The following is a 285008-nucleotide window of genomic DNA, read 5'->3' on the forward strand; positions in this document are numbered from 1 at the left end:
GTCTACGGACACCCAGTGTTTTAAAGTAAACTTTGTATTGAAGTATAGCATGTATTCAAATAAATAGGGTCCATCTCAAAGTGAATGTACCTGTGTTACCAGCACCCAGATCAAGCAACAGAACACGACCTGAAGCCCCTCCCCAGAAGCCCCACCCTACGTCCTCTTTCAGTCACTTAACCACCCGCCAGGGTAATCATCACCTGATTCTAGATCATCAACTGATTCTAGAACCACAGTTTCGTTTTATGTTTCTAAAATCTATGTAAATAAAATCACACACTGCATTCTTAGGTGTCTGGTTTCTTCACTCGATCTTAGGTTTGTGAGTTTCATTCACATTGGTGCACGTGGCTGCCGTTCATTCAGTGTCATTTCTGTCACCCACTGTATGATGTGTGACAGTTTATCCACTCAACAACTGATAAACACTTGGGTTTCTTCCTAGTTTGGAATTACTACAAACAGTGTAATAATGCTTTTGAATGTGCCTTTGGTGAAGGTATGCATAAACGCTGTTGTTTAAATACCTAAGAATGAAGTTCCCAGGTCATAAATTCAGCTTATGTCTAGACAAATGGGGCTTATGTCTAGACAAGGAACAAGGGAAAAAAAGGAAAACAGGGATTCAAAGGAAATGGAATTCATATGAATTTTCAGTCTGAATTCTGGTATAAGAGTCACACAGGATGTTTTGCATCGATCATTCATCAACATTGAAACCAAATTAAAATAACAGTCATCAAAGACTTGACGAATAAATCCAAAGGGTGATTCTTTGAAAAGATCAATAAAACCTTTGGCAAATCAAGAAAAAATAGAAAATGCACATTTTAAGAAATACTAATTGTCAAAATGGACTCAAGGAGACTCAGAAGAATTGAGGAGTCCCACGCCTATGGAAGAAATTAGAAAATTATGTTAAGGAGTCATCTCTCTGAAAAAGGCACTGGGACCTGACACTTTTCACATCACTTTGCTTTAGAACTTCAAAGAATAGTTCACTTCCATGCTATTTAATTTGCTTAAGGACGTAGAAAAAGGTGAAAGTTTCTCTACTAACTTTATGAAGTGAATAAAATCCTAATACCAAAACTTAACAATGCATAAGTAGGAATACCACAACTCAATTTTTCATATGATTAGAGATGAAAAAGAAATAAAATCCCAAGTAATACAAAGAGAATTTAATTCTGTATTAAAAGAAGATGGTCTGGATAAGTTATTACTAATCTAGAAATGGTTAGATATCAAGAAATCTATTAATGTAATGCCTCTGATAAATAAGTCGGTATTTGTCAAAGGTCTTTAAAATATGCATGCATGGGGTGCCTTTGGCTGGCTCAATTGGTGGAAGACATGAGTCGGATCTTGGGGTTCTAAGTTCTAGCCCCACATTGGATGTGGAGATCACTTTAAAAAATAAAATCTTGGGGTGCCTGGGTGGCTCAGTGGGTTAAAGCCTCTGCCTTCGACTCAGGTCATGATCCCAGGGTTCTGGGATCGAGCCCCACATCGGGCTCTCTGTTCTGCAGGGAGCCTGCTTCCTCCTCCTCTCTCTCTCTGCCTGTCTCGCTGCCTACTTGTGATCTCTGTCTGTCAAATGGATAAATAAAATCTTTTTAAAAATAAATAAATAAATAAATAAATATAAATAAAATTTTGGGGCGCCTGGGTGGCTCAGTTGGTTAAGCATCTGCCTTCGGGTCAGATCATGATCCCAGGGTCTTGAGATCGATCCCCCAGGTTGGGGGGGGGTCCCTGCTCAGCGGGGAGCCTGTTTCTCCCCCTGCTCCCCACCCCATTTATTCTCTCTTTTGTGCTCATATGGTCTCTAATAAATAAAGTCTTTTTAAAAGAATAAACAAAAATTTAAAAAAATAAAATCTTTAAAATAAACACATGCTTGGCCCTTGGGTAACAATAGCACTCTTTAGAACCCTATCCTAAGAAAATATTGATGATTATGCACAAAGCTTTCACTACAAGGCTATCACTTAATGTTGTTTAGAAGAACAAAGACAAACAGAAACAACCTAAATGTCCAACACCACAATACAGGGTCAGTTAAATAAGCTATGCTAACCGCAGGATATACACACAATGGAACAGCAGGCAGCTACCAAAAGTAATGCTGTAGAAAAGTCCTTAAAAAGCGAAAAATAGGGGAGCCTGGGTGGCTCAGTGGGTTAAGCCTCTGCCTTTGGCTCAGGTCATGATCTCATGGGTCCTGGGATCGAGGCCCATGTTGGGCTCTCTGCTCAGTGGGGAGCCTGCTTCCCCCTCTTTCTCTGCCTGCCTCTTTGCCTACTTGTGATCTCTTTCTGTCAAATAAATAAATAAAATTAAAAATAATAATTTAAAAAGAGAAAAATATCCATGCCCCCCAAATGCAGTATGACCTCATTTTAGTTAAAAAAAACACACACACACACATTTCAGATTTTTAATTTGAGCTATCCACATTATCCAGATTTTCTGCAATTATCACATGTAACTCTTATGATAACTCTCTCTTAAATAAATAAAATACTTTTTAAAAACTCTGAATCACATTTGAACACTTTTTTTTTAAAGATTTTTTTTATTTATTTGAGAGAGAGAAAGAGAATAAAAGCAGGGTGAATGGCAGGTAAAGGGAGAGGAAGAAGTAGGCTCCCTGCTGAGCAGGGAACCTGATGGAGGGATCGATCCCAGGACCCCAGGATCATGACCTGAGCCAAAGGCAGTCGCTTCTCCGACTGAGCCACCCAGGTGGCCCACATTTGAACATGTGGAGTAATGGGCAACCAGCCAGTCTAGCTTACAAGGCTTTGCCAGTTCACCTTCATGACGAGGTCCCCTATCTGCTGCCTTCCTGATTCATTCCAGCAGCCCACACCCTAATTTGTACTCCTCAAAGTACAGACACTGGCAGACCACCCCCAGAAATGGGCAAAAATTCCATCTCCTATCTTTGTGAATCTCATTTAGTGGGTCCTGGATGCCTGTCTGCGGGCTCACCTCTTCTGTGGTGCCTGACACCAGGAATGTCCGTGACTTCACCCAGCGATTTCAAATCACTGATCAGTACTGATGGAGCCCCTGAAGGTTTCCAGCAGAAGAGGAGAACTTTGTCAGGAAGATCTACTAATTTGAGCTCAGAGAAACCAGGAAGCCCATTTGGTACAACGATGATAGGCATAGATATTAGGTGAGCACTTACTTCCTGCCAGGCAATGCTTCCACCTGCGTGATCTCCCTTGAGTCGCAATGACCCCGGGAAGTAGATTCCATTCTTAGTCCCACTTTACAGAGGAGGAAACCGAAACTTAACACATGAACATAAACTTAAGTTAATACCAGATGATCACATGACCTAGCAATTGCACTTCCCGGTATACCCCCCAAATAATTGAAAACAGAGACTCAAACAGACCTTTGTATACACGTGTTCGTAGCAGCATTTTTAGCATTTTTTTTAGCAGAGTAAAAAGGGGAGAACAGCCTAAGTGTCCACAACTGATGAATGGATCAGCAAGAGGCAATATATCCACGTGACGGAGTATCAATCATAAAAAGCAACGGAGTTCTGACATGTGGATGAAGCTCGAAAACATGATGCTAGGTGAAATAAACCAGACACACAAAAAACAATACAGCAAGACTCCGTTTACGTGAAATGGGCATATTCATAGAGACAAAGTAGATTAGAGGTGGCAAGGAATGGGAGGGAAGGGGAGATGGGGATTATTTCTTAATGGGCAGTTTCTGTTTGGGGTATGAAAAAGTTTTGGAAGTAGATAGTGGTGATGGGCGTATAACCCTGTGTGTATATTTAATGCTATTGAATTGTACACTTAAGATGGTTAAAATGCGGGGGGCGCCTGGCTGGCTTAGTCAGTGGAGTGTGCAACTCTCAATCTTGGGGTTCTGAGTTCAAGCCCCATGTTTAAAGTAAGCATAGAGCTCCATGCTTACTTTAAACGTTTTTATAAAAGTAAATGAATAAATAAATCTTTTTTAAAAAGCAGGGGTGGGGTGCATTTTTATAAAAATAAATAAAGGAGCAGAGTTGACATCAGAAGCATGCTGGGCCCATAAAAGTAAGTAAGTAAGTAAGTAAGTAAGTAAATAAATAAATAAATAAATAAATCTATCTTTTTTAGAAGGGGGTGCAGCAGGGTGCCTGGGTGGCTCAGTTGTGAATCATCTGCCTTCAGCTCAGGTCATAGTCCCAGGGTCCTGGGATCAAGTCTCACGTCAGACTCCCTGCTCAGTGGGAAGCCTGCTTCTCCTTCTCCCACTCCCCCTTCCTGTGTTCCCTCTCTCACTGTGTTTCTCTCTGTCAAATAAATAAAAAAATATTTAAACATTTTTATAAATTAAAATGGCAAATTTGATGTGTCATATATATGTATATATATTGTTTATAATATAGTATAAAATATGTTACATATATTATTATATAATAGTTATATTATTTAATATTTATACATCACATTTTATTATTTATCATATTATATGATTTATATTTGTGTACACTTGTAATATTCCTATTTATAATATTAATGTTATTAATATTATATGTACATATACATATAATTTTTAAAAGTAGGCTCCATGCCTAGCATGGAGCCCAATGTGGGGCTCAAACTAATGACCCTGAGATCAAGACCTGAGCTGAGATCAAGACTCAGAACGCTTAAATGACTGTGCCATGCAGGTTCCCCCTTTCTGTCACTGTCTTGTGTGACCTTATACAAGACTGACCTTTGAAGGCATCACACTCTTTGGCTGTTAAATAAGACTGGATAAAATGTCTTTGACAGTCCCTGCTGGCTGTAACCTTCCTGACAACATCATCTATTCATGGATTTTGATTTTACAACGTGGAAAGTCCCAAGCCTTGATTCCTGACCCAGATACCACTTGCTGCTGGTGCACTCTGTGGACATTGATGGATGGGAACTGCAGGGAGGGAGGACCAGCTGTCTTCCCCTTACCCAGCCCCCCTTCTTAGGGGTTTGTCCTGGAGTTGGGCCAGCCCTTGAGGAGGCCTCCACTCCTCCTTCCTCTCCTGATTCTGGGAGAGGGCTCAGGCCTGGCCGGGCTCCAGGATAAATTTCCACAAGGCAAGAGATAACACAGAGCCAAGGTGAAGATCAGGACAGCCCTTAAAAAGGCCTCCTTGCACCCTAGCATTGGCTGCTGTTCTTCCGCTCTGTAGCTGTCTGTCCTGCTTGCCGGCACCCCGCCACCATGTGGGAGCTCCTGGCTTTTTTGCTGTTCGCCCTTGCCTATTTCTTATGGCCCAAGGCAAAGCGCTCCAGTGCCAAATATCCTAGGAGCCTCCCATCCCTGCCCTTGGTGGGCAGCCTGCCGTTCCTCCCCAGAGGTGGCCATCCGCACGTGAACTTCTTCAAGCTGCAGGAAAAATACGGCCCCATCTACTCCTTTCGTATGGGTACCAAGACTACAGTGATGGTGGGCCACCACCAGCTGGCCAAGGAGGTGCTTGTCAAGAAAGGCAAGGAATTCTCTGGGCGGCCCCAAGTGGTAAGCAGTGCTCACTATCTCTCCTCTCTCACCAGCCCCAGGGGGTTTTGCAGTTGATCACCAAGACCATACCTGGAATGACCCTTCTGGCTCCTGTAATTCTTCCTAAAACAGACTAACAGGACTGTGGGTGGGGTTCCACCCCTCAGACTCTACCCAGCCTCTAAACCAGGCAGGAAGAATCAAAGGAAGACTTCATTTTCTGGGCTGTCATCTGGAAATGGATGATGTTCTCTCTGAGTCCTGACTTCCCTAATTAACTGAGGTAGTATATGCCAAGCCCTGAGCCCAGTGCCCAGTGCAGTAAGTGCCCCATTTATAGCCCTTAGGAGTGCTACTCTTCATATGGGAAATGGGATTAAAATGACGACTGTCTTCTCTGGGAAGGTGTGAGGGGAAAAGTACCCTGGCTTTTGGAGGGTGGGGATTGCTGTTTCTCTGGAGCTCTCCCCAGCTGTCTGGGGCCACAGCAGGGCTGACACAGGCTGGCATTTCAAGGATGCTGATGATCTATCCTGCCGAGCCTCCTATAATGCTCCTAGGGGAGGAGAGAAGCTATACATCTGGGAATACTGCCAAGCCCCATCCCAGCACCTTGCTGCTGAGTACGCCCTTGAGCCCCTCAGACAGGGCCTCGTAGCCACTTACCTCTGATCAGGGCCGAGGGTTGATTCATTTTTCCTTGGACAAGTCAGCCAGGTCTGCTGGCCAATGGCCTCACTCCCAACCCCCCCGAGCAGAGAGGAAGGAGAACGCTAGTCAGCTGGGGCTTGCAGGTCACAGAATATAAAGAGGGGAGCTTATGCTTTGAAGTCCCTCTGGGAAGAGGTGGCTTGGCCAAGTCCAGATTGCATGCTCCAGGTGGGGCCTTCTGGTAGGCACACAGCCTTGCAATGGAAGGGCAGAAAGAGGAGAGGCTGCTACACCTGCAGCAGCCCCCAGAGGGCCCAGGGAGAGGCAGACATCTAGGCAGTCCTATCTCTACCAGCCCACCTGCTCCTGCCCCCAGGACAGGCGCCATTCAGAGAGCTTATCCCATCCGAAGACTGCCTTCCCCTGGTCAGAAAGTGGTAAGAGAGAACACAGGCCACTCTGTCATTGAACCCCAAAACCCCTGCATTCTAATTCAGGGTCCCTTTTTTCTCCTCAGTCTGTGTCTCTGATGGAATTGGGCATAGAGGGGTCCCGGGCCCTGCCCTACCAAGGCCTAACAGTCACGGCAGAGTAGAGCAGGGTCCCCCATGGGGCTCAGCATGGCAGGTACCTCCCTTTTCCCTCAAGAAGGGTGTGGGGGGGCCCAGGGCAAGGGAAGGTCATTGATGTCTGATTCTCCAGCCTTTCCTACTCTCCAAAGGTGACTCTGGACATCCTGTCTAACAACCGAAAGGGCATCGCCTTCGCAGACCATGGTGCCAGCTGGCAAATGCACAGGAAGCTGGTACTGGCCACCTTTGCACTGTTCAAGGATGGCGACCAGAGGCTAGAGAAGATCAGTGAGTGCTGGCTGGCCCCTGGGGCGGCTGGAGGGAGAAGGAACCAGACTTGGGCAGGGGCAGGGGGGTGCCGGCAATGGATGGCTCAATCTAGTGCTTTCTTGGCTGCTGCTGCCACCTAGTGGCCATCTGCTCTATATCCCCGGCTAAGATGGAACTAGGAAGGAGGGACGGTGCTGCTTAACTCCCCACCATCATGCCCCTCTCTCTTCCCAGTTTGTCAGGAAAACAGTTTACTGTGTGATTTCCTGGCCACCCAGAATGGGCAGTCCATAGACTTGTCCTTGCCTCTCTTCCTGGCGGTGACCAACATAATCTGCTTGATCTGCTTCAACTCCTCCTACAAGAATGGAGATCCCGCTCTGAGGATCATAAAGAATTACAACGACGGCATCTTGGATTCTTTGGGAGTGGATAATATGGTAGACATATTCCCCGGGTTGAAGGTGAGGATGAGGCCAGGTCCCACCTTCAGATTCCAGCAATCCTGTCCCCAGTTCTTCTTCCTGCCTGGCTCCAGAACCACTTTTTTCCCCAACCACCTCAGTCACAGTGACCTCTGTTCACCTCCTCTTTTTAAAATCTTGCCACTTCTCTACAAAAATAGGTCTAGCTTTTACCCATGCATTTGTAATACTCATGATAATGGCTCTCCTTTATTTACCAATTGCCATATGACAACTATTAAGCACTCCACATGCATTAATCATGTTGTTCCCCTTAAAGGTGGGTTTTATTATCCCCAAATGAGAGTACAGGCTGAGAGAAGTTAAGGAACTTGCTCCAGGCTCCAGACTCAAGTCTATCTTCAAGCTAATGGCTGGGCACACAGCAGACCCTCTATCAGTAGACCCCCAATCAGTGCCTGATGTTTGATTCAGTGGGGAAGGGGAGGTGAAGATTCTCCCTTTCCTCTTATGTGGAATTGTCCTCGTTGTCATTAATAATCCCATTCTGTGTCCCCTTCTTGCCTTCCATTTTGGCTGAAGGTCTGGGTTAGAGTGGAAACTCACCAGAGACCGAAAGCTGGGATCTGCCTCCAGGAGGGATTCTGGTAGCTGGAGAAACAAAACAAAAGACACACGGATTTGACACTTTTCTCTACTTTCCAGATTTTCCCCAACAAAATTGTGGAAAAAATGAAGAACTGTGTTAAAATGCGAGATGAGTTGCTGAAAGATATCCTTGGAAAATGTAAGGTAGGTGATGGAGCAGTGGCGACCATGAGTTAGGTTGAAGTGTCATGAAAACAGGGCTAGGGCCCATTTTGGACACTTGGAGTATCCTTAGCACCCAGCAGAGAGCCTGGCCCACAGTAGGTGTTCAATAAAAAGCGACTTAACTCATGAATAGGGGTGAGGAAGTAAGGAACTGCAGAGGATCTGAGAAGGGACCCACTCACTCCCAAAATTTAAAGAGAGCCCTCCCAGCTCCACAAACTCGTAGGTCCTGCCTCATCGCACCCCAGTCCCTCACTTCCAGAGGGAAGAGGCCTCTGTGTCTCCAGGCTCCAGATGGAAGTATGGCAAATATTCCAATGGGGTCCCTTCCTTGTCACTGTCCCTTAACCTCACCCAACCAGGAGAACTTCAGCAGTGACTCCATCACCAACCTGCTGGACATACTGATCCAAGCCAAGATGAACTTGGACAATAACAATGCTACCTCAGACCGGGACCCAAAACTGCTTTCAGATGAACACATTCTCACCACCGTAGGGGACATCTTTGGGGCCGGCGTAGAGACCACCACGTCTGTGGTGAAATGGACTGTGGCCTTCTTGCTACACAATCCTCAGGTGGGCTTCTTTAACCTACTCTTCACCCCAACCACTCTTCACCCCAGCCAGATCCACCTTTGGCCCCAGAAAGAGGGAGAAGGAATGCCCTCCGCCCATCTATGCAAGGTGCCTGGGCTGCCTCCCTCCTCACCCAAGCGGTAGGTGGCTTTGGCCCGAGGGTGGAGCCGCCCGTCTTTTGAAAACAAAGCCTGCACTGCAAAGCCACCGCCAGGAAGAGTCTGAGCAGTCTGGATGAGTCTGGATGTAACAATAGGATTCTTCTAAGCCCTTGCTCCTTCTGGGCTTAAGCACGTTGGTCATGTCCATCCATCCCACTCTGGCCCTCAGTTGCAGAAGAAGATCCAGGAGGAAATTGACCAGAATGTAGGTTTCGGCCGCACACCAACTATGAGCGACCGGAACCAGCTCCTCTTGCTGGAGGCCACCATCCGAGAGGTGCTCCGCATCCGGCCTGTGGCCCCCACGCTCATCCCCCACAAGGCTATTGTTGATTCCAGGTATGCCTTTCCTCCTAACAGCCCAATACTGCTTTCCAGCCCGCCAGGTCCCTCCTCTACTGCCCCACCCCCTCTCTGCTTGCCAGGCGATCTAGACTCAACCATTGACTCTCAGTCATCCTACCCATGACCCTACTGATCAGTGTATCCGCCACCCACTGGCTGATCCACAGATTTAACTGACCTCCTGCAGAAACTGCCTGCTGCTCTGGAGGCATGTGGTCTGGAATGTAAAACCAGGTGCTCTGTGCTCCTACCCAATCCAACAGCCACAACACAGGTGCGCGCACATTCGTGCACACACACAAGCACCAGCTCAAAATACACACCCACATGCCCTGACTTGAATGTCCATGTACACAAGTATTGATACGTAAGAGCCAGTCGGGAATAGGGTTGGAGAAGGGCTGGGCTCATATATGATCTGGCAGAAGCTGGGGGAAAGATGAGGGAGGGGACATGAGGATGTACAGGGATTTTTCCCCCAAGGAGGGACTGTGGAGGCACGGCACTGGGCAGTTTGGGGAGGGCAGTGTTTTAGACTCCCCTTTCCTCTCCCTCTCTGGAGCAGCATTGGCGAGTTTGCCATTGACAAGGGCACAAGCGTCATCATCAATCTGTGGGCACTGCATCACAGTGAGAAGGAGTGGCACCGGCCAGACCAGTTCCTGCCGGGTGAGTCCCTCTTCTGTCCTGTTCCCAAGCGACACAGTCAGCCTCCCCTCCGTGCACCAGTGCCCCATCCCCATGTTCCCCCTGCAAAGCTTCCTACCAGAAAACTCCTGGCTCTGGCTACATGAACCTGTTGACAGCCCCATTCTACTCTAGATTTACCCAAACTCTTCACAGCCGGGTTTCCCGCGTTCCTCTTCTGTCAACTGCAAATGCCCTCTAAGAAGCCCTCTGGGTGTCTGGCTCCCATGAAGTCAGCCCCTCTCCCCTGGGACGGTGGCATTTTCAGTCGCCAGTACTGCCTCCTTTCCATCCTTCCTGGATATTGCATTTCTTCCGTGTGAGTAAGGGCTACCCGAGAACTGGGCTCTATCTCTCCTCAGGCTAGGGTTCCCCCATGTGAGGTTGTCCACCTCCTCACGCGGGGGCTCCCCGGGCAGGGCCACGTCTCCCCCTTGGTCAGGACAGAGCCATTCCTCTACTTACCACTGCCCTGGCCCTGGCTGACACCTCCCCATGTCCACAGAGCGCTTCTTGGACCCCACGAAGAGTCAGCTCATCTCTCCATCGCTAAGTTACTTGCCCTTCGGAGCAGGACCCCGCTCTTGCCTAGGCGAGACCCTGGCCCGCCAGGAGCTCTTCCTCGTCATGTCCTGGTTGCTGCAAAGGTTTGACCTGGAGGTCCCGGATGGTGGGCAGCTGCCTTCCCTGGAGGGCAACCCCAAGATGGTCTTTCTGATCGACCCTTTCAAAGTGAAGATCAAGGTGCGCCAGGCCTGGAGGGACGCCCAGGCTGAGAGTAGCCCCTAGAGGCTGACTCCCCGCTGTGTGGTGCCCACAGGCCCAGAATTAGAGCTGTAACCCTGCCCTCCCCAACCTGTCCTCCCTCCTCCCGGCCCACAATGCCTTCTTATCCAGCCTGCCGTCCCTGGTAGTGATATGCATAAACAAAGACACTTTTCTTCCTGGTCCCTGAGCAGTTCATTTGTTTGTTCATTTGTTCACTCATTCTTCACAACAAATATTTATTGAGCACCTGTTCTGTGCCCCTCACTGTCCCTGGACCCTCGAGCTCCCTGGTTTCATGAGGCTCACACTCTAGCAAGGACTGACCAGAGACTAAGGGCTTTGAAGTCAGTTTAACTGGGTGTTAGGGATGTGAGGAGAGAAGCATAGAAGTGGAGGGCAGCCACTGCGAGTGCTTGGGAAGGGAGAAAGCAACCCACGCTGAGGGAGAAACAGGTGGAAAGTTCTCAAGGTGGGAGAGGTCAGTGTGGTAAAAGCAGAGCAGATGGAAGGGGAGAGTGGTTCCTGATGACATCAGATTGGAGATGGGGCCAGGCCCCATGGAGCCTTTGTTAGTAGCAGGAAGGGGTTGGGCTGTTTATTCCTAGTATGATAGAAGTCACTGGGCAATGGGGCAGGGGGTGGGAGGGTAAACATGAAAGTGGGAAGGTCTGGTTTGTTTTTGGTTTTGTTTTTTTTTTGGGTGGGGGAGAGAAAGAGAGAGAGAGAAAGGAGACACATGGAGGAGCAGAGGGAGAACAAGAGAAAAATTCTTGAGAAGTCTCCATGCCCAACACAGAGTCCTACTTGGGGCTCGATCTACAACCCTGAGATCAGGACCTGAGTCCAAACCAAGAGTCAAATGTTCAACCGAGCTACCCAGGTGCCCCTGGTTTGTATTTTTAAGACTACCCTAGTTGCTGAGTGGAGACTGGTGTGAGAGGGATGAGAGCTGGGGCAGAGAAGAGGTGGTTGTGCTGGTCCAGGAGAGCGAGGTAATGGTGGCTCAGCCCTCTTGGCCATTGCAGTGGAGATGGTGAGAAATGGTGGGATTGTCTATATTTCGAAAGTGGAGCAGAAGATCTTGTTGAATCCAAACAGGCATCCCAGCACATACCTGGAAGGTTTGGATTTGTTGGGGGGGGGGGTGTAATCCCCAGACTCAGCCCACCACTACATTTCCCTCTGTCTTGGTCTCCAAAGACCAGCAGGTCTCCTTTCCCTCGAGCTGTCCTGGAGTAAACACTGCCAGGAGAGGAATCTGCAGCACCCGGCTCTGCCCTGCTCCCCATGCTACAACCCCAGGATGTCTGTAAATGCCTCACTAGAAAATGGCTCCCAGACTTCTCCAAACCTTGAAACCAGCATCCAGCCCTTGGCTACTGGCCAGTTTGCAAGTGAAAGATGTCCCGAGACACCCCCGGGGAAAAACTGACCCTTGCCCGTTGGCCTAGAGAGAGGCTCCAACACCAGTTCCCTGGCGCCAGTTGGGCCAGGGTCAGATCCTCAACCCAGTCCTTCTCTTCTGACTGGAAGAGGGCTCTGGAAGGGCCATCAGGGCAAGGTTGAGACCCTGTCTGGCCATGTTTTCAAAAGAAATCAATGGAGCCCCCGCAAGGAAGAAGGGACAAAGTTTTCAATTACAGAACACCTTCTTCCTTCAAAGAGCTTTGTTAATCCAGTGGTAAGAGACTTCCTTACTGTTCCCCCAGCTCAGCCCTGGCCTTTACTGGACAGTAAACCCATGGTCTTGGTAAAGAGTCCAAGGAAGAGTTTGTGGGCAGTCGTGGCTGACCATCTCCCATCACACGCAGCCTGGTGAAATGCTGACAACACAGTGGTCTGGTGGGAAAGGGTTTAACTGCAGGCAGCCCCTCCCTCTCCCAGGCTCCTCTGCCCCCATCAGCTAGTCACTGGTCTAGAGCCAGACCACTCTCAGTTTAAAGCAGAGTGGGGCAGATCGGCTGGAGGAGAGGTGAGTATTCTTTCCAACTATTGAATCAGATCATGGAGGGGCAGGGAAATGAGAGACTAGTCTTTGTTTTGAAGATGACAAAACTGAGGGCCAGCTGAGACAAGGGCAGCGGAGGTGACTTGCCCTAAGTCACACAGCTCCTGAACATCAGGGCTGGGACGAGAACCCAACATTTCAAGGATGAAGAGGAACTAGACATGCTTTGTTAACCATCCCAAGCCCGTGCAGAAAGGGCTCTGCGGTGTCTGGCCCGGGAGAGTACAAAGCTGAAGGTCCTTTCAGAAAATGACCTTCTGAACCCTGACTCCTGCCCAGACTGCCCTCCCCGGGCCTGGAAGGCCTTTTCCCACTGACCTAACTCCTCCTATCTTGAGTCTGAGAGTGTAAGCCATATTGTAGGGCATATCTCACGATCCCCAGACCACCGTGCTTGTCCTCTTGTAGCACTTGGCTTCTGTTCCTTGGTACTGAACCCCAAGGGCACCTGAGCACCTGCTTGGGCTCAAAATGGGTGCAGTGTCCCCCAAAGGCACTGCCCACCCCTATGTCTCCGGAAGTCAAGACTAAATCTTCTCATGTTCCTTATCCTGCCGATCGGTGGCACCTGGCAAGTAGATTAGACACAAAAAAGATTGAATCCAATGCTCTAAATTCCTTGGCTAATTGGTCCAGTGATAAACAGACTATCTCCTTAGGCAGAAGGAAGGCCAGACCTTTGACACAGCTGGAAGGTGTTTGTCAAGACCCCCCCCCCAGTCACATTTAGAGCCTCAGAATGCCCTTAGTCAATGATATATGGTAAATAAACACGAAACAACCAGTTCTCTGGGGCTGCTGATGGGGAACAGCCATGATTTGTAGTGTTTGTCAATTGCCATGATGTAAACAGTCCCCACTTTGAGCAATTTCAGGCCACCAATGCGATGTCCCGGAATATGGCATTGGGAAGAGATGCTCGGTAGCATTATACGCTATTTGCCATTATGTTATATAATAAATACCATGACTATGCGATACCATTACTAATAATACTATTATTTGCACCATACATAGATGTAAATAACCTCAAGGGCACAGATAATAGTAACGTAGTGAAATAATTAGGGAATGATTAGGTTTTGAGTATTTATGACCTTTGTTTTTATTATAACATATTCAATTGTGGGTTTATATAGTTTAATTTTTTAATGGTTATTTAATAAACAGCTCATAGAATTCCTGAACATTTAGCAAAGTATTTACTTATCTATTTTAAGTAGGCTCCACGCCCAAAGTGGGGCTTCAACTCACGGCCCGGAGATGAAGAGTCACATGCTCTACCAACTGGGCCAGCTAGGCGCCCCCAAATTCCTGAAAATTTAATAATCAGCTCTTGTAAATCAAAACAGCTGGGCCTCCCAGGAGAAATGGGCTGTCCTTGTCCCTCAGAAGGGCGGCTCCCCAGAGTCCCCATTCTGAAGGGAGGGACTCCTTCCCTGGCTCCCCCTGTGTGGAGTAGGGGTGGAGGAGAGTGAGTGACTGGTCTGGCGCCTTCTGGTAGCCATCAACCCTGGAGAAAATGAGGAACTTTCTCCAGTCACACTCCTGGGTTTCAACACCCACCTCTGGAGGAGAGAGAGTCAGGGAGAACTAGATGGGAGGACCCAGGTTCTGGTCCCCAGCCGCCCCCCAACTCCACCCACCTCGGCCCAGGATCTGGATCTTAGGCCTATGGCTAGCTTCTTGAATCCATTTCCTCATTGGGACGGGGAGAGTAAGCTCTAACTTACCACCTGTACTGCCCATTATCTGAGGCTCGGGGGACGGTGAAAAGCAGAAAGGGCCAGGTAAGCAGGGGAGCTACAGAAGATAAGAGCTCACTGGGGCACCTGGGTGGCTCAGTGGATTAAGCCTCTGCCTTTGGCTCAGGTCATGGTCTCAGGGTCCTGGGATAGAGCCCCACATCAGCCTCCCCACTCAGAGGGGAACCTGCTTCTCTCTCACACTCTCCCTCTGTGCTCTCTAATAAATAAATAAAATCTTAAAAAAAAAAAAAAAAGATAAGAGGTCAGGCTGTGCAGGCAAGTTGTCCCCATGTTGTCATTTACAGACCCAGTGAGCACCGGCAACTTACTAGGCCTTCTTAAACCTCAGTTTGCTCAGCTGTACTATGGGTAGCTGAGGTGTGCGTAGAAAGAGTACCACCAACCTCAGAATGTTGCTGGGGTCAGATGTGGACCTATGCAATGCATTGAGTGCCTTGATAAATACTGGCTTTACTGCCATTACCTACAGCCAGATCCACAAAATAAGTCCTTTTCTAAGGATAAAGAAGCAGGTGTTGTTCAGACAGGTCCATCTGAAGGACAGGACCCCTGGGAACCCCCCTCCCCCGCCTTGTAGCCCCTGATGATCCTGCCTGCTGCCCCTCCCTCCTTCCTCAGCTGGGGCATGCTGGCAGCTAGGGCGTGGGTGGAGAGCCCAGAGACAAACTTCTCACAGTTCCAACACTGAGGGAGTTTTGTAACATCTTCCAGTGGGACTGGGTTTTTGTAGACTTCTTGGTAAGAAGACATGCAAATGAAGGTTACACTGGTGGGGAGCGGGCTTAGGGTGAGGAGAAACTTCAGATCAAACCAAATCCTCTTCTCCCCTCCAAGCCACTGGGAGTTTCTAATTCCTGAAAACTGTACAATGTTTCCTGGGGGACTCACCCTCCCTGAGGAAGTTAGCATTGATGTGCATCCCCTATCCCAGGGGTGATGCTATTTCAGCACTGAAGGGCTCTGGCAAGGGTGCCCAGCTCAGTGTGGGGGCCTCTGGAAGCTTCTGACAAAGCAAGGGGGAGCAAACAAGGGGGATAAAGAAGGCCCTGAGGAAACTGGTTCACCTTTCAGTATGCTGCTTGCCTGCTCATTACCTTGCTCTGGTTCTCTCTCCCCTTTGAAAAGAAATCAAAAGTTCTTCATGTGGCTTGGGAGCACCGGGTCTTCAGTGTTCAGGGTTCAAATCCTGGCTCTACCACTTATGTGCTGTGTGATCTTGGACAAGTTAGTCAACTTCTCCGAATGCTTCAACCCCTTTAATAAAGCACTCCATACCTCAGATGGCTGTTTTGAGGCTAAAATGAAAAAAACAAAACAAAATGTAGGTAAGATGGTTGTACACAACCCAATAATGTGCAGTCAATAAATAGAACAATCAAGACAAATTAAAATATTTTTATTACCAGCTTACCACTCTGCATCTCAGCTCACTTCCCAGAATGCAATTATCTACAGAGATAAAATTGCTTGCCACCTTAGACATTGTGGCCTCCCATGCTTTTGTGGGCTTTTCAGCACCTGGCACATAGTAGATACTCAATATTATCTGCAAAACAGATTTATCCAGACCTTCCTTAGAATTCCCTTTACACCTTTCTGCACCTGGCAAGCTCAGCTTAGAGAGGCCCCTGCTTCGGACAGGACACCTTATACCCCCAGGTGGCTCTCGTCCACAGCACGCTGAGCACACAGGCTTCATGGTACTGAATGCTACTAAAGCTGTTTTCATGCCTTTCCTCCCCTTGGGACCATTAGCTCTTCTAAAAAGGAGCCTCGTCGAAAGCATATTTGCATTCCCAATGCCTGTACATGGTAGGTGCTTGATAAATGATCAGCCTGAGCGAGGCCAGTCACATGCCTCCAGGCTAGGAACCCACAACCCAAACACCTCCCAGGACCCACTGACTTTCCAGGTAGATTCAGACAGATGCAAGTTTCCAGCTGGTTTGGCCAACAGTCAGCCAAACCCACTTTCCCCTCCTTCTTAGTCAAACCCTGTCCCCCCCGCCCCTACACGGGCTAAAAACGGAGGAAACTGGAGAATAGGGAGCCTCTTGAAATTCTTGTTCATCAAAGCTATCCTGTTTTGTGCTTCAGAGCACTGGTGTCATCTCCACCTGAACTTGGTCACCTGGGGATAGAAAATGAGGAACTTGGTGACCCAGGAACCTGGGGTGCGGTGAGGGGCACAGTGAGGTCTGCTCCACAGACCTAGGCATCAAGGGAACTGGCACAGCCTCCATCATGCAGCTGGCAAGAATCACACGATTGTTTTTGTGCCATTCAGACATTAGATTAAGGAAGGCAGGAATGATGTACTACCCAGTCCTTTCCCGTGGTTTTACTTTATTTATTTATTTATTTGACAGAGAGAATGAGCAGGAAGAGCAGTAGGCAGAGGGAGAAGCAGGCTTCCCACAGAGCACAGAGCCCAATGCAGGGCTTGATCCCAGGACCCTAGGATCATGAGCTGGGCCGAAGGCAGACACTTAACCGCCAAGCCATCCAGGCACCTCTCCCCATGATTTTAGAACAGATCTGTCTCTAGATGCTAATATGGTTCCCCTGGGCTTACTCGGAGGAGCTCAACAGGTTAGAGGGAACTAGGCAGCAACCATCCCACTAGAGTCCCTGAGGGGCCAGAATTTTTCTGGCCCAGGGTCAAAGAGGGGGACGGGGGTCTGTCTGGCTTACACCAGGCTCTTAGGCAACAATGCAGACTGCTGGCTAAAGCCTGGGACTAGGGAAGGCAATGCTGTCAGCATCCCCTGTTGGCCCATTAGGGAGAGGTCCACTGGGGGAGGCACTGGGAGGGTCCCAAGAGGCACACCAGATTGCTTTGCCCAAGGAGAAGCTGTGCTGGGTGGCGGTGTTCCCCTTCCTGGGCAGAGGTCGAAGCCTGTTCCTTCCCTTAGAGCAGGGATTTATAGCTGACTCGAAGTTCTAGGAGGATAGTCTTAAGCAGGGGGTAAAAGGACAGTTTTAGGAAGGAAAGACTGGCTCACAGTGGTAGAGGCTGGCACACCTGTTGCTCTCCCAAGGCCTAAAACACCAGTTCTCAGGTCCCTGCCTGGTACACAAGCCCGCAAACGAAGCCCTGTGATTCCTCAGGATTCCCCGCATCTGTACCGTTCACTTCATCTCAATCTACCTCCTCTTGCTGACCATTTCACACTGGTGTTTTGTCTTCCTGCCTGTAACCCAAGTTCCAGAGGGCACGGACCTTGTCTTCTCTACTTCTTTTACATTCTCCTCAGCACCCAGCTCAGTGTTGGACACACAGTGGGAGACTCAATAACACATGTTTTGTGTATCGAATTCCAGGGCCCATCCAAATTTCTATTATTTTTTTCCCTAAAGATTTTTATTATTTTGGGGGTGCCTGGATGGCTCAGTGGGTTAAGCATCTGCCTTCGGCTCAGGTCATGATCTTGGCATCCTGGGATCGAGTCCCGTGTCGGGCTCCCTGCTCAGCGGGAAGCCTGCTTCTCCCTCTGCTCCCTGCTTGTCCTCTCTCTCTCAAAAAAAAAAAATTAAATTAAATTAAAATTAAGTAAAAATAAAAGATCTCACGGAGTGCTTGCATTCTTTCAAATGCTATTTTAGCTTCCAGGTGTCTGAAAGAACTTGTTTCTGCTTTTCTTTGCATCTGATTTTTTTAACCTATTTGTGGGATTTTTTTTTTTTTTTTAAAGATTTTATTTATTTATTTGACAGACAGAGATCACAAGTAGGCAGAGAGGCAGGCAGAGAGAGAGGAAGGGAAGCAGGCTCCCCGCCGAGCAGAGAGCCCGATGCGGGACTCGATCCCAGGACCCTGAGATCATGACCTGAGCCGAAGGCAGCGGCTTAACCCACTGAGCCACCCAGGCGCCCTATTTGTGGGATTTTACAAAGTATTCCAAACCTCAGAAATATATCCTTGGCAGAGAGAGGTTTGGGGAGGGGGCTCCCCAAACCCTCAGGACAAAGTGTGGCCTCAACAGGACTGCCCCCCACCTCGCCCTGGGCCCCGCAGGCTCCCCTCAGGTCAAGGGGCTTGTTCTCCCCTGCAAGGTGCCTTCTCGCAGCCTGTGTAGAGAAGGGAGTAGGGCCTGCAGTCAGGAATCTTGGGGTACAGCCTCCTGAAGTCTGAGGGAAGCGGGGAGAAAAGAACAAGGTGTGCAAGAAAAAAGAACAGTCGCATTTTGGGGATCGATTTTATTTGGGCTTCTCACAGTGGTTACAGCCACTCTGTCTTCAGAACAATCACAGCACAGGAAATGCGTCACCGAGACTGCCCAGAAAGTCTGACCAGCGGAATCTTATTGCTTAAAATACACATATTCACAACAAATGACAAATGGTGATGTGCCTCACACAGGAATGTGTTAGCATTTGCAAATCTTCCGACTGTAGCACCAAACCCTCAGCCAGACCAACCCCTTCTTTCTCGTTCACGGGGAAAACCAGATTCAGTCCGATCTCCCTGGCCCCCTATCCAGTCCTCCTGCTCTCTCTTTCCATCTCTCTCCTGGCAGGGGAGTCCCACTGGCAGGGGTCAGACTGTGTGACCACTGGAAACGAGCCTGGCTCCGGCAGCTGCGTTCACTTGTTCTCATGCCTGGAGGGCAGGACACCGCAGTGACCCCAACAGCACGCAGACCCGCGCCCCACTCCAGCCGGGGAAGGAAACATGAGAGGACCAGGATTCATCCATGTGATCAGTTAACTGAAGCAGGATTCATTTTGGTAAAACTTCATCTCCTCTGAGACTTCAGTGAGTTGTTTGGGATTTTTATCTTATTATTATTATTATTTTATTTATTTATTTTTTTAAAGGTGGAAGGCAAGGCATCCGAGGGCTGCTGACGCACTCCCACCCACTCTTGCCACACGCCGGCTTGCTTGCGTGCACAGGGCCCCGGCAAAGAGAGGTAAGCCCTGTGGCACTGCGGCGTCTGCCAAACTGTCCTGGCGATTCTGGGCGGGGCCAAGAGCTGGGCCACAGCTAGTCCCAGCTTGTCACTGAAGATCCATCCAATCCAGCTTCGGAAGTCCCACCTTCGCCTTCTGTGCCGAGTGGTTTTGAACACCCCGCTGGGGGCTGATACTGAGGGCCAGGAGGAGCCGAGGGAGGCAGACAGGTTCAGGGCACATTTCCACTTACAGGGGAACAAAACACAGGCCTCCGAGTGTCCACGGAGCAATGTGCAAATTGCAGGGCTGGGTAGAGGAGAGCCTCTACTCCGAGCACAGTTATCTCTGGCAGACGTCGGGGTGGGGGTGGGGGGTCGGGGGGGCTGCCATTGACGATGCTGCTGGATACACCCGAGTACACAGTCAGACATTTGTTCAGTAAACAGTAAATGTGTAAAATAAATTACCTTGAGAGGGCCATATCTGCTCCAAGCGTGTGGTTGACGTGAGCACAATGGCTGCCGTTCAAAGTATATTCACAGGAGAACAGGGCTGGGGGCTCACACACGAGACACAGACACACACAGGTTATCCAAAAAGTCATTGTACACAGACTTCACTTTGTTCAACATGGATTTTGGTTTTGTGGACTCCAAACGCAGACACTCGTTCACCTCACAGCCTTGGATTTGTCTATTTTTGTACATATATATATATTTTTTCCCTTTCTTACTGTAACATCAACGCCTAATGTGAATATCATCGTTCAAGAGTGGGGGGAAAACCAAACTCTTCGTATAAACAGCACTGGACAGGGAATGTGAGTTTTAGCTCTTTGCTTTCTCCATCAGGTTATTCCTATCAAAGCTTGACTGGTCATCTGAAGCCAAACCACAGTAATAAGGATCCCACGGTCCTTCCGGACCCCTGCCTTCGCCCTCCTACCTGGGCCACTCAGGCTCTTTATGGAGGCTACAAAAATCAGTCAGCCCACTCAAAAAGGGGGCTGCGGAGGGGTAGGGGAAGGGCATGAAAGCCACAGATAACCAAGCCATTTTTTTCCCAAGTGGTCAGTTTAAAAATAAAAACAAAAACAACACAACAGAAGAACTTATTCAGAATAAAGAGAAAATACTGTGTAAAAGCCAGGCCATGGGGCTGCCCTTTCTTAGGACCCACAGCCCTGCAGACTGTGTGTTGGGTGGGGAGAAGACCCTGGTCACCTACAGGCACAGCCCGAAGGGTAGAGATGCGGCAACTACACCAGATGCTCCCCCACGGCTTGGGCTCTGCTGTGCTCCCACAGAAGTTCCGAGAGAGCCCCCACCCAAGCCTGCACACAAAACATCTCCTCCCGGCTCAACAGCAGCCAGGCTCTTTGAAGGTCAACTTGGGATAGAGCCACAAACTTCCCTTTTCCAGAACAGAATTCTTGCCGGCCCGCTGGTCAAGTTCTTGTTTTCAGCTTGCTGTTGCTGTTACTGTTGTTGTTGTTTAAGGAAAAACCAAAAAGAAGGTGATAGAATGTTCCACCCTGAGCCAGGCTGTGGCCAGCCAGAACCTGCTGGGAAGGGCCCCTCATGGATGCACAGTGGTACATCGAACCTCATGACCAGGAATTTGAGGGAGCAGTAGGCCTCCTACCAACCTTGTTAACTGCCTGTCTGCTCTCATCCTCCCCCAGGACTAGCCTAGTTCTGTCTCGGCAGACCTTGACAGCAAAGGGTGACAATCCCTGGGCCTCTGCGGGCTTCCTTCTTCACCCAGGGCTGAGCCCTGCCACCTCTCCTGGACTGAGACACAGAGAAGTTCTCTTAAACCAAACACCAGAGCACAAATCCACTCCACCACCAAGAGTCACCTCAGGGCACAGTCTCGGCCTCCTCCGTGGGGGCCTCTGAAACACACATCTCTCTGACCCGGGCAGGTAGCGAGATACGACTCGAAAAGAGAAAAAGGGGACAGGGTCGGGTATGAGGAATGAGTCAGAGAACGAGCCACCCTGTCGGCCCTCCACGACACTGTGCTCCTGTGGGCGGAGAGGCCTCCGCTCCCCAAGCGGTACCTGGAGGTGCGGGAAAACGCAGGACCGGCGGGGCGGGGGCGAAGAATGCAGTGGCGGCACCACTTTCTCTGAAAGTCATTTAATGCTTCTCTCCTGCTGCTCCCCTACCCTGGTTGCTTTGCCAAGTTCTCCGGCACGGGCCGGGCCTGCTCTAGCTGGGGGAGCTGCTGCTCTGCGAGTTCGGGGAGTCCTGCTCATTGATGGTATTCAGCAGCAGGCACGCGGGGGGCCGTGGCAGGTGGGGGTGCCCGGGCTCTCGGGCCTGCTCCTCGGAGGGCTGGCAGAGGCCTTCCTCCTCGTCACCGGGGGGCCGCACGTGGCAGCTGTCGCAGAAGTCCAGGGGCCCATCCAGAGCGTCGTCAATGAGTGTGTTGAATTCCTTGAGATCGTCATCATGGTGGCCTCGGCTGCACACACACACCTCAATGCCCGAGTCACCCGTGAAGCGGCGATGTCTGCCGGGCGTCTTGTCTTTGCTATCGGGGAGGGCGCCGCCCTGCTCAGAGCTGTAATCTCTCAGCAGCTCCTCCTTACAGTCGGAATCTTTGTCCAGGAAGGCCCCAGGGTCCAGCTCCCCCAGGCCGGCCACAGAGCCACTGGGCTCCATTCCAGGGGCTTTGGTGGCTGCTGTGCTGGCGGGCACGTCAGAGGGCTCAGGGTCAGCGATGCTCGGAGGTCTGGTGCTGCTTCTGCTGGGCCCAGACAAGGGGCTGCTCTGCGCCCCCTGGGGACCCCTGGTGGGATCGGCGCCTGGGGGGCTGCTGCCAGGGGGGCCACACTGTGCGGGCAGCTGCTGCTGCTGTAGCTGGAAGGCACTGTACGGTGGGGGAGGAGTCGGAGGTCGGTTCACCACTTCCTCATAAGGAGGTAGTAAATAGTTTGGCAAAAACCCTAAAACGGGGAGGCAGGGAGGAGAAATTACTGCACTGGCAATTGTTCGAGAACAGCCTGCAAAGCTCACACTCACCGTAGGTCTCTTCCCACCCCCAGTACACCCACAGGGGAGCAGGGGCTGGCTCCAGCTCTTGCTCATGGGCAGGGCACAGGGGTGTGGCGATTTTGTGCAGAAAGAGGGACAGACTGGGAGTGACCTAATCTAGCTCCATGAAATCCGAGATCCCCTGAAGCTGCTTCACAGGCAAGACTTCTGCCCGTCTGGAGGTAAGGCAGAGGGTTAGGCAAATGGGGGGGTGGCCAGGAGATCATTTCTGCCCAGAGCGTATCGGTTTCCACATGCCCCGGAGTCTCATGTTTCTTGCTCAAACTGTGTCCTCTGCCTGCGTCCCATAGGCCTTAGGGTTAGGGATCCTAATTTAAGACTCCCTGACTGCCTTTTTCTTGCCCGCCCCCCCTTCCACATGTATGGGCCATGAAAAGGCCCTTTTCTGGGAGGTTGGAAATCTGTGCTGTCCCTCACTTGACTGTGGCTGGAGCTGGTCTAGAAAGACAAACCTAACTTCATCCTGACTCAGATTATAAGCCGGTGGGTTACCAGTGAAGGGTGAGGGGCCTGCCAAGGCTTATTATCAGCCTGCCAGGTAAGTTATCTTTTGAATGTGCTGAATGTCTCAGGGAACACATGGTCTGGTTATAATAAGAACTGCTAGCATTTATTGAGCACTTACTATATGCCAGGCACTGAGCTAAACACTTAAAACCCTTCTAGATGTTCCAGACCTGTGAGCACTTTATTCTGTAGAACACATGGCAGAATGGTTTTAGGACAAGATGGACCTCCCTGGACCCTTTGAGGGTCATGTGTAAGGAACCCTCAGGGAAGTCAGGTGAGTGTCCTTCAGGGAGTCACTGAAGTTTCTCGGTTCCCGGGACATGCCAGCATGACCCCCCCACCTCCTGCCCCTTTCATGGGAGCTTTTGCTCAGGGATGTCACAGGGCACTAAGTAAAATGGGAGAATTTCAGGCCACAGGCATCTAAATCTTGGTTCACTCACATCGTACACCATCTGACCACCTGCCTTAAGGAAAGCATCAGCTAAAGCATCAGACACCCGGTCAGAACCCAGCCAGGGTGGGGCTGAACAACCCAGTGGCTTCAGGCTGCCCCGCCCACAGCACCAGCTCCTCTGTGCTACAGGTGAGCGCCCCTTGACTCCCCGACCTGTGCCACTCCGCACTACGCTGGGCGAGGGGGCCCGGGGGGCCCACGGTCTGGCAGCTTTGGGTATACGTACTGAAATAAAAGGGCAGCGCTGAGTAATTGTGGGCTTCCCGGTAGGCAATCAGGTTGATTTCATGCTGCCGCTGCTGGGCCTGAAGGCGATGCTTGGCTCGGCGGTGGTGGCACACACAGCAGCAGCTCAGGATGATGATGATGGTCCACACCAGCCAGAACCCTGGGGGCAGGGAGGCGGGGCAGAGAGGCACACAGGCGCCGTGAGCACCAGCCAGAGCAGTGGCTTTCCCAACACAGCAGTCCCCAGACGGCGCCCACCTGGTCGAAGCTGGCACTGTCAGGCCTCCCTGGGTGAAGCCACATTTGGAACCCGTGTTCAGTTTCTAGAAATGTTCGTGCCCGAGTGAAAGATGGGATGGGAGAGGGCACTCTCGCCACTGAACCTAGGTTTCAGGTTTGGCGAGCATTAAATATGCTCACCTTTTAGGACAACATCTTCGTCCTCTCTTAAGGGATCTCTGAGATAATGATTCTGGCTTTCTGGTTACCCATCTCCCACCCCTCCCCCAAGCCCTGCTCAAGACCTTAAGGCCACCTCCCAGCCTCGCTTCCTGCTACTACCCCAGGCTGCTCACCAAAAGCAAAGGGCCCCTCAAAATCCCAGCAGATTAGCAACTGCAAGGGGCCTTATGGGGTCTCCTGATAAAGGAATTCTTAGGGTTCTCTTGATATCACCAAAAAGATCATGGGTTCTTCTCTACCACGTACACTGGTATAACCCAAGAGTCACTCAAGTTACAGGTGGAAAAATTCTAATTGCCTCAGGTCCATCTCTTCCCTAGAGAGTGTAAATGACTTCCTCTGCTCATGATATAATCTGGTATAATTCCATCTCCTACAGTTGCAAATAACACTCCCACCTCCCTTTGGGCTGTGATTTCATTAGACTCAGGGCCATTAGCAGGCTGCCCCTCTTCCTTCTTGCTCCAGAGAGGGGTAGGTAAGGGAACAGGGGAGAAGGCCCACAGCCCTCTCTTCTGCAGGCAGATTATTTTTTTCTCATTTTCCACTGTATTCTTGGATCATACTCAGAGAATCTTGACAGACCCCAATACAAGACTCCCGCTCCAATCTTCAATTGTAAGCAAAAAATCCTTTAAAATTTTCTTAAATCAATGAGCAATTCTGCTGTTAAAAAAATACATATATATACATATGGAAGAGACTGGAAGGAAAAACACAAAAAATAGTGACTTATCTTTAAATAGTGGGATTATGAAAAATTTCAGGTTCTGCCTTCAAATTATAAAACTGGAAACAAACTAAATCAAACTTAAAAATACCTATGACTAGGGGCACCTGGGTGGCTCAGGTCATGATCTCAGGGTCCTGGGATGGAGCCCCACATTAGGCTCTCTGCTGAGCAGGAAGCCTGCTTCCTGCTCTCCCACTGCCCCTGCTTGTGTTCCCTCTCTTGCTGTCTCTGTCAATTAAATAAATAAAATCTTTAGGGGCGCCTGGGTGGCTCAGTGGGTTAAAGCCTCTGCCTTCGGCTCAGGTCATGATCCCAGGGGACTCTCTGCTCCGCAGGGAGTCTGCTTCCTCCTCTCTCTCTCTGCCTGCCTCTCTGCCTACTTATAATCTCTGTCTGTCAAATAAATAAATAAAATCTTTAAAAAAAAATCTTAAAAAAAAATAATAAATTTTTAGATAGGTTTTGAAATTCCTCTGGGAATGTACTCACATAATGAAATGACATGAATCATTAAAAAATATTCACAGAATACTACTTCTGACATATAAAGATGTCTCTAGTATTAGAATGAAAAAAGCAAATTACAAAACAGTATAAAATATAATCCTACTTTTTTTTCTTAAAAAAAAAAAGCACACATTAACATCTAGAGGGATGGTTAGGAAAGTAATCAATGGGCTATTTCTTTAAGACAGAACAGTAGAGTTTCTGGTACCAGATCCCTTTTTTTTTTTCTCTCTAATCTGTATTTCTTTTTATTTTATTTTATTTTATTTTATTTTATTTTTATTTTATTTTATTTAACAGAGAGAGAGAGAGAGAGAGAGAAGCAGGCTCCCCGCTGAGCAGGGAGTTCAAGGAGGGACTTAATCCCAGGACTTTGGGATCATGACCTTAGCCGAAGGCAGATGCTTAACCAACTGAGCCACTCAGGCACCCCCATTTCTAATTATTCCAAGATGAACATATACTTCTTTGAAATAAAAAGAATCCTTTTTTCTCAATAAAAAATTTATCTGAGGAATAATTTTAAGGTGAGTTGTTACTAAGTGAGAACAGATGGTTGCTCATTTGTTCTCTATTCCTGAATAACTTCAATTTTTTTCCCATTACCAATGCTACATGTATTTTTTTACTACCTGCTTTGTAATTATAAATTTGTGGTTAGAATTCAAGTATTTCCACGTGTCTCTTGTCAGAATCATTTTGTCAATCAAATGTCAAGATCATTTTTTAAAAAAGAAGAAAAAGCCCCGGGACACCTGGCTGGCTCAGTCGGTGGGGCATGTGACTCTTGATCTTGGGGTTGTGAGTTCAAGCCCCACACTGGGTGTAAAGCTTACTTAAAAAACAAAACCAAACCAAACCCACATTTCCCTCACACAGCCTTATATAGGAATAGTCCTCTGATTTTTTTTTTCTGTTTGTACAAGAATACAATTTTCTAAAAGATCGCACTGACATTTAGGGTGTGGGCTCGGGCAATGGCTTTTTCTGTCCCCCAGGGGTGTCCCTGGACACTCTCCCCACAAAGCCACCTCTACAGAATGAGACGGGATGGCAGTGCAGCCGTCTGGCCCTGGCAGGCTGGCAACACCACTGTAGGGCTCCTGACTGCTCTAAGCCCGTGTCAGTGTGCACTGGAACCTTCTGCAGAGGCCTGGCAACAAGAGGACAGGCAGCAGATTTCGTCCCTTTATCCCTTGGCAGACAGAAAAACCCCAGTTCCTGGCTGGTTCAGTCAGTAGAGCCTAGGTGACCCTAGGTCTCAGGGTTATGGGTTTGAGACCCACATAGGGTGTAGAGGTGACTTAAAGATAAAATCTTGGGAAAAAAAAATAATAAGATCTGACCAGAGAACATGTATGTTAAGTTGAAGTCAGAAGTCTCCCTTGTGGTTCTTACCAGATTTGCTGTGGACCTTTGCTTAATTTCACCGACATTTCTCTCCTGTGGCTGCTGGCTGACTGAGGACTAGATAAATACTGTCACAGGGGCCCTCCAAAGTGGGGCTGAGGCCAGAAAGGAGCTCTGGGAGCCAAGTGGCTCCCTGTTGCTGTCCTGCAGCAGGCAGCACAGATAAGCACGCTGCGCCCGGCTCCAGATCTATCTGAGAGTCCTGTCTAAGCGGTTCTGAGCTCACCACTCTTCCATGGTCCTGCATTTCTCTCACTTGCCCAGCATAATCTCACAGTCCTTCGTACCTCTGTCGTGTTCAAATTCGAAAAAGTACATTCTCCCGAGAGATGACTGCATCTGACTCGACTAGTTTTTACCTCCCAAGTCATTTTTTCAGTAGTTTCTTACCTAAAGGTAAACCAACTTTTAACTTTTATGCTGCAAGATAAGCGATCGAGGGGCAATATTTCTCATTTTATAACATGATTTTCTTCTCTTTTTTAACGTTTTGTTGTTGTTTTTGTTTGTTTGGGGTTTTTTTGTTTTTAAGTAAACTCTACCCCCAACATGGGTCTCAAACTCACAACCCCGTGACTGAGAGTGGGACTGCTCTCCCAAAAGAGCCAGCCAGGCAGGATTTTCTTTTTAAACACGCACTTTTGGGGCACCTGGGTGGCTCAGTGGGTTAAGCCTCTGCCTTCGACTCCGGTCATGATCCCAGGGTCCTGGGATAGAGCCCCATATCGGGCTCTCTGCTCAGCCCGGAGCCTGTTCCCCTCCCCGCACTGCCTGCCTCTCTGCCTACTTGTGATCTCTGTCTGTCAAATAAATGAATAAAATCTTTTAAAAAATAAATAAATAAACACACACTTTTAAGGAGAAAAAGCTCAGGTACTAATTCTCATGTTGGCCACATATTTCTGGTTTTCCCCTTCTGGGCATTTGGGTAGGCTTGACCTTCATGGCTCCCTTATGATTGGGCACAGCTTCGGGATTGGTTCTAACTAACGAACAAGGGTTGGAAGTGACTTCTGTCACTTAGAGACCAGGATATCTCTTGTTTATGTAAGACCTTCCTTCTTTAGTCCTCCTTCTACCGTGACAGTCAGCATTATTCCAGACACAGACTTCGGGATCAGTCTGGCATCAGGATGATGAGGTGGGAACCAAGCTCCCATCCAACCTGCGATGGACATAGAGTGTGAGAGGTAAACACGTTGTTTCTGGCCACTCAGCTGGACTTCTCTGTCACTAAGCTTGACCTATAACCTATCCTGACCAACACGGTGTCTTTATAGGCTTTTCTGAGGGAAAGGATTGAAGCTTTCATTAGAGTTTTAAGGGAATTCTTGTTCCAGAAAAAAGGCTGAGATCCACCGAACTGGAAGTATAATAGAAAAAGAGAGGTTTGGTTGTTTTTTTGGTTTTTTTTTTTGTTTTTAAAGGAAAAATTAGGCAGGGCAGAAAGAGACTGGGGGAAGAAATGAGACAACTGGAATACACACCCTTGGCAAGACTGCCTTAGTCATAGCTAAGAGAACCACTCATGTGTTCATTGAAACTCCACCACCTTACTTTTTAACACTGTATTATGGGTAGAAAAACTCTCCCCACTATGTGCCAGTCATATGATGTTATATTTATCTAAGTCTCAAACTAAGTTCTAATTTCATTTCTTTTTTTTTTCTTAAGTTTTCATTGATTTATTTATTTATGTAATCTAACCTCTAAACCTAATGTGGGGCTCAAACTCACGACCTTGTGATCAAGGGTCACATGCTCTTCCAACTGAGTCAGCCAGGTGCCCCTAATTTCTTCCTTTTTTTTTTTTTTAAAGATTTTATTTATTTGTCAGAGAGAGAGGGCACATGAGCAGGGAGAGTGACAGGCAGAGGGAGAAGCAGGCTCCCTGCTGAGCAAGGAGCCTGACCTGGAACTTGATCCTAGGACCCTAAATCATGACATGAGCCAAAGACAAATGCTTAACCCACTGCACCACCCAGGAGTCCGGTAATTCCTTCATTTCTAATATACTACAACAAAAGCTTATTTGTGTGGATCAAAACTGAGGGAAAACTAACTTGGAAAAAGAATGGGTCCAGTGGCAAGATGGAGTGTTAGCACAGGCCAGAAAAGACCCTTAATGAGTTGATCCCACTTGATGGAGTTAATGTGGAAAGGCAGAAAGCATTCTCGTCTGGGTCCCCACAAAATGGACCCTCTTGAAAGCCATTTTAGTCAAAGTAGTGTGTCCCACCAAGTTTAAAAGGGATTAATATCCAGACTAATCCCCTATGGAGTCCTACAAACTTTTGATCTTTTCCCTAGATCTTACAAACAAGGAACTAAGTTTAAAAAAGAAAAACCTAATGAAAGAGACACACAAAAGCACACCCTCTTCTTCCCCAAACACACACCTACCCAGAGATTACATTTCCCAATGACAACTTTGAACGCTGTGACCTCATGGCGGGGAGCATTTGTCATGCTAAGCAAAATAGAAAACATGTTTTGAAAAACAATCACAGCCCACTGTAGGAACTGAGTCATGTGCCCTGAGTTCACTATAAACTTGGGAAAATACCACTCCCCAAATGGGCAGGAAATTCCTCATTAGGAAGCCAAAGCACACTGTGAATTAGCTCTCCTACCCCACAGGATGGCGGGTGACCTCCCTGGCATCTTGCAGCACTTAGAGGAGCTTCTACCATTGCCACTATGGAAAAGGCCTGAATTCGGGAAAAGAAGCCCACGAAAGGCTTACAAGTTCATCTCAAAGACTGGACAAGCTTCTTAGAAGCACGACTGTAGATTACCAAAGAGAAGAGGCAGTGACCTGGTTCAGATCGCAGCTCACAAAACCACTGCCTAGCTTTGTGACCTTGGTCATTTTGTTTTCACTTCCCTCATCTGTAAAACAGGGAGAATAATGATTTCTACCTTATTGTCATTGTGAGGTCCAAATGAGTTAATACTCAGAACCACGCCTGACATATGGTAAGTTTCCTAGATTGTTATTACTACTGTTGTTACAGGTGTGACCACAGATGGGAAGGGTTTTCTTTCCATTTCTCTTTAAATTCTCCCCAAAATACTCCATTAAAAAAGCAAGGATGAGAAACAAGTCCAAGTCTGCTTCTAGGTTCTGTTCTTCGCTAAATTCATTGGAAAACCAGCCCGAGTGCTACTGATCAACCTATCCTTATCCAGAGAAGCCTGGAATTACAGGAACAGAGGTCCAATCACAGCTTAGAAGAAGGCCCCAGCCTTCCACTTTCCACTCTGCTAAGGGTGGCAAATGCTCTGAGCTTTTGTTATGAGCAACTCAACAATGGACATCTTAGGATAAGCTAAAAAGAAAAAGTTAGCAGGTGAAAAACAAGCAGGGCAGTCTCAAATGAATTTGTTCACAGTCTGTTTCATGCCACCTCAGGGGAATTCCACTGCCCAGAAATACTCCCTTCTCCCCAACTAAGGCCCAAACAAGGGAAAACTGATGCCTGAGCGAAGGTCCCTCAAATTATCTCAGGAGCAGAAATTCCCAGCTCCGAGCTCTCCCTGCACAATGTAGTGTGGTGAGTGGAAAGACTCTTGGATGAGAATCAGGAGATCCAGGTTCAGGTTCTTTGGCCTGAACATGTTGGTGGCCTCTCTCAATTGTGGTTTTCATCTTTGCTCAGCCTGTTCCATGAGGGGCATCCTCAGATGGGAATCAAACACACACAATGGAGACCCTCCATGACCAGGGCCCGTCACCCCCTCAGTCTGACACACAGAGTGCTGGAGGGGATTGCTTTGGAGTGAGGCGCACTGACCCAATCCGTCAGCTGCACCCAGGTGAACAGTTCCTTCACGCCCCCGGTCCTGACACACAGGGGTGACAGGCATACCTCACAGGTTTGTTCTTGATGTGCATGAAGACCTTTCTTGGTGTCTCGCATGTAACAGAGTTCCAAGCGCATTAGTACCCTCATCTCCCATTCTTTCCCAGACAAGCCCCGTGACCCCAGGGGAAAGGTCAATATCATGCACACTCTGTTCTTTCCCGTGGGGCCCTGGCCTACCGGGTTCCCTTGCCTGTGAAATCAGTCTACCCTTATTCCCATGTTTAAATCCTATCCACCCTTTAGCGCCCACTTCAAATGCCACCTCTTCCATGCAGCCTGCCTGAACCCTGCCTAGCCAAAGCAAACTGTCCTTCTGAACATTCATAGAAGTTCTGGTGCATATATTTCACTCTCTGCTTTGTCTCACCAGTGGGGCATCTTGTCTTATCTCCTCTCTCTGCTAGGAGACTCCCTGTTGATGGCAAGGATTATGCCTCTCTACAGTTACGAACACAGAAGGGGTCACAGCCTCAAGCAGGAGTTTTTCAGAACCGCAAATTCATAGGTCCACCTCAGACCTACGGAATAAAAAACTGGGAATAGGACCCAGAGATCCGTGTTTTAATAAGCCCTCCAGGAAATTCAGAGGCTTGCCAAATTTTGAGAACTCCTGGAATAAGGGTTTACAGAATGAATAAATGATTGAATAATGAATTAAAGGACAAGTGCCATAAAAATGTATGGGATAGTGGTGCCTGGGTGGTTCAGTGGGTTAAGCCTCTGCCTTTGGCTCGGGTCATGATCTCAGGGTCTTAGGATCAAGCCCCACATCGGGCTCTCTGCTCAGCGGGCGCCTGCTTTCCCCTCTCTCTCTGCCTGCCTCTCTGCCTACTTGTGATTTCTCTCTGTCAAATAAATAAATAAAATCTTTTTTAAAAAATTTTAAAAATTAAAAAAATGTATGGGATAACAGTAATGATGATGACCAGCTCTGATAGCCTCAGTGATAAAGCAGGACCTTTGCTTCCCATCTGACGCAGGCCTGGGAATGACTACTGCATTGGTTATGACTAAAAAGACATGGAGAAAGGGAGTCTGGGTAAGTGGTGTGTGTGCATGTGCATGCACGTGTGAGAAAGTCTTCGGTCTACAGAAGACTCAGCGCCATAGAGGTGAGCAGGTTGGTAGAAATGCCTTTTTTGCCTTTATCCCCTGAGGCCATCTCTGTAGGCAACTGTGGTTAAAGAGGTACTCTGACAGAAACTCTGCCAAGGATTTCCTGGCAGAGACTTTTTCTTCCAAAGGAAAGAAACAAAAAGAATAACACAAAGCCCATTATTTTCACATGTCAGGCAAAGTTTAGAGACAATTTGAGGGAAATGGGTTCAAAGTGACCAAAATTCAGTTCTGATAAGAACTGAAGGGGCTGGGGCACCTGGGTGGCTCAGTGGGTTAAAGCCTCTGCCTTCTGCTCAGGTCATGATCCCAGGGTTCTGGGATCGAGCCCCACATCGGGCTCTCTGCTCAGTGGGGAGCCTGCTTTCCCCTCTCTCTCTGCCTGCCTCTCTGCCTACTTGTGATCTCTGTCTGTCAAATAAATAAATAAAATCTTCAAAAAGAGAACTGAAGGGGCTTATCCCAACACTCATCTTCCCGCCTATCCACACATCAGGCAGAGGTCAAGACCCTGAGGAAGAGGAAAACCAAAGAATTACAGGGGGTGGTGTGGAACACTTGCTGGGCATCTCCTGACCAAGAACCCATTTCTGGGCACCAGTGAGGACAGTTTTGCTTTGACAATGTCCGTCCCTCCAGAACTTGGAAAGCATGGGCCACCTCACAGAATGGCGAGTCTTTCCTCCTCATCCAGACTCTGTTCTCTGGCCTCCTCCTTTCCCTGAGTGACCACAACCAGAGAGAGAATTAGCCACCCAACAGCTCCTCCTCTGGCTTTCTTTAAGCCCTTGGGTGAAGTGCCTGGTTCCCAGGCCGCCTCCCTGCCATTTGGGTCTCCCAGGCCCCACTGCCCGGCCCTGCTGCCCCACCCCGCCCCTGTCCCGGCGACGGTGACCCAATTCTGGTGGCTACTGAGCCTCTGCCAAAAGCCCAGGAGGCTCTGTCAATCTGAGATGAGGCCATCCACAACACCATGTTTCTGCAACTGATGCCGCCTGGGCTGGGCCCCAGAAAAACCAACCGCAGCTCTGTGGCCAGCTCCGACTTTTGTTTTAACAAGGGGTGGGAGGGAGAATTGGAGCCCTGCAGTTATCTGCATTTTAAAAACATTTAAACACAGTCTGTTCACCTGCTTGGCACTTTGTGTCCTCTAGGAAGTCCCTCCGCCCGACCGCTTCTAAAACAGCAACAATCCTGTGTTGCTTACATTCACGGAGGACTGGTATAGACACCCCAAGCCCTGTCTTCTCCTTGCAAAAGGACTGTACACTTGACTCCCCCTGGATTCCTTGGAAAGGCAGACGAGCCAGTCCTCAGTCCGCGAAAGGGAAGGATAAGGGGGAAGAGGGGTCCTTTCTGGAGGAACCACTCCCACTGGCTACAAGATACATTTACAGTCAGAGGGACAGACTGCCCAGCCGAGAGTCTAATTTCCTTTCCATACAAAACAATAGCCCTTCCAGCTGCCTACTGACCACATCACCAGTGTGCAGGGAGTGGGGAGATCATAGAGAAAAAGGGGAGAAAGGAAAAGGATGACGGGGCCAGGAAAGACACACTTTGACAAACCAGCCCAGTTTTTTTCCAAATGGAGGGAGTGATGAGGGCTTAGAACTATCTAGGGAAAGAGGCTACCATTTCTCCTCTCTACAGACAGGTGTGAGAACCAGCGTGCTGCTGGTCACCTAGGTACTCTCTGACCTAAGGATTCTCCTGTCCTCCCATTCTTTGTCCAGCATTCTGTAGTGTCTCATCCAAGCTTCGAGAAGATTCGAGTACAAAACAAGTTAGTGAATTCCTTGAACCTGGCTGGCTCCCTGAAGATTGTGCTGATGTCACCACCCTTGTGCAAGTCTGAAGGTGCACGTTCATGGCCTCAACCAAACCAGTGGTGAGATGAGGACTGTTTCCACACAGCAGTTAGCTGAGAGTAACAGGAGGAGATACACCGGAGAAGCAAACCTCCAGACATGTCAGCTTGAGCTCTGGGGAAGAGACAGAGGGGACTAAACTCTACAGTCTCCCTTGCTCCAGGAGGGCTCTGTGACAGGGACCCAGGGGAAGGTGATCCCTCTGACAGGGACCAGAAACAGAGGCAGCGCCTTGATGCTCTGTAGGGAATTCTGGAAGCCCTTAATGTTCTTACAAGAAAATGGCATTACAGCTATCTACAAAGACTAGCCTCGCATTCACAGTGGCTTGGCTGCTGTGACCTCTCTTTGCAAAGATGGCAAAGCCTGGGTGTCTGGGCTGGCCCAGGGAAGGACGTGAGTTGTCACTGCTCAGCACACACTGGAGGGGGCATCAGAGGGAAGCCCAGGCAAGAGCTTCTTCAGCAGATAGGGTAACCACAGCCTCTTCTGAAGGCTCAGACCATATTCTCTAGCCCCACCCCTTTTTTTTTTTTTAAGATTTATTTATTTGACAGACAGAGATCATAAGTAGGCAGAGAGGCAGGCAGAAAGAGACAGAAGAGGAGGAAGCAGGCTCCCTGCTAAGGAGAGAGCCTGATGTGGGGTTCGATCCCAGGACCCTGGGATCATGACCGGAGCCGAAGGCAGAGGCTTTAACCCACTGAGCCACCCAGGCGCCCCCATATTCTTCAGTCTTTAGCCCATGAGCACTCTTTCTCTACAGAGCAGCTGCTTCCAGACCCAGCCACAGATTTGACTCACAACACTGTCCCGGGGAGGAGAAAAGGTGCCCAGCCCACTGCTTCCCAATGAGCAGAGCCAGTAACCGGTAGGTCCCTGGGGTGCCGAGACCCCCGGGGGGGGCAAGGACTTACACCAGAGTTCATAGTAGTAGTTGCAGCACTGAGACTGTCCACAGCAGTGTCCTGTGTCACAAATGTAGCTCTGATTGTTGGTACCCACACAGGTTTCCTTATCCTTAAAAAAAAAAATAAAATAAAAAATTAGCATATGAAACTATGGCTTTTATTATGTTTTTTAAAGATTTTCTTTATTTATTTGAGAGAGAGAGAGAGTGAGAGAGAGCATGAGAGGGGAGAAGGTCAGAGGGAGAAGCAGACTCCCCGTGGAGCTGGGAGCCTGACGCGGGACTTGATCCCGGAACTCAAGGATCGTGACCTAGGCCAAAGGCAGTCGCTTAACCAACTGAGCCACCCAGGCATCCGAAACTATAGCTTTTAAATGCCACTTTTCCTCTCATCCCTTTCTTGCTGGTTATCTGCCCACCCTCCACCAAGACGGTCCAAACCAATGTTCATTCTGTGAAGGAAAAAAAAAAAATTGAACCCAAAACAACAGCAGATTGAAGAAAACAACAAAGATTCATTAAAGGGGGAAGAGGATCCCGCACACAAAGACTGGTAAGAGCAAAGTTTTCCTCAGACAGGAAACAGATGCCTCACTTTCTTTACGTCCAAGCAGAAACACTCCATGTCCCGGTGTTCCACTCAGCCGGTAAAAAGATGCTGGTTCCCGTGTAATTAGCAGTACGTTTTAAATAAAACCAGCTTTTCTGTGAAAGTTCCTGGAACAATTAACGCAGTACATATTCTAGGATTAGCATCGAGTCAGTCTTCCTGTCCTTCAAAACACACACTGTTCAAGGTGAATTACAGTGTGATTCCAAAGAGGGCCGAGATAACTTGCCAGCAAAATTCTTCACTCTTAAGAAAAGGGGCGACCTGCCCAGCTGACCTCATCTGATCTCAATTTGCTAGATAATTTTTTGTTTATCAAATGATCTTGACTGGACCTAGGATTCACACTGTGCTTTGTCAGGGACAGTTCCAGAACGGGCACTGCTGAGTAACCGCCCCCACAGTACGCCAAATTCTATTCACACCCCTGGGGGGATGGGAGTGGGGGTGAAGACGTCTTTTGACATTTCACATTTAAGAAATGAGATATCCCACCGGCCAACCTGAACTTCAGCCCCACGTGTACTGTGGACCCCACCACGTACGCTGAGACCTCTAAGTCAAGAGCTCCATCTGGCTTTCAAAGTTTATTCTAAGCCAAAAACACTAATCCGTTTACTGGACATGCTGTCTTTGAGCCAAGCACTGTGTTGGGGTATGTGGGATACAAAGATGAATAAGTCATTGTCCACACCCTCAAGAAGCCTGGGGTTAAGAAAGGGGGGGAGAGCAAAAACAAAAAAACCCTGCTCAGCAGAGAAACTAAAACCACAGCATTGTATTTGCTGCTACTCAGGCTGACCCTGCCCACAGCGTACATCCGGGCGGACGCCTGCCAGTGGAAACTTAAGTCACACGATCAGTTCCTCTTCTCCGGGCCTTGCTTTATACTCCACTGTCTACTTGGCCAAGGGTATAAACAAGGCACTCCAGCAACCAGCTACAGGGCTAAGGGTGGGCAGAGACCGTTCAGGTGCCTGACGTCACAGAGAGAGGACGAGGTAGAGGGCACAGCTAAAGACCAGATCCTGGGCTCAGTGCCCATCTCCGCCACACAGGCTCAGGTGTTTCCTGGTCTTTAAGGGCCTTATGGCCTTGTGGAAAGGGATTTGGGAAGAAGGAAACACGGGAAAGGCATCTGAAAGCTCTGACAGTGAGGGTTTCACAACACTACCAACAGAGTTCTTCCCATCTCTGCCTTCCCACAACCACCATAAGCACGAAGGAGGTGCCGGGCAGTGGGGGGACGGGGTGCGGGAGAGGGGAGGCCTGCCCCGTCGGAGGTCTCCTCTGAGGCCTGGTGCACATGAAGAAAGCAGATCTGGGCTCAATTCTTTTGCTAGAACACACCCTCCCTGACTTCAGAGCAAAACACTGCTTTCATAAGGACATCAAAAAGTTTCTCCCAAGTTTACCAGGCCCTGAAATGCCATTCTTCTGGCACTGACTCTCAAGAGCACAGTTCAAAGTGTCCACACAGTTTCTAAAAGGGGCTGTGCTGCCTACACTCCAACACATGAAAGAATCCAGTGACACTTCTGCCTCGGGGAAATTCGCCAGATGAGGTCCAGGCTCTGAACACAGGGCAGCCAACTGGTCCTAAGTGAAGCGTGGAATGGAACGCGTTTGAAATCTAAACAAGTGGTATCCTCATGACCCTACTGGTGTCAGCTTTTCTCTCAGCTTTTCCATCCCCCAGCACAGAAGTCTGGTCTACACAGGATCCTGCTCATTTTCCCTTCTCTGCCTCCACTTCCCTAGGGAGAGCAGAACTCCAGAAGCATTATTTAATCCAGTGTTCCTCAAACACTTGTACCCAGTAAATCTCGACCCCTGTTCTTCTTCCCCTGCCCCTCGACAGAGTACGCAGACTGCCTGGGATGGTCTTGGTGATGGAAACTGTTGTTCTCTGTCACAGGAGGAAGGGAAAGCAGGTGGGCGGTTAAGGAAGACAAAATGTGGACTCATGCACCTTTAGCAAGGAAGGAATGTTGGAGCAGGAGGGTAAGTGAGACTTGAGTCCCAAGGTAAGTTCCTCCAGAAATCTGCTTGTAGGAAAGGAAAATCCCGGAACCTACGGTTTGGCCCTGGATCTCTTGGGTTTGGTCTTCACTACAGAGAACTAGGACCGGGACACAAGGGCTCTAGGAGGAGTTAAAGATGCTTTCTCATGTCTCCTTCAACCCTAAGTCTTTATTAGCCTACCCACCTCCCATCCCCTCCCACAGCAGCCTTGGGTCAACATAAGGGCTCCTGAAATCTGTCTTCTCTCACTCAAAGAGACAGCAAAGAACAGCGGTGTGCAAATGTTGCCTGGTGCTCTTCCAGCCTTCTCTGTAGGGAAGGAGCTAATCCTGGATCACCCAGAGGACTCTCAAAGACCTCCAAGACCAATGTGAGGAAGACACAGGTTAAGAGTCAGGTTAAGAGTCTGGGTCTAAAGCACAGGTCTCACACTGGGCTTATTGAATTAACTGTGTGACCTTGGGTAAGTTACTTAACTTCTCTGAGCTCTTAATATCAATGTTATACTGTGAACCATTATTGCTGGGCATGAAAGACCATCTAAACGGCCCTTTGCATTCACTTAGAACTCTTTCGGAAGAGTCAAGTTCACTGACAATGTGGGTTGCTCCAGACACATGAAGAACAGAAAAAGCAACCAGAGAGAATGGAATGGATAAAGTTCAAATATGAAATATTCTCAGCACCTTTTAGGAAGGTGATTATTCTCTGCCTTGCCTCCAAGCACCTTCGAGCACTTTACACACATTACGTTGTTCAGCCCGTCTTGAAGAGGGGACAGTAATTATCCCTCCCACACCCTCTCCAGAAAGTGAACCAAAGAATGAATTGCACTCTCCCTATGGGCAGGAGCTCTGTCTCCTCATCTATCTTCCCCACTCCCAATACAAGCACAGGGCTTGGTGCGTAATGGTTTGCTTAACAAAACATTGGCTATTCAAGCTGGGGGTGAATAATGCAGCTAATGTGGACTGAGCACGTTATGCCAGGCACTGTTCTAAATGCCTTACATCTATTCCTTAATCTTAACTTGAAGGCAACTTATGAAGTGGACAGTCTCAGGGAATAGAGGCCAAGAGAGGCTGAGTAACTTGCCTAAGATCACACAGCTAGGGAGTGTTTCGAGCTCTTTCATTTGGCCCCAGAGCCTGGGCTTTTACTAGTAAGCTTTAGCTGCCTTGGTTGAGGTTACACTCCTTCAGCTGCTTTTTATACTTCAGTTGCAGTAAATTCCCTGAAAACCCCAAACCAAACAAAACCAACATTTTGTCTTTGAAGGAAAAGATAAGGACCCCGCCCTTGTGGAGCTCTTTGACTTTTTGGGAAGAGTAGCCTTCATCTCCTACTTGGCAGAGAGGACGGGCGATGTGCTCAGGGCTCCTTCCTTTTTTGCTCGAAAGGTGGTTTTTTCGTATACTAATTTTTTGAAAAGCAGAATGCTGTTTCATCCCAGTGTGGAATGTGAGACCTGCAATCCTTCCTTCAACATTTACTGAGTACCTGCCCTGTACCAGCAGTGAACCAGATGGGGAACACAATGGGCAAACGGCCACAACGGTCATGATCTCTGTCCTCATGGAGCTTGCAGTCTACTGAAAGACTGATAAAGTAATCACACAGATAAAACTACAACTAGAAAGAGAAAAACACACGATTTGGTAAGAGTTTACAAGAGAGAAGACCCAGAAGTTAGTCATGAAGTTGGTCCAGACAGCTTCTGTGACAAAGGTAAGCTTGAACAGAGATCACCAACATGGTTGGAAAATTAGTAACCAGGGAAGAGGGATGGGGAGAACATTCTAGGTAAAGGACATGGCACAAGCAGAGCCCTTTAACTAAAAGGACATTGCTGAAGAAGTAGGTAGGGAAGTTAGGTAAGTGGGGACCCATCTGTGCAGGGAGGTGATGAGATCAGATCTGCATTTTAAGGAGAGTTCCTTCCCAGCAATGTTTTCATTTGCATAAAACCGCACAGCCAAAAAATTGTTAGAAATGTAGAACTTGTCATAAAGAAACCGTGTGAAACACATACTCTCATGCTGAGGTCTCTCATCTCAAGAATGACGGTGGCAATGACCATCAGCTGCCTCGTTTGTTATAGCTATGCGTCTTCAGCCCAGATTTCCCAGCGACTGGTTCCGAGATACAGGGCACACATGGTCCTCAAACAAAAGGCACAGGCACAAAGGAGAACCAAGCAAGATCAACACTGAACTAGAAAGAACATTTTTACAACAGAAAAGGATGAAGAGTATACCTTTTGCACATATGTAAAAAATCATCTCATCTCTTTTGTGGCAGCATCCACTGTGGGACCAACAGCATTTTCCTCAACAGTTTCCATCTCTTAGAGTTGCTATTCTCAGCTAAGTCACTGTAAAGGTCAATTAATCAGTATAAGAACTTTCCAAGCACCAGCATAAAGAGAGACACTGGGCAGTAATGGTTCCCCAAGGATGGTTTTAATTTGCCAATTTATGGGGTTGGGAAACCCTGCTAGTAACTGGCAATAGCATCTTCATGTCCTTAGGAAAACACCGAAGTTTTAAAGTTTGAAAGTGAAAAATAGGAAAACTGAAATTGTTCACAGGTGTTAAAGCACAGGACACTGTCTTGGCTGCAGGGTATGAATGAATTGGGAGCACTACTTTTCGCTTTCCCTATAGGGAGAAGGAACAGTTTCTTTCTTTAAGATTTTATTTTTTCATTTGAGAGAAAGAGAGTGAGAGAGAAAAGATAGAGCACGAGTTGGGGGAGTGGCAGAGGGAGAAGCAGACTCCCCAATAAGCAGAGAGCCTGATGTGGGGCCCAGATCCCAGGACCATGGGATCATGACCTGAGCCAAAGGCAGATGCTTAACCAACTGAGCCACTGGTGTCCCGAGAAGCAACAATTTCTAATTAAAATGTCCAATTCCACAAATTAAAGAACAAATATGTATTGATATACCTCCCCACGTGCCAGGCACTGTGCTAGATGCTATAGCTGCAGTAATGAGCAAGGAATTCTGGGAGAAGAGATCCTGCTTCCATGGCAGGAGAGCTAGGTTGGTAACTTTAAAAATTCTTCTTTGTCAAAACTCCTAGAAATAGTGGCTTTATAACAATATCCTTTTAATTACACAGCTGAGCTAGCAAGAAAGTAAGGAAAAGCCCAAGGGCTCATAAATGTTGGGGGGAACTATAAAGTAAAGTGGTAAATGAGGTCAGGCTTTTTCAGTTGCCCTGGAAAAGGAGGCTGTTTATTGCTCTTGGGCCCACCTGAAAACAAGGAAATTGGAAATTGGAAATGACATATACAATTGGAAATGACATATACAATGACAACCCTCAAAAAGACAGAGAAGGCTAGGAAAAAATTAGCCTGTTGGCACATGGTGACAATGAGAAACCTCTGAACTGAGAGAAAAAAAAAAAAAACATCTGTTTTAATAGTCCACAACCATAGGTCTTTCCATAAGCTAATTTGAGATCTGAATTGCACTACTACATGGTCTAAAAATCCTCAAGGCAAAAATTGAACACAAAAAGTGATTTCAGGCTTGCAATGACCCTGTGATATCTGGCAAAAGAAATACAAAACTCTGAGGAGACCTACCCTCAATCAGGGTACTGATTCCCATAAATAAAGTTCTGTTGAAGATGAGCTCACAACAGAAAATACAAAAACTTACGCAGAAATAAGTCATGGTGAACAAGACTTGGGAAATTCAATGAACAGCAGGTTAAGACTCTTGGAAAAAACTTAATAAAACGATCAGATAAGCTATAACATATAAGTGTGTATCAAATTATTGAAACCAAAAAGAAAGAATAAAAAATATGAGACATGAACATACTGAAGAAAACAGTGACTGAGCAGATTGGGGGAAAAATGTATAGAAAAATCATTATTGAAATTTAGAAACTCAACAGATTGGTTACACAGAGATCAGACCAAGTTAAAGAGAGAATTGGTGAACTGGGACACAGATCTGAGAAAATTACTCAGCAAAGAGCTTATACCAATTAAAAGACATAGAAATGGAAAATGAGAATAAGAAGAAGAATATAGAGGAGATGTGATATTTAAAGAGACAGCTGAAAATTTCCCAGAGCTGATTAAAGATATGGAATTTTCAGACAATAATAAACTCATACAGGGCACACTGTTTGAAACTACAGAACAATGCCAAATGATCCTAAACATGTTCAAGTGGGGAAGACTGAAAATTAACATTAAAATAGTAATAATCTCCATGAAAATATAAAACAGGATAATAGGGGACGCCTGGGTGGCTCAGTTGGTTGGACGACTGCATTCGGCTCAGGGCATGATCCCGGGGTCCCGGGATCGAGTCCCACATCGGGCTCCCAGCTCCATGGGGAGTCTGCTTCTCCCTCTGACCTTCTCCTCGCTCATGTTCTCTCTCACTGTCTCTCTCTCAAATAAATAAATAAATAATCTTAAAAAAAACAAAACAAAACAAAACAGGATAATAGGACGAAAGGTTTTAGATGGAGCAGTCAGGAAAGGCCTCCCTGGGAAGGGGAAGGTGACATGAGTGGAGCTCTGAATGATGAGAAGGAGCCAGATTAAGGAGACTGTGGGAACAGTGTTGCAGGCAGAGGGAATGTCAAGGGCAGGCAAAGATACCGATACAAGAATGAGCGTGGTGTGCTCAAGGAAAAGAAAGAAGGCTAGTGCGGCTGAGTACACCAAATCTCAGGGAGAGTAGTATGAAAACAATCACTGAGAATCTGGGAAGAGGCCACGCCTTGTACACCTTGCGTAACAGTTAAAACACAGTAACTTACAAATTCATTGTTGGCTCTAATGTTGCTGGATATATGAATAATACCAAAATATTTTTGCAACTCTAAGATTACTTTTCAACTTGGGACTCCTCCCCTCTCTTTTTTTTATCTCCTTGCTTTGTGACTGCTACTACAAGTAAGTAACAAAAGCAACTCTCCTTCCAGTCTTGAACCAGGAATGGCTTTCCAGAAAGTAGACCAAATTCTAGCACTATACATCTACTGAACCAGAGTGCTATCTGATTTTGTAATCCTCTATAACCAAAGGGCTTCGTAAACAAGACAAATCTGAAATGGCTAAATGAGAAAAGATAGCAAGCAACCTTAACTTAGAATCAGCTATTTTTTATAGTATCTTAGAATCTTCCAATTCTGAAAATGTAGCACTTTCAGTCCCAGGTCCTTAAAAAAAAAAAAAAAAAAATTGTAGGGGCACCTGGGTGGCTCAGTGGGTTAAAGCCTCTGCCTTCGGCTCAGCTCATGGTCTCAGGGTCCTGATGCGAGAGCCCCGAATCCTAACACTAACTAACACATTGGGCTCTCTGCTCAGCAGGGAGCCTGCTTCCCTCTCTCTCTCTGCCTGCCTCTCTGCCTACTTGTGATCTCTATCAAATAAATAAACAAAATCTTTAAAAAAAATTTGTAGGTGATCATAAAAAACACTCTTTAAGTTTTTGTGGATTTACACCTGTATTTTTACAATAAGATAGTTAATATCAGTTTTTCCCTAATACTAATGATTTTTAAGCTGTTTGAAGGGCTGAGGGAAATTAGATTCGTTCAAGGGCACACATTTTGAATTGGATGTAAAACGATTACAGAGAGTTGTGGGGTGAAGGAAAGTAAATTCAGGTGGAGAGAAATGATCCAGTAGGAGTCCTAAACTATTGTTTCCTACAGGTTCGTCTAATCTCCCTTTTTATTTATGATAGGGAGTGTCGCATACTACTTTTGAATCCTTCACAATATAAACTATACATGACAATTACTCTTTTAATCTTTCTTACCTAAAAGAGCTCTGTTTCATCCTTTCTGATAAAGGGCAAGCCATTGCTAGATTAACCAAGACTCTGCTTTCTATGCACTGGGATATTAGGAATGAATTTTTATGCTGTTTGGTTGAGTTCAGTAATTTTCCTAGAGGACAATTAGGCGGGCAGTTTCCCCTAAACAAGCCAATAAATCTAAACTGATAAGATTCAGCCTCATCCCTCACGTTTGATAGAATGTTTTACCCCTAGGAGCTCTACCCTCCAGTTCCCTGGGCTAGAGAATACCCAGTCTCCCTCCCTCTAGGGGTGAAGTACCTCGAAGGGTAAAGCCAAAGACTGAAGCCAGTAACACTGGAGAAAAGTCTAGAACCAATGTAGGCAGCTGCGGCTTCAGGATGTGGCTACACTGTGTACTGTGGAAGGGGAGTCCCGGGGACCCCTGCTTTAGCAGCGGCAAGGGTCCATTGACTTCCGCCTATGAGGGTCTCGTGGAACAATTCTGTCTGGGGACTCCCAAAGACTGGTATACTCCAGGAGGTGAGGAAGGGCAACAGTGAATCAGAATCAATCATGGCATCCCACAAACAGTGAATTTGCCCCAAGGTAGCAATGAACACACTTTGATAATAAACACAACAAAATAGAGACACATTTCTATTTTCGGACCACAGTGTGGTCTGTGGGCCCAAAAATCACCCGGTGTATTTAAGAATGTAGGTTAAGAACTTCCATGGGTTCGGCTTACATACATTGAAGTTTGAGAACCACCGCCCTAGATTTATAAAAATGTACAATATACATTGTTCCTGCCTCTAAAAGTGGAATGCTCTAATATTCTTTTTCTAGAATCCCAAACACATCCCAAAAGTTACCCCTAAGAGTAGCCACTTAGAATCAAGGCCTATACAATGAGTCAGATGCTTTCTGCTTCACTTCATTAAAAAGTACATGTGATAGATCATAAACATACACTTTAAAAAGAAAACAAGTCAGGTACACTTGTACCCACACCAGTACTGCTGCACTGCAAACTGGATCCTCATTAAACAGCTCCCAAACAGAGCAGCCAAAAAAGAAATTAAAATCCATTTCCTGTGTTGGCCTTAGGAACCTGAATAACAAACTCAGAAAAAGCCACTTGACCCTGGTAGGAAAATCCCAGAGCACAGATCGGAAGTTGCAACATATTCCACGGTTTTATTAAAGGCGACTCGTTGATGTCCTAGCACATGCAGGCCTGTGAGGTCTTGCTGGCTGCAGCAGCTCTGGACAATGCGTTAATGCGCCATTCTTTAACCCCTGGACACTTAGAAGGAAAAGCGGTCCTGCCTCGAGGTATCCCCAGCAATCCCTCATCACTGGCCTCTTCTCCCCCAGAATAAATGCACTGAGAAGTACGGCATCTTTAGCAAGGGCCAGTGCAGAGAGCTAAGGGGCAAGATATCACCACTCAACAGAGCAGGTGGCACTCAGGCAGAGAAGGAGGGCGATTCAACCGACTATCATGTGGTCATAGTTGGTCCCATGAGGGCAGGTTCTTTCCTTCCTAATTGTATCACTTTGTCTCCTACCTGAAAGCAGGGATTGCCAACTGGTGGCCCTCCGACCACAATGGGCCCACTAATGAGTTCTATGCCCACATGGTAACTCTGTTTTTCAATTTTTTTTTAAGATTTTTATTTATTTATTTGAGAAAGAGCCAGTGAGAGAGAGCATGAGAGAGGAGAAGGTCAGAGGGAGAAGCAGACTCCCCACAGAGCAGGGAGCCTGATGCAGGACTCGATCCCAGGACTCTGGGATCATGACCTAAGCTGAAGGCAGTTGCCCAACCAACTGAGCCACCCAGGTGCCCTGTTTTTCAATTTTTAAAAATGGTTTATTTATTTATTCATTAAAGAAAGAGCAAGAGACAGGGAGGGAGGGGCCAGAGGGAAAGGGAGAGAGAGAATCCCAAGCAGACTCCCCACCGACTGCGGAGCCCAACCTGGGGCTCAATACCAGACTCTGAGATCATGACCAGAGCCAAAATCAAGAGTCAGACACTTAACTGACTGAGCCACCCAGGCACCTCTGTTTTTCAATTTTTAAAAAAATGGAATCAACGGGAGGCGCCTGGGTGGCTCAGTGGGTTAAAGCCTCTGCCTTCGGCTCAGGTCATGATCCCAGGGTCCTGGGATCAAGCCCCGCATCGGGCTCTCTGCTCAGCAGGGAGCCTGCTTCCTCCTCTCTCTCTGCCTGCCTCTCTGCCTACTTGTGATCTCTGTCTGTCAAATAAATAAATAAAAATCTTTTAAAAAAAAATGGACTCAATGGGGGCACCTGGGTGGTGTGGTCAGTTAAGTGACCAACTCTTGGTTTTAGCTCAGGTCCTGATCTCAGGACTGTGAGATGGAACCTTGCCCAGGCTCTGCGCTCAGTGCAGAGTCTGCTTGACTCTCTCTCTCTCCCTCTGCCCCTCCCATCCACTTATACCCTCTCTCTCTCTGTCTCTCTCTAAAACAAATAAACCTTTAAAAATAAAAAAGGAAGTAATGGTCATTTTTTTTTAAACCAGCAAAACCAGGTTTATTCAAACAGAGTGGAAAATTATAACCCAAGACAAGCAAGCTACAGCAGAACCCCTGGCAAGCCCCTAGCTGTCAACATTTTCAAACAAAAAGGAATCATACAGAAATCAGATTTCCAGCTTCTCTTGCAAATTCCGGGCCCACATTCCCTTAGCAGCATATCAGGCTGGCTCACAGATGTACACAGGCTCTGGCCTCACCTCACACACCCCCCCCCAACGATCCCTGCTGTCCACGAAGCCCATCTGCTTCACTCAAGCTGTCATGGCCTGGCTCCTGTGGGCATCTGATTAGCTCCTCCCGCTCTCAAGTTCAGTAATAGACGTCCATGCCCTCACCCTGAGGTTAGGGCGAGCTGCAGAGACCCAAACATCAACAGCAGACATGCACCTTCCATACTGAGGCTCAAGCAACACACGGCACACGACGTGTAAACAGAGACCGGACAAAGAGGAGGGCCCCTCTTCGCTGCACGAGAGGAACAGCTCTGGACAATCTGGAAAACAAACCTCTTGCCACAACACTCAACAGGCTGCAGAAAACCCAATTCTTCCCAGGATCTGTGTTTACCAAGCACTCGGCTGGGCATTTTCACTTATGTCAAGTTTTCCCCACAGGAACCAAGGAAAGCGAGGCCCAGAGTGGCCAGACACCTGGAATAAGTTGTCTAGATGTAAAGCCCAAATCGCACTGGAAAGTACTGAATGCTTAGGGGTTATCCTAAACTTTCATGCTAGATGCTGACGGGCACAAAAATGACAGAGAAGATATGGACTTGGCCTTTGAGGAACTCTCTAACAACCAAACGGCTAGGCTAAAAAAAAAAAAAAAAAAAAGTTGATGTTTCAGCTCTTGTTGCTGAAAATCTTCCTGAAATATTCAGGTTTATTGTGTGCCTTAATTAAGTACCATCTGATTAACAGGATTCATTCTTTTTTTAATGACTTATAATGTGGCAAAGCCTCAGGGTCATAGTTTGGAGCACTGATGAAATACACACGACATTCACTATTAAAGTAATATACATAAAACACACATTTATATAGGACTCTCAAGATTTTCAAGCTTCTTTAATGGGCAGCCTCTCATTTGAGCCTGCCAGCCAGCACCTGCAAGAGGTCAGAAGGACTAGGACCCTCGTCTTACAGATAAGGAACTGCCATGTAGCCCAAGGCTAAGAATGACAGACTCCGGACGGTGGACACCCTGGCCTTCTGACTTCGGGGTCCGTAGTCTTTCTAGGACTGGGTTCTAGCTCATCAAAGTCTTTGCTAAATCTTGAAAACGGCTCTTGCTCAAATAAAATACTTACTTCTCTGCCTGGAAAGAAGTATGGCCTTCATAGATATCTGAACTATGGAAGGTACCAGTAGACTTATCACTGATATGCTTTAGAAGAGATTCACCATAGTTTCATTTGACAGAGAAGAGAACATGTGGAATCACAGAGATCATCCTTGCTTTAAGCAAAATTCTAAATTTAACCCCATTTTTTTCTCAGAAGTTCCATCCCACTGCAGCAGGCTTTTGTTGGAAGCAAAAGAAATAGTAACGGGACTTGTCCTGCCTGCCGTCTGTCTGGAGAACAGTTCCAGAGATTTACTGCCAGTAAAAAGTTCGACACTGTTCAAGGAAACTATTTACTTCTACCTGGGACAAAGTGTCACAATAAAAATGGTCTCCCTGGGCATGTGATGTAATGGGCACCAGGTGTTATACAAGACTGATGAATCACGAACTCCACCTCTGAAGCTAATAATACACTATATGCTAATTTATTGAATTTAAATAAATTTTAAAAATAAAATGTATTTTGTAAACGACAACAACAAACTCCAATATCTATACTACAGAAACTTATTAGCATGGCACTAAGCAAAAATATAGTAGAAATGGAGTTACATATCAAAGATAATGCTCTTAATATTATGAGTAGTGTTTTCCATCTGTCTTGCACCGGGATACACACACTTTATTGTCAACAGCCTGCCTATAAAGTTAGAAAAAATTACTAAGCTTATCACAAATTGACTGAATACTGCTAAATACTAGGGGTGCCTGGGTGGCTGAGTCAGTAAGCACCTGCCTTTGGCTCAGGTTGTGATCCCAGGGTCCTGGAATCGAGCCCCAAGCCAGGGTCCCTGGTCAGGGGGGAGTCTGCTTCTCCCTCTCCCTCTGCCCCAACCTCCCCGCTCGTGCTCTTTTGCTCTAATAAATAAATAGATACAGATAAATATAAAATAAAGGTCTCTCCGGTAACAGATAAAAGATTAAAAAAAAAAAATCTTCAGAATCCAGAGGCTATGTCTCCAAAGGACTCTGAGTAACTTTAAAGAACTTTCTGAACTCTAAGACATCACATTTAGAGATGAAAGGAGGGGCGCCTGGGTGGCTCAGTCGGTTAAGCATCTGATTTTGGCTCAGGTCATGATCTCAGGGTCCTGGGATCCCAGATCAGGTTCCGCATTCAGCAGGGAGTTCGCTTCTCCCGCTCTCTCTGCCCCTTTACCACCACCCCCGCCCCCATTCATGCTCACTCTCTCTCTCTCTCTCATGCTGTCTCTCAAATAAATGAATAAAATCTTAAAAAAATACAAAGATTATGGCGCGCCTGGGTGGCTCAGTGGGTTAATGCCTCTGTGTTCAGCTCAGGTCATGATCTCAGAGTCCTGGGATGGAGCCCTGCATCCAGCTCTCTGCTCAGCGGGGAGCCTTGCTTCCTCCCTCTCTCTCTGCCTGCCTCTCTGCCTACTTGTGATCTCTGTCTGTCAAATAAACAAATAAAATCTTAAAAAAAAAATATATATATATATATACATATATATATATATATATATATGTATATATATATATATAAAGATTAAAGGAGACACCTGATGACTTAGAAAAAGGGGAATTTACTACTTTATCAGAGATAGAGTACAACAGACCCAAGTCCCAGCAATAGGCACTTGGCTTAAAATATGGCCTGTTACTGAAATAACTGTAGCCTATTCTTTAAACTATATAAAGTTATTTAGGCACTACTGAGATCCCATCCTTCTGAAAGTGGGTATCCAGATTACTACTATCCAGAGTAAGAGATAAATTACCAGTTCCGGAAGGGCTTGATCTTAGCTACTGGCCATAAAAAATTAACTCCAGGGGCACCTGGGTGGCTCAGTGGGTTAAGCCACTGCCTTCGGCTCAGGTCATGATCTCAGGGTCCTGGGATCGAGTCCCGCATCGGGCTCTCTGCTCAGCGGGGAGCCTGCTTCCCTCTCTCTCTGCCTGCCTCTCCGTCTACTTGTGATCTCTGTCAAATAAATAAATAAAATCTAAAAAAAAAAAAAAAAATTAACTCCATCCCTGCCCTTGACAAGACATAGTACCTGCTAATTAGGGGAAACCATGATGTTAAGATTCTAAATATTTGGGTAGGTACTTAATACGTATTGCTTGGAAAGCAGCAGGAAGAAGTACACCTATTTTCCCTATATTCAAACATCTCAGTCCACTCTCCCTGAGGCCTCTGACTTCTGTGATTGCTCCCTAAGCGGACTGGACACACCACGCATCAGTAAGACCAGCCCTGAGTTTCTCTGCCTCGGCCCTACTGGCACTGGAGCCAGATAATTCTTTGCGTAGGATGTTCAGCACCATCCCAGGTCTCTACCCATTAGATGCTGATAGCAACACCTCACCTCCCAGGTTATGACAATCAACAACCTCCAAACACCGCCAAATGTCCCCCAGGTTGAGGGGCAAAATTGCCTGTAGTTTAGAACCACTGTTCCAGCCAAACCACACTCCATGATTTAGTGCAGAGTCGTGTTCTATCTGGTCTTGCTGCCTGATTGCCTCATGGGCCCCCCAACCATTCTGTGAATTCCCCAGGAGCAGAATGATGTCCATCTCCCAAGTGCGCCTGCCCTAGCAAAGGATCAGACATGCAAAAATCTTCAGGAAAGTGCTGACCCTGCTGACTGACCGTCGAAGAACCCGAGGGGCTAGTCCTGCTCCATGCTCCCCTGTGCTTCTCAGCTACAATGGAATAAGCAGTGGCCTGAGGGGAGCCTCTAAGGGTAAGACCAAGGCTGTGGTGATGTGATTTTGCATGACCGCTGAGAGACCTGCCCATTGACCCAGTAATCAGAGCCAGGCCCATAAATCCAGGAGACGGAGAAGTGATAGCACGTTCTATTTTTGTTGGCATCTTGCCCTGGCCTATCCTGGGCCTTCCCATCACCCGCCAGAGCCACACCCAGAGGAGTGGGACGTCACAGGTATTCACACCACTGTGTACATAACCCAGGATTTCCAAATCTCTGATGGAAACCACAGGATCAGATGGGCAGTATGCAAAACCAAGAATGAGACTACATGTCACAGGTCAGTGAAAGACCTTGAGAACGTGTGTGTTGAGCAAGAGAACCAAACAATAAAAATTTCCTGGCCTCCTTGATGCAATGCCCAAGGGAACCGATGTCTGATGTGCAACACGGACCCAGCAAGCTCCACGGCACTTTCAGGAAAAGTCACTGTGCTCTACTTCAGCCATCCTCTGGGTATGGTTCCGTATTCCCTGAAATGCATATAGCTTTCAGCTTTCCCCTGCTGCCCTTCCTCTCTGAGTAAAAGAACAAGACAGCTCAAGCAAGTCACCTCCCAGGACTGAATCACCATTTCCAGCAACCAGCAGGCGATGCCGCAAAGGTCCAGGATTCAAGTTGAGTTGAACCCAACCCAGAGAAGCAACGGCTAGAGGCTACAGAGGCGTGCAGAAATGCCTGAAGCAGGTCGATGTGAGGAGCCCCTTTCAACCCACTAATTCTACAAATGAGCAAGAGTCAAGAAGTGCGAGGGGATGAGAACTAAGAAACTAGTATCTCGGGGCGCCTGGGTGGCTCAGTCGTTGGGCGTCTGTCTTCGGTTCGGGTCACGATCCCAGCGTCCTGGGATCGAGCTCCACATCCATGCTCAGCGGGGAGCCTGCTTCTCCTTCCTCAGCTCCCCACTGCTGGTATTCCCTCTCTCACCATCTCCCTCTGTTATAAATAAATTAAATCTTTTTAAAAAGAGAAGAAGAAGAAAGAAGGAAGGAAGGAAGAAATGAACGAGCGAACAAACTAGTATCTGGTTGTTGGGAACTGGGACAGAAAAAGAAATTTTCCAGCAGTTTTTAAAGTAGCCCCAAATTCTTTCAAGGAAAAGGGGTGGGAAGGGGTGGATCCAACTCGTGGGTTATCACTGGAGGAAGTAAATGTTTTCTTTGGCTCCATCCTGGATAAAAGTTTCAAAATCAGCAGATACAGTCTTCTTTTCCACTAAGTTACTGTCCAGTCCACTGGTTTCTCTTTGCTTTGATAACAGGAATGTGATGAAAAACAACCCACATTCCTCTACAAAAGTAGCTTCTTGCCACAGAGATGGTTGGGGGCTTACAAATCCATCTGAGGGGCGCCTGGGTGGCTCAGCCGGTCAAGCATCCGACTCCTGATTTGGGCTTGGGTCATGATCTCAGGGTTGCGGGATCGAGCCCTGAGTCAGGCTCTGCCCTGAGTCCAAATCCTGCTTGAGATTCTCTCTCCTTCTGCCTCATGCTCTGTCTCTCTCGCGCTACAGTAAACAAATAATAAAATCTTTAAAAAAAAAAATCCATCTGGAAGGGCCAAGGTAAGAATCACTCTTTTCTACCTTTAGGTGACAGCAGGGAACTGAGGGGTTCCATGGAGCTGTCACTTACAAGACTTTTACACATCAGTGCCAATGAAGATTTTGGCTTTGACCTTGGATAGTACAAACAACAAATGTTACCTTGGTGTTTGCTGCGTTATATACAGACAGTTCCCTTCCAAGCAGGGTCTTGCTTAATTTGTCCCTAACCTTGTAGAGAAAGGCTAAGCACACACAAGGGATAGGTTATGTCGATCAGGACTCAATAGGTGGTCATTAGCAGAGTGCAGGGCACACGGGGGGATGGTCTGACAGATGTGGGTGCAGGTGCCACACCAGAGGATACAAGAGGAGGACAACGTAAGTGTCTCAGCCCTGGCCTCCGGTGCCCCCATGGCCACACGTTAGCTGTGTGATCCTAAAGAGAAAAGCCTCCTGAGTTTTGGTTTCCTCATTACAGAAAGGAGCTAAGACCTCCTCCCTCGTGGTGGCTGTCATGACGAAATACCAAGTAACAAACAAACAAAATTATCATGTAATGTTGGCTAACATTCAGCAGGTTAGGGGTTAAATCAGAAGTTGGCAAATTCCCTCCTCCCTCTCCCTAGTGATGGCTCCCATCCTGCCCCTTTTGGACGGCACTTTCAGTGTTGTCTTTGTGAGAACCTAAGACCCCTATCAGGCCCAGGGAGTTGCTGGGGTTCAACATTCCGGCTGTCCTGTTAACATTCAGCATCAGGCCAAGCAAGGGCCTGTAGTACCAGCACCCGCCGTCTAGACTACAAACAGCCCCTGGGGCCAGAAGCCTCTGTCCATGACATATTCCAACACGGGCAGGAGCACCCCAGTTTTGCTGGAGACTACTCATTTCCAGTATCAAGGATCATCTCACTTGGGTGAGGACAATTTGGGGGACAGTGGGTCCCTCCCACAGAGAAAGGCAACATTCTGAGGTGCAAGATACAAATTATTGTCTTGATGGCTCTACAGCCTAGACTCCATGGGCCAGCAGCTGCCATCAACTGGTCCTTCCACATACCTGCAGTGCCACCACTGGGACTGCTGGACTGTGGACAGGGACACCTGAAGAAAGCCCCCTTCCCACACCTGTGAACTCACAGCACCCTTGTCCCTCTCTAATAGCACTCACCACCACCTGCCGAACATTCCAGTTCTCCTGAGCACTTATTTCCCCTATCTGACTGTAAACCCCTTGAGGCCGGGAATAAAGTTTATGTCTCTTTGTATCTACAGCATGCTTTGAATGAAATACATGCACCATACTTTTTTGATATAGCATGTTAATCCTAAGAATCCTCCTGCATTATGAAATCAATGCCTTCTGAATCAAACATGAAATAGAATTCATTCAAATCAGCAGACTAAGAGTGTTCTGCTGCAAATCTTATTCTCTGAAGGTCAGTAATCCATCTGTTAGGTTTACAGGATGGATTCTCTCTTAACCAGAAAACTCATTTTCTCATCTCACCAGTTAATAATAGGATAAGATGTTCAACTGTGGGGTATACCAAAACCCTGGGCCACAGTACCATGCCCAGAAAGTTCCGCAGGTGACTCTCTTCTCAAGTTTAGCTCCTCTAAGCACAAAAAGACTGCTCTTCAGTCAACACTAGCTGTCTTAACTGTCCCTTAGATTGAAGAAAACATACAGCCTAAAGTTTAACTGCCCTTTACAGACACTGAATTCACATCACTCTCCTAATGCTTTCCTCCTTCTCTGTGTCATAAAGGATGCCAGCAGTTGGTAAGCCAAAGTCCCTGTCTTGCCTCAGGCATACCTAGCACTAAGACTCATAGATGACAGTTTCCTTTCTCATCTACAGGAGAAAACAAAAACAACACTCCCAACCTGGTCTTTCTGGAATGCTCTTTCCCCAGATCATATGTCTGGTAAACTCCTACCCATCCTTCAAGACCCAGATCAGATATCACCTTCTCAAGAAAGCCTTTCATGCACACCACTCTCTACCCCCACTCCCCTCACCACCCTCGCACCCCCCCCACTCTCCCCCCACAACCACCCTGCACTTGACTGAGATCCTTTCCCACCCTCTGCCGTACCAGGTCCTGGGCATTCCTGATACAAGCAGTTTTCATGCGACTATTTCCATGCTACTACACCTAGTGGTGCAGGAGGCGCTCTCACACTGTCAGAAACTAGCTCGTCAGAACCACCCAGAGAACTTCATTGGAATGCAAGTTCCTGGGCTCTGGCCCCAGACCTACAAAATCTACTTTGTCATTAGCCCCACTAATTTTTTTTTTTGCATTTTGGTGATTTTTATGCATTTTGAGAACCACTGCATTGGAGCAGGGGCTCCTAGGAGGTTAAAGGTTGTGCTTTATTTATCTCTGCATCCTTTGTGAAAGGTCCATATTCATTACGTGTTCCAAGCTCCTTGCAGCGGCTTTATTCAGTAGATGCTGCATGCGTGAGAGTCTCCCACAGAGTAAATGCAAATGGGCACAAAGAGACAAGACTGTCTTAGCTGGAACCTGGGCTGCCTATAAACAACCTTCGGAAGATATGCCCCAACTAAAACAATGCTCTTCTCACACAGGCACTGGCCAGATCAGTCTAGGTAGTGAGAGAAACTCCAGGCTTTAGAATCAAAAGATAACAAGGGGCAATTAAAAATAAACAAGGTGTACCGGGGTGGCTCAGCCAGTTGAGCATCCAACTCCTGGTTTCAGCTCAGGTCATGATCTCAGGGTCACGGGATCGAGCCCCGCATTGGGCTCCACACTCAGCTCAGAGTGTGCTGGAGATGATCGTCCTCTGCCTCTGCCCCTATCCCTCCCCTGCTCCTGTGTGCACTCTCTTTCTCTCTAAAAGAAATAAACAAAATCTTTAAAAAAGATAGAAGAAAAAACAAAACTTCTATTACCATTTTCCTACCTAGCTGAGCAACTCTAGGCAAATGGCTTCTCTCCCGTAAGCCTCAGCGTGCACTTCTGCAGAAACAGAATCACACTACCACTTAAGACACGGTTGTTATGTGGATTAAGAGAGAAAAAAATGTATGAAAGTACATACGTATTATGCATGATAAAGACCAATAGCATAGATATTTTTGTCATTTTTTTAAAAAACAATTATCACTAAGTCATCTTTAGAAAGCTAGCTTTCCCATAGCTCCAGTAAAGAATGTAGTTACACTGTCAGACACAGAAATGCTAGAAATACACAAAATTACGTAACCAAAAACAGTCAAAATTTTTACAGGCGAAGGTTTCAATCACCGAAGGGCAGAAAGGGGCTTTAAGAGGTGTTCCAGTCCAACCTTCTACCAGGGATCTGTTCAGAAACAAGAGCTTAAGGGGTCTGTCCGATTCCTAGTTTCAGCTCAGGTCATGATCTCCAGGTCCTGAGACGGAGACCCCCCGCCCCCCACGCCCAGGTCTGCACTCAGCCTGGAGTCTGCTTAAGATTCTTCCTCTGCCCCTCCATGCACCGCCCCCACTTGTCCCTGTGTTTGCGCACATGCACTCTCTCTCTCTCAAATAAATAAAGCTTAAAAAAAAAAAAGATTCACCTGCTGTTGATCCTCTGAGATGCTCCCCAAGCCCCCCAACCCAAAACCACTCAGCTGAGAGGGGTGACTGGACGTGGGCCCTCCTCTTCTCGCCTCCTCAATAGACAAGATGACCAGCATACTGGTACAATACGCGACAGCCTGCCAACCCCCAGTCAGCTCACTCTGGTAGGCCTGTCCACTCCGCCCTCCACCTTGGGTCCTCAGGCTTCTAGTTTCCCTGTACCTCTGCGGTCCCATGCAGTCTCTCGCATCCCTCAGGGATGAGTATAGAGAAATAATGGTTACATTTTCACTAAATGCCTACTCTCCACCAGCCAGGGTGCTCATGTTTTAAGCACATTCTTTTGTGAAAACCCTTCAGTAATTCTTCCAGTAGGTTTTATTATTTTCCTTTCAAAGATGAGATTCTGGGGCGCCTGGGTAGCTCAGTGGGTTAAAGCCACTGAGTGGGTTAAAGTGGCTCAGGTCATGATCCCAGAGTCCTGGGATCGAGCCCCGTGTCGGGATCCCAGAGTCCTGGGATCGAGCCCCGTGTCGGGATCCCTGCTCAGCGGGGAGCCTGCTTCCTCCTCTCTCTCTGCCTGCCTCTCTGCCTCCTTGTGACCGCTCTCTGTCAAATAAATAAATAAAATCTTAAAAAAAAAAAAAGATGAGGTTCAGAGCAGTTAAGAGGCCTGTCCAAGACCCTGGGGGAGCCAGGATTTGGACACAGGCCTTTCTGGCTCCCCCGCCCTGCTCCTTCCACCCTACCACATGGTCCCCACGTCTCCCCCGACATCTGACATACAAGCACGGGATGCCTCCCCCAGCACATCTCCAGCACTGCCCCCAGTCCTCACTCCGCCCATAGGTTAAAAGGACAGCCCTTCTTGGGGAACAGAGGAGGTGCTCAAATGCCCCCTACCCCCTGGCCTATTAGAAGCACCAAAGGAACACCGCAGATGAACAAGAGAACCAGAGGTGTGTAGGGAGGGAGCTTTTCAGAGACACTGACTTTTGAAGAATTGGGGGCAACCCAAGGGAGATTTTGCTCCTGCAGCCCTTCTCTAACAGCGAGATGAGCCCAGCCATCTCTAGCAGTGCCTCGCTAAGGTTTCCGGTTTGATCTCTTCTGTGGCTTTCCTCACCCGGAACGGGCAGCCAAGGGTGTGTGTGTGTCTGTCTGTCTGTCTGTCCCCACCCCCTCTTACAGCCGCTGGTTACAGTTACACATTCTGATACAGACTGGCCTCCCAGACCAAAGGGGGTGGGGTGACCAACTCTCAGAAGCCCTGGAACAAACAGTTGGCAACAGCTGTGTTCTCAGCAGACAGCAGTTGGTCTCTTGCTACTGTTTTCTCATTCCACACTAGGTTACAGGCTATAATTTAGTGCCCCTACTTCAAACAGCAGTTCGTAAAGCAACCGAGACTCTGCCACAGGGGTCTGTTGGCTCTGTAAAGTCTGTCAGGAATGCCAAAAGGGGGCCAATCTGACCCCCTAGCCCTCTGAGATATCCGGGACGTCCCTGAACCCCACAGCCCTGACCACATGCCTACAAGGAGAAAAAGCCTCTGGGAGCCCTACCCTCTAGAGGACCCCCCTCTCCGGCCACTCAGAATCTCTTTGGAACCAGAGAACTGTTAAGAAATCTCTGCTAACGAACCAAATCCAAATGGAACAAGAGGAAAAGCAGTTTGGATCAAGAATCTCCCTCTGCTTCTCCTCCTCCCCAGTCTCTCCCCTCGGCTGTTTCCTCTGTGAGGCTATGGAAACAGCTTTATGGTATCTAATGGAAAAATCAGAATGGACGGCCCCGAAACCTTAGGGATGTCGTGGGTTAAGAAGAACACGGTGGCCCTGGAAGTAAGGAGCAACTAGCACACAAGAAGAGAAGACTGGAAATTTCTGCCTGGGAGCTGGCCTGCTCTAGCTAACTGCGTGTGAGACATTTTTGCTCAAAGGTTCCCTCCACCCCAAGCAGTAAGTTGTACAACAAACAAGCTCCCACCCTTCTTCCCTGCCCAGACCCGACCCACGGATAACCCGTTCAGTTACCTGTCTAAGACCCAAAAGGAAAGGCATCCTGTAAGAGCATCGTCCACACTAACGTTTGGAACAAAGGGCTTTGAAAAGTTAAGGTCTTGGAATGAGCATTTCCCCCAGGTGGGCCTGCGTGTTCCTCGGTCCCGGTTAACCCGCCTTCCTGAGCAAAGAAGAGAAAGTAAACAAGAGTCCTGGGACCAGGCAGGCGCTCTCCCTCCTGCTGTCCTCGCTACTCCCCCTGCCTGGCTCCGACCCACCCCCACCTTCTCGTGACATATCTCAGACGCAGCAAAGCCCAAGCTGTCTGCCAAGGGGGAAATGACATCAGTTCAGGCACAGCAGAAAAAACTCCAGACAGCTGCTGTGGAATACTGAGGAGGATGTGCAGCCCTGGACCCTGAGACGTCAGATCCCCTCAGCTCCCCTCAGCTCTGAGCTGGCTGGTGGGGGGTGGGGGGCGGCACAGGAGTCAAATCCCTCAAGCTGCTGAAAAGAGCTACAGTCCTCTGAATAAGGGCTAGCCACGGGAGCTCCCAAGGTATTATCTCTCCTCTTTGGGAAAGGAAATGGAGCCCAATGATTTGTCAGTTTCACAGAAACTTCTCCGCACCCACTCCCACCAGAGTCAGCACTCCCATAAATAACAGTTAAGCCTGGCGGTCCCAAATTTCTCTAGCGATTGAGGCAATCAGCAGGGAGGGCTTGGAGGCACCTTTCCCCCAGCTAAGGTAGGACATGCTACCTCGGACGCTGACCTCTGGAGCCCTCGCGTCTACAGAGTTTATATTTCATAAACAAACTGTGCGTGTACAGGTGCCAATATCTTTCCTCGCTTGTCTTACAAAAGGTACAACAAGTCCCACGGCAGCCTCCAAGTTGCCAGTAAAGCAGATCATCTATATTTAAACCAACTCTCGCTTCTGAAAAGTTCACCACCCTAGGTTCGTCATGCTTTCTTCTCCAAGCACAGTTTATGGAGAAGATGGCTAACAGCAAGCTTTGCCCAAGAAGCAACGGCCCCGGGGCTGGCCTACCCCAGATGCTCTCCTCTGGCCACCCTCCCCTAAACAGCAGGTCCCAGCCTCTCTCCCTGGCCCTGAATCCTCCCTCAAAGACAACACGAACAAAGAACAAAAGGTTCAGGGTTGGATTTGCACTTGCACAAATGACTCCTTTTGGAGGCCTTTATAAATCCAAGGTTACCTGCTAATAAATTCTTAGGCTGCAAGTTAATTATATTTCCCATCACTCAAAGCAAGTGTGTCTCATCTTTCTCTTTGTTTTCCACAACAATTTTCTTCCAGTGATACTCATCGAAGGCCTCCACCACCCAGGGAAATCAGAAATGACTCTTGCAAATTAGTACCTCTCACCCCCGCCTCAGACCATAAATTAGCAGCACACAACACTTACAGCATGGGGACTTGCCAACGGTACTTCTCAATCCAGCCAGTTAGTGAATCCAGCCAGACACACAATGTGCTTGCTGCAGGTCTCCCACTGATGGTCAAGGTCACACTGACTTTCCTGACAAGGAAATGAATGAGCCAAGCCAGCTGAGCCATTTCCTCGAGGCTCGTGAAAAGAATGAACCTGAACCACAGCCTCACTGCTAGGGGAGAGAGCAGTGATGTGTAGACAGCAGTGGCTTCTGCTGTGGCAGGTGTTCTGGGGCTGAGAGGCCATTCTTCAGCAAATACGTGTTCTTAAGACGTGGCCACAGAGTCGATCCCATGCCCTGCTACCACTCTCACACACAGGCCAAATCAGCAGATAGGAGGGCAGGAGACAGGCAGGCCTGGGTATCAGGGTACAGCTTTCAACACCCTCCTTTCATTTCCTCAGTCCCCTGGCAATCGCTGACCACCACAAAATGCAGCACTATGACTTTTGTCAGCCAAACTGGAGGAAAGGGCATCCACAGCCCATCCTGGGACACTCTGGTCTGAACTTACCTAGTAAGACACAGTGGCACCTGCAATTCTCTGCAGAAACTCCCATGGCCTAAGTGTACTTATTCATTCACTGCACCCTACTGAAGGCCCACAGTGTGCCAGACACTGTCCTAGGCACTGGGGACACTTCCATGAGCAAAACGCTCAAGGACCTTTGCTCTGATGGGCTACAGAAGCATGCCCCATTTATGAATAACACTCATCAGCAGTGATCTCTGAATAAGTGGAATTGCAGCGAAATTACTAGAAACCCAAAAATAATTTTGTAAAAGTTCAATCTAAATTATCAAAATTGCATCATAGGCTTCCCGATTTTCCCCTAATGAATCATCATCCTTTTATGGATGTAACTCAAAGCACTGTTTCTAATCAGCAGCTGTCTACTTTTATCTTATAAGATTATAAAATCCTGTGTACAAGGCAGCGTTAAAACTCAATGCATTACTCCTAGCACAGTACCACTGTACTCCAACAAAGTGATTGCTGACAATGGCTGCTTTCTCACTAATCTCCTTGACCCTCCCACCCACCCCTTGAGGAGTGGAGGAAGTGAGGAGAAAAAAGAGACTCAACTAGAAAATGCAGGCATCCTTGGGAGGGCAAGTTCACTTTTTGCCATGTGACCACAACCCAGTGACAAAGTAGTCAGCTTTGGGATTTCAAAGGCAAGATGATCATTAGCAAATTCTACTCGTCTGGGGGAAAAAAAAAGACGTCCTTTTATGTAGGTGACCCAGGCTCATACATGATAGACAAAGGTAAGTCAAATCCTTCTACAAACAATTTTAGTCATCTGCCTGACAATGCAGAATTTAATTCAATGCTGAATTCACCAACTTATTAAGAAAAAAAAAAAAAAAAAGGAAGTCACAGTATACCAGAATTAAGCAGGATTATGTTGTCAAAATGCTGCAGATTAACAACTATCTATGGGCCCAGGCAATGTCTAAGCTACCCTTCCACTGACCCAGCCCCTTCTTCCTCAGTTTAGAAAACCCCAAAGACAGTAATGCTGAAACCATTTGGATTTTGAATAATTTATTATTTAAGAAGACACACAGTAACAGTGTATATGTTCCTGGCTAACGGAATGTATCCTTACACTGAAGCTGATATAAGAATCTTTTGGCAGTATCTTTCTAGGCACCCTATACATTTATAATTTTTAAATTCGGTGATGGAGGCGGGGAGAGTTATTTTTTCAGCACTGACAATGAGCCAGACTCTGTGCTAAGAACTCCGTTTAACCCACATTGCACGTAACACCACAACAAACTCATGATGTAGGCATTACCCCTCTTCAGCTGCAGAAACTGAAGCGTATGGACAGTTTGCCCCAGGTCACACAGCTAGCTGTGGGAGAACAAGGATAGGAATAAAGCCTCTAGCTCCAAAGACTCTTTCCTTGACAGTAATACAGGGGTCATAACATTAGACCAAAAGTTACCAACGAGGCAAACACCAGAACTGAGGGTTCAGCTGAACACTGAGCAGAGATGCACATCCCTGGTCAGTGTCCCAGAACTCTGTTTTAAAAAAGACTGCCACTTATACGGGCTCTGATCGTTGTATTCCGGAGCACAGAGGACAGGCCCTTAGGCCCCAGGACACCCATTCTGACCCACTTTAGAGCCCGAGTTCTATGAGGTAAATGATTGCGAAAGCCCTCAAGTTCTCGTCCGTTCTCAGCGCACAACTAGTCTCCACGCAAGGAGCTGGCTGGAACAGAAGACCTTCATTGGAGACCTGCACTGGATCTCAGGTCACTGGGGAATTGTTCCCACACTGTGTCACGGCAAGGTGAGGCTGGAAGGAGACTAGGGCTGAGGGCCAGGGGTTTCTAATTTCACAAGCAAGGAATGCGAAGAAAGGGTTTTGTCAGAAAAGGACAACTGCCAGGCTTCTAGGATAAGAGAGGATCTCCAGACCCAAGGCCGTTTTTACTAACAGGAGCTTTGGAGCAGAGGCTGCTGGGCGGACACAGAACGTCTAAGACGAGAGATCTTTTATCTTTCTCAAGTTGGCCACAGGCACATTTAAATGCCTTCCAGTTTGGACTCAAAAACACCACCAAAAAACCCCAAACCAAACCAACCAACAAACAAAAAACAACAACAGCAACAAAAACCCAGAAGTACAGATGAACTTCAAACCCCAAACCAAAGTGAGTTGCCACAGAAGTCAAACCGAGGCATCTTCATGGCAGGAATGTGAGGCCGGGCATCATTGAAACGACCCTGGAGTAATTATTTTGGGGAATGCCATGGGAAGGATTCCAACCCAAAACAAAGATCCACAGAACTTTGCCAAGTAGAAATGCTAAAGACTGCTTAGCTGCCAGAAACCAAGAATATTAGCTTATCTGTGTCCTGGGGCTGGACAAAGGCAGACGTGTAGCAAGCCTGCCGTGACAAGAAAACACACCTTTCTTGGTTTCTGAATAGGACAAGGAGTTCTACAAGTCACACGGGGCTTGCAGGGGTGCCTGGCAGGATGTCTATGGATATAGGGGTGCCTGGCTGGCTCAGTCGGTAAAGCACACGACTCTGGATCTCGGGGGGTTGTGAGTCTGAGGCCCACACCGTGTGTAGAGAGAACTTAAAAACAAAACCCAGAAAAACTAAGACTGCTTTCCTACTATTGAGTCTTCCAGGAAAGACGGCTGGGCAAACAGCCCTTAACTGTAGTATGTAATCACTTGCTAAACATCAAACAATAGATTTCCAAGAGGGAGTACACTAACATATGCTGACATCTCAGTCCTTACAGGTGAGAAGTGGGAGCTTTGGTGAAGTCAGGTAACTCATTCAAGGGTACACACCTAGTAGGCAGTGGGCCCAGCACTTCAAGCAGGTCTGTGGGACTCTAAAATGGTTCAGACATGCATAGAGATGGTACTTCGATATTTTAATTGTCACTTCCCCTTCATCTGTGACCCAGAAAGTCACGGTCCCATCCAGCCACCCAGGCTGTAGCATGAGGAGGAGTTGTTCAATCACTACTGGATGAACAAGGCTTGCCCTGGAGGATTTATTGATTCAATTGCCCAGTTAGGAAGAAAAGACAGCAGGTACAGAAACAAACACAGGCACTCTGTCATAAATGTCGGGGGAGGTATGGAGACAGTAACTGCAATTAAGAGCTCAAAGAAGGGAGCCGGGTCAGGGACAGAATGGCCAAAGAAAGCTGCATCAGAAGACAGGTACTAAAATAACATGGATGCTAGGGATAGGAAGATAAGCATGGTAGGCAGAGCCAAGCAGAGCCCAAAGCATGGAGACAAGGACACGTGGGGCATCTGAGAAAGACACGAGATGGGGCACAGATGAGTTGGAGGAAGGAGGCAGGAGTCCCACATACGGAGTACCTCTGACCAGCACGTTTGTTCTTTCTGATGACTAGGGCAGCACCACAAATAGCAAGAACAGGGATTTCTAGTTAGTATCTAAGGATTATTACTTAGTATCTTACTAAATATATATATATATACATACATATATAGAAAACTAAGTATTATTACTTAGTATCCTAGGCTCTCTTTTTGCTTCTTTACATCTTGGAATTGCCCTTGTTACACTCTGGGTGGGCGGGGGGGTGGAATACCTCTTTCAAAGGTCTTTTAAACAGAGAGAAATAAAAGTAGCAGAGGGTAATGATGAAAACTCAAGAAAATTCCTTTATGCAGAGTCTCACCCAGCTGTCTTGTCGGAGAAAAAGAAAACACACACACACACACACACACACACACACACACGTAGTAGAAGGTGAAATCAGCTTAAGGACAGCTCCCTGAGGTTCCTAGCTTTCCTGCCCCCTTAACAAGAAAATCTTTCTGTATTGACAATCAATCACTCCACAAATATTTATTAGCTTCTGGGATGGACATTTATTGCCTGCTCCAGAGAGTGCAGGGGTCTCTGAAACTCAGCGTAGACAGTGGGCTGTCCCTGAGTTAATGGGCTGCCACCAATCTGCAACTCTATCTTTATCAAGTACAACAGCAGCCTTATTTGTTTTTGTACTGAAATGCCAGGTTTGTTTTTTTTCCTGCCCTGAAAACAATTCAAACCACCCCACCACCACCACCAAATCAGCAAGGAGCCAAGAATGACATGACAATCAGTAAGCTCGACTCAGGGCTGTCCTTTGACACTTTTCACATCTTCCTCCAAGCTGCTCTCTAAACTGAAGCTTGGAATAAAAACAGAAGGGGGGACACGGGTCACGCCCAGTACATGAAACACACTGCGATATAACCCGGAAAGAGCACTAACTCCGTTAGGAAAATTAGTCTTCGAGGTCTCCACTGAATCTGATTTCATCTCTCCCTCTTATTTCAACTCGAGCAAGACACGGAGAGACGCTTCAGGTGGCAGCTCGGGGACAGGGGTGGCAGGCCAGTAGTAAGGGTTAACAAGGTCATTTTATCAAAAGCACCTCAACTCTGAGTCCCTGGAAGTAGCTCCAGGCCCTCTGGCCACAAGGTTTTTGTTTGTTTGTTTGTTTTGTTTTGTTTTAAAGATTTTATTTATTTATTTGACAGAGATCACAAGTAGGCAGAGAGGCAGACAGAGAGAGAGGGGGGAGGAAGCAGGCTTCCCACGGAGCAGAGAGCCCAATGCGGGGCTTGATCTGAGCTGAAGGCAGAGGCTTTAACCCATTGAGCCACCCACGTGCCCCGGGCCACAAGGTTTTAAGAGCAATTACGCACCCCGTCCACAGAGAGACCATCTCGGTTGTGCTTCTATAGGAAAAACCACCCACTCATTTACGTGCTCATAAGCTCAGCAAAATGATTTCTTCTCAGGCCTAACTCTTCGAAAGTAGAATCAGCTTAAGGGCAAGATGTTTAACTTTCACTTGTGTCCCTCACCTTACCAAGCAATGCTTTGCACAAAGGAGGCCCTCAAAAAAGGATAAAGAGATAGATAAAAAAGGATAAAGGATAAAGAGACTGGGTGGCTCAGTTAGTTATGCGTCTGCCTTCAGCTCAGGTCATGATCCCAAGGTCCTGGGATCGAGCCCCACATCGGGCTCCCCCGTCGACAGGAAGCCTGCTTCTCCCTCTCCTGCTCTCTTTCTCTCTCTGGCAAAAATAAATTAAAAAAAAAAAAAAAAACAAAAAAAAAAACCTTCAAAAAAAAAAAAAAAAAAAGGTAAAGAGACATATGACTGTAAAAGGGAAGCTAATACAGCTGAATCCCCAGACAGTAGCAAGGGAGACATTTTCATGGCCACAGAAATCCGATAAACAACTAAGAGATAGGGAGAGTACATGGATATTACTGGGAAACCCTATGTGTGACCCCATTATCTGTACACCTGTAATTTCTCTGCCAAGGAATTTAAAGCATTTAAGCCATCTCAGAAGCAAAGTTCCCATACTCAAGGTAGAACTGAGATGTGATCTAACCCCATTAGTTTTTTGATTATGGGGACTAGGATGAAGCTGCTCCTGGTTCTGTCGCCAGACACCAACTAACTCACTCCATTAAGCACCACCTAGAAGTTGCCTTTTTTTCTTTTTTCACATAAAGGATTGTGAAACTTAATAAGGTCTAGCTGGAAATGCAGCTCCTGGCACCGTATCTTCCCTCATTTCCTGGATCTTATGTAAAATCAAATATTACCTCCTCCCTCCTTTGGCTATTTGATAACCAATGTACTCCAGGTCTAAGAGCTCATGGTCAAAAGCACCAGAAGGAAACATTAAGATAATTTATCCCTCCCATAAGTTGTAAGGGGTGGAAAAGCTTCTGGAACACACACATCCATACCCCCAAGTAAAACGATGACAAAGGGTGGTGGAACTGGAGAAGGTTTCATAGCAGATGAATCCTCTGTTCCCTTTGTCATATAATGTCCAACCACAGGCCACACCTGAACCCCATACTCCCAGGCCACAGAGAGTGGGGCAACACAGAAGACAGCAGTAGGTAAACTTTACTTCAAAACCACCCCAACCCAGAGCCCAAATCATGAAGCACTAGAGCAAAGCAGAAGAAGTAGGCAGAGATATGCTACAATACAGGCCTGAAGCTTAGGGAGAAAAAACCTAAAGTGCCTTTAAGAAAGCACCCCCCACCACGTCATGACAAGAAGGGAAGTCAATGCAAGCCATTGGCCCTCCCTGAAAAAAATTATCAGGTACTCGTATCTTTGTACTTATATCCACTGTTCCAAAGCCTTCCATTTTATCCAAGATCCACATTCTGGGCAAGGTGTGCTCAGTATTGCAGAAAGGTAGAGCTAAGCAGCGAGACAATAAATCATCATCCTTGCAGAACTCAAGGTTTATAAACTCCTTTCACATCCGTGTTAGTTGCTCCTTGTATCAGCTGGTGACAGGGCTAGAAGTTTTTACTATCTCCACTTGCCAGACAATACAGCGAACATCCAAAAATGTACAGCGGCCTAGGACCAAATTTAGGATTTCTGACTGAAGGGACAGAGGTCTTCCCATGGAACCCCAGTGAGTGACACACATTAGACGCGCCTGGGGTGTTGGCATTCTCCCGTGCTACCACCTATCCTCAGGACCCCACACCAGCTGCTGAACTTCTCTGAGTTGGCTGGTTCCTTCTATCAGCATTGCCCAGGGACAACTCTGAGGCAGCCATTTCTGTGGTATGAGGCCCATGTGGTCAAAAAAGACTGTCATCTCTATTGGAGCTTCACGACACGTGTGCTTTCCGGGGAAGCCTCTGAGTCATCTCACAGTTAAGAAGCCTGTTCAACCCCAAATCTCCTACATTTCAAACAGCACAGCCTTTCTTTCTAACTGAACATGTGCTCATGGCATCATTATCTCTACGGTGTCTGTCAGCCTCCAAATTCTAGGTTCCATTTCTCCCTCAGCAGCTTTGTTCATCGCTGTGACCCCCTGCCCTGTACTGTACCTTGAGGGCAAGCATAGCCAGCCAGGCACAGGATGGCGACACGCAGCCGACACCCCTGGAGAGGTCAAAGAGGACAAAATACGCTTCTCATTTTCGCACTTTTCTCTGAACATTTGTGCAATCTCAGATAAGAGTAGGATTTCCCCCCAAATTCTCCCTGTGCTAGAAATTGAGGGCAAAAGTCCCAAGTTAATCTTTCACCTTATACACTGGGGAGGGGTTGGAAAGGGATATCCAAAGGGATAGCCAAGATGACAAAGAAAGTTGGGGGGTGCCGGGATTGAAACTCCACCACCAGACGTGGTCAAGTGAAAGAGAAAGCTGTAGTTGGAAGGGTGCCTCTGGCTTTCACGGGACTGAGGGGTGTTCTTGGGGAGCAACTTTTTTTTAAAGTAGTGACACACTTAGGGTTAATTACTTATGAAAGCTGAAGAAATGTCATAGCGTAGCTGCATTCTGCTAATGGTATTTCTCCCTTTGGATCTAACTTAACTTTCACATGCAAGATCCTATAACATGAAGCAATTACTGTCCCTTTTTTTAGGGTGTGGTACAGTATGGTGGTGATGCTGAGGAACAAAATCCTTTTATCTTTTAGAGATTCAAACAGAACTATTCATGGTTGAAATGATAGGAAGTCTGCGGCCTTCTTCAAAGTAATGTCGCTGGGCACGAATGGAAGCCAAAGTGGGTACAGCCAGACGAAGACAGAGCATGACAATAAATTGCTGAAGCTGGGTGCTGGGGACCTGGGGGCTCGTTACGCCATTCTCCTTATTTTTATACATGCTGAAACTTTCCAGAATAAAGATATTTAAAGGATTCTATTCCTAATAATGTCTGCTCTTGACCCAAAGTAATATTAAGCTGTACAGAGCCCTTGAAGGAACTAAGGAACACCAAAGCTCAAGTGACAGAAGGAAAAAAGAGAAAAATGGGACATTCCCCCAAATGAAAAACAATTGTGCTTCAAAGGGCACCATTGAGAAAGTGAGAGACAAAACAAAACAAAAACCACCGATAGGGAAAAATATTTGATAATCATTTATCTGATAAAGGACTCATAAAGGCTTCTTAACGTGAGACTCCTCAGAGGCTTTCATAGAAAGCACATGTATCGTGCGTCCCGGAGAGAGATGGCAGCTTGCTTTGACCACATGGGCCTCTTATCGCAGAAATGGCTGCGTCAAAGCCATCTCTGGGCGATGCTGATAGAAGGAACCGGCCAATACAGGGCAGTTAAGCAACTGGGGCTCCAGGGTCATGAGGAGAGATGGTAACAAGGGAGAAGGCCAGAGCCCCAGTAGAGTCTAGTTGAAAGGGGAAAATCCTCTGAGCAGTCCCTCACTGGGACTCCATGAGAACACTTCTGTCCCTTTAGTCAGACAAAGGACTTTAAAATGGGCAAAGAATTGGAACAGACATTTCTCTAAAGAAGATACACGAATGGCCACTAAGAGCATGAGATGTTCAACATCAGTAGTCATTAGGGAAATGCAAATCAAAACTACAGTGAGATCCTACTTCACACCCATTAGGATGGTCACGATAAAAAAGACAACAACGGGTGTTGGAGAGGATGTAGAGAAACTGGACCCCTCGTAATTGCCAGTGGGGGACATGACATGGTACAACCACTTGGGAAAACAGTCTGGCAATTCCTGAAAAAAAGCAGACAGAGAGTTAGCACAGGAACAGCAATTCTACTTTGAGGCACAGCCTAAGAAAAATAAACACACACACAAACACTTGTCTACCGACGTTCAGAGCATGATTCCTAATCGTCCCAAAGTGTTAACAGCCGAAATGTCTATGAGCTGACCCATCGAATAAAATGCGTTCTACCCTTACAGAAGAATATGAACGGAAAGGAAAAAAGTGCTGACACCTGCTGGAAACATCCCGCTAAGTGAAAGAAGCCAACCACAAAACACCACACAGTGTTATGATTCTATTTACATGAAGTGTTCAGAACGGGAAAATTCAGAGTAGCAGAAAGTAGATGAGTGGTTGACAGGCAATGGGGTTCGGGGGGCTCAGGAAGGGTAATACTAATTGATATAGGGTTGCTTTCTGGGGTGACAAAAATGTTCTGGAATAGATAGGGGTGACAGTGGCCCAATCTTGTGAACATGCTAAAAACCAGAGAGTCGTACGCTCTAACAAGGGTGAATTTTATGGTGTGTGAACTGTATCTCAATAAAGCTATCATTTTTTTTAAAAAAAGCCTCAGAAACCAACCTCCCCTCAGAACAGAAGTACAGTACACCTCGGCACAGAACGCTATGTGCCAAGAGTGGACAGACCTGCCTATGGTCTAGCACTGCGGTCAGGATGGACGTCCAGCCGCAACTCCCAAACCCAAGACAAGACACAACTACTTTGCTGATGATAACCCCTCTCTTCCTCACTCAAGAGGGCACGGTGATGTACAGATCAGGATAACTGTATACATTCTAAATTACCTGCTCTGAAAATAAACAATTTCATACTTTATTATTAGAAAACAATAGCTGGAAAAACACCCCCATCAGACTGTCAAGGCTGGTAATACGGAAAGTAAGTCACATGACTTCTGGACTAGAAGCTCACTAAAATACACCTTAAATTCTTCCACTGGAAACAGATCTCGGATCAGTCAAGCAATAAGGAAGCCTCAAGGCTTCCCCAAAGCTTTAAAAAAAAACCAGATAATTACACAGGCTAACATTAACCAAGTAATTACTATGTGGCGGGCACTGCTCTAAGTGCTTTGTGAGTACTAACTCAATTAATCCTTACAATAACTCAATTAAACCACACAATAACCCTATAAGCTGGGAGCTACTGTCCCATTTTACAGATGAGGAAACTGAGTCAATTAACTAGCCTAAGGCTATCTGGAGACAGTCTGGCTCCAGAGCCTGCACTCTACGTGATGATACACTTCCAAGGACTCCTTCTTCTGGGATGACCACCACGGAAGGGTGGCTGGTTAGACCTGTGTGCCACCCAGCAGCTGGCTAACAGCTCCATGCCATCTGCCTGACATCTCCCAGGAGCCTACAAACCATCTCCCTCAGCACCTGAGCAGGCACAGCCAGGCTTCCCCACTCCAAGCACACTGTGCGTGAATCCTGTTCCCCACCAAGGGGAACACCGGGGTCGCAAAGACAGGGAGGAGACCGAAAGCTAAGCAAGTCAGAGACCTACCTGGCTTTCAAGAAAGAAAACAGAAATGTCCCCCTATGTGCCTGGGTAGGGTCAGAAGGCACATCTTCAAGGATAAGCCAACGGCATAGATGAAGAAATGTTGCTTTCACAATGGGGGGAGGGGGGCTGAGCCCCTCAAAAACCCTACTGATGGGGATGTCCGCTGACACAACCGCTTTGGGAGAGCAATTTAGCACCATCCACCCCAAATGTCAAATGTACACACCCACAACCCCACAATCCCTGGTTCCACTTCTAGGAATCTAGCACAACTGCAGAAAGAAATACATAGAACAACGTTCACTATAAAACAGCGTGAACTTGTAAAAACTTTGCTATAACAGACATTCACCTACAGAGCAGTGGTTAAATAAATCATGGTCTCAAGCAATAACACACAGGTGGGGCTTTTGGTTGTTGTTGTTTTTGTTTTTTTGCTTTGGTTTGGTTTTTGTTTGTTCTTGTAACTCTATACTCACTTCTTTTTTCTCTCTCTCTCTCTCTTTTTTTTAAGATTTTATTTATCTATTTGACAGAGAGAGACACAATGAGAGAGGGAACAGAAGCAGAGAGAGTGGGAGAGGGAGAAGCAGGCTTCCCGCTGAGTAGGGAGCCCGATGTGGGGCTTGATCCCAGGACCCTGGGATCATGACCTAAGCAGAAGGCAGACGCTTAACTACTGAGCCACCCAGGCGCCCCTATACTCACTTCTGAATGTCATTCCTTTCCTTTTGTTTCCTCTTCTTGAAGCTTTCCTAAACTTTGTCAACTCTCCTTATGATTCTCTTACTGATTAATAATCTCATTTCCAAGCTTTTTTTGGGTTTTGATTAATGCTACCCTTCCTTTTCTTCTCTTTCTTTCCTTCCTCCCTTCCTCCTCTTTCCTCCTCTCTCTCTCTTTCTTTCTTTAAATAAGTAGGCTCCAAGCCCAGGGTGGAGCCCAAATGCAGGGCTCGAATTCACAACCATGAGATCAAGACCTCAGCCGAGATCGAGAGTCTGATGCTCAACTGACTGAGCCATCTAGGCACCCCAACATGCAGGCATTCTTTTAAAAATCAAGGTATATACCTGATACGGAAAGAAGTCTATGAAGTATGAAACAATGCATGTTGTAAAGTCCTACATATATATTATCCTATTTTTGTTTTAAAAACAAATGAAAAGGAAAGAAAGAACTGTATCCATACCTACAATTTTATGTTTATATATAGGATTTACATATATATATGTATATACATATATATGTACTATTATTATACCTATAAATATTCAGCATAAGCAGAAAACCCACCAAAAACAAACACCAAACCACAAGCTTTCACTTTTTACTCTAAGCATTTTTCTGTATTATATATCACTGTTATAAGCATGTGTTATTTTGTGTAACTAAAAACTAACGGGAAAAGGTAAAAGGCACCTTAAAGATCCAAGAAAAGCAGCCATCAGGTGTATGGAAGGAAAAAGGAAAGAAAACTGAAGTGGATCTCACGCCAAATCAGATCAGTACAGTTTTTCTGCTTTCCCCCAACTCCCTGCAGGCACAGCAAAGGGATTTGCATATTTAAAAACAAAGGACCCAAGTAAAAAGAAAGAAGTACACGGGATGAACTCACACAATTCAACCCTACACTCAACTCCCAAACAGCTACAAGGCTCCACTATCTTGGTGTCAAAAGCCAAATATTAACCCTCTCTCCCAAATAAACCACAAAGAGAGAAAAATAACTTAGATCTGATCAATCAACTAAGTTGTGGTTTTTCTGTTGTTTCTGTGTTTGGTCGGATTTTAATATAGCTGGAGTGAACCACCAGGCGGAATTTCAGATGAGGAAGAGCGTTTCGGAAATGAACAAAAAAACACCACGTAGGATTTGGAAAAACGTGAATATTTTCTCCACGAACACATGTCTCTGATCTGCAAGGATGTGCAGAAACACAGTGTTACAACGTAAGATCCGTCTTGCTTATTATTTAAAAATCAGGACATGTTTTTCTAGCTCTACTCTAGGATCCACCCTTCCAAGCCACAAATATCCTTGCAACATCTCACATTCACTTTTACCTCTTCCAAAACAAGTTTAAATTAAATTCTTTCAATCACCTAAGATTATGAATCAAAACCAAGCCAAGGCACTTTGAGGGCAATGACAGCACCAGGAACGGATGACCCATAGCTCATCTATTTTCCCACGGAAGAAAGTATGGAAAGAAGAAAGCCAAAAGAAAATAAATCCAAGCTATGGGACTGTAGCTGAGTAAGCGAGAGTCTCCCAAAAATCCAGTCCATGCAAGACTGGTGATCTTCAAGTCTGAGACCATGACCTACTTTAATTCCCACACTGGGAAAGCCCAGAATTCTATCAACAAGCCACAGAATTCAAACGGATGAGATCTGGTTCCCCTTTCCTTACCTCCCAGGTTGCAATGCTCTGGATTTATTGATATTTCTTTGTTTGTGGTTTCCACATTACATGCAGTTTTTTAACCAGACTTTGCTCCACCTAGTGGAAATACAAAGGATGGTCCAAAAGGGAGGTGCCCGTAAGCCAGACCTCTCCCTGTCCATTGTATGCCACCAAGGAGACAGATCTTGCAAAGACCCACTGTCACTGCTCCCTGTTACTCAGTGGCTGCTCTTACTGTCTGTGTGGTTATGGTGGGATCAGTGGCCCCAGGGGTGCCCACAATTGGGGTTATAGGGCAAAGAATGAACCCACATCATTGCACCACCTGGATCCTGATGGTCCCTCAAGGTCCAACAGGAAAGCAAGAGATGCTCTCAGGTGAACGGATGGCCAGGCATCCAAAAGCATTGGAACTGTTAATCCCAAGTCATCTGAGATACCCACAGTATGCTTAAAGAGTTGCCCACTAATGCCCCAAACCCACAGATGTGCTGCTTCCTGGGGTCTTGAAAGAGGAGACTTCTCCTGAAATCACACAGCCACCAAGGTCTGGGACAGTCACCCATGGCAACCCTGAGAACACCTCACAGTCTCTGTAGGCTGAGTGTGTGACAACAAACCAACGTTCATGAGGTCAAAAATGAGAGTAGAACCAAGACTTGAAATGGGGAAAGGGAAATGTTCTAAGAATGTGACTCTGTTCAGATCGGTTATGGGGCCACGGGAGACACGGAGAAAAGAAAGTAACTGGCCATCAGGCTTTCAGTGGGGTGAAAACAAACACGTTCTTAAAACGAAACCACAAGGGTGAACCAAAGCAAGAGGAAAGAAAGTTCAAGAGAGGGTGAATAAGGGAGGCTCACCTGCTTATTGAACCACAAACTAGAAGAAAGAAAAAAGTCTTTTTATTTCCAAAATGTTTGATGTTGGCTGACAAAGCCAGGCTGACTGACTGGAAACATGTTGACAAATCAGAGAGTCCTCAAGATTCAGGATATTAAAGCTTTCAACTGTCCCACCTACAATCTGTTGTCAGAGAGGTTATTTCATACCCTTCACAATGCTCTTCATATAGGAAGGCTGACCTCAAACCCCGTGATAATCAGCGTGAGCGGATATTGGAAGAGCAGAACCAGCGTCTGTCCACCTCGGCACCACTGACCCTTGGGACCAGACAACTTTTGGTTGTGGGAGGCCGTCCTTTGCTATCGGAGGTTTAGCAGCATTCCTGGTCCCAGGCAGTGACCAGCAAAAATGTTTCCAGACACTGATAAATGTCCTCTGGCAGGGGCAGAATTATCCCCAGTCGAGAACAACTCTAAGCATATAGGTTCACCATTTCCTCCAAGGACAAAATTAAACTCAAATATAGGACAGAAGCAAGGGAGTCACTTTCTAACTCCCCAAATCTCAGCTTCTGAACTTAATCTGAGAGCTGATACTAACTTACCAACAACCAAATGCACACTGAGGACCACAAATAATAACAGTAGAGATAATCATTATTATACTTATCACCATTAAATATATTCCAAGAGCTTTACATATAGAATGTGTTTTCACCTCAGAGCAAACCTATAAGGTAGGTGAGTAGTGATCCCATTTTGGAGATGAGGACACGGAGGCACAAAGAGGTTAACAACTTGCTCCGGGATAGTAAGTAGAAGCCAGCTTTGGATCTCAGGTGGTCTGCCCCCAGAGCCCAAGACTTCACCACTGTGTTGGACTATATCCCACTATTCCCACACCGGAGAGCTCTTAGATCTGCACTATTAAGTCACCTGTAGCCACATGTAGCTATTTAATTTAAATTAATTAAAATTAAATATCATACCAGTCTTAGAAAACGGTCTGGCCATTCCAAAGTTACTGTATGACCCAGCATTTCCACTGTTAGGTATACACCCAGGAGAAATGAAAACTTAAGTCCACACAAAAACCTTGTATATGCATATTCATAGCAGCATTATTCAAAGTAGCCCCAAAGGGGAAAGTGCCCAAATGTCCATCATTTGATGAATGGATAAATTAAATGTGGTACATTCACAGGACATGTTAACTGGCTACAAAAAGAAATGAAATGCTGACTCGTGCCACGATGTACAGATACATCAATAAGGACGATTCCCAGAAACACCATGCTGAGTGAGAGAAGCCAGTCACAGACAACCACTTCATGTATGATTCCATTTATAAGGAATGTCCAGAATGGGCAAATCCATAGGGAAAGAAAATAGAGTACTGGCTGCCAGAGGCTGTGGGGAGTGGGGATGGAATAGGAGGGACTGCTAATGGCTATGGGGCTTCTTTCTGGGGTAATGAAAACGTACTAAAATTAGATAGTAGGGGTGCCTGGGTGGCTCAGTGGGTTAGCCGCCTGACCCTTGATTGCCACTCGGGTCATGATCTCGGGGTCGTGGGATCAATCCCCACATCAGGCTCTGCACTCAGCGGGGAGTCTGCTTGTCCCTCTCCCTCTGTTCCTCCCCTCACCTCCACTTGCTCTCTCTCTTAAATAAATTCATTAAACCTTAAAAGCAAAAACAAAAAGAAAAAAATCAGATAGGAGATAGTACACAATTCTGTGACATACTAAAAACCCATTTCACATATACTTTAAAAGGGTGAATCCATTGGCATGTTAATTATGTCTCAATACAGCTATTATAAAAAACTAAATGTCAGTAAAAATTCAGTTGCTCATCTACCCTAGCCACCTGCCAAGTGTCAAAAGTCACATGTGGCGAAGTAGCTACCAAAACAGACAGTGCAGATATAGATCATTTCTACTACCACAGAAAGTTCTAGTGGACACACTGCTTGGATGAACAGATAAAAGGCCTCCTTACCACCTAACCACAGTCTACCTTTCAAACGTCTTCTACTTCCACCTTCCTCTACACACCCCCATTGGAAGCGTCCACCACAGACTATGTACCACCTCCAAACACCCTCCATTTTTACTTTTGCAGGCTGGAAGAGACTTGTTTCCCTTCCCAACCTTCAAAGCCTGGTTTGGATGCCTCTTCTGTGAAGCTTTTCCTAAATCTCACTTTCCCGTGGCCAGAGCAGAAACAATTGCTCCCACTCTCCTTCTTTTGTACATCTGTGCCTCCGGGTTAGAAATCACTGTGTGTGCGATCTGTCTTTGCCACCGGATTACCTGCTCCTTGAGGACAGGGATTCGGTTACTCGTTTAAGGGTTCCCAGGGGGCACCTGCGTGACTGCCTGTAGCAGAGCAGACATTTCAGTAGATGTGTGCTGAATTTTGCTGAAAGGATTTACAGAAATTCAAGGTGTGCGTTAAGATGATTACTCGCTTTGGTATATAAAACAGATTAAGAAAACGAGGGAAAGGGAATTAAGAGTCTGGATGTTCCATCTCCCACTATTCTGTGAGAAGAAATGATGGTGATCACACTGAAATGCTGTTTTTAAGAAAGAAGAGTGGAAGGGCACCTGGGAGGCTCAGTGGGATAAACCTCTGCCTTTGGCTCAGGTTACGGTCTCAGGGTCCTGGGATCGAGCCCCGCATTGGGCTCTCTGCTCAGCTGGGAGCCTGCTTCCCCCTCTCTCTCTGCCTGCCTCTCTGCCTACTTGTGATCTCTGTCTGTAAAATAAAAAAATAAAATCTTTAAAAAAAAAAAAAAAGGAATCAAGACCCCTATCCCACTCAAAGTTTTAAGCATGGCAGAGGAAAGGTACAGACGGTGTCTCTAGAGATTAGGCTGGGTGGCTTAACGGAAAAAGACATTTCTTCTAAAATTTTATTTTAAATAACATGGTCAGATTGTTCTAGTTGAATCTAAGAAACAACGGAAAGAAAGAAACTCTATGTATCTCATTCATTATTTAAATAGAAGAGACAAAAGTTACGGCCTCACTGGTGAATCCCCTACTTTTTCATTCTTTATGGATTTAAGGAATGACATCTGAGTCGCAGTGACCACCTATAGGAGAGTTAAGTCCAAGTTCCCAATCTCGGAAGTGAGCTAGGCTGAAAACTTTCCTGGGCCAGGATGACAAGAAATGACAGTTCCAAAGGAGAGCTGGTGACAGGGAAAGCAAGCCACTCTGTATTATATAAATACTTGATACCATATAGTTCTTTTTTTTTTTCTAAGATTTTTATTTATTTATTTGACAGACAAAGATCACAAGTAGGCAGAGAGGCAGGCAGAGAGGCAGGCAGAGAGAGAGGAGGAAGCAGGCTCCCCGCGAGCAGGGAACCCAATGCGGAGCTCGATCCTAGGACCCCGGGATCATGACCTGAGTTGAAGGCAGAGGCTTTACTCCACTGAGCCACCCAGGTGCCACGATACCATATATTGCTGATATTAGATGCATATGTATAAAAAGATTGTATTTGACAGAGACATTTCAAAGGGGAAAAAAAAAAACCCACAGTAAATCACCCACACCACGTTCAATACAGAATGAGTACAGCGAGTCCCCCTCATTCAGAGTTAGCTGGAAGCCCCTTGTTGAAATAAGGACAGTGAGTACCTGAACGGCAGCCTATGTCAAAATTGCCTCTGAATTTTTTGTTCTTCCCTGATTTCTACAAGCCAAAAATCAACAAAAATCCAAACAAAACAAAAAACCAAACTGACTAAACAGTGGTAGATTCAAAGTTAATAATTATATAGTAACTTCCATGCCAAAGGTTAAAATTCAAAACACGAATCTCACTGTAGAATCTAGTACTCCTGGGCAGTAACAGACAAAGGTATGAGGTGGAGAAGGGAGTACTGGGTGTGGGGATGGTCAGGAAGAGAGAGCCCACTCATTACCAAACTTTCTCTTCTCTGCAGGAACCGTAACCAAATAGCGACTGGTCAGTGCTAGCATCCATCCAAATGGAACAAAGTACAAAAGCCACCCTGTCCCCAAAATAAGTATTGGAAGTGCCAGAGAAATGATAAGAAAGCAGCCTGTGATCGATAAACTGCAATTAGGACATGACATTGAAGATCCCCTCCCACATTTCTCGCCAACTCCCAGGCTTCCGTGACCTGGAGGCAACCTCCACTTTCCATCCTTCCTCTGCCAAAGAAGTGGATCCGGTTCCCACCATCAATTCGGAGGCCCACCACTGCTCTTCCACTGGGGCAAAGTATCCACAGGCCCAGGGCACCGACCTCCTAAGGCTCCAATGTTCTCAAATCAACCCTCAGGCCGTGTAATTTACTGGATCTTGAGAACGCCTTTCTTAAATGTAGAAACAGATGCAAAAGGCGAAGTAACGCTTTGTTCTCTGTTTTATTCTGTCAACATCTATACTTTTTTTATGGTTAAGATTGATTTTTTTTAATTTTAGAGAGACAGTAAGAGTGAGCGTGGGGGGAGGGGGGAGAGGGAGAAAGAGACTCTCCAGCAGACTCACCGCTGAGTGAGGAGCCGGACGCAGGGTTCGATCCCACAACCAGAGCTGAAATCAAGAGCCAGATGCCCAACTGATGGAGTCACCCATGCGCCCCAATATCTATCCTTCTTAAGTTCCCCAGTCCTAAGGGTTCTGATTTTTCCAATAAATAAAATTTAGTTCTCCTGGCACTTTATGATTTTAACTAGGAAAAGAAGAACCCCAACAAACTCTGGGAGGGTCCCAGCCCTAGAAAAGGGAATATACTGGGCCAGAAAAATGAGCTCTATCCCTCACATGTTATTTCAAATATACATAAATAGATCGGGAAGGGGGCACAGGGGATACCTCAACAGATAAGTAACAAATTGTGGTAGAGCCATATAGTGAATTTTATTCAGCCACCAAAAAGGAACGAAGTAGTGGTACATGCTACAATGTGGGTGAATCTCAAAAACATTATGTTAAGGGAAGGAAGACAAACATAAAATACCACAAATTGTAGGATCCCATTTATATGCACTATCCTGAATAGGTAAATCCAGGGAGACAGAAAACAGACTGGTGGCTGCCAGGAGCTGGGAGAAAGGGAAATCGGGGAGGAACTGCTTAACGGGTACGGGGGTTTCTTTGGAAGTGATGAAAATGTTTTGGAACTAGATGTAGTGGTTGCACAACACTGTGAATGTACCAAACACTACTGAATTGTTCACTTTAAATGGTAAAAGGGTTTTAAATGGATTGTTACATGAATTTCATTCCATTTTAAAAACAAACTAATTTCTAAAAGAAAGAATACTAGGGGACAAGACAAGACGCATATGTGAAAAGGCAGCCCATAAACTCCTAAGGAAAAGGTAAGTATTTTTCCTGGCAGTCTGCTTCTACTCTTGATCACAACGCAAAGTTCAAGTGCTAAGCTGTATAGACTCTGCCATCACACCGTGTGTGAAGTGAGTGTGTGTCTATTCCCTTCTGAAAAGACAGGGAAGAGAACAGAAAGTGAAGAAAATAGAATGGTAAAGCCTTGCCAAATGCAAGGGAAGGAGGGGTGATTCCCCCTACTGCACCCCACCCAACTTGGCACCAGGAGTAACGCTCCTATTAGGGTTTCGAAATGCCAGCCAGAGCTGGAATCAGCACAAGCAAGCTTCTCTGCCTGGATAAAAAGCAAGGCACCCAGCAAGAAAAGCTGGGGTGCTCCATTTGCTGCCCATACTGGCATCAGCACCACCCTTTGCTCAAAAGCCCTAAACTGGCCTAGATCAGCATCAGTGGCTCTCCCAGGCCAGCCAGCCTAACAGCAAGAGCTTGTTATAGCTCAAGTGTGCCCTCCTCCTGAGGGGTCCCGATCTACTTCATCTCACAGGCCTTCCAAGAGTCCGGCCTCCAACCTCTTGCCTCCAACACATTAGAAAATGGAGCCAAGATGCCCTCCGAGCTTCTCCCTGTCCAGCTTGAAATAAATATCCACTCAGTCCCTCCTTCTCTCAGGCCACCTCAATAACCCACGTACCCCTACCCGCACACACGTACACCCTGCATCACTGCCTCGGAGACCTGCTTAACCGGGGGACTCGAAAGCGCCCCCCATGCCTCAGCCTCGCACCACTATCCAGTCACAGTCATCTCAGCCGACCTGACCTAACTGCCCTCTCAAAGGGCCCCACACTCGCTGGGCACCGTGCCTCTGCCACTTCCCTGACACCAAAACAGGTGTCCCTCGGCTGAACACCGACGCCCCCTTAGATTCTGTCCACTCCAGGCATGGGAGCCCCTCTTGGGACCCCTCAACTCTTGGCAACAACACTCCTTCAGCCCCTCCAGCGAGGCAGCGACGCCGTCTTCAGCCCCCTCCAGCCAGGCCTCGACGACCCCCAGGCCCCCAGGCTGGCCCGGACGCCCTCTCTCCCTTACCTGCGGGGGTTCAGCCCTAGCTGACAGGGGGCTGGGCAGCGCCTGGAGGAGCAGGAGCGCCATGCCACCCAGGAGCCTTCTCCTCTCCATCCCCCTCCTGCTCCTGCTCCTCCGCCACGGCGCCGCCACCTCCCTCCTCCTCCTCCCTCTCCTCCTCTTCCCTCTTCTTCCTTCTTCCCTTCTTTTCCTGTTTCACTCTCCCCTCCCGCTTCCGGCTCTGCTCCACCCCGCCGCAGCCCAAACACCCTCCCACACACGGGGCAGGCTCTCCAGTTCCAGCGCTTCGTGAGCCCCTGCCCTTCGTCCATTGACCAAAAGAGCTGTCGATCAAATAGAAGTTCCGCCCCCTCATGTAGACGGAAGACCAGAGGGATCCAGCCAATGAAAAGTAGGAGGAAGCCGGGCCATCTTGAGTGCTGCATGGCGGGGCGAAGGCGTCCCACGCCACAGAGAGTGGCGGAAGTAGTCCGATGGGGGGGGGGGACCATCTGGCACCAACATTGAAAAAAATCTAATTCGAGTGCAGCCATCTTGAGCGTGGCGGAAGTACTAGATTTCTGCACTTTAGCAAAGAAAGGGAAGAGGTATGGTGATTCTAAAAAGAGTATTGGGAAAGAAGTTGTTTTAGAAGGTAACCGGGCGCTCCTTAAATAAAGAACAACTGCAATCTAAAACTCTTTTGACGTTTTTTATTTGAAGCTCAGCCCTGGGTACCAGGGTCCCTCTTCTTGTCCCAAAGTGCCCAGGTGGTAGCTTAGGTCAATTTGAATACTCTGAAATGGTACCTTTACCTGAGGCACGGTGCTGGGTCGCCCCAAGTTGCAGGGACACAATTATATTGACTCTGCCTCGGAAACCGCTCTGAAATCCTCTCCCATTGTTTCCATCCATATTCTCATCTTCTTGCTAAATACAAATGGTCTCCCTGCAGGCCCTCAGTTGCCAATTCTTCCCTCTCAGTTACTGCTGCACTCCACAGCAAGGATCCGCTATGACCCAAAACCAAACGGCATTGTCTTAAAGCTTTCCCTCCTAAAATTCTTGAACTACCTACGGAATATTTAATCCGAAATACTCAATATGGTTCTCTCTTGTGCCCTGATCCCTGCCTACTTCTTTTTTTTTTTTTTTAAGATTTTATTTATTTATTTGACAGAGAGAGATTAAAAGTAGACAGAGAGGCAGGCAGAGAGAGGGAAGCAGGCTCCCTGCTGAGCAGAGAGCCCGATGCGGGACTCGATGCCAGGACCCTGAGATCATGACCTGAGCCGAAGGCAGCGGCTTAACCCACTGAGCCACCCAGGTGCCCTGCCTACTTCTTTTTAATCTCATCTTCCGCCACTACATTTTCCCACACATTCCACTTACACCAAACACTTAAAGAGGTCTCCAGTGTGCTATGCTATAGTACACACTGCACATACAGTTTTCTGTTTATAAACTCCTAGTTCCCATCCCTTTCTTGTTTCTTATTCCGGATTCTCATAACACTAACACATACTGTAGCTGATCTGTAATATCTGCCTAGCTGACCTCTCCCACTAAATCTGCAGTTTTTTGTATAGCACACCGTCTTTCTCTCAATTTTTTTTTTTTGACCCTACAACATCCTGTACAAGGCCCAACCATGAGGCCAACAATGTTGGTAAAATAAATGAACAAATGAAGACCCATGCCAGAGAAGCCAGATGCCTGTAGCTGCCAATTTCCTCTCAAAATCCTGCCAACACATTTTGCAGGTTGGCCTAGTCTAGCCCGTAGCTGAGCCCAGAGGGAGTTTGTTCTTGGCTTAAATGGTGGCAAAGTGGGAAACAGGTAAGAGTGAAGACATTGGTTCTGCCTCTTCTTGATCCTGCTTTCCTAAGTGTTAAAAAAGGTGACAAGTATTTTTGCTGATCTCAAATGCCTTGGAAATTCATCCATACCAAAATCAAGCTCCCTGGGGAAGAAACAAAGATTCAGTATTAGACAAGGGCCAAATTATTTTCACAGCACAGGGTCTCAGTCCTGGCCTCAAGGTTTTGTAAGTCCTCCTTTGTAAAAGCCAGGCATCATCATCATGAGGAAACCCAATAATGTCAATTCAGCAAACACAGGAGATTTTACCCTAATTTCCCTTTCACTCTTTACCTGAGAGCTCAAACTGAGCCACTGGATGGAACAAATACTAAACCCTGCCCAGTCTGGATTAGCACTTCCCACATGAAGGCGTTTGAGTCACCCTAACCACTTCACTTTCCATATCCCACAGGTGCCAACTCAAAGAAAGCAGAGAGGTCTTACGGAATGAAGCTGAGATGCAGTTTGAATGAGTGCTTTTTGAAGTGTCTCTAAAATGTAGCCACCACATACTTCAGATTTTTCCAAAAGAGCCACTGCCTATATAGGGAGGAGGAATGCCAGGAAGTTTAAGGAGCTGGGAAGGAAAGGAGAAGTTTGTCAGTTCTTGAAAGAACATCAGTGTTGAATTGCTTCCAAGCTCTGGCTAGCTCTGGTAATTTTTTTCCTATTTGTCTTTGGAAATGGGCAAAGCTGAAGCCAGATCTCCTATCCTAAGAAAGCTAGCTCAAAGACACAGAGTTTTCTGCTCAGAAATCAATTCAAATCAAATTGCACATGTTACAGCATGGATAAACTTCAAAAATACTATGCAAAATGAAAGAAGCCAGACACAGAAGGCTACACGCTGCATGATTTCACCTACATGAAAAGTCCAGAATAGGCCAATCTAAAGAGGCAGAAAGTAGATTAGGGGTTTTGAGTCGGTGGGGAATGAAGAGAGACTGCCAAAGGGTACAGAGTTTCTTCTGGAGTAATAAAAACATTCTGGATGGAACACTGGACGGTTCAGTTGGTTAAACGTCTGCCTTCAGCTCAGGTCATGATCCCAGGGTCCTGGGACTGAGTTTGGTATCGGGCTCCCTGCTCAGCAGGGACCCTGCTTCTCCCTCTGCCTGCCACTCCCCCTACTTATGCTCGCTCTCTCTCTCTCTTTCTCACAAACAGATAAATAAAATCTTAAAAATAAAAAAATAAAAATATCCTGGAACTAGTGATGATGATTGCAACTTTATGAGTATACTACAAAACATTGAATTGTACACTTTATTTTTTTTTAAGATTTTATTTATTCATTTGACAGCGAGAGAGAGCACAAGCTCGGGGAGCGGTAGGCAGAGGGAAAGAGAAGCAGGCCCCCCGCTGAGCAGGGAGCCTGATCCCAGGATGATGACCTGAGCCTAAGGTAAACACTTAACCGACTTGAGTCACCCAGGTGCTCCTGAATTGTAGACTTTAAAAAGATGAATTTATGTTATATGAACTGTATTTTCATTTTGAAAAAAATAGGGAGAAAAATTAAATTGCAGCCAGTACCTTGGCCTCAGGGAAGAGGACACTCCTTTAGAGCAGTGGTCCTTGAAGTGTGTGCCCCAGACCAACAGAAACCACATTGCTGGACAATTACTAGAAATGCACATTCTCAGGCCCCACCCCAGACCTAAGCGTCTGCCCTGGGCTCAGGATATGATCCCAGGGTCCTGGGATCAAGCCCTATATCAAGCTCCTTGCTCAGTGAGCCTGCTTCTCCCTCTTCCTCTGCCTGCTGCTCCCTCTGCTGTACTCTGTCAAATAAAATCTTTTAAAAAAAAAATCTATACATTACTCAGCGCTCATCATGGTAAGTGTACTCTTAATCCCCTTCATCTGTTTCACCTATCCTCTCACCTGCCTCCCCTCTGGTAACCATGTTTCTTTTCCATAGTTAAGAATCTGTTTGGGTTTTTTTTGAAGATTTTGTCAGAGTGAGGACCAGAGAGAGCACACAAGCATGGGGAGCGGAAGGCAGAGGGAGCAGGCTCCCCGCTGAGCAAAGAGCCTGATGTGGGACTCGATCATAGGATCCCAGGACCATGACCTGAGCTGAAGGCAGACGCCTAACCGACTGAGCCACCCAGGCATCCCCCCCACCTTTTTTTTTTTTTTTGGTTTGTTTTTGTTCTTTGATTTTAGTTCAATTCCACATATGTGTGAAATCATACGATATATCTTTCTCTGACTGCATTCCCATAAACAGTGCAAGAGGATTCCTTTTTTGACACACGCTCACCAACACGTTTTTCTCGCTTTTTTTATTTTAGCCATTCTAACAGGTTTGAGGTATGATCTCATTGTGGTTTTGATTTGCATTTCCCTGATGATAAATGATGTTGGGCATCTTTTCATGTGTCTGTTGGCCATCTGCATGTCTTCTTTGGAGAAATGTCTGTTCATGTTTTCTGCCCATTTCTTAAATTTTATTTTTTGTGAATCTCCACACCCAATGTGGGGCTTGAACTCACAACCCCAAGATAAAGATCTACATGCTCTACCGACAGAACCAGCCAGTGCCCTTTTTCTGTCCACCTTTCAATTGGATTATTTGTTTTTTTGTGTGTTGAGTTGTAATAAGTTCTTTATGTATTTTGGATACCAGCCCTTTATCAGATGTCATTTGCAAATATCTTCTCTCATTCAGTAGCTTGTCTTTTAGTTTTGTTGTTTCTTTGGCTGTGCAGAAGCTTTTTATTTTGAAGTAGTACCAATAGTTTATTTTTGCTTTTGTTTCCCTTGCCTCAGGAGACATAACTAGACCCACAATCTGTGTTTTAACAACTCATCCACGTGACTCTGACACGTTCTAAAAACCACTGTTCCAAAGTAAGGGGAACTTTTTGTATAAAGGGCCAGGGAGCAAATATTTTGTTTTGCATGCCACATACATGGAAGTCTCTGTCACATATTCTTGTTTGTTTGTTTTTTTACCCTTTAACAATATAAAGCATTCTTAGTTCCCAGGCACACAAAAGTGGGTAGCAGGTGGATTTGGACCCTTGAGCCATGGTTTGTCAACTTCTGCTCTGAAACAACACAGTTCCCATTCTGGAGTGTCCAGTAAAGACAGGTGGATTTTTCCTCTGTAGTAAGGGAAATCGACAATGGCCTCCAGGCCTCAGACAGGTTCCCCTTACCGTTGCGGTAACCTCTTCCATCCCAAGGCCAAAGCAAGACCAGATCCTGCTTTTCATCCAGGCTTTATTAACTCAGTCTGCAGACAGTTCACTGTGCTCTTTCAAGAAATTTATTTGATTCACAGTGATATCATTTGAATAGTCATAAATTCTACCAGACAGAACTCGATACAGACATTGATCGCAGGTAAGCCACAGTGGTCTCCCATGACCACCACACCCGAGCCTGAAAAATCACCTAGAGCAGCCCAGATGGGAAGGGCAAGTGGCTACACTTTGCTATGTGTCCTTTAAGGCTCTTTGATCCTGGCTGATTAGTTCTCAGAGGTGTCCAGATAAAACGCCCCTTTCCTATTCAGTACACACCAGTCTTTGGTGTTTAACCCAATGGGCTGAGGAAGGGAGGCAGCTGGGGAAATATACCCATTAAAATGTGTTATTAATACCTACATACATAGTTTTTACACACAGTTAGGATTTATCTTTTAAACAGATATAAAACCAGACATGATTTTAGCACAGGAGAACAAAATCAGTGTCACTTTGTTGCCTCGTGCAGTGGCTTTTTAGCACTAAGAACTCCTGGGTGCTTGGTCAACCCAAGTTTAGCAGCATTCCCAAAGACACTTTCTGACAAGAGGGCACTGGGGAGGAGAATGGGGAAGAATGAAGAAGAGTCCCAAGGTGACAACAGACTTCTTCCCTCCCCCTTTCTCAGTTGGCTAGAACTGCAGGGGCAAAAGTTTCCATAGCGTGAGACAAGATGAGGAGGAAGGGAAGAAGAAACAGGGGTGGGAGCTTCCCTTTGTCCCAGGGGCTCTTCCCCAGTCCTGGCTGGAACTAGAATCCCAAAGGTTTCCTAATGGTTTCTCCCCAACCCCCAAATTTTTCCAAATGGTTTGCTTGAGTATCTCCACCAGGTTCCAGCAACTTCTCCCTCAGGGAATCTCAGCTCCTGGTCTTCAGAGGATGGTAGTTGGGGGTAGGGAGTAGCAGAGAGAAGACTTGGTCTTTGCTCCCCTTGTTCACTTTTATCCCCTGGAGTCCAATAACCCAGGTGCCTGGGTGAAAACAGGAGGCTCCCCACCCCACCCCCAAATCCACCCTGACCTTTAGGCCTTGTTGGCAGAGCAATGAGGGCACAGGTGTACAAGGCAGTTAAGGAAGGACTGGTGAATATCAGTACAGACTGATCCTTGCTGGGATGGGGCATTTAGAGCCCCTTATTGAAGTAGACATAGGGCACAAGTTCTCCATACTTGGCCTTGATGGTGTCTTGGAGTTCTGGTTCCAGATAAGAAACTGACAATTCACTGAGAAGAGAAAAGAAGGGGATTATGACAAGCAGCAAATTACTGTCAGATAAAATCCAACTCAAATGCCACCTCCAAGAAGCACTTTCTGATTTTTCCACCAGAAAGGGCTTCTGTACAACATAATGTGTTGTTTTTACTTCTACTCAGGCCTGACTTCATTCTCCCTGGTGCTAAGTTTCCATCTTCTCTGTAGGATTGTAAGCCACAGTGCTTGGAACACAGGAGATGTCTGCAGATGACACTGAAACATGAAGATGAAAGCAGGGGAACCTGGCCTCTTCTCAGTGTACATCCAAGCTACACCTAGTCTCCTGGAGCTCGTCCTCTCCCCTCCCCCAGTCTGATGCTTTGTCTCCCTTTTCCACCATTGCTTCGCACACCCCTTCCCTGCCCGGGCGAGGGAAGTAGAGCGGTCCAAGTCATCCATCCCCAGGCAAACACAAGCCAGAATGAGTACCTAATCAACTGGGACAGAAAGTCTCTTCTTGCTCCCCCACTTCTCTCCAGGGCGGCCCTCATTCCACTGTGAGGGAGCAACTCATCCCTCTGCCCCTTAGAGTTCTGTTCTGGTTTACCATCCCCCAGGGTTAAGAGGCTCAGAGTTTAAGCTGATAGTCACTTCGCCTTGGACAACTGCTGCCCTTCCTGCCCCTCTTTGTCTCCTGTAGCAGGCAGGTCAGGAAGAGCAGGGACAGGGCATTCGGTAAAGTGAGGAACTGAGGACTCTTACCATTTCTGTGGGAAGAGCCCACAAGCCACTGGCACCATGAAGATGAGGCTGGAAGGAAGGAGAAAAAATGTGAGGGGCATCTCCCCACAGGCCTGTTCATACCCCGTCTCTGAGTCCCACGAAGAAGCGGGGAGCTAGATGCCTTCCCCACTGCCCCCTGGCTCCCCTCCCTGCAACTCTCCTCCTGGTCTCCAGGGCAGGATACTCATTCCAGCATGGCATGAAATTGGCCCCCCTCCACCTCCCCTCCCTCACCCCCATCCACCTGTCCTTCAAGCAGGTGAAGGTTACAAAGGCACTGGCAGTGCAAGCAGCGGCCCTGAAGGCCACAAGCACTGAGGAGGAAGGGTATGAAAGCCAAGGGCTGGTGCCCGCGGCCAGAAGCCCTAGGTTGGTAGACAACAGAACACAGCAGTTTCTCCAACCTCACTGCAAACACGAGCAACTCGGGGGGGCTTATTAAAAAGCAACACTGATGCAGGAGGCCTGAGGAAGGGCTGGAGAGGATTTCTAAGGTCCTTCAGGGTGCTTCAGGGCTGGGGGTGCTTCAGGGTGCTTCAGGGCTGGGGCACTGTCTTACAGCACGTGGGACTCTGACCGACCAGGGTTCGGATCCCAGCTTGGCTACTCGCTTGCTCTGCAATCCCGGGCGAGTGAGCCCTGAGCCAGCAGAGGAAGGTCTACTCTGCAGGGCTGTCGCCAAGCTCAGAGGAAATGACCTGGGGATGGTGCTCAGCACGGGGGAACCACTCATGCAGTGGTTCCACTCACTTCAGCTGGCAGAAGGTAGTGTGGTGCGGGAGATTGCCGGGGACTTGACCCGAACTCCAGCAATTATGAGCTACAGAGCCCGGAGTTCTTCATTTGTAAAAGGAGATGATGACAGGACCTAGACCTCCAGGGCTGAGGGTCTTAAGTGAAATGATAGGCATGGAGCATGAGCACAGTGGGGACACACAGGACACACTCCACACGTGTTGGTGGGTACTGTTGTCATTAATTAGCCCCATGGCCTCATAAAGTGTGCCTGATGCTAGGATGTGGCCAGTCGCTGGCTGGAGCATGCTGCCATGACTTATGGTGTTTTCCTTTTGTGCGAGGTTGGGACACTTGACAGCCCCAGCGGCCCCCTCTTTTTGTATGTCTGAGCGTATTTATTTATTTACTTAATTTATATTGAGACATCATGGCCGGACGGCATTATGGGCAGGCAAGGTGCCTGGCCCGCTGATCTGATACATTGATATGCTGTAATGTGACTATCAGGCCATTGGCTAACATGTCTGTCACTGTCACAGTTATCATGTCTTTCTTTATTGCTATTTTTTTTAATTCTTTATTTTTAAGTAATCTCTACACCCAATGCAGGGCTCAAACTCACAACCCTGAGATCAAGAGTCACAGGCCCTCCTGACTGAGGCAGCCGGGTGCCCCTAGAATTTTTATGGTGGGGCTGTATTGTGGTTTTCACCTCTTCTCCGGTCTGAAGATCAGAGGCCACACCGGGACAAGAGGGTACCCAAGCACTCTGCTCTCCACGTGGCTCTGGGCAGAGCGCCTAGCCAGCCTGATGCCCTCAACAAAGATGGGGCAAGAACTCCCCGGATGGCCCTTGGGTGTTCCGAGCTCAGGCACTATGGAAGTGACAGAAAAAAGTACATGTTCCCCAACATAGGCAACACAAGAAGACAGGTCTCAGGTGCCCCAGCTGTCACAGAACCCAACCCAGAAAACACGCTACTGTGCCCCAGCTGTCACAGAACCAAACCCAGAAAACACGCTACTCACAAGCAGCCAGACAGCAAAACTTGCAATGGGGCGTGCAGGAACTTGACTTTCTGCACAAAATCGAAGGAAAGACAACATGAGACTTAGAGATCTTAACGCGAACCCCATGCCTGCCCTACCTCTGATCGGCCAGCTAGAAACCCACGGGCACAAAACTCCTAGCCGTGAAGGAGAGGAGAAGAGGGCTCTTCTTCCTCTCTGCAGACAAGGCCCCACACAAGCGGCCATGACCTCTAAAGCAGGCAGCTGGTGGGGACCAGCACTGGCCCTATTTGAGCAAGATGAAGGCCTGTAGCTAGAGGAAAGGACAAGGATCAGAAGCTCTGAAGTGTAGGTATGGCTGGGGGGCTCCAGGCAAGGCAGATGCAAAAGAGGACCCCACTCACCTTCATGAAATGCAGCTTTTCCAGCCTTTCCATGATGACTGGCAGCAAGACTGCAAGAGACCAGGGAGAAGCCAGGAGAAGGGCTGTCAGACTCTTCCCAAGACCCCTCTCCAAAATCAGACCAGTGACCCACCTCCCCTGAAGTTCCAGAACATACTTTTGGAATGGAAGACTGTGTAGACATGGCCACCCCCAGACTGACCCCCAAGTGCCAGCAGAAGGGTGCTTTCCAGACTTTTCCACCTGCACACCTATAATAGGACACGAGCCGCAGGCCCAAAGCATCCTTCTCAAATTCAAATCTTTTAAGGCTTATGCAAACAAATCTCGTATCCCGCTCTGTAACATACCCCTGCTAGGAGCAAAACTACGGCAGAGGATTTCTTTACCACTGTCTCCCTGGCACCCCGCACTGTGTCCAGCACATTGAAGGGACTTAATGAAAAGAACTTTCTTCGCCAGATCTCTGATTAACTGATGTTCCTAGAACTAGAACTGATGTTCTCTCATGGGTTTCGGCATTCAGCACTACGTAGATGTAAGATGTGTAACGTGTGGATTTGGTACATTTATATATTGTAATAGCACTACCCCTGTAGCATTAGCTATAATCTCTATCACATCATGGAATTATCATTTTTGTATTACAGTGGGAAAAGCCAGTTTGAGAAGCACGACTGTAGAGGCTGGGGCCCCACCGCCCACAAAAGCTAAGTGTGGCTGAGGCCTCCATCACGTGTTCCAGGGTCCCCCCAGGAGGGTAGGGCTTCTCTATCTTACTCATGCCAGGGGCTGCCATGGTGATCCGAGAAACAACCACTTGGGTGATGCCTATGGCCGCAGCTCTCTGAGGGCAGAAAAGAGTAAGTTGTCAGGAATGACCTTATCCAGTAGCCATGGGCTGTACCAGAGGGTGAGGTCAAGGCTCAGGGTCAGGGTCAAGTCTGAGATGATAAAGGGGAAGGGATGGACCCACCAGGGACTGGGTCCTCACCCAACCCTCTCTCACCTAGCTAGACCTTTACGGCTTCAGGACCAGAAATGATGGAGAAAAGACATGACAAGCCTGTTCTGAACAAGAAATATAAGGAAATCGAGGAGAATGAGAATGGAATCAGGGAGATCCTGTAACAGAACCCGGGCCTGCTCTGACTACTAAGAACAGGACAGGGTAGAAGACAGAATTCCCTCCTCCCACCCCAAAGGGATGCCTCTGCTCACCCGGGAATGACCGATCTCATTCTGATTCCTGTCCTTCACGCAGATCCCCTGGATGAGTTCCCTAAACACAGACAGGAGTTGCTGGACGTGGGAAAAGGGTGCTGGAGGCCTGCCAGCAGTGGGACACAGCAGGGGACCAAGGCCAGTGCACTCAAGCTCTGGGAAGCCAGCCCCGGCAGCCTGGTCCTTTGATCTTCCTTATGCATTCCAGAGTGGTATCTCAGAAGCTAAGAGAGGTAGGCCTGGGCTCAGACAGCCTAGGTCAAATCCTGAAACAGCAGAGTAAGTTTCCGAACTTGAGCAAAAGTTTCCTGATCCTTCTGAGGACTCAGTTAACCTCATCCGAAAAATGGGGCTAATCGTGGCACCCACTGCAGAGGGCTGGTGAGGATTAAAGGGGATGACGCCTGCAGAGAGCTTAGTCCAGCACCTGACAGAGTGACTGCTCTACAAACACTAGCTGTACTGACTTATTCTCAGGCCAGCTCCTGACAGCACTCATCCCCAGACCAGGCAGGTGGCTGGGGCTCCTTTGTTTGTTGGGAAGGAGCCCCTGGGTGGGAGAGAAAGAGGAGAGGAACGTGTACACCTGACTATTCTGGGATTGTGCTCTTTCTGCAACAGCTGTTGTGACAGTGCCCATTTGCTGGCAGTTCCAAGAAAAAGTGGCTTGTATATATCGGTGATGGTGATGACGGTGATGACGGTGATGACGATGACCAGAGCATTAACAGCGTACACTTAGGCGGCACATGATACCTCCCAGGTGCTATCAGGGAGAGCCTGAGTATACTACATCATTAGGTCAGACAATAGAGGAATAGCCATGCTTTCTCTCGCCAAAAAAACAAGCATTGCAAGACACACAGGTTTCTCCTTTTACCTTTCCTGCTGCGAAGCTTAGAGCCCGGTGGCTGGAAAACATCTATCTACTCTTCTGGCTTCTTTCAAAGCTTCTTGGCTCTGTTCTATCTTTGGACACCTCACTCTGCTACATTGCATTCTGTAAGCCAGCCCCAGGGCTTTGGAAGTAGGGAGAGTTCACAACTGAAAGCCAGTTGCAGTTGAAAGGACATGATCTCGATGAGCCCCCACAGGTCTACCCTACTCCCCGCCATCCCACACCATCCAAACAATGACTCCCACAGCACTCATCACAGATTAAACTTAAGTCAGCTGCCACTCCCACAGCCATCACCCTCGGAGCAGCCTGTCCTTTGGGACCCTTCAGAGGTATAGGCCAGCAAGCCCTCCCCACACCCACCTCGGTCCCCCAAAGCCACCCACTGCCTTGGTTTCCTGCCCTTGCCCCGCTACCCTGTGGTTTGTAGGGAAGAAATGGGATCCCCATACTCACTGCTGTCGCATCATTGGGATGTTGACACAGTTAGCAGCAGCCACAGCGGCAAAGGGCACCCAGCGGCCCACCAGGGGTGGAGCTCTCTGTTGGGGGAAGGGAACAACAGGGCTCACACCGGAAGATGGGAGGGGAGGGGGCTTAAGGACTACAAAATACTGCCACATTGATCCAGACGCTTGGTCTAGGAACCCACGTTCCCTCAAAGACCCGAGAAAAACTAACCTGGGGATACCTCTGCTACATTGCCCCCTACTTGGCTGGGCTCTGGCCATACCGGACTCACCCAGACAAGGACAACAGCGCCAGGCCTAGGGGATGTTTTCCTAGGGCTTTGCTGCCCCCTAGTGGCCACCATGCCCCCAGCAGCCCCAGACAGTACCTTGGTCAACATGTTCATGCCCACAGCAGTGGCCACCGCGGTGGTTGTGGCTGTGATGTAGGAAAGGGCCATCTGCCTAGTGGAGGAGAGACAGGCTTGAGAGTGGGGAGCCCTGCCGGCTGAGGGCAAGTTATTGAGTTGACTGAGAAATTCTGGAAATGAGGCTTCTTGCCTGAAACTTGACCTGTCTCATCCTGTGAACTTCCCCATCCTCAACGCACACGCAGTGTTCCAGTCCCCTCGGCCTCCTTTCAGTACTTTTAACACCCAAACTCTTTTCTGCTTCAGAACCTTCACCTGCTGCTGCTCCCTATCTGGGGAATTCTTCCGTAGGCTAAATCCTTATCCTTCAGAAGTCAGCCGAAATATGGGCTCCACAGAAAAGACTTCCGCAACGAGCCCATCCACACAGATGCCCCTCTGCTGTTTGCTATCTTGTCACCTGTTTGTTTCCTTAAGGGCAGCCGTCACAACCTAAAATTGCTGTGCTTGTTTGCTTAAAAGACCCTAAATTCCACAAGAACAAGGACCCTGGAACCATGCCTGGCACTTAAAAGCTACTCAAGAAATAGATGAGGGGGGTATCCAGGTGGCTCAGTGGGTGAAGCATCTGCCTTTGGCTCAGGTCATGATCTCAGGGCCCTGGGACTGAGTCCTGAATCGGGCTCTCTGCTCAGCAGGGGGCCTGCTTCTCCCTCTCCCTCTGCTCGCCACTCTGCTCATGTTCTTTCTCTCTCAAATAAATAAATAAATAAATAAAATATTAAAAAAAAAAAAACTATTTGAGAATGAATGAAGGAATAAACTTTGAATTGGTCTAGGAAGATACTCTCCTAGTCAGCCTCAGAAAATACTTGCAAACCCTAAAAAGGGGAACTTGGTCACCAGCCCTGTACAAGTCTCATCCAGAGAAGACAGCCCAAGAACCCTTTAGAAGGGCTGTTTTCCTGAAGACAAGAGGACAGCCATCTGCTCCAGACCAACATGGACAGCCTGGGGTTCAAGTCTCCTACCTGAGGGATGTGGGGGAAGCTGCATTCCTGTTGGTATAGTTGACTAAGGCATTGAAGGACTGGTTCACCCATTGCCAGAAGATCACCGCCGGCATCGTCCTACCGTAAGGGAGGCCCAGAGAGGTAAAGAAGAATCCAATGGAAGGGAGGGCTTGGGGCACACCAGTCAAACCAGACGACCTGCTGTGTCCCAAATTGTTCCCATGCTGTTTCATGCATCAGGGACTTTGCACAGGTTGGTCCCTCTGCCTGGAATGTCTACACACACACACCCCTTCCATCCATGGCTAAATCCTGCTCTGTTGAGAGGTCACTGCTTCTTCGGGAACCTTCCTGACCCTTCCCCTGCCCTTCCTGGAACATGAGTCATTCTATGCTCCCTTCTCTCACAACCCCATACTCTCCCTCCGACCTACCACTTAGCAAGCTGGACTATAATTGTTTACTTGTTGGTCTGCTGAACAAAACTGAAAGTTCCTTGAGGGGAGGGGCTGAGTCTTAATATTCCCCACACCTGGCCCAAGGCCTGGCTCACTAACAGACAAATGGATGCATGGGGGAGGGGAGCAGAGGGAGGAGAGGAAGAGGGAGGAGTAAAATTTCCAACAGCTGAAGAGAAAGTTTATTCTCTCCCCGCTGGGCTGAAAGGGTCTTCCTATTTTACGGGTAGCGGCGGTGCGGGGGGGGGGCGGTGTCATCTTCCTGTATTTTTTACTAAGACATTACATTATAAAAATACATTAGAGGGGCGCCTGGGTGGCTCAGTCATTAAGCGTCTGCCTTTGGCTCAGGTCATGATCCTGGAGTCCTTGAGATCGAGCCCCACATCAGGCTCCCTGCTCAGCAGGAAGCCTGCTTCTCCCTCTCCCTCTCCTACTCCCCCTGCCAGTGTTCCCTCTCTCACTGTGTCTCTCTCTGTCAAATAGATAAATCTTGAAAAAACAACAACAACAACAAAACATTAGAGGCACCTGACCAGCTCAGACAGTTAAGTGTCTGACTCTTGATTTTGGCTCGGGTCATTATCTCAGGGTCATGAGATAGAGCCCCCAAATCGGGCTCTGCACTGGGTGTGCAGCCTGCTTGGGCTTTCCCTCTGTCCCTCCCCACTACCATGGCCCCCTGACCCACTCATGTACTTTCTCTCTCTCTGCAAAAAATAAATAAAATAAATAGATTTAAAAATAAAAATACAGGGGCACCTGGGTGGCTCAAGTGGGTTAAAGCCTCTGCCTTTGGCTCATGTCATGATCTCAGGGTCCTGGGATCGAGCCCCACATCAGGCTCTCTGCTCATCGGGGAGCCTGCTTCTTCCTCTCTGCCTGCCTCTCTGCCTACTTGTAATCTCTGTCTGTCAAACGAATGAACAAAATCTTTTTAAAAATAAAAATAAATAAAAATACATTAAAATTTCATTATTAAATAAGTACTTTCTAAAGAGGGAATTAGGATGGCTTATTTATTGAGAGTTCTGGAGACAACTGCCTCGGCTAACATCCAGGCACCCATCTTTCCCGGCTGTGTCCCAAGTGTGAACTTGGACAGGTTACATAACCTCTCTAGACCCTCAGTTCTTCACTTATAAAGTTGAGAGGACAGTAGTACTTCTCTGTGGGGCTGATGAGAAGATTAAATGAGGTAATCCATGGAAAGAATTTAGCACAGTGCCTGGTATTAGGTAAGGGGTCAATAGAGATGGCTATCACTATCATCACCACAGGGCTCCCTGCCTGGCAGACCCAAGTGGCCACACTGCCCACTGCGTTACTCCCAGGCTCTCTGTACCTGTAGAACTGAAGCATGAAGCCCGTGATAATCATGCCTCCGGGGACCTGGAAGGACATCCGGCCAATGACGTTCATCTTCTCCCCGGTGTCAGGGTGGAAGGCTGAGTCGTACAGCTTCTTGGCGTACAGCAGCTGCTCCACTTGAGTGCCTGGGGGCACGACCCCCATTCTGCCCCCCAAGGACAACAGAGTTACAGCCCAGACCCCTTGCCCCAAGTCACTCTGCCGCCTCCTGCCTGAGAGCTCTGTCCATTCCCCCATATTCGGCTTCCACCTCCTCCCCAGGGGATCCACCGTGCGGCTCCAGGGCCTCAAGTCCCTTCCGCTCACTGCTCACCTGCTCTTCTCCACCATCACCTTGGCCCAGTCCAACTCCCGCTCTGGTACCAGGACAGTGCGTGGGTCTGTGATATTGAAGAAGTGTTTTACCCGTCCCAGGAAAGTGCATTGGTCCCAACGGGGTTCATCAATGTTAAAGCCAGACAGATCAGCCTCCATCTCACTCACACACAAAACTGTGGACTTAAGAACAGAGGGAAAATGAGGATTGCCCCCCAAACCAAAGTCTGCCCCCGAGTCCCTGAGCTCCTCTCTCAGTTACAGAAGGCCTGCTTTCACCAGCGACTAGCAGCATTTGACCAGGCTCGAGAAGGTCCCGGTGAATGGGCACCAAACTGAACAACCAGAGACCAACACGGGTTTCCTGAGGAGCTGGGGGCAGCCAGCCCTGTGCTTGATCATGCTGGGGAAGACCCTGGAAACAGGGACAACACGGTGCCTGTCCTTGGGGAGCTGAGTGTAACTGCAGAAGAGCCCGCCCCGGGAACAGAAGATAATATACGCAGCAACAGTAAGTACAGGAGATGAGAGAAAGCAGAGATGGTGGGGCGCCGTAAGGAAAGGGGGCTTCCCAGAAGAGACAGAATATGAGCTGTAGAAAACAGATTTATCTGAAGGACGCAGAAGGCATGGATCACATTCAAGGTAGAAACAATTACAGAGAAAGGTAGAAATGAACATGGCACGATCACTCTCATCATTTCAGCGCACGTGTGCGTGTGCACGGTGCGCACAACCCTGTGAGAGATCCCATGCCATGGCTGCGAGTGAGGCACCATGCCTGCCCTCAAGGACTTACAGGATGGAGGGTAAAAGACAAGGAGAGCACAAGGACAGCAGTGTGAACAATGATGTGAGCAGACACTGGGGGCAAAGGAAAACCAGAGAAGAGGCATCTAAAAGGGAGATGACCAGATCTCCCAGTTTTCCAGGGACTGCTGTCCTGGAGTAATTATTAATAGGGCCCCCTTCCACTATCAAAAGTCTCCCAGACTAGGGGCACCTGGGTGGCTCAGTTAGTTAAGCAACTGCCTTTGGCTCAGGTCATGATCCTGGAGTCCCAGGATCAAGTCCCACGTCGGGCTCCCAACTCCATGGGGAGTATGCTTCTCCCTGTGACCTTCACCCCTCTCATGCTCTCGCTCACTGTCTCTCTCTCAAATGGATAAATAAAATCTTTTAAAAAAAATGTTTTTAAGTGTCCCAGACTTGGATGATAAATTATATAGTCCCCTTATCTGAAAGGGATAAGGGGTCCTGAACATGCTTTGTGAACAGAAGAAATAAACAATGTTTTGAAGGACGGGTAGAATCAGATAGATAGAGGAGAGGTGTCCCAGGCAAAAAAAAAAGAAGCCAGCAGTGACCGCACACAGGACGCGTGGGGACCAGATAATGTGATCACAGCTAACGCTTACTGAGCTGCGACTCTATGCTAGACATTTTGCTTGGGGTTCAACGTGCATTTTTCTGACTTCATCTTCACAGCAATGCTATAAAATAAATACCCTTTAATCTAACCCCATTTTATGGATGAGAAAACCAAGGCACAGGTAAGTAACTTTACCAAGTCATATAAGTATTAGCCAGTGACAAAGCCAGGATTTTAATTCCACTTGATTTACTTTAGAATTCTCGTCTCTAACTGGGTTCTGGAATCCATGTCTTGAAAAATTAAGGCAGGCCTGACATGTAAGGAGCTTGGAAACTGTCGCTCCTGTCCTTGCAACAAGAAAAAAAGCTGAAAGAAAACAAAACATCAACAACTCTTCTTAGATGCCTCAGTGAACTGAGGTCCCAGGGCAAACCACTGCCCCCAAGCCTGGAGAAATAGGCAAGCACAGAGAACCACAGCTTACTGGGAACAGAAGCCTCTGCTGGGCAAGTACCACTGGAAAACTTAAACTATAATTGACCAATTGCTGGAAGCTCAGTGTGAACAAGCTTGCAAATTCAAAATTCCAAGGGAATTTAACCTTGAGTGTGGGGCCCACTTTTGAATTCACCTTCAAGCGTCTACCAGGCTCTCAAGGTGAAGACCAGAGAAAAACCCCCTCGTACTTCTGATACAGAGATGGGAAAAGTAGTCATTCTGAAGTATACCCAGAGGTGTTCTTCCTAATAAAGCATGTCCTCAAAAGAGCCTGTTTTACCAGAGCCTAACCATTTTGGGTTTTCCTAGAACCTAACCAACTTGGCAAAAGGTAAATACCCAACTCCAGCCCTTTTTAACCTTCCTATCTCATTTAAAGGGGGCGAGAAGAGCCTAAGGAGCACTCTTGAAGGTCCAGGGGCACAGGCTCACTGCAAGGCCAAGAACTAATCACGGGACTATAGAACACTCTCTCTTCCCTTGCACTTGACCACTGCAGGTGGTACAATGCTCCTATGTGGTAACAGGGAGAACCGAACAACCACAGAAAGAATTGGAAGTTTCAGACTTTATTTAAGAAGTCTCTAGAAACCCAAAGACAACAGGAGAGACAAAAACAAGGACACCAATGAAAATGTTAACCTCTGATACCTACAACTTCAGGAAACAGTAAATACAACCCAACATCTCACCAGACAAAGGTAAAATGGCACAGACATCTGGCTCCCGACAAAAGATTACAAGGCATACTAAATGGCAAAAACATAGTCTGAAGAGAGAGCAAGTGTCAGAACCAGACAGCAGAGATGTTGGAATTACCAGAACTATGATCGATTGGCTAAGGACTCCAGTGGGAAAGTGGACAACATGGAAGAAGAAATGAATAATGTAAGCAGAGACATGGAATCTCTAAGAAAGAATCAAAAGGAAATGCTGGAAATTTAAAAAAAAAAAAAAAGGTTCTGGGGGCAGCTGTGTGGCTCTGTCAGTTAAGTATCTGACTTTGGCTCGGGTAACGATCTCAGGTCCTTGGGATCAAGCTCCACGTTGGGCTCTACGCTTGGCGGGGAATCTGCTTGGGCCTCTCCCTCTGCCCCTCCTCTTGCTCGTGCTCATTCTCTCTCTCTCTCTTTCAAATAAAACAAGTCTTTAAAACAATTTCTGTAACAGAAATGAAGAATGCCTTTGATGGGCTCATCAGTAGACTGGACATGGCCAAGGAAAAAATTCTATGACCAGGGAGCCTGGGTGGCTCAGTGGGTTAAGCCTCTGCCTTTGGCTCAGGTCATGATCTCAGGGTCCTGGGATGGAGCCCCACATCGGGCTCTCTGTTCAGCAGGGAGCCTGCTTCCCACTCTCTCAGTGCCTGCCTCTCTGCCTACTTGTGAATAAATAAATAAAATATTTAAAAAGAAAAAAAAAATTCTATGAGCTTGAATGTGTGTCAGCAAAAAATTCCCAGACTGAAAAGTAAAGAAAAAACGAAAGAAAAAAAAAAAAAAGAAAGAAAAAAAAAAAAGAAAAGAAAAGAAAACAGAATAGAAAATCCAAGAGCCTTGGGGCAATGCCATAAGGTGTAACATGCATGTAATGGGAATGCCAGAAGAAGAAGAGGGAAGGGAAGAGAAGAAATACTTAAAGCAATAATGACTGAGAATTTTATAAACTAATGACAGACGCCAAACCACAAGCCCAGAAGGCTCAGAGAACACCAAGGATAACTACTAAAAAATCTACACCTGGATGTGAATGCAAACTGGTATAGTTACTGTGGAAAAGAGTATGGAGGTTTCTCAAAAAATTAAAAATAGAATTACCATATGATCCAGTAGTTCCACTACTGGGTATTTACCCAAATAATATGAAAACACTACTTCAAGAAGATAGATGCACCCCTATGTTTACTGCAGCATTATTTATAGTAGCCAAAATATGGAAGGAGCACAAGTGTCCATGGATAGGGGAATGGATATGAAGGATGTGGCATATATGTACAATGAGATCTTGCCATTTGCCACAACACAGATCTAGAGAGTATAATGCTAAGTGAACCAAGACAGAGAAAGACAGAGAAAGACAAATACCAGATGCGTCCACTCATATGTGGTATTTAATAAACAAAACAAACGAACAAAGAAAAAAAGATAACAAAAAACCAGACTCAGGGCACCTGGTGGCTCAGTCGGTTAAGCATCTGCCTTCGGTCATGATCCCACCAGAGTCATGGGAGTCCAGCTCCCTACTAGGCAGGGGAGCCTTCTTCTCCCTTTCCCTATGCCCCTCCCCTTGCTTGCTCTCTCTCTCTCAAATAAATACATAAAACCTTTAAAAAAAAGAAGAGAAAATCAAGGAAGAAATCTGAGGGAGGGAAAAGAAAACATCTTACCTATAGAGGAACAAAGATAGGAACTTCATTGGCTTTCTCCTCAGACACCACACAAGCAAGAAGAACATAGAGTGAAATATTTCAAGCATTGAAAGATAAAAGCAACACATACCTAGGCTTCTACACCAGCTAAATTATCCCTACAGTGAAGGAGAAATACAGGCTTTCCCAGACAAAACTGAGGGAATTTATCACCAACAGAGCTGACTTGCAAGATGTTAGAGCTCTTCAGAGAGAGATAAGAGGTCATGAAGTCAAACCTACATAAAGAAAGAGTGTCAGAAGGAATAAATGAAGGTAAAATAAAATATTTTTCTTATTCCAATTGTTACCAGTTGAACAGAGTTTTTGTTCAAAGTAACAGCAGCAACAATGTATTTGATGATTATAGCCTATAGGCAGTGATATGAGAGACAGTAGTGCTCCACCAGCTACGAGGGAGGATCTGGGAATACTGGTGTAGGTTACCCGCACTACTGGACAGGTGCTTTGGTGTTTCAAAGTGGACCTGGATTAGTAAATGGGTACCACAAGCTCTAGGAAACCACTAAAAAATTTCCAGAGGAAGTAAAACTGATATGCTAAGAGATGAGAGAAAATGCAGTCATAAAAAAGCTAAAACTTTTTGAGGCTTCGGGGCACCTGGATGGCTCAGTTGGGAGAGCACGTGATCTGGGGTCATGAGTTCAAGACCCACGTTGGGTGTAGAGATTACTTAAAAATAAAATCTTTAAGCAGGCACCTGGGTGGCTTAGTAGGTTAAGTGGCCGACTCTTGGTTTCAGCTCAGATCATGGTTGTGAGATCGATCCCCACGTGGAACTCCGTACTCAGCAGGGAGTCTGCTTGAGATGCTCTCTCTCCCTCTCCCTCTGCTCCCTTTCCTGCCCCTGCGCATGCACACACCCTCTCTCTCAAATAAATAAATAAATCTTTAAAAAAAAATTAAAAATTAAAATTTAAAAAAAAAAAAGCTAGGAGCACTTGGGTGGGTTAAGCCTCTGCCTTTGGCTCAGGTCATGAACTCAGGGTCCTGGCATTGAGTCCCGCATCAGGCTCTCTGCTCCGCGGGGAGCCTGCTTTCTCCCCTTTCTCTCTGCCTGCCTCTCTGCCTACTCATGATCTCTGTCAAATAAGTAAATAAAATCTTAAAAAAAAAACCAAAAAACTAAGGCTTTTGAATTTTTGCTTGAGAATTCCAGGAAGCCATTAAAAGATTTTAAGCAGAGTGACAAGATCAGATGTGTTGTTTAGAAAGAAAACTCTAGAGACTTGGATGGCTCAGTCAGTCAAGCATCTGCCTTCGGCTCAGGGCACAATCCCAGGGTCCTAGGATGGAGTCCTGCACCTGGCTCCTTGCTTGGCCAGGAGCCTGCTTCTCCTCCTGCCTGCTGCTCTCCCTGCTTGTGCTCTCTCTCTGTCAAATAAATAAGTAAAATCTTAAAAAAAAAAAAAATAGAAAGAAAACTCTAGGCAATGACATGAAAATAAACTCGGTGTGGTAGGACCTCAGAGGATGCAGAGAGATCAGCTGGATGGGAACTTCAGTAATCAAGGCAAGAAGAGGTGGAGCTCATGTGAACCCCAATTCACCAGGAACAGAGAAGGGGGACCAAAAAGAAACTTTTAAAGCAGCAGAATCTTGGCATTTACTAAGTGATCAGTTATAGGAAGATTACTCTGTAAGTCAGCGTTCAAGCACAGACGCAGAATCAACAGGATATATACATCCTTTATATATATTCACGTAATATTTAGAAATTTATAAAAATGGATTTAGTACAAGGAATTAGCAAACTGACTTATGTAATTGTGGGAGCTGGCTAAGCAAGCCTGAAGCCATTGGGACAGGGAGTTAGCAAAGGACAATCCTGGGGAGGGAAGGAGAGCCATGCCTGCCCAGCCATGGCCTGAGTCTGTGACCGCAGGGGATGCCTAGCCCTCTTTTAAGGGGATTCCATCTGATTAAGTCAGGCCACCCAGGATAATCTCCCCTAGATTAACTCAAAGCTAACCAATTAGGACTCTAATTACATTTGCAAAATCCCTTCATCACCGCGCCTAAATTTGTGTTTGATGAATGGCTGGCCGTCCTTGCCCACTCTAACTGGAAGCACACCAGAAGGGAATTAGGAGGATGGGGTAGTTGTTTGGCCTACCTAAGTTGACACATCACAAGAATTTAGAGCAATACCCGGGGCTTCTGATTGAGGCCATTATGTGCAGAGACAAGTAATATAGAAATATAGGCTTTAAGGAGGAAAACAGGGAGCTGGATTTTCCATGTGTTGAGTTTCAAGTACCATGGAACTTTCTTAAATGCAATAAGCTGCCACCTGTCTCAGGTCCTTTACAAATGCCCTTCCCTGCCCGGAATACCGTTCCTTCCCCCTCTTCACTAACACCTACACATCCCGCCCCGCCCCAGCCATGTTTTAAGGAATAATTTTCTAATTTAACTCTCAATCTCCTACTACTAGGCCAATTTTTTTCCCCTTGAAAAATATTGCCCTGAGGATTTTTCATATATATTATATCACAAGCTCATAGACACAGCTGGAGTAAGATTTAAAGCCATCTCAAGTTATACCATTACCAAAATCCTAAAGCACTCACAAAATTGAGCAAACGAAACCAGTATTTGAGTATGTGAGAAGGGAAACATATTGCTGATGGAAGCCACAGGACTAGTAAAAAAAAAAAAAAAAAAAAAAAAAAAAAGTTTTATATTAAGTAGTGGTAAAATGAAAGGAGAATTCTACCCAAGACTTCTGCCTCCAAAGAGCCCCATAGGCCACTGTACCTGGAAGGGAAGCCACAGCAAAGCCGCCTCAGAATAAGTAGCAGCCTGAAAAGCATCTGTTTTAGCACATAACATTGGGGTTCCACCCTATCCCTCAAAAAGTAGCCTTATGCTCTCCAGAACAATCTAGAGTTACTTGCAAGGAAGCACCCACTCATCTTTCAGATCGTGGCTAACCCTTTCCTCAAGGAATCCTTTGAAGGACCCTTGGCCCCTCTCTCTCCCCAACCACTAGATCAGGTGCTCGGCTTAAGCCCTCTCAGGGTCACAGCCCTCAGAGCTGTGACAGTTTGTCCTAACACTCTGTGGTTTTATTTTAATGAACACTGACCATCCCCTCTAGGTCATAAGCTCCTCGGACCCAGGGAATGTGTCCATTTTGCTCCCCACTGCTACTCCAGTGCCTAGCCCAAGAATTCAAGTATATGCTGAGTGAGAGGTCCGGTTTGTCAGCACATGGATACTTAGGCTTAAAAGAAAGTACAGTGGCGCCAGGGTGGCTCAGTCGTTCAGCATCTGTCTTAGGCTCGGGTCACGATCCGGGGGTCCTGGGATCGAGCCCCACATTGGGCTCCCTGCTCAGTGGAGAGCCTGCTTCTCCCTCTCCCACTCCCCCTGATTGTGTCTCCTTTCTCGCTCTCTCTCTGTCAAATATATGAATAAAATCTTCTAAACAAATAAATAAATAAAAGTACAGAGGGACACCTGGGTGGCTCAGTGTTTAGGCATCTGTCTTCAGCTTAGGTCATGATCTCGGGGTCCTGGGATTGAGCCCCACATCAGGCTCCCTGCTCAGCGAGGAGTCTGCTTCTCCCTCTGCCTTTCCCCGGGCCTTCACTCTCTCTCTCAAATAAATAAATAAAAATCTTAAAAAAAAAAAAAGTACAGAGATCTGAGTTAGAATTAAAACAAGTCAGCGGCATCAAGGCCATTTCAGAGAAAGTTTTCCAGTGAGAACACACAGAATGGGAAAAATAAAGTGCTGAGGGCATAGTGAAAACCACGACATTTAAGAGGCCAGCCCCCCAAAAAAGGAAGCCCAAATAGATGAGAAAGAACCACCAGAGATGGAGGAGGCTTCAGGAGCCAACAAATGCAGTAAAGAGAGAGATAGTTGATTTTTAGATTTTTTTTTTGTTGTTAAGGTGGGAGAGACTTCAGCAAGTGACATGCTGAGGTTGGGTCATTTCCCAGGAGGAAGGAGCCAGGAGAGAAGAGGAGGCCCCCATGGAGTCTTCATGGCACCCTCCCCTGGCCCTAAGGCCACCACTGAGTGGCAACCTCTGAAGAAGTCAAAAGCCAGAAGCGAGTGTCCACTGCTAGACTTAGGCCTCTCTCACTCCACTGCAAAGCCCAAGGGAAAGCTCTGGGCTTTGTCCTCTGGGGACAGGCTGACTAGGCCTCTTACAGGCTGGTTCAAAGACCAAAGCTATTTCGTGCAGTCACAACTGAACCCAGGAATGGGAGAGAGACAAGAATTTACCTTCCCTGACTCTACATGGGGCTAAAATAAAAGGAGTTGTCGGCCTGGCCGGCAGATCACACAGTACCTTAGATTACAGAGCCCCAAGGTGGGGCTCCAGCCCCTCTGCTGGAGAAAGCCAGCAAAGAGCAAAATATTTTATTTATTTGAGAGAGAGAGAGAGAGAGAGAGAAAGAGAATGCGCATGCACACAGGCCGGGGGTGGAGGTGCATAGGGAGAATCAGACTCCCCATGGAGCAGGGAGCCCCAAAGCAGGGCTCAATCCTAAAACCCTGGGATGATGACCTGAGCTGAAAGCAGACATTTCACGGACTGAGCCACCCAGGTGTTCCGAACATGCTATGCTTCCTTCTTAACACACACAGTCTGTCCTTGGACATCTCTCTCCACCCTCAACCCAACACTGGAGTGTCCTCTGCCTTTCATAAAGGAAGTACTTCTACCATGAAGGGGTAATCATTTGCTAAACTATTCAAGAAACTTTCCCCTCATTACCGAGGTCAGCATATGAGTTGCCCAGTTCCTGTCTTACAAAAAACATAAGGCCAGGGGCACCTGGGTGTCTCAGTTGGTTAAGCATTTGCCTTCAGCTTGGGTCAGGATCCCAGGGTCCTGGGATGGAGCCCTACGTCAGGTCAGGCTCCTTGTTGGCAGAGAGTCTGCTTCTCCCTCTCCCTCTGCCCTGCTCATTCTTTCTCTTTCTCTTTCTCTCTCTCTCTCTCTCTCTCTCTCTTGCATATGCACGAGCACACTCTTAAATAAATAAATAAAATCTTTAAAAAAAAAAAAAAAGCCCCACCCCCCAAATCTAATTTCTATGTCTAAAACATTTCTCCCAGGAGCCTGGGTGGCTCAGTGGGTTAAGCCTCTGCCTTCGGCTCAGGTCACGATCTCAGGGTCCTGGGATTAAGCCCCACATCAGGCTCTCTGCTGAGCAAGGAGCCTGCATCCCCGCAACCCTAACATGCCTCTCTGCCTACTTGTGATCTCTGTCAAATAAATAAATAAAATCTTAAAAAAAAAAAAAAAATTCTCCCCACATCTGCTGCCCCCTAGTGGGCACAGTTCCATGACTCCTGGGCAAACTCAAACCCTTGCATCATATACCCTCATAGCATCTTATCTTCATTTGTAACACACTTGGCTTTGTAATCATCACTTTCTCGTTACGTACAGTTATTTGTATAAAACTGGCCTCGCCTGGCAGATCGAAAGATTCATGCTGCAACTCTCCCAGGCCCTCTAAAAATACTTACTGCCTGCCTGAAATGCATTTCATCTTATTCTTGGGCTCCCTGAGCATCAAGGAAGTCACTCTTTCAAGTCACTCAGAATCTGTCTTGGTTACCGAAGAGCAGGCTTTGGGTCACGAAGCTGCAAATGGTCTACCCCTCCTATATTGAGTCCTATCTGGTCTCCAGGTTTTCTCTAGAACAGTTATTCTCCCTCTTCCCACATGAGCCATATCTAGTATTCCCTAAAGAGGTCACTACCATGTCCAGGGTGGCCTCAGTTCTGAAGGAATATGGTTCCACTACTGGGAACAAGGGGGGAGCTGGAAATCAAACAGGTGACTGACCAAAAGTTCTCTTTGCTTATAGGATAGGAGGATATCACAGCTCAAAGATGTGAGGATCCAAGATATCAATTTACCAAAGAAGAAACTGATGTTTAGAAAGATTCACATCAATTGAGTCAGCTTCCTGAACATTACACACAACTCTGCGCTTACCACAGCTCCAGTCCTGTCTATCCATCCAACAATCTGACAATAGCTAGGGCCTACTCTCCCAAGGCCACAAGGCTTGGGGTCACTTAGATGGGTCCTCCATCCACTACAGGCCAAAAGAAAGAAAGAGAGAGACAGAGAAAGGAAGAAAGGAAGAAAGGAAGGAAAGGAGGGAGGGAGGGAGAAAAGAGAAAAAAAAAAAGAAACAACCTATTACCTCTCTTGAAGTCAACCTTCTCAGACAGAGTTGAGTTTTGGGGCACCTGACTGGCTCAGTTGGTAGAGAATACAACTCTTGATGTTGGGGTTTGAGTTCAAGTCTTATGCTGGGGATATAGTTTATTTAAAAAAAGAAAGAGAGAGAGTTGATTTTCTCTGACAAACAGTATCAGAGCTCAGAGAACAGGCTTCCAAACTCCTTCTGGGTATCCTCTTGCAAGAGGGGTAAGTACTTAGTATTTCCCTGTTTGGATCTCCAGGTAGGAAGAAAAACAAAACATCATCGCTGGTACTTGCAATCAGAGGAAGATCAAGGCAGCCAGACTCAAGAAGACCAAACACAAAGACCACTTGAGATAGGCAAGGGTTGGTGCCAAAGCCACCTAGAAAAAGTTGGACAATGAAACTAATAATTACACAGGCAGGCCCAGGTACACTCCTTTGACTCCAAGGCAACCATGATGTTAGACACCAGACAACTCAGAAAGAGAAGTCTGCCCTGCCTTTTTCAGAAAAGAATAAACAGGCTAGAGACGAGTAGATTGTAGGAGTGCATGCTCTGAATTAGCCACTCATCTTGCATCTACTTAAGGTTCTGTACTGAGTTTTCTCTCCAAGGTTCTGAAGAAGGTATGCTGCGAGCAGATGTTTAAAAACACACTTTAGCTGAATGCATAAATAGTTCAGGACCATTCAGGGAAAATCCACCTTCGTTCCAGTGATGTTAAGTGGACTGGAAAGCCTGCTGGTAGGAAGAGGGGCAAAGCCCCAAAACCTAGACGAAGCAGTAATAGCTAAATCCTATGTAGCATTTTCCATGTGCCAGGCAATATTTTATGTACTTGACATACAATAATTCACCTATCGGCACAAGAACCCTGTGAAGGAGGTAAGAGGCGCACACATGACTGCAAACAGGTTTATCATCAGTGCCAACACTCTCCCAACTCTTAAAAAGTTGAGCTTACAACACAAATATAAGCCGTTCTGTTCCTCCTACCTAGACAACACATGAATGTTAAAATCACTTCCTCCAGGGGCAGAACCAGGTTCAAGTCCCGACTCTATATTGCTTAGAACAACCAATTCCTAGGGCTGTGAGAATGAAATGAAATCTTGTGTGAAAAGCATTCCACTAAAAACTATGTAATTTCCATGAGGGCAGATTTTTGTCCCTTGCTGTGTCTCTGTAGTCTAGAACAGGACCTGGCACACTGGGATTAACTCTTCTACCCGCTCTCAGCGTGGGGGAGGGCTGGGAGGTAGCGCCTCTCAACCCACCCAGAGTCCCTTTCGCTCTCGCTTGCTTGTAAAAGCGGGCGGGTTTTGCCTCCTCCGGGGCTGCAGACAGCGCACCATCTGGTCCAACGCTGCTTAGCAAAACATGGACATTCCAAAACGCCTTTCACCCCTGCTGTCTGCTCACCTCAGTGTTCAGGGCCAGTCCCCAGGCTGCTTCTTGCCCTCCACAGGCAGCCTCCCACCTGCGGGAGTCCTCCATCCTAACACAGATGTGGAGATAGATGCACAGCCCATAACGCCCCCAACACCTCAGCTGGGCCTTATGGCGCCGGGACCATATGGGAGCGGTCACTGAGCAGCCCCAGGCCACCATTCGCGCCACGTGGATACAGCAGGTGGAAGCCCAGCCCCCGCAGCAGCCCTGCCTGGGCAGTCAGGACAGAAATCCAAGCTCCTCCCTGGGATGTGCGGTCTACAGGAAGGTGTGGCAGGCGGCCTCCTCCCAAGACCCCTTACCTGGTCCCGGGAAGAATGCACTGAGACAACTGCCAAAAGAAGTACACTCCGTTGGAAGCCAGGCCAGTACCAACCCGCGGCCTCCGCCCGGGAACCGCCCCTCACCCCGCCCTCGCCCTGCTCCTTCCCAACCAATCACAGGCTGGGCGGCGCCCACCAGCCACGTGGGCGAGCTTTAACCATTCGCGGGGTCTCCACCAGCCGGCAGCCGGCTCCAGTAGTTCCAGCCGCCCGCCTGCGCGTGGGCGGGCACTTTGGCGCGCTTGCGCACTTTGGGAAAAGCGGAGCTGGACTCCGCCCCGGTACGGCCGCTCTGCTCCTCCGCTGAGCGTGCGAGGGACGTCGGGGGCGGTGCCGCAGCAGTTGCCCCTGGTAACCGGGAGGCAGGAGGAGGAGGAGGGACTCGGCGGGAGGATGGTGAGTGTGGGGGCCCGGGCCCCTCTGGAGATGGCCGGTCACCCCCCTCCCGTCCTCAGGCCCAGGGCGGGGCACTGCGCTTGAAGCCAAAGAGGGAATGGGACGGCGCTTAGCCTGCGGTCTGGGTTCTGGATTGGTTTCGGGGGGCAGCGGGGAGCCCGGAAGGTGGGCCCTTGGAAGGAGACCTGGGCCCGGGGAGGAAGGCGGGGCTTGCAGCGGGTCCGAAGCTAGGGAAAAGGGCTGGAAGGTTGCGTGGCTATCCGGGTACAGAGCTGGGACTCCATCATTACTAGGGACTGAGGCGAGGGCGGATCCGAGTAGCTGCGGAAAGCAGCCTCCGCATGCAGGCTTAGATCGTCCTAGGGAATCGGCCTTCCCGTACCGCTGGAAAGTGGGTCCACCCGGGTCACGCCAGAAGCGGGGAGAAGGGTCAGGGCTACTGTCTTTGGATAATTTGACCAAAGGTGCATGCATGGGAGAGGTGCATGCAGGGGAGATGGTAGCCTAGCTCTCCTCTTCCTCGAGATGCGCCTGCCTCTGGGGGGAGGGGTGTAAATCCCAGGACACAAAGAGGTACCGCTTGCACTGGGTGCCTGGTGGATTTTACGCCGTCTTGGTGTCTGCGTGGCAGGCTCACTTATGCAGCAACGAGTTATTTGCTGAGAGTTCTGTAAAGTCTGGTTGATGATGCTGACCTGTTTTCCCTTCAATACTTAATCCGTATTGAAGGAGGCAAATATGCTGCACGGTCCTTAGTATTTGATTTCAAACCTGTTGCAACCTTTTACATAAGACCACACCAGAAACAAAGCTCTTAATCTCACCTTGGGATTTCCAAACTAAAAAGAATGGGACATTAAAGCTGGAGTGGCTATCTATTAGGTTTTCTCTGTCAGACTTAAAGCTTCCCCAAATTGTGAATTATGATGTGTGAAACATTTGACCGTTGACACGCTGTTTCTTGTTGATTTCTGTGCAGTTAGTTGGAGGGTATTGACATGGAATTAAGTAGTTTTAGAGCAAGTCAAAGCAAATTGACTTTGAAGCGTTTAGAATAGGTTAGTTGGTTTACCAGCTGCACAGAGCCAGGCACTCAAATTTACAGTTACTTCCCCACCCCGCGGTCCCTTTTGACTTTTAGAAATGTCCAACCTCCATTAATTTATGAAGAAAAGACTAGATGTCTGCAAGGGGGGAGAAAATGCATGCACCTTTGGTCAAATTATCCAGTGAGTAAATTTTGATAGGAAAAAGAATTGATTTTACATTCTCAGATTGTTAAAGAAGTAGAATTATTTGATCTGAAGTTGCCAATCACATTTCACACTTGCTACATTGCAGTTTTATTAACCTCAGGCTAGACAGATTTTTACATGTTTTCTTTTTATTAATCATTTATACACGAGCTGAGCATTTAAAGGCTAGATTTTTCTCAACAAATGAGTACAAACATAAATATTTACACAGAAAATAACTAGAATTGGAATGAAAAAGGCATGCCAAACCAACAGAGAATGAGATGTCATCATAAATGAGAAACGCATGAGAGTTAGCTAACTTTTCCCAGTTTGTTATCAATTAAGTGGACTGTGTAATTTCATGATTGCTTAATTTATAATTACAGGCCACAATAAATTAACCACTGCTCATGTGTCCAGTGCAAATTGACACTGTAGATAGCAAGACCTAATACAATAGCAGCACTATTGTATACAACTGTTGTGTTCATTGATCAAGACAGATTTTGTTTTTGTTTTTTGCTTTTTCTTTTTTCCTAAAATGAATATGAAATTAGGGCAAATCATTCTGGATTCTTTATCTGGTTTCCCAAATACATCTTTTTTTTTTTTTTAATCTCCAAAAGTGTGAGCTATTCTTAGAACTGAAAGTGGAACATAGAATTTAAACCATCAGTGGTGTGATTAAGTGTGTCACATCTGGTATCCCACCCATCCCTGTGATAACTGTACAACTGGAGACTGAGTCCCAGGTTTTTGCTTCTGCTTTTTAAACAACTTCAGCTATGACTAATACATTTTATTTCTTATTTAAAAGCCCAGATGTTTTCTCTGAACTTTTGGTCAGCTATTTTAGCCCTGCCTTTTGATATCAAGTTTTCAGTGAAATACTAAGATAACGGTAATGTTAGTGCATTAAGTCATTACTATTTAACAGATGACTCCTTCATTCAGAAATTATTTATGGAGGGGCGCCTGGGTGGCATAGTGGGTTAAACTTCTGCCTTCGGCTCAGGTCATGATCTCAGGGTCCTGGGATCGAGCCCCGCGTCGGGCTCTCTGCTCAGCAGTGAGCCTGCTTCCCCCTCTCTCTCTGCCTGCCTCTCTGCCTACTCGTGATCTCTCTCTCTCTGTCAAATAAATAAATAAAATCTTTAAAAAAAAAAAAAAGAAATTATTTATGGAGTACTTTCTACATATACGAACCTAGTGGTAGTTAGCAAGCATGTTCAGCATTTGAAGATTGTTCCTAAAATTGTGTTTTGGGGTCAGAAAATGGTCAGTGAAAAATTAAAAAAAAAAACACAACTATGGCTTTGAGTGTGTACTATGCACTATGCTTTACATTCCTCGTCTCACTTAATCTTCATAGCATTGTTTCTTAAGATATAAATATTGTTCCCGGTTCCCGTTTTCTAGGTGCCAAGGGTTACGCATGTAAGAAAGATGAATTTAAGTGTATGAAATTCCAAAACCCATAATGGTTTTTTTGTTTTTGTTTTTGTTTTTGTTTTTTAAGTAATCTCTACCCACAATGTGAGGCTTGAACTCATGACCCAGAGATCAAGAGTCACTCAGCCTGCCAGGCACCTCCCAAGCACCTCCCAACCCCCAATGTTTTTAATTAGGACTCTGGTGAGGTGGGAGCCCACTCTTCCTGAGGAAATGCCCATGTGTTGCCCCCCTCAGGAAACATTGTATTTATTCAGTAGAGAGATGAGGAGAAAGAAGAAGAGAAAGAAGAACCTTGGGTGAGGTTCTCCCTATCAAAACTATAGGAGTTCCTGAAGTTAATAACGGCTCCCTTAGCAGCATAATATTTTGTTAAAGAGGTAAAGATACATGAAAGTCAGTTCCATTTAAGCTAGTTATGGGGAGTGCATGTTCTTGACAGTCGGATTACCTAATATTTAAATTCTAACTGCTCCTCAAGGCCACATATACTTTCCATCCACCATCACATTCCTCTCTCACCCTCTACCACCCCAGTTTCTCTTAATGACCTAGTTTGTATCATTTCAGGTCAGGCCACCTTGCCTCTGCCAGTAGTTGAGTTGAAGCTGATTTGGGGGCAGATAAAATATCTGTAGTCAATAGCACATCTATTCATAATTTGCCTGTAGAAAGTTTGTTTAGATATTTTATGACTGAGTCAGACCACTTCTGTCCACCAGGGTGCAGATAACTTATATGCACACATGCTGATGATAGACTTTATACAATTAACTAAAGCTCTGATTTCTTAAATCACCTTTAATGTCAAAGGAGTGCAAATCCTACACAGAAATCATGTCTGTTTTGCTCACTGTTGTACTTGGGGCACATTGTGGATATTTAATGTGAATGAGGGAATGAATGACTGGGTATTTGAACCAAAAATGCACTTTAAAAATTTGTTTCCTTGTACTTATACTGCAAAACTCAGCCCCATAATAAAATTAACTTCTAATGGCTATCTCCCTTCATTTGACATTTAAAACAAAGTATGGACTCTTATGTTTAGAAACATAGACTTACTCTGTTCTCTTTCCTCCAGCCTCTTAAATCCGCTTACTTTGTACCTTTCAGGCAGAACTCTGATATCTATAAATATCCTCTTCCGTATTTAGCAAACCTTGATAATCCTGTGATCCCCTGTCCTCGGTAGTTGGGTTAATATGATGCTGTACTGTATTTGCATCTGTCTTCCCTAGACCGTGCTTCACATGCCATTTATCATTTTGATAGAAGAAAATAGTAGCTGAACTTTTCATTTCTCTGTAATTTCACTTAAAGGTAAACCATATGAAGTCATTGTTTCCTGATAAGGAAAATCACTTATTAGAAATATACAAGTATAGGGACACCTGGGTGGCTCAGTTGGTTAAGCCGCTGCCTTCGGCTCAGGTCGTGATCCCAGAGTCCTGGGATCGAGTCCCGCATCGGGCTCCTTGCTCAGCAGGGAGCCTGCTTCTCTCGCTGCCTTTGCCTGCCTCTCTGCCTGCTTGTGTGTACTCTCTCTCTATCTCTGGCAAATAAATAAAATCTTTAAAAAAAAAAAAAAGAAATATACAAGTATCATTTTTTTCAAGATTTTATATATTTATTTGACAGACAGAGATCACAAGCAGGCAGAGAGAGAGAGAGGAAGGGAAGCAGGTTCCCTGCTGAGCAGAGAGCCTGATGCGGGGCTCCATGCGGGGCTCGATCCCAGGACCATGAGATCATGTCCTGAGCCAAAGACAGAGGCTTTAACCCACTGAGCCACGGAGGCGTCCCAATATAAGTAACATTTTTTGATACCTTTAGGTTAATAACGTTCAGGTATAGCTAGAATGGTTTTCTCTTCTGTGCTTTGCTTCTCTTCTTTTAAAATGAATAGAAATTACTTTCTCTTCGTTGTTCAATTTTCAAATATAATGAGTGTATAAAAAGTCTCAGTCTGCAGAAAGCAGTATTTTTATTTACAGATTTGTTTTAAAAGAGGAGACATGTGAGGAAAAACCTAAAACGTTCATTTTGAACCTTGAAAATGTTTTATAGAAACAGCTTTCCTGATTTCTGCACTTGTAGATAATACATGAGAATTTTACCTGTACTGTCGTTTCATGTACTGATGTGATAAATTTTGGTTATTTTAGAATTTTATTGGAAGAGGTAATGAGGACATCTAATCAAGAACTCAGGATGAGTAGTACAATGTGTTTCCCTGTTCTAGCCTTTTTATATTACCAATCCCCTGAGGATCTCAGAATTCTAATTTTAACTGCTCTGAAAGGTGGTATTATAAATGAGTGATTGCAATGTAGCTAATAGAAGCCAGGGAGACTTCTCATAAATACAGTTTAAAAAAGGAATGGTGTCAGAATATTCAAGGCCAGATTAGATAAAAACAAGAGAAAAATGTCATGCCAAAAAAAAAAAAATAAAAATAATAAAAAAGAACTGCCTATCTTTTGGTTTGTTTGAAATCAATCACTCTTGCCTAAATCTTTTGGTATAGAATTTGTCTTTCTGTCTTAAGCTAAATCTTCCATCTTATTATGGAAAAAATTGAGGCACAGAGAGGTTAATGTAATCCTTTGCAAGTCGGTGCAAATACAGAATACTGGGAGTGGTAAACAAAGAATCTCTGAGGCAGAAAGGAATTCTTAATAATTATGCGTATTTGCATATCATTGTCCAAAGACTCAGTTGTTGAGAATTATTTCACAGAATGGTTATTTGATCTTAGTGAACAGGCTGGTTTGAATTATTGCCTGGTGCAATAACGATAAAAAAAAATAACCATTTTATATAATTCTAAGACTCAGCTTGAAGGAATTTCTGCTTGGGCTGGGAGATTAGATTATATGCCCTTTAAACTCTGGAATTCTTTGATTCTTGTTGTAACTCATTGGAACAAGACTGTCAGCTGCAGGACAGAATAACTATCTTACACGATTTTTCTTATGTTTGTAGCTAAAAAGCAAAGTGGTTTATTTCTAGCCATTAAAAAATAATAAAAACAAGAAACAAATATTGTATTAAATTACTAGTCAAAAATGCCCTGGTGAAATTGTGATTGTTTTTATTCTTCATGACTGACTTTGGCAATGTTCTAACCTCTCTGTTGTAGCAGATTCTTCATCTGAAAAACATAATTTATACCATGCATTGGGGTTTTTTTAGATGATAGAGTATTTTTAATGCTGAAATCTTAAATGTAAACTGAAATAAAGTCAAACAATTTTGTAAAACTTTTTTTTGTATTTTGTGTGTGTATGTGTGTAGCACTGTAAAACCTTGCACTTACTTGGGTGATAACTGTATTAAATTCAACAGTTATTATCTAATGTCCGTCTAATAAGTGCCAGGCATGGTGAGAGACCAAAGCTATAACTTCACTCTAGGAGTGAATACACTCTAGGAGAAAAATACAAGAATCAATTACCTATAGTCTGATAGGATGCGTGCTCTACTCTAAGTGTGTATGAAGGGCTTTAGGAATGTGAATTGTAGTTCACACTCCCAGAAGATTGGGGGTGACTGCTAAACTAGATTAATAGGAGGAACAAGAATAAGCCATGCTATTTATTGAGTTGATAAATTTGCTGAAGTACTTCTGCCAAAACTTAGGAGGAGGAAGCAAATGGAATAAATGACATTGAGCTGGAAAGTAATACTGTGAGCTCTCCACAACCAAGAACCTTTTTCAAGGAGATATTCTCAAGAAGATAATCTGGTATCTACTAATATCAAAGTCAGTGCCCCAAAACTAATCTCTCTTCTTCACGGTTGTTTAAGGGCTTGCTCTCAATTTTGCGCAAATTGAAAAGTGCACCAGACCAGGAGGTGAGGATCCTTCTCCTGGGCTTGGATAATGCTGGCAAGACCACTCTTCTGAAGCAGCTGGCATCTGAAGACATCAGCCACATTACACCTACACAGGTGAGCGCTGCCCTGGCCCCAGGTGCTTGTGTGACATATGGAAAGTGATCATAGCAATATGGAAGGCAAAATGGGAAATAGTTTTGTCCACCCTCAAGTTTTGCTACTGAGAAAAGTCTATACAATTTAAAAATCATCTAAGATTTCAAAAACATATCAAGAGATTCCGTAGGTATGAGGTACTTAGAATAGTCAAATTCATAGAGACAGAAAGTAGAAAAGGGGGCTGGAGACAGAGGGGATTGGAAGGGTGTGTGCTTAATGGGCACAGAGAGTCAGTTGTAAGATGGAAAAGTTTCTGTGGATGGCTGCTGGACGGTTGCACAACAGTGTAAATGCACTTAGTACTACTGAACCCTACACTTAAAAATAGTTAAAATGGTAAATTTTATGTTATGTATATTTTACCAATTCTTTTTTTTTTTTTTAAGATTTTATTTATTTATTTGACAGAGATCACAAGTAGGCAGAAAGGCAGGCAGAAAGAGGAGGAAGCAGGCTCCCCACTGAGCAGAGAGCCAGATGTGGGGCTCGATCCCAGGACTCTGTGATCATGACGTGAGCTGAAGGCAGGGGCTTTAACCCACTGAGCCACCCAGGTGCCCCTATTTTACCAATTCTTAAATAAATCATTTAAATAAGCATAAATAGGAGTGCCTAGGTGGCTCAGCTGGTTAAGCGTCTAGCTTGGGCTCAGATCATGATCCTGAACTCCCAGCATCAAGCCCCACATCGGGCTCCCTACTCAGCAGGGACTCTGCTTCTCCCTCTGCCCTTCACCCCACTCATGCTCTCTGTCTCTCTCTCCCTCCCAATTCAAATAAAATCTTAAAAAAAAAATAAATAAGCATATATATATTCAAGACACAATTAATTCCCTCAGCTCTAAGTGATTACTTTGAAAAAAATAGCTTAATCTTCTCATAATGAAATTAATATGTGCAGAAAATACAGAGAGGGGGCGCCTGGGTGGCTCAGTCCGTTAAGCATCTGCCTTTGACTCAGGTCATCATCTCAGAGTCCTGGGATCAAGCCCCACATTGGGCTCCCTGCTCAGTGGGGAGCCTGCTTCTTCCTCTCCCACTGCCCACCCCCATGCACCTTGCTTGTGTGTACTCGCTCTCTCAAATAAGTAAATAAAATCTTAAAAAAGAAAATACAGAGAGAATATAAAAGAAAAACCCAGAGTACTATGAGAAAAACTGTTGCTATTTTAGTGTATATTTTTCAGACTTAATAAATGCAAATATATATTACTTTTTAATTTAAAAATCACATATATTTTTTAATCCAGCCTCTTGGCTAGGGCTAATCAGCAAAATACAAAGGAGAAGGCAACAGTGGTGCTGCCAGTGTGGAAGTTGAAAGACAAATCCTAAGTGGAACAACCCTCCTTCTTTAGACCTCCTTCTCAGTAGGAAAGCCTGAGAAAGCTTGACCTTCGACCAACCCGTCAGGTTTCCTAACTAGAGGACAGCGCGGTTGGTCTTAGTCACTTTAAAGTGTTTGAGCATTAGAGGTTTTAGCAAAAGCAGAGTTTTTTAAAGCATTTTCCACCATTGTACTGTGATATGAGTTTGGTGTCAGGTTTGAATGGCTGTGCTGGTATGTGTACTTCACAGCTTGTGAGTCTTATTGATCTGCAACTTTTTGCAGAAAAGTCATTTCAATTGCTACCAAATGAGCAATTTTACAGCTTCTGAGCAAATTTAATGTATAGCCTAAGGAGGAGCAAATTACAGTAGTCTAGCCTAGAAGGGCTAAAAACACATATTACTGTGTCAGGATTTCTGCCAGAAAAAGAAAAGTCTAGGGTTTTTTTCTTTTTAATTGAGTATTAGCAGTAGGCTGTATCTCTTAGGAGTACCAGTAAAATGAGGGCATCCAGCACTGTGAACATAGAAATGAACTCTTAGGTAATGGACTCAAAGTTCCAATTCTAACTTTCAGGCTTTATTTGGTATGTTATAGGTGATTTTGTTATTATATGATGTCAAGTTTTCATATTTATTTTTTTTAAAAGATTTTATTTATTTATTTGACAGAGAAAAAGAGATCACAAGTAGGCAGAGGCAGGCAGAGAGAGGAGGGAAAGCAGGCTCCCTGCTGAGCAGAGAGCCCGATGCAGGGCTCGATCCCGGGATGCTGAGATCATGACCGGAGCAGAAGGCCCTGGCGCCCCTCTTTTTTTTTTTTTTTTTTTTTTTTTTTTTAATTTATTTGAGAGAGAGCAAGCAAGCATGTGTGCAGGTTGGGTGGAGGGAGAGGGCGAGAAGCTCAAACTCCCCACTGAGCACAGAGTCCAACAGGAGGCTGGATCTCATAACCCTGACATCATGACCTGAGCCAAAACCAAGAGTCCAACGCTTAACCATTGACTGAGCCACCCAGACACCCCTTTTTCTGGTTATTTTTAAGTAGGCTCTACATTCAGTGTGAACCCAACAAGGGACTTAAACTCATGACCCTGAGGTCAAGACATGAGCTGAGATCAAGAGATAAATGGCTACTTAACCAACTGAGCCACTCAGGTGCCCCCATATTTATTCTGTAAAAACAAGCCTTCAGGGTGCCTGGCTGACTCAGTCAGAAAAACATGTGACTCTTGATCTCAGGGTTGTGAGTTTGAGCCCCACATTAGGTGTACAGATTACTTAAAAATAAAATCTTTAAAAAAATTTTAGAAAAACAAGCTTTCATTGTGTTTTGTTTTATATTAGAAGAAGTAGGAGCACCTGGGTGCCTTGGTTGGGTTTCTGCCTTTGGCTCAGATCATGATCCCAGGGTCCTGGAATTGAGCCCCCCATCAGGCTCCGTGCTCAGTGGGGAGTCTGTTTCTCGCTCTCCCTCTCCCTCTGTGTACATATGCCCTCTCTGTCTAGCTCTCGTGCTCTCTCAAATAAATAAATAAAATCTTAAAAAAAAAAAAAAAAAAGAATGTATCCTTTTTTTCTATGCATGTATGTGATGGGCATATTTAAAGATTTTATTTTATTTTTTAAAGATTTTATTTTACAGAGAGCATGAGCAGAGGGAAAAGGAGGGGAAAGAATCTTAAGCAGACTCTGCATTGAGCATGGAGGCCCATGTGGTTGGATCTCAAGCACCTGAGATCATGACCCCAGCCAAAACCAAGAGTCAGATGCCCAGCCAACTGAGCCACCCAGGTGCCCCTAAAAGACTTTATTTTCATTTAATCTCTACACCTGACATGGGGCTCAAACTTACAACCCTGAGATCAAGAGTCGTATGCTGTACTGACTGACTCAGCCAGGCGCCCCTATGATGGGTATATTTAAAATAAAAAATAAAAATGACAGGTGCCTGGGTGGCTTAGTGTGTTAATAGTCTGCCTTCAGCTCAGGGCATGATCCCAGGGTGCTGGGATCAAGCCCCACTTCCAGCTCCCTGCTCAGTGGGGAGCCTGCTTCTCCTTCTCCTCTTGCCCCTCTCCCTCATGCTCTCCCTCACTCACTCTGCTCTCTCTCTCTCTCAAATATATAAAATTTTGGGGCACCTGGGTGGCTCAGTGGGTTAAAGCCTCCGCCTTCAGCTCAGGTCATGATCCCAGGGTCCTGGGATCGAGCCCCGCATCAGGCTCTCTGCTCCACGGGGAGCCTGCTTCCCCCCCACCCCGCCTCTGGCTGCCTCTCTGCCTGTCAAATAAATAAATAAATAAATAAATCTTTTTATAAATAAATAAAATCTTTTTTAAAAAAAGTAAAAGAGGGGCACTTGGATGACTCAGTAGTCAAGCGTCTGCCTTCAGCTCAGGTCATGATCCCGGGGTCCTGGGATCGAGCCCTGAATTAGGCTTCCTTCTCTGCGGGAAGCCTGTTCTCCCTCTTCCCCTCCCCCTGCTCATGTTACCTCTCTCACTGTGTCTCTCTCTGTCAAGTCAATAAATAAAATCTTAAAAAAATAAAAAAGTAAAAATAAAAATGACTCATAAAGAATATACCATATCATCATTTTCACTAAATAATATATCCTGAATATCTTTCTACGTTGTTAATGTATGTAAATACTTATGTAATACCCATCTCTAAATGCTCTCACCCATTATTACTTCCTTTGAATAATTTCTTAGATTTGTCGGTCCGATGACTTAATAGAATTTTTTTTCTTTTGATGACTTACAGAATTTTTTTGGATGACTGCAAGAATTTTAAGGCAGTTGACACATTTGGTCAAATTCCAGGAGTTACTCTTACTCATCTCCTCCTTCATTCTAGATTTGACATTATTGGCTTTGACATTTAATATTGTAGTTAAGTGTAGAATTTTTAAGCACACAAAAGTGGTTTTGTCAACGAGTCAGAATGAAGCTGCCTTTTACAAAATAAGCTTAAGCCACTTCCCGTTAGAGTTCTTCAACTTCTAATTTGTTCAGTCGTGGGCATCTTACAGGAGCTGGAGTCAGCATCGTCCCCACGTATCCCCTATAGTCTGTTTATCCTCAGTGGCAATTGGGTGGCAGTGTTTCTGCGCCGTCACACTGTGCCTTATCCTTCTGCACGAGGCAAGTAGTACTGGCAGGCTGCCAGGTGAGGCAGCCCCAGGCCCACTTTACTCCAGTTATCCTGGATGAAATGTCACTTCTGTGGTAGCAAGCTGTTGATTGGATTTTTCAAGTCCTGATTTCACTATATCCTTCTCAGAAAAAGATTTATTTTTTAATTATGGCTCGTGCAATGCCTTCTCTCCAAACCCCAGAGGTCTTGTTAATTTGTTTCTCTCCACACCAACTCCCAGCTCACAGTTCCACCTGCCCCTGATCTGCTCACCTTCCTCCGAGTTCCACCTTGAGTCACTGTCCTGAAAATGAATACTTTCAAGTTCATTTGAAATGCTTATGAAAGAACAGTGGCCAGTGCCTGCTTGTTTATTTGCATCACTTCCTATAACTGAGGGCCCCACTTCAGAGTTTGAACATGCTGTTCCCGTAGGCCATCCCTTCCTCGTGGGGCTAAGAGCCCAGTTACAAATCAGCCTGTCCCATAGCATCGTGACTTCAGCTCCCTGCTTTTCCTGATTAACCCATACGAAGAAATTTCTTAAAGAATCCTGTCTTCCAGATTGTAGCTCTTGCTTCTTTTTAAATTTGGAATTTATTCTGTTCTATTGAGTCTTCAGATTCAGCTTCTATTTTTGTGTTAATTAAATGTAATAATCTGTTAGTGTTGATTATCAGAACTATTCTCATTCCAAGTTGTCCTCGGGTATGTATGTGTGCACACGTGCGTGTCTGTGCATGTGTGTACACTTATTACAGAAGGTGTCATGTTAGCCATGACATTAATATTGACTCCAAACCCAAATGTAGTAAGCATGTAGAAACACATTTCTTTCTTTCCTATCATAACAGACTATTTTCAGTATTACCAGTATCACATTTGGCGGAGTATCTCACAACTAATAAATAACATAGCTGTAAAATATAACTTTGTCAGAATTATGATCTCAGGGGCGCCTGAGTGGCTCAGTGGGTTAAGCCTCTGCCTTTGGCTCAGGTCATGATCTCAGGGTCCTGAGATCGAGCCCCACATCAGGCTCTCTGCTCAGAGAGAGCCTGCTTCCCACCCCACTCCCTCTGCCTGCTTCTCTGCCTACTTGTGATCTCTGCCTGTCAAATAAATAAATAAAATCTTAAAAAATAAATAAATAAAATCTTTTTTAAAATTATGATCTCAAAGCTTAATAAAGCTTGGTGTTTTTGCCTCTGTTTCAGGGATTTAACATCAAAAGTGTACAATCACAAGGTTTTAAACTGAATGTATGGGACATTGGTGGACAGAGAAAAATCAGACCATACTGGAGAAATTATTTTGAAAATACTGATATTCTCGTAAGTACTCCTTCTGATGTCCTAATTCATAGTCTTTTCTACAGTGTGTGAGGAATATTAACACTGTAATGTTCTTTCTTGTCAGTAATTCCACTGCTGTAACATGAGTCACTATGAATTTAGGGCTAGCAGGAGACTACAGATGTGAGAGAGAAATATCTTTGTATAATTTGTATATGAGTTTTGCTTTTGCTCAGTACAGCCTTGTGCCCACACTCACCTTGACAAAATAAAGTATTAATTACCACAGTGATTTGAACATCAGAAGGGAAATCAGAAGATAGTGCCACTGACTCCACCATCCCAAGGAAATCAGTAAGAGTATCCCGAAGAGGCAAGCAAGATGGTGGAGGTCCTGGAGATAATGATGCATAAGTAATGGTTGAAAGACAGATGTTCTTCCCAGAAAAGAAACTTGGAACTGTTTTCAGTTGCTTCAAGAGCTATGTTAAGTCAGAGTTGTGCCTCGTCATGAATAGTTCTAGAGGACGGGATGAGGAGCAGTCTAGGGAGTATTAGGTGGCAGAGTTTAACCCAGCATAAGAAGTCTCCTATCATCGTCACTGTCCAGAAGTAGAAGCAGGTGCCCTGTGCATTGGGGATTGATTCCCTGGCTCAGGCAGCGTTCGTTCAGGAAGGGGCCGAGATCTTAGCTCCCTTAGCTTTCTGGACGACTACTGTTTCGGAATTCTTGGAGATTTCACTATCCACGTACTCCATTTCTCCAATACGTAAGCCTCTCAGTTCATCCACCCTACCTTGTGTACCTTGTGTCATGATCATGGCCTAAAACCAGGGGGTCTCATGAACTTAGACAGGAAAAAAAAAAAAAAGCACTGCATATTATTTTCATTAAACTCTACTGGAAAGTTTGCATTTACTACAATTCTGACCATAGACAAGGAACTGCCCTAAAGTCAGCCATACTGGTGCCTTCATTACCAATAGAAACCATCTTGCATCTCAAATAATTTCACTCTCTGCTTTTGCTTCCTATGTGTCTTTCTACTGGATCATTCTATGGGCATGCACACAGCCTGTGGCTTTTCTTGTTTAAAAACAAGAAACTCTTGCCCTGGCTGTATATCCCATCCAGATACAGTCCTTTTCCTCAGTTTCTTTTTAAAACAAAACTCTGAATTTTCTGAGCTCTGTCTTCATTTCCTCCTCCTGTTCTCTCTTGAACCGTCCATTCAGACCCACCAAGAATTCCAGATTGCTAAGGTTTTCCATCGCCCTCTTACTTGACCTAGCCATGCAGTTAAGGAAGTCAGTGTTGCGGTCATTGACACATTATCTTCCCCTGTTTTCCAGAATACCATTCTATCTTGGATTTTCCTCTTATCTCACTGGCTACTCTTTCTCAATCTCCATTGCTGTTTACCCCCTTGTTTCCCTCCAGATGTTGGAGTGCTCCAGAGTTCAGGCCCGTGCTTTTCTTCTCTAAGTTGTGGCTTAAGTGACCTCATCCAATTTCAAGGCATTAATTACCACCTACATGCTGGTGAATCCCACCCCATTATCTCCAATTGGAAACTCTCCCCTGAACCTCAGTTTCATATATAGCTAGCTGCCTATTTGACATCTCCATTTCAGCAGCTAGTAAGTCCCGTCATCCTCAGCATGTCCAGAACCCAAATTCCTATCTTCATCCACCCTTTGCCAGACTTGCTTCTTCTATCTTCTTCTCAGTAAACGACAGTTGCATTCATCCAAAAGCATTTTGGAGTCATCCTTTTCTTCTCGCTCCCCATCTCTGACCTATCAGCCAATCTTGTCAGTTCTACCTTTAGAATAGTTCTAGAATCTGACCACTTCTTTCCAGCCCACTGCTACTGTGTGTTGATTTTTGCAGTGTCATCCCCTCTGGTCTCGTTGCTTTTGCCTTTCCTCCCTAACATCTCTTCTCAGTGCTATATCTATAGTGATCCCATTAACACAGAAGTTTCCCATCTCAGAATAAAGTCAAAGTTCTTACACTGGCCCCCTGCCTTCTGGCTTGTCTTACCTGTCTTCTCATTCCCCTCTTTAACTTGGTGCCAGCCACACTGACCTGCTTGCTGTTCCTACAACACTGGCCTAGTCCCACCTCAGGGCCTTGGTCATTGCTATTTGCAGTGCTAGGATTCTTTTCCCTTAGATGTCCTCATGGCTTATTCCCTCACCTCCTTCAAGGCTCTGCTCACATGTCACTTTACCACTGAGACCTTCTCTGATTACTATATTTAAAATTGTGACTCCTATCCCTACCCTTCTGGCACTGTAATTTTTCTCTGCTTCTTTTTTCTTTTCTTTATTCAGATCTATTGGTACTCATCACCATCAGAAATGTTTTTATTTATTACCCTCCTCCCCCAGAATGTAATATCTACAAAGACAGGGACTTTGTTGTCTTTGTTTTGTTTTGTTTTAACTTTTGTATCTCCAGTGCTTAAAAACGTGCCAAATGAAATGGACAAAAATGTGTAAGATATACTGTATTAGAATTTAAAACTTCTGCTCTGAGAAAGACACTATTAAGAAAATTAAGAGATAAGCCAATATTTGAATAAGAAATATTTGCAAATAAGAAACTATTTGCAAAACACATATGGGATAAAGTACTTGTATCTAAAATATACAAAGAGGGGCACCTGGGTGGCTCAGTTGGTTAAGCATCTGACTCTTGATTTTGGCTCAGGTCATGATCTCAGGGTTGTGAGATCAAGCCCCTTGTCAGTCTCCACACTGAACATGGAGCCTGCTTAAGAGTCTTTCTCCTTCTCCTTTTGCCCCTCTTACCCTAAAACACACACACACACACACACACACCCCTCTTAAAACTCAATAGTGAGAAAACAAAAAAACCCAATTAAAAAGGGGACAAAAGACACCTCACCAATGAAGATACACAGATAAGCTTATTTAAAGATAATCCACATCTTAGGGAACTGAAAAACAATGAAATGCCACTACATACATACCAGAATGGCTAAAATCCAAAAAACTGATAATACCAAATGCTAGCAAGGAGGAAGAGCAACAGGAACTTCTGTTCATTGCCCGTGGAAATGTAGAATGGTACAACTACTTTGGAAGACAGTGTGTAGTTTCTTACAAAGCTAACTATAATCTTACTAAACTGTGTGATCCAGCAATCACTCTAATCTACCCAATTAGACGAAAACTTATATCCACACAAAATCCTGCATGTGAGTGCTTATAGTAGCTTTATTCAGAATTACCAAACATTGGAAGCGACTGAGATGTCTTACAGTAGGCAAATGAATAAACAAACTGTAGTACATCTATATAATAGCATATTATTTCTTGATAAAAAGAAATGAAAAAAAAAATTTTAAGGGGATCTCAAGAAATGCATATTACTAAGTGAAAGTCAGTCTGAAAAAGGATACATCCTCTCTGTTTCCAACTATATGCCATTTTTAAAAAGGCAAACTATAGAAATCGGTAAAAATCTCGGGCGCCTGGGTGGCTCAGATGGTTAAGCCTCTGTCTTCGGCTCAGGTCCTGATCCCAGGGTCTTGGGATCAAGTCCTGCATCGGGCTGCTGCTCAGCGAGGGGTCTGCTTCTCACTCCCCCTCTGCTCCCCCTGCTTGTGTTCTCTCACTCTCTGTCAAATAAATAAATAAAAATAAAATCTTAAAAAAAAAAAAATCTCTACAAGTAAAAAGTTAGTGGTTGCCAGAACTCCAGGGGAGAGTGGAGGGATGGATGAATCGGTGGTGCACAGAGGGCTTTTAGAGTCACGAAACTATTCCGAATGAAACCATAAGGTGCATACATGTTCGTACAGATCCGTCAAAATCCATAGTGTAGGGGCGCCTGGGTGGCTCAGTGGGCGAAGCTCTGCCTTCGCCTCAGGTCATGGTCCCAGGGTCCTGGGATGGAGCCCCGCATCGGGCTCTCTGCTCGGCGGGGAGCCTGCTTCCCCCTCTCTCTCTCTGCCTGCCTCTCTGCCTGCTTGTGATCTCTGTCAAATAAATAAAGTCTTTTTTTTTTTAAATCCATAGTTTAAAATACAAAGAATGAACCGGATGTATCACTATTGGTTCATGAATTGTGAGGAGAAGTGCACCACACTAAAGCAAGAGGCTACTGGGGGAGGGCATGGAGATGGGGTAGGTGAACAGAACTCTCTGTGCTGTCTATCCAGTTACTCTGTAAATAAAAAACTGGTTAAAAATTGAAGTGAAGGAGGAAACACCTGAGCGGCTTGGTTAAGCATCTGCCTTCAGCTCTTGTCATGATCCTGGGGTGTTGGGATTGAGTCCCATATCAGGCTCCTGGCTCGTGGGGAGTCTGCTTCTCCCTCTACCCTTCCCCCATGCTCATGATCTCTCTCACTCTCATTCAGATGAATAAATAAAATATTAAAAATATTGGTTCAGGTCATGACCCAGGGTCCTGGAGCCCCGCATCAGGCTCCCTGTTCAGCGGGCAGCCTGCTTCTCCCTCTGCCTGCCTCTTCCCCTGCTTGTGCTCTCTCTCTCTGACAAAAAATCTTTTTTCAAAAATTAAAGTGAGTTAATTAAACTATAGGTTGAAGTCAGATCATTACGCTATACACCTTAAACTTCTACGGTGCTGTATGCCGATTATACCTCAATAAAACTGCTGGGGCTGGGCTATAGATTTCTCGTGCTTTCTGAGTCAAGAGTTAGGGAGAAGCAGGTGGCTGAGAGAAGTAACAGTTTTTTCTGTTCATCTGCTGGATTAAGGTACTTTGAAAGAAATACCCAAATAAGAGGAATATAGAAGGACATTAATGACCGTGAGGATCGATAAGGAAGCCTCAACCTTTCCGGGCTACTTTTAAATCACAGGCTCTAACACCTTGAGGGGAGAATGCAAGGTAGTTGTGGTATGACCCAGACTCCATATTTCTTACTTAGCTGAGAGTGCCCGGGAATTTTCAGACACTCCAGTAAAAGTCGGTCTGAGCTACCTGAGAAGAATTTCTTCCCACTACCTTAGGCTGCCAGTTCCAGACAGTGTTTTGGATTCTAAGTTACCCTTTCATTATTTTCTGGAGCCGTTTGAGATTCAACAAGTCTGGGGGCACAGCTGAATCCCCAGGGTTAGATTCTAAGGCCTTGTGGCTCAGCCCTGTCTGCCAGTTGTAGAAGCAGCTTGGAGTGGCAGTGGTTGATGCATTATATTAGTTTGTCTGTGTTTAATAGTCTTTCGTTGTTGCTTGAGAAGACCTATTACCCTAGCCTCCACACTGCCTAGAACAGGGTTGAAGCTCGATACATTTAGTTACCTGGTTAACTCTTTCCATTTATCTCTAGAGTGTAACAAGAAATTCTTTTTTTTTGAAAGACACATGGAGCCTGGTGATCAGACTATGACATTGAGCAGTCAACAGCATGGGTGCAAAAAAATAAATCTACATTAAAACCCTCTGTTGGAATGCTTTACACTTTCCGTGGAACAGAAACTGAAATAACCTGTTATACAATTAGTCACAAATAGAGTCCTTGAGTTTTTTGCCCAGGCACAGGAGTATTGTCTAAAACATGTCTTCAGGGACACCTGGGCAGCTCAGACAGTGAAGCGTCTGCCTTCGGCTCGGGTCATGATCCCAGGGTCCTAGGATCGAGCCCCGCAGCTGGCTCCCTGCTTTGTGGAGGCTTCTCCCTCTCCCTCTGCCTGCCACTCCCCCTGCTTGTGCTCTCTCTCTGTCAAATAAATACATAAAATCTTTAAAAAATAAAAATAAAATAAATAAACAAAACAAGTCTTCTTTGTAGCAGCGAGGCCCTGCCACCACTGTGCTTGGCTGAGGTCACAAATCTGTTGTAACCTATAGCTTCCCTGTCACTTCTCTGGCTCTCCTCTCCTGCTCAGCTTTGTTTCCTGGCATTCGTGACAACCCACTGCCACTGCTGTAGCCACTGCTGCTACTGGAACCACCACAGCCACCTTGATTTCCTGGTTTGGCAAAGTATTGGCCTCCACCACTGTAGGGGCCAGAGCTTCTGCCTCCAAAATTTCCTCCTTTCATGAGTCTAAAATTTGAGGACTGGTTGTTGTAACTGTCAGTAAATTATTACCAAATCTGTTAGAGCCGTCCCACTGCCACCATAGCCACTACCACCTCGACTGCTACCAATGCCACCTCACCCACAGAAGTTCCCTCCACGACCAAAGTTGTCATTCGCACCAAAACTACCTCCATCACCATCACATCACCGAAGTTTCCAGAACCATTTCAGCCTCTTCGGCTGGATGAAGCACTAACCATCTCTTGCTTAGACAGGGCTTTCCTTACTTCACAGTCATGGCCATTCACATTATGATGTTTTTGAATGACAGTCTTGTCTACAGAGTCATGGTCATCAAATATTACAAAAGCAAAGCCTCTCCTCTTGCCACTGCCTCAGTCAATCATGATTTCGGTCACTTCTACTTTCCCATACTGTTCAAAATAATCTCTTAGGTGATGTTCTCCAGGGTCTTATTTCGTGCCACCAACAAAAATCTTTTTCACACTTAAGTGGGCACCAGGCCTTTGAAAATCTTCTCTTGAGACAGCCCTGTTTGGTTCCACAACTCTTCCATCCACCTTATGTGGCCCCACATTGATGGCTGCATCCATTTCCTCCACGTTGGCTTCCATGACAAACCCAAAGCCTCTGGAGCCCTTGGTGTTTGGATCTCTCATTACCACACAGTCTGTAAGCATTCCCCATGGCTCAGGATGGCTCCTCAGACTCTCATCGGTTGTTTCAAAGCTCAGCCCTCCGATGAAGAGCCTCCACAGTGCTCCAGGCTCTTTGGGAGACTCTGACTTAGACATGATGGCAGTGGGAGGGGAGACTTTAAAGATGCTTACTTGGCGGCGCCCACAGGCAGAAAAAAATAATCCCAAGAAATTCTCACTTTAGAACAGGTGTTGACAAACTGATCCAGCCTGCCTCCTATTATTATGTAGCCTGTGAGCTAAGAATGGCTTTCACATTTTTAAGTGGCTGGGGGGGGGGGGGATCAAAAGAATAAGATTTCATGACACATGAAAATAATATGAAATTTACAGTTCGGAGTCCATAAATAAAGAAGATTGGAGCACAGCCACGTCCACTTGTTTATGGATTTTCTATGGTTGCTTTTGGACTGCAACAGCAAAGTTCAATAGTTAGGAAAGAGATGGTATAGGCCACAGAGCTTAAAATATTTACTTAAAAAATTACCTGACCCCTTATAGAAAAAGATTGACAAACCCCACTTTTGAGCATTAAATGGTTCTCTAGAGGTTTGAAAGAGTCAAGGCAACTCCTAAAAGTGCCAGTCATTCTCAGGGAAGACGATATTGAGGACAGCCGACTTCAGCTTTAATAATTTGGGGGAAATGACTAAGAAATAAAATTTGAGGGGTCATAGAAGGGAGGGGATAGAATGTCTTCCATTTCTCTTAGACCAGAAGATAACAGCTTTTTGATAGATTAAAAATACAAAGTGTTTCAAGATATGGCCATATTACTTCTAAACCCTGTTTACTTTATTATCAGTTTTGTGTTCAGATGCAACATAATATAAACAAATTAACTATGTAATCGTTTCCATATCCAAAGTGTAGAACACCAAGTGAGATGGATCTCAAACAGTCATCTCTTGTATTATTTCCATGATGTCACTCACACTTGAGCCTCGTACTTCTAGAGCGCAAATAATTGAAAACCACATTACCCAGAAACCTCATTTGTCAGTTTCAGCTTCCTCTTAGACTTTTGCTGGAGCTGCCATATCAAGCCCACTTGTAAGTGTCATCCTTCTTTATCTCTGCCTACCCCTCCTGGGGAGAAATACTTAGGAGCAGTAAAATGGCCAAAAGGTGGCAGCAGGAGGGAGGAGGACCAGAATCAAGAGGAGAAACAAAGAGCCCTCCACTCACATGGTTGGATAACTAACTAGTCTCTGGATAATCTACAGTTGATTGAACTTTCATCAAGAAAAAATACTCTTGTCTAGCTCTTCCTCCCCCAACCAAATAAAAATTTCAAAGCAACTGCCACGAAAGATATGAATTGGCTTTGCTTAGGTAAAGCATCATTCTGAGTGCCATGGATTATAACTTCATTTTAGAATAGCTTTATGAAACTTGATTTTTGAAAGTCCAAATTTTTTTTTAAAGATTTTGTTTATTTATTTGACAGAGAGAGAGAGATATCACAAGTAGGTAGAGAGGCAGGCGGTGGGGTGGGGGAGGGAGGGGCGGGGGAAGCAGGCTCCCCGCTGAGCAGAGAGCCTGGTGTGGGGCTCCATGCCAGGACCCTGAGATCATGACCTGAACCCAAGGCAGAGGCTTAACCCTCTGAGCCACCCAGATGTCCCAAAAGTCCATAATTTTTAAAAAATATTTTATGATTTAAGTAATCTCCACTCCATCTTGGGACTTGAACTCACAACCCCGAGATCAAGAGTCACAGGCTCCACCGACTGAGCCAGCCAGGTGCCCAGTCCATGTTTTAGGATCAGTCAAAAACACTAGAAATGTTTAATTTTCCCTGATAGTTTCAGAGTGGCTTTTTTTTTTTTTTTAAGATTTTATTTATTTATTTGAGAGGGAGGGAAAGAGAGAGAGAATGATCGAGCAAGAGCACAAGAGCAGGGGGAGGGAGAAGCAGACTCCTTGCTGAGCAGGGAGCCAAATGTGGGGCTCAATCCCTGGACCTGGGATCCTGACCTGAGCTGAAGGCAGATGCTTAACCAACTGAGACACCAGGTGCCCCAGAGTTTGTTTGTTTGTTTTCATGAATACTTTGTTTTTAGATAAAGTTTCTTAAAATTTTTTTTTTACTTCACTAGATTAATAGCTATTAAAAAAAAAAAAAAGATAGGTTAACCTTATTCTCAGCTATTGACCAGAAGAAAACAGATCCTTGGGTGAAAACGTGAAGACACTAGACAGCACTGGCTTGGCAGGTGACAGGAAGAAGAGAATGCCACTGCAGAAAAACAAACTTGTGGGATCACCAGAGATTGGCTTGTCTCTGTCTTGACTTTTTCACTTGGCCCTTATAATAAATGGGGCTGTTGTTTTACAGACTCTCTCCTAGAATTATTGTGTTGTAATTTTCAAATTTTATACAAGTTATGTGAGAAACATACTAAATGATAGAATTTATGTGCAGTTTAGGAAGATCCTCTTTTTTAATCTTTTTTTTTTTTAAGTAAATTCTACTTTATTTAGAAAAAGGGGCTCAGAATCATGACCCTGAGATCAAGAGTCACATGCTCTCCCAACAGAGCCAGCTAGGTGCCTCCTCCGTCTGAAACTTTTAATGAAAATGTTTCCATGAAATTTCTTGTCAAAGCAATAAGTAGCAAGTAATTTAGCAATTTTAAGTCAAAAATGTCTTCTCATTCACCTTTGGACTCTCGTATTTGGTGATCTTTCTTGTCTGTGATTAAACCACCTTTCCGTTCCTCCTTTCTCTCTAATTATGTTTTGTCATATCAAACATCAATTTCTTTTTTTTTTTTTTTAAGATCTTTATTTTTATTCGTCAGAGAGAGAGGGAGAGGTAGGCAGAGGGAGAAGCAGACTCCCCACTGAGCAAGGAGCCTGATACGGAACTCGTTCCCAGGACCCTGGGATCACGACCTGAGCCAAAGGCAGATGCTTAACCACTGAGCCTCCCAGGCATCCTGTTTTGTGTTGTTTTAGGTGAATATGCTCTTTTAAAGGAGTATTTTCATAATACCATTAGTTTAATAGCAATTTTAAATTCTTTAAAGAAAGTTTGCAAATTTGATAATTTTTAAGAGTAGCAACTGGGAAAACATTTAATATGTTGTTTAATGGGAAAAAAAAAAGGGGGCCTACAAGGGGCACCTGGCTGGCTCAGGGTCATGAGTTTGAGTCCCACATGGGGGTACAGATTACTTAAATAAATAATATTTTTTTAAAAGGCTGACAAAATTGTATCTATAATTTTCTTTTTTAATTATGAAGAAGAATTCGAAGGGAACTTTCACAAGAAATTAAAATAATTAATGTGTTTGAGTTCTATAACTATAGACGATTTTTCTCCTTTGGTCTTACTTCATTTCCCTTATTGTTATTATAGGATGTTATTTATGCAATTAATAAAATTCAGGAATGGGAAAGAAAGCTTGGGATTTATAATTTACAGTGACTCTTGAGACTTCTCTTACTTCTGGCAAAGCCTATGCCCTTGCTATTTCCAGTACTTGATCTTAACCTCCCAGGAAGCCTGAGAAGGTGGGAATGGAATGGAGATCAGGGAGTCTCCTACCTTGGCCCCTGAAGTCAGCGTACAGTTAATACTGCAGAATGTACTTTCAGAGCCATGATGCTCCAGGACTACGGTATTTGTAAGTGCCTCGAGACACCATCCCTTCCCGACAATTTGGGAAGCAGAACAGCAGAGTGCTCAAGAGCACCTGTGGACTTTACTCCCAGGTAGGCCTGAGTTTGAATCCCACACAGATGCCTGGGTGAATCCCAGTCTTGTTAGAACTTGGGCAGAGGGGCACCTGGGTGGCTCAGTGGGTTAAGCCTCTGCCTTCAGCTCAGGTCATGATCCCAGGATCCCTGGGATTAGGCTCCCTGCTCAGCGGGAAGCCTGCTTCTCCCTTTCGCACTCCCCCTGCTTGTGTTCCCTCTCTCACTGTCTTTATCAAATAAAAAATAATTTTTTTTAAAGAACTTGGGCATAATACTTAATTTCTTTGGCTTATGTTTATCTATGTATAAAATGGGAAAATAATGAAATCTCTCATAAAGTCATAACAAGAATTAAGAGAGTAAATCTGAGCAAGAATGTTCAGTGAATACACAATAAATGTTCCTATTTTTATGCTTCTTGGCTCTCCTGACATCTACTTTGGAGCTTTGCTGGAAATATTTTCTGGGTAGCCCCCATTAATCAATCCATCAATCAATCAATTAGTGTATTTTGCATCCATAGGTGAGGTAAGAGTTTTCAGCTCAGTTTCCGTTTGTTGTGCTAATGAGAAATCTGCCTGGGGATCCTCTGCTCCTTCTGCAGAAGCTGCCCTGTCTTCTCTGTTTATTAAAGTAACCTTCTCCTTTTACTTTACAGATCTATGTAATTGACAGTGCAGACAGAAAAAGATTTGAAGAGACGGGTCAGGTAAATAATTCTTCTGTTGAGATGTTTTCCAAATAACTAGGTATTCATTAATCTACCCTGTAAATGTATGAGAGCAAGGGAGGCATTTTTTTGTTTAACCTTTCCAGTTTAAACAAAAAAGTCATTCTGGCAAGCAAGCAAAAATACCAGTTGCCCCCCCCCCAAAAAAAAAGTTGCAAAAAATTTAAAAAAAAAGGTTGCCTTCAAGGAAATCAGTTGAGAGTCCTTTAAACTATTTTTTTGATTACAGCCTTTTAGTTTTAGTCAGATAAACAAGATATAAGCAAATGGAACTTACCACCATGCTCAAAAGTTCAGGTTTCTTCCCAGGCCACTTAGACATGAACCCAGAGGAACAATTCACTTGTCATTTCTATGTACATTTTCAACAGCAGCTTAATTGATCCAAGGGTACCTCTGACAAATTTGAAGGGATGGGAGGAAACATGCAAGCCAAGACTAAGCCGCCCTTATTCCCAAGCCAAGAGATAGACTTTGAACCCAAATATGGCTTCACATGCACAGTACATGTCAACATGATTACACGGTGAGATTTGTGTACACAGTTTTAAAGAGAGAAGCAGTGGACATCACCATTTTACCCAGACGGAGTATACTGATAAGAAGCAAGGAGTAGAATGACCTCTTTAGAGAGGTGTGCAGGGGCTTGGCCTGTGTCCTCAACTGCCACAGGTGGCCTTCCAAAGGTAGCATTCCCCATGTTTATGTCCCCTTTCCCTGAAAATTAGTTTGAGAACTCCTTTCCATACCTTGATGACTTCTGTATCATCACTCGGGTGAAGCAATGCCAAACACGAGCTTAGAGGTAAGGGGTGTTAATAGGATGATATGCCTCTTGAACCTCTAGTTCCCTTGGAAAGATAAAGTGTCCCAAGCAGCAGAAATGTGAGTTGAATAGGGAAGAGGTGGGTCCCCATAATAAGTAAATACACACCATCTCCTATGCTGATTGCAGATGGAATTAACATACAGCTAGGACCCCAAGCAATAACCAAACATCAGACACTTGGCCAGACGGACTAAAGATGGTTATTTTAGGATGTGAGTTTGATGACATGCGGTGCACATGCATGCATGCTTTGAAGGTACAGATTGATGAAGCAACATTATAATCTCCAGAGTCATTGTTATTTTCAGTGTAAAATGTGTATGTCCTATTTGTGTGTGCGCACATGCGTTGAAAGTCATTTGCAGATCACAACCTTCAGTAAGTTTTAAATCTCTATCCACAACATATGTTCTCCTTTGAACAGTGTTTCTGAGGGTATGATCTCTGCATCCATGGCAGAGCCATTCGCGGAGTGTGTTGAAACGCAGATTCCTTGGCCCTACCTCAGTCTTTCCAAATTCAGCATCTCTAGGGTAGGCCCAGGAATCTGCCAGGGAATTCTTCCCCAGGCTCAAGTTTGAGAACCATTGCCCTTAGAAGTTGCTAGTTGATCAGCTTAACACTTCTGTGTTTTTCTAGTTGGAAGTACATGGTTAAATATCATAGATTTCATCCTTCCCTTCCCATCCATTCCCGAAATGATCCAGGAACTAGCTGAATTACTGGAGGAAGAAAAGCTAAGTTGTGTGCCAGTGCTCATCTTTGCTAACAAGCAGGATTTGCTCACGGCAGCCCCTGCCTCTGAAATTGCAGAAGGACTAAACCTGCACACCATCCGCGACCGCGTCTGGCAGATCCAGTCCTGCTCAGCTCTCACGGGAGAGGGCGTTCAGGTGAGATTACCAGAAGGCTTGGTTACCTGGCAATATGGCACCCAACCAACGTAGTCTGTCTCCTTGGTTGAGCTGAGCTAGATAGAAAAATATATGAAACCAGTAGCCTTTGATTGGCAGACAAACGGCTCCAGGATGTGAAAGGCATGGAGGAGTTTGGTTCTTTTTTACTTAGCAACCAATCTGATAATCATTAACTATTCCAGGAAAGCCACTGATGAACCACCCCACGCGAGGGACAAACTACCCCCCTGGGTAGGAGGTCACAACAGAAGACCTTCGAAGATGCTTTCTAACTAGGATTCTTTGATGACTGGGTTGGGGGTTTTGTGTTGTATCTAATATTATGGATGCTAAGTGCTTGTGCTCCCAAGGTAACGGCTGTCAACAGTCGTGCACACCAGTTATCCTAGAAGTGTTTTGATTTTTCTCTTGGCTAACTCCCCTGCCCTCAGGGCTGGTGTCTCTTTCCTGCTACTTCATGTTGGTTTCCCACCGGGAGGCTTCTGCTGACAGAAAGCCCCATGCTTTATACCAAGGAACTATAAACCAGAGGAACAGTCTCCCCCCTCATTTGATATTAATTTAGGGCAGAAAATGGTTGTATCCCAGCTACCTGAGAGCCTGCATCCTCAAAGAATGAGAAACCATTTCAGCTCTGATGCTTCCCGCCAAGCAGCCTCGAACCAGCTGACACGTAGGGCTACTTCTTTATTCTGGAGCCCCAGCATGCCGACATGCCTCAATTTAAACATCTGGTGTACCTGCCAGGGAAGTGGCCCGGTGCTTCGAGAAGCAGACAGTCCTGCTCCAGGGTGCTGGGGGGGGATTAGCAACATCTGAAGGAACGGAGTCTTCCCCCCACTGCCATATGACGGGTGTCAGAACCACATGGCCAGTTTGCTTGTCTCTCAACTTGGTTCCGGCGATTTGCTTCTCCATTTTTATCCTGCAGCCTCTTTCCATTTCCCTTCTAATGCTCTTCGTCCCTCTCTCCTAAGACATTTGACATTGATTGGTCTTAAAACTGCCTGACTGCTTTTATCTCAATCAAATAATCACTTCCAAGAATTATCTCAGTTGTTCCATCTGTTTGCTGCTTTGGCTTTTTTCTTTTTGTTACACAAACAGCTGGAGCCTGCTTCTGTGCTTGGCCTCTAGATCCGAGGGCCCAGCAGTCCGCGCTGGCCGCGCCTCCTCCTCCAGGCTCCTCAGTACCTGCACCCTCAGAAGCTCTCCGTGCACGTGTGTGCGTTGTGGTGGCTGTCAGGTAGCCAGAGAGGTGCTCGGCTGCGTCCCCAGAACAGATGCCAGAGCTTTGTGGGTCTCTGTGAGGTTTAGGTTCGGGAAGGGTCAGCCGTTCAGACTTCGTATTTCCTTCCGTCCTAGACTCTGGCTATAAAAGTAATGTACTCTCACTGTGAATCATGTACAAGTATATAAAACTAAAAACTGAAAAGTTCTTTCCTCTCTCCCCTAATCCCACTCGACAAAGGATCTGATCACACGAGTAGTTTTTTTCTTCTCAAGCCTCCTCTCTAAAATTGCAGTCACATATGTGATTATATTTCTACCAGGTTTCAAATTAACTGCATTTTTCAGCTTACTTTACAAGCTAGTCCAACGAGTATACTACAGCCCAGCATGTTTTTGATAGGTAAACTCTCATCTTTTTATTTAGCTTCTCACTTAAAAAAAGAAACCCAAGTTTTGCCCAAGGCAGTTCCCTGGATCGTGCATAAAATGGTATTCATGAGGCCTGAGGTTATTTTGGTGAGGAGGCGGCCCAGGAAAGGATAATAGCTTTCTTGTGTTCGTACAAACTACCTCAGGAAGAGGATTCTGCCTCTCTGAATGGTTTAGAACACAAACACAGAAAGTAGAGACCAGGGGTGCCTGGGTGGCTCAGTTGGTAGCGTGTGGGACTCTTGATCTTGGGGTTGTGAGTTTGAGCCCCATGTTGGGTGTAGATAACTTAAAAATTTTTTTTAAAAAGCGAAGTAGAAAATGTCTTGAGTTGCAGACTCCAAAGGTAGTACTAGAGAAAATACGTGTTTTATGCATAATCCTGAGAAAAAGGGACTTGACAGCTCTGTAATCTTCTTCACTGGGCCAGAGTGTTGAAAGGAAGAAAAAGCAAAGCTGAAATTAACAGTGAGGCTCTTGTTTTCTTCAGCCAGCCTTAGGGATGTCAAAAGGAGGGCTAGAGTTATCTAGAATCAGCATTTACAGTGTTGGCATTCAAGTCAAGGGTGCTTCTTCAGAGGAGCCTGGAGATTGGGAGGGAGCACTGCTTATTGTCTGCCCCGAGTGCAGGCCCCACTGCCCCACTCCAGTCTGGCAGAGAGTAGGAGGGTGGAGAGATCTGTGTTCTTGGCTGTGTCACCCACCATGGAAGTGGAGTTCCCTTTATGCCAAAAAAGAGGCAGTGAGCTCTCAGACGGAGGGTGGGGGTTGGCAAGGGAGGGCTTTAAAATCAACCAGTTTGAATCAAGTGAGATGTCATGTGTGGTTTGATTTTGTGCAGAAAGTTCTTCTCAGATCAGGGGCCTTCAGCAACCAGGTTCACAGGAAATGATATCAAGAGAGATACAACAAAGAACTGTGAACAAGAAAAATAACGATTTTATATGGAGGAGAAATAGTTTGAAGGTCACTTAATTAGTTTAGTAGATAGTACCATGGTGTATAGAATTGGGTAGTTAAGACTGGGATTTCAAGGTTAATGAGATTAGATTATGGTTAATAGAATGATATAAATTTAGAGAATTTAACCATTATTTGAAATGGGTTATTTAATAAAAATGTTAATTAAGAAGGGAATCTGCCGTCTATTGTCCTTTAATGGTAACCTTTGGGGACGGGAGAAAGGTCGGCGAGTTTTCTGTGGAAATGCTTTTTTCACTGTGAGGCACTGATTGACCATGTCCATCCCTCAGGTAATGCCTCTGACCTGAGGTCCTGCCCACTCAGCCAGTTTCTTACTTTCACTTTAAAAAGAGTCACTTACTTGGAATTCTTTTCCTGCATTGCTTAGTTCAAGTGTAGGCCTTTAATGACTCAGATTAATTAAGGCTTTAGCTATTCCTCGGAATGAAAGACGTCACTCGAAAAATGTCCATAAGATTACTTTCAGGCATGGATACTGTGTAATAATTACTAGAATTCCCTTATCCCTATTTCATCCTCCCACTCTACCCTCCCACTCTTCCACCCACCACCCCCTGAATGCTGGTCAGTAATGGGAGACCCTCCCAAGATGATCAGACATTAAATGGGTCAGGTAACATCTGGCCCCACAGCTCTAATGAGCCTGAAAGAAAATGTACCAAGGTTTTTAAAAAAGACCTGGGATTTCTGTTACAGTGTCAGGTGTTCAGAGACAGTGTCCTGTTTGCATTGTGTTTGGGTGTATGTGTTCCATCTAAATGCATCTGTGAGACGTGTCTCAGACCAGTAAGTGGCACTGTCGGGTAGGTGAGCGGAGCAGTGGCCACAGGTCCGCGCGATGGTGTGCCAAACCCTCTGGACTGAGAGGGCACATGCGTCGCTTCTCCTTAGCGAAGTAGCTGCAACACAGGATTTCAGATTATGGAAGTTTGTGATTTTGGGCAATGATCTGAGGTTCTTGTTCTCCCGGCTCTTCTGAAGGCAAATAAGTATGTGCGGTCCATGTGGTTCAACAGCCCCTGCTCTGGGTGTGGAAGAGGGCTTCTGAGGGCTTCGTAAGAGTTCAGAACAGGTCTTTGTTTGGCTGATTGATGGTGAGGAGGAGGCCAGCCATATGTGATTGAAGCAGGTTTTCATAGGAAACTGTCAAGAGCAGAGCTCAGGTAAATGGCACTAAAAACTGGAGGAGACACCAGTCTTGGAAACTCTGTCCTGCTGAGAGGCCCATCGTCCAGAGGAGTGATCAGAAAAGACCCAGTTACGTCAAGTAGCTGAATGCAGAGAGGAGAAACTGAAATACATCTGGGGAAATCTGCAGACCCCTCGGCTAAACTGCCTTCCAGACATAGGGGCAGCCGCCCTCCGGCCTCTTGGGGCTCGGCCCTGCCCCAGTGCATAGCATGTAACTCCAGAACGCTCTTCTTTCCCCTTCGTGTAGAGAAAATGATGAACAAAGCATCTGGCTCAGAGCCAGAGAAAGATAGAGGAATTGATCCCTCTTCCACTTACAAACCCGAACTGAAACCCCTTAGCACGGCTCTCCTGTGCTCTCACAGTTTCAGGTGGCTGTGGATATTCCCTCTCTACAATGCCCATGTGTTTAATTAAAATTATACTGGATTAGAATTTCCCTTCAAAGCAGAGATCGGCACTTTCGGCCTGGCCTCTAGCCTCAGTCATCACAAGCCCACACCAGTAGCTCAGAGCGCAGGTTTCCCTATGGATTACTCTCTGTACCCTCCACCTGATGCTCACCTTCTCTCCCACATCTCTCCCACATTCCCCATCTTCCTGCTCCAAACAGGAGTAAGCCGGCTCAGTCATCTCACCGACGCAGAAAGGACCCCCAGTAACCTGAGCCCCACGAGCGCTTTGCACATGGCCACTAAACAGTCACTAGCCAAGTTTTTGGGTTTTGTTTCTTTTAACCTTGATCTAGGGGACTTTGCCCTTAATAAGCCAACAGGATTTCAATATTTTAAAAAACGACATTCACCACTTCTTTCTAAAGCCTGACGTCAGTTATTTTTGACTCCAGTGTACATGGAACTGCTTATCTACAAGTCAGACCTCAGGGTTATTTTTAAATTTTCAAACCTCTCTGTAGACTAAGAAAGCAAATTCAGAACATGTGATTTTGCTACCTCTCTGGTGCAGTACCTTTGTCACCAGAAAAAAAGTATTAATAGTGAGCAGTATTTTACGTCCACTGCCTCCAGCTGCTCCTTGACCCTGGAAGCCCCGTGGCATGATGGGATAGGCTGTGATGCTCAGCAGGGGTCTGAGCACCTCGTCATCTTAAAGCAATTACTCATGTGACCATGTGGTCCTCGTGGCATTTAAAACCAGGCCTGCCCAACCATGGCTACTGCTTCTTCCTTCCAACCATCCACAGTGATGGATGCATGGTAGAAAGACCAAGTTCAAAGGAGCAGTGCAGTCAGAAGCCGCTCTTCCCATAGAAAGGGGCATTGTGGGGCACCTGGGTGGCTCAGACGGTTAAGTGTCTGCCTTCAGCTCAGGTCAGGATCCCGGGATGGAGCCCTGCATTGGGCTCCTTGCTCAGTGGGGAGCCTGCTTCTCCCTCTCCCTTTGCTGCCCGGAAACCACCGCCACCCGCCCCCGCTTGTGCACGCGCATGCTCTCTTTCTCACAAATACAGTTAAAAAAAGAAAGGGGCATTGGACCTTCAGTCTTGGACGGGACTCCTACATTTCCAGCCATATGGTTAGGGGCAGCCTTGTATTTTTCCCAGGGTTTATCATAGGGAATAATATCAGGACATAGTAAAATGTAAGATTTTTTTCCTTTTGCCATGATACTAAACAAAGCTCAGTATTTGAGGTTCAAGGACTCTCTTTAGTCTCTATTATTGAATTGAAGCTAATCAATTCAAATTGGGTTTCAGCAAGGTTGATCAGGAGGGGGTGCAGGGGAGGACTGCACCTGCCCTAAGATGGTCATCCCAGGACAAAGATCAAATGTGCAGAAATTTGGTCAAATGAGTTTTTAACAATAAAGGTTCAACCACTAAACAAACCTATGAGTTCATTTCCTTCTCTGGAGGCAGAAACAGCAGTAACCTACTTCAGGTAGACAGTCACCTTTCCTCAGTCATCTGTTTTAAAAAAAACAAGGCCTTGCCAAATTCAGGCAAGGGCCATGGGGCACACTGGTGAACTTGCGGAGTGGAGGGTCCCTCGTCTGTTTCTCCAAGGGGCGCGGCCCCTGCAGGCGGTGGTCTGGCAGACAGTCATCTGCGGGGATCTCGCAGCAAGGGACATGTGCAGGCTTCCACCTGCAGCCCGGGAATCTTGAGAGCTAAGTAACCAAAACAGCCTCTGAGACCTTCCAAGCGGCCGCACAGCCGTGCAGGGTGCCTGGCTGGGGGTTCTGGCCCCGTATCAGAAGAAGCCGGTGGGGACAGAGCAGGATTGCTTCCTTTCCCAGCCGCAGGGCAATGCCCGCCTTGTCTCGGGCCATGTGTTCACCAAGCTGGGGCGCTGGCTGAAGAGCACAGGTGCGGGAGCCGTGGCCACGTTCATGGCCTGCCGCTGCCTCCCATGATTCTGTGTCCCCACTTCCTCCTCCGGACTGTGGATGGTATAACAGTACCTACTCCACAGCGCTGTTACGAGGATTCATTTCAAAGATACAAGTTCAGGGGCACCTGGGTGGCTCAGTGGGTTAAAGCCTCTGCCTTCAGCTCAGGTCATGATCTCAGAGTCCTGGGATCGAGCCCCACATCGGGCTCTCTGCTCCGCAGGGAGCCTGCCTCCACCTCTCTCTCTGCCTGCCTCTCTGCCTACTTGTAATCTCTGTCTGTCAAATAAATAAATAAAATCTTAAAAAAAAAAAAAATTCAAAGATACAAGTTCAGTGTCTGCCCTAGGCCTGGCTCCCAGATACCACACTAGGTTCTTTAAACACAACCTCAGGCCAGTCCGACCCGGCCCCCATCGCAGGGCTCCCGGACACCACCACTGTCCTTCCTTCCCAGGGGGCAACATGGCCCAGCTTGTCCCTGCTTTGACTCAAGAGGCCTCATCCCCAGTAACTACGGCCTCCCCGACACCTCTTACCTCCAGCTCGGGTTCTCGGGGTAATGACAGGAAAGGGACCACTCCCCAACCTCCAGACACTTCGGACCAGGGCAGCCTCCGAGAACCAGCGCAGCCACAGGCCTCGGGCCCTGTTAATCTCCCCGGGCCTCCCACACTCCTTCAGGTTACAGTTGGCAGCTGCGGAGACCCAGGGCCCGGCAGGTCAGCTGGTGGGGACTGACCTCTGAGCGCCCTCTGTTGGCCAGACTGTGGCGGGAAGGGCTTTGCCACCCCCGGCCCTTGCTCACATCTGGAAGACACTGCCTCGCAGCAGGGCTCGATGGTTTAAATCCCCTCCACCCCCATCACAGATACCCAGGAAGAAGCTGCCCCTCCCCTCCACATGCTGCTTTGGGTTCCTGCAGCTGAGTAAATATTTTTCCTATCTCTTGACTGCATTCATGTTCAGTAACATATAATAAAAGAACCCCCCCCCGCAATAATCAGCCACAAACCAAGAGGAAAAATTGCCATTCGTGTAGTGTGGGAACACAGTTCTCGATTTCTCTGAGTGGACGATTTGATAAAATCTGCAAGTCTCTTTAGAGGAGAAAATACCGAGGTGCACACCTTGGATAGTGTTTGTCCGGGTTCCTGAAGGTGGAAAGGGCTGCACAAGTGCTGAGCTGTTCAGCTTCGAAGGCAAAGGGAAGATGGTTATCTCCTTCATCCCTCTTTTATTTGTAAAATCTTTTTTGTCTCCTGGCAGGTGATCATTTTTTTTTCCTGGAAACCAATTAGCTACTAAAATTAAACATGCTTCTCTTTAAATTAATCCTTTTCATAAAATGGTCTTCAAATTGGCCTCCGCTTTTCACAGTAAGTAGCTGACCCAGTTGTAACTGAAGACGCATTGGGAGTCCACCTTTCTCCCACCTCGGCATCCTCCTACCGTTGCCCCCACTGTTGCCAGGTGCTGTCCACCTTTGGGCTTTGGGCGGTGGCCAGCCACATCTTGGCAGACGCCCTAAGGTCTGCCCTGGGACAGCCAATGGATTATCTGGTTCTCCTGCCCAAGTGCTCTGATGGCAACTGGCAGAGTTTTAATCACTGTAAATTCAGGTTATGGTCAGATTAGCCAGGAGATAGGATGCCTGCTGGTTGTTTTGCAGTGATGTATTGTTTACGGGATTAATGCTCCGAATGGCCGAGGGTGTCAGCTGATATTTATTACTTTAAGCTGTCTCAGCTGTTCAGGTTCAACTCCTAGCTCCATGGTCACAGGAAATGCGGGCTCTGCATGTCGTGTATGCCCGAGATGGGCAAATGCAGCTGGGACCTCAGGGAGTAGGTGTCACAGATGCAGAGGAAAGGGATTGGCTGCAGGAGCCTCCTTTGATTTTGTTCTGGGCTTCCAAGGGAAGTCCGCACACCCCTGAAGGTTGGAGAGGCTCTGGGGAAAGGGAGAGCATTCAGGGATGGCTCCAGAGGGGGTTGAAAAGGAGGTCATCGCTGCCAGGCCTGGCATCCATGAGAAAGCATGCTGCCTGCCAGGTGGCTGTAGGCATTGTGTGATTTTTTACCCCCGTCCCTCTCCAGCCTTCTAAGAGAGGACACTTTCAAGGTCACTGTGCCTTTAAGGAAACCTTCTCCCCAGTCCCTCTGCTTGGTAGTGCTTAAAGCTACAAGAATCAGGCCAGCCCTTCGAAACCTGTGTGTAGTGCTGCACGAAGAGAAATAAGGCACATTGCCCCAGTGTGTGTCTAGTAACACACACTACAGTTGGTTTGTTTTTCCGAAAAAATTTAATTTAACCCAAGTGTACACTGTCACACTGTAAACACACTGGGGCACCAGAAGGGTGGCTTATTGAATTTAATGCCCTGGCAAAGGTCAGCTTTTAGAAAAAGCCAAAAATGGCTGGAATCTCCGATAGCTCTTCAGTCAGGCCTTGGATCCAGGCAGATGTGTTTATTTTTTCAGAGGGAGTTCCTGAGGACCCATCTCAAGTTCACACACTGGGCACTCCCCCTCCCATCTTCTTCCTGTGCTCTCAGAGGCCCCCTTTCTCCTCCCCAGGAGGCCACTGTCCCTGGTCACCCAGGTGGGCCCCTGGGCCAAGCAAACTCCCTGGAGCTCAGGGTTGGGGTGAGAGGACCCAGGGGCCCCCCACTCCCCACCCCAGCTTGAGTGTGTGGTGCCTTTCTTACAACTAACACTGCCTTTCTCTGCTCATTTCCCTCTAAGGACGGCATGAACTGGGTCTGCAAAAATGTCAACGCAAAGAAGAAATAAAATCTAGCTGAACGGAGAGATGCAGGAGCTGCGGGAGCTGAATTCTGTCCTGAAAAACACTAATTTGCTGCTTTCTGACCAAATGTTTTTCCATCTGTGTACAGCTACAGCTGTTTGAAGAGAGGGAACAACACAGTTTAAAAAGAATCCCCATTCCAGCAGTAGATTTAACTGATCTCTGAGGTTCAGTATCATTTTTCAAATAAAGGAATTATATTATTTCCTCTGCATAATTGAAATAGTATTAAATGTCTCAAAGCACATGATTAGAAAATGAGATCTTTTAAATGAGCAAGAGATTACATTGCAGTTTAGACAATTCCAGTGGGCTTTTTTCTTTCGGGGGGAAAAAAAAAAAGAAAGAAAAGAAAGGAAAAGAGGAAGAAGCAGCTTATGGTGCATTCATTTATTTCCTGACCTGTCCCTAACATCCCTTCCTACGCACACCCCCCTCCCCCGCCGCCATGGTTCTGAAACCACAGACCGTGTTTGTTGGGTGTTTTTACTGGTGCTGGGCAGTGAATTTTACCATCACCAACCAAGCTAGGCTGGGAAGCGGCTAGTCGGGGGAGGGGAGGGATAGCAGATGATTAAACCATCTTGTCATTCAGGTAGGAGACTGTATATGTAATCCTCACCCTTGGTGGGGGGGAATCTTTCTTATAAACAAGTCACCACAGAAACATACCTCGTCCCCACCCCCCTACCCCCCTGGCCAGCCACACAGGGAAGCAAATTCTTATGACTTTTGACGGTAATGACATCTGGAATGTAGGGAGAGGTGGGAGGTTTAATTCCAGAAAAATTACAAGGTCCTTAAAAAGCCCTCACATCGAGGGCTCAGGCTAGCATAAACAGGCTTTCTCCAGTTCAGTGAAGCGGTGAGCCTCCGACTCTGAGATTAGCCGGCTCCATGGCCGTCCTATAGAAGGGATTTCTAAAGCTCAAAGAATTCTGTTTAAATGATCACAATAGGCCGCTGCTATCAGATTTTAAAAATAAATGCGGCTTTACCATGAACCTGCTCCACCGAGAAAAGGCTGGCAGATCGATTTTTAGAAGAGATCAATTTTTACAGTGCTGGCAACTTGGTGGTGTGGGATGCTCGTGGGTGGAGAGGGCTCGCTGCTGGGAAGAACGCAGCAGAACTGTGTGTGATCGCTGGGGCCAAGCCCAAGGGAGCGTCTCCCTGGCCGCTGGTGTCCTCTGCCTCTGAGGGCGGAGTGGAGCAGAAGGGCAAAAAGAGCTTGTCTCCCCGAGCCGGAAGGACTCCCCGGCTTCAGCTTCAGGCGCAGGAAAGCAGGCCAGAGCCTCGCTGGGCTCCTGAATTGAACTCTGTTCTGGTGCCTGAGCTCAGGGGTTTTCCGAGTGTGAATAAGAGACTGTTCAGGGCTAGTGGGTCTCAGGAGGCCAGCTGCCTTCTCATCCTGGGAGGTGGCCCTTCCCCACCCCACCAAGGCATTGGAGCAGGCCCAAGGGGCCACTCCAGCCCCTGGCCCTGTGTCCCCAGCTTATTTTTGGAGGCGGGGTGGGGAGTTGCGGAGAAGTTGTGCAGGGGAGGCTGCAGCATGGCCAGCTTCAAAGACGGTCTAGGGTGAAAGCCATTCCCAACACCAGACTCTGCAAAGGTTCCCTGGGGTTGCCATGGACAGACCAGTAAGGACTTGCAAAACAAAAGAGGGTGAGGTGTTTTTTTTTTAAACCACTAAGCTAGTTGCTCCCTGCCATCTCCTCCTCTGGCCTCCCCGGCTCACCCAGTTGCTTCTCAGGCTTTGAACAGAGGCAAACAGAACCACAAGGAGCCCGAAATCCCTCTTCTGTCCGGCTGGCAACGCCGCTCCAGCGCTTGAAGATGGTTTTTCCCTCCGAACAGCGCACCAGGGTTGTTACCTGAGGGGCAAAATGCTTGCTTTGAGCTTTGCAACTGGGAACACTGTGACAGGGAACTTTGACTCTGGCAGTGGACAGTCCGTGAAACATGCTTGTTCTTCCACCACCGGCTCGGGGAACTGTTTGAAAGAGCCGACCCCGGCCCCGGCCAGCACGCAGAAGCCACTTGCCCTCCTCTGATAACAGCCTCTGTGAAGGCTCAGATTGGCTTTGCAGCTAAAGACAGAGCCATTGCGGATGTCACAGGCTTTCATCTTCCCTCCGAGCCCCACTGAACCCTCCAGGGGCTCGTCGGGGTAGATGAGTGAAGCCCGAAAAATGCAGAGTTTGAAAGCTCCCGTTTGTGGAAAACAAAAAACGCTTCTGAAGTCCTCTCGGCCCTCCCAGCCCCGCCCCACCGCTGCGGCCGGGACCAGCGGATGGAATTGGAAGCCGGAGACCGGCACCCCCGGTCTGGCGTCCTCCCACCCCCAGCGGGGGCTCCGCGAGCGTCGCCGGGGCCCCGCGACGGCCGGACAGGCCCCCCTCGCGGCTCCCCGCGCCCAGCGCCGCACACCCTTTCCCCTTCACTCTCCCTTGGTTACTATGGAAACAAGGGTGTCATTGATGTGGGCTGAGCCCGGGAACATGTCGGCGCACAGCTGAAAGTCAGCGATTGTGCCGGCGGGTAGAAATGTGCCGGGGTGGAAGGAGTGCGCGGCTCCCGAAACTGCGGGAAGGACGCGGTCCTGCCCCCTCCCTCCCTCCAACTCCACTTCTCTCTCTCCGGGCTTCTGACAAATGTCTTCATTCCCCTCTGGGCGAAAGCATCGGCTATTTTTGTGCCGCTCCGGGCCCCACCCTCCCTGTCGGCCGCTCCTGATCCGGCCTGGCCTGGAGGGTGACACCATGTCACCCTCGCCAGGACGCGTCCCTTGATTCCCGTCAGAGTTTGCTTTGATTTCTCTTTCCTTCTCAGGGGCCAGTTCTTACTTCCTTTTATTTTTAGCTCCGCGCTCCATGTGGTTTCAGGGTTCAGTCTGATCCATCGAAAGGTTCTTTTTTTATAGTCCCTTTTGAAAACGATAATCAAAGGAAGGGACGTGGTATTTGGTCATGTGGAAAATTCAATGTATAATTTAGACGTCTGTCAAAAATCTGACAAATAAAATGTAGCTGAGGCAAAGGCAGCCTGGAATGTGCTGTGTTCTTCACCAGAGCTCGAAAGGGCCTCAACTGTTTGTCCTTTCAGAGGTTAGCATTCCCCAAGGTGCTTCTTTCAGGAGGACAGGATGCAAACACGGCCAAGAAGGATAAGGACAAGGCTTTAGGAAGCCCCTCCTATGCGGCAGGTGGTTTACGTCCAGTCTGTTTGGAACCGGGCAGCATGAGGCCCACTTTGCAGTCGAGAAGACTGAGGCCTGGTTTGAGGAGTTTGCCCAGCCTCACAGAACCTTCAGTGTGGGAGGGAGCTGGAGCCTTGGGTCTGAATGCTGCAGCAAGCTGTGTTGCCTCTGCAGGACTAAGACAGTCACAGCCCATTTCCCAGCAATCTTCGCCTACATGGCCTCCCTCGCCTTCTGAGTCCACACCAGCAGTGCTCCCTGGGGGTTCCTTGTGCCAGGTGTTGGGTGTTCCCTGTCCTCACAGTACTGCAACCACAGATTTTGTACCATCTTTTGCACAGACCGGAAAAAGGGACAAGACATCGGGAAGGGCCTGGCGATGATACTTGCAATTACCTACAGCCTAATACTGCATCTTCTTTTTAGGGAGGGCTCAGAGAGGGAAACAGAGTTGCCCAAAGTCACACAGTAGGTGACAGAGCAGGCTTCAAGTTCAGGGTCTGCCTCTGGAGGAGAAAAGCACATATTCTCCTTGGGCAGCCTAATTCCAGCAGCCTAGCTACATACCAGAATGGCTGGTCCCAAGGACCCACCTTTAAAGGGAAGCTGTTGGCAGAAAAGAGGGGCGCAGGGCAGGAGGAGAGAGAGCTAGGGTTGCCAGATAAATGACAGGACATTCACTTAAACTTGAATTTCAGATAAACAGAGAACTGTTTTTTTAACACAAGTATATCCCATGCAATATTGGGGACAGGCTGGCTTCTAACACTCAAAAAAATTTTTTTTGTTTAACTGAAATTCAAATTCAAAAACTCACCTTCTCAGTTTTTTACTTGTGTTGTTTTGCTAAATCTCACACCTCCATCTGGAACACCCTGCTCAAGAAAGGGACAGTGAGGCACTATTAAAAAGTCTGTTCTGTGGAGTCAGAGAGGCCCAAGGTTCAATCCTTGCCCATCATAAATCAGCTCTGTGATCTTGGGCAAGTTACTCTCTTGGAGTCCTGCTTCTTCATCTATGAAATGGGACTAAAATGGTAGGGAGATTTAAAAGAGATATAATGTAAATAAAGTACTTAGACCTAGGGCAACAGCTAGCACAAAGGAGGGACACTCAGAGTGCCTGGGTCACTCAGTCAGCTAAGCGTCTGCCTTCGGCTCAGGTCATGGTCCCAGAGTCCTGGCGTGGAGCCCCCAGTGGGCTCCCTGCTCTGAAGAAAGTATGCTTCTCCCTCTGCCTGCCACTCCCCCTGCTTGTGCTTTCTCTCTCTCTGTCAAATAAATAAATAAAATTCTTAAAAAAAAAAAATTAGGGGCATTCTGTGCCACAGTTTCTTATCTGTAAAATGAGGTAATATCATCCAGTTCTCCAGAGGGCTGGAGGAAGCTGTGTGTGTCCCGTGTACAGGAGGCGCTAAATCATTGACAGCTATTAGAACAACTGGCAGAAATTCTGGAGTCCAGACCTTCCCAGGCCCCTTAGACCTTTGCCTTCCCTCCCCCCCGCCCCCCGCCCTGTAGCTCTGGAACTTTCAAGGCAACAAGCAAGAGGCCAACAGTCTCCCGAAGGTGCTGCCAGCATCCTCCGCTCTTGGGACTCCCAGGGCCACCCCGGCCACACCTCTTGCAATTAGATTTGTGGGGCTCCTGATGGGCTCCAGGCAAAAACACAGTTTAGCACCCAGTCAAGCTGCATTTTAGGGCCTCTCTCTCCCCCCTCTCCCCTCTTAATTGCAATCTGTTCAGTCATTTCCTTTTCCAACACTGCAGAACACAGGGAAGCTGCAGCACCAGGAGTTGGGCAGGGAGGCCTGGGCGGTGGGGGGTGGGGGGGGGAGCTCCTGCTCCCTGTAGTGCATCTGCTGGTCCAGTGCTGTGACTCTGTGTGTGTGTGTGTGTGTGTGTGTGTGTGCGCGCATGCCCAGAACCAGAACCAGGCACACACACGTGCACGTGGAGATAGGGCCAACCACGAGGCCCCTACCATCTGACCAGGGCAAGTGGCTAGGGGCCTCCCACTGGCACTGAGGACTTCACAGTTACCATCCTATTTAATCCTCATAACAACATTATTAACTGTAGGTATGACCACAATTTGGGGACAAGGCTCACAGAATTGGAGTCACTTTCTCAAGATCATGCCAGAAGAGCAGGACAGAAGCAGATTGCACCCAGGCCTGTGTCGCTGCTGGCCCTGAACGGGTACCATGACACAGGTATTCCTCGCTTTCGGAAAGTTCTGGTTTCGCCACTTCCCTGTTGCGAAAGACCGACATCAGTACCTGTTTTCACTAACCGAAAGAAATCTGAAGAGGATTTTCACTTTTGCAAAAAAAAAAAAAAAAGAAAGAAAGAAAGACCTTACCATACGAACGTAGGTCTTGCATAAAAGCAAAGTGACGTAATGCGAACTTTGGAAAGTAGGGTCTACACCGCTTTACCCCGGTTCGGCTTGTGAAAGATTTCATAGGAAAGCTCTACTTTCAGAGAGTGGGGGAAGAGGGACCTGTACCTTTTCACCTTTTGGCTTCCAAGCTCAGAAAAGGAACTGAGGAAGCCTCCTGCACAAAGGAACATGGGGAGGTTTCTTTCCCCAGAGTGAACAGCAGTGTCCCAGGGAGAAAAAGCCTTTGCTAAAGAAATAAAATATTAATGACAGAATTGCAGAGATCAAGCTAAGTCAAGGACAGGCAGAGTTTATGGGAGAACCCACTCGAATACCTAAAGCTGAAAACGACAAGGGCTGGGAAGCAGCTTCACTATGCAAACTCCCAGCCGGGTTAGTCAGCCGCTAACTAGATCCTTCCAGCAGCCCTACAAGATAAGTACTCCCATTCCTGTTTCCTAGTTGGGGAAACCAAGGCTCTCAATGGTGAGTCACTTGCCCAGGATCACACAGGGAGCAGGGGCTTGTCTAGGATTCCCTCAGACTGGAAAGCCCGTTTTATTTCCGGATGCCCTCTCGACTAGACGCAGGACTCTGAGCTGCTGCGAGCAGCAAAGGGTGAGGCCCTTGCTCCTCCACCTCCCGGGAAACAGGGAGGTGGGCGAGAGGACTACCTTCCTCTTTGTCACCCCCCTCTTCCCCCTTGGAGTCCCAGAGGTGGCTGCTGCTCTGAAGACGGCCGGCAGAGGGGGCAGGGGGGTCCGGCCCCACCCTGACAACAAAGGAAGAGGCTGGGGAGGCTGTTGCTCCTTGGGCCCTGGCCTGGGATCAGCAGGCTCCATTCTCACCCAGGCTCAGCAGGCCCCAGCCAGTGCCCTGGCCCGAAATGGAAGAGAGGGAGTGACTCCTCAGACCACCAGCGGGAAGAAGGAAGGGCAGGCTGCCAACAGAGGCACTGGGACCCTGCCTTCTCATGGTTTCTCTTTGCCTTCTTAGCAGAATGCATGTTCCTGAGACTAGACAGGCCTGTCACTGGGCCCCTGCTGACTCATATGGGAAAGGATGGCCCACATCAGGGTGCAAGGCTTGGCACTAGCTGCGAGTCCCTTGGCTGAGTGCCCTTGTGTCGGGCAGAGGAGGCTCAGCTAAGCTTGGTGGCGGGGTCTCTCGCACCAGCCAGACACCTCCCTGGGCCTGGCTTTCAACACTGGCCTCCTAATCCAGTCCCCGTCCCAACCTACAGCCCAGCAGCCTCTGTTCCTTAGCCCTCCTCACTTCCAAGAGGAGAAATTGTTCAAAATTCTGGTGGCACGCCCCCCCAAACCCATGCCCCCTTGGATTCTGTCTGGGGGCACCCAGCGCGCCTGATCTGGAGCTTTCAGTATGACTGGGGCTCCTCTGGTGGGTCCAGATGGCAGGGTCAAAGCACTTTTCCTGCCTGGATGCCACACATGGCTTGGGGAGAGAAAGCAATAAGGAGCTTTGGTTTGTAAGCAACAGCCCATCCTGTGGTGTGGTGGGCGGGGGGGCGGGCAGGGCACAAGCCAGCCTAACTCTCCCTTCAATTCACCCAGCTCCTGGGGCTTCACCTTGACTGCCCGGACCCCTTTCCCTCCCTGAGACCTCCAGATCTACCAGAGCAGTGAGTTGGGAGGAAGAGAGAGGGAGGAAGGGGAATTCAGGGGCTGGGACGCTGCTCCAGGCAGGGGGAGGCTTCTGCCCAGCTGCAGGGAGCTCCCCTACCCCCAGTGTGTGAATGGGCACATCACCCCCTCCTGCCCGCCTGCCACCACTCCTGGAACAGTTGGGCCTAATGAACGCAAAGCAGGCAGGGCAGCTGTGGGCATTATCCATACGCCTGGGTGGGGGGATATTCAGCCTCCCGTCCCACCCCACTCTGCAGCTGCTGCCGCCCCCTCCATGCCAGGAAGGCGAGTGGGCAGGAGCGCCCGGGCTGCTCGCGGGCCCTGGGCCTCCTCTGCTTCCAGCCCTCCCTCCCCAGCCCACGCCCACAGCCTTCACTTGACCCATTTTGGAGGCAGAAGTTTGTGTGTGTGTGTGAGAGAGCGAGAGCGCGCACATCATCTCCCCAGTTGGTGCTTTTGATTTCCTCTGAAGTATCCTGATTGCGGACGTACAATGGCATCTTGCTGCCAGTGCTCCCTCAGCAGCTTCTGGCTCAGTGCCGCCTCCTCCCCGGGGCCCGGGGTTTTCTGCTGACTCCAGGGCCCACGGGCGGCGGGCAGGGGAGGAGAAGGCCTCATCAGGGCTTCCATTCCTTGGCAGAGCTGTGGGACCTGGAGGCCCTTCCTGTCCTTGGGCGGGGGCCAACCGGCACCCTACAGCCCTGCCTACTCTTGCACTCAGACCCCCCTCTGCCTCCTGGGTGGCCATCTTGTCCCCCGCTGCCTTGCCCTCACCCTCACCCTCTTGGTGCTCAGAGCTGTTGTTCTAAAACGCAGTTCCCCTGCTCAGATGTCTTCGGGGGCCATGTGGCTATGGGACTCAAGGCCAAACTATTCATTCCGTCATTCAAGAGCCCTCTGATCTGACCCCAAACCTTTTCTACGGATCTGTCAATCACGGATGCTCTCACGGGACCCTGAGCTTCACAGGAGCTCTATCGATGGCCTGCAACCTAACCGCCCCCCGCCCCCACTCCAGAATTTTATTTCCTCACCTGTGCTCATAGTCCCCTTCTCTCTGGAGTGGCTGCCCCTCTTCTGGGTTTTTCTTACTCCTCTTTTAGGACACGATTCAAGTCCCATACACCCAGGAAGATGGCCGGGTACCCTCTAGCCCACAGAGCTCCCCTGTGACATTTCTAGAGCCCCGAAAGCCTTGGCATCCATCCATACAACCATTCATTCATTGGTTCATTCATTCAGCGAATTATCTCTTGAGCAGAGGCAAAGCACTTATAATGCCTTTTGCACTGCCCCCTTCCCTCCTGCCCTTTCGACTTCATTACTCACTGCTCTGCCCCTCACTCTTTCCAGCCACACACACACCCTTTGCTGTTCCTCTTCCTCTGGTCTTTGCACTTGTTTCCCCCGCCTGGAACACTGCTGTTTATGATACCCTGAGACCTTGCCCTCACATTCTGAAATATTTTCTTTTCAAGATTTTATTTATTTGAGAGAGCACAGAGGGAGAAGGAGAGGGAGAAGCACACTCCCCACTGAGCAGAGAGCCCAACATGGGGCTCGATCCCAGGACCCTGGGATCATGACCGAGCTGAAGGCAGATGCTTAACTGACTGAGCCACCCAGGCGCCCACATTCTGAAATTTCTGCTTAATATCACCTTCTCAGTAAAGCCATCCCCAACTATCTCCCCATATAAAACTCCCATGTCCCTTTACCCTTCTGGCATGTCCTACCCCTGTCGCCCTGCTTTACTTGCCTTCACAGTTCTTATCACCAACTCACATTTAGTGATTTATTGTCATCTGTCCCTTACCCCACCCAGTTACCTGCTCCAAGTGGGCAGAGAGTTTGTCTGTTTTGTTAACTGATGTGTCGCCAACATGGAAACGGTGCCGAGAATTAGAGGAACCTCAATAATTCTTTGTTGAATAAATAAATGAGCAAACGAATGAAACAGGTGATGTCCTAGGCTCTGGAAAATCAAAGATGACTAATATTTCATGTCCTCCAGGGACTCACAGGCTAGTTGGACAGGTAAGCTCTGCCGCATGTAACCTGACATGTAAACTACATAGTCAGAATACAGTGTGAGAGTCCTAAGTGCATGGACGGGAGAGCGGTTGGTGCACAGGAACAGAAGCATCTTGAGAGCCATCAATGCCCCAAAGTGGATGGTGCCAGAAACAAACGTAGCACTTTGAGTGCACCATTTCATTTCTCCTCTCACCCTCCTGGAGAGGGTAGGGAGGGGCACACAGCAGAGGCAAAACTGAGTTGAGGTGTCCAATCCAGGCAGAGGGCTCAGGCTCAGCAGAATCACCAGGGCGTGGAAACACCCGGGCTGCTGGAGGACTGATTCTGAGCCTGTGACCTGATAGGTGGGTTGTTGCAGCTGCTGGAGATGGCATTTGGTGTGGCTGTAGAGTTCCTCTCTGTCAGGCCCTGAGTTGTCCTTTTGCATCCAAACCCCCTCCCTGCTCAGTGACCTGCCTCAGACAGAGATGTGGAGAGTGTCTAGTGACAACATCCATTTCACAACCAGGCAACCTGACATCCGTATGTCACATGACTCACTGCCTTTCCATGCAACCCCCTACCCCCCAGCCTCCGGTGGACCAGAAGTCCGCACCATCCTTAATACTCAGGTCTTGGACACCTGCTCCTGCATTTCACTCTTTACCTGCAATTTTGAGATGTTGCCTGTGCCACCACTAATACCCCGTTCTACAAGCTGTTGAAAATTCTGCCACGCACCACCCCAAGCTTCTCCCCCTTCTTGCCTCCGTGTAAATAATGAAAAATAATCTGTGGCACTGAGCAGATGGGTTCTTTCTCAAGAAAGACCCAATTATTGAAGATCTAGTGTAAGGGGAAGCCATAAATATCCCAGTTTGCTGCAGTTGAGAGGAATTAACCACACAGCAATTAAAGGAAACTGGTTGCCTATGGAGGAAACATGCAGACTTCCAGTGCGGCGATCAGGGATAAACCTCTTGCCAAGGCCCTGCATCATAAATGCTAGGGACAGGGGATTTTAGGGAAGAAGCCCTGGCCTCCTGAAGGCTTCCTCACTCAGTGGGTGTGATTCCCATATACGTATCATAGAGAATATGGTAGAGATCACAGCTCTATCCACCAGATTTCTATTTGTTATCTGTATGAGCTTTCCCAGCGGAAGCAGTGTCTTGAGGAATTCAAGCAGAGGGTGACTACATCTTGCTCTGGAATGGAAGAGAGTCTTTGGAAAGGGTAGGGTGTTGGAGGAAGAGAAAAGCTGCAGGAGGAAGGTGGTATTTTTGAGGCCAGCCCACCTCCTGGTCCAGATCTATAACCTCTCACCTGATGGGCCCCTGGTCCTGCTGTCTCTGCCCCACTCTCTGGTCTGTGTCATTTCCTTTCAGCCTCCATGAACATTTCGGGAATCTTAGCCCTGAATTCCAGGGCCTTGCCCAGAGTATAGGGAAGGGGAAATCCAAGAGTGTTCTCAATTTCCTTCCTTGCTCCTTAACTCAAAGAAACAGGACTCAGAGGAACCCAGGTTCTAGAGACCACTGTTTCTAAGGCACCTCCCAGGGAGAGTTTTTCAAAATCATACAGTGAGACCCCCTCACTGTAAAAGAGGGGCTAAAATGTGGTGGGGTCTGTTCAGGGACACCTGGGAATCAGTTTTCTACCTCCCTTTACCCCGCAACCCCAGTAGGTCAACATCCCCTCCCACACGCCCTTTCTTTGTAGGCCTAGATCACCAGGTTGGGGAAGGACATAACCTAGACCCTCCATCCACCCACCCCGAATTTACAGGGCAGCAGAGGTGGGGTAGGGAATCCCCCAGGGGGCCAGGTTCGATCTTGAAAGTGTGCCTTGGTTCTCCCCCACCCTCGGATGGGAGAAATTGAAGGTGTCTGAGGAAGTGGCCTGGTGACAACGACAGGGCCTTGAGTGGGTAGGTGTGAACAGAAATGGAGGAACCCAGAAGTGAGGTTGGAGGGTGGGGTCTCGCCTTGGGAGAGGGGCCGGGGCGCTGACTCAGCGGCTGCCCCACCGGGTTGCAGCTCCCGACTGCCCCACCCCCCGCCCCGGCCCCGCAGGGCGCCCTTTGAAGCCGGGAGGGGGCTTTGATCTGGGGTCTACCCCTCTCAGCTGGCCCAGCCAGATGCGCTGGGGGAGGGACCGGGGAGCCGACCACCCCGGCCTCGCCTTCCCTGCACCCTCCCTGCCACCACCACCCCTACACCCGTACTGTTTCCGGCTGTTGCGGGGACAGTCGACCCTCCCCTCCCCCACGCCTTGCAGCTGTTCCCCAGCTGCGCGGCCCCACCCTAAAGACAGCTGGGAGAGAGGCTGGGGGCTGGGGGCGGGGAGCGGGGCGCAGCTGCTGGGCCCGGGCTGGGACGCGGAGGGCAGCGACATGAAAGAGCTCGGGCGGCGCGGGTGGCGGGCTGAGGAAACCCCCCGGCGGTCGCCTCCCCGGGGGCTGCGCACATCTGGGCCACAGCAGCCGACCCCCATCGGCGGGGTGGGGGAGAGGCCCTCCTGACACCCAGCCCTTCCCGGAAAGGGGAGGAGTGACGACCTCTCAGGGAAGGCGGGAGGGCAGCGCCTGGGTGTGAGAGCCGCTATCTCAGCCCTTCGCGGGATGAGGCACAGGGTGTGGCTGTGGGTGCCCAGTGGTGTGGGAGTTTGCACACCAGGGCCGGGGGTGTAGGGGAAGGCCCCCTTCACACCTTCTCTGGCAGGCCTTGTGTCTTGCGGTGACTCCAGCTCTTTCTCGGCCTCCTCTGCCCCTGACCCTTTGGGGAGGTGGGTGACAGCTGCTCCTATGAAGCCAGGGACAGCTGGGTGGCTGGGGACAGCTGGATGGGGTTAGCATCTCCCTGCTTCCCTGGTTGCCCTGGCACCCCCAAGGCTGTACTACTGGCAGCTGGCTGCTTTGCCTGTGTGTGTGTCTGGGGTGGGCTTCCAAAACTGGGACCTGGTGGGGCTCAAACCCACCCTACCCCCACCAGAGTCTCCCTCCATATCTCAGTCTGACTGATGTGTCTGGAGGAGGAGCACCTCCCCCACACACACACAGCTAAAACAAAACTAGGCCAAGTGGGAAAGAAATTGGGCAGCTTTCTGTCTTGGCTCCCAACCCTTGGCACAGAAGATGTCCTAGGGCCCCTGACAACCAGAGAAAGGGACAGTGAGACCCGAGCAGATGTGAGTGGAGTTAAATGTCTATCTGTCCACCAGCACCTGCCCCCAGGCATCCTTCCACCCTGGGCTGCAGGGGTGCCGTGCTCCAACCATCTGCCTCCTCGCTTTAGCCCCAAACAGGTGCAGGGGAAGAGAAGGAGGCAGGCCAGCTGTTGTCATCCTGGCCTGGCTCTGGCTCCCTGCCAAAGTGGGGAAGGGGGAGCAGCAGAGCAAGGGCCCACCCATTCAACACTGAGTCGTTTTCTATTCCCACAGAATGAGAAGACACAGCTTCTACTTAGCACGACCAAGATTCCATTTGGGTCTGGCCAGCCTACTGGCCACACCAGTACCAGTACCAGAACATGGCCTCACCATACCCTCCACCCTGGATCCTTACTTTTATGAGAGGGGGACTGACTAGGGCTTCATGAGGCTCTGACCCCTGGCACAGGACTTACCCATGGCTCCCTGCCTTGCTCTAGGCTTTCTGGGATAGGAGGCATTCAGGCCCTGACTCTACCCACACAAGGGAAAAGAGAACTAGATTCCAGCAAAGGTTGCTCCTCCTACTAGTACGGAAGAAGGGCACAGGCTGCTTTCTGACATAAGATCCATGCAAAGTTTAGGCAACAACCAGAGATCCTTTTTAAAGATCATTCCGTCTGCTCCCAACAGAGGTATGCTCCAGCCCCTCCTTCTACCCAGGGGTCCCTGTGACAAGCAAGACCTTAGCCAATACTTCATGGCAGCGCTTCTTTTAACGAAGGAGTTAAAAATACAGGTCCCTCGGCCCTTGATGGCTCCCTAGGAATCAGCCCTTTTAACAAGCTCCCAAGACATGCTAGAGAGTTTGAGCAGCTCTGCCAAAAGGGATGAGGGCAGAATGTCATCTTCACTTTGCTACCCTACCTCCATGCCTCTCAGAGCCAAATATTTTCCTGCCTGCTCTTGGCCCATACGCAGGGGCAAGGGCCCGGGCCCAAGTCACCACCAGAAGTGTGGAGCTGAGTGACTCCCCTAATGGGGGCCAAGGCCCACTTAGACTAAATTACAAAAAGAGGGTCTGCTCTGTTTATGCCCACAGCCCTGCACACTGTCTGGCACTTAGCATGTGCTCATTAAATATTTGTAGACTGAAGCAGGTAATTTTGCAAGACTCACAGAAAGGTATTTCTTCCTTTGTCTATTCTAGCTAAGAACATGCTGGCAGAACCTCAAAGAGATGCCAGGACCTATGAAGCAGGGGGCTGGGCCTGGGAGGCCCTCGCTCAGCAAATATTTGTCAAATGAATCCAAGGTTGACAGGAGATGTAGTTAGTGCCTGACGAATTGATATTCACAGGCCTCGAACTGTCTAGACGGAGCACAGAACCAAGGCGAGGAAGTCAGGGGCTTCCATCCCTCGGTGCCCTTTCTTGAACCAACACCTGAAGACCCTAGGCCTGGGGGAGTGAGGGGTAAGAGGCGAGGCAGGGAGTGGGACTGCGCCATTACGTTTATTAGAAGGTTGGCTTTCGGTGTGTGCTCTAGACAGATTACAGAATAAATACCTGCGCCTTGAGAACAGGAAGTCCACGATTCATACAAAGTGCTCACTACAGGAAGTTGCTGTGTCAAAATCCAGGCAAGGACCCAACTCAGGACAGCCGCTCCTCCCCCACTGACCTCAACGAGGGCTGTGCTATGGTTTTTTATTTTATTATTTCTTTTATTTCTCTTTATTATTATTAATATTATTATTATTTGCTTTTGCTGTGGTCACTATCATTGGCAAAGTTCCTTTTCCCCTTTCCTGGACATGGGGTTCCTGTCTTTAAGATTCCACTCTGAGGCTGAAGGTGCCAAAAGCTGCTTGAGAAGTGGCCTTTGAACTCCATCTGGGAGGATGTTGAGAAGAAGGAAGCAGGAGAAATCATTCTTGGTTTAAAAAAAAAAAAAAAAAAGCCCCACAATCTATAGGTCATTTCTTGCTCAGTCAGTGATCAAACTGCCCAAAAGAAAAATGAGAGGAGAAGCAGGCCAGTGGGCACCACTGGTCCTTCCTCCCAGGGCTGGGTGAGGAGGGCTGGATCCCCCAAGGCTTCAGGGGAAACTGAGGCTCCTTCCAGCCACAGGGGTAGGAAGGGAAAGGAGTGGGAGAAAAAAGGAGAGACAGAGAGAGAGCTCAATGCCTTGAAGTAGACGTTTTCCCAACTCCTGGGCCACCTGCAGCCCAGCCCAGGTCAGCTCTCACTGTCACCTCTGCGTCCAGGAGATTCATTAAAAAAAAAAAAAAAAAAAAAAATCAAAAACAAAGCCCCAAACAAAACAAAATCCAAAAGGAAAAGACTTGGGGGGAACGAAGGAGGAAGGGAGGGAAGACAGGAAGGTAGAAGGGCAGGTCTCTGGATGCGTAATTCCCGAGCCACTGGGGGGCTGGGGGGGGGGATTCCCCAGCACCCCACTGCCTGCGCGGCGTTAGCTCGTCACGTAGTGTTTGGTGGACGGCTGCCCATACACCCTGTAGAAATCCTGGTGGCCAGGCTGCTGGGAGGCGTCGAGCCAGTCTCTGACCGCCAGGCCAGGAAGGGACTGGGGGACGGAGGGTGTGGGCGGGAGCGGGTGTGAGTACTCCTGTGAGGGCACTGTCCAGGGAAAGTGGCCGGAGCGGGGGTAGGGCTGGTGGCCACCATGGTTGGCCACGGAAGAACAGTAACAGTTGTCCACAGAACAGACGAGAATCTTGCGGCCGCCATACTGGGGGAGCATGGGCTGCTGGGTGGCGGAGCCATTGGGATACTGTGATGGGGGGAACACAGGACTTGAATGCACTGGTTGGGCGCCGCCCGGCAGAGCCACCAAGTGCTGCGTGGAGCTGCAGGGCCCCAGGGGCTGCCCTGACTGGCCCTCGCCGCTGGCTGTGCCCGCTGCCCCATACTGGCTGCCCACGGGGCCTGACGACGTCTCTAGGAAACTGGCCTCAGGGAAGGCCGTTGAGTGCTTGCGCTTTTCCGCCCCAGAGCTGCTCACGCCACAAGGGTACAGGGGGACGCTCTGCAGGAAGGGCACCGGTGTGCTGAAGGGGCCTGCGGAGAGTTTGGGGCAAAAGTCGCCAAAGCTCCCATCCCAAGCAACCCAGGCCTCCTCTCCCCACTTTCTATCTATAGAAGCAAGCTCATCACATCATGCACTGTCTTGGTCAATGCTGCCTACCCCATTAGCAGGTGGATACTGTTATTATGCCCATTTTACAGCTGAAGAAACTGAAGTTTAGGGAGGTAAGATGGCTTTTCCCAAGGTCCAAATAGCTAGAAGTGGCAAAGCCAGGATAGGAAGAAAAGTCTATCTGACTAGGCCATGCTGCCTCTCAGAGAGAAGGCTCTGGCATTCCTCCCTGCCCAAAGGGCTCTCTCTTTTCCATTGAGGATACCACCCTCACCTTCTAGCATCTTCCGCAGCTGCTTCTCCTTCTTGGCCACCTCATTCAGGAAGAGCTTGGAGTTCAGGTGGCCGATCTTAGGGGGAGAAAGGCTGCTGCCCGTGCAGGTCTGGGTCCTGGGGGCAGTGGACGGGGCATCTGCTGTGAGGAGGTATCACCGGTGAGCCTGCCCTACCTCCCCCCAGTGGGCCTGGCCCTCCCTGCCCTCCCCCAAACGTGCTCCCCTGGGGGCCAGTGGCCGTCTGCTCACCTGTCCATCAGGATTTTCACAGACTTGGTGTTCTAGGGGGAGAGAAAAGAGTTAGTCAGTGGGAAAGGCAACACGGGAGAGCCTCCCCATTCTCCCTCTCCCCAGGCAGGGCTGACCATCTGATTCCAGCCAAAGTGTGCTGCTAAGGGGGGAGGGGAGTGTCTCCATTTCTAGAAGATACGAAGACCTGACATTTATTGAGTACTTACTATGTGAGAAACATGCAAGTGATTTCCATACGTCCATCATTTTATCTACACAACTCCCCTGGGAGGAAGACGTTAGAGACACTCAGTCCTTTATCAGAAATTCTTGGGGCCAGATGTGTCTTGGAATTTGGAATTTGCTGGATTTTAGAAGGAGACTATGGTGCCTGTACTATATAGTACATATGACCCCCAGTAGGATACCATCGTCTAATACATCAACGTTCCTGCAGTCAAATGTTTGAATCCTTGTATTGAGCAAGATAAATAAAGACCATATATTGCCAACATGAGTTCGGGTCAATTTTTCCTGTAAAATGAGTTGTCAGAATTTTTTCTATTAGTGTTCAGAGGCTTTTAAAATTTGGAATTGTGGATGGAGGATAGTAGGTTGCTCTGTCTTATGAACCCCATTTTATTAGTGAGGAAACCCAGGCATAGGGCACATCTATGACCCACTCCCCAGCTCACGAAGCTAGAAAGAGCGGAGGTGGGAGGGCTCCGAAGCCACGCAGGCTCCGGCTCCAAAACCCTGTGAGCATAGTGCTGCGAGACACTCGCTGGGGAGCCAAGGAAGGCCGACTCCAACTGAGGCATGAGCCCAGGGCCCAGCAGCCGGTCCCGGCCCCAGCCCACCTTCATGAAGCTGACGTCTTCTGTCTTGTCGAAGAGCAGCTGCAGGGAGCCCAGCAACTTCTTGGCCTCCTGCATGCGCTCCCCAAGGTGCAGCGCCTGCGCTGCGTTCTCGCTGCAGAACTTGGCCTGGGCCTTGTCCAGGACCTCCACTGTCTGCCGCAGGTCCTCATCCAGCAGCTGGTGCAGCTTTTCATACTGTAGCCGCACCTCCTCCTTCAGCTGGCTCACCTTCTCCTGCAGGTACGGGGCGGGGGGGGGGGGGGCGAGCGGGTGGGCGGTGAGTCCTGGGGACCTCCAGCTGCTGCTCCCGCCCTCTCACATCCTGGATGGCAGAGTCTGGGACACCCCCACCCCGAGGCTGCCCAAGGCTCCCGAGAGCAGGGTCTGACCTGCTCGGTCCCTGCTGGTAGCACAGGGCTCTGGGCCAGCTACCCCAGGCCCCGGGAGGGACTCATCCACCGAGTAACTGACCTAGGGGATCTGGCATGGAGTCGACCACACAATAGATCCTAGCCCAAATAAGGAAACAGCCCGAGGCCCTGCACCCAGGCCTCCCCACCCCATACCAAGCGCTTGGGCTTAGCTACCTCCACCAGGCGCTTGTCTGACTCAAGCTTGTAGAGCTGGTCCTCGATGTCCTGCTCTCGCTCCTCCAGACGGTCCTGCTGCTTCATCAGCATCTTCTGCAGGGACAGGTGGGGAAGGGGCGTCAGAGGGGGGTGCAGCTCTATCCCTTACCAAGGATGGGGGAGCACCACCCTTCCCTCTATAGAACAGACTCATCCTATAGAGTGACTCGGATGGCCTAGTTTCTGCCACCTAGCCCTTTCTGGCCCCCACGCAATCCCAGGGGCCTGGTGACAGCTGTCTGGCCAGCCTGTTCCCTGGAATAACTTCCCACACATATCTAAACCATGAGCTTTCTGAGGGCAGGGTCAGGCCAGCCCCTGCTCTAAGTGCTTTTCCTGTATAGACTTATCTAATCATCCCAGTAATGCTGTGAGTTAAGTACTATTATTATCCTCATTTAGAAAAGAGGAAACCAGAGAGATTAAGCAATTCATCCAAAGTCACACAGCTAGTAAATGTCGGAGCTGGGATACAAACCCAGGTGATCTGGCGGTAGGGTCTGTTCTCATGCAAGGCAGGCCGCCTCTCTCTGGGGAGCTCCATCTTAGAGATGAGAGCCCCTAAGATGCAGAGGGACAAACAAGCTTCCAAAGTCATACAGGCCCTCTGGCCTGGTCCACAGATCTCACCCTATACTTGCCTTACTGCACTTGGGGGCGTCAAGGGCAGCTACCCCTTCCTTTGCTCTTGATGCTGAGAGCTAGGCCTCTAAGTCCTTGCTAGCTCTCTCAGACTGTCAGCCGGACCCAGGTGGAAGGGAGACTCTGGATTTCCAAAGAACGCAAGGCCACTTTACTGGAAGGTGCCAGACCAAGTTGCTCTTCTTCTCAACCCTCCATCTCCTAACAGCCTAACCTGGCTGTTCCCCCCAGCCTGTCCTCACCAGACATGCCTCTTCCAACACTGTCTCCTCCTGCTCAAGAACCCTCAATGATGCCCTCCTTCCAGCACTTTGGCCACAAAGGCTTTCTGACAACTTGACTCGCCCAGCCAGGTGGACTGCTCTCTTGTCCCCAAGGCTCCCTGCACGCTGCTGACAAGGGGCCTCCTTCCTCCCTCTGTCCATCCTTCAAGGCCCAACTGAAGGCCCAACGACCTAGGAAACTTCCCATGGCCCATGCTTGATATTTGTGCTGTGGGCTGACAGTGGGTTGTCACGTTGTGCCTCCCCTCTGTCGCTGTGCTGTGCGGTTATGGCAGCTGCGAGTCACATGTGGCTATTTAAATTGAAGTGAATGGAAATAAATTCAATCAAACATCAGTTCTCCAGTTGGGCTAGCCTCAGGTTCGAGTGTCACTAGCTACTCGGAGCCAGGGGCTCGGGTACTGGACACTACAGGCACCAAACATCGCCACGATCACAGAAACACCTACACGACAACACTATTCCATAGACAGCCTTGCACAGTGTGGTCCCAACTCCCTGGAAAGCTCCAGGGCTGCTGAAAATAAGGTTTTGCTGCTCTTTTTCCACCTCCCTTCCTGGCCAGGCCACACAGGGCCACAGCTCCCTACCAATGCCAAGCAGGTTGACTGAACAAGGCCGTGGTTTTGCTACAATGTAAGGTTTGCAAAGCAGGCGGCACAGAACGGGGCTCGCAGTGTCCACCCTACAAGGAGTGGTTCTTTTTCTTCCTCTGTGTGGGCCTCAGAGACCCTCAAGTTCAGCCTATGACCCCTACTCTTCACCCAGGCCCAGCTGGTTTCCTAGAGACAAGCTGCCACCCGTCCCTTCCTGGCTCCTCCAACCCATTTTACATTTGGGGAAACCAAGTCCAGCAAGGGCGCTGGCGACCTTGCTGTGAGCTGGTATCTGCCCTGGAAACAAAAACCAGGACCCAGGGGGACAAGAGGAGGTGGTGGGGGAAGGCTCTCAGCTTCTAATCTGGAGAAGCTGGGGGTCCACCTGCCCTGCTCCCACTCCAACAACTTGACCACTGACCTAGGACAGGACCTCTAAGAACCAGCCCCAGGAGACTTTGCCCTGCCCCCAGAGCTTTGTCCTTCCAGCAGGTCCCCGCACAGGTCCAACGTGCACAGGGTCTGCTGTGAGCCTCAGAGTCAGAACCTGTGGGAAACACAGCTGGGCGGGGGGCAGAAAGAGGTAGTCATGCATCCCTCCTGGGAAACTGCCCATAGCTATAGGAGGAGGGCAGGCAGCGACCCTGCAGCACTGCCCAGAACAATCTGGGCCCGGGCCCCCCTCACGCGACTGCTGCACACAGCTACACACATACTTGCATCCAGCCCCTACACAGTGAAGGCTGGGCCCCCTGAGGGCCCCAGACAATTAGGGGAGACCTGCCATAAAGGCAAGGTCACCAGGACTCCCCTTCAGGAACATGAGGGTCTATAAGACTGGCCCCAAATTGTTGCCTTCTGGCTGCATTGCACCCACATTCAGAGAACAGGGCGCCCCCTCCAGACGTGTCTCAGATTCCTGGCCGCTCTTGTCTTTTCTGTGCTCAGGATATCCGCATGCCCAGTCTTACACTCACACACCGTGGTCTCCCTGCCTAACTACTTCCCACGACCAAACCCATCGGCATCCAATTAGGGACACACCTGGGGCTCAGCCCGATGAGGGGCAGGAAAGAGGCAGCCCCTGGTAGGTTCTCAGACCAATTTCTCCATGAGGCCTGGAAGGGGGCTGTACACTCCCACCCTCCAGAGCAGTGGGAAGCCCCTCTCCCACCCCCCAGGAACCCCTTCAAGGAATTCTTAGCTGACTCCTCAGGGAAGAGCCAAAAGAGTCACCTCCCGTCCAGTCCTAGGGGCGGAGCTCAGCCTTGTCCCTCTTCTAGGCTTTTCTCAGAGCCTTTCCTGGCAGTGCTTCTACTCTGGGACCTTGCATGCCCAGCAGCAAGGCAATGGCCACACTCTCTGGCAGGTAGCTGGGTTTTACTTCCCCTCCCCCAGTACAGAGGCCATGGAGCTCCTGTCTCTGTTGCAGGGGTAGGTAGGGGCAGGGGCAGAAATGGGAAGGAAACTGGCCAAGGGTTGCCAGTCATCACGGAGGGCTGGGAGGGGGGCCCAGGGCCCCATGCTGGCCAGCTCACCCTTGCAGAACTGCTCTCCTTTGAGGCCCACTGATCTTAATCCTGCTACAGACAAAACCTGTGGGGAGGCAGGGGGTTGCGGGGATCACTGTTACCTCAGGCACTGGGAAACTGGGAGACTAGGGGAAGGGACAGGAATATCTACTTGCTGCCTCTTCCGTAGCCCTCACCTCAATGACTGAATTGGGTTACGAGAAGCTGGAAGATGGGAGACGGGAAGCAAGACTGCCCCCTGCCCCCCACTACCGGCAGTCTCTTTCAGTCCCAAGGTCCAGGAAATAGCTGAGGGCTGAGGCCCCACTTCCCACCTGGGAAAAACACACAGCTGAGAGATAGGACCAGATTTTCCAGCTTGATTCACAGCATGGGCTCCCAACGCAGGGTGGTGGGGGGCACTTTACAAACTGCTCCCAGCCCGCAGTGAGTCACCTGGACTGTGGCTCACCTCAAGGGCGCAGGTACAGGAGCAGAGCAGAGCAGGGACCCGAGGGCTGGCGCAGCGGGGCTGGAGGGCCCAGGCCTCTGGCAGGAGGGAGGAGGAACAGTACCAGGCCCAGCTCTACTCAGCAGCAACCCCCCTCCACCCCGCCCTGATGGAACCTGCTCACTCCTGGCCCTGGCCCTTAGGCCTTTTGTGGTCTGCTCCTGGGCCTGTGAGGGCAGAAGCATCAGAAAGCCTCGGAGGTACTCCGTTCCCATCCCCTCACACCTGGCAGGGAGGAGAAGCAGGCCCCAGAACATCCTGCCGCCCAGGGTTTCAGACTCTGCCTTGAGCTGCTCCCTCTGGTGCCCCTCCCGACTCAGAGAGGGGGCACTTCTAGCTCCTTCTGTTCCTGCCCCAGGAAAGCCTCACATCCCTCTGGAGTCTAACTGGTCAGGCCCAGCTGGTATTTCCGACGCCAAACTGGACTGGGCAGACGGGTGAGGCCAGGGGGCCTCTAGGCTGCATAAAAGTTAATAAATAATAATAATAAAACCCTCAAGTCAACCTTGAAGAGAAGCAAGGTCAGGAGGGAACAGGGCCCCAGGGGCTGGGCCAGAGGCAGGACCAAGGTTTTCAAACAGGGCCAGGGCTGGGACCAGCAGCCCCTGTGGTGGTGGTGGAGGCAGGGAGAGGCAGCAGGGGAGAAGAGGGAGCTGGGCAGCTACACACCTTTCTCTGCTCAGGCCCCTGTCCGGAGAGCACTCATCCCAGCTCCAACTCGGGCTGCAACCCCTGCTCAGGGCTACCCTATCCTAGCCTCCTTCCCAGGCTGCCACGCCTGCCCCCCCCCCAACCCCGACTCTCTCCCTGAAGCTCTCTTCCCAGGAGTACGCTGGCCTCCACTCTCCCTGGGCCAGAGTGCTCTCCCCTGGTTTCAGAGCAGCTGCTGCCTGCCCTAGACGCCCCTGTCCAGGCCTCAGCCCCTGCCTCGGGCTACCCGGTGGACAAACCCCCTGGGGTGGGGGGCAGAGGCAACCAGAGACACAGAAAGCCGAGGCTGCAGGGCAGGAGCTGGGTAAGGAGAGCAGCGGCAGTTGGGAGACAAGCCCCGGCAGACCCCAGAGAAGGTTTCCCAGCTGCAGAGTGGAATTAGCTTTTGCCATGCAGAGAGCAGCGCTCTGGGGCAGCAGAACAAAGAGGCAAGAGAGAAAGCCCCCCTTTGTCTGGGCTTGAATGCCAGGCCAGCCGGGAAGGAAAGCTTTCCCAGAGCCAGCGATGAGGCCAGCCAGGCCTGCCTGCTCTGTCCAGGGCAGGGGCCCAGGCCGGGCCCACCTTCTGCCTCTGCCCACCCACAAGGCCTTCAACACAGCCTGGCAGGACCTGCCCGGACCTCGGCCTCCAATGCCTGCCTCGGGCAGCAAGCTCCCCATTTGGTGAATTCCCTCTTTCCAGCCCCTCCACAACACCCCCACCAGTTGAGAAAGTCACACAGGACTCAGAGCCGGAGCAGGCAGCCGCGTGCCAGCAGCACGGGGCGGATGGTCCTGCTGAGCCACTCAACTCCCAGCCCCAGGTACCCGGCAGGCGGGACACGCGGCCACCCGCCTCGCTCAGGGACGTGCGCCCACACGCCTTCCTGACCCCACAGCAACATGCAAGACCGCCACGCAGCCAAGTCAGTCACGCACACGGTACTTCCTTGGAGAGACACGTGGGAGATACAGCAAGTCAGTCACATGGTGAGAGACACAACCAGACACGCTGGTTACACACGCACGCACGCACACACACCTGCAGACAGAATGCCTGCACGGCCACCCAGGGCTGCGGGAGGCAGAGCAATCCACAGGGCGTGCGGGACAGGCGCCGGGCTGTGTCAGCAGGACCCTGGCGTGGAGGTAGGGCCTGGGCGTCTGCCTGGGACCCAGGGCCCACCTTCCTTGCGGACTCAGGCTCGTCAAGGAAGGGGCACCCCACACACACCCCAGCTACCCCCAGACCCGGGAGGTCAGGAGTAGGGTCGGGGGAGGAGGGAGCAGCAGAGCCTGATGCTGCCTCAGTTGGGCCGGGCTGGGGCAGCCCCTCGCTCCCACAGCCTACCCACAGATAAACACGTGGGGCCAAGCCATCAGATCCGCTCCCGGGTCCCAGTGCAAGCCCTCCAGCCTGGGGGCCATGTGAGCGGCGTAACCTCACCTCTAGCAGCTACAAACCCCAAGTTGACCTGAGCAGTGGAATCCCCAGTCCCTCCCCAGAGAACATCTCCTCTCGACACTAAACCTACAAGAAGCAAGGAAAAGGGTTCTGGCAACATTTCCAGCTTTGATCTGGGGTCCTAGAAATGCCACAGAGGCACACTATGACCTGAACACACACATGCACACACACACACACTCACATACACACTAGGACACCCTGAATAGCTCCTCAGACATGTACGTAGGCCTTATCTTGGGTTTTCTTTCCAGGTTGAAGATGGTTATGAGGTAGGGATGCTCCCAGCCTACCCCAGTTCCCTATTGCTCAGATGAACCCCTAAATCAGGGGGCTGGAAGAGGGTTTCACCACCTACCACTGCCAGGCTCAACCTACCTGGATATCCCAATTATGGGAATTTAGCTTCTCAGGGCCTCAAAGGGGTCTAGGCCCATCCCAGAGGGGTCTTTGGGGCCCACCCAGTGTATACCAAGGCTTCAGGACAATGGGGCCTACACTGGCTTCCCAAGGACAGAGTGGAGCAACAGAGTGGCAGGCCTGACTCCGGGTCCCCTGGTACCCTCCAGGCTGGAGAGAAGCCCGGCCTGCCTTCCCACTGGGCCCCTGCTCAGGACAACTGGCCCATGCTCCTATGGGTGCTTCTGTGTATGGGACTGGGGCCACCAGGGAGAGGTTGATCCATTTCCTATTTGTGGCCAATAGGGCATTTCAGCGGGCCCCCCCACTGCCCCCTCCTGCCAGGGGAGGACAGAAGCGGAACCAAAAGAAGAGGGGCTGTACTTGAAGGCATGCCCCAGGTCTCCATACATCTGCTCCTACAACCCAGAGCATTCTGTTGCTCTCTCCATCCGCGGTGTCAGCAGAGGCCCTCAGGCAAGGGAAAAAGAGGCCCAGGGAAAGGCCCCGCCCCCTGGCTGGAGGACGGACAAGGCACACCGGGTTCTTCCATTCAGGTTCCCCTACAGCTCTTCCTGGCCCCTGAGGGTGAGGCCCCTCTTCCTCCACATTCAATAAAAAAAGTCCAACTCACAGTGAGTGGCCCTGGCCTATTGAAGGGTTTCCAACTCCAGTGCCCCGGGGTCACTGGAGAGAATCTGGAGGGCTAGGGAGGGGGCGCCAGGAGGGGGCTGAGACTCAGGCCGCTGGGCACAGATGCTGAGCGCACAGAACTGCACATCTGGCCCTGAAGCAACCCCACTATTTGTGAGCCTGCCCGCACCAGGAGCAAAAATGAACACATGAACACACACACACACACACACACAGGCACACACATGCACGCACACAGCTGCTGACGAAAGTTCAGCGTTTCCTTCCCATCCAGCTCCTTCCATGAGCCAGGATCAGGGACCTGCTGGTGGGAACCCCAGAGTACACTCTGCATGCAGGGGCAAACCACCTCCCCCTCCTCCCCAGCCCCCAAATGTACAGATGAGAGACAGGTGCATTTAAGGGCAAAGCAGTCTAAGACGCCTGCAAACACAGACACACATCTAAAGATACCCTCCTACTACCGAATCAGGCACAATTATGTTTTCTCCCCACCCAAATGAAAAGCACCCCTAGCACTCAGACACAGTTAAGAGCAAAAGCGTGGGTGCAGGCACACATTCACTTATCACCCTGGCTGCTGCCCCCTCCCCGGTTCCTTTCAGCCACATCTCTGACTTTCCCTTCCTGTCACTTTTTCTGCTGCCAATCCCAGGACAGAGAACTGGACAGCGCTCCTGCCTCTGCGCTCTCTCCTCCTCTCCTGGCCTTTCCATCTTTATTAATAGTAGCAGCTTCCCAATACTGAGAAAAGTCTGGGCTCTGCCTGCCCTGAGTTGGGGGTGGACACCAGGGGCTCATCAGCTTCCCCTGGGCTTCTGTTTCCCAACTCCCCGGGAGGGGAGAGAATGGCTCCCCTCTCCATCCCCTCCACTTCCTTTAAAAAGAAACCAGAGGTCCTGTCCTGGTACAAAAACCCAGAGCTAGCCCATCTGATGGAAACTAATTATACAGTAAATTTTATTTGTTATCCCTGCCCTCAGCCTGTGGCAGCCCTCCTGCCTTTTGTTAGTTGTATGTGTATGTTTTTTAATTGCTAAACAGTGACTCATTCTGACTGGTCCCCCCCCCCCCCACAGGAAACAGCACCCGTCCACAACCGTCCCCTGCTCAGAGCTTCCTCATACCCAAGCTCCCCACTGGCCTCGACCAGCCTTGGGGGGGGGGCCCCCACCCAGCAAACACTCCCGGTCCAACCAAAGCCCAACCTCACCCCCATGATATCACACCCAGGCTCCAAGCTGGGGCTTCGAGATGGCTCAGTCTCAGGCCAACCCCTTCCTTCTGGTATGACTCAACCCTGAAAGCCAGGGGACCAGGGAGGGACCTAGGAGGAGCCCCCCTCCACTGAAGGGGACGGAAGTATTGCCTCAGTCCAGCTCCAAAGCCAGGCCCAGAGGCCTGAGGGGGAAGGCAGTTTTGACATTGGCTGCCGCCGCCGGGTGTATACAATGGGAGGGGATGCGGTTCCGTAATCACCCAGCCGGCAGCCCAGGGGAGCCAGCTGCCTGAAACCAGATTGCAAGGCAGCTCAACCTTAAACCCACAGGATTCTTTTTCCGTCTTCCACTTCCCCTCCCCAAATGTGGGAGGGCTGTGATAGAGGGCTGGGCTGGGAGAAAAGGGCTCAGGGTGGTGAAGACACATACTTCAAGGTTTGTTCATCGGACGCAGGCAACACACACACAGGCTCACCGAGGGCAGTGATTCTCACACATGAAGAGCGGGCTACTGGGAATAATCAGAATGGCTGAGACACTGTTCAGCGGGGCCTCTGGCCAGTCCAGGCCTCCTCCAGATAGATACCAGAGTTCTGTTCTCCCTCCGGAAGCTCCCCTCCACCCCACCCCACCCCCCCGGTGTGTTTCCAATAGGGCTTGAAAGGAACATGGCTGCTTTTGTTTACTTCCTCATTGGTATGCCAGCATCATGGATCGTGTCAGCCACAGCCGGGGCTCCAGGACACTCATTACATAAACAGCAGCTGGAGAAGCAGGACCTGGGTCACTGCCTTGGTGACTTCCCATAGGGCCCACAGAAACAAGGCTGGGGAAGGGAGCTGCGCGCACAACAGAAGAGCAACACCCAAACTCTACCCCTCACCTCAATTCTAGAAATGACTCAAAAGATGGACCCTAGGAGTGCAGGTGCAGGAACGTATCAAGCAGCGGGGGAGGGGAGGCTTCTTCCCAGGACACCGCCCCTAAACTTTCAAGGTAGCAGAGTTTGGAAGGGGGCCTCTGGCCTGATGTTACCAGAGCTGGCCTGTCTGGAGGGGTGGTCCCCGGGCGGTAGGGAGCGCGCGCGTGTGTTTGCGTGCGTGGTACTTGCCCGGATCTCATTCCTCCGGATCTCCACGTCGCACACCGAGTGTCCCTGATGCGCACCGCTGTAGTAGCAGCAGTACTGGCACACGGCCACCTGCTCGGCCTCACAGTGGTAGAGGCGGTAGGCGTTGTGCTGGGGGCAGCTCCAAGCCCGCACGTCGTCCGCCTCCACCAGGAGGTGCCCGCGGGCGGTGGAGGGCTGCTGCAGGTGCGTCTGCACGTGGGACTGGCAGCAGGGCGCCTCACAGCGCAGGCAGACCTTCTGCGCGGGCAGCGGGGGGCCGCGGCGGCAGAACACGCAGTGCAGCGCCGCGGGCGGCTTCTCCACGTGCAGGGCGTTGAACTTCTCCACGATGTTGGTGAGCTTCAGGTTCTTCTCCAGGCCCGGCTTCTGGTTGTAGGCCTGGTTGCACTCCGGGCAGCGCACCAGGCCGCTGTCCTTGGCCCACGCCTCGCCAATGCAGCCCCGGCAGAAGTTGTGCTTGCACGGCAATTGCACCGGCTCCACGAAGACATGCAAGCAGATGGGGCAGATGAGCTCCTCCTCGAAGCAGTTCTTCCAATTCTCCGCCATGGCGGCCGCGGGCAGGGGGCCCGGGAGGGCCTCCCCCACTGCCCAACTCTGCGGGTCCGTCCCGTGCAGCTGCAGGCCCACCGAGCCCCGAGCTCCGGACCCAGGCAGCCCCGACAGTCGCTCAGTCACCAGCGCCTTCCGCGCGCCTGCCCCCCAGAGGAGGGAGCTTCGGTCCTCCCGCCGCGCGCGCAGCCGGCTGCGTCTCCTCCTCCTCCCGAGCGCCTAGCGGGAGGCGGCGGACTGCGCCAGGGCCGCGGCCGGGACACCAGCCCTGGAGGGGAGCGCCGGGGTCCAAATTCCATATAAGAGGCCGCCTCCGCCCCCGTCCGCGCGGCTAGGCCAGCGGCGGCCCGCGGCCTGCGCCCGGCTTCGCGGCTGACATTGGGGCGCGCCCCGCAGCGGACAGAGCCCGGGAGCCGCACACTTCCTCAGGCGGCGGTGGCGGCGGCAGCGATGGGGCTCCCTCCTGGCTCGCCCGCGCAGCACCTCCCTCGCCGCGTCCGGGGTCCGAGAAGCCGAGGAAGCGGGAGCGGCCGAGCCGAGGGCAGCTAGATCGCGAGCGGGCGGGCGAGGCGAACTGGCGGTACCGGGACCGCGGCGCAGGCGCCCCCCGGCTGGCCGGCCGGGTGCGGGTGCGAGCTGCGGGGCGCAGGCGGGCCGACTCCGGGGCGCTGCGTGCGCGCAGGGGCAGTCATTCAGATGAAATTCCAGTCCCCGGCCAGAGACACCAGCCCGCCTCTGCCTTCCTCCTCCCTTCACAAATAGAAACGGAAGGGGGAGGGAGAGAAGTGGAAAAAAAAAAAAAAAAAAAGCCAACCAGAAAGGGAGGGAGAAGCCCCGGCGGTGCTCCGGCCTGACCCCCTCTTCGTGACTTCTGCGCTTCCCCGAGGCCGGGCGCCCGTCGCCCCCGCCGCAGAGAGACCCCTCTCTCGGTCTCCGCGCTGGGCGGGCGCCTCGGCTCTGCCGAGGAAAACAAGGATTGATCAAACTAGAAAGGAATTTTTCTCAACTGCTAATGAACAGGAGGCTCAGCTCCCGGCCCTCCCCTCCCCCCCCCCCGCCCTGGCCCTCCCCCTTCGCCACCCCGGCCCCCCTCCCCCCCCACTTTCTTTTCTTCTCGGCCTCTGCTCCGGCCTGGAAGGCTAGGGGCTGCGGTCGGAGCCAGCCTGCGGCCGTGGGGCCGGGCCGAGCCAGCCGGGCAGGCTGCCTCCCTCAGAGCCCAGCCATCTTGGGCTCCTGGCTGAGGCCGCGGTGGCCGGGGGTCCGGGCGCGCTCGCTCGAGGGTCCTGCAGCGGGCTTTCTCTCTCTCTCGGTGGGATTTTTTTTTTTTTTTTTTTTTTTTTAAGGGGAGGGCTGGCGGCCTCCCTTAAATTAGGAGAGAGAGAGGAGAAAATGCCAAGTCCCGATTTCTCTCCACCTCTGCTCCACCCACCCCGGTCCTTTCCAAAAAAAAAAAAAAAAGATTAGAATTGGAAGAAGTCGGCAGAAAGGCGAGCTCCGGCGGCCCCCGGCTGCTGCCCAGGCGACGCGTCCGGGGCGGGCCCACGCCTGTCGCTCTGTCTGTGGGTCCGTTTGTCCGCCCAAAGCTTCACAACTGAGGGGAGGGCACTTCGGGCAGGGTCTCCGCAGCGGCAGTCGCCTCAGAGCTTTATCCTCAGATCAAAAAAAAAAAAAAAAAAGGAAAAAAAAAAACCAACACTCTCATCAGGGCCACCTTCAGCCATCTTGCGCGTATTATTATTTCAGGAATAATCTGTTTAATAAAAATAGCTGCGTCTCTGGCCCCTTCCCCCGCATTCTAGGCTCCCCGCCCCCTTTTAATAATAATCTCGATGATAAAAATGATCTGCGCGCCGGGCAGTTCTTTTCCTGCTTCTGCTCGCTACGGCTCCGGCTGTCCCCCCGGGAAGGGAGCGCGGGGGGGGGGGCGCGGCTGGGGCTGGGGCGGGGGTGAGTCCCTGCTGCCGGTCAGTCGGCCCCCTCCGCCTCAGCAGCGAGGGAAGGGCGCCCTCGCCGCTACCTCGCCTTTGGAAGGAGGGCGGGCGGGGGAGGGGCCCCGGCTCGTGGGACCGGCTGGAGGGGCGCACAGGGGTCCCCGATCTTCCCGCCACAGTCTGGCCTCGGAGTCTGCAGCCCGGGGCGAGGGGATACAATGGGCTCCGAGCAGAGTGCGTCCGGCAGGGTGGAGATGCCGGCGGGCAGGGGTCTGCGGTGAGCCGGACTCTCGAGGTAGAGCGGAGACAGGCGGAGGGTGGTGTCCCTACATCAAGGCCGGTCCCGCTACACGGGAAGAGGGCGGGGAGACGGGGAGGAGGACTGGTGGAGAAAGCGGCGGCGCAACTGCGGCGCCTTTAATCAGCACCCGCTGGTTCGGCCCACCGGGCACTGGAGACCCGGACCGACAGGGAGGGGACGGGGGGATAAGGGCGGGGCGTATTGTCCGGAAGTGCTGTTACAGCTACTGAAGCTCCCGGCTCCTCCCCTTTTTCCTGTCTGGAGTTGGGGCTGTTCCGGAGGCTGCTCCAGCTATTGGTCCCCAAGCTAAGGCTCCGCCTCTTTAGGGCGGGGCAGACGCGAGAGCCTCACGTGACTTGCACTTACTTCGGTACATTAAACACTAGGGTGGGAGGAGAGTTCCGCGCTACTTAAAAGGGCGATGATGCCGCTGCGTAGTGGGACCACCTCTTCCTGGGCTTTTTCACCAGTAGCTCTTTTTACCTGGGAGGAAAGGGAGGGTTTATCAGTCTGCTCTTTCTGTCTGATGTAAGTGAACAGGGAGCTGTAAAGGTTCACCGTGGCTATTTCCCCATGTCCTTAATACTTTCCCCCACATATCTGACACTTAAAACTACCAAGCAAAAAAGGCATTGTAATCCCTTTTCTATTAATAAGGGAATGAAGACTTAAAGAAGTGGAGTAGTCTGCTGGAGGTCGATGGGTCAGTTAACAAATATTTTAACAAAAGCCTGGAAGTGCCAGGCATTTTTCTGGGCCCTGGGAGTCCCTGGAGAACATATACCTAATAATAATGATAATAATGATTAATACTAATACAATCATATCATAAATATTGTTATTTTATAATATATATAAATATTAGTGTTACATATACAGGATAATTTCTGTGATAGAGAGTAAGGGGCTCACGCAGGGCTCCTCAGAAAAGTGACATCTGAGCCAAGACCTGAATATTCAGGAGTCATCAGGCCATTAACAACCCTGGGAAAGAGTGCTTCAGTCAGAAGAAGAAACAAATGGGAAAGCAACAGATTAGGCATGCTCCAGGGCAGAAAGAGGCCCTCCAACGGAGAAGACAAGTAGGGGACAGAACATGCAGGGTCTTCTAGGTCATGGTAAAGAGTTTAGACTTGAAGATGGTTATGAGAAGCCCTCAGATTTGGGATAAATTCTGGAAGTAGTGCCAACAGGACTAGATAAAGATTAGATATGGGGTGGAGAGGAATCAACGCATTAATAGGAATGGGATCAAGATGTGCTTATCACTGTATATAGTATGTGCTTTTGAACTTTCAAAATGTTACCAGGTATATAAAGTTTTTTATCTCTCCAAAATGTTTTTAAGTGATTCTTAGAGGAGTTGGCCCTCAGCAAGTCTGCATGGTGGTAGCACACACCAAGAAGGAGAGAATTGAAGAGAATGAGCTTGGGTGGGGAGATTTTTCAGTAGCTCTAAGTTAAATTTGAGTTGGCTCCGATATCCCAGTGGCGATGTTGCAAAGACAATCATATATACAAAGTTGGGGGAAGGTTTGTACTGCGATTATAGATTTTGGAGTCATCAGCAATTACATTCTGAATGGTAGAACTGAGATTCAAATCCAATTCAGAATAACCAGTGGGTCCCTGATCCTTCCATAAAACCAGAGGGCCTCACTGCTCTAGGAATTCTGTCTCCTTATTCCTGACTGGGGGGCTAATGTGGGCCCTTCAATGACAGAGCCCATGTGTCTTCAGCCCTTTGCATTCCCCCCACCCCGCATGGGAGATCTTTTGTTGAATGAATGAATAAATGAATGCCTGCATGTCTGAATTAACAAACAAGGAGAAACAATAAAGTCTAGTTTGGAGTTGTTGGAGGGTCCTTCTCTGGCTTCCTCACCAACGCCCTCCAGGATAATCTAAAGGATTCCTCACATTCCCCACCTTTCTAGACCGCCCCCCTTAACTTATAAGATATCATACTCTTCTGGTTTTTTTATCTTTCTAACCGCACACTTCTCCAGTTTCCATCTCATAAATGTTGACAGTCCTGAGAGCCCTGCCCTCCACCCTATCCTCCTACTAATCTATACCTGTTCCCTGAAGCCTCTCACTCCTAAAGCTTTACTACTGTCTGTAACCTGGTGGCTCCCCACTCACCATCTCCAGTTGGAAAGTTCACCTTCCTGGCTGCAGGTCAGTGTAGCCAACCCTGACATCCCTCTGGAGTCTCACAGGTATGTTGAATTCAATGTATTGGAAACTAAACTCATCATCCTCTTCATATGCCAGCCCATTTTCCTCCACTGTGTCCCTCATCTCAGTCAGTGGGACCTGTCAGCAGCTTAGTGACCAAGCCAAGGATCAGGGAAGTGACCTTAATATCTCCCTTTCACCTCCCTTAGCCATCCAATCAGGCATTATAGATGCTTTTCTCTCTCTCTTTTTAAGATTTTATTTATTTGTCAGAGAGAGAGAGAGCACACGAGCACGCAGAGTGGCAGATAGAGGCAGAGAGAGAAGTAGGCTCTCCGCTGAGCAAGGAGCCCGATGTAGGACTGGATCCCAGGATCCTAGGATCATGACCTGAGCCAAAGGCAGCGGCTTAACCAACTGAGCCACCCAGGCATCCCTCTATCTCTTTTTAATTAAGGATTTATTTATTTATGAGAGAGAGAGAGAGAGGAAGAGAGAGAGAGAGAACATGCCTGCAAGCGCAAGCCAGGGGAGAGGCAGAGGGAGAGAATTTTACAGCAGACTCCCCACTCATCACCGAAATTCGATTCCATCTCAGGACCCCAAGATCATGACCTGAGCTGAAACCAAGAATCGGACCTTCAACCAATTGAGCCACCCAGGCGCCCCTATAGATCCTTCTCTTAAATATCTCTCAGGTCGGGGGCGCCTGGGTCCTCAGTGAGTTGAAGCCTCTGCCTTCGGCTCGGGTCATGATCTCGGGGTCCTGGGATCGAGCCCGGCATCGGGCTCCCTGCTCAGCGGGGAGCCTGCCTCCCCCCCTCTCTCTGCCTGCCTCTCTGCCTACTTGTGATCTCTGTCAAGTAAATAAATAAAATCTTAAAAAAAAAAAAAAAGATTCTGGAAAAAAAAGTGTCTCTCAGGTCACCCATTTGTATACTAGTTGCTCGCTTAACCTCGTCACCTGGAGGTACAATGAATATCAAAGTCAGCATGTCCAAAACTATGGTAATTTCTGTACACACTCCTGCCCCTATTCCTTTGAAGTTGTCCACTTCTCGGTGAACATCCCATAGCCAACCCTTTAGCAAATCTTGCCACTTCTTCACATCTCCATTACTTCACCATAATCTCTAGCCTGGAATATTTCCATAGATTCGAAGCAGTTTCTCTGCTTCTGCCCTTACCTCCCAGGTCAATTCTCAACACAGTAGCCAGAGAAATCTTTTTAAAATGTGTGGACTGTGGGGTGCCTGGGTGGCTCAGTTGGGCAAGTATCAGACTCTTGATTTCGGCTCAGGTCATGGTCTCAGGGTCATGGGATCAAGCCCCCCTGTGGGGATCCCTGCTCAGCAGAGAATCTGCTTGAGATTCTCCCCCTCTACCCCTCCCCCTGTTCACTCTCTTTCTAAAATAAATAAACCTTAAAAAAATATATATGTCAGACTATGTCACTTTTCTGCTCAAAAATCTCCTGATGGCTTCCCACTTTAGAATAAAAGTCCAAGTTTCATTACTGCCTGCCAGGTCCTACACTAGCTGCCCTCTGTGTAAGCAATCTCCTGTTATTCCCCTTCTCTCATTCTGCTCCAGCCACACTGGCTTCCTCTTTTGTTCCTCAGATATTCTTAGTGTGTTTCCCCTAACCCCAGGGTCTCTGCAGCATTCTTTGCCTGGACCATTCTTCCTCCAGATGTCCCTTCTTCCTGTCACTGAGTTCCTTTGCTCAAATGTCACCTATGCAGCTAGGCCTTTCCTGAGGTCCGTATTTACAAACACACCCTACCCCAGCCCCATCTCTCCTCTTCTGCTTTATTTTTTCTCCATAGCACACACATCCATGTACTACATATTCTATTCTAAACAAATACTATCTATCTCCCATCACTAAAATATAAGATCTGTGAAAGGAATAATTTTTTTTTTTAAATAACGTATCTCCAGAGCCTAGAACAGGACCTATCACATAGTAGGTGTTCAATAAATATTTGTTGAATAAATGAATGAGTTCCATTCTCTCCATCCCTACTGCTTCTACCTTAATCCAGGCCTGCCTGGTCCTTGCCTCCCATCTTGCTCTCTCAGAATGTTCTTCATCCAAAAGGCAAGGGAATGGTCCTCAAGTGAAAGCTTGATGCCATAAACCTCAAGCATTCCAAATCCCAAGAAGAGTTTTGGGGCTTTTTCCCTTGTTGTTCTGTCTGCCTGGAGTGCTTTTGAAAATAAATCTCCTCTTCTTTTGTCCTTCGTCTTTAAGCATCCTTCAGTTTTGACCTGGATGTCACTTCTTTCGGGAAGCCTTTTTTAATCTCCCAGACTGGGTTGGGTACCTTTTCTATGTCCGTACCCTAGCCTAGTCCTTTAATAAAGGGTTAACGCTAATTGAGCAATTACTATGTGGCAGGCATCTTATGTGTATTATCTCATATAATCCTTGCAAAAACTCTGTGAAGCAAGTATCTATTTGCAGATGAAAAAAACCTGTCCAAAGTCACACTGACCACCGGTGGAGTCACGGTAGGACAGAAAGCAGCTGACGGTCTTCCTCCTTCATGGCTCTTCCTTGCAGTTGTTTCCTTGTCTGTTTTCCCCACTGCATGACACACTTCTTAAAGCCAGGCCTGTGTCCAGTCTCCCAGCATATAGCAGAGGGCCTGGCATGCATTTGTTGAAAGGAGGAGTGAATGAACACAGACCGTGGACACCCACCAGGCATCTTGCCCATTTCCCCCACCCTGGCCTTAGCTCTCTCCTAAAGACTTCCTGGAAGTAATGAGAAGTCATGGGTCAGTCCCATGGTGCCCCCACAGAAGGGGCCTGGAGATGGTTGCCCTCCCAGACCACATCCTGACCTGCCCCCACTGCAGCCTTGGGACAAATCTCTCCCTTCTCCTGCCCAGGACAGCACTCCCTAGCCCCCTGCCCTGACCTCCCCACCTCCTCTGGGGTCTGTAGCCAGGCAGCTACCTCAGTGCCTGGCAGCCTGGGTTGACTCACTTCCCTTCACATTCTCCTTCTGGTTAGGCCAGTTTGGCAAATCTCTTACGCTCCCTAGTCCGATGGCTCTGGAGCCTGTGGGTCCCCCTCACCCAGGGCCCCTGACATCCTCCCACCCCACACAGGGCAGAGCAGATGCCTGGAGGAAAGTACAGGCCTTTCGGAGGTGACATTATACAGATCACATGGCAGATTTCTCCCCTCCCTAAATCTAGGGTGGGGTCTCTGCTCTAGGCCCAGGAGCCTCTTTGCAGGAAGAATCTCGTCCTAGTCCTATCTCCTGGAGCCACCTAAATGCAGGATCTTGCCGTTCTGCGCTCTCTGGGACTAGAGCTCCACTCTGACCCCAGGTCCTTCTAGGCTGGTCAGATGAGGAGGATTAGATAATCAGCCCTTCCCTCCACCCGCCCCCCAATCTCCAAGGAGAAAAGAAAAGGTGAATGGGTGTGGCCTGGGCCACCCTGCGATTGTCAGTCCAGCTCTGGGCCCTCTCAGCTCCCTTGCTCTGACTGCCAGACTGACTGAGGGCCCCAGATAGGACCTGTCCCACTGCTCCAGGGGCCAGCTACACAGTTCAGTAGGAGGTCACAGGGGAAGGAGTACTGACCTTGGCCTGGGGAAAGTCCCCCAGATAAAGCTGGTTCTCAGAGGACAGAGTCCCTTCCCAAGAGCTGACACCTGCTGTCCCCTCCCTTCTTGTGATCCCCCGAGGACTTCTGCCACGAGCCCAGCAAAGCCCCCTGGGTGCTACAGCCCCAACCCGAGCACCAGGAGCCACGGCCCCACTATTCTCCGAGACAGACAACCGGGCCTAGCAGGAAGGGGAAGAATGCGGGAAGGTTTAGAGCAGCCCTGTAGGTTCTGGAAAGGCTGTCTGGGTGCAGACCCCCTCCTGCCTGCCTCTAACGTCCCAGGCTGTTGCCATCTCCCCATGGGGATTGGGCTCTGATGTGCTGTGCCATGTCCTGGAGAGTTAGGAGCTGGGCAGTCCAGGGAAGGGAGATCTACCACCTCCTCATCAAGGCCAGGCCCAGAGGGGCTCACAGGAAGGGAGGGCTGCCTTCTGGGTCACCCAGTGGGTGTGATGGTTCTGAGGCTGCCCATCCATCCCAGGAGGTTGAATTGAGATGGTGAGGGGAGTGGGCCATCTCCTGACCCAAGCTGGAAGGGACACAAGAACTCTAAAGCTGGAGGGATGGAAGGCCCACCTTCCCAAGGGGAGAGGGCTTTTTTAGTGAGAGGAGAGCAGAAGAGGAAGAAAGAGAGTCTCGACCCAGCCACTCATCGTTCCAGACCTGTTTCTTGCTCCTCCGCCCCCCCACCCCCATGACCTTAGAGGAATTCAAGATCAGTGAAAGGGAGCCTGCAGTCATTTCTGCAGGACTCCAGAGTCACCAGCTGCATGATCCTGCTCTTGGACACCTCCATACCCAACGACAGTCCTCGAGGGCCTTCCCCCATCCCCGCTCCTTCTCAGCAGCTGAGTCCAACCCACCCCTCCGGCCTCTCCCCTACTCCAGGCATCCAAAAAGGAGCACAAGATCCAGGCACTTCTGCAAATATGTTTAATGCACTTAGATTACACAGAGGAAGAGGGAGCAAGAAGGAAACGACATCTAAGTGAGTCACCCAAAAATTCTTACAAAAGTCCCAGGCTGGCTGCAACCCCTAGGAACCGAGTCGCCGCTGACTTAGAAACTAATATAAAATTTTACAAAAGACTGCTCATTGCAGCATTCAGTTACTTGTACAAAAGGAGAGCTCTCTCTACAGGGCTCCCAACTTGTAACAGGGACCCAGGCACCCCACCTGGTGTGGGGGACCCAGAAGCCAGAGAGGAAAGACACTGCATAAAAAAATACAGTCAATGGAGTTCTCTACTGGTCTGCCCCATAGGGGCACCAACCTTTGGGATTTCTTTCCCTGCTCTCATCTCAATCTCAAAACCCAGTCCCAAGACCCTGTGTACATTTTTAAAAATGCTCTAGCCCTTTAGACTTTCCCCAAGGCTTCTGAGTCCCTGCCCGAAGCCTTGCCTTTGGAGGAAGAGAAAGGCAGGAAGAGGCACCAGTTCCCTGGCCAGACCTGAGACCTTGCACAAGCCGCTCTGCCCCTCAGAATGACAGCTGGGTCTGCAGTCTTCCTATAGCCCACACTGGACCTGAGGAGTCCGAGAGTCTGCCATGTGTATGCACGGGGGGAGCCCCTTCCTCCCAGAGCCTGAGCCACAGGGACCTAGAGGGAGGGGACAGGACTGGGCAAGCCAAAGAGAAGCCACGAGGAAGAGGCAGATTTAGGAGGGAGATGTACCTCCCCAGCTCACTATGTCAGGGCTCCCAGAGCACTGCAGGGAGGGAAGTGGTACATTTAGCGAGTACCCACTGTGTGCCAAGTGCTGTGCCAGGCACACTATGGGGTTGGCCTCACTTGGTCCTCAGTGAGGGTCCCCCTCACCAGCCAGAAGCTTGGTGGAGAGCCCCCTCCCAGAGAAACCTCTGGAAGGCCTGGTCAGAGATGGTGGGTACTCTGTGACTCGTCCAGAGCCAATGCACCATAGGGAAAGGAGAGGGAGGCCTGGCCCCAGCCAGACCTAGGAGGTTCCTGACATCACAGGGCAGGAAGGGGCCACAGGCTTCATGGGCTCACAGTCTCAGAGCTACCTGCCTTCCGCCTGTTTCCCATAATGATGACTAAGCTTAGCTCAGAAGGTACCCTCCTCCCCATCAGCCAAACCAGGCAGGCAGAGGCAGGTCCCCAGAAAGAAAGGATCTGTGGCGAGGTGGGCCAGGGTGGTGCGGAAGGGAGACAAGCTGACGGCCCCTCTCCGGCCACGACGCACTAGCTGACAAGCGCTGCCAGGGCAGGGAGAGGCCGTGGTGGGTGGCGGCCACATGTCCTTTTGGAAAAGTCCTTGGAGCAAAAGGCACAGCTGCTACCGACACCAGGTCCAGAGGAGCTTCGATCTTGGTTGGTGAGGCCCAGAGCCTTGCTCTCCCAGTATGATCCATCTGGAAGCTCTGAGTTTGATGGTGTGAACTGGGCAACCCTGAGGGTTTGTGTGGAGAAGCGGCCAGAGCCTCGTGGCCCCTTGGAAGTCCAAATCTTGCTCCCTGGAGTGCCCAGTCTCTGCCCTCATGACCCTCTCATCAAGGGGTCCTTCACCCCATGGGCCACCTGTGGCACTGCTATGGTGCCCGTGTGTGCAGTCAGGAAGGACCTGACAGCCCAAAGGACTTGGCTTTGGAAAGGCCTAAAAGGAGATCTTGAAACAGCAGTCCCTAGAGTCAAGGGTGAGAGGGCACAAAGGGGGCTTGTTGATTCCAGGTCAGAAGTGGTAGACAACCCCAGAGGAACCCCAAACCCATGGGCCAGAGATAGGTCTATTTCTGGGAGGAAAACCATGAGATCTGCAGTAGTGGGGCAAGAGACTGGGAGAGACCAGGATGCAGAAAAAGAGGTATGGGGAATGACGTGGAGAATGGGGAATGAAAGACAAGAAACGAATGGACGCTGGGAGGCTGAGGGTGGCAGAGTGCAGTGCTTGCAAAATTAAAGTGAGGGACATGGTGAGAGGTTGATTTTTCCATTTTTAATATGCCAGAGTTCTGCAGCCTGGAGGCTGGGAGGCCCAGGGGAGGAGGAAATGGAACAGAAGTGGTCAAAGAGCTGGAGACCTAGGCCCTGAGTGGCAGGTGGCGATGGTCTACGAGGTGCTGGGCCTCACCCTCTCTCAGGCAGGCCTGGTTGGGTGGACAAGGCCTGGAAGATGAGGCTGGGCTGCCAAGTCTCTGGGACCCTGGTGGTCCTTGAACTTTGCTAGGGGCTGAGTCCGCCTGAGAAGCAGCGGTACCTCCTCCTGGCCCCAGTTGGCTAAACCAGGCTGAAGGCGGCATGAGGGCGCAGCTCGGCTCTCCCCCGCCCCAGGCTCCACCAGGCCTGGCTGGGAAGAAATCCACCTTTCTATGAAGCTGGCTCTCTGGGGCCCTGGGCTGGCAGGTGAATGGAACCCTGGCACCTTCTCTGGTGGTGGCTCAGGGGGAGACCAGCCCAGGCCCCCGTCTGAGAAAATGAGAAAGTTCATCTGGGAATAAAGTTCTGTTTAAAAAACATTATATACACGGCTTCTGGACATCTCTGAAGACCAATAAAATACCATCCGGTTTCGACAAAATAAAATAAGGAGGAAGAAAACAAAACACGATCAGAGGAATTGTTCCGTGGCCAGAGGACCAGGCCTAGCACAGGCTGCCCACAGGAGAGCTGGGCCCTGCACGCAGCGGCCACTCCACTTCCTCCTGCGGGCCCGCGTGGCAGGGGAGAGGTGAGAACGAGGCCTGTCTCCACCGAAGGGCACATTCAAGGTCCAGAGTCAAATCAAACCACAACAACCCGCGGCAGCAGCAGGAGGGGAAGGTTTGCGTTTGCCCACTCCCAGCCCAGGGAGGCTTGGCCGGCTGGGGGGTGAGGCCCCTGAGCTGCAGGTGAGGTGGGGGGGCTGCGCAGTCCTCCTCACACGTGTCCTTTTATCTGTGGGAACCGCGTTTGCGCAGCTGTTACAGCGGAAGTCACCGGGGAGCCGCTGGGCTCACCCTTGGCCCCTGCAGGGCCCAGCCCAGGCTAGTGCAGTGGGCTGTCGAACACCACGTCGGGCAGAATGGAGACTTTCAGCTTCTTCTCAGGCCAGCTGTACTCTTTGGGAAGTTTGAACTGTGGAGGGAGCAAGCACAGAGTCAGAGCGCATACGGTTAGCACCACTCCCTGCCTTCTGTCCCAATCGCCGGAAGAGAGCCTGGGCCCGCGCCCTGTCTCCCAGGTGCTGGGGGCACAAATGGCTACCAGTTGCAAATGCTAGTCCCAGGTGGGGGGCTGGGGTTAAGCTGTGTGAGCTCGTGAGCTCGGTGACCCCTTCTTTCCCCTTGCCCTGCCAATAATTAACTGGGGTTGGAGGAGGCATATTTTCTAACTCTTTCTTGACTCTGCTGACCTCCCTCCAGCTCACTTCCTTGGTTCTGCCTCCAGCCACAAGCATTTGAGGAATCTGTTCCCTGAGGCCCTGGGGCTGAGGAGTGGGGGGCCGGGGGGGAGGGTGCAGATGCTACAGGGAAGTGGCTTGAGGTCTGGAACTCTGTGGTCCTGTCCTGGCCATGGCTTTGCTTGTAGGGGCTGATGCAGAAGGACCCCAGAACCTGCCCTCTGTGGCCTTTGCCAAAGGGTCCAAAGGGAAGGAGGTCCTGGCTTGGCCTCAGTGGGAGGAGAGGAACAGGACAAGGCTGGCCAGAGGTGATTTCTTGGGCCTGGTGCCTCCCCATCACACTCCTCTTTGTTCAAGCTCATCTGTTTCCCAAGGAGAGTGGAGGCTCTTTCTGCCCCCACCAGGGATCACCGATCTGCTGAGGGTCCTGTGTCTCAGGCTTCGGTGTGGGGTGTGGGACAGAGGCTGGTAGATTTGACTTCCTCTGGCACACAGCTGGTGTGCTCACTAGATGCTCACTGCCTTGAAAACAGGGTCTGCCTTTTACAATTCCTACTGTTCCAGGGCTAGGTGAGAAGTCAGACCGGGCTAGAAAGGAAGGAAGGACGGGACCCTACGCCTGCCTAGAGCCAGGGCTGGAAGTGGACAGGCCTGATACTTCCTGGCCGGCCCCCACTCCCGCCCTCTGATGGGGGACTTATCCAAGCCAAGACCAAAGTGGAGAGTGGGGCTGGGTATGAGGACAGCCTCTGGACAGAGAAGAAGAAGAAGAAAAAAGTCATTTTTAGTGACCTACTTTCCTGAGCTCCCCCTGGCTCCTGTCCCTCCTGCCTGGACCGTCCCCCTCCTACCTCCTCAACACCCAAGCTCAAAGCAGCGGCCTGGTGCACTACCGTCCCAGTGCGACGCGGCCGGCCTCTCCGGAAGCACTTCTGGGCAGCTGGCTCCGGGCTGACTGAATAGAAGCCAGGCCTCAGGGACCAGTGACTCTCGGGGTTGATTGGCTCGCACGGACCAAGGACTTGGTGGCTCTGGAATACGTATCAGTGAGTTAACTTCTCAAGCCACATCCCAGAGGACAGAGGCGCCCTCCGGCTCTGAGGAGCTGCCATCCACCTGGAGATGCGGCCAGGACAGGCTCACCCTGCGCGCTCTCCTCCACCTGGTGGGTGTTGGAGGCCACCGTGTCCCGGCTGATGCGGCCCAGGGAGCCCTGGCAGCTGGATGCTCCAGGCCTGGCTGAAAGCTAGCTCCTACGTGGCCTCCCTCTGGCTTGAAGGGCTGGGCCCTGGGAGGTGAAGGAGCTCTTCCCCAAACTCGCTTCCCGGCAGAAAGGGCTATGGAAGGGTCTGTCTCTGCCACAGGCAGGGGAGGGCCCAGAAGAGCTCTCCAGAGGCCTGGTGAGGTTGCTAATGTTCCACTAAACTATGGGGCATTGAGGCCAGAAAGGCTCAGATCCCACTGGGGTGCTTCTTAGGAGGCGGCCAGGGGGAGGGGAAGGGACTTTCCAGGATGAGGTAAGTCCCTGCAAATGAGGATGCCAGGAACAAGGAAGAAAAACAAAGGGGATTATGGGCTCCATTCCTGTACCCCACATGGGTAGCCAAGGAAGGCCCAAGCCCCCACCTGGCCGGCCAGTTCCTCCACTGGAAGAGGGAGACCAAGAGGGGAGAGCTCATGGCTGGAGACTCGAGGAAGGAGGCCGGCTCCTGGGTGGCCTGAGGCAAGAGCAGGAGTCCCTTCTTGCCCACCAGAACGCCTCAGTGGAATGTTCTCTGGCAGCGGGCGTGGGATTTCTGTTCAGAACCTGCCAGGCAACAGCAGGGGCTGGGGAAGAACTACCAGCCCATAGGCCCTGGCTGCCTCTTCAGTGAGGTTCTCAGGAGCCGCTAGTTCAGACAACTGGCCAGGTGTCCTTATGACAGCTGGCCTGAGAGGTGTGGGGGGTGGCGGCGGCTGGGGAACCGGAAACAATGCTGTTTAACACCTACAGGGTCTCCTCTCCAGCCCTTCCCCACACCTTGGAGACTGACAGACCGAAAGACACACACAGGCTCCTGGAGACTGGAGGCCACTGTTAGAATGAAACAGGCTTACTTCCTCTGGAGAAGTCAAATCTTCCAAGTCCTCCAGCATTTTCTCTACAAACTCTTCAGTCAACAAAATCTGGGAAGAAGGAACAAGACAAGCATTTATTATTATTTTTTAATATATGGTCTTTTTGCCAACTGCCAAGCCACAATTCTTTCTTCCGGCAATGAAGAAGCAGTGAGCCTATTCTAGGGATAGAGGGCAGTTCTGGAAGCCTATCCCAGACCAGTGTTCTCCATGCCCCCCACCCCACCTGCCTGCAATCCCGCAGGGACCAGGGCAGGGAAGGAAGGGGGTCAGAGGATGATGGGGAAGCAAGGCGGGAATATCTGGAAAGAGAGCAGTGCTGGTCCCCTGTAGGGCTATGGGCCGGGCAGTGTGGGCCTCCCGCATGCTGCAGTGCAGGAAAGGGGCAATGGAGAAGGGGGTGGCTGGGCGAGAGCAGTCACCAATGTCCTCCCGGCCCCGCCAGGCTCCCATGTTCCCCCTCATTCCCAACTTGGTAGGACAAAAGGAATCTGTTTGGATTTGGAATACAAGCCTTGTCTGGAATCTGGATGTGCCCGTGAAGGTACATCCAAGAATGTCTCTCTCATTTTACAGCAGAAAAGGCGCTCTCAGGTCCCGTTTCCATCTGCAGTCTCCACAGTTTCTCAAGCCGGAAGCTCCCAAACCCCTGTCCTGCTGACCCCATTCAGCCACTGAGTTCTTTACAACTTCCTTTGAGAAACCTCTTCTCCGGGTCACCTCTCAGTTGTCCCACTTCGCTGTTCTAGTCTGATGCCTTGTCATTTCCTGCTTTGAGGCCCGGGGTGGCCTGACCCCACTGTTCAGTGGGCACAAGCCCCACCCTCACAGGCCTTCCTCAACCTGATGGGCCATCTCTTCCCAGCTGGCTCCTCTGCTCAGGCTGGCTCTGCAGAGTCAGGCCAAGCTCACACCAGGCCTGCACCACACCGGACCCAGGCTGAGGATGTCTTTCCTCTTCCCAATCCGACCTTTCCCTCCACTCTCCTCCCTGTGCTGGCCCACAGGGCCTCCTGGCCTCGGCACCAGACCCTTCCAGAGCCCCAGGCTGTGGCCCCAGCTGCCTCTGCTTTGCCTCCTCCAGCAAACTTTGACTACCCTGGGTGAGGCACAGAGGAAGATGGACAATGGGGTGAAGACCAAGGTGAGTGACTCCTCTGAGGGAAAACCCTCTAGAAAGGTAGGGATCAAGAAAATACTCCTTAGGTTTCCCCTGGGAGTTGTCCACTCTCGTAAGTGGAGTCTACATATATCTGGAATATAGCCAGCTTGTGAGAGGAAGTGGAATGGCCCGGGAGAGCAGAAGAGCAGCAAGTGGGGTTGCTGGGGACCACACAGGGTGGAGGACTCAGAAGGAAGTCGAAGGGGTGGAGGTGGGAGCAACGAATAAGAAGCCTGAATGAGCCAACCTGAGCGCTCATGTATCTTGTCTCCTTTAGTCTCCTTCCAGATGAGGAAACTGAGGTGCAGACAGGTTGTATAATGTGCCCAGTGTCACATGGCTTGTGAGGGACTGAGATAAGACCATATCCCAGTTCTACCTAGACTCTAAAGTAGCACCTCACGTGTAGCTTCCACATCCGGGGCTCTTCTCCCCACAGCCCTGATGCCTTTATTCACTCTTCTGCTCATCTGCCCACTGATCTACCCAATTCCGTAGCACTCCCCAGGCGCCTTGGCTGGTCCCGGCCCTGGGTGGGGCGCCCAGGGACACAGGCATGAAAACCGTCCATGCTCTACCTGGACACGTACCCTCTCTTAGTTGACAGGGAGCCAAAGGACATCTCCTTCCCAGGCTGCAAGCCCTCAGTCAGCAGCAAAATAGCTCTGACTACTGGCCCCCATCTCACCACAGTTTTTTTTTGTTTCAGAAGCTCAGGCCTTCAGTGAGGACAGAGACAAGATTTAGACAGGCAAAGTCAGTCCAGGGAATGCCAACCTGAGGTGGCCCCTCCCACCCCCATTCTTCCTCCAAGTGCCCCAAAATGGCACTGGGTGACCCTTCTTCCGGACTCCAGTGACTCTTACCCCATCACACCCCAGTCTTCCCACTGCCAGAGTCCTGGCTCCTCCTCTTACCCCAGGGTTCCCCCCCAGCCCCCCACAGTCCTGTTTCCCTACCAGTTATCACCAGTTTGCTTGAGCAGTACAAAAGTCACATTCATATTTTTGGCATTTCCGGGGCTTGTTGCCATCTCTGCAAATGCTAGCACAAACACAAGCATACCTAAAACCCAATGATATGACAATGGTTCCAGTCTGGGCCAGGCCACGCTGATTTCTAACCCACAAATAATTTGGAGGGAGGATCTTTCTGCCAGGAAGGTAAATAGGCCTGGGACTGGAGCGCTGGGGCTGAGGTAGAGGGGAGGGTTCACAGGGACCACGACCACCCCGTGAGACCCCTGAGCGCTATTTTCCATCAAGGGGCAAGGTGACCCCACCAAGGCGGAGCTCAGTCCCAAGTCAGTTCCTCCGAAGGAGGTCTGCACTAGGTGGTGGAGAGAGGGTGCCTTATGCCTGTGAGCAGAACTGCCACCAGCGTGTACCATCTGTGTGTGGACTTGTTTTATCCTCAGCTGGGGGAGGGGATGGTAAGACCAGGAAAGGGGACAAACCCTGGTTGCTCCTCAATTTTCACTTTTGGTGACTTGCTGGTTCCCGCTGGAAACTTCACATTATTTTAAAAGAATTAAACAGAGAAAATTATACACAATATCTGCATGATATTAAGGGTGACATTCCCTGCAAAGAAACACGACAGACTGTCATAGCTCCAGGCGTCTAATTTAATTTCCTTTGGGAGTTAAACCTTAGAAGCTTGGATTGAACAAACAGGCCCTGTTCTTTGTATATTTCAGACCTGGAGCTGAGAATGTTAACAGATCTTATCAACAGGACACTGGAGATAGACAACTGTGATGGAGCAGCTCCTGGGCGCTCTCCGCGCAACAGACGTGCCGTTGTGATGCAACTGTGGGAAAAGCTGGGGCAGTCTGGGACTTGAGGCACTGGAAGCTCACTGGGTCCCCAGGGGGCTGCCTGGCTCTGCCACAAATAATAACAGGATGGCTACGATGCCAGTAGTAACAGTGACACTACTTCCAACAGAAGCAGCAGGAGCCTCCCCCATGTGCCGGGCACTGGGCTAAGGGCTCGAGCTGTACCATTTCACTGAGCCCTCCCTGCAGACCTGCCAAGGAGGTAGCTATCACTTCCATTTTGCAGACAAGCAGGTGGTGAGAGGAGACAAGGCTCCTGGACTTTAAAACAGTGATCTGACCTCACTGCGGTAGAGGATACGCTTTTCCTGGGGTCTGGGGTAAAAGCCCCAATTCTAGAAGCCTTGTATACTCAGGGCTAACTCTTTTCTCTCCTCTGATGGGGGTGGTGAAGGTGACTTTGGCTTCTACCAATGGCCTGGAAGACCAGCCATCCCAACTCCAACCAGCCACCCAACTCCTCAAGATGAACAATGCCACTCAGCTTGAGAGCGCTGGAACCCTGAGCACCACAGACGTCCAGCTACTCAAAAACCAAGGTGACCAGTTGGAAAGGAAGGCAAACCAGGCCCCAAGATGGTGTCCAAGTGGGAACAGTGAGGCAAATTTCCGGGCCAGCTTAGTGGATGCATACATAAGGCAACAGTTACTCCAGCCCAGAAAACAGCAATAGAAATAATAGTAATAATATGGAAAATGACAAGAGCACTCAGTAATGGCTGCATTTACCAAGAGCTGGGCATAAAACACTTCTGTTTGTGCAAAAACAGTCCTTGGAGGGAGGAGGCTCTCCAGTGAGCAGCAAACTCTGCTGGGAAGCTTCTGACACTATGGAGATGCCATCCAGACCTTCCGAACTAGAATACCCTGGCAAGGCCAAGTCATCTGCATTTTTTTTTTCTTTTTAAAGATTTTATTTATTTATTTGACAGACAGAGATCACAAGTAGGCAGAGAGGCAGGCAGAGAGAGAGGGGGAAGCAGGCTCCCCGCTGAGCAGAGAGCCTGATGCGGGACTCGATCCCAGGACCCCGAGATCACGACCTGAGCCGAAGGCAGTGGCTTAACCCACTGAGCCACCCAGGCGCCCAGTCATCTGCATTTCCGAGGCACCCAGCAGATCATGGGATGGGGAATACTCAGGCTCGCCCAGTGGAAGGGGGTTTGGGCACAGGCATAACAAACAGGGCTGAGTTGGGGCCAGCAGCTTTGCCCTCATCTACTTGGCCAAGCAGGGGAACAGTGGACCCCTGCTCTCCACCCCCAACCTCTACTCTTGGTCAGAGAGAAGGCTTGGAATCAGACCAGCAGCCTTCTCCAAGGTGCTCATGCCCAGTGTCTCAGGAACAGCCTGGTTGGTTGGTGATGAGGGAGTGCTGGCAACAAGCTCCCAATTCCCCAGGCCCCAGCAAGTTCCAGAAAGAACCCAAAAAGTGATCTTTAGTGGTGCCTGCCCTGGGCAGGCCCTGCTGTGCAGTGGGCAGGAGCCCAGCTGCTGCGGATCTGATTCCAGCATCTGTGGCTAGTGCTATTTCTGAGTCTGCAAACAGCACTGACAATGCCCACTCCTTCCCCCCATACGACAATCCACACTTTGTCCAGGGCCCTGTTTGCTCTTCGTGTTGACATGTTGTTCTTGTTTCTCGACAAGTCTGCCTTTCCTTTTCCTTCTCTTTCCTTCTTTTGGAGGCAGAAATGTGTTGTTTACAAGGTAGGGCCTTCCAAGGAGCTGCTCCAGCACCCATGATGACTGAGGAGGCAGGACGAGGATGCAGTCTGGATCTGTGTCCACCCCCCCCCACCCCCCGACTCCAACTGGCCAGATGAAAGCCAGAAAACAGTATGGAGATCCACACCCCACCCCCAGGCTTGGGGGCAGAGGTGTGTGGGGCACACACTCATTTCCTGTTCTTGGTGGGTGGTGAGAAGTCAGCTTTGGTGGCTAGAAGCAGGCTCAGACTCCTCCTGCTCTGGCTGCTGGCTGTGGCTGGCGAAGGCACAGCGGGCCATCACAGTCTTCTCCCCAGACACAGCGGGGGCTTTTAAACCCTAACTGGGGGTACCCTCGGACAATGAGGTCCCATGACGGCCTAAGCAAAGGTCTCCAGGGAGAACAGGTTGTGGCCAGCTTCCCCAGTGGAAGGAGAAGCAGGAGAGCACTGAAGAGGAACTGCCCAGGGCCTGGGCCTGGGATTGCCAAGTGTCTTGCACACAACATCCAAATGGGTGGACGGGGACAGGAGAAGGCGGGGACGTGTCCAGAGGACAGTGGTGAGTCAGCCACCGGGCTAGGACGAGAGCCCAGAAGTGATTCCGAAACTTGGCCTGGATGGTGAGTCCACTCGGGACAGCAGCTGGGCATCCTCTCCTGAGCCCGAAGCCTCCCATCGGGGCTGGGTGGGGAAAGGCTGGGGGTGGAGGGCGCCACCTGGGCGAGCTGTCAGACACCACGCAGCTGAGAAAGCATTGCAGGGCTTAGAAAAATAGTCTCATATTCGGGCGATGTGACCCCCATGTGACCTCTGGGGCCAATTTCTCCCACTTCAGATCAACCCTGGCTGGGGATGGATGAACGACTCAGCTCTGGGCCGGGCTCCTGCTCAGAAGACTAACAGCTCAGTGTTGACAGACTCAAGGGAGAGAGGTTTGTTAAAGCTACTGGGATGTGGAATGCTGGGGGAAGGTGTGCCAAGAGAGGACGCTAGCAGGCCTCCCCCAAGAGCTGAAGACCATCATGTAAAGCTCTGGAGTTGGCTGGCAGGCTTTACCATCTCCGTGAAGATGAAAATAGCAGATGGGAGGGCAGATGGAGTCAAGGTGTTGACCTCCGGAAACTTCGAAGCCTATAGAATTAGAGCAGGATTCCTGCCTCTCCAGCTCCTCCAGGAAGCAGGGAGTATCCACTGAGCTTGCCCTGGGGTTGCAGCCCGTCCTGCCTTTCTGTGTGCTCGGGCCTGGGTTTCCCTGGGGCTGGAGAGAAGTGGGAAGGGGAGGAGCAGGACCAAGAGAAGGTGGGTGTGGAGGCCCGTGTGGGGCCACTCCACACCCTCCAGTGAGGTCCCAGATTCCCTCACCTTCTGCCGTTTTCTCTCAGCCTCTCCTTTGTTACTCTTCTCTCATGCAGGGTGTCTCTGCTGTGCCTTCTCCCCAAGAGATAACAGGCCCAGGCTGGTAGCCAGAACAAGGTGCCAAGGCTGGGAGTGAGGGCTTCCAAAGCCGTTGAGGCTGATGTAAGGAAGTCATCCCAGCCCCTCCCCATTCAGCTGGGATCGACAGGGAGCGTTCAAGTAGCAGCCAAGGAAACAGAAGTCTGGAGCTCTTCATGTTCTTGGGCCTGCTGTATTCAGCTCCTTCCTACTCCTCTGTTCCCCACAGGCCTGGTACTCAGGGCCCAGGGAGACACCCCTGATCCTGGGAGTATGAGCAAGAGATTCCTGAGGGGGTAGAGGGGAGGTCAGTCCCCTCCATGTTGGGGGACTCCCTCCACAGGGGCCTGGGGCCCTTGTTGGTCCAGTGGAGTGGCCCCTCCTTGGTATGTCCAGGCCGCCAAAATGTCCAGAAGACTCATGGGAGACAAGTAGCCCCAAAGGGAGCCTTAGAGGCTCACAAGTAATTACAAGCCCAGGTTCCCACAAGCTATAGGGAGCTGCCTATGACCACAGTGGCAAGATCCTAAAGGGGAAGGCGGGCTGGCAGTCAGAAGCAGAAAGTGCTGACTGCTTTGGGGGCAGGAAGGAGGGCTGCTGTGAGTGTTGGCTGAGGACTGGCTGGGGGCAGAGGCAGAAGGTTTCCCAGGGCTCCTTGGAAAGGGCCTGAGAAACCCCTCAGTGAGTGAGGGTGCATGCTTGGGGGAGCGGGGCCCCAGCCAGCCTTCCTGGGAGCTCCCCTGTGAGCTGGCCCGTGGTGGACCACACTAATGAGCCCATAACACAGGCCTTTGATTAAGCAGCTCCCAGCACAGCAACTTTATTGAAATAGCCGAAGCCCGAGGCTGGTTCCCACCGCTCTGGTTCCCTGGGCAACAGCGCATGGGAGGGGCCCTGCCCAGGGCTTCAGGAGCCCGAGGGGCTGCCCAAGGGTGACAGGAGTGGGCCTGGGAGCACTACGCCAGTGGCCTGGGATAAGGGGCTCTGGGACTGGGGTTGGATTCAGAACTCTGGGGGCATGGAGGGACAACATGACATCTGCTGAGTCTTCTGGGGGCCAGGGCTCCTGGGCTTCTGAGAATGGAGATGGTGACCACCCCTGCCTCAGGGCAGGAAGGAATTCCAAGGATGGCAAGACTCCAAGGACAGGCTCAGAGGTGAAGATATAAGATGTAATGGGGGAGGGGAGAATTTCTTCTTGATTTTGGGGAGACCCTGGTCCCTACTTTCCCAGGAACATGGGCCGGAATCTTCAGTACACATTTCTGTGTATCTGAGGACATGCTATCTGAAGACACTTCTGAGACCTATGAGCACAGTCACCTACTAGGAATGATGACCTGGGAACTCTCGACTCTCAGGGGATGCTGGGTTCTCCCGATGGGTCCCCACTTCCCCATTCCTTACCAGCTCTCCCCGGGGAAGAGGCAGCCCTCCTCCTCTCCGCAGAAGCAGCCTGGCCTTCCTGGGACACGGCTGGGGCGGGTGGGGAGGCCTTTTCCACTTGCACGGGGCTAGTTTCGAATGTTATGCTTCAGAGCTTTTGCTACAGTAACTACCAAGCCCACATGGACAGAAATCTAATGTTACCAAGTGGGACTTTTAAAATGTATTTATAACTTTATGGTTCAAAGTAATTTTGTTATGAAACAATGTAATAACAGTGGAAAAAGGCAAGATAATTTATGGAACACGATATTGCTAAAGCACTAGCTTTCTACCTCGCTTAGTCTGAGGAGTGTGGTTGGTGTCCTTTGTTTGCTGTTTGTTTTAATTAAGGGTTAGTATTTTGGGGGGGGAGGGGGAAGAGGCCTGAAGGAGGAGAAATTCAGCTGCAAGCTCTCTCACTCTCTCTCTCTCTCTCTCTCACACACACACACACACATTACCAGTAAGTACGTTTCATAGACCCCCACACACACACTGGGCTAAACCCACAAAACCAGCAGAATTCCCTTCCCCTCTACTACAACCTCCCCTCCACCACACCAAAAACAAGCACAGCCAACTTCTGGATTAGGGTCAGATCCCCTCTCTTGATAACTCCTGAGAGAGAGAGAGAAGGTAGAGTGCTTTCCTCTCATACCCCCAACAAACAAAGAAGAAAGGATGTCATTCCCCTAATATGTCTGGGAGCATGCTGGACCAGCCAAGTCCCTGTTAGAGCCCGGGGACAGCGTGGGGGCTGGGGAGGAGGCCCATGGCTCTCAGGCCCCAGCACCCTGCCTGGCATCAGCTCTGGAGCTGTGCTCCAGCCAGAAGAGCCAAGGAAGGACAAAGTGTTCTGGACAAGCCAGCAGGTTTCTGTGCCGAAAAGCTGGGTTTCCATTAGGAGGAACAGGAGAGCCATTAGATGCAGGGAGTGGGGAGGCTCTGTCTGCTGAGGCCTGCCCATCCCAGCCCCAGTCCAGGCCCACACACCCCATTTTCTAGGAATTCTGGTGGGATTTCCACAGAGCCACTTGAGACTGGCTTCCATCCTTCCTCCTATCCCATTTCACCGTCGGGTGTCCTGGCCTTTGGTTCACCCAGGGTGCAGAAAGTCTCACATCTTTCAAATCTGGATTTCCCTGGCAAACCAATGGCCAGGGCCTAGAGAGTTATCCCTGGTGTCTCAGGTGATGGGGTGGGGATTGGCCAGGAAGTGCTCCTAGAGCCGATGGGACAGGCAGCAGCAGCCACACTCCACACGGCTTCCCACTACCAGCCCCTCTGGAAGGGAGCCACTGAGAGCTGCCAAGGGAGGAGAGGGAGGAGGCGGGTGCGGGAAGAGCCCACGGAAAGAAGGTAGGGAGAAGAAAATGAGCCTTCTCACTTGTAACCAGGGTCCATGGGCTGCGTAAGGGTGCTCCTCAGTGGCAAAGGCGCCTTCCACTCCCGTGGAAACGAATGTGATGGCCATGTCACCTGTGATACTTTTATATGTAAAGTGCCGTCCGTGCAGGAGCCTGCCCCTGGGGGTGGGAACACAGAGACTGTGAGCACCAGGCCTGGCAAAGGGACAGGGTGCCTGGCAAATGCCCTCCTGCCTGCCCACCTGCCCACCAACAGGGGCCTGTAACCGGACACGCTCACTTCAGCACCTTCCCAGAGAAGCCTCTCCCCAGTTCACTACCGCCCCTGCTCCGAAGCGCTCAAGGCCAGCAGAGACATCAGATCAGCATTCAGGGGGCCTGAGGGAGGAGTGGAGGACACCTCCTGTGTCCCGGTGAGGAAACTGAGGCCAGAGAGGGCAGTTAGCAATGGGCACAAGGTCATGCTCACAACTAAAAGTGGGGTCATGTCCCCTCTGTTTTGAGGGCAGCGGTGAAGTAGCATCTAAACAAATTCGCCAAGCCCCTGGGAGGATGGCATAGTGCCTTCCCAGCACAAGCCCTGTGTCCGAGCCAGTCTTTCACCTGCTCATGGGCTCTCTCACAAGGTCAAAATGGCTAGCCCTAAGGCCACAAGCCGACCTCAAGACAGACAAATAAATAATAATAATAGCAGTAGCAGTAATAATAATAGTAATAGTAATAGTAATAGTAATAGTAATAGTAATAAAGGCTGACGCCAAATGGGGACACTCTGAGGGAGCCAAAAGAAGTGACTGTTAATCCCCAGTCTGGAAATACACCTGGGGGAAGGGCAGGCAGGGACAACCAGTGAGGCAGAGATGCCAGTCAGCAAAGGAAGCCCAGCCTGCCCTTGGCTTTCCCAGGCTGCCTCAGATTAACCCTTCACCAGTCAAACAGTCCTGAGCTTGAGCCAGAGAGGGAGCTGGGGAGGAGATGGCTGGGGTCCTGGTGGGGGGGCCTTCCCTGCTTCCATTCATTCTGACCACTTGCTATCTTTGCCCTGTTCCCCAGGGTGGCTGGCCAGTGCTGGTTAGCATCCAAACTCCTTCCTCAGGCTCTGGGGACCATGGGGGGGGGACCAAACCAGGGCAACCCCCTTCTTCCTTGTCACTGTCATCTGAGTTTAGAGTTATTCTGGTCACCTCCCTGCTATAAAAGTGAGGGTGGAAATCCCAAGGGCTCTGCAAGAAGCCAGCGGAGCAGACTCGGCCCAGGGCAGTGTCCCCAAGCAGAGTGGGAATTCTGGCCACGGGGCTAGGATTCTGGCACTGCAGCCAGCAGCAGAAAAGACACAGCTGGACTTCTCAGTCCCTCCAGGAGTCTGTTATGCTGGCCATAGAGTTTGGAGAATGGAGTGTTTTGCATGGGAAAAGCAACGAGTGAAGAAAATAAGAGTCCAACCCACCAGAGCTGCTGCCCTGCCCCCCAGTGTGACTGACTCTAGCCTTGTGGGATGGCGGGGGCATCCGAGTTTGTCCGGCGGCTGAACCCTCCTAAGGGAGCGGCACCGAGGTCACCTCTCTGGACACACGAGTGTTCTTCAGCCCAGTGGGGGCTATAGGCTGGCTCGAGTCCACAGGATCCCCCCACAGGCCCAAGACAGAACTGCCCGACAGGTTCTCCGCTGGGGGCGGGGGGCAGACTCCACCCAGGTGTGGGGGAGAAGGCAAGCAGAGGCCTTTGGCTCCCTGAGGACAAGCTGTGTGCCGTGGGGCTCACCTTAGGCAGAGGGGAATGAGAGCCCCTGACTCCTGGTTGAATTTCAGATGCACACTCTCAAGCTGTCGTGTGCGGATCAGCTCGTGGGGAACGATGGCCGTGGAGCTGTCACTTTCCAGGCTGTCTTTGCGGCTCCTGCAAGGCAAGCAGACGAAGAGGTTCGGCACAAGGTCAACGCCATGGGGAGGAGCAAGATGGGAGTCTGTCAGGCTGAGCTCCTGAATAACAACAATGATGGTGATGGAGGACAGTGACAACAGCAGCCACCGTCCGCTGTGTGCTTGCCAAACGCCAGCTGCTGTGCAAAGCTCTTCTCATGGACCACTCCTCTCAACATCCCCATGAGGTGGGTACTACTGTTACATCCCTTTTATGGATAGGAATTGGGGATCAGAGAGGTTAAGTGACTTGTCCAGGTCACCCTGTGGGGAATATGGAGCTGGGATCTGGTTGCAGTTAGATCGGGGGCTAAAGCCTCATCTTTGGCCAACACACTACGTGAAAGCTTATGTCACAGTGGCTTGGTCTTCCCTACACAACAGCAGGAGCATCTTGGAGCCCTTCTCCCCCTGCCCAGGAGCCCTGGTTCCCAAGTTCCCCAAAGCTGGAGTGCTAGAGTAGCAGGAGGCACAGCTCCAAGAGCTTCCTTCTAGCTGACCCTGAAAAGGCTGTGACTTTCCGCAGGTTCCGAGCAGGCACGATCCCGCTGATGGCCAGGAGCTGCAGTGACATACACAGCCTCCATCTGACCAGGAAATGATATAATCCTCAGGGAAGGGGTGGAAACCAGACTCTCAGGAGTCAGACTAGTGGGCCCGGCTGGGCGGCAGAACCAGGCCACCATCCTGCTGGGTTTTGAGGCCCCAGGAGCCGTGTACCAGATTCCTCCCGACTATGGCCTTGGCCCCAGTGTACTATCACTGCTGCCTCATGCTCCCTCCTGTCCTGCTTCCCACCAACAGCTCATCCCACAACTGGGCCACGGGGTCCCTTTGCAATCTAAGATAGGCTCTTTCAAATTCAGCTGCCCCCATTGACAGCCTCTCAAATCAGCCTCAGCCGGAAATAAGTGTTACCCACTGATCCTATTCAAAAGGCCGGATCCTGGTTTGGGCTGTGAATCTCAGAACAATTCCCCAAATGTCCATCAAAATACTGGGCGAGAAGCTCTAGTTATTTATCATTCAAGGGGCAGGAGCCATCCAGGATGTCTAGGCCCACAGTCAGCCAGCCAATGAGGGGCAGGCCTAACCCCCTTACATGCTGGGGGGCTGAGCACTGGGGCCTGTGGCCAAGGAGACACCCCATCAGGCAGAGAACCTTCCTGGAGGGAGGGTGTGAGGTCAGCAGGCAAAAGGATGGCAGGTGGCATCAGACAGCCCAGGGCCCTGCCAAGGCAGTGGTTTATAAAAGCCCCCGAGCTAATGGGGACCACTCCCACAGCTGTGCGGATCTGCCCACAGATATAATGGCTCTTTCACAAAGTAGTCTCTTCCTCTGGTTTGCCAAAGTGAATTCTGAAACTGCCCTCTGCCCTGGCTTCTCCTTTGACAAACCCTTTCACAAGACCTGTGAAGGAGACCAATGCTATGGCCCAGACGGTCATGGAAGTTCAAGACTGCAAGGAAACTCTGAGGTGGTTTAGTCTACTTCTTCCTTTTGCAAAAGAGAGACCGTAACGAGGCCAAGGCCACAGAGGCGGTTTGTGGCAGGCCAGCGTGGGAGCCCTGGGACCTCGGACTAGACCTCTTTCCCTCACATGCCGGCTGCTATGTCTCCCTTCTGAGGAGTACAGTGCCCACCATCATCTCTCCATGGCGGCCCTCAGGGCCCAGGCAAGAGCAGAACTCAGAAGAGTTCTGAGCAGAGCAGAACTCAGAACTCTTCTGAGTTCTGCTCTGCTCCAGAGCAAGGAGCCCACACACTCCCTGGCTGAGTCCTTACAGTGAGCAGCCCGCGCATGGTCTATGATCAATCCTTCTCTCACAGATGAGAAAATGGAGGCTCTGAGAGGTGAGGTGACAAGACTGAGCTCACAGTGAGTTTATGGGGAAGAGCCAGGGTGTGATTCTCACAGTTGCCTCCCCGTGCCATCTCTGACCACCGGCCCTGCACACAGACCTACCACCATGTGCCCGAAAGAGGCCGAAGCCTGGCTGCCGGGCGGGGCCTCGGAGCCCGTGGGGCCGACGGGAGGATCAGGATCGCTGCTTCTCTGGCACAAGCAAAAATGCTGATGAATAGCAACTGGGGTGGGGGCGGGGGGCTGGGAGAGAAGAATCAACAGCACACAGGGCTAGAGACATCTCACGCTGGAGGGAAAAATAAATTGTTGAAAGTCAGCTAAAGTCACCTTGGTAACTGCTACAACACACTCACCCAGAACGAGGACATCAAACCCAACTGCAAACAGCTTTAAAGAAATGGAAAAGAACTTAATCATCTGAAGAATTAATGTGACAAGTGCCCACATTTACACCTCCCACCAACCTTCAATCATTTGAAAACGTACTTTAATCTTTTAAGAGAAAAAAAAAATTGCAAAATGCTAGATCTGCAATCCTGGAGCTTGGGTATTTCCGGCATGCTGCTTCAATGGAAACGCAGCCGTTACACACACACACACACACACACACACACACACACACACAAGCAGGAGCCCAGCTTTCTGCTGATTTGTTTTTTCTGGACATCGATGCAGAAGCATGAATTATTTGTGTGGGCTGGGCGAGGTATTAAATCTGCAGCCGACACAGGTTTGCAATGTTTTGCATGGTTGTCAGCTTAATCTTAGTCATAAAAAAATAAGTACTGTGCTCGCCAGCATGGCCTAATTTTTCAGTTGGGCTGTTTTCTCTCTGAGTTCCCAGTGGAGGAGAAGGCAGAGCTTCAGGGGGCTGGAAGGGAGAAGGGCTCCCAGGGAAGCATACCCTACACCCCCTGGGGACTGCGAGGGATATGGGCCCAGGGGAGGGAGGATGAGTCACCGCTCCAGGTGGCAGAATGGCTAACACATAGGTTCTGGGTTCGACTCCTCACAGGAGCTCAGGCAAATGACTTACCCACTCTCTAAGCATCAGTATCCTCTTGATGGGGATAGATAATACCCTTTCATTATAAGGATTAAACAAGATGACCCACAGGAAGCATTTAACGGTGCCTGGGGATGTAGTAGGTGTTCAAAATACATCTGGAATGCATTAACAGGATGTTAGGTGACCGTCTCTGGAAATCTGTCTGCTCTTCCTACAAGAATGTTGATAGCTTAGGGGAGCCTTAGTGGGCTCAGTGGGTTAAAGCCTCTGCCTTCGGCTCAGGTCATGGTCCCAGGGTCCTGGGATCGAGCCCCGCATCGGGCTCTCTGCTCAGCAGGGAGCCTGCTTCCTCCTCTCTCTCTGCCTGCCTCTCTGCCTACTTGTGACCTCTGTCAAATAAATAAATAAAATAAAATAAAATAAAAGAATGCTGATAGCTTAATAGGGAATTATCTGCCTTTACCAACTGCCTCTGGCCAAGTCAGTCCCCACTGCTGAGCGAAGGTCTTTGCCCTGAGCTTGGGAGACAGGACTTCTGAGATGGGGCTTGAAGGGCTCCTGACTCCCTGAACAGATCCTACGGGCCCTGGTGAACCCCTGGGCCTCTGGGAAGGCACCACTACAGGCCAACAAAAACCCGTGAGGCTTTTGTTCTGCTGAGGGAGGTGCTGCAGGACCGTCTTCCCTCTTCAGAGCACAGTGGTCTTCCTGCAATTCTCATCTCCCTAACCTCAGGCTGCCCAGAAGTGGTTTAATCCCTCCTCCCGTGACAGCCTTTCAAATCCCCGAGGCTGCTCTCACAGACCACCATCAGTTTCTCGTTTCCAGTATTTGTGGCCCCAAATTTCAACTATATTCTTGAGACACGGTTCTGAAATCTTCTAGCCATCCAAGTCACGTGCACTTGCATTTACCCTAGCTTGTCAAAGCCAGAGTGTCATGTCCAGAAGTCAATGTCGCGTGTGGAAATAAATCCAGCCTGTGGTCTAACCAGTGCAGCAGATCAAAGAGGGACTATGAGCTTTCTTATTTGGGAAACTTTATTTCTATTAAAACTGTCATCAAATTGTCTATTCTTTGAAACCCTGTCATACTACCAGCTCTTACGGCACACCCTCTGCCAACTGCAGCTCCCTTAGGCTCTCTCCCGCGGCCTGTGCTTGGACCTCTTCTCCCCATCTTGTGTGTACTGGGGATTAGCTGGTGCTAAGAGGCCAACTCTGCATTTTCTGGCTACTGTTTCTGGCGCTCCAGGTATTTCTGAAAACTGACTCTGGCATCCTTCATACTGGCGTTCCCCCCTGACTTCACATTCCTGACAGAAGTGCTAAGCTCACCATCAATGTCCTCATCCCAGGCTTTGATTAAACTGTGAACAGGGTAGGGCCAAGCAGACAGGCTGACAGAGTGACATCATTGCCCTTTGGGTATGCTCATCCAACCAATCACAAATCAACCCAACCATCCCATCACCAAGCCCTTCGCCTTCCTGGATGCTCTGTGGACATTTCTCTGTCTTGCCAACAGTGATGTCAGAAGACATTCTGAAAATGTCTTGCTAAACCCTAAAGAAGGTCTATAGCACTTCCTTTGTCTACCACGTTGAAATAGGTAACTGTTTCTTCTTTGTTTTTTAAGGTAAAATTTTTAAAAAAGTTTTCATTTATTCATTTACATAACCTCTACACCCAACGTGGGACTCGAACTCACAGTCCGAGATTAAGCGTCCCATGCCCTTCCAACTAAGCCAGTTAGGCGACCTGGTAACTATTTCTAAAAATAGATGAGAATGGTCTGGCAGGTCTGACTCTTCATGAATCCACGCTGACTCTCAGGGCTCGCTGTTCCTCTTCAAAGAGCATTCACAGCCTGCCTATTGAATAGTCTAGTCCAGAATTTTCCCTGAGAGTTGACACTACGCGCACTAGTTTGGAGAGTGCGAGATGCTTTTTGCATTTTGAAACTTGGGAGTGCTTTCAGTCTGCCAACACCTCTCTCTTACTCCCTCGAAGATTACCGACACCGGCTTCATAAATCTCATTTGCCAATTCGCCCAGTGTTCTGGGGCACAAGACATGTGGGCCAGGAAGCCTGAAATCACGGCTTCAGTCTTCTCATGGATGCCTACGTGACTCTAACTACTCTGATAACCATTCTTTTTGAGATGGAAGCATAACAGAACTTGGGTAAATCCTGCTTTCTCTCTGCCAGATTAAAGTTACTCTGTCCAAACAATAGGGCCTACACTTTCTTCTTCTGGTTGTTTCAAACAGAAGTATAAAAAATAAAGTCCTTTTTGCTAGTCATAGCACTTTTTTGCAAAAGACTCAGTTCTTCTTGAGTTTCAGCTTTTCTTGACGCTGTTCCTTAATAATCTGTGCTGGTAATACATACTTCTCCTTCCATATTTTGTTCAAATTCTTCAAGAAATCTGAGTTATGTAAAGGATTCTCTACATACCTCTCCTGGTCCCTGGAGGTATAACACATCGTTCTAGTTTCCAGGGGACTGGTCACAATATGTTGTTAAGAGGTGCCTTTTACTGAATGCAGACTCTGGGCCCAGCTTCTTGGCTAAACCCTTTCAGTACTTTGCTTCCTTTCTTTCATTTTCATGGCGACTCTATCAAGAGGTATTACTTTCCCCATTTTACAGATGAAGAAACTGAAACTCAGAGACTTAAATAACTAGCCCAAGGTTACACAGTGAACGAATAAAGGACTGAGACGAAATCCCCAGGTCTTCTTGAGGCCAACTAAAACAACCACAATGTTTCTCCTTAAGAACCTCCCAACCCTCTAAATGGGCTTTCCTTCTGGGGTTTCAAGGCCATGAAGACACATTGATTTTTTTTTTTCCCTGAATTCTTAAAAACAAAACAAAACAAAACAGCGGCTTCCTAGAAGTCAAGGCAGGACTTCCCAAAGGGTATTTGATGGAATTTTAATTTAAGGGAAGCTTCTAGAAAGGCAGATGGGGCAAGGGCTGGATGTAACACACTTGTGTCTCAGATGAAAGACTAAAATGTTGACATTTTGAGGACTGAGGAGGACAGGAGAGGCCAAACTAGCCAGTTTCATTCTATGTGAGCCAGCATCTTCCGATCTTAGCCACAGAACCACCTTTTCCCTTAACACCCAATGAAACCCCCTTAAAGCCTGCGGGGACCCTCCATCTGGGGATGACAGGGCACAGGGTTTTCCTTCCTGATCTCACTCTGCCCAAGGTGCTTTCTTCCAGTGCCCTGCCACTTCCACTCCACGTCCAGTCTGCCTCCATGGCTGGATAAGTACCCCTTGTTGGCCCCTTTACGCCCAAACAGAAGCTCTCAGGAGGCCTGTCAGGTGGTTACAGCTGCTAATCCTCAGCTCCTCGCCTGGTGCCAGCGCAGGGGAAGCCTCTCTGCACGACCCGGGCGGCCTCGGTGCTGATTCTGTGATTTCCAGTCCCAGCGGGGTATTCTCTCCTCTCACTGGGTGGGCCGAGCTGTAACCGCTCCTACGACATCACTTCTTGGGCTTTTATTTACAATTCTTTTTAAAAGTTTAAAGAGTCACAGGGTCTTCTGACCCTGCTCTTCAGAGACAACCACTCTCATCTCTGTTAGTGGACTCTTCTGGTATTTTCTCCAGACCGACTGACTTCCTTCCTTCCTTCCTAAGATTTTGTCAGAGAGCGAGCGAGCACAAGCAGGGGGAGCGGCAGGCAGAGGGAGAAGCAGGCTCCCCATTGAGCAGGGGGCCCAATGTGGGGCTCAATCCTGGGACCTTGGGATCACGACCTGAGCTGAAGGCAGACACTTAACCCACTGAGCCACCCAGGCGCCCCTCCAGACTTCTAACATGCTTCACTTCGACTACCCTATTTCCCCCTCTCTGGCTTCACCTACTGACTTCCTACAAAGGAATATGAGGTCTTAACTCTCGTCCGTCCCCCCCTCCCACCCTCCTCTTCCCAGGAGAACGGCATCCCCAGTTTGGATCAGCGTCAAGTGTCTACACTATTATATGAAACCAGTGCTATCTACAACTGAGGCATGTACTATACTATCATGTATACTTTCAGAAAATTATACTCTTCTGGCGCAGTTTTCTATTTTCCTTGGATTTAATAACAGTCTTGGTTTTCTACATGTTTATCCCTAATTCAATCCTAAACTAACCTAAATCTGGTCTACAGATTTCCCCAAGACACTCAAATACATCAGGGATTTATCAATTTTATCTTTTTCCAAGCCCTCCCTTCAGAGACCCATCTGAACTGGCTGCCTTCTGTTCTTGCTGCTTGCCATCACCTGGTGATTCCCCTGACCCCTTTCCCATGCTGGACCCCATTTCCTGTCCCCTGCGTATCTTCCTCACTCATTCTGGTGGAGTATATCCTCCAACAGATTTTACCGTATTTGGGGACATGCTTTTCTTAGCCAAACAGTGCCCACGGACCTGCCACCCTCATGGGTTTCAAGGCAAACTGAAACACCAGCTCTCCTCTGTACAGTGGTGTGCAAACTTCCAGGGCCCACTTTCCAGTTATCTTTTCCTACGGATTGGCACGAAGCCCCTCCACATGTATCCACTTTCACAGGCAGTCGCCAGTGGTGAAGGCTGGATCAAACAGTCCAAGGTTCGAATCCTGACCCTGACACTTATTCCCAGCTTACTGACCCGAGGTAAGTCATATCATCTGTCTAAGCCTTTGTGTTCTAATTTGTAAAATGGGGACAACAGCAGCTCACACCACAGGGCCCAGCACGTTGCAATCCTCAATAAAAATGGTCTGCTCAGCCGTGAGACCCTGTCTGGCCCAGGAGTCTTCCTGAAGTGGGAACAGTGAGGGGTAGATTATGGGATGGCTTAGATGCACACCTCGGTAATTCAGGAATCGATCTGAATCTTTCCCTTTATTTCTTCTTTACCACCTGTCTATGTAACACATTCTATATTTACACTTCCCACTGCATAAGGTGACTTTTTACATATCCTAAAACACTCTCCTTCCAGTGTCAAGATAGATTACTGATTTCCTAGCACTGTATGGTTTACAGTACACAGCCCTGTCCGCTCTGCCCACATTTTACAGACTGACAGAAGTGGGTGCATGTTTCCTCACCGCCTGGGTCTCTTTAGGATGAAAAGCCTTCATTTTTCCATCTTAGCCCAAGGGTATTTATTGGTCATGTTCTGTCAATGGCAGCAGGCGTGGAAAGAAAAGGAGCTGGACTTTTAGCCACAGTCCCAGTCCTGTGACAGGGGTGACTTCTGCACTGACCACACGACTTGGGGCCTCCTCCTTGGGGATGCCCGGGAGCAGGAACCAGGGCACCAGGGTTGGCAACCGCTCAACAGCGACCTGGGTTTGACCTGCTGAGCCAGCCCAACCTCTGGCTTCTGCCTCTTGGCTGGGAGATTATTCCTTTTGCTTTCAGATTGCTGACAAAAGCTCTGAATTTTGCAGAGAAAGAACCACTTGAAGGTCCCTCTTCGGGGCAGGATTGGGATGGGGTAGAGGTGTGGGATGGGGGGTAAAGCCCCAGGTCCACAACTACTCCTAAACACAAGGTCGTTACCTGGTAAACACCCACAAGTGAAGAATAAATACGGTAATTTTGTTGAAAGTGCCCTGAAGACGGGCTGTGAGGATGGACAGTGGGGCAGCACGTGGCCAAGGACAAGAGAAGGAGTGAAACTGGCGTGATGATTAGAGGGCGCCTTCGTCAACCAGAGGAGTTAACTCGGGGCACCAGGGACCTCCGGCCCCAGCCCACCAGGACCTCTGACTTGGGTGGGAGATGAGGAGGCCAGCTTTCCTGAGTGAGCCCACTCTCCCCAGAGCACTTGGCTTTCTGTTTTCTGAGACACTGAGTCATTTCCTCTCTCCAGCTCTCACCTTTGAGCCTTCCTTTTCCCTTCCCTGGAGAAGTGACTCACTGCTCAAGTGTTAGGTGACACTGAGGATCAAAGATGGGCAATAAAAACGCTTCTGACTGTGCGACTCTGAAGAAGGGGGCTGCCCTGTGGACTGAGGATTCAACACGCTGGCCATGAACTCCAAGGCTATGGTGTAAACAGTGGCCTCAGCTCCATCTCTCCGGAGAAGTGGAGCAGAGAAAGAAGTTCAAGCAGAAATGTACCTGTGCCCGGTTTGCTGTGGCACACCTCATTCTGCCCCCTCCGTTATGTTCTCTGTGAGAAAGGCACCCAAAGGCAGGCGCACAGCGGGACACGTGTGAATCCTGGAGGCCTGGGCCCTTCCTCCTATTAGCACTGCGGGACCCGGCTGGGGCCCTGAGAGCAGGACTGTCTCCTTCTGGATCTTCTTTTCATGAAAACAATGTACTTCCCCAGTGTGGGAGTGGTGAGGGAAGCTGGTGTGACAGATGCAGGCTCTGGGCTGGCCATGGCCCTGATACGCTAGAAACTTGGAGCAGGGTCACCCTTGACTGACCTGTGTGCGAGCCGTGAGTGCCAGCGGCCCAGCTGTCTTCCCAGATGAAAACTCACCTCCTTTCACTCAGTTCACTGGGTGCAAACTAGATATTTTCTTCCTCTAATTAAGAAGGGCCTCATAGGGTGAGTGAAAGAAAACACAGGTTTCTCTAAAGGATGACTCCCTGGCCAGGTTATAAGCTATTCAAGATGGGAGCAGAGGCAGCAAAGTCACCCCATCCAAAAGGCAAACAGATGGGAGCAGAGACACTCCTAAAAGTGGAGAGAAATATATGTGCAAGCATGTGTGTGTGTTGGGGGGTTATGCAGTGGAGAAAGTCACAACCAGGGAATTCATACTACAAAGCCTTAATTCTTCAGGAAATTAAGGCAAAAAGGCAAAAAACAAAACAAACAAACAAAAAAAACCGCCTTAAAAGCTGTTGGCATGATTCCCATGAAGACTGAGAAACTTGGCTCAGAAATGATGGTTAGTTTGCTTTTTAAAGGTGCCTCAACTACAAAGCACTTTTCTCACAGTCGGGGACCTTACCCTGCCAACACGCCTGCGCACATGCACGCACAAGCGCTGCCCCTCTCTGGGAGGCTGTGCGGCCCAGAGACCTTCGTAAAGGTCCTCCAGCCTCAGGCAGGGAGACCCTGGCAGAGTGAGAAGGAGGGCCTGGATCACTGACTCAGGTCCCCTGCATCGGAGCAGAAGCTGATGGAAATGCAAAGCTTCCTACCCAATACACCTGACCACAGGCATCCCCCGAGTCCCAAAGCCAAAGTCTGTAGAACAGTCCAGTTGACCTCAGACAGAGAAGATGTCCGGGGCCTTTCCCTTCTCAGGTCTCTACCGATGTTGGCAGGCACAGTCTCAAGCCAGGCTGTCCTCAGTGACAGAAAGGAGTGGCTTCCCATGCTTCCCAAACTCACCCGGGCAGGCAGTGGGAAGGGAGGCGCCAGCAAATGGAAGGAGGCTTTTCTCAACGGATCATCTTGGGAAAAGCCAGATACAAATTTCATGGCTGGAATGCAAGGGTTGTGAAACCCTGAAAGAAGCCCCAAAAAGGGCCAAGGACTCTCCTTCTGGGAAGGCAGTGGGAGGAGGGCTAGCGAGGGCAAGTGGGAGAGGAGCAGGTTACCCAGAGGGGCCTGCCTTTCTGGGAAGCAGGAAGTAAGGCCTCAAGAAAGAAAGAAAGAAATCCCCTAGCCCTGACGTGGGGACAGAGATAGGGTTGGTTTTGTTTCTGAACATGAAGAAAACAAGGCTTTGTGTCAGAAAGGAATTCTGGTATAAATGAGCCAATTATAATACAGCTCGTTATCTCTGGGATTTGGAAGCACCAATGCTGACCCCATGTCTTCCCCAGAGTTAAGTCCGCATCGTAAGCTTCTACCATGGGGCTAAGCCTTGTTTTCAGTGTCACATGAAAGGTTCCTATTCCTACGCCAAATGGAGGGATGAGGTCCACCAATGACATCACCACCACTTCAGAGACATAGCCTTGTGTGTCCCTCATGGGGTCCCTGGGAATGGGGTAAGGAAGGTCACACTAGGGAAGACTGGCCTCTCTATACCTCAGTCTCCTCATCTGTAAAAGGGGACGGTAAGATTATCTACTTCCCAGAGTGACTGTGAGAATGAATGAAGGTCATGCGGTGTAAAGCACTTGGAATGTTACTTGGCACATGGTCGTCACCATGTAAGTGTTAGCTGCTAGCGGGCTATGAAAACAGCAAGTGCTTGACCCCTGCCCCTGCCCCCCGCAAGTAGGCCAGAGCCCAGCTGCTAATGCCCCAGCACCATCGGCCCTCCCGCACCGCAGCTTCCTCAGACCATTCCCAGAGCCATGTGGAACCAGTGCACCCCAGCTGAGAAAGCCTGACTGAAGGAAGCTCAGACGTGCACACAGGAAGGCCCACGCTGGCTGCTCCCCCACGGGGAGAGGAACAACCACTGGTGCCAGCACATTTGGGGTTGGCTTTCTCAGGCGCAGTCCATGTGGTTTATCTGAAATGGGGTCAGGTCCCAGAGTGGGCAGCACAGATATTACAATCGTGCTTGCTGATCTAAACGCAGTCTGTCATCATCGATCATAAGATAACCTCGAGCTAGAGCCGTGAGACACTTTGTGGGGTGTGCCAGAAAAGGATCTTGGCAAAGCAAGAGGAACCACTTCTCAACCAATGGCTAACAAATTGATAACTAGCTCTGAGAACCTCAGAGAGACATTCTGATTCCCTCCGGACTGCAGATTCAGCACTGTGGGTACCTGACCGGTCACTGGAGCTGCAGGAAGGGGAGGGGACCCCACAGGGCTGGCACTCCTCATCTATTTGTAGCTCAGTCGCCTAGGCCAAAGGTGGAGGCTGTAGCTCTTACCTGGTGTCTACAGATAGCCCTTGGACCAGACCCAGCGCCCCTCTCACCGTCAGGGCTGGGCTGAGTCTGGGCTGTATATATGCATCCAGAAGCCTGAGCCCTGTGTCCCCTTCCCCTTCAAGTGCAGCAGCTGAACGCCTGGATGGCGAGTGAGATCTCAAGCCTGGTCCACATACACAGGAGCGGCCAGTGGGGTGTGTCTCTGCAGGAGCCCCTGCCCTTCTGCCTGGAAATCTGGACCTCCCAGAGGTGATAGGGCCACCTGAACTGAGACCGTCTACAGGTCATAGGCGATAGACTGGAGCCTTTAAGCCTTCAAGTACCTCCCAGTCTCCCCACCAGTGCCAACAGGGCCTAGAGGGTGAAGCCAAGCTCAGGGCATGGGAAGGAGCATGGCCCCAGGACAGAGTCCAGAGTCCCAGGTGGAGAGCGTCCAGATGCCCCACGCCTCAGCCTGGCCATCTGCTGCTGCCAGAGGAAGATCATGGTGCATCACGCCAGCTACTTCAAAGCAGATGGCTGGAGAAACCCACTGGCTGGAGTTGAAAGCTGCTCAGACATGTCAGTGGAGGCTTCTCCGGACTCTTGCCAAGAAGCTCAACTTGCATGACTTCTGGGCGCCAGACTCCAGGTGAGCCATCTTGGGCATCCAGAGTAACTCTCCCTCCCCCACAGTCTGCTCCCAGGTTGTAGCCTTGACTTTAGCTAGCCAGGCCTCCCCTGTTCCAGCACTGTCAGCTCCTTCTCCTGCTTGAAAATTCTAGGGCAACTTTAAGGGCCGTCTCCATCTCATGTTCTTCCTCCTCCAAGAAGCCCTCCCTAAACTATTCCAGGTCATCCTGACTTGTCTTTTCTGTAGACTGTTAGATCACGACCACTTCTGGGGGTTGTTGATGAGCAGCTGAAGCTAGAATTCAAAGACGTGGCTATTTCCAACGAAATGCATCTACAGCTCCACTCACACCAATTTCAGTTCCTGCACCTCCAAAGGAAGAGCCTGTATCCTGGATGGCCCCCTGGGCCCTGAGCTTGCCACACAGCAAGCATGTAATAAAGACTTCTCAGAAGAAGGACAGATCACCCTGCTCTTGCAGGAGTGCTGTGCTTCCTTTTGAGCCCAGGGCACAGCAACTTCCTCCCTGGCAGGCAAGGTTTCTGCTCTGGGCTGCCGGCTCCCAGGCATCCCCTGCCAGCAGCTATTCCCTACAGCTTGCCTGATTCAAAGGGCAGAAGGGGGGCCCAGCTCCAGCCCTGCCTACCATTCATCCCCTATCAGAGGAAGAGAGGTCAGCAGGAAGAGGACCTGACCGCTGGAGGTAGCCACAGTCTGTCCCAAAGGGCTACAGGGGCCCCTAGATGGGCAGCAGAGGCCTGCAAAGGACTTCCCTTCCCTTCTCTGGGCCCCATGGAAGGAAGGCAGGAAAAAGGGCCTCAGCAGCAGGTATCCACTATGGGACTGGCCAGACAGGGAGGCCCCTGGGGCCGCAGCTATCAGCCGGAGACCAGGCTCCAGGAAGGAAGGAAGGGCAACTCTGGCCGAGGCCGAGATAAGGAGGGGAGTCGTGCTCAGCACAATGGGCTCCCTCAAGGCTGGGATTCTGCCCCAACTTGGCCTCCTATCTGCTCACACAGCGCGTGTAAATATTTACTGATGTTTATATTCCTGGGCTGCTAGGTCCCCTCTGAGGCCCTTTCCTATGACCCACAGGTCTGTGTGCCCCAGAGACCCTGGGTCCATCCAGCAAGGGCTATTGGCATTGTTCTCTTTCATGCAAGCTCCAGGAACAGACACTTCAGGACAAAACTGCCTCCCTTGTACCAGCCCGGGAACGCTGCTCTCAGGAAGCTCTACGAATCCCCTCTGTGGACCAGGAACTTACGGGGCCCGGTCGTGGGTGAAGCCATTCTGCCGTTGAGGGTTGATTGGCGGAAGGACAGGTTTGCTGTTGATCTCAAGTCCTCTCCTCAGGGTCTCCCGGATCTGCTCCGTGTCTGCAACAACACCACTAAGTTGCCTGGTGGCCCTTTGGGCTCCTAACATCCCTCAACCCTGTGCTTGGAACCGGGCTCTGCAGTCATGCTAGGAAAAGGTCCTAGGAAACCCGTGAACCCACTCTAGACGTCAGCCTTGAGAGCTGAGTGAGAGCACTGTGAGGACACAGGCCAGATGAGGCAACCGTGCTCTCAAGGAATTTCTGGTTTGAAGAGCGCCACTCTTGCAGAAGACAAGGGAGTGGCCTCTGGACTTCAGAAGGGCACCTTCCAACATAGGGCTCTTCACTGTCCTTCCCCTTCCTTTTACATAGGCCCCAGACTGACCCTTAACATAGCTCCAGACAGTGACTAACAAGGTCTTTGCCACTGCCCAAGCCCACCTGGGGATTCTGCCCACTGCGATGGATGCCACTAAGGCTGTAAGTGCTCTGCCATGAATGAACTCTTACGCATTTTTTGGACTCTGGGTGGTCAGATGATACCCTGCCACCCTTCTCCTTGGGTGGGCCAGTGGGCCAGTGATGACCTCAGTTGAGGTCATCCCATTTTGGTCCCAGGGAACCCTGCTTGTCCATGGGTCTGCCAAGGGCCAAGAGGGTGAGAGAGGAATCCCTAGGTGGGACTTTTGCAAGGTGCTTTGTTGAACTTTGGGGTGAAGGTCACTACTCTGGTCCGTTATAGAGATTTTTGGTCCAAGATTTACCTATACAAAGAGCAAACACATCCAAAAAAGCAGATTAATGCTGGTTGCTCAAAGGATGGGCTTAGAGTGGACTACAGAGGCGATAATAACTTTTTAATAACTTTTCTAACTGTCTGACTTGTTATAGTGATACGGGTTACTTCTTTAATTTTTTGAAAAAATTAGCCAATAATGGCTGAAATTTTGGATAAGACTATGAGTCCTTCCTTAAATTATCTTTCTCGTCAAAAGCAACTGAATGATTTTAATGACTGTATGCTTTCTCTCGGAACCTCCCATGGGCTAATTATTAGCACACTATCAGAACAAGCAGGAAGGCAAAAGGGGGTTGATATTTGCACTAGGAGCTTAAGTTGTCCTTTAGGCAAAGAGTATAGCTCCCATAAGTGCTATCACATGTGCAGGCATTTTGTTCAGGACTGTAGGTAGGTGGGAGGAACTAGACAAAGAAAGTAGAAAAACAAGCTATCAACATACATATAGGTAAATGGCTGCTTTCCTTTTAGAGTTGGGTAGGGATGCCCTTCGCTAAGAATCATAGCTGTTTCTACAACCAAGACCACCTTGGTGAGCTTCTGGCAGGAGAGCCACATCCTTCTTCCCCAAGTCCCATGCAGAAGGCAGTGGGTATAGGGTACCCCGCACATGGCCCCTCACACTGCATCTGTAGGACAGGGAGGCAGGGAAGTTTGTGTGCTGGTCCCACACTCAGGCCTCTCTCAGCTAAGGCCTGGGAGGGCCTGAGGCCAGTGATTCTCGGGTCTGGCATGGCTTTCAGGCTAGAGCTGGGCCCTGTTTCAATTCTGTGGGTGGCTGATGCTTGTTCTTTCAGAATTGGGTGGACTATGGCCTTTTCCTGTAACTGTTCTATGGCTTCCACTCACCTCCATGACCTCAGATTGCAAGGGGACAAATCTAAAATACAATGCTCACTGCTGGCGGTGCATCTGAAATACAGACAGGAAACACAAGAGAAATGGGCCAATAGAGCTCCCTTCGTGCCACGCTGCTGGAAGACCTCTGCTGCTGTTTCAGTCCTGCCAGGAAAGGAACTACTGAATGAGCTGCCGATGCTATAGCCCCATCACAGAGAGCCTGAAAACCGGGCCTGGGGACAGGGGAAGGGAGGGCTGGGTGGTCGCAGCTACCCTTGCCAGAGAGTCGCCGTGGCTGCGTGCCGATACAGATGCTCCGGCTGTCCTCGTCGTCCTCAGGGGGCCGGCTCAGGTCATCCCAGGCACACTTGGCGCTGACACCGCTCAGGTTAGAGCCATCCGTCTCGATGCCTTTGTCAACTCTTTCCTGCTTGGAAAGAACCAAAGAGCCAGAGTTCCTTCAGCGAACCAGTGTCCCAAGGTCACCACCACCTTTCCGGTATTCACCGAGTTCTTGTAGGTGCTGAGCGTGGAACAGGTGCTGGAAGAGCAGGATGTCTGATCTTATTCTGCCCTGGTTGCTAACCCATGATGGTCTCTGCCAGCCACTGACTCCTCTGGGGGTACCAGGGATCAGGGGAAGCCAGGAAGCATGAAAATCCCAAGGAAAGCTTGTCTTCTACCTGGACCTTCCAGTAAAACCACCTGTATACCTGTTTCAGGGCCCTAACTCTGGCCACCCCATGCTGGCCCATGGAGCTGATGTGGCACTACGGCCCTGAGGAAAGGCACAGTCCTTCCTCTACCCCCTGTCATTCAGGAAGAACCCCCCAGTTACTACCACAGAAGACAGGGTGGAAGCCAGCCACAGGCAGGAGGCCAGGAATGGGCCCAACTCCTCAGACCACACACCTGCAGTTCCCTCTTCTAACAGCAGAGGGTGTGGTCACCCAGAAAAGCACGGCCAGAGAGCAGCAGCAGGGCAGGACTTCCCCTAGCTGCATCACTAACTTGTTTGGCAAAGGACTCTGGATGGAGTTTCTTTTCCATTTCTTAGACTGAGATGGGGGCCTGGAGGGCAGTGGCCATCTGCAGACCCCATCAGAGGCCCTGCCTTTGTGTAGGCCTTGGCACTGTGGAGTCCCAACACGCTCCAAATGGCCTCAAGGAAGAGCTGTACCCAAACATCCTTGGGATTTCTGGTAAAACATAGTTCTGTGATGCTGGGCGTTGGATTAAAGGTCATCTGGAAGGCTCTAGCAATGCTGCTTATAAACAGCCATGTGAGCCAAATAAAGCTCGTGAGTTGAAAGCACCTCAGTGAGAATCTGTAGCTCCCTCTCCGCCTGACCCTCTCGCCGGGGCCTCCACAGGCACTACACGGGCCTGCGGCTCGGCCAGGAAGCCTATCTGTGGAAACAAGAGGGAAGGTCCTTATTTCTTGGGACCAGTCAGCAGATGGCCCTGCCCTGATTCCTCCTTTCCGAGAGTCATACTTTCCTCCTTTCCAGAGCTATAATCAGCCTGGGCAAAGATGGGATCCTTTTTTTTTTTTTTTTTTAAGATTTTATTTTTAAATAATCTCTATACCCAATGTGGGGATCTAACTTAAAACTCTAAGATCAAGAGTCCCATGCTCTACTGACTGAGCCAGCCAAGCGCCCCAAAGCTGGGGATCCTGAGCAGAGACAGGGAGAGGCTGACTGGACAGGAGCAGCTCTGTGCTCCAGGCAGGAGTGGGCGGGCCTTGCTCTGCTCAGGGTAGAGTCTGAGCTTTACCCTTTTCACTGGCTGCCCTGAGGCCCCTCACCTAAGCAAAGAGCTGAGGATGCCCCTTGACTCAACTAGTTCAGCCCATTTATTTTGTAAGTAAAAAAGAAAGAGTTAGGCCCCAGAGATGTTAAAGGGACTTTTTAAAGCACACAGCTGGCTGGCAGCGGAGCTCAGAGCAAAGGAAGAGAAGACAGCTCTACAATGAACCGCCTGCAAGCAGGCCCCAGACAGCTACAGATGAGCACTGAAGAGTTCCCACTTGGTGCACAGGGCCACCAGGAAAAAAAAAAAAACAAAAAAAAACTGGGCTTTCTCACCGATGTCCCCTTGCTTACTTTTTTTTTTTTTAATTTTAATCTTTTTATTTTTAAGTAAACTCCAGGCCCAACATGGCACGCGAACTTATGATCCCTGAGATCAAGAGTCAAATGCCCCACCTACTGAGCCAGCCCCTTCCCCCCACCACTTGCTTTTAAAGACCACTGGGTGTTCTGGATCCTGCTGGCTGCTCTCAGCAGAGCCCAAAGACTAGGATGGAGAACTGTTCTTGGCATGCAAAGGATGGGCCGCTTACCCTACCAGTCAAATGACCAAGTTCTTTCTTAGTGTTTGGCACTTATGACCAGGGATAACCAACAGCCCACGGTGCCCCATGCTGGATCCCAGTGTAGCTGCAGAACAAGGACATGGGGAAACGTAGCCTTCATGGTTCCTGGTTTTTGCATAAGCAGAAGCTATAGGGAAACCAACTTTAACGTAGAGGTAACAGAGGATCCTGGCAGCAACTTGAAAACTTCAGTGTTAAAGACACTAGGAAAATAGAGGAGCATCATGTGTGAATGAGTAGGGCTTCTGCCCCAGAACACAACAGGTCTACAGTAAAGAACCCCCAGGCACTGCTGGCTGTATGTCTGCTTGCTACCTTTCCCTTGCCACCTCGAGTCCCTCCTGGAGGACATGGAGCTCCTGGCGGCTGCCCACAGCCTGCTGGACTTTGAGAGACATGAAAGGTTCAGAGATGGCAATGGCCTACAACTGGTCAGGGGAAGTAGAAGGAAGTGCATACATGTCAGGAACGTTCTTAGCCGTCTACTGCCCTCTTTCATGAGTGGCCCATTAGGAAGGAAGATATGCTCTAGTGGTTTTCAAAATTAACTTGTATGCAAGGCATGTTTCTTCTAAGAAGTCAAAGATGTCCCTGCACAGCTGGGCCACAGTGAGTGGGCAACTGCACGCCTGCCTGTATACAGACTTCCTTTATATATCTAGGAACGCCATCCTGCCCAGGAGGGGAGCCAGGAGTTCTGATGGCCCAAGCTGAAGCTGTATCTAAAAGGGGTGTGTGATCACTTGGCCAATCACAACCTACTACAGCTGGGGCATGGGGTCAGTATCACCCATCCTGGGTGTTAGAGGGTGCTGGCAGTAGGGAGGTGGCTCCCTGAAGGAAGGTCTATGTTTTTTGAAGGGGGAAATGGGAGGATGAATACTGGACATGCTGTATCGATGTTCTATAGTGAAAAGCTGGTGATCTTACTTTTTTTTAAAGTCAGGTTTATTGATGTATGACTTGCATACAGTTAAATTCATCCTTTTTCCCCCCACCGTTTTTCTAGTTTATTATTTTTTTTACTGGTACAAACAATTTCCAGTTTGCTTCTTTGATGTAGTTCCATTATCTCGAGAACTGCTCTTATATTTTAAAGTGTCAGAGTAAGCACGGATCCTCACTTTTTTTATGATGTCAACCAAGCTATGATTGTAGTATCATCCCAAAGAATCTCAGTATTATACATTTCCATCTCTTTGTACTATCAAAGTCAATTTAATCCCACCCCTTTTAAATCCCAAAAACCATGTGTCTGAGCCAAGCTTTCCTGGCCTGAGCTCTCTGCTCCCTACGTGCTCTGCAGAATTCAGGAGATAAGTTCCAAATCATGCCAGAGTTCTGATCATTCACAAATAAAGCTCCTCCATTTTCCCAGCATGAAAGCCAGTATTATTTGGAAGAGGCCTAGGCATAGGGTGCTAGAAAGGTTTTCCTCAGTCAAGACATACTTGCAGGTGTGGATCGATCTCAAATATGGTCTCTCCCCTCCGCATGTCAGTTATCAGCCAGGGGCCGCCAGCGCTGTGGACAAGGAAAGGGGACAGGATGGTAACTGAGGGTCTGGGGCTGATGGGCTGGGCCTTTAGACTTCCCTGTGCAGGCCCAGAACACAGGAGAGCAGTTCGAAGTCAGGGACTGTCAAGGAGTGAACCATCAGGAGTCCCTGATGTGAAAAACCAGTGCCTGAAAAACAATGTAAAGGGAAGCCCACATGTGGGGGTAAGGAGAACTCCCACCCCCAGGCCCAGGAAGCCAGGCCCCACCTCACAGGGCGGGTGTGTACTCACACGGGCACCGTCCGCAGCAGCTCCAAGATGCCCTGCCCGTTCCACTGCTGGGCTGCGTGGAGCTCCTCGGTGCAGACGCCAACAATCTGAGACCCAGGGACAAGATGCCATTGCGTGTTAACAGCCATTCCTTCCACCCATCGAGAAGGACCACCGCCTTGGCTCTTTTAGGGTCAACTCAAGTCGGGGGACCACAGGCAGGATCTAGGGTCAGGGGCTTGTCTGTCCAAAATGGGATGGTTTCCTTAGGAGGTGGAAGAGTCCACAGACAGGGCACTGAGGGCTGACCCTTGTCCTACTACAGTGGGTCAGGTGTCTGGGTGACACAATGACTAGCCCTGTACTGCAGAGGTGAACATCAGAATGGGTCCTCAGCCCCCATCTCTGGAGCCAGGGTAGGTTTAGGGAGATGTTCTGGCCTAGGTTAGGATCACAGGGAATGTAAACACAGGAGATTCTGAGGCCCTTCAAGCTTCGAACCACAACCAAAGGGCCCCAGCAGTTTGCGGAAAAGTTCTTTCTTTCCTCCTCAGAGGCGGGGCCTTTGTGTAAACCTCAAGGGAAACAAGCGAACCTTCACACAGACCCAGCCTGATCACAAACCCAGCTGCAGCAGGGTGGCCGCGCACTCTCCCCCGGGCAAGGGTAAGGCCAGCCCAAAGCTGTCTTCCTGCTGGGTGGTCCCGTGCCTGCGGCTGTCTGGGTCTTCATCAGCTCACCAAAATACCTGCTTTGTTAGCGTTAGCCGCTCAACTACAGCCACCCAAACCCGCCCCACACCCCACCGTGGCCCTTTCCCTTTCCTCCTTCCCCCGTTACAGCAGGCTAAACAAGACCATCCGAATCTCATGAGCCAGCAGAGGGAAGAGAAAATGCAAGAAGACAAGGAAATTTGTTGCTTTCATACTCCCTACCCAAGCCCTCCTGTACTACAAAGGCTTTTCCCCCAGAGAAGGCTCGAGCCCCTGTCCAGCCCCAGCCTCACCTGGAGGAACGTAACTACCCCAAAGGGTGTCTGCACAGGCTGCATCTGTGGGTCCTCGGTCAGCAGCATGTGCTGAATCCTCGACTCGCTGTTATCCAAAGGGCTGTGCCAAGACACGTGGTCCCCGCTGCAGAAGGTGTTCTCTGCGGGACAGACATGAGTGTTGGAGGCCTTGCTTCCAGCAGAGAAGCCCAGGCTGGGAAGCTCCCCCATCTTCCAGAGGAAGCATTTGCCCGTACAGGAGGAAAGATTGTGGCTATTTCCCCCAAACCAAACGTGTTCCTGCTTGCCAATTCTGCCAGCCTTCGGTAGAAAAGGACAGGCTGCTACCGCGGCTGCTCACTCGGCCTGGCACATCCAAAGACTTATTTGGGGTTGGGAACCATGATCAGGTCTGCCAGGAAAGAACAAGGTGCTTCCATGTGGGGCCATGTGGCCAGAAGTCCTCAGGGAGGCTGGGGGTCAGTGAAAGCACTTCACCTGGGAAAGCACAGCCCTGGTCCCAGTCCTTTCCTGTGCTGGTGGAAGTGTTTCTGAAAGGAACCACCTGTGGAGGGCTCTTGAGCTTGGCCACTGGTTTCCCACAGGTAGACAGATGGAGGGATTCCTGAGGAACACTGGAGGCTTCAAGTACATGGAGGTCCGGATGGTGCCCCACACACCTCTGCCCAGATGGACAGTCTGGAGGGGCGGGTGTTTCCATGAAATCACAGGACACGATGCCTGGGCTGACCAAGGGAAACATGCAAACGCAGCCAGCTCAGAGCCTCACCACTGTGCTTCACAGAGGCTTAGTACTTCAAAAACACTGCTGAGGACAGCACAGCCACAAGGAAGAAAACATCCATGGGGTATGAAGTCCCCCCTATCCCTGACTCTTCTGTTCGGTACCCTTCCAAAGGTACTCTGCATTTACCAGCCTGTGTGCATCTACAGGGTCCCTCCTCCTTGTTTTCCTAACAAAATGGCAGCACACTGCTTTACACATTTTTAATTTTTTTTTAAGATTTTTATTTATTTATTTGACAAACAGAGATCACAAGTAGGCAGAGAAACAGGTAGACAGAGAGGAGGAAGCAGGCTCCCTGCTGAGCAGAGAGCCCAATGTAGGGCTCAATCCCAGGACCCTGGGATCATGACCTGGGCCGAAGGCAAAGGCTTTAACACACTGAGCCACCCAGGTGTCCCTACATTTTAAAATTTTTTTTAAAGATTTTGTCAGAGAGAGAAAGAGAGTGTACACAAGCTGGGGTGGGGTACACAAGCTGGCTCCCCAATCCCAAATAAGTCTTTGGATGTGCCAGGCCGAGTGAGCAGCCGCAGTAGCAGCCTGTCCTTTTCTATCGAAGGCTGGCAGAACTGGCAAGCAGGAACACGTTTGGTTTGGGGTGGGGTGGGGGGTGGCAGAGGGAGAAGCAGGCTCCCCATTGAGCATGGGGCCCGATGCAGGATTTGGTCCCAGGACCCTGAGATCATGACCTGAGCCAAAACCAAGAGCTGGACGCTCAACTGACTGCATCTCCCAAGCACCTGCTACCTCATTCTTTAAACAGCTGTATAGTGTTTCATCGTAGTCTATCACTTATGATCTGGGATTCTCAACAGCTGGGGACTCTTCACTTTTGATCAATATTTAAGGCAAGGCAGAACATGAAAACACACACACACACACACACACACACACACACACACACACACATCCACATACAACAGCCCAAAGCCTCCCAGGGAGGCCTGAGAGAGCTTGTGCTCTCCCTTGTCTTGGTCTGAATACTAACTCCCTTCCGGTGTCAGGTGTGGGTAGACCAACTACTTTTTCCATCTTTTTGGTCCTAACTTCAAAAGCATTCATTCATGAAGGTGAAGGAACACTACTTCTAGGAGACATGGGGAGATAAAGGGAGAGAAGGCACAGCTCTAGCCAGAGCCAATTAGAAACCTTCAAATTTCCCAATTCCTGCTGTGCCCACTCTTCCCAGATTCCTTCTCCTTTTACAGAAATATGTGTTTACAAGTAGCTTGCATGATGTACAAGTTAGAAACAAAGCAACAAGTAAAATGATTGAATTAGTAGTTCAAAAGCTTACCCCATAATAAGCTTACCCCCGATGGCTTCACTGGTAAATTCTACCAAACATTTAAAGAATTAATACCAATTCATCACAAATTTTTCAAAAAAATAAAAGAGATAACACTTGCCGATTCTTTCTATTAAAACCAATATTACCCTGATACCAAAGCCAGACAAAGGCATTACAAGAAAAGAAAGCCAGAGACCATTATCCCTTATGCATAGACACAAAAATCCTCAGTAAACAGTAGCAAACTGAACACAACAACATATAAAAAGAGGTTATACATAATGACCAAGTGGGATTTAAGAAATACAAGATTGATGTAACCTAAGAAAACCAATGTAATGTATCAATAGAATGAAGATAAAAAAAAACCCCACATGATCATCTCAATAGACATAGAAAAGTATTTGCAAAATCTAATACTCTTTTATGATAAAAACACTCAAACTAGGAAGAGATATGAACTTCCTCAATCTATAAAAGGGCATCTACAAAAATCCTACAGCTAACAGCACACTTGATAGCTAAGACTGAATTATTTTCCTCTAAGATCAGGAACATAACAGAGATGCCCACTCTTATCACTTCTATTTAACATTGTATTAGGGGTTCTAACCAGGGCAGTTAGGCAAGAAAAAATAAACAAAATCCAGGTAAACTGGACAGGAAATAAAACTACATTTGCTGATGACACAATCTTGTACAAAGAAAACCTTAAGGAATCCACTGAAAAACTACCAGGATAAACAAGTTCAGCAAGGTTGCAGGGTACAGCAGCAATGTAGAAAAATCACTTGTGTTTCTGTGCACTTGCAATGAACAATCTGAAAATAAAATTAAGAAAATTTTTGTTTACAATAGCGTAAAAAAGAAAACAGTGCTCAGGCATAAATTTGACCCCAAAAATGTAAAACTTGTACTCTGAAAACTATAAAACACTGTTGAAAGGAATTAGAGAAGACCTATATAAATGAAAAAATACACAATATTCATGGACAGAAAGACTTAATATTGTTGACATTAACATTCCCCAAGTTGATCTGTAGATTCAGTGCAATCCCTATCAAAAAATGCCAAATGTTGGGACGCCTGGGTGTCTCAGTTGGTTGAGCCGCTGCCTTCGGCTCAGGTTGTGATCCCAGGTCCTGGGATCGAGTTCTGCATCAGACTCCTTGCTCGGCAGGGAGCCTGCTTCCCCCTGCCTCTCTGCCTACTCTTGTGATCTCTCTGTCAAATAAATAAAATCTTAAAAAAAAATGCCAAATGTCTTTTTTGCAGAAATTTAAATGATGACCCTAAAATTCATATGAAAATGCCGGGGACCAAGAAGAGCTCGCAACAAGCTTGAAAAAGACCAAGTTGGAAGACATAATTTTCCTGATTTCCAAACTTGCTTCAAAGCTACAGTTATCCAAACAGTGTGGTACTGGGCGCCTGCTGGCTCAGTCGGTGGAGCATACAACTCTTGATCTCAGGGTTGTGAGTTCAAGTTCCACGTTGGGTGGAGAGATTGCTTAAAATTAAAGTCTTAAAAACAAACAAACAAACAAACAAACAGTGTAGTACTAGCATAAGGATAGGCATTTGATCAACGTAACAGAATTTAGAGTCCAGAAATAAACCCTCACACTTAGAGCCAATTAATTTTTGACAACAGTGCCAAGACAATTCAATATAGGAAAGACAGTCTTTTCAGCAAGTGGTACTGGAACAACTGGAAATCCACATATGAAAGAATCAAGTTGGCTCTCTTCCTTAGACCATAAATAAAAATTAACTTAAAATAGATCATAGGCCTAACTGTAACAGCCAGAACTGTAAAACTCTTAGAAGAAACATACAAATAAACATTCTGACCTTAAATTAGGCAATGGTTTCTTAGATAGACACCAAAAGCACCAGCAACAAAGACTGATCCAAAAACAGGACTTCATTAATGAAAACCTTTTGTGCTGCAAACAGTACCACTGAGAAAGGAAAAAGAAATGCAAATCCAAGCCACAATGAGATACCACGTCACAACCATTAGGATGGGTTCTGTAAAATAAAACAAAACAAAAACCACCCAGAAAACGACAAGTGCTGGTGAGGCTGTGGGAAAACTTTCAACATGGGTGCACTGCTCCTGGGATGGTACAGCCACTGCGAAAAACAGCGTTACGGAGCCTCCAGAGGTTAAACATAGACTTGTCACAGGATCCAGCAATTCTACACCTCGGTATATACTGGAAAGAATTACAGAGACTCAAACATGTACATGTACACCCATGTTCACAGCAGAATTATTCACAATGGCCAGAGAAAGGAAGCAAGCCAAGGCCCCATTAATGGATGAATGGATTAACAAAACATGGTATTTATTTTTCATCCTTAAAAAAGGATATGCTTTGGGTGCCTGGGTGGCTCAATCATTAGTTGTCTGCCTTCGGCTCAGGTCATGATCCCAGGGTCCTGGGATTGAGCCCCGCATCGGGCTCCCTGCTTCGGGGGAAGCCTGCTTCTCCCTCTTTCACTCCCCCTGCTTGTGTTCCCTCTCTCGCTGTGTCTTTCTCTGTCAAATAAATAAATAAAAATCTTTTTTTTTTTTAAAGGACATTCCAACACATGCTATAAGATGGATGAACCCTGAAAACATTATGCCAAGTAAGCTAATTCCCTAAAGAATGACTCCACTTATATGGGGTACCAGAGTAGTCAAATTTACAGAAACAGAAAGTAGATGGGTGGTTGCTGGGGGCTAGGAGGGGTGAGATGGAAAGTTAGCACTTGGGGTGCCTGGGTGGCTCAGTCAGTTAAGCGTCTACCTTCGGCTCAGGTCATGATCTCAGGGGCCTGGGACCGAGCCCCACATCAGGACCCCTGACCTGAGCCAAAGGCAGACACTTAATGATTGAGTCACCCAGGCATCCCAATAAATACAAACCTAAACAAAAAAATTAGCTCATGTCAGCACTTAATTGGTATAGAGTTTCAGCTGGGGAAGATAAAGTTCCAGAGATGGATGGTGGTGATAGTTATACAACAGTGTAAATGCACTTAATGCCACTTAACTGTACACTTAAAAATGGTTAAAATGGGACACCTTGTGGCTCAGTAGGTTAAGTGTCTGCGTTTGGCTGGGGTCGTGATCCCAGGGTCCTGAGATCAAGTGCCGCAATGGGAATCCTTGCTCAGCAGGGAGCCTGCTTCTTCCTCTTCCTCTGCCTGCTCCTCCCCCTGCTTGTGCTCTCTCGCTCACTATTTCTCTATCTCTGTGTCAAATAAATAAATAAAATCTTTAAAAAATGGTTAAAATGGCAAATTTTGTGTTATTTATATTTAACCACAATTTTTTTTTAAATGAATTTATTTATTTGACAGAGAGAGATCACAAGTAGGCAGAGAGGCAGGCAGAGAGAGAGAGGAGGAAGCAGGCTCCCCGCCAAGCAGAGAGCCCGATGTGGGACTCAATCCCAGGATCCTGAGATCATGACCTGAGCCGAAGGAAGAGGCTTTAATCCACTGAGCCATCCAGGTGCCCTTAACCACAATTTTTAAGAAAAGAAATTGAAAAAGCAACCTACAGAATGCAAGAAAATATTTACAAGTCATATATCTGATAGGTATCCAGAATATATAGAGACTTACAGCTCAATAATAAAAAGATAAATAATCCAACTTTAAAAATGGGTGAAGGATATGAGCAGACTTTTCTCCAAAGAAGATATAAAAATAGCCACTAAGCACATGAGAAGACACTCAGCATGATTAGCTGTTAGGGAAATGCAGATCAAAACCACAGTGAGATAGCATCATTTCACACTCACTAGGGTGGCTACAATTGCAATGGCAATAACAAATGTTGGTAAGGATAGAAACTGGAACCCTCATGCACTGTTGGTGGGAACGTAAAATAGTGGAGCTACTTTGGCAAACAATCTGGCAAGTTCTCAAATGATTAAAATGGTGTTGCCATATGACCTAGCAATTCCAATCATATGTATCTACCCAAGAGAAATGAACACATGTCCACACAAACAGATGGACATGAATGGTAACAACAGCCATGTTATTCACAATAGCCCAAAGGCAGAAACGATGCATCGTCCATCAGCCAACGAATGAGTAAATAAAATGTGGTATATGCACACAGTGGAGTGTTATTTGGCAACAGAAATAAAGTATTGATACATGCTACAACGTGAACCCTAAAAACATTATACTAAGTGAAAGAAGCCACTCACAAAAGGACATATGTGATTCTACTTGTAGGGAAAGTCCAGAACAGGCAAATCTATGGAGACAGAGAGTAGTGGTTTCCTAGGGCTAAAATGGTTAGGGGGGACAGGGAGTGACTTGTATGACATTGCTTTTGAGGGTGATGAAAATGCTCTGGGGCTCACTGAGGTGATGGTTTCACAACTGTGAATTACATGGTGTGTGAATTATAGCTCAAAGAGATGTTAAGAAGAAAGAATATAGTAGGTGAAAGGGAGGAATCTTGGGGGAAAGGCAAAGTGGGCAAAGCAAGGCCAAGATCCCAGATTCTTGGTTACTACCTTCTCAGGGTAAGCAGTGGCCTGGGAGAAACTGGACTTAGAATGCCCACACATGACAGCATGTTATAGCTCTATACGACCTGAACGACCAACATTAGTAGAAAATAATGAGGAAAGGATCACTGAGAGAGACTGCCCATAGTCATGGGACAAGTCAGTAATGGTGGGCACAGTGCCACATTTCCCAAACTTTTGAGTCATCATAACACTTCTGTTTACCATTTGTATCATAACCTACCTGTATTTTCTTCCTAAGACTGACTCACTTTTAGGGGCGCCTGGGTGGCACAATCAGTTAAACATCTGCCTTCAGCTCAAGTCATGATCTCAGGGTCCTGGGATCGAGTCCCGCACCAGGCCCCTGCTCAGTGGGGAGTCTGTTTCTCCCAGGGTCCTGGGATCTAGCCCTGCCTTGGGATCCCTGCTTGGCAGGAAGCCTGCTTCTCCCTCTCACTCTCCCTGCTTGTGTTCCCTTTCTCCCTGTGTCTCTCTCTGTCAAAAAATTAAATAAAATCTTTAAAAAAAAAAAAAAAAGATTGACTCACTTTTAAAAACCTAGACAAACTTAGTTTAAAGGAAACTTCATAGCGGCGCCTGGATGGCTCAGTTGGTTAAATATCTGACTCTTGATTTCGGCTCAGGTCATGATCTTAGGGATGTGGGATCGAGCCCCAGGTCAGGCTCCATGCCGAGTGCAGAGTCTGCTTCTCCCTCTCCCTCTGCTCCTCTCCTGGCTCACATGCTCTCTCTCAAATAAATAAATAAATAAAATCTTTAAGAACAACAAAAAAAGGAAATTTCATATTACTACTAAATGAGGAAAATAAGAGGAAAAGCAGTGTTGCCTACAATAACTTCAAAGCAATTTGATGAAAACAAATTTCATTTTTAACAGCTACCGTTGTCTATCTAACATTGCTAAAAATGCAAGTGAACCAGGGTTAAGGAGCCGTTAGAGGTTCAGAGAGTCCTATCAAATTGACAAATCAGCAGGGCTGTATCAGAAACCTGAAGAGGGAAGACAATCCTCACTATTCAGGTCACTGAATGCCCTGTCCAGTTATGACCTAATGTCTCCAGCTGGCTCTGGCAAACCCTGGTGCTTGCCACCGGTTCTTGCCAACCTTGGTGCTTGCCAAAGAGGTTCACTTTGCCTCTGTCCTGTACTAGTTATAACCCTCGGCAACTTGCCCAACGACAATTTCCAAGCCTGCTTCCTTATCTGTAAACAGAAAATAGTGTGTCTGTTCAGTTTGCTTTCCCCTGTTGCATGTAACTCCCGTACTGGAATACAATACAGCTCTTCCTGCCCAGATCCTAGTCCCCCAACAGAAATCCAGAACCCGCCACAGAGCCTGTAGCTCACAGCACAAGCCAGTAGGTGGCACCATTGCTCCTGGTTTAAGAAAGAATTGGTCCCGGTCTCAACCCCCGCCCCACATCTAGCTGTCTGGTCTATAGAAATATACGCCAAACCTGACAGAAACATAAGCTGGAAACAGGAAAAAGGCTGAAAGGGTTTGGAGCCAAGACCTTTTGTTAACCAGAACTGACCCTGGCTTAAAAATAATGTGTTACAAACCCAAACTGTTTACATGAAGTAAGAATGACCAAAAAAATACTTCGTACAGACTTCATTTAGGAAGGGGCTTAATTTAGGCAGCTAGAAGGGGAGACCCTAAGGCAGAAAAGGGAGACGGACCCAGTCACTGCTCTGGGACCAGGAGTGAATTAAAAGGAGGGAAGGGGGAGGAGAACACACAACTACCCACAGAAAGGTTTAGAGCACATGATGCGAACAACCTTCCAGACTAGGACATGGTTTTCTTCCCCAGCCCTGCCTGGTGGGGGAACTAGACTTATTAGCTCTGCTGTGGCCAAGAAACAGTCTTTCTTAACAATGAAAGAGCCTTGGTCACAGTTTTCAAGCCTGGGACAAAGCCACAATGGGCTCATTCTTGAGTCCAGTCTGGTCTTTATGCCCTGGATGCTCGGCCCCATTCTGTGTGGAGCCACCGCGGGTCTCAGCACTCAGGCCCCAGCGCCCACCCCAGGAAGTTCTCAGCCCCTTCAGAGGGGTTTTCAAATGCTAATAATGCCTCTGTCGGAGGCCCAGCTGTTCAGTCCAGTGGTTAGAAGGGAGCGCTCCCTCTCTCTTCCTCTCTCTTGCTCCCTGAAGTGTCCTAACCAAGACATTAGGATGCAAATCCGTGGGCCCTCCACGCAAACCACAGAGCAGAGGGGCCTCCCGGAGTCTGAAGGCAGGCCATTCCAGGTGAGACCTGGATGCTCACATTCCATTCCCCTCCCTCTTCCTCTGAGCTCTGCCACCAAGAAACCTCCCTCAGCTGCTGCCTATTTGGCAAAGCCACCGAGGGGAATACCACTCCAGCTGGCAAAAAGAGCCCCCAGAACTGCTAGGTATAGTTCTGCGCCTTGCTTAGCTGAGAGAAAGGTTTCACTACTCTAGGTCTCCGTCCCCACTAACAACTCCGTGGCAAGAGGAAGGCTGTATGGAAGTACAGTGTTTTGTTTTAAGATTTTTATTTTTGGAGCGCCTGGGTGGTTCAGTCAGTTAAGCATCTGCCTTTGGCTCGGGTCGTCATCTCAGGGTCCTGGGATCGAGCCCCCGCATTGGGCCTCTCACTCTCCCGCTCCCCCTGCTTGTGCACGTTCTCTGTCAGATAAATAAATTTTTTTTTTTTAGGTTTTACATATATTTATTTGACAGACAGATCATAGGTAGGCAGAGACGTAGACAGAGCGGGGCAGGGGGAAGCAGGCCCCCTGCGGAGCAGAGAGCCCAATGCGGGACTCGATCCCAGGGTCCTGAGATCATGACCGGAGCCGAAGGCAGAGGCTCAACCCACTGAGCCACCCAGGTGCCCAAAATAAATACTTTTTTAAAAAGATTTTTATTTTTATTCTTTCTTTAAGGATTTTTATTTTTAAGTAATCTCTACACCCAGTGTGGGTCTCAAACCCACCTCAGACTGGCCCTCACCCTACTCCCACTTTCTACACACCCAGCCTTAGTCTTGGTCGTTCAAAGTTGGACTGTGTGGGATATAAGAAGTTAGCAAAATCTAGGGAAATAGGTTGCAGAAGAAAACAGCCATTGTTTGTAAGATAATTAGTGCTGCCTTTGAAACACTGAGGAACAAATACATTCTTCCAGAGTTCTTAATTCATCCCAACTCTGGAAAATGACTGTCAGTCTACGATTCTGTGTGAAAGTATAGTCCCCATGATGTTTTTGTGTAAGAGTTCAGAAAGTAACGCTCCACCCTCCTCCACACCCTATCCCAGAATTAATATGGCTGGTCGGAAGGGAAAGGGTTAATGTTGTCTTCCAGAGCCCAAAAGAGTGGGTTTCTCATGGCTGAAGCTTGGACCTCTGAAGTCAAACACACTTTTGAGTGAGTGCTCCGAGAGGGAGAAGGGCAAGGGCAGGAAACACGGCTGAATTTGCCAGATGTCAATGAGTAGCTGGTCTTCAAGAGGTATTCTAGAGAGAGCAGGAAAACCGGAGGTGGCCCAAAGCTGGCTGGCAGACTGGAGTCTGTCAACTCTGAGGTCAAACTTTTTATTTTTTTAAGATTTATTTAGGGGCGCCTGGGTGGCTCAGTCGGTTAAGTGTCTGCCTTCAGCTCAGGTCATGATCCCAGGGTCCTGGGATCAAGCCCCACACAGGGCTCCCTGGTCAATGGAGAGCCTGTTTGCCCCTCTCCCTTTGCTGCTCCCCTTGCTGTTCTCTCTCTCTCTCTGTGTCAAATAAATAAATACAATCTAAAATAAATAAATCTTCATAAAGATTTATTTATTTTAGAGGAAGAAAGGGAGAGGGAGAGAGAGAGCAAGCACGTGAGCAGGAGAAGCAGGAGGGGCAGAGGGAGAGGGAGAGAAAATCCTAAGCAGACTCCATGCTGAGCCCCCCCATAGGGGGCTCAATCCCACAATCCTGAGATCAAGACCTGAGCTGAAATCAAGAGTTGGATGCTTAACTCACAGAGCCACCCAGGCGTCCCCAACCAGGTCAAACTTTTGAACAACGGGGTAGCCATCATAGTCTCTAAAGAACCTCTCTCCAGTTTTCTTGCCTTCTTGGTGCTCACAAATCACATCAGTGATCACACCTGGTTTGACAACGTCCTGTATGAATGCTCAAATGTCCTATATGAAGACACAGAGCTAGAGCTAGTTGCTAGGAGGGCTTAGCAGTTCTTCCCTAAAATGCCAGATGCGCCAGACATGCCCCCAGCAACACAGACAGCTGATAGGGAAGAGTCAAGTAGTTTGTCCTCCTGTCTCGGGAGAGTCCCAGCATGAAAGCAAGATACATGGAGAGCATCTGGCAACCGCCGGACCCCACCCTCCTTCCTGAGAAGGCCCAAGCAGCTACTGCAGCCACTGCGGTCTGCTTGGCAGAGCTGGCTCCAAAGTCTTCCTTTGAGATTAGAAGACTGCCCCTTCAAGTCAACTGAAGGCCCACGAACTGAAATATCCTTATGGGGGCTGAAACCCAAGTTTGTACAAGCCCAGGCAGCCTCATGACGGCCCCCTCTCCCCCCGCCCTGTGAGAGGAGACAACCTGGAGGTTTTGCTGAATGAACCCGCTCTGGCTGGGGCAGTGGAGGAGGTAAAGTTCAAAGTCAGTTCCATTGGCCTACGCCCAGATGCCCCTAACTGGGGCCACTGAGTTGGCCCATTGCCCCTGCTGGATCTCTCATGTAATCCTATCCTAATTTCTAAAGCCCAGGTGCCTTCTCCTTGCTCTAAGCCAAGCTGGGGGAAGGGGGTGGGAATGTGTGTGTTTAGTCTATTTGTACCTTGAGCCTGCAAAATTTGAGGAGGTCACAGGATGTAGGACTTAATGTCACTGCCACAGATTACATTTCTGGAGCCCGTAACACACCCATGAGACGCTATGCTCATTCTGGGGAGAATACGAGCCCAGGCACTGCACAGAGGATACTGGCCTAGCACCCTAAGACCCAGGGCTTCCTCCAGGTCTCCACTACTCTCGACTGACAGCACCTACCAAAGGCTGAGTGGCACAGACCCTCTTCTTGTGGGGAAAGATCAGCAACTCTCCTTCCTCCAAGAATCCAAGCAAAGTTATGAGTGAGCACTTCCCTGCCTGCAGGCCCCTGCTCCCCATCTCCAAGCCAAAGCTAAGGGTTCAGCTCAGAGCCTTGCAGCAGTGGTGAGGCAAGGCCCAGTGCAGGAATTCTGGAGAGCAGCTGAGGGCAGTGATGCACGCACATCACATAGGAGGAAAAAATAGGTACGTCCTGGGTTATTCCCGTCTAACACTCGAGCAACACAAGGAGAGGAAAGGATGGGTTATTCTAGAGCTTAGAGGCTTCAACTGGTACAAATCAACAGAATCTGGCACCCCTGCCTTTCTCCGCACGAGTGCACAGCAGACCAGACGCTTGCAGAAAAACAGGTCTCAAGCGCACGACTGCACCATATCCCCATCGCAGGGTTTCAACTCTCCTCCAAAGAAAGGCTATTTTCTTTCAAGAAAGAAAAAATAACAAGAGAACAAACATAGTGTGGTGGTGGGGAGGGAGGGAAACAGAGTCTCTGGCCGTGTGTTCACGAGCTTTGGGGGCTAGCAGGCGGAGTTCTTCATCGCTGGATGGTGTGGATGGTGGCTGGCTGTCAAGTTTGTCCAAGCCAGTCAGATAGTGGAAGCGAGAATGAATTGCACCCTGCCCCCCAACACACACCTTTTTAAAGTTCTGAGTGCAGTTTCACGACTTGAAAAGTTAATTTGCATGTTTGGTTAGAGAGCTTCCCTCAACTGGTTCTGTCTGATATTAATTTGGCTAAATGTGGCTGCAAGACAGAGGGAAATGAACGTGCTGAACCACTTAATGAAATAAAGAGAGAGGAGACATGTTTGTTCTTACAAAACTGAAAGGAACCGTAAAGGATATTCCTTCTAGGTTTTGCACAGAATCAAAGGAATCGCCAAGGATCACAAAGCCAGTCGAAAGAGAATCAAAATTGTTTCCCTATGTATTTTCTCAAACCTCTGGCTCCCCAGCTCTCCCTCTCCCTCAAAGCCACGATCATAAAGACAAATAGTGAAGTGTAAGGAAAATCCCTTTTGTAAGCAGAGAAGCTCAGAGGCCTGGAGGAGGGGTTGCGGCAGGGGAAGTAGGAGGCTGGAGGGCCGCTGGGGCCGCTGGTGGCTCTGTGTCTCTGGGGGTGGCAGAGCTTTGAGGAGTGGCTCACTACCTGCCTGTGATGGGGCTCCCCCAGAGCCACAGTGTGGGTCCCCTCGCCTTGCATCCACATACAGAGGGCCATGGCGGGACTCACTCTTCCTGCAGGAGCGTGAATGCCTCAGTGCAAACAGAGCTCAGCACGGGTTACCTGCCACAGCGTGTAGCTGTCACTAGTCAAATCCTGTCCACGCACCCTGTGCCGTGCTCTCCTCTGGGGCATACAGGTCCTTGCTCTCCATTTCCAGAGAGCCCTGAGTCCTAAGCTGGCAGATGCTTTCACTTTTCTCTTAAAGTAGCTCCATCTGTTTAGACACCTGTCAGTATGGGAAGGAAAAGTCTTTTGCCCTGAGGCTTGTAACTGGGCAAACCCCACCTCTGCCCCTCTCACTCTCCTGAGCCAGCACACGGGGTCCCCCACCTGCAGGTAGGCCCCTTTGTTCTTAAAGCTAAAATAACTATAGAGAGTTTTAAATTTGCACTCCCTATGAGCATTTCAACTCCCTACCCCCAGCCCCAAACAGTGCCAGGAGATGCTTTGAAGCTTTAAAATCAAGCACATGCTTCTACTCTTTCCATCTTTTTCCTGAAGAGATTAGGCAGGTCTACAATGAAAATCCATTTAGCTGCCAAGCATCCATCAAGCAGCGCAGTCACTATGGAGGGCCACCTGGCAGAATGTATTAATATAACCGGTACTTTCTCTGTGACCGAATCATTCCGCATCATAGTACGAATCTGCCCTAGAGCAAAACATGTTCACAAGGAGGAACGAAAATGAACGTCCCCAACATCTGTGTGCTGTCTGTGATAGTGAAAAAAATAGAAATAACCTAAATGTGCATCAAGAGAATGGTTAAAATACGGCTTACGCACACCATAAAGTCATAGGCAGCGGGAAAAAGGAAATAGATAAATCTTTATATTTTGACATGGAAAGATCTCCAAGACGCACAGTTAATTAAGAAGTCCAGTTGTGAAGGACAGTACAGTGTCACTCACATTCAAGAAGTAAAAATTATGGGGTGTCTGGCTGGCTCATTTGCCAGAGCATGGGACTCCTGATCTTGGGGTCGTGAGTTCAAGCCCTGCACTGGGGATAGAGTTTACTTCAAAAAAAGAGGGAAAAAAAATATACAAACCCAAACCACTTCTAAAGGTCCCCAAAAGAAGGTGAATGCATGGAAAGAGTCTGTTTGGGTGCCAGGAAGCACACCGACCAGATAAAGTGGTATGGGGAAGGGCCTGAGATTGGGTCGTGTGGTCACGGAGGACTTTATTCATAGAGTCTGAATCATTAACTTCCAAAATGGATTTCTATATTATTAGTATGCTTAAAAAAATACAATGAGAAAGAAGAACTCCTCCTTCCTACCTCTGACATGCAGTGGGAGCTCCTCCGACTGCCCCTGCGGCCATCACATCAGCCACAGAACCACCTGCTCTGAGGGCGGCAGGGCAGACTCGGACGGTCTGGGAATTGAGGGGACTATCCTTGGCTTGTCTCTAAGAAGTTACCAGCGGCACTTTCACCAGCTAAGCATTTAAGTTCTTTTTTTTTTTTTTTTAAGATTTTATTTATTTATTTATTTGACAGAAAGAGAGAGAGCAGGAGCACACAAGCAGGAGGAGTGGCAGAGAGAGAGGGAGAAGCAGGAGCCTGGCGCAGGGCTCGATCCCAGGACCCTGGAATCATGACCTGAGAGGCAGGCAGTTGCTTAAACCAACTGAGCCAGCCAGGTGCCCCAGCAGTTAAGTTCTTGAACAAACACTCCACCTTCTCCTATATTAACCAGATTAATGATGCTGGTACTCTTGCCACAGACTTGAAACTTTTCTTGTCTATTTTTTCTTTTTTTCTTCTCCTAGTGGTTATGGTCAGTTACATAAAAACAATCCCCTTTCTCTCCCTCGTTGTTTTTGTTCTTAGTCTTATTTCTGCACGTTGTATACTGTTTCCTATTAGCACTTCCAGTCTTCTTACTGCTGTACAGCTAAGGACTAACACAGCACTGAAAGCAACTAACATATAGGATCAAAATGGTAGACACATCCCTTGACCGACCAACAACCAGACTGGGCCGGGGGAGATGGCTGCACACACCCACTACTTCCATTTGTTGGGGGTGAACAGAGCTCAGGCACTTACACTCTGCAGCAGAGTTTCATCTGTATCTATGAACACTCCTTAATCAAAGAACTTCAGCACAGCCCTTGTTTTGCCTAAATTCCAAAGAGGAAAGCCATTTTGCCCCCTTTGCAGAAGTCTGGAAATCTGGAGGGACATACTACTTTAGGATTAACTTTTTTGCTTCGTTATTTGGTGTTTGCTTTTGGGAGTGGAGAGAATTGTATTCTTGGCATTTACAGGCCCGGGAGGTACAGACAAAACAAGCATCTTTGTTTTTCCTTGAGGAAGGAAGATCATGAGGACAGAATGTGGCTCTGGCACCTTCCAAAAGAAGAATCTGGTTCTACCCTGGCCCAACGTACATAAAGCATTTGGTTTCCAGTTTACAAAGAGAGAAACCTTCTGGAGCCAGGGAAGAAGTTAAGTCAATGAAAACAGAAATTCTTATCTCAAGTGCTACCCTTATTACAGGGAAAAAAAGTCTATCCCTGTCCAGACTGCAAGTTCAAGTGTAACCAAGTATGGAACTCTTCAAGGGCAGGTCTATTATAGAGCTCAGGGTTTTACCCTAATACTTTCAGGAAGAAGCCACTGCCGAGTGAGTCATTAGATTCGTCTGACGGCAGACAAAACTGGATGAATTAATCAAACCAAACCAAATAAACCTCAACCCTTCTTCCCACCCACCAACCATACCAGACAGTCTGCAGAGAAAGGAAAGCATGTGGTACAGAGGTGACCTGAGTATTGGGGAAGATGGTTTCTGAGGAATTCTTTCTCTCTTAATCTAGTAGGGCTTGGCCAACCTACCCTACAGCTTTGAGCTTCAGATGTCTCCAAAGCGCAGTAAAAGAATTTCCCCCCCACTTCCGGTCTGAAACTTAAGCTTTAGAAAGAAACAAACAACAAATAACCTGTCAAGGTGAATTTTCAACCAAAATAGAGAAAATAATGCAATAAACTCCCATATACCCACCACTTGGCCTCAATAATTATCAACCCATGGGCAATCCCAAATCATATATAATTCTACCCCCACCCCAAATTCCCACCCTATCCCCACAGGATTATTTTGTAGCAAATTTCAGACATCATATCCTTTCATCCAGAAGTATTTTAGTACAGATCTCTAAATGGTATTCTTTTAAAAACATAACTACGCTTAGAAGCATTACACCTAAAAAAATTTGTTAGTAGATCCTTAGTATCATCAAATATTAAAGTTATTGTCCCAATTGATTTCCTTTAAAAAAAAAGATTGATTGATTCATTGATTGGTTTTAGAGGGAGAGCATGCATCAGGGTGGGGGCAGAAAGAGAAGGAGAGAATCTCAAGGAGATTTCCCACTGAGCACAGAGCCCAATGTGGTGCTTGACCTCATGACCCTGGGATCATTACCCAAGCAGAAATCAAGAGTCAGATGCTTAACCAATGGACCCACTCGGGCACCCCCAAACTGACTTTCTATAAATGTCTTCTATAGTTGTTCAAGTTACTATCCAGGGGCGCCTGGGTGGCTCAGTGGGTTAAAGCCTCTGCCTTCAGCTCAGGTCATGATCCCAGAGTCCTGGGATCAAGCCCCACATCGGGCTCTCTGCTCAGCGGGGAGCCTGCTTCCCCTTCTCTCTCTCTCTGCCTGCTCTGCCTACTTGTGATCTCTGTCTGTCAAATAAATAAATAAAATCTTAAAAAAAAATTACTATCCAAATAAGGGTCACATAGTGTGTTTTGCTGGTTTATTCTTAAGCCTTTTTAATCTAAAAGTTTTTCCATCTTCCTCTTTTTTTTTTTCTTATTGAAGGAACCAGGTTGTTTTTCCAGTAAAATTCCCCAAAGTCTGAATTTTGCTGATTGTATCCCCATGCCATCATTTAGCATGTCCCTCTGTCCTTGGTGTTTCCTGTAAATGCCAAAGGTTAGAGCTAGAGGTGGTAAACTCATGGCTGGCTGTGCCATGGCGACGATTGCTAGATCCAGTTATCTCCTAATGAGGGTCCAAAAACTATTCTATCGTCCCTTATCATTGTTTAGCTAGAAATCCTTAGTTTATATAGGAAAGGCAGATTAAATGTGTGGTTCTTTTCCTTTATTCACTATTTTTCAAGAAAAATAAATCATCAAATCTTCTGAAGATGATCAGTGTGATGTCTGCCTTTTTAAGTATTATTAGGCACACGTGGATTTTAATATATTTGATGTGTTTCAATCCATTGCAGTTGTTATTTTTCTTAATACTTATATAATCCCATCTTTGGCTGGTAGAAGCCTCTAAAATAGAGACTCTCCTGGGTCTGCTGATATGACCCTTACCATTCCTTGTTTTCTGGTATAAAAAGATGTTATAGGCTTGGGGTGCCTGGGTGGCTCAGTTGGTTAAGTGTCAGACTCTGGATTTCAGCTTAGGTCATGATCTCAGGGTCCTGGGATCAAGCACCACCTTTGGCTCCTAGCTAAGTGGGGAGTCTGCTTGTCTCCCTCTCCCTCTGTCCCTCCCTCCACTTGGGCACATGCTCTTTCTCTCCCTCTCCCACTCTCCCTCAAATAAATAAACCGTTTTTTAAAAAAAAAAGATGTTATAGGGTGCCTGGGTGGCCCAGTGTATTAAAGCCTCTGCCTTCGGCTTAGGTCATGATCTCAGGGTCCTGGATCAAGTCCCGCATTGGGCTTTCTGGTCAGCCGGGAGCCTGCTTCCTCCTCTCTCTCTCTGCCTGCCTCTCTGCCTACTTGTGATCTCCCTCTCTCTGTCAAATAAATAAAATAAAATCTTAAAAAAAAAAAAAAAGATGTTATGGGCTCATTGTGTATATTTTCCTGCCTCAGAACTAGAATCAGCCATTTCTCCAAAAAGCTTTAACTTCTTTCCTTTCCTTTTTCCCCCCTTCCTTCCTTCCTTCCTTTCTCTTTCTTTCTTTTCTTCTTTCTCTCTCTTTTCCTTTCCTTTTTGTTTCTTCTCTTTTCTTTTCCGTCCTGCTTTCTTTCTTTCTTGAGAGAGCACCAGCACGGGAGCAGGGGAGGAGGGGCAGACGGGGGGGCGGTGGGGCGGTGGGGAGAACGCTACAGGATCCACACCTACCAGCACAAAGCCTCACAAAGAGCTCAATCCCATCACCCAGTATCATGATCTGAGTTGAAATGAGAGTCCCATGCTTAACTGACTGAGCCACCCAGGCCCCAGCTTTAGTTTCTTTTAATGAGAAATGGTACACAGTAATGACAATCTGGACCTAGAAGCACCTACTACTGCTACTAGATTATTGTTTTAAGACTTTTTCAGGGGAGCCTGAGTGGCTCCATCGGTTAAGCACATGACTTGGGCTCATGATCTCAGGGTTCTGGGATCAGGCCCTATATCCAGCTCCCTGTTGAGTTGGGGAGGGGAGTCTGCTTCTCCCTCTCCCTCTGCCCCTCCCCAACTCATGTTCTCTTTTTCGCAAATAAATAAATAAAATCTTCAAAAAAATACTTTTTCAGTAAACAAAGATAAAAATACTGTTTTTAAAAGAGAAAATAATCTCAAGTTCATCCTGATATTTCCAGTTAATATTTAAGAATACAGGGGCGCCTGGGTGGTTCAGTCAGTTAAGTGTTCGACTCTTGGTTTCAGCTCAGGTCTTGATCTCAGTGTCCTGAGATCTGGCCCCGTATCAACTCCATGCTGGGTGTGGAGTCTGCTTAAGATTCTCTCCGTTTGCCCCTCCCTCCACTTTCTAATAAATAAATAAATCTTTAAAAAGTTTTAAGAATACAGAATTTTAATTTAATTTTACATTTGTGTTTCTTTTTCTCTTACTCAAAATCTTAGTTTCTAATATAATTATTTATTTGCTTTATCCCATTATATATATATAGTTTCAGAATAATACCAATATTATTAACAATATGAACACTGAAAATGAGGGGGGTTTGTCTTTGTGATATATCCATTAGAGATACACAGTCACATTACTGTGTTTTAAAATCTATGTGCATTGTTATGACATCAATGAAATATGCTGTGAATTTTGTTTCATTTTGCTTTTAATTTTTAGGAAATACTGGCAGGACAGCTTTAAAGTGGGCCCCCATGATTCCTCCTCACCTCCCATGTTCACACCTTAAGTGTGAGCAACACCTGCAACTTGCTTCTTGACAAAAGAACATGGCAAAAGTGAAGGGATTTCACAGATATAATTAGGATCCCAAATCAACTGTTCTTTTTAAAGATTTATTTATTTACTTCAGAAAGGAAGAAAGGGAGCAGGGGATAGGGCAGAACAGGAGCGAGACAAGAAGACTCCCCAGTGAGAGCAGAGTCCACCACGGGGCTCAATCCCAGGACCCTGAGATCATGACCTGAGTTGAAACCAAGAGTTGGACGCTCAACTGACAGGTACCCCCAAGTCACCTGCTTTTTAAAAAAATTTTAATATTTAATTGTAGTAAAATACATATAACATTAACCATCTTAACCATCTCTAAATTTATAGTTCAATAGTGTTAAGTTCATCCACATTGTTGTGAAACCAATCTCTAGAATTCTTTTCTTACAAAACTGAAATTCTGTACCCACTAAACACTAACTCCCCATTCCCCTCCCCTCAGGCTCTGGCAACCACCATTCTATTTTCTGTCTCTATGAATTAAACTATTCCCGGTACCACATATAAGTGGAATCATACGATATTTGTCTTTTTGTGACTTTTTTTGCTTTAGCATAATGTCCTCAAGGTTCATCCATGTTGTAGCATGTGTCAGAATTTGCTTCCCTTTTAAGGCTGAATAATTTTGTATTGTATGCATGTACCACATTTTGTCAATCCATTTATCTGTAGATGGACCCGTGGGCTGCTTCCACCTTCTGGCTATTGTGAATAATGCTCCTACGAACATGGGTATACAAATATCTCTTTGAGACCCTGCCTTCAATTCTTTTGCATATATGCCCAGACATGGAATTGCTACATCATACGGTAATTCTATGTTTAACTTTTTTGAGGACCACTGTACTATTTTCCACAATGGCTGCACCATTTTACGTCCCTCCCAGCAAAGCACAAGGGTTCCAATTTCTCCACATCCTTGTCAACACTTGTTATTTTCTGGTGTTTGTTTTTGTTTTTAAGATTTTATTTTTTAAGTCATCTCTACACCTCATGTGGGGCTCGAACTTACAACCCCAAGATCAAGAGTCACATATTCCACTGACTGAGCCAACCAGGCACCTTTTTTGTTTTTTAAATAGCATCCTTCCTGGGGCGCCTGGGTGGCTCAGTCCTTAGGCCTCTGCCTTCAGCTCAGGTCATGATCTCAGGGTCCTGGGGTTTGAGCCCCACATCTGGCTCCCTACTCTGCAGGAAGCCTGCTTCTCCCTCTCCCACCCCCTCTGCTTGTATTCCCTCCTGCTGTGTCTCTCATTGTCAAATAAATAAAATCTTAAAAAAAAATAGCATCCTTCCCAAAGGATGTGAGGCCAAATAAAATAATTTTGCGTTATTAAAAGGGAAATTATCTCTGATGGGCTTGACTGAATTAGGTGAAAAGCCTTAAAACAAAGGACTGTACACCCCCCTTCCCCAACACACACACACACACACACACACACACACACACACACACACACCTTTCTGCATTGCTTGCTTTGAAGAAGCAAGCTGCCTTGAATCCTAGAGCTATAAGGAAATTCTGCCAACAACCTGAGGGACCTTGGAAGCAGATTCATCCCCAGTAGAGCCTCTAAATAAGAATACAGCCTAGCAAACACTTTGATTTCAGACTTCGGAGACCCTGGGAGACACTGGTGAGGTCTAAACTGTACCCAGACTACTGACCCAAAGAGGTAATAATAAATGTGTGTTCTTTTAAGCCACTTTGTGATAATCTGCCTTATAGCACAAAATAACTAACAGAGGAAAAATATTCATTTTGATTTGTCTTATAATTATGTAAATTTTTACATGATTCCAAAGTCATAAATCTAAGAGCAAGATATATTCAGAGAAGTTGGCTTCCTGTCCTTTCCATCTGTTTCCTCCTTCTCCCATAGATTGTCATTTAAAAAATATTATGGTTTACCCTTCCATTTAAAAATATAAAGAAAAACATGTTTTCTTATGTAAGTGAAACTTACTATAGATACTTTTTCCACATTTGCTTTTTTTTTCCTTTTTTAAGGTGCAGTGGCCATAGTTTTATTTTGATTCCAACACACCATACACTTGATTCTATATCCCTGAATATTCAACAGATTTTTAGGCTATATGAAAAAAGGGAATTTTTTGATTGATTAATGTGCTGGACATTTTAAGTAACAACTCTGAGGACACTCACAGACATTCTCAAGGAGGCAGCTGCACTGGTCATCCTCATCGCTGTTACTGCTATCACCATCTGATCTTTTACTGCCCAGAATGGTGAGGATTCGTTACTCCCAAATGTAGCTGCCTAATGTATACTGAAATATCTGAAATAGAGTGGTTGGATTTATGCATTTTAAGAGCCATCTTGTTAACTTAGAGTGTATTCTATTTATACAATCAAGATCATAAATCTATAAACCATGCTGTATGAATTACAAGAAACACTGTTAAGTTCCCTATGGTAAACTGATTGCACTAGGGCCCCAAGGCATACCCTCTCTGAGGGTATTGACTTTGTAACTTTGTAGTCCCCTCCCTTTCTGACTCTAAGCTTGGCCATGGGACTTACTTTGGCCAATGGGACAGTTTATCAAACCCATGCAGAGGCTTGACAAAGCATGCGTACATTTCCACTCCCTCCCATGGACCCTTCGCTGTCACAAGAAGACACTTGCGCTAGTTACCACAAACACTACTTCAATTAATAGCCACTTGTGAACGTGTTTTCATGGTTTTGCCTATCTCTGGGATTCCTAGAAGTGGAACTGCTGCATCAAAGGGTAAGTAGATCTGTTTTGCTGGATACTGATATGTTCTCTTCCACAGAGAGAGCACCATTGTACATCCCACTGTGAACACATGGAAGGGCCTTCACAACAGGATATGCTATCAAACTTGTAATCTACTAATCTGACAAGGGAGAAATGGTATCTGAGGGTAGTTTAACTTGCATTTCTCTTATTGTGAGTGAGATGAATGCCTTTTTTCCATGTGTTTATGGGCCATTTGCTTCAAACATCAACATTTAACCCACAGAGCTTTTTGGCTGGCATCATCTCCAGGAACCTCAGAAAAAAAGAAATTAAAAAAGACTGACTTCTCTTAGCTCTGTCACTGGCCACTAGTGTGAAGTAAAAGCATCGCTCAGCACTGATTGGCTTTCTTCTACCAGATTGTGGTTGGGGGGGGGTGCAAACATTTACCCTAAATGTCTTAAATTTGTCCTCAGGCAAAAGGCAAAAACAGGGGCACCTGGGTGGCTCAGTCAGTTGGGCCTCTGCCTTCTGCTCACATCATGATCTCCTGATCCTGGGATCAAGCCCCATGTCAGGGTCCCTGCTCAGTGGGGACCCCGCTTCTCCCTCTGTTGATCACCCTGCTTGTGCTCTCTCTCTCCAATAAATAAAATCTTAAAAAAAAAAAAAAGGCAAAAACAGATCCTCAAGAGTCTCCATGGAATGGTACTTCCCTTTGTCTTATTCTTTGATGCATTTTTCCTTGCTGTGTAACCTTAAACAAGCCATTTAACTTCTCTGCATTTATTTCTTTATGTATCAAAACATGATGATACTATTTACCTTGCAGGGTAGTTTTTAGAATCAAAATATGGGGGTGCCTGGGTAGCTCAGTCATTAAGTGTCTGCCTTCAGCTCAGGTCATGATCCCAGGGTCCTAGGATCGAGCCCAGCATCAGACTCCCTGCTCAGTGGGAAGCCTGCTTCTTCCTCTCGCATTCTCCCTGCTTGTGCTCCCGCTCTCCCCGTCTCTGTCTGTCAAATAAATAAATAAAATCTTAGGGGAAAAATAATTAAAATACGTGAAAATTGCCTTTTGTGCTGAATGTACTATACAAATGAAGCAATCGTTATTCATTTGAAAGATTCTACCACTGAAAAACACAGCCACTGTTTAGAAGAAACACTGGAGGCAGAAGGATTTGGCAGGAAGTGAGACAGAGTCCACCCACCGTGGCAGAGCAGACCCTTCCACAGCGAGCAGGATTTTACTTTTTGGCTCAGGAAACTAACCCCCTCTTTCTGTAGTTTACATCAAGAAATGCAGTTATAGTATTTACGGGTGTTCTCAGAGATCATCCAGCTGGATCAGACCTGGAGGGCTGTGGGACAGAAAGCACCAAGAAGGGGGAGGCGGCCAGTCTGCAGAAAGCGAGACAGACGCGTGGCAGAAGCAGTCGTAAGCATGCTGGATTAGAAGAAAGACAAGTATGTATTAAGTGGCATCTGGGCTCAGTGGTCTGAGCTTCCAGATCACCAATCCCACACTCAGCACTTAAAGCCCCTCTACAAAGGCCTTGGCCAGCAGCTGCCCAGACTTTACTGGGACAACTTCAGAGATGGCAAGTTTGCTGCCTCCCAAGGCCTATTCATGTTAGAAAATGCTTCCATGGGGCACCTGGGTGGCTCAGTCAGTTAAGCATCCGACTCTTGATTTTGGCTCAGGTCATGATCTCAGGGTCATGGGACCCAGCACCAAAACAGGCTCCATTGCTTAGTGGGGAGTCTGCTTGACAGCCTCTCTTCTTCCTCTACTCCTCACCCTGTGTTTGTGCTTTCGCCCTCTGTAATAAATGAATAGAATCAAGAAAGGAAGGAAGGAAAGAAAGAAAGGAAGGAAGGGAGGGAAGGAGGAAGGAAGGGAGGGAAAGAAAGAAAGGAAGAAAGGAAGGAAGGGAAATAAAAGGAAGAGAAAAGAAGAAAAGAAAAAAAAAAGAAAAGAAAAGAAAAGAGAAAGAGGGAGGGAAGGAAGGAGGGAGGGAGAGAAAGGGGGGAGAAAGAAAATGCTCCCACATCCAAAAGAACAGGTAACAGCTTTCTAGTTCTCTCCTCTCCTCTCTCCTCTAGTTCTCTCCTCTCCAATCCCTCTTCCATATGGCTAGACCTCAATATTTTTAAAACACCTGTTGTAGGTCATAGTTCACCACTCCCCACACCTCATCCCAAAGTCTTTTCTTCTCCAGGCTAAATGTTTCCAGTCTCCTTACTTTTAAAGCCATTCCTCACAGATCACAGTGTAAGAAAGCTTTTGCCAGTCTGAAAGTCACTCTTCTGGGAATACATTCTGATTGTCAATGTCCCTTGTAGAATGTGGCATCCAAGGCACTCTTGGGTTGGAGATGGAACATGAAGCAGGCACTTATTTGAGTACACGTGTAAAGACTAGACACCACCCCCCCCCAAGCTGTTCTATGTGTCTGCCCACATACTTCCAAAGTTCCCTACCAATCAGACATCGGAAGGGCATTGAAAATAACCAATTTTGGGTGATTTGGTTATAGAAAGAGGCATCCGTAAATTATAAGTGATCACATTTTGGTTCTTGGGCCATACTCCTTGCTGGGACATTTCTTCTTGCTTGGAGGATGGAATAGGGAGTGAACATGAGTGTGAACTTAGAAGTTTAGCTGGGTTTTCCAAGAGCCACGGAGTTTGCTAGGCCTAAAGGCCCCCAGCCTCAAAGAACTTCCTTAACATTAGAGTAAAACCAATCTTGACATCACCAAAAACTGGAAGACTCTTGTGACTCATTCTGTGGACTTCAAAGGCTACACAGTGCTTTCTCAGTGGTTGGGCTGCCAACTGCCCATGACTACAGGTTATGGCACAGTGGCAATTGTGTGGTCAGGGGTCACTCAGCCTCATGGAATCATCTTCAAGGAGTAGAGGAGGGCATATGCACCAAAATACAAAATGTGTAAACCTTGTGACCCAGAAATCCCACTTGAGAAATTTTTTCTGAGGAACGTCTGGGTGGCTCAATCAGTTGAGCATCTGCCTTCAGCTCAGGTCATGATCCATGGGTCCTGAGATCAGGCCCCATGTTGGACTCCCTGTTCAGTGCAGAGTCTGCTTCTCCTCCTCCTCTCCCTCTGCCCCTCCCCACTGAACTTGCTCTCTCTTGCTCTCTCTCAAATAAAGACAAAAACCTCTAAAAATTTATTCTGAGATCATTGAACATGGTTGCCAAGCTGTACAGACATAAATGTTCCTTAGAGTATTGTTTAAAGGGAGGAAAGCTGGAAACTATCTCGGGATCTGTTTACACTAGAGCGGTCTGTTATCTTACTATCTGTGATATCATGTTATAAAAGAAATACATATTTTGGTCTTTGTCCCTAGCTTTTGGCTAGAGCGCTTAAAACATCCATCATTTTCTAAGTAATAAAGGTGTAAGGAGATTCTTTTGTTCTTGGTCTTTGACCCCAATTCATGACACAGAGTTCCTCAATCCCTTGGAATTGCTAGATAACAGGAATGTCTTATGTTATAATGGGGCAACTCTTATGACTCCTGGATAGGTTTAGTATGGGGGCTAGTCACCTAAAAGACCAAGCCATGATTAGAAGCTTGGAATGTTCAGTCTTGACCCTCCCTTCTCCAGGAAGGGAAGAGGAGCTGGAGATTGAGTTAATAATTGATCATGCCTACATGATGAAGTCTCCAAAAAGATCCCGAAATTATGGGGTCAGAGACCTTCCAGCCTGGTAAACAAGTGAAGGTGCTGAAGCGGGGGTATATTTGGACAGGGCATGGAAGCTCTATGCTCATTTCCACATCCCTTGTCCCATGCAATACATCTCTCCATCTGGCTGTTCCTGAGCAGTATTTTTTCTTTTCTTTCTTAGTGAGCTATAATTGGCATAAGACATTATATTAGTTTCAGGTATACAACACAAGTGATTCGTATTTGTCTATATTGCAAAACGATCACCACAGGAGTCTAGTTAACACTCCTCACCACACATAGTTCCAAGTTTTTTTTCTTGTGATGAGAAGTCTTAAGATTTACTCTAGCAACTTTCAAATATATAATACAGAATTATTACCTGTAGTCGCTATACTATATATCATATACCCCATGACTTATTTTATAACTGGAAATTTGACCACTTTCACTCATTTAATCTGTTCTCCATATCTGTCAGGTTTTTTATTTTGGGGAGCGGGGGGGGGGTTTGTTTGGTTTCACATATAAGTGAGATCACATGGTATTTGTTTTTCTCTGCCTATTTCCTTTAGCGTAACGTCCTTAAGGTCCATCCATGTTGTCATAAATGGCAAGATTGCCTTCTTTTTTATGGCTGAATATTACTCCATTGTATGTATACATCCCATTTCCTTTATTCATTCATCCATTGATGGATAGTTAGGTTACTTCCTTGTCTAGGCTATTGTAAATAATGTCACAATTGAGGTGTATCCTTTTATAAGAAACCGGTAATCTAGTAATAAACTGTTTTCTGAGTTCTGTGAGCTGTTCTAGCAAATTATGAGTCATGGGAACTCTGATTTATAGCCATTTGGTTGGAAGTACAAGTGACAATCTGGGGTTTATGATCGGCATTTGCAGTAGAAGCAGCCTTGTGAGACTGAGTCCTTACTTGTGGGGTCAGACACTAACTCAAGGAAATAGTGTCACAAATGAGCTAAATTGTAGAACACCCAGTCAGTGTTCCCAGAGAACTGGAGGGTAGAGTGGTGTGGACAAACCACACATCTGGTCACATAAGTGAGTACAGCAGTGGAGAAAAACAGTGCTTTTTCCTTTCACTACCATCCGGTGGAGCAATGTGCAACCATTACAAACACAGCCACTGATCTGTATTCACTTAGCTGGACAGATTTCTGTGATGTGACATTGGGTGAAGAAAGCATGCTAACATATACAGTATTAACTTAATAAAACTCTATTTTTGTGTGTGGAAACATGTCTAGAAGGATGGTAACCAAGGTTAAGAGTAACTATCTTAAGGGCTGGAATTTAGATAATGTTTATTTTTTGTTTTCAGTTATATGCCTGTTTATTTTTAAAATATATTTAATTTATTTATTTGAGAGAGAGCGAGAGAGCACTTGAGCTGGGAGGAGAGGAAGAAGCAGGCTCCCCACTGAGCATGGAGCCCGACTCGGGGCTCAGTCCCAGGGCTCCAGGCTCATAACCCAAGCCTAAGGCAAATGCCCAACTAACTGAGCCACACAGGCGCCCCTATCTGCCTGTTTAAATTACAAAGTAATACAGGCTTATTATACAAAATTCAAATAACAGACAAGTGTATAAAGTAAAAAATGAAACTCTTTCCCATCAGTCCCACTTCTCAGATATAACCACTGTTAATGTTTGGCATGCATTCTTCAAGATTGTATTTCAAGCCTATATAATCAAACTCATCCTTTTTTCTTACTTTTTTTTTTTAAGATTTTATTCATTTATTTGACAGACAGAGATCACAAATAGGCAGAAAGGCAGGCAGAGAGAGGAGGAAGCAGGCTCCCCGCTGAGCAGAGAGCCCGACGCGGGGCTCGATCCTAGGACCCTGAGATCATGACCTGAGCTGAAGGCAGAGGCTTTAATCCACTGAGCCACCCAGGTGCCCCTTTCTTACTTTTTAAAAATAAAGATACACTCTACCCACTGTCCTGTGACTGGCTTTTTTCAAGTTTTCAACACTGTTTGGATTTCTTTTAACATCATTTTTTAAACTGGAAAAACAATAGTTATTTTTGTTTGGGGGAATAAAAGCACATCAGCCGGGACAGAACACAATGCATATGTGATCTGAGTGGCCTAGTGAAGAGAGGCACAGGACAAAGGCTTCCTGTATTCAGGTCACCACGCTAGCCAAAATGGGTGGGGACACTGACATGCCCAGTCAGCCCAGGTAACTGATAAGTGTCCTGTTCTCCCTGCATCTCTGAACCTAGAGAAGGACTGTTAGAGCTTGGGCTGGGGCTCAGGAAGGCCGAGACACTGGGCTGCAATCTGTCCCAGAGATGCCTCCCCAAAGCCAGGCCCCTAGATGCAGTATCATGGAGCCAAGCAGGACAAGGCAGAGGAAGGCTACCCACTGCCATCTCAGAGGCCCCCTGCTGCATGCTGGCAGACTACCACCCACGGCATGCGCTTGCTACGATCCCTCTTGAAAAACACTCGAGTTCCTCTCTCTTTTCCTCTCCTGGTTCTAATTTCAATTGTCAGATTCCTGGAGAAGGGGCTCTATGAAGGGTCAGAAATGCTGCTGGAACCTCATCAGAACTCTGTGGGGAGGGGGCAGGCCAGTCTCCTGGCCCCTGAACGCTGGAGAGAAATCAAACAACAAGCCTGTCCACCCTGCAAGGCAAGACGATAGGCCTTGCTGTGGAGATCCAGGGCCCCAGGAGCCAGAGCAGAGCTGTGTCTGGCTTAGGGAAATCATTTATTTCCCACTGAGAGCACTATGAAGAAACTGGGCAAGAAAGCAGAAGCCTTTGCATTGGCAGATCACTGCGTGGTAGTCAAAACTGTTCCAGTAGTCAAAACTGTTCCAGTAACCACACCAGAGAGTACACCCTGAGGTGGTGACTTATCCTGTGGTATTGGCCTGGGGCTGCTTCTCAGGGCTCACTGTCCTGTCCTCTGGGCAGGCCTTTAAAAAATTCACTCGTGGGCGCCTGGGTGGCTCAGTGGGTTAAAGCCTCTGCCTTCGGCTCAGGTCATGATCCCAGGGTCCTGGGATCGAGGCCCGCATCAGGCTCTCTGCTCTGCGGGGAGCCTGCTTTCTCCCCTCTCTCTCTGCCTGCCTCTCTGCCTACCTGTGATCTCTGTCTGTTAAATAAATAAATAAGATCTTTAAAAAAAAAAATTCACTCGTGGTTATCCTTTTGGTTTTTCTTTTCTGATAATAACAACCATGCTCTGCACAGAAAATTCTAAAATGGTAGGAAGGTCCTGAAAGGAAAATGTCAATGATTCATGACTGTATCACCCTAGAATGGCCTCTGTGACACGTCCTCACCTATGTCCTCCTGTCACCGACATGGACGTATACAGACTATTAACAGGATTAGGACCCAACTCTACACACTGTTGTAACATGCTTCTTTTCTTTTCTTTTAAGCCTATTTCCTTTTTTCTTACAATATGCTTCTTTTTTCTTTTTTTTTTTTTTAAAGATTTTATTTATTTATTTGACAGACAGAGATCACAAGTAGGCAGAGAAGCAGGCAGAGAGAGATAGGAGGAAACAGACTCTCTGCTGAGCAGAGAGCCTGATGCGGGGCTCAATCCCAGGACCTGGGATCATGACCTGAGCTGAAGGCAGAGGCTTTAACCCAGTGAGCCACCCAGGCGCCCCTTACAATATGCTTCTTAAATGACAACATAAATAATATTAATCGCTTTCATACATTACGTCAGATACTATACTAGGGGCATTAAATATATTAGGAAGTATATAGTACTATTACCTCATTTCATAGATGAAATAACCAAGTCTTAAGATGTTCAACCTGCGTCCTGAGCTCCTGCTCCCTTCCACGCTATTGTCCAGCATCCTTCATTGAACAATCCATTGGGAGCCATTAGAGTGCCAAAGAGTTCTAACTCCTGCAGAGGTGCTGAGCGTGCGCCTAACTCTCCAGCTGCTGGGCTTGACGGCCAGAGCCCGGCACTGCCCCCTGCAGGAAGCGCCCCTGAAATGCAGGTGCTAGAGACAAAGGAACCACATTCTGCTCAGAGCCAAACAATTAAGGGGGCCAGAGATGTAGGAACGAGTCTGAGGGTGAAGTATCTTAGCTTAATGCCTGTATCGAATAACCCTTTTTTTGATGTTTTTAGAGATTTTTATTTTTAAGTAATCTCTAAACTCAATGTGAACCCCAAGATCAGGAGTCACATGCTCTATGGACTGAGCCAGCCAGGCATCCCTCCAATAACCCTTTTCTACTAAGAACCTCCAAGCATTTCATGTGGTTCTCCAAGTAAGATACAGACCCATGTAAGCTAAGAGAATATGCCTCAAATCATGCAGCAGCTCAGCATGATTTTCATTCACCCCTCACCAACAAACCTCTGCGTACTGCGATCCTTCAGCCAGGGGCCAGGCACGGGCCCCAGCAAAGGCAATTCATTTCACAGGGCATCTGGCTACACCGCTGAGATTGAAAGACGGCCACCCCTCCACTTAGGTAGTTATTCAGAAGTGGAAAATACTAAGTCAGAGGTCAGCAGACTTTCTCAGTACAAGGCTAGATACCAAATATTTTATGCTTTGAGGGCCACATAGTATTTGTTATGAACTATTCAATTCTGCTGTTGTAGCACAAAATATGCCATAGATAATATGTAATGGGCATAGCTGTGGTCCAAAAAAATTTTATTTACAAAAACAGGTGGCCATCAGCATTTGGCCTGCAAGCTGTATTTTGCCAACCTCTGCTTTTAGGGTTTGAGTCTTCCCTAAAAACACCTAAATTTAATATTGGGTAGACTATAATTTACATGCAAACCACTTAAATTTTAGGGCATAAGATCATTTCTTAGGGGCTGGCTGCTTTTTTTCCCCCAGTGGAGTATCTTTCAACTATTAATCTAATCTTGGGAAATTGCAGAAAAATCAAGGATTGTTTTGCCTTTCAGTTGGTCAGTATTACTAACAGATGAAAGGGAAAATATTTTACAGGCCCATAGCAACCAGAAAAGAGGCTAAATCAGGCTGAGGGAAAGAAAACGTCAAGAAAATTAAAACGAATATGAGGAAGAAAAATGATATTAATATAACCAGGCAGTTCCATTTGGCTTCAGTTAGCTGACTGGGGCAATGGGCAGCTTATACAAACCAGGAAACAAGAGACCTCGACAGCTCTCAGTGGCAATGATAGAGCGTCTCCTTTCAGAAAGTTTTACTCGAGGCAAAGCTATTAAAGATCACATCCACTTGGGACCTCTAGAAAGAAAGCCAGGTAAGCTGCTGCTGAGAAGCTGAACTGCAGCGTAGCAGTATCTCACACCTGGGGACACACTCTAAGCTCCTCGCTCCATCTACCTGACTTCCTTCACTCACCTGCAGAGCAGGGGTGAGGAAGCACAGCCTGATCCGCCTCCTGGGTCTGGAAAGAGAGCCCTGTGGTACGCTTCGGGGCATCAGTACTGCAGAGGCTGCTTATGCCCCCAGCAGAGACGAGGGGCCCCTCCCTAGGCTGGAGAGCCTTAGAAGACACAGGCTTGGGGGGAGGATTATACTAAGTTAAGGTCCCTAGGGTTAGCATGGCGGGACTAAGAAGGATCTGGGACTCCCAAGTGCTGCAAGGGTCCTAGCACCTTCCTGGGAAAGAGCCACTCTCAGAATCAGACAGAAAGTCTCCAACACTTCAAATCCAATCACATCTTAATTTTTTTAAAAAAGGTGGGGGGAGGTGTGTTTCACGCCCCAGAATGGTCATTTCACCTTCCTCCTTCAAATGCTTTCCACTGCCCTTGGAATCAAAGTCACTCAACATCACGACTTTGAGCGCGTGCAGATGAGAGCTCAGCACTTCCCTGGACCTGCTCAGCCTCCTGGCTCCTCCAGGCACCGGAGCCTTCTTCCAGCTTCTCACATTCCTCCAGCTCCTCCCCTCCTCGGGGCCTACATACGATGTTTTCCCTGCAAAGAATGCTTCTCCCCACTTTTTTGCCTTCAGTCCCGTCCTTGCCTGACTCTGCAATCTAAAACGAGTCCACCAATCTATTCTTTGGAGCACCTTGACCTTTCCCTTTCAGCGGCCTGATGGAATCAAATATTTCTGCACCTGTGTTTTCAGGGTCTCTCTCCAATGCCTAAAGGCAGAGACGCTATCTGTTTGTTCCATGTGGCTTCCTCAGCATCTGGCACAGTCCTTGGCATGTAGCAGGCCCTTAAATAAAAAATACAACTAATGAAAAATAGCTCCTTTCCTCCTAGTCTTCTTTAAAATGGATCCTTGAGGCTCAAGAGGCTATAGCATGCAAACCTATGCTGGTTAGGGTGTCCCTGGAGGCGTGCTCCGGCTCCTCACCAGTTGCAGGCCCACCACCTCTCTGAGTCCATTTCCCCATCTGAAAAGTGGCAAACTAGTATGTGCAGGTTAAATAAGAGAATGCAAGTGCCTAGGATTAGAGCTTAACAGCTACTGCTCTATCCACTTACTTTTAATTATAAAAAGAACAGGCACCTGGGTGGCTCAGTTGTTAAGCCTCAGCCTTTGGCTTAGGTCATAGTCCCACGGTCCTGGGATCAAGCCCCATATCAGGCTCCCTGCTCAGCGGGAAGCCTGCTTTTCCCTCTCCAGCTCCCCCGTACTTGTGCTCCCTCTCTCGCTCTCTCTGCCATAAATAAATAAAAGCTTTAAAAAGAATAAAAATTTTAAAAAATACATTTCTAAAAAAAAAAGTGGAAAAAAAAGAGCCTCAATAGGAAAAGACTGAACTACAAGTATAATTTTAACTTTAGAAAAGGTAGGAGGAGGGGCGCCTGGGTGGCTCAGTGGGTTAAGCCTCTGCCTTCGGCTCAGGTCATGATCCCAGGGTCCTGGTATCAAGCCCCACATTGGGCTCTCTGCTCAGCAGGGAGCCTGCTTCCCCCCCGCCCTGCCTACTTATGATTTCTCTCTCTCTGTGTCAAATAAATAAATAAAGTCTTAAAAAAAAAAAAAAAGAAAAGAAAAGGTAGGAGGAGGCAAAACTCAAGAAAAGGACACAATTCCTTGACATTCCTTATATAGGGGTGCCTGGGTGGCTCAACTATCAGTTGAGTGTTCGACTCTTAATTTCGGCGGAGGTCCTAATCTTAGGGTTGTGAGATCAAGCCCCCAACCAGGCTTCACAGCTGGGCATGGAGTCCGCTTAAGATTCTCTCTCCCCAGGGGGCACCTGGGTGGCTCAGTGGGTTAAGCCTCTGCCTTCGGCTCAGGTCATGATCTCAGGGTCCTGGGATCGAGCCCCGCATCGGGCTCTCTGCTCAGCAGTGAGCCTGCTTCCTCCTCTCTCTGCCTGCCTCTCTGCCTACTTGTGATCTGTCTCTGTCAAAGAAATAAATTTAAAAAATTAAAAAAAAAAAAAAAAGATTCTCTCTCCCCGTCTCCCTCTGCCCCTCCTCCCTTCTTAAAAAAAAAAAAAATAGAAACAAGACATTCCTTATATAAAACTTGACCTGCTGTCGATATCTGGTAAAGTCTCTCCAACTTCAGTTGGCAGGCTGTGTCCCTCACCACTTCCAACTTCAGAGCCAGGAAGCATGATGGATGGGTTCCTATGCTAACTATAAACTTCATGAGACACTGTGTAAAGGCCTGGTTTCTTTCTAACCCCAAATGTATGCCATTTAACATGTATTAAAGATCTCTCTCAGGCCAAAAACCTAAGAAAGGGGACCAATTCTCAAGGACTCAAGAGAGCACTTTGTCATTATAAAAATAATTTTATATAACAATCATTCTGTTGTTTGTTGAAAACAATGATAGTATCTCCTGGCCGATCACACAACAGTATTACTCTAATAATATAACCATTTGTCTCAAGGGGTATTGACATGTAAAATGTTCATTTCACCTAACCTAGCAATTGTACTTCTAGGAATTCATCCCACAGAAATTCTTAGGCAAGAGTACAAAGATACACACACATACAAGGATGCTCACTACAGGTTTGTGGTAAGGAAAAATTGCAAATCATCCAAACGCCCAACAATGGGAGACTAGTTAAATAAAGTACAGTATATCTAGACAATAAAAAAGCCCAGTTAGGAAGAACATACTAACATGGGAAGATGTCCAAAGGATATTAAGTTTAAAAAGCAAGCTGAACAACAGTATGAAAAGGCATGGTCCATTTTTTTTTTTAAGATTTCTTTAAAAAAAATTTTTTTTTTTTGACAGAAAGAGATCACAAGTAGGCAGAGAGACAGGCGGTGGGGATGGGGGGAGCAGGCTCCCCGCTGAGCAGATAGCCCAACGCAGGGCTCAATCCCAGGATCCTGAGATCATGACCTAAGCCAAAGGCAGAGGCTCAATCCACTGAGCCACCCAGGCACTCTGGCATGGCCCATTTTTATAAAGTAATGATTATTCTATACAGATCTATGCATTGAAAAGAAAGTCTGGAAATAGGAACACCAACGTTTTCTCAGTGGGAGGATGCCTTGGGAAGGATTTTCACTTTCTGGGCCATAAATTTCTAAGTTTCGGTTTTTATAATGAGCAAGTATTTCTTTTATAACTGGGAAAAGGAAAGAAAATGTAAAAAAAAAAAAAAATCTCTGTTGGCCTTCATCTGTCAATAGCACAGCGTTCAGTCAGCTGCAGGCTTTGATGGCTCAGGAAGCTCCACGGTGCTGCCCTGTCTCCCTACTTGGGCCTGAATCACAAATTGAGCAGACTCAGCACATGTCATGAGGTTGCCATTAAACAGCAGCCAGCCAAGGCACTTGAATTTCCACAGTGTCAGTTACAAGGTTGGGGGGCCATGTTTCTCCTCAAACTCAAGTGAAATTGTCTTGGAATTTGTGGTTAAGGCCTACCAATGGCAGAACGGGGAGCAGACAGCCTCTCCAGCAGAATTCTAAAGCACAGCTCGGAAATCAAGCCCTGCTGAGTTGGGGAATGGTTTCTTTTTAATGAAACCCAGAGAGTGGGGGGCAGGGGAGCAGTCACTGGCAATCTGAGAAGAAGGAATAAGCCGATCATAAAATTAAAAGAGAATGGGAAGTAAGAGAAACTGGCTGCAGAGCAGGAAGGAAAGAAGTTGAAGTGTCTGCTGGTAGTTACTGATGTCTGTACTACAGGACTTCCCAAATGATTCACACCAGAGGCTGGATTTGATTCTAAATCTCCTGTAGCAGGTGGAACGACAGCTCCCCTGTCCTCATAAGTGGACTGTTCTCTTTCCACTTGACACTACTGCACTGGCCCTGTGTCCGGGTCAATATGCAAGGGCCCTCTGATTCCAGGCAGGGCGAGGGCTTCCTGGGTGGAAGCACAGACACTATTTTGCCCACCTGGAGCCATTCCCCTCCTCACCAACACAACCTCAATTTCCTACCTCTGCCTTTCCTTGGCTGTGCTCCTCAGGGAACCAGGGCCCATCCCAGCTGATCAGTAAACCAACACGATTGTCCCAACTTCCTGACATAACTCTGGCCAATGAGATGCCAGGGGAGATCAATGAGGGCAGTTCTGTGAAGGTGTTGACTGGTCTTTAAAAGAGACACCAGACAGCAGTATCTCTTTTACTGCCTGTAGACTCTGTCAAGTGTGATTCCAGGATGCTAGGGATCATGGCAGCCATCTTTGGACTATAAGAGAACCCGTGTTAAAAAGCGAGCCGAAGTGCTGAGGAAGGCAGGGCAGGAAGTCAGAAAGAACTCAGGTCCTAAACAAATTCACTGAACAGAAGACAACCAACCCCAAAATGTGCGTGCCTCCGGATGACTTGCTATGTAAGACAAGTGCCATTATTGTTAAGCCATTTCAGTCAGGATGTATACTATGATTTGTAGTCAAAACCTCCCAACAGACACAACAAGGCAGAACAAAAGGTGCCCACTCCATCTGTGTACCCTAACGATCTGACTTCTGAGCGTAACTGTGCACCAGAATTACTAGGTGACAGATGCCCTGTGGCCTCATAAGAGATTTTGCCTACCCAGAACTATACCTAATCTTTTCCTGCTTTAGAGGACTCTATCCCACTCCATGTAATTAGAAACAAGGAGAGGGGAGAAAATTTAAACATAAATGCTGGTGCTCCATCTCAGCCACCACCACCAACCAGGGTGGTCACATGACCGAGGCAGAACTCACCTGAGTCCTTCCCCAAGACTGATGTAGGAAAGTTGGAAGAAAACAGCCTCCTGCCTGCTGGGACTACAAACCGAGGGAACAAGGAATTGACTGATGATGCTCATCTTTCCTGATGTGTAGGGAGAGGCAGTCTCTAGTACAAGACCAACACATGAATCAGAGCCCTGAGGATGCTGTCTGAACATACACATCAAGCCATGCCTGAAACCTTGGACGACCCATTGACCTGAGCCATAAAGCCATTAAGGGAGTTTGATTTGGGTCTCTGTCTTTTTTTTTTTTTAAAGATTTTATTTATTTATTTGAGAGACAGAGATCACAAGTAGGCAGAGAGGCAGGCAGAAAGAGAGGAAAGGAAGCAGGCTCCCTGCTGGGCAGAGAGCCCGATGCGGGGCTCGATCCCAGGACCCTGGGATCATGACCCGAGCCGAAGGCAGAGGCTTTAACCCACTGAGCCACCCAGGCGCCCCTGGGTCTCTGTCATTTTCTTATAACTAGAGGCAACCTGACTAAAACAAACACAAGCCTGCCCCACCCCCACATCTTGAATCCTTTACCTTCTCTGGATAGCCTCCTTTCCCAGGCCTCTCTCATTTCTACTTCCTTTTCTCTACAGCTCAACTTCCCACCACTGAGTAAATGAACCAGCTGTCGTCTGGCTAAGTTACAGGAGTCTTCTGAGTCATTCTTCAGAGCAGGCTTCAGAGGCAGCCTCACACGGCCCCACAACTGGGTGTGTGCACTGCCACCCACCGCCATCCTCCCCAGAGCCTTGTCCCTCTTCCCCTTGCCTACCACTGTCCTGATGCTTTTCCTAAGGCTGTGGATGCTACTTGGACCTGGAAAAGCAGGTTTCAGCATTCAATGTACTGGATGGCACTGCTCAGCATGTCCACACAGGCAGATAGGCGGGGTGCTCCACACACACAGTCACCGAGTGTAAGGTAGCAGCACAGGTGAGGCAAGACCATCAGAGTTACAGTGCTAGTTACATGCCAAGTGTATCTGTGTGCATGTCAGATGGAAAATATGTGTTCTGCAGGACAGCATATGTGTAGCCCTTGCAGAGGATGGCCACTCGGGCCAGAGCAAGGCCTACACGTCACAAGGGAGGTTCTCTGCAGCATCAGCAAAGTGTGCCACGCTCTGAGAAGTCCTGAAAGGCCTAAACTTCATCTTAAAAAACAGTTACAATAGGGGCAATTATTCACACTTGAAAAAGGTTCTTCACCTAATAAAAGGAATGACTACAAAACCCCACTAAACGACATGGGCCCTATTGCGTTTCAAATATAAGATGATTTGTATAAGATTTTGCAGGGACTGTCAGCTACATAAATTGAAAAGCCACAGTTGAACTGAATTCGTTTTTTTGGTTGTATAACGTGACAAACACAACAAGGTGATTTTATTTGTATCACTATTATTATTGATTTTCTGTGTGGAGAAAGATAATGGCACCAAATAAGCATCATATCAACTGAGACAAGCATCTGATTCAGGGACAATCAAGGCATTTCCTTCCTAACAGGGCTTTGCTGTTAAATGACACCTTTATTGTCATTGCAAAAAAGGACCAAGGTACCCACCTTCTCTGTCCGTTTAAAGTTTTTAAAGAATAATAATAATAATAACTGCAGGTAATACATAGTTCTTCCTATATATCAGGTACTTTTTTTTTTTTTTTAAGATTTTATTTACTTGACAGAGAGACAACAAGAGAGGGATCGCTAGCACAGGGAGTGGGAGAGGGAGAAGCAGGCTTCCCGCAAAGCGGGGAGCCTGATGCACGGCTTAATCCCAGGACCCTGGGATCATGACCTGAGCCAAAGGCACACACTTAACAACTGAGCCACCCAGGCACCCCATCAGGTACTGTTTGGAAATATTAGCTCATTTCATCTTCTCAATAACTTTATGTGTAGTTACCATTATTATCTCTGTTTTCTAGATGAGTAAATGAGTTACACTGCCCAAAGTCAGGAGGCAGGGCTAAGAGTGAAGGCAGTCTGGGTCCAGGAGCCATGTTCTTCACAGTCATACTAGGCTGCCCCCTGGACCTGATAGCTGTGCACAGGATGGTGAACAGTATGGGAAGAGGAGCAGAAATGGGGGCTACTTAGCTTAGTACCAACAAGTTCAGGCATACGGTGCTCAGGACCTATACAATGCAGTGAAGTGGGAAAAAATAAAGAAAGAAAGAAAGAAAAGGAAAGAACAAAGGATGGTGATTACAAGTGGGCACAAGGTAGATTTCTAGAGAACTAGCCTGTGTCTTTTTTTTTTTTTTTAAGATTTTATTTATTTATTTGACAGAAAGATCACAAGTAGGCAGAGAGGCAGGCAGAGAGAGATGGGGAAGCAGGCTCCCTGCTGAGCAGAGAACCCAATGCGGGGCTCAATCCCAGGACCCTGAGACCATGACCCGAGCCGAAGGCAGAGATTTAACCCACTGAGCCACGAGGGCGCCCTGCGAACTAGCCTTTTTCTTGATTTGGATGCTAGTTATATGGGTGTGTTTAGTTTGTGAATAGTTATCAAGCTGTACTTTTATATATATTTTTTCATAACTATGAAAGTTAAAGGACCAGGGATGCCTGGGTGGCTCAGTCGGTTAAGCATTTGCTTCAGCTCAGGTCATGATCCCAGGGTCCTGGGACTGAGCTCTGCATCGGGCTTCCAGCTCAGTGGGGAGTCTGCTTCTCCCTCCCCCTCTGGCTGCTTCTCCCTCCCTCGTTCTTGTGCTCTCACTCACCTGTGCTCTCTCGAGCTCTCAATCTCCCCCTCGCAAAAAAAAAAAAAAAAGCTAAAGGACAGAAGGATGGATTTAAGAGGATTTGGGTAATATTACGAATGGCTTCTGCCCCCTCTATTTTCCAGATATTCCAGAGTGACTGAGTGAGACATGCCATGCGAACCAGTGGAGTCATCCATATGGAGGATTCTCCAATCCCATGTCCAGCCTGAGACATCCAACAGCCCACACATCAGCTGAGCAACAGGAACATAGCATCATGGTTAGGAGAATGGCATGAAGAGCTAACTTCCTGGTTCAAATCTTGCTTTGTACATCCTGTATGTGTGATCTTGGACATGTTATACTTCACCTTTCCATACTGTCTTGCTCCCTGCTACTCTCTCCATAGTATAAGACGGTTTCTAACTCCTAGTGCTTTACTGCATATTAAACGAGCCCTTGCGACAGTGGCTGGTGCACGTAACACACTATTAAATGTGAGCCTTTGTCTTCACCATTTAGGCCCATAGCCATGGACTCCTCCCTTGCATCACTTACCGTATACTTTTAAAAATCATTTTTCCATTATTTAAATAATTTATTATTATTCCCTGCCATGTTCCAAAAAGCATTTCAGGTAAGTTTGTTTTAGCTACTATTTAAGTAGTATGATCATATTACAGAGAATGTGGAAAACAGAAAACCAAGTGGTATACTTTTGGAAGGGCAGCCATCCTGCCGAGGCTGTGCATTGCCTGACATGATCTGAAGTCACACTAAAGACACCAGAAATGGGGCCTTGGTGCAGAAGGGACCATGCGGTACATACTGGACAGGCTACATTCAAGAAACAGCCACAACTTTTTTATTTAAAAAATTTCAATTACATAGGAAAGTCAGAAAGTCAGTACAGCAAATACCCATATGCCTTTCACCTAGATTCGCCAGAATTGTGGACATTTTGCCACATTTGCTTTCTTTTCTCTCTCTACACACACTTTACTTTTTTGTCTACTCATTTGAAAATTAAGTTACAGAAATCATGTCATTTTGTTCATAAGCGCTTCAGTTTTTATCTCCTAAGAACAAGCACATTAGCCAAATAACCATTACATCATATGGCACCCAAGGAATTTCAGTTGTATGGTCCTATTATCTAATATACAGTCTATATTTCTATTTTTTCCAGTGGCCCTAAAAGTGACCCCCCCCAATTCAGGATCCAATTAAGGATCACAAGTGCATTTAAACTGTCGTGTGTTCTGTAATCTAGTACATCCCCACACCTTACCCTTGTAGATCTTTCATAAGATTGACATTTTTGAAGAGTCCAGAAAGTTTTCTTATAAAATGTCCTACCATCTAGATTTGTCTGATTGTTTGCTCATGATTCAATGCAGGTGAAACCTTTTTTGGAAAAGTGCTACCCAGCTGATGTCTTCTACTGCGCACTGCCACTCATAAGGAGATACCCAGTAATAAGCTGTCCATTACTGGTGTTGCTATGTTTGATCATGTGGTCAAGCTGGTGTCTACCCAAATCCTGTCACTGTAAAGGTACTTTTCTCGGTAACAAATAAGTAAGTCCCTGTGAATATCTTGTTCCCCGAATCCTTTTATCCAATGGTTTTAGCATCCGTTGATCATCTGTCTGAATCGATGATCACACTAGTGGTGCCAAACAGTCCCTGATGATGTTTATTGTGTGGCTGAAAAGAACTGCCACAAGTTAAATCTTATTTCTCCACTTACTTGCACTATTAATTCAGAACTTTAATATCAGAACTATTTCAGAAGTTCATCTGCTTGACTCCTTCTGACAGTGACTCATAACACCTGTTTTTACATTTCTCTGATTTCTATCCACCTGAGCAAGTACAGTGAGTAGAAACAAACATATAAATGCACTGGCTTAAGCAGTGGGCAAGGAGTTACCTGTCTATACAAGCAAGAGGTTGCCTAATCTTAAAAGCCCCCTTTCCTACAGCAGATTAAATTTCCTATCAAGAAAAGTCTATCTTTCCAAAGACAGTTCTTTATCAGTCAGCTTCAGGCATCCAAAGAAGGAAAAGGGGGAAGACAAAAGGGTTCAATCAAGAGACTCCTGGTACAATTTTAAAAGTTTCTGCCAAAAACATTAGGACAGTACCAAATCCCATGGGCCACTGCTTCAGGCCTGCTTCCCCTGTCCCTGTGAAGAGGACTTCTTCCTGGTCAACAATCTTTTAGAACCCAAACATCATCCCCAGACCAACTGCCTTAGAGTCCCAGGGAAGCTGATTAAGAAACAGATGCCTCGGTCTCCCCTCTGACCAAATGAATCACAGCCACGCAGAGGGTTGGGGACAAACATGCCAGAGAATCTCATGAGCAGCCAGGTTTGGGAACCCTTGCGTAGAAAGGACCCACTGTAGTCCTCCAAAGTCCTATTCCACAGGACACAAAATGGAAGATAGTAGTTAAAGATCAGTCCCATAATGTGATAGCCACCCTGCCAACAACTGACCCCAGGGGTCCAGACAGAGGGCAGATGAGTTAAACCTAGAGGATCTCTTGCACCCCCAATTTATAACCTACATGAAGCTGGGAAAAAAGTCACTGTCACATCTATGGATCTCTAAATTTAGTCTCTACCAGAAGCATCTGGGAACAACACTCCAAAGAGGTCCTGAGCCAGAGGTCTCCTGTGGGGCCCAGGAACACATGGTTACAACAAGCTCTCCAGGTGCTTCTGAGGCAAGGGACCCAAGGACCACACTCTGAGGGTCTCTGCCCTAGATGCTGCTCATCCACGGCAGTCAGAGAGCAAAAGAGTTGGATAAAACTGTCTTGGCCTTCATCTGAAGGCTACTTACGAAACCAAAAAAAACAAAATCTTGAGACTATACGGGAAATGTTTGAGTAATTAATTAGCCGCAAAGAAACACCCAGATGATATGAAACCTTTCACAAATGATATTAAATTTTACTCTAGCATTTTATCTCACTGGAGGACTACAGGCAGGATGAGCTAAGGGAAGGAGACCAAGGTCCCATCACAAAGTCTCCACTTCGGGTGCCACGTTGGCAGTCTCCAGAGGGGCACCAGAAGCACGGACCATCCCCTGGAGGCCAGTTCAATCACGTGAATCAAATTTTTCTGACTGTAAAGTTCCCACCTGATTCTAGCTTGTGAGGGATCAAACTCCCAGCAATTCTTTCTCTTTGCCACACCCTCTACTGTTAACCCAAGGCTTAACCAAGATTAACACATGCTCTTGGGACCCCAAAAATAGAGATGGCTAGGCCACTGGCAGCAGGGAGCAAGGACCATACTAATTATGGGAAATGGGACAGACAAAGAATGCTGATCAGCTCTATGCTGAGTTGGCATTTGGCTCACTGGGAATCTGAGGTATGGCTGGCAGTCTGCAACACGGGCTCAGGGTATCATCACAGTGGCTACTGGAGGTCATAGTGGCATAGCCTTCTCTTCCCCGCCCCAGGTAGCTTCCCACCCAGGAGACACCAGGCAGAACAAGCCACCTTCGTGGTATAAATGGGGTATAGTACTCACAGGAAAGGTCACTCTACAGATATCAAAATAATGTCTATGAGTCCCCAAAGCCAACCAGGCTCATGACAAAAGGATCCCCACGCCAGCCGGCTCCTGGCGTTCTTACCTGACTGGAACACGTATCTGGCCAAGCCCTGCATTAGCTCTGCTGGCCATGTTGGGGGGGCAGACTCCCCTGTTTCTCTCTTCAGACGAAATGTCAATTCAAAGCCAAAACCACTAGGCCCGTCTGTTCCTGTAAATCTGGAAGGAATAAAAAGCAAATGTTTTTAGTTCAACTACCTTAGGAAAACTGTTTTTAAAGTCCAATTAAAGTTCTCCCCTATTTTTGGTGGCCTCACCATCCAAACCCCTTAATCAGAGGAATCTCCCTCAGTAGCCCAAAAGGAGTCACAATACTAGTCTCGCGCTCCTGCCACCCATGGTACATGGGTATGACCTCGGCCCAGGCAATCAAATTCCCCTGGTTGCACTCTAAATTATGAGTTCCACATTTTGTGGCTCTGGAACATTCCTTTGAGTGATTAAGGCTCTATTACCGAAAATCTTCCTTATTCACACTCCTTATTCCTTCAAGCTGTTAATAAGCACCTACTTAGTTTGCTAAGGACACAAGTCCTGTTGTATGCTCTGTGAGGACAAGACCCTTTCTCCACTCCCACCTTCACCCTGCCCCACCAGGGTACAATTCTTGGGCTGGGCAGGCTGGTCTCCAAACTCGGCATTTGTGGACAGGTCCCAAGGCAGATTCCAAATACTGGGAGGGCCTGTATTCTTCCTGACACCCAGTACCCCACACGTGCTCATCAATCAGCACATGCTTTTCCTGAAACCTGGTGTCCTGTGTGTACTCTTTAATCACTCGAACGCTGGGGAAGTATGATTTGGGCTCCCTTCTCACCCCAGGTGGACAAGAATGATGACAGTTACTCCCTCTATGGCCACATTCATCACGGTGAAGATGAGGCGAGGGAGGAATGCCTGCCTCTGACCTCTAGGAAACAATCAGGAGTGCCAAGTCTTCGGGGAAGTCCCTGAAATGGACTTCTGCCAGAGAGGAAAACGATGTGAATGAGAAAGCAAGTCCTGGTTGGTGGGGTGGGGGGGGGGAGTGACACACCCCCATTTGGGAGGGCAGCATTCAGGAAGGACTTCTTGACATCTCAGGAGGTTTGCCAGCATGGGAAGGGTTAAAAATTAAAATATGTTCATGATATAATTTTCAGTAATTATATCTTGTACAAACATGAGCCACAATGATTATACACATGTAAACTCCTCAGCATACAAATACAAACCATAAACTAAGATGACAGCCAACACCTCCTTGCTAGCCAAGCTCCTGGAACAGGGAGTCAGAGGTGAGAGTTTCGAAAGGATGATGATGCCCAACCCTGGAATTCCACATGCATCTTTCTTCTATCATTCTCCTTAGCACCCTCAGGAGGCCAGGCGGGAGACTGGACAGAAAGAGATTCCAAAGGCTCCAAAGCAAAGCTCGAAGCTCAGACACCAGCCCTAACCTTGCCTGTGTGCCTGGGAGAGCTCAGCCCTCCTGCACTTGCTGTAGCGGGAAGATAACCTCTGAGAAGCTACGCTGTCCAAAGGACTGAAAAGGAATCTGTCCTTAAAGGCGTCATGCTGGTGCCTAATTGTATTTAAAAGAGGTGTCTATGGTTTGCATTTCCTCTGAGTATCTAGCAGAGTGGGAGACAGAAACCAGTCTGAGGGTAAACAACTAGGATTTCACAGACCAGATGAGAAGTTGTTTGGCAGGACACAGGGTAAGCTATTTTCTTCCTTTTACTGAACTGTCATATTTGGGGGCAATTCAGTGCAGGGGCACTGAGGGGAATAGCTAAGCCAGCTGAGGCCGGAAGAGCCACCTCCCTGGGGCTGCAGGCTGGAGAGGAGTGTGAAAATCCAAGGTAATGCAACACTGACTCAGACTTAAAACTCCATCGAGGGAGATGGGTCACTAGGCCAAAGGGAAGATTTCAAGCAGCCTCCAATTAGAAGCAGCTTTGTAAAATGTATTAGACCATTATTCCAGGGCTTTCATCTTGGGCCAAGAAAAATACAGGATTTCTAACCACAAAAATTTGAGAAACAGACAAAAAGAACATGTTCCTCAGACTGCACGATGGGGAGAACTGTCAAACGCGGGGAGAAACCATCTGCGTCCGAGCAGCACCGCCACTGTGAGGAAACTGCGCACGCACGCACGCACGCACACGCGTGTCAGAGCAAGCGCATGTGCACATGCCCACCATCTGCCTCCATGCGGGGTTCTTTCTGGGCCAGCTCTGTGGTGGGCAGGCCGGCCCTTACTGGGCTGGCTGGGAGGCACAGGCCCGGCCAGATGGTGTCCACCTGCACTCGATTACCACCCACCAAGCGGGCTGGACGCACCCTCTAAGGTCTGAAACACGCATTTGGAATGGCCAGCCTCGGGATAAACACGCAACCTGGAGCCTGTCAGGAGGGCTCTTTTTCAAAGCAGACTGCCCAGGCAACAGCCAAGTGACAAGGTTGTTCAGTCTTTCCGGTCCCCTGGAGAGGCCTGGCTTGGTCTGCCCTTCCTCACGTGAGGCTTCTCCAGCCGCAACGGTTTTGTGGGACCAGAGGAGGAAGGCCCTCCCTGGGGCAGCTGTGTCCCACAACCTCTGACGAAGAAAAGCACGAGGGGAAACTGGCACGTGCTGCAGAAGGAGGGACGTGGGTCAGAGCAAAGCAGTCTTCTAACACAGAAGGCTGCTAAAACACTCGCCGGTGGTAAAAGGGGGCCAGTGGAATTTCTTCCTATGGAGATTTTAAAGGAACACCTTACAGGTTCTCCCCAATCTGGCAGAGAGCAGGTGAGGGAAGGGTTCTTGTCTTGACTTGTTGCAGAAGGATGGGTGAGACTGCTTCCAGCTCAAGAACTTCTGATCCTGCTCACTGAGGTACCCAGGGGAGAAGCTGGCTTTGTCCCAGCAGTTTGGCGAGCCTAGGGATGGATGTGGCGGCTTGCAGAGTAATATCAAACCTGCACACAGAAAGAACCCGTACTTTAATCCCAGACATAGCTGCCCGACCACTGGAACCTGCCCAAAGCCTGCCCCAAGCACCTGGACTAAGAAGGTATCAATCAGCACCCAAGAGGCCAAAATGCCCATTAAGATCAGGCAGAGATGAACAGGAAGCCAGGAGAGACTTTCTGGAGGAAACACAACAGCTGGAGTAGGCAGAAAAGAGCTGACCTAAAAGTTGGCATCTCGAGCTCTACACCACTAGTTAATATGGAAGTTCAAATCAAAACCACTTCATCCCCTCTGGGATGGCTAAATTAGAAGACAATAATAACGTGTTGAGGAGTACATGGAGAACGTGCCACTCTCACACACAGCAGGTGGGAATGTCAAATGGCAGGGCTGCTTTGTAAAACTGTGTGCAGTTCCTTAAAAAGTTAAACAAAGTTACCACATGACCCAACAGTTCCTCTCTTAGGTATACACCCAAAAGGACTAAAACTATTATGTTTACACAAAAACTTGCAGATTCGGGCGTCTGGGTGGCTCAGTCAGTTAAACTCAGGTCATGATCTCAGGGTCCTGGGATTGGGCCCCAAGTCGGGCTCCACGCTCAGCAGGGGAGTCTGTTTGTCCCTCTGCTCCTCCCCCTGCTCGTGCTCTCTCTGTTTCTCTCTCTCAAATAAAGAAATAAAATCTTTTTAAAAACCCACCAAGGGTGCCTGGGTGGCTCAGGGGGTTAAAGCCTCTGCCTTCAGCTCAGGTCACAATCTCAGGGTCCTGGGATTGAGCCCCACATTGGGCTCTCTGCTCAGCAGGGGGCCTGCTTCCCCCATCTCTCTCTGCCTGTCTCTCTGCCTACTTGTGATCTCTGTGTGTCAAATAAATAAATAAAATCTTTAAAAATTAAAAAAAAAATCCACCAAAAAACAAAAAACCTTGTACATTAATAATTCATAGTAGCATTATTCTTTTTTTTTTTTAAAGAGGGACTCTTTCTTTTTTTAAAGATTTTATTTATTTATTTGACAGAGATCACAGGTAGGCAGAGAGGCAGCCAGAGAGAGAGGAAGGGAAGCAGGCTCCCTGCTGAGCAGAGAGCTCCATGCGGGGCTTGATCCCAGGACCCTGAGATCATGACCTGAGCTGAAGGCAGAGGCTTTAACCCACTGAGCCACCCAGGCGCCCCATAGTAGCATTATTCTTAATAGCCCAAAGTGGAAGCAACCCAATGTCATCAATGGATGAGTGGACAAACAAAATGTAGTACATTCATACAACAGAATAAAGAAGAATGGTGCACTCATACAACAAGGATGAACCCTGAAAACATTGTGCTAAGTGAATAAAGCCAGATACAAAAGGCCACATAATACATTTATACAACATGGCTGGAATAAACAAATCCAGAGACAGAAAATCGATTAGTGGTTGCCAGGGGTTAGGGGAGTAGAGAATGGGGAGTGACTGCTAATGGGCACAATTTATTTTTGGGTGATGGAAATGTTCTAGAATTAAATTAGTGATGATAGTTGCACAACCTTATGAATATACTGAAAAGCACTGAACCGTATACTTTAAAAAGGTAAATTTCATGGTATGCGAATTATATATATATTTAAAAAAAGCTGGTATCTTAGGTACACCTCAGTGCTGGGGGGGCAAGGCCAACCACACCACATAAACCAGATCTTTGCCTGACTCTACACCTACTAATAACTGTGATGATTAACTGAATTTCTATTAAGTTTTAGGCCTTGGACTAAGCACTATGTCACAACATTTAATTCTCCAACAAGATTTAGCCACTGTTATCTTCATTTAACTAACATGAAAAAAAGACACTAAAGAGAGTTTAAGTAATATTCCCTATGTCAAACAGCAAGCAAGAGATAGAGCTTGGAGTTGAAGTCTGCCTGACTCCGAAGTCCATCTTCTTACTGCCATGTAACCTCATGCAAGACCTTTAACCTCTCTGTGCCTCAGTTTCCTCATCCATAAAAAGGGGAAAATAACAAAATGGTAACTATTTCAGAGTTGTGAGGATTAAATGTTAGAAACTGCCTGGAACTCTATAAGCATTATATCACTTATGCTAAGTAAAAGGAGCCAGTCACAAAAGACCATATATTGTATGATACACTGATATGACATGATAAATAATATATCTTTTTTTTTTTTAAAGATTTTATTTATCCATTTGAGAAAGAGAGAGCATGAGTGGGGGCTGGGAGGGGCCGAAGGAGAGGGAGAAGCAGACTCCCCACTGAGCAGGGAGCCCAACAGTGGCTCGATCCCAGGACCCCAAGGATCATGAGCTGAGCAGAAGGCAGATCTTTAACCGGCTGAGCCACCCAGGCGCCCCATATAACTTGTAATATATAATACAAATTATGTGTATATTATATAAAATGTCTACAATAGGCAAATCTGTAGAAACAAAAAGCAGACTGGGGACTATGTAGGGCTGAGGGACTGAGGACAAATGTGGAGTGACTGCTAATGCATATGGGGATTCTTTTTAGGGTGATGAAGAAGTTTTAAAATTAGATCATGATGATGGTTACATAACTCTGTGAATGTACTAAAACCACTAAATTATACACGTTAAGTGGGTGAACTATATAGTATGTGAATTATATCTCAATAAAGCTGTTCTTAAAAGTTAATGGAGAGGGACGCCTGAGTGGCTCAGAGGGTTAAGCCTCTGCCTTCGGCTCAGGTCACGATCTCAGAGTCCTGGGATGGAGCCCCACATCGGGCTCTCTGCTTGGCGGGGAGCCTGCTGCCCGCCCCCACCCCCTGCCAACCTGCCTGCTTGTGTTCTCTTTCTCTCTCTGTCAAATAAATAAATAAATAAATAAATAAATAAAATCTCAAAAAAAAAAAAAAGTTAATGGAGAAAAATAAAAGATTGATAGTAAAAAAATTCAAACTATAGAAATATAGATATAGGTACAAACATACAAAGAAATGTTCAACCTCACTCATGATAGGAGAAATGCAACTTAAATACAAATTAAAGCAACAAGAGGGGCGCCTGGGTGGCTTAGTTGGTTAAGCATCTGCCTTTGGCTCAGATCATGATCCCAGGGTCTTGAAGTCAAGTCTTGCATCGGGCTGCACCCTCTGCTTGTGCTCTCTCTCTTTCTCTGACAAATAAATAAATAAAGTATTTTTTTAAACACCCCTTTAAAAAAAAATAAAGCAACAAGAGACATGATTCTCACTTATCAGACCGGCAAAAATTAAAAGGTAGGCTATTATTCTATTGGTGAAGCTGTGGGGAAAGAGGTATTTTCATACACTGCTGGTGGTGATACAAGTTAGTACAACCATTTTGGAGGGTAAATTAGCAATACCTAACAAAATTACATATATTTTTAAAAAACCTTTTGATCCAGCAATCCCACTTCTAAGAATATGTAACTGCAAAATATTGGAGACAACGTAAATGCCCATTCATAGAAGAGTGGCTCAAAGAGTATTATACAGCTATGAGGGAGAGCTAACAAACTGATATGGATACTGTCGAGTACAAGGAAAAAATACTACAGTATACTACCTGTTAAGGAAGAAAGAGGGGGAGAGAGGAAAATACACATACATCTGCTCATTTGTGCAAAAAGCAACATAGGAAGAATAAATCAGAACTACTAAGATTAGCTACCTGCAGGCAGTAGGTAGGAAGGAGGTGGAAAGGACTGCAGGGCAAGAGGCAGGACTCATTTCTCTGAACATATATCCTGGTGTATAACAGGTGCTCAATAAAGATGATAAGAATGAACTAATAGGCTCAGGCAGCAACCTATCCATCAAGATCCAGCCTGGTCCCAGAGGAAGTGGCCCCTGCTAGTCTTCAGATCCTCTGATACCCTATGGAAGTGCTCTGGCAATCCTACAGTGCAGCTGGCAACAAGCCTTGCCCTTCTCACATCATAGATGTGACCACCCACCCAACTTTTCATGTGTTTGCCTACTGTAAGCCCACAGCTCAGGATATTGCAACATACCTGAGCTGCAAGGCAAACACTCTTCGCATTGTCTAATTATACTCCACTGGGCTCTGGGTTGAAGAATTGTGCTGCAGGGGAAGGGTGGGTGAGAGCCAGCCCAAGCAGCCAAGGCTCTTCGACTCCCCTGTCCAAGAAGCAGCAAACACCCACCAACCATCGGTCAGGAAGAGTCAACACATAATCTGATCTACTGCTCTACCTGGGCAGTTTAAATTCCAGAACAACAAGCAGGAGCCCCGGTCGGTGTGCCTACAAACAAATGTGGAGAGGCCAGGAAACAGGAAGTGGATCTGGCCCTTCCCCTCATCCTTCTGGCCATCTCCAGCCTCCCATGATCTGGGGAGGCTCCAGCTCTTGACCTAGTTCCTCAAAACACTTCATCGTGGGCCTGAGGGCTCTAGTGTTGCTGGAATAGGGCGACCAAATTGTCCTTGCTTTTGCCGGACTTTCCTGGCTTTAGAATTGAAAGCCTCCCGTCCCGAGAAAGCTGTTACTCTCAGGCGCATTGGAACAATCACCCAACACTGAAGTGGCACTACCTGACCCACACAAAGCAAAATGCGGCCAAATCCAAAAGCATCAAATATACATCAAGAGCCACTAAAATGTCAGCCAAGTCTCTGGAGCCAGGCTGCTTCGGCTTAAGGTCTGGTCCTGCTACTTCCTGACGGGGGGCAAATCACCTTTCCTCTCATGGCCTGTTTTTGTTTTTGTTTTTTTTAAAGATTTTATTTATTTATTTGACAGACAGAGATTGCAAGTAGGCAGAGAGGCAGGCAGAGAGAGGGGGGAAGCAGGCTCCCCGCTAAGCAGAGAGCCCGATGTGGGGCTCGATCCCAGGGATCATGACCTGAGCTAAAGGCAGAGGCTTTAACCCACTGAGCCACCCAGGCGCCCCTTAGGGCCTCAGTTTCTTCATCTTCATGGAGATATGAAGAACAAACCCTAAGGTAAATGTCAATGTAGGTCCAATGATTGTAACAAACATGCCATTCTGGTCCTGGATGCTGACAGTGGGGGAGGCAGTATGTGTGTGTGGAGGTGGGAGGTATATATGGGAACTCTACAGCCCCTCAACTACGCTGTGAACCTAAAACTGCTCTAAAAAATAAAGCAAAAATAAGACCTCTATTTTGAAAAATATTTAAAAGTCTATTTTTATTTATTTGCTTTGTTTGTTTGTTAAAGTAGGTTCCACACCCATCGTGGAGCCCAACACTAGGCCTGAACTCATGACCCTGAGGTCAAGACCTGAGGCAAGATCAAGAGTCAGACGTTTAACCATTTGAGCCACCCAGGCGCCCTAGTCTGTTTTTCAAAATAGAGAGATGAGTAGCCATCACATGGAACTACTTAAATGAGTTAATGTATATGAACCCCTCAGAGCAGAGCCTGGAACACAGTAGGTACTGTCTCAGTGTCCACTGTCATCTGTAGTCATTCCCAGTTCTGGAATTTTACCCTAACGGCATAATCTTATATTTGGAAAAAGTCCATTGCATAAATATATTCCATGGTATTTATAAGAGTAAAGAATTTGGAGGCCGTCTAAATGTTTCATGAGCTGAGGTATTCTGAGTTCTGGTGCATGGAGTGGTGGGTCATCACACAAGTCATTAAAAATGAGAGTTCTGAAAACAGGAGGACTAATCCCTGAGTTTTGAGAAGCGAATTGCTCTGCACCCCTGTCTAACTGGAGAGAGAAAGGGGACAGGGACGTCAGAACCCCACTCTGAAGCCTCTATTGTTTGTTGTTCACCTGTTCTCAACTATAGGATAAAAATACAAATAGCTCTTCTTCAAGTGTTCATGAAACTGGAAGCCTTGTGCATTGCTGGTGGGACCGTAAAGTAGTGCAGTGAGAGAACAGTATGGTGGTTCCTCAAAAAAAAAATAAATAAATAAACATAGCTTTATCGTATGATTCAACAACTCCATTTCTGGGTATAACCCAACAGAAATGAAAACGGGATCAGATAGATACTCGCACACCCATGTTCACAGCAGCATTGTTTACAGTAGCCAAAAGCTTAAAACAACCCACATGTCTATTGATTGGTGAATGGATAAACAAAATGTGGATGTCCACACAATGGAATATTATTCTGCCTTAAAAAGGGAGGAAACTCTGATACATGCTACAACACGGATGAACCTTGAAAACATTACACCAAGTGATATAACCCAGACACAAAAGGGCAAATGTATGATTCCACTCATAAGAGGTGCCTAGAGTAGTCAAATTTATAGACACAGAAAACAAAATGTGGTTGCCAGATCTCCATAAAAAAAATGCAGATATGAGTAGCTAGAATGGAGTGGGGAAAGGGGGATGGGGAGTTACTGTTTAGTGAATACAGAGCTTCAGGGGTGCCTGGGTGGCTCAGCCATTAAGTGGCTGCATTCAGCTCAGGTCATGATTCCAGTGTCCTGGGATTGAGTCCCACATCAAGCTCCCTGCTCAGTGGGAAGCCTGCTTCTCCCCATCCCCCTGCTTGTGTTCCCTCTCTCGCTGTGTCTCTCTCTGTCAAATAAATACATAAAGTCTTTTTTTTTGAAGATTTATCTTTATTTATTCGACAGAGATCACAAGTAGGCACAGAGGCAGGCAGAGAGAGAGGGGGAAGCAGGCTCCCCACTGTGCAGAGAGCCTGATGCGGGGCTCGATCCCAGGACCCTGAGATCATGACCTGAGCCAAAGGCAGAGGCTTAATCCACTGAGCCACCCAGGTGTCCCAATACATACAATCTTAAAAAAAAAAAAAAAAAATTTTGAGTACAGAGCTTCAGCTGGGAAGATGAAAAAGTTCTGGAAATGGATGGTGGTGACAGCTGCATAACAATGTGAATGTACTTAATTTCACTGAACTATACACCTAAAAATGGTTAAAATGGTAAATGCAGATTTTACTACAGTCATGAAAAAGCATGCAACAAAATCTCATACAAAGTGTGATTCAAAATATCTGTGCAGGGGCACCTGGGTGGCTCAATCAGTTGATCAACTGATTCCCAATTTCAGCTCAGGTCATGATCTCAGGGTTGTAGGTTCAAGCCCCACATCTGGCTCCAAGCTCAGTGAGGAATCTGCTTGTCCCTCTCCCTCTGCTCCTTGCCTACCACCCCTCACCCAGTTTGTTCTCCTTTCTTTCTCTCTAAAATAAATAAATAAAATCTTTAAAAAAAAAATTGTGCGGGGTGCCTGGGTGGCTCAGTGGGTTAAGCCGCTGCCTTCGGCTCAGGTCATGATCTCAGAGTCCTGGGATCGAATCCCGCGTCGGGCTCTCTGCTCAGCGGGGAGCCTGCTTCCCTCTCTCTCTCTCTCTGCCTGCCTCTCCATCTACTTGTGATCTCTCTCTGTCAAATAAATAAAATCTTTAAAAAAAAAAAATTGTGCATACACACAATGTAGAAATACTTGAAAAAATGTATGTGAGGAAAAGACAGGAAGAAAATGCAATAAAATTATTATAGTAGCTACCGTAGTACAATTTTTCTTTTTCAAACTTCTTTATATTTTCCAAATTCTCTACTGTTCATAATCTCTGGTCTAGACTGTAAACCCCACAAGGACAGGCCTGTGTCTTATTCACAACTGTACCTACCAGACATCTCAAAGAATCTGTAGGCTGAAGGTACATATTGGACACTCTGGTAATGTCAGGAGAGGCCTGTGGTCAGCACCCTTCCCCGCAGTGGCGGCTTGGATACTACCATTGGGTATCTGAAGCAAGGAATGCTGGGTCAATTAAGGCAGCTGTTAAGGCTCCACCTTGTGGGGGCGGTACCTCTACAGTCAGGTCTAGGGATTGTGGCTCAGTCTCAAGCTCAATATTGTTGTCAAAAGAAAAGGAAGGGTACACTATTTGCCTCAGGAAATATATGGCATAGGAGGCCAGGCCAGTCCAATTCCAGAACCAGAAGTGATGTCACTTCATTCCCCATAAAGGCTCCTGTTGTCTTGTCTTCCCCTTTCCTCTTTCCCTACTTCTTGGTGGGTTGTCCCCTCTAATCACCCTTCTTGGAAATTCGGCTTAGTTCCTGGCCTTACTGGGTTGGACATTCTCTCCCAGAAGAATGGAGCTTATAGGTCCTGTGCCTGGGGAAGAGACCTGAGGAACTTTTCGCTTGGTGGCTTCCCTCCAAGGGCACCTACAACCTCTATTTATGTCTCTAATAGGAATACAGTACAGCCTAGCTACCCAATGACCCAGTAATCGCACTACTGGGTATTTACCCTAAAGATATAAATGTAGTGATCTGAAGGGGCACATGCACCCGAATGTTTATAGCAGCAATACCCACAATAGCCAAACTATGGAAAGAACCTAGGTGTCCATCAACAGATGAATGAATAAAGAAGATGTGGTATATATATACAATGGAATATTATGCAGCCATCAAAAGAAATCTTGCCATTTGCGATGATGTGGATAGAACTAGAGGGTATTATGCTTAGCGAAATAAGTCAGTCAGAGAAAGACAGTTATGATATGATCTCCCTGATATGAGGAAGTTGAGAGGCAACGTGGGGGACTTAGGGGGTAGGAAAGGAATAAATGAAACAAGATGGGATCAGGAGGGAGACAAACCATAAGAGACTCTTAATGTCACAAAACAAACTGAGGGTTGCCAGGGGAGGGGGTAGGGAGAGGGTGGTTGGATTATGTACATTGGGGAAGGTATGTGCTATGGTGAGTGCTGTGAAGTGTGTAAACCTGGCGATTCACAGACCTGTACCCCTGGGGCTAATAATAGAGTCTATGTAAATTTAAAAATTAAAAAAAAAAAAAAAGATTCTCTCCCTCTGCCCTCCCTCCACTTGCATGCATGTGTGCTTTCTCTCTCCCTTTCTTTTAAAAAAACATCAGCAAATGATTCTAGGTTCCCAATCTCTGGACTCTGAAGTTTAATCAGCCCATCCTTCAAGAGCTACCCATGTCTTCCCGCTTTGCCCAACTCCCAACCCTGGATCTAAACATTTGCAGAGGGGCACCTGAATGACTCAGTCGGTTAAGCGTCTGCCTTCACCTCAAGTCGTGATCCCAGGATCCTGGGATCGAGCCCCACATCGGGCTCCCTGATCTGTGGGGAGTTTGCTTCTCCCTCCACCCCTGCTCCCCACTTGTGCTCTCTCAAATGGATAAATAAAAATCCTCAAAAATAAATAAACATTTGCAAAGGTGATGTTTTTATTTTTATTTATTTATTTATTTATTTTAAGATTTTTATTTATTTGACAGACAGCTTACAAGCAGGCAGAGAGGCAGGCAGAGAGAGAGAGGAGGAGGAGGCAGGCTCCCTGCTGAGCAGAGAGCCCGACGTGAGGCTCGATCCCAGGACCCCGGGACCATGACCTGAGCCAAAGGCAGAGGCTTTAACCACTGAGCCACCCAGGCGCCCTGATGTTTTTATTTTTAAACAATTCACATTTACAGATACTTCATTAGCTGTTCTGAAATGGTATTTGGTGACCAAACAAATACTATACTAAGTAGAGAAACTTTGTAAAATTCTTTTGAAATATGTATATATGGTAACATTTTGTCATAGCTAGGATTTTTAAAAAACATTCAGCTACAGGATATTAATTTTGTATAATCATAAGAAAAGAAAGGGAGGGTGGAAGAGGGGGAAGGAAGAGGAAGGAAGGAAGGAAGGGAAAATGACACCCACTAGGACTACATCCGCACACTGAGCTGGGAATCTAATGAGGCCACAGGGCAGAGCAGCCCCCTCTGGATTTTAACTCTGAGTACTAGATGCTCTTTCCACTCTATAGCATACAACAAGATTCACGGAATGCATCTGCCTCACTCAAGTAGATGTTTCCTGAGATCTCTTGCTAGGAGCCAACGATCACATTCCCAAAGCCTTCCTCAAGGTTCAAAACAGTAGCTCCCAGGAGTAATTCAGCTAAGAATCCAGCTGAACTCACCTGGCTCCCAACATTTAGGGCATTTAACTCTACCCCAGGTTTTCAGTGAGCAAAGAGCTTCCCCAGCCTAAGTCTAAGAAAAAGACCAGGCGGTCAAAAGGTACAAGCGTCCAGTTATAAGCTCAGTCCAGGGGGATGTAAAGTACAACACAGTGACTCTAGTTAACACCGCTATATGGGACAGTTTAAAAAAGTGTTTAGGGGCACCTGAGTGGCTCAGTGGGTTAAGCCTCTGCCTTCAGCTCAGGTCATGATCTCAGGGTCCTGGGACTGAGTCCCACATCAGGCTCTCTGCTCAGCCGGGAGCCTGCTTCCTCCCCTCTCTCTGCCTGCCTCTCTGCCTACTTGTGATCTCCCTCTCTCTGTCAAATAGATAAAAAAATAAAATCTTTAAAAAAAAAAAAGTGTTTATAAGTAGGTCCCACACTCAGTGTGGAGCTTGAACTCAAAACCCTACAATCAAGAGTTGCATGTTCTACAAACTGAGCCAGCAGATTTAAAGTTGCTAAAGGAGTAAATCCTAAATGATCTCATCTCACACACACACACACAAATACACATTTTTTTCTACTTTTTATATCCATATGAGATGATGGATGTTACCTAAATTTACTATGAAAATCATTTCATAAAATATGTGGTCATTATACTGTACATGTTAAACTTATACAGCTCTTGTATGTCAACTGTATCTCCATAAAACTGGGGAAAAAGGGCACCTGGGTGGCAGAGTCAGTTAAGTGTCTGCCTTCAGCTCAGGTCATGATCCTGGAGTTCTGGGATCAAGCCCCACGTTGGGCTCCCTGCTCAGTAGGGAGTCTGCTTCTCCCTCTGCCCTACACCTCACTTGTGTTCTCTCTCTCTTCAAATAAATAAGTAAAATCTTAAAAAAAAAAAAAACTGGAAAATTTTTTTGAATAAAATACTATAATTATTTTAAAAAGGAAAAACACCAAGCCAAGAGCAGCAGACCATTTTTCCACAGTTTGGTGAAAGCTCACAGTTCACAGACCTACCATACCTTCTCCCCTCTACTCCCAACCACCAGCAAAGAACCAAAAGGTCAGTCCCCCAGGCTGATTCCGAGGCAGCCTGGCACTGTATAAAAATTCTAGACCAAAGAAGACCCTGGTGCTTGGGTTTCTTGGCATCATTACAACAGCTCCCACTCTTGGCTTTGGCTTAAACAACATCTATACAAAATCTCTTTAAAAATAAGAAAAGAGAGGGGCGCCTGGGTGGCTCAGGGGGTTAAGCCTTTGCCTTCAGCTCAGGTCATGATCTCAGGGTCCTGGAATTGAGCTTCACATCGGGCTCTCTGCTCAGCAGGGAGCCTGCTTCCCCCTCTCTCTCTGCCTACCTCTCTGCCTACTTGTGATCATCTCTCTCTCTGTCAAATAAATAAATAAATAAAATCTTAAAAAAAAAAAGAAAGAAAGAAAAGAAAAGAGAGGGGTACCTGTTTGGCTCAGTCAGTAGAGCAAGTGGCTCTTAATTTCCAGGTCCTGAGTTTGAGCCCCACATTAGGTATAAAGATTGCTTAAATAAATAAACTTTAAAAATAATAATAAGTGTGTGCTTAGGTGGCTCAGTCAGTTAAGCATCTGCCTTTGGCTCGGGTTGTGATCCTGGGGTCCCGGGATTGAGTCCTGCATCAGGCTCCCTGCTCCATGGGGAGCCTGCTTCTCCCTCTGTCACTCTCTATCTCTCATGAATAAATAAATAAAATCTTTTAAAAAAGAAGAAGGAGGAAGAGAAGGAGAAGGAGAAGAAAAGACAGGCAGGCCAACAACAGCAAGATCACATTCTGATTTGGGAAGCAAGGTGCCCTCTGCATATAGGTGTACAGCTTGGGGCTTCTTACAGACCCAAGGGCCAGAGCATTCTGCCCAAGGGCCTTTTGTCCACCCACTATCCTCCTGGACACTGGGAATCCAGCTGCCCCAGAAGATCAAGATATCTAAAGAGGATAATGGGAAGAAACAAATCTTTCTAGCATCTCAGTTCCCCAAGGGCAAGGATTGTACTTTTTTGTGTGTTCTGTACATGGGTACATCATGTCACAGATGAGCAAATGCTAAATGGTAATCATATTCCCACTGCCATCCAAAGAGATAATAAGGCTGAAACATTCAACAACAAGCAAGATAAGACAGCATTAAAAAAGCAATGAGCCTTCCTCTCCGTCACTATCAAAGTCAGACTCAAATATCTTAATGGCATTTCCTTTGAGCCACTTTTGCTGCTGTTTCCTTTTTAGGGAAACAAAACACATCACTCAGCTTGGTTCCCATGCCTTCGTACTGGTGCTAAGGTCCCACACTACTGGAAAAGTTTCCTAAAACCACACTCTTGCCTCCCCCCATCACATCATCCCTTGGCTTCCCTCATGAGTCAACAGATAATCTGTTGAATATCACATTCTTTATATTGCCTTCAAACTCTCCTGCCTCATCTTGCTCCACTGTCCTCTTCTCTTCTAAGTGCCACACACACTGGCCTTCTTTCTGTTCCTTGAATACCTCAAGGTCCCTCCTGCCTCAGGGCCTTTGCTCTAGCTGTTTTCACTGCCTACAACTCTCACATGATTGAGTGGCCAGAGCACTGTACATACAACTCCAGTGAACACAAACTGCACAGAATAACATGGATGGTGTCCCTGGAGCTGTATAATGTGACAGCCCTGGCTGCCATTTTGTCACTGAATTCAAATGTTACCTCTTCAAGGAAACCGTCATTGGTTCCTCCTAAATGTACTCTCTCCATCCCCCTCAACTCCTACTCTTACCCAGGTATTCCCCAGCACACCACCCCTGCTTTATTTTCAACACAGCATCTGCACTATCTAAAACTATAAATACTTTTACATGTTTCTCCTGTAAAAATGTTAAGATCCACGAGAGCAAAAACTTTGCCTTCTTGCTCCCATGGTACTCCCAGCACGTAGCAGAGCACCAGATATTTAGATAATGGGCACTAAATAGTTATGGAAATCAATTAAGGGGTTATCATGTACCAAGCACTGTGCCAGGTGCTAGAGGTACTCCACCACCCTGATAAAGCGAAGTTCAGACATTTTTACCAAAATTGCACACCGCCTCCCAAAAGGAAGGCTCTGAGTCCTATGAAAATGCAGTGCACTTGGATTATCTCCCCTCTTAAGCAAGTAAGGGTCCAGACGGAAGGACTCCCCCTGAAAGAGCTAAATGCTCGGAATTGGTGCTGGACCAAGAGAATTCTTCACTACTGGTATGAGAATGCTTTCTCACCTGCCAGAGAAAGCCCAAAGTAAGGGCTATCAGTGGGAAGCCCCTGGATGGTGCTGAGCAGAGGGGGCACAAGCGTGAGATGCTGTGGTTGACTGCCCCTGGCCACAGAGCTAGCACAGAACTAAGGGATTCGTGTCAGCAGTGTTCCTGTAAAGAAAGCTCCAATCCCAAAGGCTCCCTGTGCTGCCACTGCCTTCACCCTGGGCCTTTCCTCTGCACAAAACCCTGGCCATGGGAATGAAAAATTGCGAGACTGGCTCCAGAAGGGCAGGAATCCAGCATGTCTGCAACCTGATATATTGGAAAAGCTAGAGCAGGAAGGAGAAGGGTTTAGGGCAAGCCTCAGTGTTGTCGTCTGTCACCACTAAGAGGAGATAGCCACTACCCTTTCTCCTCTAACCAACCAAGCTATTCAGAAGCCTTCAAGAGTCAAAATCCATCACCAGCAGAAAGTGCAGCCAGCCAGCTTGACCCCCTGGGATGGGATGGAGAGCCTGGGCCAGGCCCCATTCTCTAGTAGTTACCCCTCCCCTCAGGCCTGGCTCCTGAGCTCCTGCCCTCGTGCTGAAAGGCATGAGATCAGAGTAAGGGAGACTGGTGGACAGAGGCAGGGCTTCAAGTGCCTGCAGGCATCACATGGAAGTCAGCACTGGAAACACAAAAGCATTTCCTTGATTGGTCTTCTTGTGGCAAAGCCGGTTCTATGACTAGAACTCAAGAAGCCTGAATAACATGGAAGGGAGCTAGAAGGAAAGGGATCTTGGAAAGCCACTATCTTTTACTAACACACTCATAAAGGTCCTGGAGTCCAGTGGAACACGTCCCTCCGAGAAGCTACTATGAACCCATATTTTCCCTGACAAATGGGCAACTCATCTAGCCCCAAGCATAGGCCTGGCCATGTTTCTGAGCATCAGGACTCCTACTTGAAGAAAACCATCCACCAGGCCTCAAGGCATGGACTGTAGAAAAAAAAAACAAGGAGGTTACCTGTGATCACTTAAGATTCCAAGGCTGTATCTGGCCCGTCTGCCCCTTACTGTTTTCCAGTTCAAGGACTCTTCAGCCAAAAAGACTGGAGGCTCCATGAAGAGCACACCAAGAGTATGCTGCTCATTAATATACCCCTCATGCCCAGAACCCCCCAGCAATGACTATCTCTGTAGTAAATGAATGGCTGGCCTCCAAACAGGCCAGTGATTAATGCTGGATGGGAACCAAGTGTACCCACCCATCACCCAGGAGACCCAGTGCTATTATTAAATTATTTGATTCCTATATATGGCAGAAAGCCTCAAAAGCCCCAAATGGTAGCCTATGTACTTCAGGAAATCACCTGAAAAGGATCTCATCTATCCCTTGGCACCAGTGCTTATACTTGTGAAACTTCTGTGTACACTGGGTACAAGAAGCCTAGGGCAGGGGCGCCTGGGTGGCTCGGTGGGTTGGGCTGCTGCCTTCGGCTCGGGTCATGATCTCAGGTTCCTGGGATCGAGTCCCGCATAGGGCTTTCTGCTCGGCAGGGAGCCTGCTTCCCTCTCTCTCTCTCTCTGCCTGCCTCTCTGTCTAGTTGTGATCTCTCTCTGTCAAATAAATAAATAAATAAATCTTTAAAAAAAAAAAAAAAAGAAGCCTAGGGCACTCTTTAAGCGAGTCTCAGTCTTCTGTAACCACACAGCCAAGAAAGGGAGAAATAAGGAGGCTTGTGGAGTTTATTCCCAGGTGACAATGACCACCAAATCTAACCGCTGATCACCTTTCTAACAGGAAAACAGAGGTGCATGGGCAGCACAGTTGGGTAAGTGTCCAACTCTTAGTTTTGGCTCAGGTCATAAACTCAGGGTCATGAGATCCAGTCCCGCATCAGCCTCCGCATTCAGCGTGGAGTTTACTTAGAGACTTTCTCTCCTTCTACCTCTGCCCCTCCCCGCCCAAATGAATAAATATTTTTATAAACACACACACACATATACTTATATACACGGGAAAACAACAGCAGGAACAACACCCCCTCAGGACTACCACCATGCATGGTGATTTGTACTTAAGACCCTGAGGTATTAACTGAGAGGTGGGTGGCCAGCAACCTGCACAGCACATTTACTACCTAAACTGCCCTTCATTCCTATGAAAAGTCAAGCAGCAAAGGATAAATAAATAAATTAATTAATTAATTTTTAAAAAGATGTAGTTGGGTATGTGGGTGTCTCAGTTGGTTAGGTGGCTGACTTGATTTTGGCTCAGTCATGATCTCATGGTCCTGGGATAGAGCCCTGCATCAGGCTCCGCACTCAGCAGTGAGTCTGCTTGAGGATTCTCTCTCTCCCTCTGCCCCCCCAACTCACATTCTCTTTCTCTCTAAAATGAATAAATAAATCTTTTTAGAAAATTACAAGGAGGGGGCGCCTGGATGGCTCAGTGGGTTAAAGCCTCTGCCTTCGGTTCAGGTCATGATCCCAGGGTCCTGGGATCGAGCCCCGCATCGGGCTCTCTGCTCGGCAGGAAGCCTGCTTCCTCCTCTCTCTCTGCCTGCCTCTCTGCCTACTTGTGATCTCTGTCAAATAAATAAATAAAATCTTTAAAAAAAAAAAAAAATTACAAGGAAAAAAATGTGTAGGGGCACCTGAGTGGCTCAGTTGGTTAAACGACTGCCTTTGGCTCAAGACATGGTCCCAAGGTCCTGGGATCGAGGCCCATGTCAGGCTCTCTACTCAGCAGGGAGCCTGCTTCTCCCTCTCCCTCTGCCTGCTGCTCCCCCTGCTTGTGCTGTCAAATAAATTAATAAAATCTTAAAAGAAAAGAAAAGATGTAATTAATGCAACCTGGCAATGGGTAGGAACCATCTTCCCCAGCAAATATCCTGTTTTCATAATTTGGAAACCCTACCAGCCCTGGGCCAACTGAATTTAGGAAAAAAGCACTAGCCAGGCAGAAAGCTTTGGAGATGTTAATTCCCAAAGTGAGGGAACTCACACAAGACAAAAGCCTAATACACACCCGGGCCAACAACACTCAGCATGAATTACTACAGAAATCATTGTGAAGACAGATATAAGATCACAAACAAAAGGTGATAGGATTAGGAATAATTTTTTTACTCCCTTCTCTAATTTTCAACATTTGCGTAAAGTGGTTCAACTGTATTTATAAGTAAGAAAAGCAAATTTTTTTTTTTTAAAGATTTTATTTAGGGCGCCTGGGTGGCTCAGTGGGTTAAGCCTCTGCCTTCAGCTCAGATCATGATCTCAGGGTCCTGGGATCGAGTCCCGCACTGGGCTCTCTCCTCCGCAGGGAGACTGCTTCCTCCTCTTTCTGCCTACTTGTGATCTCTGTCTGTCAAATAAATAAAATCTTTTTTTTTAAAGATTTTATTTATTTATTTGATAGACAGAGATCACAAGTAGGCAGAGAGGCAGTCAGAGAGAGGAGGAAGCAGGCTCCCTGCTGAGCAGAGAGCCCAATGCAGGCTCAATCCCATCATGACCTGAGCCGAAGGCAGAGGCTTTAACCCACTGAGCCACCCAGACACCCCAGAAAAGCAAATTTATAACTAAAAAGTAACAACACTGATGGATGGAACAAGAAAAGGAGAGGCCAGGAAAGTTTTGGATTTTGGAAAGTCTTCTCAATGCAGGTTCAATTAAGACAGAGAGTTTGAGGTCCAGCTGGGATCTCAAGGAACCTGGTGTACTCATTTTTCGTCTAAAGCAATGTGAAACTCACCAGGGTCTGAAGAGGACAAGTTTGCACACAAATCTTTCTATCGTCTGCACTGGAAAGCACAATCAATCCTGAACCTTGGGATTAAGACTACAGGTCACAGTATCAGCTACAGACTTTATAGACAACATCACTGGGGAAAACATAGAGAACTCATGAGACAGCCCCAGTTAAAACCAACAAAGGAATTCAGATGTGGACCCAATAAGAGTCAGGGGAACTGACTCACTTAATTGCCTGAGAAGTGACCAAAAGGCAAACATGCCAAAAATATAATCAGCTCCATAATTATGTCTGAACCCATAATGAGAAAAAAGGTATGTGTGGTTGGAGGTAAAGTGGGAAGTGGGATGAGGTTAGGAACAAAAACCAAGATGTGTCACCAAAGAAGAGATAGAGGTGGAGATAAGCATATGAAAAGATGCTCAACATCATATGGCATCAGGGGACTGCAAATTAATAAAACAATGAGATACCACGCCACCCCTATTAGAATGGCTAAAATCCAAAAACTGACAATACCAAATGCTGGTGAGGACATAGAATAAGAGGAACTCCTATTCACTGCTGGGAATGCAAAATGGTACAGCCACTTTGGAAAACGGTTTGACTATTTCTTACAAAATTAAACACACTCTTACCATATGCTCCAGCAACTTTATCCAAATGAGTTGAAACTTATGTCCACACAAAAACCTGCCTATGAATGTCTATGGAAGCTTTATCCAAAACTGCCGAACACTGGAAATAAGATGTCCTTCAATTATAAATGAATAAACAGTAGTACATACTCACAATGGAGTATTACTCAGTGATAAAAGGAACTGAGCAAACCACAAAAAGACATGGAGGAAACTTAAATGCATAGTGCTCAGTGAAAGAAGTCAGTCTGAAAAGGCTAGGTATTGTATGATTCCAACTGCATGACATTTTGGAAAAGGCAATACAGTAAGACAATCAGTGGATGCATGGGGCTTGGCGGGGAGGGAGAGAGGGATCAATACGCGAAGAACAGCACATTTTTAGGGCAGTGAAAGTACTCTGCATGATACCGTAATGGTATTTTAGGACATGTATTTGTCAAAACTCATAAAACTATATAACACAAAGAGAAAACTGTAGACATCGATTAGTAATAATGTATCAGCATTGGTTCATCAATTGTAACAAATATAGCACACTAATGCAAGATGTTAGTTACATGAGAAACTATAACAAAGTAAAGTAAAGTATATATGGGAACTCTGTACTATGTGTTACAATTTTCTTCTTCTTTTTTTATATTTAAGATCTTATTTATTTATTTGACAGACAGACACAGCCAGAGAGGGAACACAAGCAGAGGGAGTGAGAGAAGGAGAAGCAGGCTCCCCATGGAGCAGGGAGCCCAGTGCGAGGCTGGATCCCAGGATCCTGGGATCGTGACCTGAGCCAAAGGCAGATGCTTAATGACTGAGCCATCCAGGCACCCCAGGAATTAAAATGTTTTTTAAAAAGTGATATGACAGAGGCCATGGGTGCTTAGTCTATTAAGTGTCTGCCTTGGGCTCAGGATATGATATCTGGGTCCTGGGATCCAGCCCTACCTTGTCAGGCTCCCTGCTAAGTAGGGGGTCTGCTTCTCCCTCTCCCTCTGCATGCCACTTCCCCTGCTTGTGCTTGTGCTTGCTCTCTCTCTCTCTCTCTCTCTCAAATAAAATCCTAAAAAAAAGTGATATGACAATGAACATTAATATGAAGACAGAAGAAAAAATGCCATGGACAAGATACCTTTTATCAAAACAAATATCCCTCTCAGATTAGCACTGTACACACCTCAGTTAGATGGTGTGGGTCCTTGGAAATGCCCCTCATTTCTGCACCCCCCTCCCCTAGAGAGAATGAGCAGAAGCCCCACACATCCTGGTCAGGGCGTACTCTAGGCTGCTGGCATGCTGGGCACATCCCTGACTGCTGAAGAAGTACCACCATGGGACCGTGACACCCAAGCCAGGAGCATGACCTCTGTGCCTTTGAGAGTTGCAGGATTTCCTGACAACTTCTAAACATGACTGTAGTAAGGCAGCAGAACCCCTGACTGCAGAGATCAAACAGGATCCTGTCACCGACCCTCCTGCCATTACCCAGCAGGACTCTTCCTTCTCTACAAAGTTGCTTCAATGTCCAGCTCCACATTTCTCCTACCAAGCACGTCCTGCTTAGCTATTCACACTCCATTAAGCCAAGATACTTTTGAACTTGGGTGCATGATTTGTAACAGAGGCCTCAGGCCAGCCCGCCCCCAACCCCTGCCCCAGGCCCCCTTCTGTGTGGGTAGAGGAAGGGAGGGGTAGGCACTTCTGGAGCCAGACTGCCTGCATTTACAGCCCAGCTCAGGCACTCACCGGCTGGATGGGTAAGTTCCTTAACATCTCTGTGCCTCAGTTTCCTCACAAAAAAGATATCAATACTTACCCCACAAAGCTGCCGTGAGAATGAGATGAGCTTATTTAAAGCACTTAGAACAGTGCCTTACACACAGTGGAAGCTATAAGGGCTTACAATTATTACCTATTTTGAGTTCTCGAAGTGCTGTAGATCACAGGGTGAGGGGAGGCGGCCTCAAAGCCAGAGAACTCTGGCAAAGCCAAAAACATCCTCCCAGCCCCAAACTCCATTGACTTCTTTCCCAGGGTCTCTGCCATCTTTTACCAAGCAGATGTTGGGTGTTTCAAGGACAGAAGTTAGATATAACTTCTCATGGTCCCCCACCTCCACCTGAACAACGTCATCTTCCCAAATGTTCTGTACCAGGCACTCAACAGAGCTTTGCCGGAGGGGCGTGCTCTGCAGCCCCAGGCTCTGTGTGAGAGAGCTCCGCAGGCAGGGAGGGCAGAGATCTCTGCAAAGGCACATGCTGGAGTGAGGAGACCATTCCTGTGGGGCTCAGGTCAGAGAAGCAAGGTCACCGCACACGCACCCTAGGACCCAACATCAGAACTACACTACTGAAACAGGAAACAAGGCTCAGTGGGATACCTCAGAGGCAGGATGGAAGAATGAATTGAGGAGCCAGAGGCCAAAGTCAAGTCAGGAGCTCTGAGTCAGAAATCTGGGCAAGGGAAATGCTAGCAAACTGAGACCCACACACAGTGGGTGTGAAGACCAGCATTCAAAAAGGAAAAAGCCTTCAGGTGTGGAAGATGGAAACCTAGAACGGCAGTCTGAACAGGGAAGATTCCTGGGACTGAGAGAGCCAATCATGTCAAACCCATAAAGGCTTCCAAGTCTTTGCCTCTGTGGGAAAAAAATGAATCTCCCAGTGCTCACCAGCCCAGTGATCGTCAGTCATTCCCCATAATTAGACGGCTTGAACTTTTTAAAGTGGGTGGTGGGGGGGCCTGGGTGGCTCAGTGGGTTAAGAGTCTGCCTTCAGCTCAGGTCATGATCTCAGGGTCCTGGGATCGAGTTCCACATCGGGCTTGCTGCTCAGCGCAGAACCTGATTCTCCCTCTCCCTCTCCCCCTGCTTGTGTGCACCCTTTCTCTCTGTCAAATACATAAATAAAATCTTAAAAAATAATAATAATAAAGTGAGTTTGACTGGGTTATCTCAAGGAATCTCTTCCCAACTGTCTCCTTACTGCTGAGGGATTCTCTTGAATTGGAAAATCTGGATTCCTTACCCCATGAAGAAAGAGACAATCCACGTTGCAAATGAAATGCTTTTCAAAGGATGAAGCCACATACCCACACAGATCTGCTGGGAGCCCCACAGTGCCTTAGGTCTTCCTGTGGTTATAAAAGAAATGGAATTCTCAACATTTCACAACTCAAGAGATCTGGGGCCTGAAATCCAGCCCAAAGTGGTGCTTTCAGCTTCAAGAAGAGCTCTAGCCCACACATGTACCTGAATGTTTATAGCAGCAATGTCCACAATAGCCAAACTATGGAAAGAACCTAGATGTCCATCAACAGATGAATGGCTAAAGAAGATGTGGTACATATAAACAATGGAATACTATGCAGCCATCAAAAGAAATGAAATCTTGCCATTTGAGACGACATGGATGGAACTAGAAGGTATTATGCTTAGCGAAATAAGTCAATCAGAGAAAGACAACTATCATTTGATCTCCCTGATATGAGGAAGTGGAGATCCAACATGGGAGGTTTTGGGGGGTAGGAAAAGAATAAATGAAACAAGATGGGATCGGGAGGGAGACAAACCATAAGAGACTCTTAATGTCACAAAACAAACTGAGGGTGGCGGGCGGGCGGGGGGAGGGAGAGGGTGGTGGGTTTATGGACATTGGGGAGGGTATGAGATATGGTGAGTGCTGTGAAGTGTGTAAACCTGGCGATTCACAGACCTGTACCCCTGGGGCTAATAATACATAATACATTTATTAAAAAAATTTAAAAATTTAAAAAAATATAAAAATAAAATTAAAAAAAAAAAAAAAAGGAGAGCTCTAGTCCTGCTGCTGGCCATTACTCCCTGGGCAAGGGCCAAGGCCACCCCACTCTTTCTAGGTAGCCCAGGGATCCTCCTCTGAGCAGAGAACACCACCATTTCACACCGTCTTCTCAAAACTCAACACCTCGGAGATGAACGGCTGAGGGACCAGAGCTTCAGGGAGGCCTGCCCAGCCGTGAGCCTGCAGAGCACTTCCTCAGCCTGCTGTGCCAGCCACGGGGAGGGTCGGGCTGCCATCTGCGGGTGGTTCACACAGGGATTCTGGTTGTCAGCTTCACCAGAGCTCTGGGAAGAAAGCAACCAGAGAAGGGACCATGTTCCCAGGACAGGTGTGGTAAGGCAAAGGCAGGACGTCCACTGGAAACCACAGAGGATGAAACGACACATTAAGAAGTTCCTGCAAACCCAGCTTTGAGAAGGGAAAATTAGCATTTCCCAACTGCAGGGGACCAAGGCCACACAAAACAACATGTGGAAAAGTTAATCTGTATCCAGTGTTTTAATAAATAACTCATTCGGTACAGAGCCCAACTCAGAGGAACCTGAAGGGAAAAGGAGGTTCTCTACCAACCCAGTGGAGACAGCCACAGAAAGCCAGTCAGCGGCAGTTCCAGCCCCAAGGGGGCAAGAACAACTCCAAATTCCACACGCCTACCCGCCGAGAAGCCCAGCACTTGTGGGGCAGAGCCCCGATGGACCATGGGCGGCAGACGTGAGGCACAGGCTCTTCCCTGGGGAGCTGCCAGCCTGTGGGCCAGCGGCACACAAAGGCTGTCTTTGGAACAAGCCAACGTGTCCAGAAGATGACCTACCCAGTGGAATCCCACCAGGGAAGTCTGCCTGAGATCACAAACACACTCTGCACCTGGGTCCAGGGAGAGCTGCTGGCAGTACCAGGGGCAGCCAGAAATCCTCACAGAAAGCAAGGCTGAAGCCACCCCTTCCACACCCCTGCAGACCTCCACATTCCAGGCCACAGCGGCTGGCCACAAAGGGAACGGCTGGAGCCGGAGGCTTCCGACAGGCACTTGGCAGCTGAAGATCATCTGTCTCACTCGTCCCAAGTCCGGGGCAAGAGCAACAGGACAATCTCCGCCACTGAAGTCAGCGAGGGGAGCCTTAGGGTTCCTAGAAAAGCACTCCATTCTCCCCTGTGGCTACCCGGAGCTGGAACTTGGTCCATCTCTCCAACTTCAGAAAGAGCCTCTTAAGAGCCTTTTAATCCAAACAAGCACTCTCTTGTTTGGTTTCCTTTGATGACCGTGAATAGGGAAAGAACCTGGATGGAACTGGCCATTCCAGGGCTCAGGCAACCAGCCTGCTCTTCACTTCCTTCAGGGCTTCCAGGCTGGGGGGTCCCTAACTACTCCCACAGTAAGCCTGCTAGGGGACCCCTAGACTTCAGCTTGACCCTATCCTCGACAAGCTGTGAGAAGGACAGATCTTAAAGGGAGGAGGCATACAATAAATGCTGGTGACTGATGAAAATGGAAAGGCAGTACAGCACAGTGGTTCAGAATACAGGCTGTGGGATCACTGGACCTGGCCTCTGGTTCACCACCTATGCAGTAAGTTCGTTAGCCTACGTTTCCGTATCTATAAGCAAGACAATAATAAGAATTCATTGTGTCACAGAATTACTATGGGGATAGCATAAAAGGATACCTTTATGAAAAAAATTTAGCACTAACCTGGAATATAGTAAAAAATAAAAAAGAAGTTTGCCTATAGAAATTATGCTAAAGACAAACAACGTCCATACAGTCATTTCTCCCCAGTCATGAAAGCGAGGGTAGGACAGTGGGGACGCTGGGACACCCTGCCACTCTCATCAGCTTGCTGCACTGCCTTCAGCAGGCTACTGTACCTTCCTCCATTTATAATTAAGGGATATGAACTAGATCAGTGTTTCCTATTTGTCTGTGACAATAACAGTACTGAATCATACTTTTTATTTTTATTTTACTTATTTATTTATTTGAGAGAGTGTGTGCACTGGAGCACGAGTGGGTGATGGCGGAGGGATACAAGCTGACCCCACTGAGCGCAAAGCCTGACACCAGGCTCCATCTCAATGACCCTGAGATCACGACCTAAGCCAAAACCAAGAGTCAGACACTTAAATGCTGTGCCACCCAGGTGCCCTGACAGAGAGAATCCTAAGCAGCCTCCATGCCCAGAGTGGAGGGGGATGCAGGGCTCTAACTATGACCTTGAGATCATGACCTAAGCCAAAAACAAGAGTCAGACACTTAGTTAACTGAGCCACCCAAGTGCCCTTGAAACTTAGTTAAAAAAGAAAAAAAAAAAAAGAAAGGGTTCCCTTTATAATTTGTTTTCAATTGTTCTAAACATGTCTAGGGTCAGATTCGATTTGGTGTTAGTGCATCAACACCTCTATCATACTTGCTAATCTGTTGAACAAAGAGAAAGCTGGCCTCAGATTTAGAATCTTTTGTGACAGGGATGCCTGGGTGACTCAGTCATTGAGTGTCTGCCTTTGGCTCAGGTCCTGATCCCAGAGTCCTGGGATCAAGCCCCGAGTCAGGCTCCCTGCTCAGCGGAGAGTCTGCTTCTCCCTCTCCCTCTGCTGGTCCCCCTGCTTGTACTCTCTCTCTCTGTCAAATAAATAAGTAAAATCTTTTAAAAATAAACAAACTGGATGGTAGGGACACTTGGGTGGTTCAGTTGGTTAAGCATCTGCCTTTGGCTCAGTTCATGATCCCAGGGTCCTGAGATCAAGTCCCACATAAGGCTCCTTGCTCAGCGGGGAGCCTGCTTCTCCCTCTGCCTGCCACACCCCTGCTTGCACGCACTCTCTCTCTGACAAATAAATAAAATCTTTTAAAATAAATAAACTGGATGGTAGAACACTCACCTTTTTGACCTCAGCTTCAAGTAAGCACTAATTAAATAAGAATCTTTAAATCCATTTCAAAGAGGCCTTGCCACATGAAATGTTTGGAGAAGCAAACTTTTCTTCAAGAAACTTACCAGGATTGAGAAGAGACTATTCACACCAGCACAAGGCCAGTTACAAACGTACTTCTGACTTCTGCAACATACACCAGAACTGGGTAAATATCCAAGGACACTCCTTCCATGTCCTTCTTGTGTCAGAGCATAATACCAGAAAACACCAGGTTCCAGTGGTGAGGTACAGCCCAACTTGAGGTCTCACTATTGTCATAAATGACATATGAATATCACAGTGCTTTATCATACAGAAATGACACACATATCATGGGGCACTTTCAAACGTGGAAAAACAGTAAGGAAGGCTCTCTTTAAAATTCAGAGGTTGCCCCCTCTGAAATATGGGGCTTTCTCAATTACGTTCTTCACGTCACTTTGGGCTTTGGACCCATCACTGATAAGCAGGTATACTGCAAGAATCTTTAAGCCACATAGGAAATGGTATTCTTCTGACTGGAATAAATCTGTCAACAAAAAGGTACAGGCTAACTGCACTACACACCCTCTGCAGGTTCTTATTAAAAATATACATTAAAGTCCAGCATAGTGCCTTTACTGCCCACATCTGTTTGCTATTCTATCTCCATTATTAATACTGTAATGCAGGGTCCCCATTCAGGCAAGATTAATTCACTGTTCCCAAAGCCTTCTGCTGACATTGCAATGGATCTGTCTGGAAGGCTATAAAGGCAGGCCCAGGCATTGCTCTTGACATGTGATCAGTAAGGAGATGAGGCCTGTGCCCCCAGCTTAATGAGAGAGAAGAGGAAGTCAGGTTGGACCTGTGATCAGAGAGGTAGAACACTCTAGTGGTTAAAAACTCAGACTTTGGACTCAAGACAGTTCAACTGAATCCTAGTTCTTTTCCTTTAGGCAATTCATTTACCCCTCAAGTGATTCAATTTTCTCATCTATAAAATAGAGATAACAAAAGAACCTGGTAAGATTGTAAAGTATCTGATGAGAACATAAGGAAGATACTAAGAACTAAGACAAAGCAAAAAAACAAAAATAAATACACACACACACACACACACACACACACAAAACCCCCGATGATTATCATCATCCCAGAATCAACCTCTTAAGCTGAGGCAGGACAGGAAGAGCCCCTTAGTCTTTCAAACTACACATGCTAAGTAGTCATCACCAAGATACCAAAAAGATAGTGTAAGAGGCAAAAAAGATATGACAAAAGCTAAAAGCAGGAGAGGATATGATAACAGAAATACAATCAGCTCTTGATTAACTGTGCTGATGAGAGGGAAGGAAGACAACATATAAATTGAAAAAAAGAACCCCTCTCATAAAAGAGTATAAATGGAACAAAATATTTGTGTGCTTTTTTAAATTACAGATAGTAACTTACTCGAGGACATGATATCATTGTTTAAGAGATAGTAGAACACAGTCATTAAGAACATGAACTCTAGAGCCAGAATACCTGCATTAGAATGCTGGCTCCACTGCCTCCAAGCTATGTGACCTTAAACAAGTTATAGACTCTCTTTGTAGCTCAGTTTCCTCATCTGTAAAATGGGACAAATATGAGTATCTACCAGTATTATATGGTTGTGGTGAAAATAAAATTAGTTTATACATGCAAAGTGACTAGGAGACCACTTGGTTCATAATCAATGCTATAACATAATAAATGTTAGCTTTCATTATTATTAGTGTTGCTGTTGCT

At 48.0% G+C, this 285008-nt stretch overlaps 6 protein-coding genes, 2 long non-coding RNA genes and 1 pseudogene across 13 annotated transcripts in view; 3 read left to right on the plus strand and 6 right to left on the minus strand.

The window, feature by feature from the left end:
- Window positions 1-2954: 2954 nt before the first annotated feature.
- On the minus strand, window positions 2955-6264 carry LOC116881424. Its single transcript, XR_004385406.1, has 3 exons — window positions 6187-6264; window positions 3206-3310; window positions 2955-3084 (listed from the first exon to the last, which is right to left on the minus strand). It is a non-coding gene; the product is annotated as an uncharacterized LOC116881424 (long non-coding RNA).
- LOC116881392 (steroid 17-alpha-hydroxylase/17,20 lyase) lies at window positions 5208-10912 on the plus strand. Its single transcript, XM_032881160.1, has 8 exons — window positions 5208-5538; window positions 6893-7031; window positions 7248-7477; window positions 8144-8230; window positions 8614-8829; window positions 9160-9329; window positions 9901-10004; window positions 10528-10912. Exons 1-8 carry the CDS (start codon window positions 5242-5244, stop codon window positions 10809-10811), a joined length of 1527 nt encoding a protein of 508 aa, XP_032737051.1. The 5' UTR covers window positions 5208-5241; the 3' UTR covers window positions 10812-10912.
- Window positions 10913-20171: 9259 nt separating this feature from the next.
- Window positions 20172-78729, minus strand: WBP1L (WW domain binding protein 1 like). 3 transcript variants are annotated; one of them, XM_032881237.1, is made up of 4 exons: window positions 78574-78729; window positions 34612-34714; window positions 23725-23886; window positions 20172-22422 (listed from the first exon to the last, which is right to left on the minus strand). In XM_032881237.1, the coding sequence occupies exons 1-4, from the start codon at window positions 78661-78663 to the stop codon at window positions 21683-21685; spliced, it is 1095 nt and encodes a 364-aa protein (XP_032737128.1). In that variant the 5' UTR covers window positions 78664-78729; the 3' UTR covers window positions 20172-21682. The 3 variants fall into 3 exon arrangements, with proteins under 3 accessions (XP_032737128.1, XP_032737136.1, XP_032737121.1); XM_032881245.1 differs by lacking the exon at window positions 78574-78729 and adding an exon at window positions 56847-57053; XM_032881230.1 differs by lacking the exon at window positions 78574-78729 and adding an exon at window positions 52289-52876.
- LOC116881450 lies at window positions 22966-29944 on the plus strand. Its single transcript, XR_004385411.1, has 2 exons — window positions 22966-23069; window positions 29479-29944. It is a non-coding gene; the product is annotated as an uncharacterized LOC116881450 (long non-coding RNA).
- A 5428-nt stretch (window positions 78730-84157) lies between the features above and the next one.
- Window positions 84158-106224, minus strand: SFXN2 (sideroflexin 2). Of its 3 annotated transcripts, none has more exons than XM_032881252.1 (12): window positions 106153-106224; window positions 93900-94084; window positions 93561-93731; window positions 91776-91874; window positions 90763-90838; window positions 90381-90466; window positions 89024-89084; window positions 88583-88649; window positions 87803-87852; window positions 87417-87466; window positions 85629-85676; window positions 84158-84895 (listed from the first exon to the last, which is right to left on the minus strand). In XM_032881252.1, the coding sequence occupies exons 2-12, from the start codon at window positions 94058-94060 to the stop codon at window positions 84796-84798; spliced, it is 969 nt and encodes a 322-aa protein (XP_032737143.1). In that variant the 5' UTR covers window positions 94061-94084; window positions 106153-106224; the 3' UTR covers window positions 84158-84795. The 3 variants fall into 3 exon arrangements, with proteins under 3 accessions (XP_032737143.1, XP_032737148.1, XP_032737142.1); XM_032881257.1 differs by lacking the exon at window positions 106153-106224 and adding an exon at window positions 95469-95665; XM_032881251.1 differs by lacking the exons at window positions 84158-84895; window positions 85629-85676; window positions 106153-106224 and adding an exon at window positions 86917-87349 and having other exon boundaries at window positions 87392-87466.
- A 164-nt stretch (window positions 106225-106388) lies between these two features.
- On the plus strand, window positions 106389-141175 carry ARL3 (ADP ribosylation factor like GTPase 3). The gene is made up of 6 exons (XM_032881270.1): window positions 106389-106569; window positions 113073-113216; window positions 118948-119064; window positions 130141-130191; window positions 131749-131934; window positions 140895-141175. The coding sequence occupies exons 1-6, from the start codon at window positions 106567-106569 to the stop codon at window positions 140940-140942; spliced, it is 549 nt and encodes a 182-aa protein (XP_032737161.1). The 5' UTR covers window positions 106389-106566; the 3' UTR covers window positions 140943-141175.
- On the minus strand, window positions 124868-125870 carry LOC116881485 (annotated as a pseudogene).
- Window positions 141176-155294: 14119 nt separating the features above from the next.
- Window positions 155295-169216, minus strand: TRIM8 (tripartite motif containing 8). The gene is made up of 6 exons (XM_032881278.1): window positions 167594-169216; window positions 158470-158565; window positions 157883-158116; window positions 157041-157072; window positions 156791-156906; window positions 155295-156437 (listed from the first exon to the last, which is right to left on the minus strand). Exons 1-6 carry the CDS (start codon window positions 168161-168163, stop codon window positions 155830-155832), a joined length of 1656 nt encoding a protein of 551 aa, XP_032737169.1. The 5' UTR covers window positions 168164-169216; the 3' UTR covers window positions 155295-155829.
- Window positions 169217-177118: 7902 nt separating this feature from the next.
- SUFU (SUFU negative regulator of hedgehog signaling) overlaps window positions 177119-285008 on the minus strand; it is a 113384-nt gene continuing 5494 nt past the window's right edge. The window contains exons 3-12 of one of the 2 annotated variants that reach the window (XM_032881304.1): window positions 256037-256173; window positions 213947-214089; window positions 212962-213047; window positions 212623-212695; window positions 209065-209218; window positions 207099-207210; window positions 193370-193504; window positions 191629-191767; window positions 182646-182714; window positions 177119-180283 (exon numbers count right to left, since the gene is read on the minus strand). In XM_032881304.1, the coding sequence (XP_032737195.1) occupies window positions 180194-180283; window positions 182646-182714; window positions 191629-191767; window positions 193370-193504; window positions 207099-207210; window positions 209065-209218; window positions 212623-212695; window positions 212962-213047; window positions 213947-214089; window positions 256037-256173 (1138 nt within the window). In that variant the 3' untranslated portion in view covers window positions 177119-180193. Of the gene's footprint in view, window positions 180284-182645; window positions 182715-191628; window positions 191768-193369; window positions 193505-207098; window positions 207211-209064; window positions 209222-212622; window positions 212696-212961; window positions 213048-213946; window positions 214090-256036; window positions 256174-285008 lie in introns of both variants that reach the window. The other variant, XM_032881294.1, reaches the window with a different exon arrangement.

The sequence above is a fragment of the Lontra canadensis genome, unplaced genomic scaffold (genome assembly GCF_010015895.1).
Source record: "Lontra canadensis isolate GAN:19392208 unplaced genomic scaffold, GSC_riverotter_1.0 scaffold3, whole genome shotgun sequence".
NCBI classification, from domain to species: Eukaryota; Metazoa; Chordata; class Mammalia; order Carnivora; family Mustelidae; genus Lontra; species Lontra canadensis.

Coding starts and splice junctions, on each gene's coding strand:
- LOC116881392 (XM_032881160.1), top strand. CDS start 5,242: ATGTGGGAGCTCCTGGCTTTTTTGCTGTTCGCCCTTGCCTATTTCTTA. Junction 8,231..8,613: donor ATATCCTTGGAAAATGTAAG/GTAGGTGATGGA, acceptor TCACCCAACCAG/GAGAACTTCAGCAGTGACTC. Junction 8,830..9,159: donor TCTTGCTACACAATCCTCAG/GTGGGCTTCTTT, acceptor TCTGGCCCTCAG/TTGCAGAAGAAGATCCAGGA.
- WBP1L (XM_032881230.1), bottom strand. CDS start 52,549: ATGCTATATCAAAAAAGTATGGTGCATGTATTTCATTCAAAGCATGCT. Junction 34,715..52,288: donor TCCCAGTGGTGGCACTGCAG/GTATGTGGAAGG, acceptor TTTTTTTTTAAG/GATAAGGAAACCTGTGTGGG. Junction 23,887..34,611: donor CTACTACTATGAACTCTGGT/GTAAGTCCTTGC, acceptor CCCTGCCCCCAG/GGTTCTGGCTGGTGTGGACC.
- SFXN2 (XM_032881252.1), bottom strand. CDS start 94,060: ATGGAGGCTGATCTGTCTGGCTTTAACATTGATGAACCCCGTTGGGAC. Junction 90,467..90,762: donor GCATGAACATGTTGACCAAG/GTACTGTCTGGG, acceptor TTCCCCCAACAG/AGAGCTCCACCCCTGGTGGG. Junction 84,896..85,628: donor GGGCTCTTCCCACAGAAATG/GTAAGAGTCCTC, acceptor TTCTCTTCTCAG/TGAATTGTCAGTTTCTTATC.
- ARL3 (XM_032881270.1), top strand. Junction 113,217..118,947: donor GCCACATTACACCTACACAG/GTGAGCGCTGCC, acceptor CCTCTGTTTCAG/GGATTTAACATCAAAAGTGT. Junction 130,192..131,748: donor GATTTGAAGAGACGGGTCAG/GTAAATAATTCT, acceptor GAAATGATCCAG/GAACTAGCTGAATTACTGGA.
- TRIM8 (XM_032881278.1), bottom strand. CDS start 168,163: ATGGCGGAGAATTGGAAGAACTGCTTCGAGGAGGAGCTCATCTGCCCC. Junction 158,566..167,593: donor TCCGGAGGAATGAGATCCGG/GCAAGTACCACG, acceptor CTGTCCCTGCAG/AAGATGCTGATGAAGCAGCA. Junction 158,117..158,469: donor CAGACAAGCGCCTGGTGGAG/GTAGCTAAGCCC, acceptor CCGTACCTGCAG/GAGAAGGTGAGCCAGCTGAA.